This window comes from Hemitrygon akajei, chromosome 8 (genome assembly GCF_048418815.1).
Source record: "Hemitrygon akajei chromosome 8, sHemAka1.3, whole genome shotgun sequence".
In the NCBI taxonomy this organism is placed as follows: Eukaryota; Metazoa; Chordata; class Chondrichthyes; order Myliobatiformes; family Dasyatidae; genus Hemitrygon; species Hemitrygon akajei.
In genome coordinates, this window is record NC_133131.1 from 84615628 (window position 1) to 84903985 (window position 288358).

General features: G+C 40.3%; 1 protein-coding gene and 1 pseudogene across 1 annotated transcript; one reads left to right on the top strand and one right to left on the bottom strand.

Annotated features, from left to right (window-relative positions):
• The first annotated feature begins 8526 nt into the window (after positions 1 to 8526).
• Positions 8527 to 10328, top strand: LOC140732530 (general transcription factor II-I repeat domain-containing protein 2-like; annotated as a pseudogene).
• Positions 10329 to 15791: 5463 nt separating this feature from the next.
• On the bottom strand, positions 15792 to 209387 carry LOC140732025 (aryl hydrocarbon receptor-like). The gene is made up of 11 exons (XM_073054112.1): positions 208728 to 209387; positions 192362 to 192549; positions 113063 to 113154; positions 68993 to 69082; positions 62336 to 62459; positions 49581 to 49711; positions 45470 to 45672; positions 39726 to 39835; positions 33957 to 34098; positions 28986 to 30792; positions 15792 to 20279 (listed from the first exon to the last, which is right to left on the bottom strand). Exons 1-11 carry the CDS (start codon positions 208781 to 208783, stop codon positions 20127 to 20129), a joined length of 3096 nt encoding a protein of 1031 aa, XP_072910213.1. The 5' UTR covers positions 208784 to 209387; the 3' UTR covers positions 15792 to 20126.
• Positions 209388 to 288358: the final 78971 nt, after the last annotated feature.

Sequence of the window (288358 nt, forward strand, 5' to 3'; positions counted from 1 at the left end):
ACAGATTCACCACTTTCTTGACAAAAAAAAAATCCTCCTCATCTCCAATCCAAATGGAGGTCCCTCTATTCTGAGCCTGTATTCTCTGGTCTTAGACCCTCCTCCCATAGAAAACATCATCTTCATATCCACTCTACTGAGGCCTTTCAACATTCAATAGGTTTCAATGATTTCCCGACCCCCTATTCTTCTGAATTCCAGTGAGTACAGGCCCAGAGCCATCAAACGCTCCTCATTTGACAAGCCATTTAAAACTGGAATCATTTTCATGATACTCCATTGAACTCTCTGCAGTTTCAGCAGGTAAGGCCCTAAACTTCTCACAGTACTCCAAATGAGGCCTCACCAGAGCTTTATAAGGCCTTAACATTACATCCTTGCTTTTATCTAAGAAAGGATGTGCTGCCATTGGAGAGGGCCCAGAGGAGATTCATCAGAATGAGCCTGGGAGTGAAAGGGTTAAAACATCAGGCTGGTTCTAGATCTGTATTTGTAGAGTTTAGAAGAATGAGAGGGGATCTCGTTCAAAACTGATGAATATTGAAAGGCCTAGATAGAGTGGACATAGCGGGAATGTTTCCTACATTAGGGGAGTTAGGACCAGAATGCACAGCCTCAGAATAGAAGCATGTCCCTTTAGAACAGAGCTGAGGGAAAATTTATTTAACCAGAAGGTGATGAATCTGTAGAATTTACAGCCACAGTCAGCTGTGGAGGCCTAGTCATTGGGTCTATTTAAAACAGAGGTTATTAGATTTTTAATTAGTAGGGGCGTCAATGGTTAGGGGTAGGAGAATGGGGTTGAGAGGGATAATGAATCAGCCTCGATTGAGTGGCAGAGTAGACTTGATGGGTTGAATGGCCTAATTCTGCTCATGACCATGTTTTATGGTCTAAAACTGCAATCACCCACCCCCACCACCTTGTCTTTTTTCAAATAATCTTGAGGGCATTATCTTTTTTAAATAAATCTGTGTGATCCTAATGTGGTCTATAGAGTCATTAAAGCAACCTTTCTTTTAAGTGTATTAATAAATGTTACTTTGTTTCACTCACTGATTACAATGCAGGAGGCAATACAGCCGATTAGGTTCAACAGTACACACTCATTCTCCACTTATTTCCCTGTAGCACTTTCGCCACCCACTTAATTTATTCTTAATCATTTTGCCACTTAATTATACTAAGGAGTGATTTACAATGGCCAGCTGAGCTAACAGCCTATTTGTGTATCTGTGGTAGGAAACTGTGGCACTTGATTCAAACCAGAGAGAGTGTGCAGACTGCACAATAGATAGCACCCAAGGTGAGTATTGAATTCAGATTCCTGGAGCTATGAGGTGGCACTGGGAGCTGCTGCACCACTATGGCTGGTCTATTGCAGGTATGTTCTTCACTAGCAATGTTGGAAAAATTATTGCCCTTTGGGCTTATGGAAGCTTATCATTTTCTTAGCTTTTATCTTTACTTGTTTTACTGGTAGATGTATCCCAATGGTTGAGTTAAAGGTGAAGGATTATCAATGATTATAGAACAATGGAACAATGGTTTGAATATTTGGCTGAGTGGTGTCATTTCAACAACCTCTCACTCAGTGTCAGTAAGACCAAGGAACTGAGTGTAGACTTCAGGAGAGGAATCCACAGGTCCATGAGCCAGTGCTCATCAGAAGTGAAGTGGATTAGCAACTTTCAATTCCTAGGAGTTAATATTTCTGGGATCTGTCCTGGATCCAGCACATACTGTAAGTGCAATTGCAAAGAATGCACAGCAGTGCCTCTACTTCCTGGGAGTCTGTGGAGATTCGGCACAACATCTAAAACATTGACAGACTTCTATAGATGTGTAGTGGAGAGTGTATTGACAGGCTGCATCATGGCCTGGTATGGAGACATCAATGGCTTTGAATGGAAAATCCTACAAAGTGTAATGCATTTGGCCCAGTACATCACAGGTAAAGCTCTCCCAAACATAGGATACATTTAGATGAAACACTGTCATAGGAAAGCAGCATCTATCATTGGAGATCCCCACCACCCAGGCCACTTGCTTTTCTCGCTGCTGCCATCAGGTAGAAGGTACAGGGGCCTCAGGACTTGCACCACCAGGTTTGGGGACAGTTACTACCACACAACCATCAGGCTCCTGAACAAAAGTGGGTAACTACACTCACTTCCCATCCGTTGAGTTGTTCCTACAGCCAATGATCTCATTTTAAGGGCTATTTATCTTGTTACTTCATGTTCTCATCATTGATTGCTATTTATTTATATTTGTATTTGCATAGCTTGTTGTCTTCTGCTCACTGGTTGAACTTCCATTGATCCTGTTATAGTTGCTATTCTATAGATTTGCTGAGTATGCCCACAGGAAAATGAATCTCAGGGTTGTATGTGGTGACATATATGTACGTTGATAATAAAATTTGCTTTGAACTTTGAAAGTACATGGTTTACTGCAGGTGGGCAGGGTAGTGAAGAAGGCTTTTGTCAGTCAGGGCACTGAGTATAGTAGATAGAATGTTACACTGGAGTTGTACAAGATCTTGGTGAGGCTTCATTTGGAATACTGTATTCAGTTTAGCTTACCCTGCCATTAACATGCCATTAAGCTGAAGGAATGCAGAGGAAATGTATGAGCATGTTGCCAGTACTGGATAGACTGAGATTATGGAGAGATAGGTATTTTTCACCCAAAAAATGATTCAAATAGAGAATAAACTAAAAAAGGAAGTGGTTGAGTAGGTGTGTTAACAACATTTAAAACACACTTGGACAGGTAAGGTTTAGAGGGATTTGGGCTAAATGTGGCTTAGATGGCAATCTTTGTCAGCATGGACCAATTGGATAGAAGGGCCTGTTTCCATGGAATATGACTGTAATGTCCCTCAGAAAGATAATCTGAATGGATTATTGCCATTTAAAATAAGAAAAAAGCTACGGATGCTGAAAATCAGGATGATTGCTGTTTCTTTTAACAATTTTCTGGAACCTAACAGTTTATTGTTATTACTTAGCAGGGAATTCTTCAGAAGTCTAGAAGCCATCACAGGGAGTAGTTGAAGAGAGTAGTATAGATTCATTTAAGGGAATAAGGGATAGAGGTTATGCTGGCATATTTACCCGAGGAAGACAGGAGCCACAAGAGTTGGAGTACTGAATGGAATAAATGGCTCATTTCTGTACAGATATTCTATGTGAACTAAAATCATAAAAATCAGCCAAGGCTGAAGAGAAAGGAAGCTTAAGGTTCTGTGCACCACTGTTCCCTTGGACACGTTGGATTGCGTAGAGGGAGACCGATTTCAGAAAAAGCAAGCAGAAGCAGTTCAGGCAGTCCACACTCCACAGCTCCCTTGGAAACATTAAATTACACATAATTAGGCACTTGGAAAGGGCCAACAAGCAGGTCGAAGTTCAAAGTATGAATACTATACACAATCTTGAGATTCCTCAGCCACAAAACAAAGAAACCCAGTAGAACTCATTTTTTTAAAAAAAGGCAGTCCAATCCACAGAAAAAAATCAAATTATGCGAACAATAAAGGTAAGCAAATAACTTTCAGAACTGAAGTTCACTAAAGTGAGTCCACAGCCACAAAGCCGATTCAGGAGCCCATTTGTTGCAGGCCACAGCCTCAATTCAGCACAGAGATGAGTAAACCTTGCACAGCAACAAAGGGCCCATCCTTCCTGCTCCTCTGGCCCCAACAATCTCACTTTAAATTGGGCCTGCCGCTTAAATCGGGCAAATCAGGTGTGCTACCTTGCTCTCCCTCCCAGTCCTTGCTACCTTCATATGCTCTCACCCCACTGCCTCAATTTAACCTGTACCAGACCTTTCCAATATGGCTGGTCACTTGTATCTGCCAAACAATGGGCTGTCCCTCCCTCTCGGGCCTGGGTCCCCCTGCCCCTGCCTCAACTCTGCTCCACCTTGGTTCCCTGCTTTGAATTGCCTCCACGTCTGCTCCAACATTGGCCAAACAATGGTTCATACCACACTCTCAGGCCTGGGTATCACCATCTCAGCTCGGCCCACACCTGCCATGCTGTAACCATCCTGCACCTTCAAGTCTTTAGTTCATACTGCAAAAATGGCAGGTTGTACAGATTGTTCAATAGCTCAGCTCCGAAAGTGAAGTTATTGTAGTGATCATTTCTGGAAAAAAGTGTGGGAGTTAATAAAGAAGCTATTAGTTTTGTTTGCTACCAGCAAGTCATCACTGGGCTTCACCAGTGCCACCTCAAACCAGAAACAAGTTAGGTTGAAGCAGAGCAGCCATTGAGTGAGTGGGCCAGTGTTAGGGTGGTAAGTTCAGACTTTGGATCAGAGACATTGTCAAGGAGAGGCAGAGGCTGAACCTGGATTTTTTTTGTTTAGTTCTCTTTCTGTTTTAATGTGCGGATAGAGCAGCGGAGGTGTAAGGCAGAATAGTGGAATGTGGGGAGGCAGTGAGACCTCCAGTGTCCCTGGTGACTATACCTGCAAGAAGTGCATCCAGCTACAGCTTCTTTCAGACCGTGCTAAGGAATGGGAGCTGGAGCTAGATGAACTCCAGATTATTCAGGAGACTGACGGATTGATCAACAGGATATATAGGACACAGGAAACGGGTAACCGGGTGGCTGTCAGGAGGGGGTAAGGGGCTAGGCCGCCAGTGCATAGTACTCCTGTGGCTGTTCCACTCAAAGACAGGTATATTGCTTTGGATACTGATGGGGAGATGACATAGGAGAGGAAAGCTACAGTTGTCAGGTCTCTTATCATTGAGTCTGACTCTGTAGCTCACAAGGCAAGGGGGAAAAGAAGCGAGCTATGGTGATAGGGGATACACTGGTTGGGGAATGGATAGGAGGTTTTGTCGACAAGAACAAGATTCCCAAATGGTTTGTAGCCTCACAGGTGCCAAGGTCAGGGACATCTTAGATCACATCCACAGCTTTCTTAAGTGGGAGGGTGAGGTTGTGGACAACGTCGGTATCAATGACATAGGCAGGAAGGGTGATGAGGTCCCACATCGTGAATTCAGGGAGTTAGGTGCTGTTAAGGAACAGGACCTTCAGGGTTGTGAACTCAGGTGTGCTACTCGTGCCAGGTGCTAGTGAGGGCAGAAATGGGAAGATCATACAATTTAACGCATGGCTAAGGAGGGTTTCATAATTTTGGATCATTGGGCTCTCTACCAAGAAAGGTGGGACCTTTACAGACCTGAACTGGAAGGGGACTAATGTCCTTGCAGGTAGTGCTACCCAAAGGCTTTTAAACTAGAATTGCAGTGGGACCGGAAGCGGAGCACCAGAGCAGGTAGAGGAGTGGTTGTGGGGAAATGTATCGTAAGTCTACATACAAAGTCAGGAGTCGGAAGATTGAGCATGTTGAGACTACTGTGCTGAGTTGTGTAAATTTCAAAGCAAGGAATATCATAGGAAAGGTGGATAAGCTCAGGGCATGGATCAACATGTGGAATTACAACACTGAAGCCTTTAGTTAGACTTGGTTGCAGGAGGGGCAGGACTGGTGATTCAATGCTCCAGAATTCCGTTGCTTTAGATGTGATAAATGGGAAAGATTAAAAGAGAAGGGGTGGTGTTACCAGTTAGGGAAAATGTTACAGTAGGACAGACAGAGAGCATGTATACTGAGGCTATATGAGTGCACTGCTGAATAAGACAGGGATGACACATTAATGGGATTAGGCGAGCAAATTTATAGAGATCGCAGGCTTATGCGAGGAAACATAAGGTTGTGATAGTAGATGATTTTAACTTTCCACACATTGACTGGAACTCACATTCTGTAAGAAGGCTGGATAGGATCGAGTTTGTCAAATGTGTTTAGGCATCAGTACGTAGATGTCCAAACTGGAGAAAGTGTGATACTAGATCTCTTATTAAGGAATGAGACAGGGGAGGTATCAGAGGTTTGTGCAGGGGAACAATTTGCATCTAGTGATCATAATGCCATTAGTTTCAAAATAATTATGGAGAAGGTTGAGATTCTAAATTGGAGAAAGGCCAATTTTGATGATATCAGAAAGGATCTGGCAAGTGTGGATTGGGACAGGTGTTTTCCTGCCTAAGGTGTACTTGGTAAGCAGGAGTCCTTCAAAATTGAAATTTTGAAAGCACAGCGTTTGTATATTTATGTCAGAATAAAAGGTAAAGATAACAGGTTTAGGAAACTTTGGTTTTCAAGGGGTATTGAGGCCCTGGCTAAGAAAAAGGAGGAGGCATACAGCAGGTATAGGCAAGAAAGAGTAAATGAGGCACTTAAGGAGTACAAGAAATGCAAGTGAACACTTAAAAGAAGTCAGGAAGGAAAAAGGAAGGCAAGAGATTGCTCAGCAGACGATGTAAAGGAGAACCTTAAGGGCTTCTGCAGATATTTACACAATGAATGGTAGGGCACTGAGGAATGTGATAGAACAAAGAGTTCTGGGAATACAGGTCCATAATTCATTGGAAGTGGTGGCACAGGAAAATAGGGTTGTAAAGAAAACTTTTGGCACATTGGTCTTCATAAATCAAAGATTTGAGTGCAGGAAATGGGATGTGATGTTGAAGTTGTGTAAGATGTTGTTGAGGCCTTATTGTGTGTAATTTTGGTCACCTCACAGGAAGGATGTCAATAAGATTGAAAGAATACAGAAAAAAATTTACAAGGATGTTGCTACAACTGGAGGATATAGGGAATATATATATATATATATTAAATTTTTAAGGGGTATATGAGGGGGAACTTCATCATTCACAAGGTGGTGAGAGTGTGGAACAAGCTGCCAGTGGAAGAGGTAGATGAGTCCAATTTCAAAACTGAAGAATAATTTGGATAAGTACTTGGATGGGAGGTATATGCAGGGCTATTTTCCAGTTGTGGGTGAATGGGACTAGGCAGTATAATAGTTCAGCATATTCTAGATGGCCTGACAGGCCTGTTTCTGTGCTGTAGTGTTCTATTACTCTATGTGGCAGGCAAAAAGGAATGGAAATAGAAACCAAGGTGTGGGCATAAATCTACAGAGATGTAATACCTCAGTACTTCAACCCTTAGTGGAGTGGTTTCTAAAGTGGAAGTGGTTCTGCAGAACTTGCTTGGTTAATATTCTAAGAAATTCCTCTTTAACCTTGACACATTGCTTGAAATATTTATGTATAGGTGTCATTAATCATCTTTTTCTTGGTAAACCTCAAAACTGATCCTAGCCTGCCTGAGTTAACTGTGATGTCTTGTAACTCCAGAAACCAATCGATCAAAAAAACACGGGAGCCCAGAAGATAACTGGTCTACTTTGTTTTACTTTTCTTTAATGAAGTGCTCAGATGACGTGGTGGCATAATGACGTATGTCATTCATGTAATTCTTACATACAGTATATCTGGGATTGAACTATGTAAACAAAGAAAGAATGCTCAAACAAATTTACAATGCAACACACACAAAATGCTGGAGGAACTCAGTAGGTCAGGCATCAGACTGAATAGGCAGTCAACGTTTCAGACCGAGACCCTTCTTCAGGACTGGAAGGAAGGCAGAAGACACCAGAATAAAACAAAACATGAGAAGATGGGGAAGGAGGTTCACTGTAGGGTGATAGGTGAAGCCATGAGGGTAGGAGAGGTCAAGGGCTGGAGAAGAAGGAATCTGATAGGAGAGTGAACCATAGGGAAAAGGGAAGGAGAAGGGGACCTAGGTGGAAGCAATAGGCAAGTGAGAAGAGGTAAAGTTCAGGGTGGGGAATAGAAGAATGGGGGGAATTTGTTTACCAGAAGGAGAAATTTATATTCGTTACATCAGGTTGAAGACTTCACAGATCATGTTGTTCTTCCATCCTGAGAGTAGCCTCGTGGTACAAGAGGAGAGTGTGGACCAGCATATGGAAATGGGAATCGGAATTGAAATGTTTGGCCACAGGGTAGTCCCACTCATGGCTGATGGAGCAGAGATGTTCAACGAAGTACTTGCCCAATTTATGATGAGTCTCGCCAATGTAGAGGAGGCTGCATCAAGAGCACAGGACACAATAGACAACCCCAGGAGATGTGCAGATGAAGTGTTGCTTCACCTGGAAGAACTGCCTAGGGCACTGAATGGAGTGAGGGAGGAAGTGTATGGGCAGGTGTAGCACTTAGACCATATATGTCAAACTCAAGGCCCGCGGGCCAAATCCGGCCCGCGGTGGAATTATCTTTGGCCCGCGAGATAATATCTAATTACTATTAAAGCTGGCCCCAGTAATCGAAGCGCCTATGGCATATGATATGGCTAATGCTGAGTTTATTCAGGTACCAGGTTTTCAGGGTTTTTAGTGTTTATTCGGTTTCCCTGGTTTATTTCCTGAATATCATTAATGAATAATTTTTTTTTCTATTAGAGCTGGCCCGCCGGTATATTGCATGCACCACTAATACTACAAATCCCACAATGCACTACCAGTGCATTGCTCACACTTGCCTTACTCTCTCATCAGCATCCTTATGGCGCTAGTCACGTGTCGTCAACTTTCAGCTATCCCTCACCCCAGAAATGGCTGAACGAAAGGTGGACTTTGAAAACAGGGGTTTTCAAGGCCGGTGGGAGGCAGAGTATATGTTCGCAGATATAAAGGGCAAACCTGTTTGTCTTATGTGCGGAGACAGTGTGGCTGTAATTAAAGAATATAACGTAAGACGACACTATGAAACGAAACACCACGACAAATACAAGCATCTGGACAAGAAACAGAAGCTCCAGAAGGGAGAAGAGTTGGAAAGAAGTCTGGCGTCACAGCAGGCTATGTTCACAAAAGCCAAAACACAAAGTGAGGCTGCTGTAAAGGCTAGTTTTATTGTGGCAGCAGAGATCGCTAAATCAGCCCGGCCCTTTACCGAGGGAGAATTTGTTAAAAACTGCATGATGAAAGTTTGCGACGTCGTGTGCCCAGATAAAAGGCAAGCATTTTCAAATGTGAGCCTGAGCAGAAACACCGTTGCTGACCGTGTACGTGAGCTTGCCACCAATCTACAACAACAGCTGGTGGGGAAGGGAAGAGATTTCATCGCATATTCCCTTGCTGTGGATGAGAGCAGGGACACTTTTGATACTGCCCAATTGTCAATTTTCATTCGTGGAGTGGACTCAAGTCTGTGTGTAACAGAGGAACTTTTGGGATTAAGATCAATGCATGGCACAACTACTGGAAAAGATCTCTTTGAAGAGGTATCCAGATGTGTAAATATAATGAGGCTGCCTTGGGATAAACTTGTGGGACTGACGACAGATGGAGCGCCCGCAATGTGCGGTCAAAAGAGTGGATTGGTGGGCAGGATCCGGGAGAAGATGCGGGAGGAAAACGGCGCAGGTGAGCTGACAGCTTATCACTGCATCATACACCAGGAATCGTTGTGTGGCAAAGCCTTGAAAATGGAACATATAATGAGCACCATAACACGAGCAGTTAACTTCATAAGAGCCAAAGGTTTGAATCACCGCGAGTTCAAGTCATTTCTGGAGGAGTTGGGTTCAGAATATAATGATTTGCCCTATCACACAGAGGTGCGATGGTTAAGCCAAGGAAAAGTGCTGAAAAGATGTTTCGAGTTGCGTGAGGAGATCTGTCAGTTCATGGAAAGCAAAGGGAAAGACACAACAGAGCTCCGGGATAAAAAGTTGCTTTGTGAAATGGCGTTTCTGTGTGACATCACGAGCCATCTCAATGCGCTCAACCTGCAGCTTCAGGGGTGGGGTCGTGTGATCACAGACATGTACGCTGCAGTGAGGGCTTTTAAAACCAAGCTGCGCCTGTCGGAGACGCAGATGCAGCAAGAAAACTTGAGCCATTTTCCATGTTGCCAAACTATGAAAGAGCAAGTTTCTACCGCAGTGCAAAGTTTGCTGAAAAACTTAGCATACTTGGTGCCGACTTCACACGGCGATTTGCCGACTTTGAAGCCCAAAAAAGCAGGTTTGAACTGCTCAGTAATCCATTTGCAGCTGACGTGGAAAGCGCACCAACCAACATACAAATGGAACTGATTGAACTCCAATGTTGTAGTGACACACTCAAGGCAAAGTATGACTCGGTGGGCGCTGCACAGGTTCTACGTTTCATTCCCGACACAATGCCCCAGCTGCGTACCCAAGCTGCTCAAATGCTCTCTATGTTTGGCAGCACATATCTGTGCGAACAACTGTTCTCTTTGATGAAGATAAACAAAACATCACACAGGAGTCGTCTTTCTGATGAACACCTTCACTCAATTCTGAGGATTTCCTCAGCTCAGAGCCTGACTCCAAACATTGATGAACTTGCATCCAAGATGAGATGCCAAGTATCTGGCTTAGACTAGTGTGAATCACAGAGAGTTGGCCTGTGGAAAAATGTTTTCATTAGAAATTACTCCGGAAAAGCTGCAGATAAAGCCATAAGAAATAAATGCAACTGATTTTTTATTTATTTAATGTTCAATGTTGTTTTTGTAGGCAATAACCTAAGCTTTGTTAGTTCCAGGTTAATATGTGTAATAAATTCATTTCAATAAGTTTTGCAATAAACGCTGAATCAGTCCGGCCCTCGACTTGTACCGATTTTTTAATTTTGGCCCACTGTGTATTTGAGTTTGACACCCCTGACTTAGACCATTTGCAGGATTGTGCTGGGAGGGAGATTAGTGGTAATGTATGAATAGACCAGGGAATCACAGTGAGCAAACCCTGTGGAAAACAAAGATGGGGGGGGAGGGGGAAGTAAAGTTTAGTGGTAGGATCCCTTTGGAGATGGTGAAATTTGCTGAGGATAATGTGTTGAATGCAGGGGCTGATGTGGTGGTAGATAAGGACAAGACTAACTCTATCATTGTTAAGGTGGCGGGAAAATGGGGTGTGAGGACGTTTGGGAAATGGAGAAGTGGGTGAGGGCAGCATCAATAGTGGAGGGAGAGAAACCCCATTCTTTGAGGACAGAAGACATCACAGATGTCCTGGAATGGAAAGCTGTGTCCTGGGAACAGATGAGGTGCTGGCAAAAAAACTGAGAAAAGGAATAGCATTTTTATAGGAGGCAGGGTGGGAAGAGGTATAGTCAAGATAACTGTGGGAATCCGGAGGCTTATAAAAGATGTTGGCTGACAGTTTTTTTTTCTCCCTTTTTTTTAGGGATATAGATGGGAAGGGACTTGACCAAGGGAAATAGATTGGAATTGAGATATGAGGATACAAATTCGGTGGGGCAGGGGCATGCAGAGCCAATCGGCCTACCTGGACAGTCCAGTTTGCGGATCTTGGGTAGGAGGAAGAAACAAGAAGCAATCAGTGTGGGGTAAAGGAACTGAGTTTGGTGGCAGTGGATGGGAGATCCCCCAGAGTGGATGTGTTCACTGATGATGTCTGAGATAGTTATTTGGTGGTCTGGATTGGGGTCCTCTTCACAGAATAGATATGAGGAAGAGTTTGAGTTGTTGCCTGGCTTCAGCAAGGTAAAGGTCAGTGTGCTATATTTCAGAAATATTAAACACACTACACTCTTCCCTGCCTAGCTGTTAACTTCAACCCAGTATAGAATGCATCCCCACTATATAGACAGTATACTATGTAATACAACTACTATATAGACATCCACAGCATAGTAAATTTTAACTTGTCCCATTCAGGCCTAAAGAATTAATTACTGTGGAGGATTTCTTTCTCTTGTGGGATTAACAATTTTCCTGACCTGGGGGGAGGGGTAGGGAGGTCACTCTGCTTAGCAGGTGAGACTTGTGGGTGTGAAACAATCTCAGGTTCTGGGGCCTCCTCTGTGGTGGTTGTAGGAGTCAAATCTGGGACTGCAGGAAGTGGTTCTGACAGCTCTGGGCACCTTTCTTCTGGCCAATTTGTTGCTGCATCCACTTCTACCAAGAAATGTGTGCCCATGAATGGTCCGGCACAATCCACATGAATCCTCTTCCAGGACATTCCTGGCCATTCCCATGGATAGAGAGGAGCTGCTCTGGGCATCTTCTGGTCATTTTGGCATCCTGCAGAGTGCATACCAATCTGCTGAACTTTCCCAGGACACCAGACAAAGCTTTGAGCCAACAAGCCTAGCCAACCGGCATGGACTGTAGCTCCTTCAACACTTTTGCTTTCAGCTTGGATGCTACAACAACTCCCAATCCCCGCATAAAGCAAGTCCCATCAAGGGCAAGTTCATCTCAGTGCTAATATTTGCATTAGGGAGAGTGTCAAGAGAAGTGTCCTCTCTCATAAATTTTTCAGGTATTTCCTTTTCCAAGAGTAAATGGGACAATACATCAGCTTTTCCATAATTAGTTGTCCTTTTAAGTTTGATTTCGTAATCGTGTCCTTGAAGAAACAGAGCCCATCTCTGCTGTTAGTGAAACACCCTTCGGTGGATTGAAAATAGACATCAGTGGTTGATTATCAATACTGAGGATAAACTCTCACCCAGCGAGGTACAGGTTGAAGCATTTTACACCCCAAAACAGACTCAATCTCTCTCTGAATACGTACACAATGCTGGAAGAACTCAGCACGTCAGGCAGCATCCGTGAGAAAAGAGTAGCCAAAGTTTCGTGCTGAGACCCTTCATCAGGAATGGGGGGGGGGGGGGAAGAGAGGGCCGAAGCTCAGTAATAGACATGGGGAGGGGGAAGGACCTAGAGGCACCAGGTGGAAAACCAATCAGAGGAAAGATAAAGGGGGGAGGGGGAGGGAATAAGCATGAAAGAACTGTAGAGATAAAGCAGCAGAAAGTTGAAAGGGGACAGAGGCAGAGAGGGATCTGGGATAGGGGAAGGGGGAGGGGGAGGGAATTACCGGAAATTGGAGAATTCAATGTTCATACCACCAGGCTGGAGGCTACCCAGACGGTAGATGAGGTGTTCCTCCTCCAACCTGAGTTTGGCCTCATCATGGCAGTAGAGGCCATGTATGGACATATCTAGATGGGAATGAGAGGCAGAGTTGAAATGGGTGGCAACCGGGATGTAGAGGAGGCCGCACCGGGAGCACGGGATGCAATAGACGACTCCAGCAGACTCGCAGGTGAAGTGTTGCCTCACCTGGAAGGACTCTGGGGCCCAGAATGGTGGTAAGGGGGAAGGTGTGGGGACAGGTGTAGCATTTGCGCTTGCAGGGATAAGTGCCAGGTGAGAGTTCTGTGTGGAGGGACGTGTGGACCAGGTAGTCATGGAGGGAATGATCCTTGCGAAAAGCTGAGAGGGGTAGGGAGGGAAAGATGTGCTTAGTGGTGGGGTCCTGTTGAAGGTGGCAGAAGTTGCGGAGGATAAATGCTGGATCCGGAGGCTGGTGGGGTGGTAGGTGAGGACAAGGGGAACCCTGTCCCTGCTGTGGTGACGGGAGGATGGGTTAAGGGCTGAAGTGCGGGAAGTGGAGGAGATGCCGGTGAGGGCATCTTTGATGATGCCAGAAGGGAAACCACGATCCTGAAAGAAAGAGGACATTTGAGAAGTCCTGGAACGGAAAGCCTCACCCTGGGAGCAGATGCGGTGGAGATGGAGGAACTGGGAATAGGGAATGGCATTTTTGCATTGGGCAGGGTGGGAAGAGGTATAGTCAAGTGGGAGTCAGTGGGTTTGTAGAAGATGTCAGTGGATAGTCTGTCTCCAGAGAAGGGGAGAGAAGTGTTCGAGATGGACCAAGTGAATTTAAGGGCTGGGGGAAAGTTAGAGGCAAAGCTTCATTGGGCAGGGTGGGAAGAGGTATAATCTCTCTCTGTCAATCTCTGTGCTATCTTTCTATGCATTGGTAAGGGAATGTGATGCATTCACTTCCATTACTCATAACATGTGACATGACTGCACCTGCACTATACCATTGGGCAAGCTTCACTGGAAGATTTAGATCATAATATGTATATAGTGTCCGACCATTTCCTTTACCTCTGGCAAAGCCACCTTGTTCATTGCCATTTCTCCCTGATCTCTAGCAAAAAAAATTCAAGGCGTGGACCATAGTAGCCAGGTTTGGCAGCAGCCTGTTAGAGAAATTGAAAAGGACCACAACTATGACTCATCCTTTGGCCTCGGGACGGCCACCACTATTTGAATTTTCTCAGCACACTTGTGTAAACTTGTGTGTCAATGGTGTGACCACAGTAAGTAATGCTTAGTTTAAAGAATTCACACTCATTGTGTGATGCTGAGCCTATAATCTTTTTAACACTGTCTTGAGCTTTGGAGATGTGCATTGCCATCCTCAGCAGCAACAATGATGTCATCCAGGAAAAACTGGGTGCCTGGGCAGCCTTGCAACACCTGGTCCATCGTTTTCTGCCAGAGTGCAGGTGCAGATGCTATTCCAAAAATAAGCCTATTATAAGGATAAATCTTATTGTAAGTAATGGAACGCTTCCATCTCCATCTGTAGGTAGGCCTTTGCTAAGTCCACTTTGCTTAATTGTTTCCCTCCAGAAAGATTTGCAAAGATATCCTCTATTCTGGGTAGAAGTTATAGATCTAATTTCAGTATTAAGTTAATGGTGACCTTAATCACCACAGATCCTGACAGATCCATTCTTCTTGGGTACTGAGACCACTGGCATTACCCATGGGCTCCACTCAACCATGGAAAGAGTTCCTTCAGCCTCCATATGATCTGGCTCTCTGGCTACTTTACCACGAGTGCTATAAGGAACTGGTGAGATCACTTGGCATGGACAGGGGAGACTGCTCTTTCTAATCTTTGGTGAGATCACTCTGCTACAGAGAGGGAGAATGTTGCCCAGGTTTTCCGTTTTGTATGTTGACCTTTTCAGTCTTATGGTTTTTGTATTCTGTTTACTGTCCAATCTTTCTCGTATTTTTTGTGGGGGGTAGGAGGATTTGGAGGCTGATGATCATGCTGCCTTTTTTTCTTGCTTGGTTTCATGGCTATCTGGAGAAGAGTTGTATACTTCGATAATAAATGAATCTTTGAAATTTTATAATTCATTTCGGTCGGTTTGGTTGAAGCAGTTGACCTTCTAAGCAAATTGTATGCTTTTCCAATTATTGCACTCAATAACACTGGCACTCGTTTTTCATTGGCTACATCATTTGCTTTAAAATACTGCTCAATTCATTCAATATACATCAGCCACTTATCTGTTGAGCATCAAATGAATTTTATCTTAATGTATCCAGCCATTTCTGCTTTATTTATATTATTATCAACAGGTATTAATAGTTTATGAACCCATAAATTTTGTCAGTTCTCTGCCATCTTTTTTTAAAAAAAACAGGAACGTCTCTATGTAGGTAGGCATCCTGGAGTTATTTTAAAACTTGCTCATTGGCACAGTTATATTTTGTAACTACAGAAACTAATCAAAAGAAAAACACGGGAACACGGGGATCACTGGTCTAGTTCATTTTACTTTCTTTAGTGAGTTGCTCACATATGACGTGGTAGCGTAATGACGTGTGCCATTCACGTACTTCTTACATATAACCCGTAATGAATTATGTAAACAAATACTTAATCAAACAATATATTTACAATATTATCCAAATATTACTGAAATATTAAATATACTACATTAACCTAGAGCTTTCTTCGCACATTCTTCCAGAAGAGCATTCCATGGTTCAGATGAACCTTAAGCTATCAGTTGCTTGTCTTTTTAGATATCAGTGCAAAGGCTATTCAACCATGCATTTCTTCAAAATATTAAATCTTTTAATTTCCATTTTCTTTAAAAAAAATACTCTATTTTCAGTTTTTTTCAACATTCCAGGCCTGATTAACATTTATACCTTAAATTTCTCCTTTGTCTTTCTTTACTCATTTGATTAAAACGAGAGTCAACCAAGTTCACATTCGGTGAAATTTTATTACAATACTGAAGTTTCATGAACTTCAGTGAAGACCATATTTTAAGAGAAACATGTACAGTTTGTGTGGACATGGCAATCTGTGACGGAAAATGTATAAGAAACATGTACAGTAATACTGTTTAAACACCATTTTAACATAAAAGGATAGACAGAATCCAAACTACTTCCAAAATTAAGCTGCTAGTGCAGTCATCATAGTCTTGCATACACCATTTTATTATATACTAAGGCTCAGCTGCTATTGAATTGTACTGTATAGGACAAAACACTAATAAGCAGCTGTGTATGTAGTACAACAAATAAAAATGCTTGTTAGACAGTACACAAGTCATACTGGATATTTGGCACTTAATATGGGATGGTGGTTTGTATTTGGTTTAAAAGACTATAATATGATACAGCTGCATTTCACAAACAGTAAAATAATGATGCTGTCCCTTTAATCCCTTAATACAGTGTTTGTAGACTCAGCTACTATTCATCATGTTCACAAACATCCTAATTTTTTTCAGGATTTGCAATGAATTAATCCTGCACTTCATTTCAAAAAAGAAAGCATTTGATGCTTCTGGCTGCTATTTTTCAGATTAAGAAAGGTGCTTAAATTTAATTCTCTCCAATAAAGGCTCTGACTAATGGTTGTTAGTGTTGATGGAAATGTTGTTCCCTTTATACATAGTTAGGCTAATCTGGTAATAGACATTGCAGATGATGCAGAAAATAGTTGTTTTATCTTCTGACCTACAAGAATCAACTGGACCACTCTTTGTGAAGATAACAGTTTGAGGATTCCAAATTTCCATCATCTGCAAATATTTAGTTTTGACCTTAATCGCCTATCACACAGCAGTGGCAGTTATAAGTATATGAACACGGCTATCAAACATGCCAAATGCAATTGAATATGAGGAGGTAATTGTAGGGATGGATTTAACTGGAATTAAGGCACTAAGAAGGCTACTGGATCTTATACCACTTAACATAATTCTGAAGGAAGGAAGAAACAATATGGGAATCACACGCTTCAGATTCATGTTAGAGGACTGAAAAGTGGTAGAGGCTGTGGTAGTTGTAATACCTAAAGAAAGCAAGTGAACTTATAAGTTAAACATTTGCAAAGGATCAAATTACATTACTAAAGTTAAAAATTACGACCATATGAAGAGTTTGACAGCATACTTTTCGGAAACAGATTATGCTGCATTAACATGATGAAGGGAGGGTTTAAATTGAGACATTGGCTAAGGATGATAGAAAGTAGATTTGACATATTTCTGGAAACCAAGCTAGGTAATGTCCTGGGCAATAAATTTTGTCAATAACCATTTTTAAACAGAATTTTAACAGACAATTAACATAATTGACATGGAGCTTGCCATTGCAGATTTGTGAGTGGAGGATTGTCTTTGCTAAAACTAAATATGTGGAGTCGGGTCACCTACATAATCTGTAGGTTTTTGAGTTAGCACTGTTGCTGCTTATCACCTGTAACAAGTTCTAGATGGCACAGTACTGTATACAAATATGCAGAGGTGTTGAGAATTGATATTTAATCATAACTAAATAATCTGAATTATGGCAGATACCCTTCATTGTGATAAGCCAGCATTATTGGTTTAGGTTTGGAAATTAATGGAATGTTTATACTACATGGGCACCTAATATGGTTTCACACAAAAGGAGAGGCCTAAGGCAGACACAAGAGATTCTGCAGATGCTGGAAATCTTGAGCAACACACACAAAATGCTGGAGGAGCTCAATAAGTCAGTCAGCATCTATGGTGGGGAATAAACGGGCAATGCTTTGGCCTGGGACCATTCATCAGGACCGAGTTCCTCCAGCATTTTGTGTCTGGAGCTGATAAATTATTAAGGTTTTTTAAGTCCTAGTCTCAGTCCTGATGAAGGGCCTTGGCCCAAAACGTCAACTGTTAACTCTTTTCCACAGATGCTGCCTGGCTTGCTGAGTTCCTCCAGCATTTTGTGTGTGTTGCTATGTTTCAGAAGTGCAGTGGTATAGTTAAACATATTTCATTACTGGGGATAAATAATACAACTCTAGCAAACATATTAAGTATTCATAGTATCATGACCTTCTGAAACAGATTCCAAAGCATATGTGTATGTAACCAGTGTAATCCTTAAGGGAGGTGAAAGTTGTATTTGAATGAGTTTCTATTTCAGAGCATTTCTTTTTCCGAATTGTGTTCCATGGAAGTGTTAGTTGTGCTTGATGGATTATAAATACTTCTAGACTGTAGGTATACACATGTTGTGTCCCCTGTTAAGTAACAGGCAAACTAAGTTCATGTGGTATCTCTTTAAACAGTGAGAGTTGAAATGGGGGGCATATTTTAAAAAAACAGCACCATTAACTTTGCATATTACTGTCTTTTGGTTTTTGCATTTGCAACTAGCAGAATTTAAAAATGTAATAAATGCTTCTTAATAAAATTATCTTCACCAGGACAATTTTGTTCAGAAAATGTTACATAATGCACACAGTAAATTTAAATGTAAAAAAAATTAGTAATTATCAAAAGAGATACATTTACATTGCTATTTTAGGTCTATAAAATCTGTCCAATAAAGTAATTGCATTTGAAAATTATATTTTTGATAAACTGTACATTATAGCTTCTAATAACTAAAGCAAAAATTGTACTGTAGTTCTTTGTAATTTCTCACTGAACCAATAAGAGCCTTTACTTTAAATGTTTTATTCTCCTAAAAGAGTGCAATATACAAAGGGTAGTTAGTAATAACTAAAGCTTGGTACTCATGGAAGAACATACTAGCTCTCTCATTTAAGTACAAATCATAATGGGGAATCCCACGTAATAATCCTCAATACTGTCTTGCTACACGTGGCATGCACGCCATGTGTGCCAGAGCTAACTACATGTCAAAACCTGCAAAACTACCTGATTATAAACCAGATAGCTGCATAATTGTTTTCTTTAAATTAAATAAACATGACTATTTCATGGTTCCTGGGATCAGGCATAGACTTACCAGTAACTGATAAAAGACCTCACTGTGTAATAATTCCTGGAAGGTGATTTGTTATTTGATATTTTTTCACAAGATAATTTGTGGAAATATTGGTCATTGTTATGACATGTGCGTAATAGGAAAAATATCGATACTATTATTGGTATTTTTTTTAGTGCCTCTTACATAAATGGGAGTGGGAGAAAATGCTTCCATAGCTATTCTGTGTTCAGTGATAATCCCAAATATTAAATATTTGTTGAGACTTTGAACAATTTATCCTAACTCAACCATTTTTGTGGAATGGAAATAACTTAGTTCCAAATAAAATATGCAATTAACACAAATTGTATGCAAGTTTTTCAAAAGGTTATAAAGTGATTTAAAAACTCTTCAGATATTATTTTGAATTAACCTAATTGTTGATCTGAGTCTTCCTATCAACTATTCCAGTGCTTACTATTCTGAATTCTACTTATGCAGTATCTGCAGGGTACCTTTTCGTCACCAACATTTACAGCTGTTTTATTAGTTTTAAGAAAAGTTACTCCAGGATTCTTCAACCTTCTGTTATAACATGTTAGTTGGTGGCTCACAAGTTTTGAAAAAGTCATAAATGGTGTCAGATGTTAGGAGTCATTGGGATGCGAACTTCTATAACACCATCACCACGTATGGGAATTACCACATTTAGGATTGTATCAACTAAAGACAAAGAGAAGCAAACGTCTTTTATATTTACTGCCAACTGCCCTACATAAGTTTAAAAAAAAATACCTTAATTTCATTTCCATGCAGCAGACTGTCCTTGTGTTGCTACTTTTTTTTTAAAGAAGTGCTATAATGTGTATAGTCGTGAGCAGGCAGGTGAAAAGGGAAAATGACTGTCATAATCTTATCTTACATGCACAGTCCTGGAAAGAGCAAATCCATTTGGCAAAAGTGCATTTGGCAAATTCATACACAACCTTTTTACTTTTAGCATACTGGAATAACCAGCTACTACAGTTGTAAAAGTAGGTTATTTTAAAATTATACCACATCTCCAAGTCCAACCATTTCAATAGAGCTCATTCAATGTGAAAGAACTTTTGTCACTTTCAATATGAATTTTGGAGCAAAAGTACATGCAGGAACCAAACTGGAAATCCAGCTTGAAAAGGTCATCATAGTACTTGAAGACTAGAGAGCCCATAATAAGATCCAGTACAGTTTCTTGCTCATTCACATTCTACATACAAATGTCGGTTCCTTCAGCAAGCAACACAAAAAATACTGCCGCACTTGTTGTCACTGGACAGAAATTTCCATGGTTGCCTATATAATGTCACTTGATGGTTGATTTGAGTAAGATCCAGGATCTCTCAGATGATTATGTGGAGCCTGGAGATATGTGTCTGCGTAATTTCTGTTACCAAATATACTTGGATAAACTTCATTCCTGTTTCCATCATTGCATCCTGTTTGGATCTGTTGAGGAAAAGAAAAACATGTTTTAGCATTTTACTTGTATAAAAGGACCTATTGTCAACACGCAATGATACTTACTGGCTCATGGTGAACTAGCCTAAATTTTACAGTGCAAGTCAAACTGTACAGAATTCAGACACAGGCTGTTCCTTTCAAAGTTCAAAGTAAATTTATTACCAAAGTACATAGGTGGCATGCAAAGGTTTGGGCACCCTTGGTCAAAATTTCTGTTACTGTGAATAGTTAAGTGAGTAGAAGATGAACTGATCTCCAAAAGTCATAAAGTTAAAGATGAAACATTCTTTTCAACATTTTAAGCAAGATTAGTGTATTATTTTTGTTTTCTACAATTTTAGAATGGGGGGAAAAAAGGAAAGGAGCACCATGCAAACGTTTGGGCACCCCAAGAGATTTTAGCTCTCAGATAACTTTTACCAAGGTCTCAGATCTTAATCAGCTTGTTAGGGCTATGGCTTGTTCAGTCATCGTTAGGAAAGGCCAGGTGATGCAAATTTCAAAGCTTTATAAATATCCTGACTCCTCAAACCTTGTCCCAACAACCAGCAGCCATAGGCTCCCCTAAGCAGCTGCCTAGCACTCTGAAAATTTAAAATAAATGATGCCCACAAAGCAGGAGAAGGCTATAAGAAGATAGCAAAGTGTTTTCAGGTAGCCGTTTCCTCAGTTCGTAATGTAATTAAGAAATGGCAGTTAACAGGAACAGTGGAGGTCAAGTTGAAGAAAACTTTCCGAGAGAACTGCTCTTAGGATTGCTAGAAAGGCAAATCAAAACCTCTGACTGCAAAAGACCTTCAGGAAGATGTAGCCGATGCTAGAGTGGTGGTAACACCTGCACAAATATGACCTTCATGGTAGAGTCATCAGAAGAAAACCTTTCTTGCATCATCACCACAAAATTCAGCATCAGAAGTTTGCAAAGGAACATCTAAACAAGCCTGTTGCATTTTGGAAACAAGTCCTGTGGACTGATGAAGTTAAAATAGAACTTTTTGGCCGCAATGAGCAAAGGTATGTTTGGAGAAAAAAGGATGCAGAATTTCATGAAAAGAACACCTCTCCAACTGTTACGCACGGGGATGGATTGATCATGCTTTGGGCTTGTGTTGCAGCCAGTGGCACGGGAACATTTCACTGGTAGAGGGAAGACTGAATTCAATTAAATACCAGCAAATTCTGGAAGCAAACATCACACCATCTGTTTTAAAAAAAAAAGCTGAAGATGAAAAGAGGATAACTTCTACAACAGGATAATGATCCCTAAACACACCTCAAAATCCACAATGGACCACCTCAAGAGGCACAAGCTGAAGGTTTTGCCATGGCCCTCACAGTCCCCTGAACTAAACATAATCAAAAATCTGTGGATAGACCTCAAATGAGCAGTGCATGCAAGATGGCCCAAGAATCTCACAGAACTAGAAGCCTTTTGCAAGGAAGAATGGGTGACAATTCTTGTTTAGGGAATTTAAAGACTCTTAGCTGGCTACAGAAAGTCTTTACAAGCTGTGATAATTGCCAAAGGGGGTGTTACTAAGTACTGACCATGCAGGGTGCCCAAACTTTTGCTTTGGGCCCATTTCCCTTATTGTTATTTTGAACCTGTAAAAGATGGAAATAAAGTAATCTTGCTTAAAATATTAAAGAAATGTGTTATCTTTATCTTAATGCTTTTTGGAAATCGGGTCATCTTTTACTCGCTTAGCTATTCACAGTAACAGAAATTTTGACTGGGGTGCCCAAACTTTTGCATGCCACTGTATATGTCACCATATTCTATCTTGAACTTCATTTGCTTGCAGGCATTTGCAGAAAAAAAAAATACAATAGAATTTAGTACCATTTTTTTTCAATAACAAATACTTATAAACATCCAATGTGCAAGAGAGGTCAAATCAAGCAAATAATAAATAAAAAGTGTAAATAAATAATACTGAATGGTAGAGTCCATGAAAGTAAGTCCATAGGTTGTGGAATCAGTTCAGTGGTGAGGTGAGTGAAGCTTTCCAGTGGTTCCGGGGCCTGATGGTTGTATAACTGTTCCTATACCCAATGGTGTGGGATTCAAGGCTCCTGTACATTCTACCCAATGGTAGTATTGAGAAGAGAACATGGCCTGGATAATGAGTCCTTGATTATGAATGCTGCTTTCTTGTGGCGCCACTTCTTGTAAATCTACTCAATGATGGGGAGGCCTTTGCCTGTGATGGACATGGCTATATTCACCACTTTTACTAGACTTTTCTGTTCCTAGGCAATGTCCCTCCTATATGCCAATTCGTCACTATCTTTGATTTGGCCAACAGCAGTAAACTTAAATACGGCATTGGAGTTGTACTTAGCCACACAATCATAGGTGTAGAGCATGGGGATAAGCACATAGCCTTGTGATGAACCTGTACTGACTGGGGTCTGTAAGTGAGGAAGTTGAGAACCCAGTTACACAGGCAGGTATCAAAGCTTGGGTCTTGGAGCTTTCTGACTAGCTTTGATCGGATGACTGTTGAATACTGAGCTGTATACAAAGAAGAGCCAATTAAATGGAATCTGTTGTTGACCTGTTGTGATGATAAGCAAATGGGAGCAGATCCAAGTTATTCCTTAGGCAGGAGTTGATGTGCTTCCTGAACAATCTCTCAAACCACTTCATCACCATGGTTTTCAGAAGGCAAGGAGCTGCAGGTGAAGTTGCCAAATAAGAGTCCATGGTGTAATTAGAGGAAAGATACTTTTATGGATAGAAGATTGGTTGACTGGCAGGAGGCAGAGAGAGAGTAAAAGGGGCCTTTTCTGTTTGGATGCTAGTGACTGGTGGTGTTCTCTAGGGTTCGGTGTTGGGACCACTTCTTTTCATGTTATACATCAATGATCTGAGAGATGGAATTGATGGCTTTGTGGTAAGTGTGCGGATGATACAAAGTTAAGTGGAAGGGCAGGCAGTGTTGAGGAATCAGGGAGCTTACAAAAGGATGTGGATGCATTAAGAAAATAGAAAAAGTGGCAGATGGAGTACAATGTAGGGAAGCATATGGTCATGGACTTTGGTAGAAGAAATAGACTATTCTAAATGGGGAATACATTCAGAAATCAGAGGTGCAAAGGGACTTGGAAGTCCTTCTGCAGGTCACCTTGCAGGTTGAGATGGTAGTAAGGAAGACAAATATAATGTTAACACTTACTGTGAGAGGGATAGAATATAAAAGCTAGGATGTAATGCTGATACTTTATAAAGCATTAGTCAAACAGCACTTGAAATATGGTGAGCAGTTTTGGGTTCCTTATCTACAAAAGGAGGTGCTGGCATAAGAGAGGGTCCAAAGGAGGTTTATGAGAATCCCAGGATTGAAAGCATCTACGTATGAGGAACATTTGAGCTGGAGTTTACAAAAACAGTGTGGGAGCAGCTCATTGTAAGGGTGTCAAAGGCTATGGGGAGAAGGCAGGAGAATGGGATTGAGAGGGATAATAAATCAGCCATGGTGTTGATTATCCAAATAGCCTATTCTGCTCCTATCACTTATGGTCATTTGATCACAGAGGACATAGGTGCTACTGAACAATAGACACTGAGACAAGTTATCACATTCTTCTTGGCCACCAGTATGATTGTAGCCTGCTTGAACTTCAAGCCATGACTCTGAATGGGATTCACATCTGAAGCAAGGGGTAATGGACCTGCCTGGGACACAGAGCCAGAGCACTGGTTGAGGACCTTGATGGTTGTGACTCTGTGGTTGCAGAGCCTAACTGATGTGAGATTTTTCTTATCCAGAAGCTACTTGCTCTCTAACATGATGAACAAAAATAACAGGTACAGTGAGTAGAATGAATCACGCAATCTTGCTTATGGCATTGGCTATGTTCAATATGCAAATTAAAGGGGAAGATTTTTTTTGTCTTCTGTCAAACAAATATGTTCCTTGTCATGCTCCTAAACCATGACTGCAGGCTATAACTTCCTCTCCTTCCAGGTGAGGCGACACTTCACCTGTGAGTTGGCTGGTGTGGTATACTGTGTCCGGTGCTCCCGGTGTGGCCTTTTATATACTGGTGAGACCCGACGCAGACTGGGAGACCATTTCACTGAAGACCTACGCTCGGTCCACCAGAGAAAGCAGGATCTCCCAGTGGCCACACATTTTAATTCCATGTCCCATTCCCATTCTGATATGTCTATCCATGGCCTCCTCTACTGTGAGGATGAATCCACACTCGGGTTGGAGGAACAACACCTTATATACCGGCTGGGTAGCCTCCAACCTGATGGCATGAACATTGATTTCTCTAACTTCTGTTAATGCCCCTCCTCCCCTTCTTGCCCCATCCCTGACATATTTTGTCGTTTGTTTCTTTTCTCTCTCTCTGTCCATCACCCTGCCTGTTCTCCATCTCCTCTGGTGCTCCCTCTTCCCCCTTTCTTTCTCCCGAGGCCTCCCGTCCCATGATCCTTTCCCTTCTTCAGCTCTGTATCACTTTCGCCAATCACCTTTCCAGCTCTTGGCTTCATCCCACCCCCTCAGGTCTTCTCCTATCATTTCGCATTCCCCCCCCCCCCCCCACTACTTTCAAATCTCTTAGTATCTCTCCTTTCAGTTAGTCCTGACGAAGGGTCTCGGCCCGAAACGTCGACAGCGCTTCTCCCTATAGATGCTGCCTGGCCTGCTGTGTTCCACCAGCATTTTGTGTATGTTGTTTGAATTTCCAGCATCTGCAGATTATCTCATGTTTGCTCTTTAAAATCAGTAATCAAATGGCCAACCAGACTAATCCCTTCTGCCTACACTATGTTCATATTATTCCCACATTCACGTGCCTATCTGAATGTTCCTTAAGGTCCCTAATGTCTGTGCCACTGGCGTCACTCCAGGCACCCACCACTCTGTAAATAAAAACTTGCCTCTCACATCTCCTTTGAACCTACCACCTTAAGTGCATGTCATCCAGTATTAGAGATTTCAACCCTAAGAATAAGGTTATGATTGTTTACTCTATCTACGTCTCCACATTCTTATAAACCTTTATCAGATCTCCCCTCAACCTCCAGTGCTCCAGAGAAAACAACCCAAGTTTGTCCAATCTCATGTTATAACACATACTCTTTAATCCAAGCAGCATTTGACATACTAAATTGCAACACTTCACATTTGTCCGGATTAAACTCCATCTACCATTTCTCCACCCCTATCTCCAACTGATCTGCATTCCACTGTATTCTTTGTCAATCGTCTATGCTATTCACAACACAACCAATCTTCATGTCATCTGCAAACTTACTAGCCCAGTCATCTACATTTTCATTCAAGTCATTTACAAATAGAGCACATTTAATCACACCCCTCCAGCTAGAATACACCCCTTCAGCCACTGCCCTCTGCTTTCTATGGGCATGCCAGTTCTCAATTAAATCTCTTCTCTACTGATTTCTAACACTCCAGTACAATTTCTCCTATCTCAATCTGTAAGGAATCCAGAACACTTCCTGCTATCTTTTCCTTTCACATACAGTATCTATCAATTATCTTACAATTAACATCTATTATTTCTACCTAGTTGCCTTTCATATTCTACTTCCCACTTCCCAATGAACATTTTGGATGATCTTATCTGATATCTGAAATGTTCCCAAAGCTTACTGCTTTTCTTACAATTTTATAAGTGCTCTTCTTTGATCTAATGTGACCTTTCGATCACTAAGTGTCTTGGGCAGTTTACACATTGCTTTGGGTGGCAGCTTGATAGGTCAAACAAACATCAAGAAGTGCAGAGTGAGAGTGGTATCATCATATATGCACATATAACAAATTAGGCACAGAACACTTAGTAAATTTTGTTAAACAGTACAAGATTGCAATTTCTATTTCAAATTCCTTCCAAATTAAGATAACAAAAAAAGAAACAAAAACAATGATACATGATGCTGTTTGACGGTAAGACCATAATAGGTATGTATTACAATACACAACACAATAAACCAATCAGAACGAGTCCAGTTTGACATTTGATCATGATTGACTTATTTCTTCTTTCAGCCCCATTCACTTGCCATCTCCCTACAACCTCTGACACCCTTACTAATCAAGAACCTAATAACCGCTACTTTAAACATACCCAAAGGATCGGACACCACAGCTCTCCATTGCACTGAATTCCAAAATCACGCCACCCCAGCTTAAAGAAATCCCTCCTCATCTCTGTCCTAAAGGGTTCTGAGGTTGTGCCCTTTGTCCTAGATTCTCTAACCATTGTAAACATTCTATGTTCACTCTACCTAGGCCTTTCAATAGTAGGTAGGTTTCAATGAGATTCTCCCTCATTCTTCTAAACTCCAACAAATACAGGCCCAGAGCTATTAAATGTTCCTTGTATAATAATTCCGAAGAATGTTAATTCCCAGGATTATTCTCAAGTCCCTCTCTAATATCAGTGCTCCCTTCCTTAGATATAAGCCCCAAAACTGCTCACAATATTTGAAATACTTAAAAAAGCCTTAGTATTACATCCTTGCTTATACTCTAGTCTTCTCAAAATGAATGGTAGCATTGCATTTGCCTTCCATACTATCAACTAAAATCGTAAATTAGCCTTCGGGGAATCCTGCACTAGGTCTGTGAAGTCCCTTTGCAGCTCTGACTCTTAATTCATTGCCCATTTAGAAAATAACCTATGCTTTTCTTCTTTCTACCATGCACTTCCCTCCTCTATATTCTAATCTACAACTTCTTTGTCCATGTTCCTAATCTGCTCAAATCCATCTGCAGACTCCCTGCTTCCTCAACACTACCTGTCCTCAACCTATCTTTGTATCATCTGCAAATCTGGTACAAAGCCACTTGATTCCATCATCTAGATTATTAACAGATAATGTGAAAAGTAGCAAAGCTAAGACTGGCTACTGCGGAACTCTACTAGTCAATGGCAGCCAAACAGAAAAGGCCCCCTTTATTCCATTCTTTGCCTTCTACCAGTCAGCTAATCGTCTATGCATGCTAGTATTTTTTCTTTTAACACCATGGTCTCCTATCTTGTTTACCAGCCTCTTGTGTAGCACCTTGTCAAAGGTCTTCTGAAAATCCAAGTAAACAATATCAACTGACTCTCCCTTATCTATCCTGCTTGATACTTCTCACAGAATTCAAAAAGATTCATCAGATAAAACTTCCACTTAAGTAAACTATGTTGACTTCTGCTTATTTTATCATTTGCCTCAAGTACCCTGAAACTGCATTCTTAACAACTGACCCCTCCAACTTCCTAAACATTGAGGTCAGGCTAACATGCCTATAATCTTCTGTCTTTTGCCTCCTCCTCCAGAACCATTCTAAAATCTAGTGATTCTTCAAAGATCATGACTAATGTTTCCACAATTGCTTTCGCTACCTCTCAGAACCTAAAGCAACACGCACAAATGTTGGAAGGACTCAGTAGGTCAGGCAGCATCTACAGAAATGAATGAACAGTCAACGTTTTGGGACGAGACCCTTCTTCAAGACTGAAAAGGAAGGTGAAGATGCTAAAATAAAGAGATAGGAGGGGAAGGAGAATAGTTAGGTTTCAGTATCCGGCCCTGGTGACTCATCTACATTCAGACATTTCAGCTTTGGTTCTTTTTATCTAGTTTTAGGACACGTGAAGATCTGATCACACTTTGTCATATTCATGCAAAAATAGAGAAAATTCTACAGGGTTCACAAACTTCCTAGCACCACTGAACATTGGACCTTTGAATTTATTGATATTAAGTGATTTGTCATACATACTTCAAGCACTTATAACCAAGGAATAGCCTGGATAGAATTAAATGGCTATATTCAAAGAGGTTAGTTGGCCGGTAGCATAGTGGCATCCGCACTAGACTCATAGGCGAGTGGTCCCGGGTTTGAATCCGGCCAACTCCTTACACGCTTTGCATCCATGCTGGATTGAGCACCGAGCTAGAAATTTGGCCTCGTAAGAAACATCAAAAATGCTAAAGAAACAGCAAGCTTGTCACCTGATGCACCACAAGGTGTGGAAAGGAGCAACAATAACAACATTCAAAGAGGGTCTTGGAAACTCTACGGAAATTTAAAATACAAGTTCTTTTCCATTTATCATTTTACTTGAGAGCAGAAAAGTTTCCAATAATTTCTTGGGTTTTAACACCAATTGCACCTTGAACTTTTGAGATGCTGATTAACAAATATTTTCAAACAAAGTATTTGAGAAAATCTCAAAAATATAATATGTATTGATGTCATATTTACATTAAGTTAAATAGAGACTTGTAACTTAAAAGATTTAATATGAAAGTGTAGTGGTGCTGTTAACTGACAAACAGTCCAGACTCCTCATCGACATTCATATGAATACATGGTCAAATCGCTCATTGGTAATCCCAAAAGTTGAACTTACTTGAAAAATGTAAAAAAAAGTATAACGGCAGCTGCTAATGAAATTAAGTATTTACAATCACACAAGTGTGTTCCCATGAAATCCTAATGGTTCACTGATATATTTCATAGAAGTAAATGCAGTCTTGCGATGACAGCATCTCCAGACCCATGACAACATGACCCTCTACAAAGTAGCCTTGCAAACCATCCAGTTCCACCAATACTTTCCACAGCTCTATTCGGGATAGGCAAGAAGTTTTAGCCTTGTTAGCTAACCCCACATTCTAAGAATAAAGTATAAGAAAATAGTGTTTACCTTGGGTAAAAATTCCTGTTGGCCTGAATCCGTTTGATTGAATTGCATTGTATCTATACAGGACAAACCACTTTCCGTTAGACACGGAATCACTGACATGGCACCTGTGTAACATGCCTGTGACGTAATTAAATCCATTGAAGGGTTTACAGCATCACAGTCTCGTTTCCTTGATTGCTGCTGTATGCAATCCAGGTAGTCCTCCAGGCCATTAACCGCATTACTGTTCTGTATATGAAACCCATCAACTGGCACATCTATCTGGCTGAAGTCAGAATGTTGGTTTAACTCAGCAGCTCTCTGATGGTACGCAGTGGCTTGTGGACATGCTGAGGTGGTAACGTTAAGCTCAGATTTATACTGGAACCCTGATGAAGCACTGTCTGAACCAGACAACCCAAACTGCTTTCCCTGATCATTCACAAGACTTTCACTGCCAGAGTTCCAGTTTGAGAGAAGGCCATTGACTTTCATGAGCTTCATCTTCTGGCACAGCTGCTGCTGATGCTGATAATGCTGCATTTGAGCTTGTTTTCGCTCTTGTTGGTAACGTTGTGATGGAAGTGGCTGCTGCAACACGTGTTGTGTCGCTTGTTGTGGCTGCTTCTGTTGCAAGTGCTGAAATGAAGGTTGCTGGGGACGTTGCAAGCTTTGCCATGGAAGTGGCTGCTGCAGATGTTGCACTGATGGTGGCTGCTGTTGGTGCTGCACTGGAAGTGGCTGTTGCAGATGTTGCACTGGTAACGGCTGCTGTTGCTGCTTCACTGGAAGTGGCTGTTGCAGATGTTGCACTGGAAACGGCTGCTGTTGCTGCTTCACTGGAAGTGGCTGTTGCAGATGTTGCACTGGAAACGGCTGCTGTTGCTGCTTCACTGGAAGTGGCTGTTGCAGATGTTGCACTGGAAACGGCTGCTGTTGCTGCTTCACTGGAAGTGGCTGTTGCAGATGTTGCACTGGTAACGGCTGCTGCACTGGAAGTGGCTGTTGCAGGTGTTCCACTGGCACTGGCAGCTGTTGCTGCACTGGAAGTGTCCACTGCAGGTGTTGCACTGGTAGTGGCTGCTGTTGCTGCATATGTGTTGGAAATTGGGGTTGCTGCTGCTGTTGCAAGAGTTGTGACTGAGTTTGTTGCTGCATCTTGCAATCTAAATTTGAATTAAATGGTTTCTCTGATATACAGCTTGAAAACATGCAGTCTGACCTCCTCTTCAGTGATTCCTGAACATAACTTAGAATTTCATCATTCAGTGTAATGTTATTAATGTCTCCAGCCTCATCCCAATGAACCCTCAGGAATGTCTCATCCTGGCATATGAGATCAAAGTCTTCTAATTTTATATCAAGGTCTTTCATAGTGTTATAAAGTTCACTGCTAATGTTATTTGCCAAAATATCAACATTATTTTCAGGAGCAGGGAATGTCTTTTGCTGCTGCATGCAATTGATGTTCCAAATACTGTTATCTTCATTGAACAAAAGTTCTTCCCAACCACTTAGATGGACATCACTTAATTCTGTATCTTTACTCTCATTAAAAAAGGTCTTCTCAAGATCACATTTTTGATGTTGTGAAGGATCAGACACATACAGTGATCTATCTTGGCTTAACATGACACCAAGAAGGGAGCTTGGATCTATTGATTCCTGCTTTCTTAATGTTTCTGTTGTTTGAGTGATCTGACTATTTGTAGGATCTGTTAATCCAAGTATTGTACAGTTTCCTTCATATAGTAATGCTTCTCCAGTTGCAAAATTAAAAGGCAACTGCAGAGTTCGTTTTTGCAAATTCTCTTCCCCTTCCTCATCACTGAAAAAGCAGAAAAAAGTCTATAGTTATTACAAAGAATTACAATACATCCAAGAACTCTAGTCCACACTTTACTAATATAACAGTGCTCTAAAAGAGCATTGAATTAATTTCCAATGAATAAATTATTCTAGCCTTTGCAGGAAATGGGGGCTAGATGGAAATTTGAGGGCTCCATCACCCTCACCTAGCCTGTTGACAAATCTCACTGCCTGTGTTACCTTCCTGTCCTTACTAATGCATTGCAGATACGGAGGCCAGCTGAGCTGATCTTCCAAACCTGAGAATTATCTTTCGAAGCAACAAGACATCTGGTTTTGAGATCCACCTCCTGCAGATAGCTGGTTATCAGAACGATTTGGAACTAATTTAAAATGTATCTGAATGTTTACAAGATGTGTTTGAAACCTGTTCAAGTAAAAACAATGGTATTCTCACACAGCTATTTGATAAAACATACAAACCTATTGTATTATGGAATTCTTGAAGGCTGGGAAAAATGAAATTAAGGTATATTCTATACACCCAGTGACAGTAAGGAAGGGCAAAGATGTCAAGGAGCCAGTGCAGAGCACCCCTGTGATCATCCCACTCAACAACAGGTATATTTCTTTGGATACTATGGGGGGGCGGGTGCTGACCCATCAGAGGAAAGACACAATGTGGTTGGTCACTGGCACTGAATCTGCCTCTGTGTAGAGGAACATTTTGTATCTAGTGATCATAACGCCATTAGTTTCAAGATAATAATGGAGAAGGATAGGTCTGGTCCTTGGGTTAAGATTCCAAATTGAAAAAAGGTCAATTCTGATGGTATCAGAATGAATCTGGCAAATGTGGATCGAGACAGGCTGCTTTCTGGCAAATGAGTACCTGGTAAGTGGGAGGCTTTCAAAAGTGATAATATTAGAGTACAAAGTGTCAGGGAAAAAAGGCAAGAATAACAAGTTTAAAGAACCTTGGTGTTCAAGAGAGATTGAGGCACTGGTTAAGTAAAAGAGAGGTGCATAGCAGTTATAGGCTGGAAGGAGCGAATGAAGTAATTGAGGAGTATTAAGAAATGCAGAACACTTGAGGAGGAAATCAGGAAGGCTAAAAGAATGCATGAGCTTGCTCGAGTAGACAAGGAGTATTCCAAGGTAAATCTAGAAATATATTAAGTGGAAAGGATAGCAAGGGACATTTTCTTTCTTGAATATCACAGTGGTCACCTAAGCACAAACCCAAAAGAAATGGGTGAGATCTTAAATGGAGTTTTTGCATCTGTATTTACTCGGGGCAAACTCTACAGAAGTGAGGCAAAACAGCAGTGAGGTCATAGACCATCTATCAGTTACAGAGGAGGATGGGTTTGCTGTTTGAGGAAGATTAGGGTGAACAAATCCCTAGGTCTGGACAAGGTGTTCCCTCAGACTCTGTGGGGGGTGAGTGCAGAAATTGCAGGGGCCCTAGCAGAGATATTTAAAACATTCTTAGCCATGGGTGAGGTGATGGAAGATTGTATAGCTAACATTTTGTTATCTCAAGTAAGTCTCCAAGTATAAGTCAGGAAATCAGAGGCCAGTGAGCTGGCACTAGTACTGAGCAAGTTATTAGAAGGTATTCTTAGGAAACAAGTATTTGGATAGACAGGGATTGATTAGGATAGACAACATGAATTTGTACATGGTAGGTCATGCCTAACCAACCCAAACTTATAGAATTTTTTGTTAACTTGAAAGTTGATGAAGGCAAGGTATCTATTAAAGTTGTCTGTATGGAGTTTAGCAAGGCCTTTGACAAGGTCCCACATGGGAGGTTGGTCAAGAAATTTCAGTCACACAGCATTCAAAATGAAATAATAAATTGGATTAGACTATGGCTTCTCAGTGGAATTCACAATGGTTGTAGATGGTTACCCCTCTGACTGGAAGCCTGTGACTAGCGGGATGCCGCAGGGATTGATGCTGGTTCCATTGTTGTTCTCATCTATATCAACAATCTAGAAAATAATATGGTAAAATGTGTTGATGATACCAAGAATGAAGGTGTAGTGGACAGCGCGGAAGACTACCAAAGCTCACAACGGGATCTAGACCAGCTGGAAAGATGGCTGAAAAGTGGCAGATGGAATTTAATGCAGAGAAGTGTGAGGTGTGCACTTTGGGAGGATAGGACCCTCATGGAGAGCGGTAGAGAAGGGGTGTGGGAATACAGATTCATAATTCCTTGAAAGTGGCGTCACAGGTTGATAGGGTCATAAAGAAAGCTTTTGGCACATTGGCCTTCATAAATCAGAGTTTTGAGTACAGGAGTTGTGACTTAATGTTGAAGTTGGTATAAGACGTTGGTGATGCCTAATTTGGAGTACTGTGTGCCGCTTTGGTTACCTACCTAAAGGAAAAATGTAAATAACATTGAAAGAGTGCAGAGAAAATTTACAAGGATATTGCTAGGACTTCAGGATCTGAGTTATAGGGAAAGGTTGAATAGGTTAGGACTTTATTCACTAGAGCATACAAGAATGAAGGGGGACTTCATAGAAGTATTAAAAATTGAGGACTAGAGATAGAGTAAACACAAGCAGGCTTTTTCCACTGAAGTTGAGTGAGACAAGAACTAGAGGTTATAAGTTAAGAGTGAAAGGCGAAATGCTTAAGGTGAACATGAGGGGGGAGACCCAGCTGCATGCTTCCATATTTCTTTGAGTCACATGAAGAGGGTATTTTGAGCCTTTGAGATGACATCATCTCTCAGAACAATCACATTTACTCGTTAATTTTCATCATATTCTCATCTATATTTCTAGGTTCTACCACGCATCTCCACATTAGGGACATCTTACAGTGGCTAATTAAGCTACCAATTAGCTTAGGACATGTGAGGAAACCGTGTAATTACAGATGGAATGGATAAACTGTCCACTAACAGCACTGGAAGGCAATACTAAACTGGACCACTGAACCTATAAGGAAGCAGCTTTGCATGCTGTGCTGATTTGACACCCCAAAATGTAACGGGTAGGTGATTATTTAACAATGAACATTAATTTAAGCCAAAATTAATCTAGATACATTTTCTCTTTCCCTGAGAATTTTATTTCTGAAGGTTTAGTTGGTGTCTTCTCGCACTATAAAAGCTTAATATACAAGAGGAGTTAAATGTGAATCTCTTTTAGTACTTACGTGAGAGGTCTTTGTGTGGCTATAATATAATCTGGCTTTCCATTTTTGTATCCCAGTCGTGCATTTGCTTGCACCCAAGTCCACCTATTCTCTTTGGTCAAAAGCCTGAAGACAGTCATTCCACTTTCCCCTTTCTTCATCACTGAAATACAGAAACCAGGAAGGAGGAAGTGTTACTGAAGGACAAGATTCTCAAATATATTTGAGACACTGTAAGTATTGTCCAGCGAAGGGGCACAGTGAAGTGATGATGGTACCAAACAGCGACTCCTTTGCTTGCATCTTCGAAAACAGCTCTATTTCTACCTTTGATACCTTTTTTTTTCCTTTTTGAAGTTCTTTTGAAGACCCTGACGTGGAGTTACACTCTGTCTTTGGTTCTTTGCGAGAATGGGACCTGCTCTCAGAGCCTTATGACCGGCTGCTTTTTGAGATCCCAAGGGCATGGTCTGGAAGACTAGCACACCTTCAGGGTGCTGGATTTTCATAGTTCAGGAAGTGGGCTGATTCAAACCCAGGCGCCCCTGACTGAGGCATTGCAGTTGAACACGGAACATCAGGAGCAGCAGGTTAGCTGCCATGGGCTGAGTGTCTTGAGACCTAAGCTTTTCTGGGGCCGACTCTCCGGGCGCAAAGCTTGGAAAGAGCGACACAACAGACTTTTAACATCATAAATCAGCGAGTTGTTTGTTATGTCTCCATACTTGCTGTGAAACGGGGATACCTCTTTTTCCCCTATCAGGGAGAGAGAGAGAACCTGTGGTATGTCGAATTACTGGGTGAACGAGTAGTCTTTGGGGTACTGCAAGTCTGTGTTTTTATTGATGCTTTGCTGCATGCTTGAGTGCTCCGTGGAGGGTGCCGATGGTGGGGGAAGGGGGCCTTTGCTGCTCCTTGTGCGTAGGAGGGGGGAGCTGGTGGGGGGCTTTGGCGTTCTAACGTTTAACTCATTCATTCATTGAGGCATTCCTCTGTTTTCGTGGATGTTTGCGAAGAAAAAGAATTTCAGGATGTATATTGTATACATTTCTCTGATATTAAATGTACCTATTGAAACCTACTAAAGTCAATTTACAAATATAATTCAGACATCTAACTTACAATCCAGTTCTGTCACCCCCCCCACCCCCCACTGCACCGAAGTTGCAAAAAGTTTCAGATAATAAACCAAGTGCGTGCATTCCTATTGCAAGTGAATACTGACTGTATTGATCAGTGTTTATCCACATCATATAAATTTAAAACCTCCTCACACATTTCTGAGAGCAAAGCCTCTCCAAGATTTAGGTATATTTACCCATATAACATTTCAGTGAATTGAAACTTGTAAATTAAATAATTTATTTGTAGAAATTACTTGTAGTTAATTCACATTTGGTTATAACGATGATGGTTATGTTTGCTTAAAAATGAGTATTTATTTACATTAAACTGTTGCTAGCCTTTGAAAACTCCAGTTTAAATGGTAGCTAACTAAATTATACACCATGAGGTCTCAGGCATTTAATGTTCATCTCTGAATTTCTGGAACTTCATGGTTTTCAAGGCCATTTCAAAGGCCAGTAAGATGTGAGTCACACTACCTGAGGTCTCTCCAGCACAGTTCCTCCCATGAAAGGCAATAGCGAAGCACTGGAATTCTCTTATTGAAATGGATTGATAATGCATATAAGGAATTAGAAAGATCAGAGGGGCAGAATGTGAGTACGGAGTGAGATATCACATGTAAAAGCGAATCCAAATGTTGTTTACAGGAACAACTAAACTGTAGGAAACAAATAAACAGACAACAAAGTGGGGTTGGGCTATGGGGACCAAAAAGAAGACCTATATAAGGAAGGAAATAGCACAAGATTACAACTAATCCGATCAAGGCCTTGATCCTCATCAAATTTACTGGGGAAAAAACCCACTGAAGGCTTTCAAAAAGGAATTATATAGTCACCTGAGAAACAATCTGCAGGGCAATGGGGTAAAAGCAGGATAACAGACAGTATTGATTTACAAATGACTCTGTTTGGGGTGATGATTATATGAAAGCATCATGTTCATGTCTGTGCTGACCATTCCAATCCAAGCTAATCCCATATGCTTGCACATGCTTTACTATCTGCCTCCATTCCCTGCCTAGTCATGTGCTTGTTTCAGTACTTCCTTCAATATTGCTACTATGTCTGCTTCCACAACCGATCCTGGTGGCATATCTCTTCACCAAGCACTCTACGTAAGCAAAACTTTGCCTTGTAAATCTACCTTAAACATTTCCTCTCTCACTTTAAAGATGTGCCCTCTGTTATTCAACATATTCATGCTGCAGGAAAAAAACTATCTGTCATAAATCTCTAATCTTTCATCAGTTCTCCTCTCAGTCTCCCATACTCCAGAGCAAACAACCCAAGAGTGTCCAACGTTTCCTTATAGCTAAAGTCCTGGCTGAACACATCTTAGTTTAGAGAAGGGTAGAAAAACCGAAATTGCGGAAATATTAACCACAAGTTTAAAACTTTCCTGGATATGCCTAGAGGTCTTCTGTTGGTGAGGCAGTGGGATGTTTAAAAAGAGCTTGGGAGCTTTCAGCTTCTTTTAAGTGCGGCAAACAGCGTGGGGCCGATAAAAAGAAAGGAGCTGTAGGTGGAGCGGCCCATGTTGGAGTGGTCAGGCTTTGCTTTGATGGGCATAGATGAGAACAGGCTTAGGCAAGCTCAGGCAGAGGTTCTAAGTAAGGAAGTTTCTAGAATTTTTTTTTTATTAGTACATAGCTAGTGTGGTGAAAATGGGTCTGCACGTATTGTTATGTTCCTTGGGTGAGATGTGGGAAATTTAGGAGACATCCAGTCTCCCTGATAACTACATCTGCACCAGACGCACAGAGCTGCAGTTCCTTGGAGAGCATGTTGAGGAATTGGAGGGGCAGCTGGATGACCAGCTAGTAGGAAAAATGAGTAAACACAAAGTACACTGCAGATGCTGTGGTCAAATCAACACGTACAAACAAGCTGGATGAACTCAGCAGGTCGGGCAGCATCCGTTGAAATGAGCAGTCAGCGTTTTGGGCTGAGACCCTTCGTCAGGACTGAAGAAGGAGGGGGCAGGGGCCCTATAAAGAAGGTGGGGGGAGGGTGAAAAGCCAATCAGAGGAAAGATCAAGGGGTGGGGGAGGGGAAGCAGGGAGGGGATAGGCCAAAGAGGTGAAGAAGGAATGTAAGGGGAAAGCACTATGGGTAGTAGAAGAAGGCAGAATCATGAAAGAGGTGATAGGCAGCTGGAGGAGGAGGCAGAGGGAAACTGGGATGGGGAGAGGGAAGGGGAGTAAAATAAGCCAAAGACTCCATGATAAATCTGTAGAAATTTGCTGGAATCTTTGGTACCAAATGTCTTCAAACTCCTCATGAAGTATCAAGATGTACAAAAAAGCTGGATGAACTCAGCAGGTCGGGCAGCATCCGTTGAAATGAGCAGTCAACATTTTGGGTCGAGACCCTTCATTAGGACTAAAGAAGGAGGGGGCAAGGGGCCCTATAAAGAAGGTGGGGAGGGTGGAAAACCAATCAGAGGAAAGATCAAGCAGTGGGGGAGGGGAAGCAGGGAGGGGAGAGGCGAAGAAGGAATCTAAGGGGAAAGCACTATGGGTAGTAGGAGAAGGCAAAGTCATGAGAGGTGATAGGCAGCTAGAAGAGGAGACAGAGTGAAGGTGTGATGGGGGAAAGGAGAGGGAGGGAATTACCATAAGTTGGAGAATTCGATCTTCATACCAAAGAGCTGGAGACTACCCAGACGGTATATGAGGTGTTGTTCCTCCAACCGAAGTTTGGCCTCATCATGGCAGTAGAGGAGACCATGTATGAACATATCCAAATGGGAATGTGAAGCAGAGTTGAAGTGGGTGGCAACCGGGAGATCCTGTCTATTGTGGCGGATGGAGTGAAGGTGCTCGACGAAGCGGTAGCCCAGTCTGCGTCGGGTCTCGCTGATGTAGAGGAGGCCGCACCGGGAGGACCGGATGCAATAGATTACCCCAACAGACTCACAAGTGAAGTGTTGCCTCACCTGGAAGGACTGTTTGAAGCCCTGAATGGTGGTAAGAGAGGAGGTGTAGGGACAGGTGTAGCACTTACGCTTGCAGGGATAAGTGCCAGGTGAGTGATCTGTTGGGAGGGACGTGTGGACCAGGCAGTTGCGGAGGGAAAAGCAGAGAGGGGTAGAGAGAGAAAGATGTCCTTAGTGGTGGGGTCCTGTTGAAGGTGACGGAAGTTGCGGAGGATAATATGCTGGATCCGGAGGCTGGTGGGGTGATAGGTGAGGACAAGGGGACACGGTCCCTGTTTTGTGGTGACGGGAGGATGGGGTGAGGGCTGAAGTGCGGGAAATGGAGGAGACGCGGGTGAGGGCATCATTGATGACGGCAGAAGGGAAACCACGATTCTTAAAGAAAGAGGACATTTGGGATGTCCTGGAACGGAAAGCCTCATCCTTGGAGCAGATGCGGCGGAGACGGAGGAACTGGAAATAGGGAATAGCATTTTTACATTTGGCAGGGTGTGAAGAGGTATAGTCAAGATAGTTATGGGAGTCAGTGGGTTTATAGAAGATGTCAGTGGACAGTCTATCTCCAGAGATGGAGACCGAGAGATCGAGAAAGGGGAGAAAAGTGTCCGAGATGGACCAAGTGAATTTGAGGGCTGGGTGAAAGTTAGAGGCAAAATCAATGAAATTGACGAGCTCAGCATGGGTGCGAGAAGCAGCACCAATGTAGTTGTCAATGTATTGAAGGAAAAGTTGGGGAGCAGTACCAGTATAGATTTGAAGCATAGACTGTTCCATATAACCCACAAAGAGGCAGGCATAGCTAGGGTCCATGCAAGTGCCCATAGCTACACCCTTGGTCTGGAGAAAGTGGGAAGAGCCGAAAGAGAAGTTATTAACTGTGAGTACCAGTTCCGCCAACCTGAGGAGTGTGGTGGTGTTGGGGAACTGGTGATGTCTATTGTCCAGAAAGTAGTGGAGGGCCTTGAGGCCTTCTGGATGGGGAATTGAAGTGTAAAGGGATTGGACATCCTCATGAAGTATAGCTGCTGACATGCCTTCTTTGTGATTGCGTCAATATGTTAGGATCAATCCTCTGAGATGTCAATGCCCAGGAACTTAAACTGCTGCTCCTCTCCACTGCTGATCCCTCAGTAAGGACTGATGTGTTCTCCTGACTTCCCCTTCCTGCAGCCCACAATCAACTACTTGGTCTAACTGTCTGAGATGAAAACATACTGCAGCACCACTATACCAGTCGATCTATCTCACTCCTGCATTTTTATCCCCATCGTTCTAGTTTATTACAACAGTTAACTTCACCTCTAGTTAACATCTCCACTAGGGTGATTGTGATTGCTGGTATAAGCCATCCCTCTTCTAAAACCTTCTCCAAAACCAATTCTAGTCCCAGGAACCCAAATCCTTCCTTTCTACACTACACCATCTCTTCAGCCATGCTTTCATATAGTTCATCTCCCATTAACAGACTTACTGGCACTTGGCATTGCAAGTAACCTTGAGATCATGACATCTAATGCATCACTTCACTCCTTAAAATCAACTCGTACTACCATATCCCCTGTTGGATCTACACAGTGGTACAATATGCACCACAGCCACTGGTTGCTTATCCTCACCCTTTCCATTGTTTTTGACATCCTTCAATTGACCCTGTGTGACTGGACAAATTGGTGTCTTTTTTTTTAAAGTAAGTGCACTGGGAAAAACCAGAAGACTACTTACTTCGGATGTGGTTTTCTGCGCAGTACATCATGTCAGCTACATGAATAAACTGATAGCCAGTTCCCCGCATGCATAATTCAGCATCTGTGTAACCCAGGACTATCTTCCCTCTGCAAACAAAACAGAACAGCATTTTTCTTTGTGCGTACCTGCCACATTAGAATGCATAAATGCTATTAATTTTCCAAAATGAAATTATGTCAGTCAGTGAAACTTTCTCACTCACATTCATTGAGATAAATTTATTACCATTTCTAATGGTCACACATTAACCAAATATTGCTTATGAGATCAGAAATCCCATACTATAAATTGTAATTTTGCAGCATATAAAACCAATGCATGTAAAAAAAAACAACCCAAATGGAATACAAACCTCCTAAATTAAAATTAAACAATTGTAGACTCAGGGTGCTAGCTGCCAACACAGCAACTTGTACCTAATAGTTACACTAGTCCACAGATGATGTAAGAACACAAACCTAAACTAAACAGGAAATGTATAAGAGGTTGAAAAATCTGAATATTTGCATAGATCCAGTCACAGTGTGTTCCCCTGCTGAAGGAAACTTAAGTGCCTTTACAGAATAAAAAGCAAAAAAACTTCACTTCACTTACTAGAAATCAGAAACATATAAAAAGATGGTGATACTCAGGAGGTCAGGCACCATTCGTGGAAAGAGAAACAGAGTGAACTGAGATTTCATTCATATCAATGATAACCCTGTTTCTCTCTCTACAGATACTGTCTGATATCAAGAATATTTCCATCATTTAGTACTTTTAGTTCATAGTCTTACATATCATATACAGCAAAATATGGTTCCTTTATTCAGGAAATACAAAGGTAAGTTAGCCCAATTTCTAGTATTTCGTTGAATTTTAACAAAATTCAAACAGTCCCAGAAACTGGCCAAGTTCTGCCATAGCAGGTTTGACCTGAAATAGCATTCATGTGCCTTTGCACTTGAATGAAGATTTCATCGTCATGCAAAGAAAAGTAAAAATCAGGCTACACTATTTTTTTTAAAAAATAGGCTGTACCAATGTCCAAAATTATTTAAAACTCAAGTATGATGTTTTCTATATTTAACAATTTAATTTCAATTTAATTTCATTTTCAGAATATTCTAAAAGTTTATGAATATTAGGGTTATACAAACAGACTGAAAATCATGAGAGATGACAAAGTTACTGAGTTTGGCCTTGCATTAATCAACTTTTTTTTTTAATAAAGATGAGTTTATCCTGCCCTGCACTCATATCTCAGTCAGCCCAAGAGAAGCTCTGCTGCTTTGCTCTGATAGTCTCACCCTGCAAGATCGCCTCAACAAGTGCAGACCAATTAAGTGCCTGACGATGATGAAGTTCAGTAGCGAGTGCTAGCAGTGAGTCACATTCAGCAAAATATGGGTCAGCGATGAAGAAAAATAACCTGAGTCACAACTGAGGTATCAGACGACTAGAGGATAAGTGATATTGAACCTTTACTTGAGATAGGCGAGCTTAGATAAGCCAGGGAACTACAAGCCAGTGAGCTTACATTCGTGGTAGGGAAGTTACTTGAAGGGATTCTGAGGGACATGTTTTATGTGCATTTGGAAAGGACTGATCAGAGATAGCATGAATTTTTGATGAGGTGACCAAGAGGGGGACAGGGCAGTAGATGTCACCTACGTGGACTTCAGCAAAGTTTTTGATAAAGTCCAGCATCGTAGGTTAATGTGGAAGATTAGAATACTTGGGATCCAGGGTGAGCTAGCCTGAAAGTAGTAACACAAGCTGAGAATGTGCCGAGGAGGGCTTATTGTATGCTGGCCTTCACAGGCTGAAGCGTTAAATATAAGAATTGGATGGTCTGTTACAATTGCACAAAATGTTGGTTAGGCTGCAGCTGGGACTTTGTAGTCATGGTTATTACGCCACAGGATAGATGTTTTTTATGGCAAAGAGGGAACAGAAAAGATTAACAAGGATATTGCCTGTTTTGGAGTGTTAAGAGATACAAGAAAATATTGATTCATAGGGTGATGCGCTATCAAAAACTCTAGGAGACTGGAAGTAGAGTACAAAAATGATAGGCTTTTATTAACAGCGAAAACGGGCACGACCATGGTGAAGACTATGGGAGGAGCAGTGCCCCAATCACCTTTATATAGGGGTCTGTGGGAGGAGCCACAGGAGCAGTCAGCAGAGGGGTGTGTCCAGACAGGTATACATGGTTTACCACACAGGGTATGTCTTCTTCCCCTCTGCCATCAGATTTCTGAATGGTTCATGAACACTACCTCATTTTTTTTGCACTATTTATTTATTTTGTAATTCATAGTAATTTTACATCTGTGCACTATTTATGCAAAACAACAGAATTTCATGTCATATAAAACAGTGACAAAAAAAAACATACGTTTATTTCCCTGGGAGAAAAGGAAGCTGTAAAATAACATAATAGAGTCAAATTAAATTACGAGAGGTGTAGACAGGATAGATAGTCAGCATGTGTTTCCTATGTTAGGCATATCTTAAAGTAGAGCTCAAAAAGCTTAAAGTGAGAGAGAGAGTAAAGGGATCTGAAGGGTAAGCTTTTCACACAAAGTGTGGTTGTATTTAGAAATGAACTTCCTGAGCGGGTGGTGAAGGCGGGAACAGTAGCAACATTTAAGAGGCATTGAGACAGGTATCAGACTGAGCAAGGCAAGAAGAATTAGTATAAGTAGATGGTCAGCATAGACATCGTGAGAGAAGGGGGCTGTTTCTATGTGTACAACTCCATTAGTCTAAATAGAATTTACATTGCTACAGTAGTTCTGGTAGGGAAATACTAACTTTTTTTTCCTATTCAGTATAATTCCCAAAATGCAATAAAATGAAAGACCAGTTAAATTTGTTTTTGGTGACCTTGGTTGCACCCCAAGAACCTAGCTTCTATTAGCAGTCAAATTCTGATACATCTCAATATCCATTTACATCAGCAGTCTATCACATCATTTCATGGATTGATGCAAGTTAGCTGCCCATCCCAAAGATATGCTAAGAAATCATATTGTTATTTAACTTATTATATTGTCTGACATGTTTCCTCTGTCACTGTAATTATTTCGAATAACTCTTTTAAATCTGTACCATTCATTCCTATAATCACTGAAAATGTCATTCCTATACTCAAAACCATGCTATTCTGAATTATTCTCTCTAAGCCTTTCTTAACAAGCTGATTAAGTATCATATGTCATTCTTGTTTCTTCTTGCAACCTTTCCAGATGCATAAATATCCTTCCTTTAGTCTAAGACCAGAATTGGATACAGAAATTTTGTGTTTTGATGCTTTTAATATCTTTTAAAAGGACATGTACTCAGAAATTCAGGGCAGAAGTCATAGTACTCCTCCAAGAGGACCATAACTTTGTTGTGGTTTGGAGGCTTATGTGCCTCAATAACCTGGAGAACTAAACTGGCTAGAGTCTGAGCTTTGTGCTTTGGCTCTTGGTAGGGCTGTCCATCCCAAACAGGTCAAAGGATAGAGGATAGACTAAGAGTGGTCCATCAGTCCTCCAAGTTCATAGAAACATAGAAAATAGGTGCAGGAGTAGGCCATTTGGCCCTTCGAGCCTGCACCGCCATTCAGTATGATCATGGCTGATCATCCAACTCAGAACCCTGAACCTGCTTTCTCTCCATACCCCCTGATCCCTTTAGCCACAAGGGCTATATCTGACTTCCTCTTAAATATGGCCAATGAACTGGCCTCAACTGTTTCCTGTGGCAGACAATTCCACAGATTCACCACTCTCTGTGTGAAGAAGTTTTTCCTCATCTCGGTCCTAAAAGGCTTCCCCTTTATCCTTAAACTGTGACCCCTCGTTCTGGACTTCCCCAACATCGGAAACAATCTTCCTGCATCTAGCCTGTCCAATCCCTTTAGAATTTTATACGTTTCAATAAGATCCCCCCTCAATCTTCTAAATTCCAGTGAGTATAAGCCTAGTCGATCCAGTCTTTCTTCATATGAAAGTCCTACCATCCCAGGAATCAATCTGGTGAACCTTCTCTGTACTCCCTCTATGGCAAGAATGTCTTTCCTCAGATTAGGGAACAAAACTGCACACAATATTCTAGGTGCGGTCTCACCAAGGCCTTGTACAACTGCAGTAAAACCTCCCTGCTCCTGTACTTAAATCCTTTTGCTATGAATGCCAACATACCATTTGCCTTTTTCATCGCCTGCTGTACCTGCATGCCCACCTTCAATGACTGGTGTACAATGACACCCAGGTCTCGTTGCACCTCCTTTTCCTAATCGGCCACCGTTCAGATAATAATCTGTTTTTCTGTTCTTGCAACCAACGTGGATAACCTCACATTTATCCACATTAAATTGCATCTGCCATTAATTTGCCCACTCACCTAACCTATCCAAGTCACGCTGCATCCTCTTAGCATTCTCCTCACAGCTAACACCGCCGCCCAGCTTCATGTCATCCGCAAACTTGGAGATGCTGCATTTAATTCCCTCTTCTAAATCATTAATATATATTGTAAACAACTGGGGTCCCAGCACTGAGCCTTGCGGTACCCCACTAGTCACTGCCTGCCATTCTGAAAAGGTCCCGTTTACTCCCACTCTTTGCTTCCTGTCTGCCAACCAATTCTCTATCCACATCAATACCATACCCCCAATACCGTGTGCTTTAAGTTTGCACACTAATCTCCTGTGTGGGACCTTGTCAAAAGCCTTTTGAAAATCTAAATATACCACATCCACTGGCTCTCCCCTATCCACTCTACTAGTTACACCTTCAAAAAATTCTATAAGATTCGTCAGACATGATTTTCCTTTCACAAATCCATGCTGACTTTGTCCGATGATTTCACCTCTTTCCAAATGTGCTGTTATCACATCTTTGATAACCGACTCTAGCATTTTCCCCACCACCGAGGGTTCAATTCAAAGCTGACTGGTAAAACAAATTGTTACGGAAACAGCAATGAAAGATCCTTCTAGATCTGTGTGCAGTGGTATTCCTGAGTCTCCACATGGAAGTTGCATGACTAAAAGTACTGAAAACTGAACCACTGTACACTGAAGGAAGGCGAACACCGCCAAAGATGGAGGACCTTCATTGCTGCCCAAATCGTCAGAGGCATAACAGGCAGTAGAGAGTTGAATATTCCATGATTTTACACCTGGCATCTCCAGGCTAAATGATTAGGATTCATTTCTCCTTTCTGTGGCTCATACAACTGAGAATTATTAGACTGTGGATTATACAATACTAAGAAAATAATACTAAATTTGCATAACTTGGATGTTCTCCAAACTGCGCAAGCAGAGTTCTTAATGTATAGTTATGAACTTACTCACCATTTGACATCCTGACAGGGATGTTGCATTACTTAATATTTGAATGGAGTGACGAAGGCATGTAACATTTTTATTGCCACATAAACTCATCTCATCAAAATTTCCAATTTGTACCTCCACTGTGACTTAGCAAAATGCTACCTCACCTCTAATTTGTTTTCAAAATTTAGTTGCTGCTTATTATCACCCAAGTCCTTTTCTATGTTTAATTACATGAGAAGTTACTTGGTCTTCTAAGGACCTGACATATTGAATAATTTCTGCCATTCAAAAAATATTGAGAAGTTAAAGCAAACAACACAAGTGTGTAAGGTTTTAATAATTATAAAGATAATGTTTAAGAAAATTGAACTTTATTTTATAGCAAATATTTTCTACTTACTTAGCATCACAGCCCATTGGTGTGAAGTCTAATTTGTGTTTGGTTCTGAAAATTAAATTTTTGGTTCGGATCTCCAAAATGGATGGAGGCTGCAGAGGGGTTGCTACTGCAAACAAGGCCAACTGTGGGGGGATAATTGAGCCATCTTTTCCCTTCATATTCTGTTCATAAAGAAACTTGAGTCTACCTTGAAAATTCATAGCCTGGAAGGAAAGAGTTAGAAATTAGTTGGTGCAACACTTCTAATCCAGGTTATAACAGTTAAAAGCAAATTACCGGTAGTTTAAAAAAAAGGACAAGGGCTTTGCCATAATTGAAGAATTTGGTAAAATTGCTTTGCAAGAAAAATAAAATTGGATTTCTTCACATGATGGCATGAATTATAGTAAAGGGATCTGGAAATCCTCAATAATTGCCCATATTGCTCATACCAACACAGATTTTTAATCCATAGTGAAGGCATTTATAGATTTAAAAGCATTCCTAATTTTCAATTTTACAATAGCTCAATACTGTGCATCAGAAAGCAGAGCTACACAAGTATAAATATACAAACACAATGCTCCAATAAGTGCAGTTCTGGTTATCAATTTGTATTCTTCTTTGGTTAGATGTGAAGTTTAATAAAGGGGAAAAGATATCAATGTACAGTATTAAACCACTGACAAGTCTAATTGACATTGATGATGAGAGCATGTTGTCTATCAGCATCAATTAGTTTTTAGGGAGGTACATGTTAATCACAGAAGTCAGAACTGACTTGGGAGAATGTGCAACCAACTTCATTAGTATTTCATGTAAAATAGTGTGCTGATGAGTGTAATACAAAAGCAAATTCTGCATATGTTTGAAATCTGAAGTAAAAGCAGAAAATATTGGAACTACTCAGCTAGTCAGGCCACAAGTTTAATATAGTCTGCATATATTCTAGTTAACATTGTCAAGGATCTCCAGGACAGACTGGTTGTAGAAGCCACATCTATAAGCAAATGGGATTGAAACTGGATTAAAATTGTTTAACTGGGAAATAGCAAAGGACAAAAGTCAAAAGAAGATATTCAGATAGGTACAAAAAGAGCAAACGGAATTCAATCTGCGTAAACAAATAAGGCAAATTAATATATGGTAGGGGATACTAACAAGTGGGGTGGAGCTTTGTAGTGCAAGCCTAGATTCCCTAGGGTAGTGGGACAGGTATATAAAGGGTGGATACCCATACATACAGGATACTTGTCTTTGACTCCCAAGCCATTGCTTTGAACTGTGTACATTAATTAAGCTCTTTGCAACAGTATGTCGTACAATTCTGGCCTGCATATTACAGAAAAGCTGCAACTACACAGGGAAGGATGCAGGGGACTTACAAAAATATTACAACAGAATTGGAGGAATAAAGTTGTGAGTGGAAGCCATTTTTATTTGGGTTGTTTTCTTTGGAACAAAGGAGACTAGGGAGGTATTTAACTGAGATGCTTAAAATTACTTGAGGCTGACATAGAGGGAACAGGATGGATACAATCATTCATCGAGGAGGGTGGGTTTGTTGGTTTGGCAGCCCCGCCACAGACCATATAAGCCTCTACCACTACTCTGGTAGTGCATTACAGACATTTACCACTCTCTGTGTAAAAATAACTACCCCTGATATCTCCCCTATATATGCCTCCACTCACCTTAAAAGTATGTTCTCTGGTGCTCGCCATTGCCACCCTGGGGGAGAAAATTACTGGCTGTCCACTTCATCTATGCCTCTTATAATCTTATATACCTCTGTCAAGTCACCTCTCATCCTCCTTCACTCCAAAGAGGAAAGCTTTAGCTAATTCAATTAGGTTCTCTAAAGATACATTCTGTAATCTAGGCAGCATCCTGGTAAATCTCCTCTCTAATGCTCTAGCATCAAAGGGAAATAAACAAAGGCATAAATTTAGGGTTCAATCACAAATAAGCTTTAGAAAAAATCTACACATTACTCTTGCTAATCAACTTTCTTAAAATACATTTCTTCAAAGTTCTCAATGAGAAAAGGCATGGGTGTAAGGCTACGTCCACACTATGCCGGGTAAATCCGTAACCGAAGCTTTCTCTCTTCGTCTTTACCCTCCGTCCACACTAAAACGGCGTTTTCGTCCCCTGAAACTGGAGCTTTTCAGAAACGCTTTCCAGGGTGGGTAATTTTGAAAACGCTGCTCGGGCAGATCAGTGTGGACGGGGTAACCAGAGACTTCTGAAAATGCTGTCAGACGCCAGGGCGCTATTTCATTGTTTTCTTGAACACAACCTAACAATTTCAGAACAAATGGCAACGAAACTGACGCCAGAAGAGTTAGAAATGTACTCACCAAATACTTTGGTCCATAACTTACTGAATAAATAAGTATACTGTACTCACTTTGCTGTTTTCTGTCCTTGCTCGTATGAAGGTGGTTTACCTATTTATGCAAGTATTTCTCTGACAATAGATGTGTAACAGCCTAATGTAACTTTGTATGGAAATACAAGATAACACTGATGCAGACATGTCTTATACATTTAACAAGGTGCTTTATTAATGCAACAGAGTTAGTCAGTTTTTCAATGTTTGTCATCAGCCGGTTCATACTGCCGGTGATCCGGGTTGGTTGCCTCCATACACTCCAGTATTTGTTTTCTTTTTACTTTTAAGTTCTGCTGCATGAGAGCCAACAGCTGAACGTTGTTTTAAGTTTTTCTAGTCTGTAACTGAACAAACGCGCACTTTCACACCGAGATTCACCACCAAACATGTCGCTTGTTTTCGGTAGATGTGTCCTGTGCATGCGCAGTAGGACGAGATTCGCCGAAATCTCCATTTCAATGTAGACAGAGACCTTTAAAAACGCATAGTGTGGACGCTTATCGTTTTTACACGAAACCGGTGTTTTCAAAATTATCTGGTCTAGTGTGGATGTAGCCTTAGGCTAGAGGATCCTCTAACTCTCAGGTTAGAGGATCAACACCTCGTATTCCATTCAACCTGACGGCATGAACATCAATTTCTCTTACTTCCATTCCCCACTCTGGCTCACCTCTTACCTCTTCTGTTCTCCTCACCTGCCTATCACCTCCCCATGGGGCCCTCCTCCTTCTCTTTCTCCCATAGCCCACTCTCCTATCAGATTCCTTCTTCTTCAGCCTTTTATCTTTTCCATCTATCACCTTGTTTATACTGGCTTCCTCTCCCTCTCCCTTCCTTTCCAGTCCTGATGAAGGGTCTCATCCCAAGATGTTGATTGCTTATTCCTCTATACAGATGCTGCCCGGTGGACACAGTTCCTCCAGCATTTTGTATGTGTTCTGCCTTTCCAGCATCTGCAAAATCTCATGTTTAACATCAACTATACACTCCACCTGGTCTTGAACCTTTCGGACAAGCATACATCAGGGCAGTGAAGGAAAAAAAGGGTTCATGTATAGGATCTCCTCAGTCAACAGGACCAAAAAATATTGAAGTTAACTGCACAACTATTGAGTAAGAACTGTGAATAGAGTTACAGAGTTCTGGCGCAGGCATACAAATGAAGAGAGGGAAAGAATTACTGACTTAATGGACAGTGAGTTGGGTGAGGAGAATGAGAGTGGGGAAGGGGTGAAGAGAAACGAGACAAGAAAAATAACACAAAGGTTTCAATTTTAAATATTGTTAATAATCTCCAACAGCAGCTGAAAATCAGAGGGAATGTTCATTTTAATGATTAGTAATAATTAATATAATACATGGAATCAAGGATCACAAATCAACCTTTTGGAGCGAATTTTGTCCGTCTCTACAGAGCAGTCTCACTGCACTTGGAGTGTTTAAAGATCAAGTCAAATAACCAGAAACTGCTTTTACACCTATTTTTTTTTACGTGTTGCCCAACTTCTCCCTGCTCAAGACGCTTTAACATTTGAGAAAAGATCATTTATTTTTATTGAATAATTTGTATTTTATGAGAAAATCCCTTAGGACTTTATAATTATAACCAATACAGTTCACGAGATGATAGCATTGGTAAAACAATGTTACTTAGTAAATAGTTATTGTTAAATAACTTCACATGAAAACTGCAAGATAAAAAAGAAAATGCACAATGTCAAAAGATAACTTTACCAGAAATCCAGATGAATTATCCAGGAGACATCTTAACCTGCATACAAAGTTTCTTTCCAAAAAAGGTGACTTTTCTGGGGGAAGCTGCTCGGGACTATAATGATTCATGGGCATTGGAAGTCCATTTTCACCTGAATAAAAGATAATTTCATGAGACATACACCAAGAATGTATAGAAATATAAAAGTATGGCTTCTTTCCTAGGACTTTCTATTTTTACACTTTGTCCAAATTAAGTAATATCAAAAAAAGCTATGAGCATCCGTGCTAGAAATCAGATTGGATATAAAATTGCAATCTGGCCTGAGCTTGACCTGAGAGAACATTTATAATCCTCACATTCATCTCTCTCTCCCTCTTTTGCACATATGCAGCCCACACTTCTCTCGGTTAACCTCCATCTACAAGTCACAGCCAGATATACTGATTATGAAGCACAAATATTTAAGATAATCCAAAACTAACACATGTATTCTTATCATTCTAGGGCAAGGTATATGGGATCAAATCAAAGCAACATTTTTTCATGAATTAAATGCTACATTGTCATTTTGAATCTTAAGCAATTTAAAGGCAGGAATATCATTATTGACTGACAGTATCAACAGCAAATTACCATTAATGATTCCCACATTCTCACAATACATATACTATCTGTCGCCCCCTGGCACACCTTAGCCTCGCTCAGCTTGCTTCCGTCTAGGGGGAGCAGGCTTCGGCCCCGCCAATCTGAATAATCAGCTTGTGTGGATGCTGTGTGATGTCCCCGCCACCCCCCCCCCCCCCAAATAACACACAGTACACCTTATACGATAACAAAGAACGCAGTTACAAAGAAAAAGAAGAAACCCCCTTACACCAATAAGAAACCCCTTTACATATAAAAAGAGGATATTTGGAATGGGTGGGAGAACAGAATTTCCTTTAAGGTGAAAGAAAATACTGTATATTACAAACAAATATGCATTGATAACCATAATTCAAATAATTTAGTTACCTCCTTCAGAGAGTACAACAAATCATTTGATTGCCCCAAGAGAAAGAACAGTGCTTTTAAGAAAGAAAGGAGTAAAAGAATTTCTTCGCAAATGGGCCAATGAGCAGAAGTACATTCAGTGGCCACTTTATTAGGTACTCCTGTATGCCTGCTCACGTGGCAGCAATTCAATGCGTAACAGCATGTAGACTTGGTCAAGCAGTTCAGTTGTTGTTCAGGCCAAGCTTCCGAACGGAGATGCAATGTGACTATTGAGTAATTGTTGGTGCCAAATGGGGTAGTTTGATTATCTCAGAAACTGCTAAACTCCTGGGATTTTCATGCACAACAGGCTCTAGACTTCACAGAGAATAGTGCGAAAAACAAAAACACTCAGTGAGCGGCATTTCTGTGGACAGAAATTACTTGTTAATGAAGGAGGTCTGACTGTGGTGAAACTGGCTCAAGCTGATGAGAAAGGGACAGTAACTAAAATAGCCACGCATTATGACAGTGATGTACAGCAGAACATCTCCGAATGCGCAACACGTTGAATCTCGGAGTGGATGGGCTACAACAGCAAAAGTATACATGAGGTTCCACTCCTGTACCTAATAAAATGGCCACTAACTGTAATGCTCAACACTAAATGACAATACAGACGAAACACTTTGGCAAAACTCAGATTATTGCATTGAAAGGATTTTGCAAACAGATAATTAAAATTCCAACTTGGCTCTTTTTGAAGAGAAGCATCCCATTTAAAGTTCTGTAAACTGTGTCACATTAAAAAAGTATTTTATGGGCATTTGCACTCATCTAAGCAGGTGAATAGAGATGCTGCTCAATATTTTATTGATAGATAGACCATCGCTGGAAAATGCAGCTCTTGCTTAGTAGTGAATTGACCTAGGTTATTTGCTCAACACCTGAGTATAACCAACAAAGTCAAGTTAATATTCGGAAAACCCAAGAGTAAAAAGAGTTAAATAAGATGAAAAACGAGAATAAGTCCATTATTAATAGTACTTGTATCTTTTCCCAATTATTGATCAGTCATATTACATGCTTCTGGAATTTTTGTATATTTTATTAACTAAAATTGCCTTACTTAGAAAAAAAAATAAATATTGGACCTCAAGAGTTTAAAATACATCACTTCTACACCTGCATGAAAATGTGCATCCTAAATAGAAATAGCTACTAAATATTTACATAAATAAGACCCATAAGACATAGGAGCAGAATTAGGCCATTCAGCCCATCGAGTCTGCTCCGCCATTCCATCCTGGCTGATCCTGGATCCCACTCAACCCCATACACCTGCCTTCTCACCATATCCTTTGATGCAATGACCAACCCAGAAACGATCAACTTCTGCCTTAAACATACACACGGACTTGGCCTCCACTGCAGTCTGTGGCAGAGCATTCCACAGATTTACTACTCTCTGGCTAAAAAAGAATCCTCCCTACCACTGTTCTAAAGAGTCATCCTTCAATTTTGAGGCTGTGCTTCCTAGTTCTGGATACCCCCACCATTGGAAATATTCTCACTACATTCACCCTATCTAGTCCTTTCAACATTTGGTAGGTTTTAATGAGATCACAACACATTCTTCTAAATTCCAGTGATTACAGGCCCAAATTTGCCAAATTCTCCTCATATGTTAATCCTTTTATTCCTGGAATCATGCTCGTGAACCTCCTCCGGACTCTCTCCAATTACAACATGCCCTTTCTGAGATATAGGGCCGAAAACTGTTGACAACTCTCTAAGTGTGGCCTGACTAGTGTCTTATAAAGGCTCAGCATTATCTCCTTGCTTTTACATTTTATTCCCCTTGAAGTAAATGTTAACATTGCATTTGCCTTCTTTACCATAGACTCAACCTGTAAATTAACCTTCTGGGAGTCTTGCACAATGACTCCCAAGTCTTTCTGTACCTCTGATGTTTGAACCTTCTCCCCATTTAGATAATAGTGTGCACTATTGTTTCTTTTACTAAAATGCATTATCACACATTTCCCAACACTGTATTCCATCTGACATTTTCTACCCATTCTTCCACTTTGTCGAAGTCTTGCTGCAATCACATTACTTCCTCAGCACTACCTACTCCTCCACCTATCTTTGTGTCATCTGCAAACTTTGCCACAAAGCCAACAATTCCATTATCTAAATCACTGACAAGCAATGTGAAAAGCAGTGATCCCTATACTGACCCCTGAGGAACACCAGTAGTCACCGGCAGCCCACCAGAAAAGGCCCTTTTATTCCCACTCGCTGCCTCCTGCCTGTCAGCCATTCCACTATCTTCCCTGTGACACCACAGGATTTTATCTTGTTAAGCAGCCTCATATGTGGTACCTTATTAAATATCCAAGTAAGGGATCTGAAAATCCAAGTAAGGGACACCCACTGCCTCTCCTTTGTCCATTATGCCTGTTACTTTCTTGAAGAACTCTTAACAAGTTTGCCAGGCATGATTTCCCTTTACAGAAACCATGCTGACTTTGACTTATTCTATCATTAGTCTCCGAGTTCCTCGAAACCTCATCTTTAATAATAGACTCCAACACTTTCCCAGCCACTGAGGTTAGGCTAACTGGGCTCCAATTTCCTTTCATTTGCCTTCCTCCCTTCTTAAAGAGTGGAGTGATGTTTGAAATCTTCCAGTCCTCTGGGACCATGCCAGAACCAGGTGATTCTTGAAAGATCATCTTCAGCAACCTCTCTCAGGACTTATCCACTTTAAGAGCATTGAGGTTGCCTGCCAACTTTTCCTTTGTAATCGCAATGGCACTCACTCCTGTTCCCAGGCTCTCAAGGACCTCTGGTGTCTTCCACAGTAAAGATAGATACAAAGTACCCATTAATGTTCATAAATCCTGCCTCTCAGGATATTTTCCATCAACTTACCAACCACTGAAGTAAGGCTCACTGGTGTATAATTTCCTGGGCTACCTCTATTCCCTTTCTTGAATAAAGGAACAACACCTGCAACCCTCCAATCCTCCAGAACCTCTCCCATCCCCATTGATGATGCAAAGACCATTGCCAGAGGCTCAGCAATCTCCCTTGCTTCCCACAGTAGCCTGGGGTATATCTCGTCTGGTCCCAGTGACATATCCAAATTGATGCTTTCCAAAAGGTCCAGCACATCATCTTTTTTTTAAATGTCTATATACTCAAGCTTTTCAGTCCACTGTAAGTCATCCCTACAATCACTAAATTCCTCTTCCATTGTTAATACTGAAGCAAATAATTCATTAAGTACCTCCACTATCTCTTTTAGTTTCACACATACTTTTCCACTGTTACACTTGATTGGTCCTATTCTCTCACATCTTATCCTCTTGCTCTTCACACACTTGTAGAATGCCTTGGGATTTTGCTTTCCATAATCCTGCTCACCAAGGCCTTCTCATGGCCCCTTTGGGCTCTCCTAATTTCATTTTTAAGCTCCTTCCTGCTAGCCTTATAATCTTCTAGATCTCTATCATAACCTAGTTTTTTGACCCTTCCATAAGCTTTTCTTTTCTTCTTGACTAGATTTTCAACTGCCTTTGTACAGCATGGTTCCTGTACCCTACCATCCTTTCTGTCTCACTGGAACGTACCTATGCAGAATGCCACGCAAATATCCCCTGAACATTTGCTACATTTCTGCCAAACAGTTCCATGAGAACATCTTTTCTCCATTTATGCTTCAATTTCCTGCCTGATAACTTCATATTTCCCCTTGCTCCAGTTAAAGGCTTTCCTAACTTGTCTGTTCCTATTCCTCTCCAATGCTATGGTAAAGGAGATAGAATTGTGATCACTATCTCCAAAATGCTCTCCCACTGAGAGAACTGACACTTGACCAGGTTCATTTCCCAATACCAGATCAAGTACAGCCTCTCGTCTTGTAGGCGTATCTACATATTGTATCAGGAAACTTTCCTGAACACACCTAACAAACTCCACCCCATCTAAACCCCTTGATCTACGGAGATGCCAATCAATATTGGGGAAATTAAAATCTCCCATCACGACAACCCAGTTATTATTGCACCGCTCCAGAATCTCTCCTTATCTGCTCCTCAATGTCTCTGTTACTATTAAGTGGTCCATAAAAAACACCCAGTAGAGTTATTGACCCATTCTTTTTTCTAACTTTCACCCACAGAGTAGACAATCCCTCTATGTCTTCCTCTTTTTCTGCATCTGTGACACTATCTCTGATCAACAGTGCCACGCCCCTACCTCTGTTGCCTCCCTCCCTGTCCTTTCTGAAACATCTAAAGCCTGCCACTCTAAGTCGCCATTCTTGCCCCTAAGCCATCCAAGTCTCTATAATGGCCACAACATCATAGCTCCAAGTACAAGTTTAACCCCGTCATCCCTGTCATCTCGTAAACCTCTTCTGGACACTCTCCAACACCAGCATATCCTTTTTTACATATGGGCCCCAAATTCCTCATGATATCCAAATGTCCTCTAACCAATGACATAAACCCTCAGCATTACATCCTTGCTTTTATGTTTGTCTTCCCAAAATAAATCCTAACATTGCATCTGTCATCCTTACTATTGACTCAACCAGCAAATTAATCTTTTGGGCATCTTGCATGCGGATTTCAATGCCTTTTTGCACCTCAGATTTCTGAATTCTCTCCCCATTTAGAAAACAGGTGCATGACCACACACTCCCCTAAACTATATTACATCTGCCAATTTGAATGGGCAAAATTCCATAAAACAACTGGTTGTAATGCATAGGTCATCTGTACAGCTTTGTTTAAGATATCCAGAGACGAGGGAAAGATTAATGTTTGCATAATAGATGATTAGAATAAAATCAGAAAGTAAATATTTAATATGCTGATATGAAGAGAAAATGAAGAGTATTTGAATGAAGTGAAGTCTGTTAAGATAATGTAAGATTAGTGCTGAACGGCCAGAAGTAATTATTCTTTCCATTTCAGTTCTCATGTGGCTTTATCAAAGATGTAAATAAAACGTGGAGAGCATCATTTAGAAGATATTGGTAATAAAATCAAAAATTGTAAAAACAGCAAATGAATCAGGGAGAGCAGGTATAATTACTTTACAATGATTTCTTTGAGCTATAAATGTGTTGATAAAGCTTGAAAATGAGAGAGCAGAACAAAATATATTGTATAAACATAAATGTGTCATGTGTATAATGATGCACTAAGCTTTTCTACTTTTCTAATTGCATATTGTGCACACAGACAAAAGACATCAGATACTATATACTTCCACATATTTAATAACTAATAATTATACCATCTACCTTTGAAAGCAAGAAACAAAACATAACCTGCTAAATATTTCCAAGCATTTTTAAAAAAAAATTCTAATCACAGACTGTCACACTGACATTGTATATCTGGTTAAGAGTGGTATTTCTACTCCTTAAGACTTCTATAGCTATGCTGATCTATCTTTAGTGACTAAAGGGTACCATTTCCAGGGTGCGTTTATGATTATGGTTAAAATAAAGAGTCCAGCAGGTGAGCAAATTCGCAGATTTTTTAGAAACTGCACAACTCTCAAACTATGGTCATTATGACAACACTAGAACCCAGATCTATTTGAGGCTGTGCATCATTATTGAATTTAGTATAAGTTAGCTCTGCTCAAATGATTTACTTGCCTAAACCATTGGATCAGCTTACAGTTTCTAAAGTGGTAATGCATGATTTGAAGCTTACTGTCTGTGCTCAGTTTAGCCAGCAGCTGTTGTGAAAATGCACATTTATGAACAAACTTACTCCAAAGTTGTGGTAATATTTAAATGCAATTCAAAATTATCAAGTCTACAAATACGCGAGTCCTAAAATAATATTTCTGTAACTCTTGTAAATGGAACTATTATTGATATATCATGTTTAGTAATATACTACATTTTTAAATCCATGGTCATGGATATAATTTATTTAGTGTACTTTAAAAACTCTTCATGCAAATTACTTGTGCACACTTTTTGCAGAAGAGTTTTAGACAATCTTGACTTACTTCCACTCCAGCTTTCTGGGGCTGAGGTATTTGATGAAATCAGTGTGGGAATCACAAATTGTTCTATGGATGAGGTGGAGGCTGACAAGTGGTTAATTTGTGATGTAGCGGCATATTTGTTGTTCCGGCTGTAGACAGTCCACAACTTAAGATCACATTGGAGGGCAGGGATCACTGTTGTCTGTTAAACTGTGTGCCAAGTCAAAGGTCTTGATTTTCCGTTACCCTTTTTTCTCTTAACAGATGGAAGGTTGTGCTGGTACATTTAAAGTGAAGGTGAATTTCATCATTGGTCTGCCTTTGACGAGAGATGGCTTTTGACATTTGGGAAGTAGTCTAAGTTTTCCAGTATCTAGTTCTGAACTATATAGATGCAGTACAGAGTGAGGTAGCAGAAGCAAGTTTGTGCAGGACAAACATGCAGATATTAAATGCAAAGCATCAATCTTGTATGCTTCAATGAATGAATCAACAATTGCTTGAAGCTCAGCGTTCAAGCTTGTATAAACAAGTTTATGTGTCCATCTCTCTTTTAAATTAAAATACTACAGACTGACTTTTCTTTAACTTTCTGATAACCCTCTCATCCTAGTAATTAACTCATAAACCTCTTCTGCACCTCTCTGAAAGTGTATGATAAGATCCTGAACACATGGATTTGAGGTTAATTTACTGGCATTGACAGGGAATTAGTTATCAGACTAAAAACAAATAGTGAGAATGAAGAGATAACTATCAGAATGGCAAGCTGTAAATTGTGGCGCACCATAAAAATTGGTTCATATTTTACATTAATGATTTGGTGGGCATTGTAAATGAGGCATGACTGTGAATACAGAGAGGGTTTAAAGAAGACACGCAGGACTAGTTAAGGGACAGATCACTATATTCGGAATATCCAGCTCCTGTTCTATGTGTTTGTAGCCTTGACACTTAGTTAACTGGTCCAGTTACATTTTTGGTGAACAGTCACCCCTTGGATTTTTGGAGGTGACAAATTCAGCAACAGTAACGTTGTTAAATGTCATGATCTTTGCTTGTTAGAGATATTTGTTGCCTATCAGTGGAATCATGCAAATACATAGGTGATTTATTATCTGATTTTTGCCAAGAACAATTGTAATAATGGATAGACCATGATCACTAATATAATGACGGTGATGATGATTAGCTGATTATTTACTAGTAGAACAAAACCTTGCATAATCAGCAATAACCTGGTGATTGTGTTCCAGCTGTAACTTATCTCCCCTTGTGCCTGATGACTCTAACCAGTGAACACTTTTCCAACCAATTCCCATTGACTGCATTTGTGGTCCAAGCCTAAAATGTTTTTTTTGTAGTTACGCAAAAGTAGAAATACCAGCAGAACAAAATAAAATCATCTTGAAATTCACTTGCTCCAAGGAAGGTGTTTTAATGGAACAATATCTGAGGTATTTTTGAGGCGCAAAATGCTGCTACAAAGTCCAATTTAAAATGGTGGGCAGAACTGCAGACCTTGCACATTAAATTTGCTGAAACGCCCATCTTCAAAATGTCCTGGCATTGCAGACCAAGAAGAGTAAATCAGTTTACAGTTATGAGAAATATTGGAGAGGGATCGAATGAAGGCAGAAGTGTAATCAAAGATAAGAAGGTGGAGATATGGGGATCTTAAGGACACTGTTGCAAGGTGGAACATGGGCACGGAGGCTGAGGAGGGAGACGCTGCCGTCGTAGCGAGCGTGGGAAGGGTTCCAAGGGGGGTTTTACCTGGAGTCTTGGTCTTGGTAGATAATTCAGGAACAAGGCCAGACTTAGGCTATATTCACACTACGCCAGATAAATCCGTAACCGAAGCTTTTTCTCTTCGTTTTTACGCTCCGTCCACACTAAAATGGTGTTTTCATCCCCCGAAACTGGAGCTTTTCAGGAACGCTTTCCAGGCTGGATATTTTTTTTTCGGGCAGATCAGTGTGGATGGGGTAACCGGAGACTTTTGAAAATGCTATCAGATGGCAGCGCGCTATTTTCATTGTTTTCTTGAACGCAACCTAACAATTTCAGAACAGACGGCAAAGAGACTGAAGCCAGAAGAGTTAGAAACGTACTCACCAAATACTTTGACCCATAACTTACTGAATAAATAAGTATACTGTACTCACTTTGCCCTGTTTTCTGTCCTTGCTCGTATGAAGGTGGTTTACCTATTTATGCAAGTACTTCTCTGACAATAGATGTGTAACAGCCTAATGTAACATTGTATGGAAATACAAGATAACACTGATGCAGACATGTCTTATACATTTAACAAGGTTCTTTATTAATGCAACAGAGTCAGTCAGTTTTTCAATGTTTGTCATCAGCTGGGTCAATCTGTCCGTGAACTCCCTGTCGGTTGCTGCCGTATGCTCCAGTATGTTTTTTTTTAGTTTTAAGTTCTCCTGTGCAAAAGCCAACAGCTGTCTGTTGTTTTAAGTTTTTCTAGTCTGTAACTACACAAATGCGCGCTTTTATGGCGAGATTCAACATCAAACATGTAACTTGTTTTCGGTAGATGTGTCCTGCGCATGTGCCGGAGGAGGAGATTTGCCGAAATTTCTGTTTCAGTGTGGATAGAGATATTTTTCAAAAACGTATAATGTGGACGCCTATCGTTTTTACGTGAAACCGGTGTTTTCAAAATTATCCGGTCTAATGTGGATGCAGCCTTAGAACTGATAGTCCTAAACACCATGGAGTGAGATTACTTGTACACAAGTCAACCAACCAACTGGCACCTTCTAGTAGTGGTCACAGGATTCTTATACTACTGTTTGATGGAATGCAGGTGTTCGTAATTATTGGAACCTGGGAATAGCTTGGGAACTAAACGAGGTGTTAAAGCCCCAATTCCTGAGTAAGACAGCCGGGTGCCAGAAGGGACCATGACACACTGGTGTGCCACTGGCTGTTAGGCAGCGAGTTATGCAGTTGAGCTGGGGAGTTGAACTTAAAGGAGAGCAAGTTCAAGGTCATAAGAGGGAACACTGCTAACAGAAAGTTTTTAAAACTGGAAGGGCATCTATTTGTAACTGATTTCAAGCACCAGTATTTACCAACTGTTACTTTTTAAGTTAATTTTCATATAATGGACCTCGTTTGTTGTCAAAGCCTGCTTTTGCAAAGTTGCTTACATTTCTAAGTAGACATCTTACATGTAAGTGAGTACTGCTGGCATAAGAATGATATGTGCATTGTACTGTACATCATTGCACATACATGGATGTCCCCTGCTTTAGTACGCCATACACAAATCAACATGTTGGGATGTATGTAATAAACAGGATTAAATCCTGTTCTGCAGCTCATTTAAATATTGCCCGATGCACTAAAATACCTAAGCCAATTATGCAACTGAAAAACAAGGCAACAACTACCACCCAGTCGTTCTGATATCCACCATCATGAAGTACTTTGAGAGGCTGGGCATGGCACACAGTAACTCCAGCCTCCCAAACAATTTCAACCCACTGCAATTCACCGCTGTAACAGGTACTCATCTCCTGAGCATCTGGACAGTAAATATATCTACATTAGATTACTGTTAATTAATTACAGCTCCATCTTCAGTACTATAATTCCCAGCAAATTCATCACCTAACTCTGAGACCTGAGAGTCAACGCTTCTCTCTTCAACTGGACCTATGACTTAACAACCAACAGACTGAAATCTGTAAGGACAGGCACAACACCCCCACCATGAGAGTTCAGAACATTGGTGCTCCACAAGGTTGTGTCATCAGACCCCTATTCTTCTCCCTGTGCACTCACGACTGCATGGCTAGATTCTGATCTAACTCCATTTACTTGTTTGCAGGTGATACCACTGTGATGGGTTGTACCTCAAATAATGAGTCTGTGTACAGGAAGGAACTAGAGATCAGTAACATAGAGTCATGACAACAAACTTACTCAGTGTTAGCAAAAGAGCTGGTCGCTTACTTTAGGAAGGGAGTAGAGCACATACTCCTGTCTTCATCAACACTACTAAAGTTGAGAAGGTTGAGAGCTTTAAGTTCCTTGGAGTGAACATCCCAATAGCGTATCCTGGTCCAACCAAATTGACACTATAGCCAAGAAAGCTCACCAACAGCTCTACTTCCTCAAGAGTCTCAAGAAATCTGGTATGTCCCTATTGACCCTTGTAAAAAGGCCAAACTTGCATTTGCTTCTTTAATTACTTGTTGTATGTGGTGCTTATTTGCATGGGGTTGCTGGCTAGATTTCTTAATAAAAGGAAATCTGATTTCACTTTTTGAAATATTTCACTTATATTAATTACTGTTTTAATCATAATTTTTAAATCAGTTTTTAAAATTTGTTAAAAAACTAAACTATTTAGACAACTCACCCAAAATGCTGGAGGAACTCAGACCTGATGGAGGTTCTCGGCCCAAAACATTGAGTTTATTCACTTCTATAGATGCTGTCTGGCCTGCTGAGTTCCTCCAGCATTTTGTGTGTGTTGCTTGGATTTCCAGCATCTGCAGGTTCTCTCTTGTTTGTGATTAATCTATTTAAAAACTTTCTTGGGTGTATAGGATCAGCTAATTAGCCCTCTATATCCAGAAAAGGGGAGCAAGTACCGGCAGTAGGGTTATATTCTGGGCAGTAGGCTAGATTTATCAAAGTCCAGACCTCTAAGCCAATAACTACACCATTTATATCTTGTTCAATTGAATGCTGATACAAAAACAGAAAAATTAAAGAAAAAGCAAACAGCTAAAATACCATATAACCATATAACATATAACAATCACAGCATGGAAACAGGCCATCTCGGCCCTCCTAGTCCGTGCTGAACTCTTAATCTCACCTAGTCCCACCTACCCGCACTCAGCCCATAACCCTCCACTCCTTTCCTGTCCATATACCTATCCAATTTTACCTTAAATGACACAACTGAACTGGCCTCTACTACTTCTACAGGAAGCTCATTCCACACAACTATCACTCTCTGAGTAAAGAAATACCCCCTTGTGTTTCCCTTAAACTTTTGCCCCCTAACTCTCAAATCATGCCCTCTCATTTGAATCTCCCCTACTCTCAATGGAAACAGCCTATTCACGTCAACTCTATCTATCCCTCTCAAAATTTTAAATACCTCGATCAAATCCCCCCTCAACCTTCTACGCTCCAATGAATAGAGACCTAACTTGTTCAACCTTTCTCTGTAACTTAAGTGCTGAAACCCAGGTAACATCCTAGTAAATCGTCTCTGCACTCTCTCTAATTTATTGATATCTTTCCTATAATTCGGTGACCAGAACTGTACACAATATTCCAAATTTGGCCTTACCAATGCCTTGTACAATTTTAACATTACATCCCAACTTCTGTACTCAATGCTCTGATTTATAAAGGCCAGCGTTCCAAAAGCCTTCTTCACCACCCTATCTACATGAGACTCCACGTTCAGGGAACTATGCACTGTTATTCCTAGATCTCTCTGTTCCACTGCATTCCTCAATGCCCTACCATTTACCCTGTATGTTCTATTTGGATTATTCCTGCCAAAATGTAGAACCTCACACTTCTCAGCATTAAGTTAAATACCTATAACAATTGTCTAATTCTATTGTCTATGTATTATTGATATAAGTTACAATATGCTTTTCAAGGCGTGGATTTGTAGAGATGCAAGTAAATTGAATGAACTCTTCCTTCTGCTCAGGATGGGGGTTTTACTCATTATTTGAGATTTTAAGTGCAACAGCAGAATTACCTGGATGCTCTTTGCCCAATTCAACATTTGGTTCTGGGTTCAGAGCCCAATGGAGTTGTCGTCGAAATTCAGCTCTATCTTCAGTATGGATCAACTCAAATACACTCTGATGGATGATATCAGACTGAGGACAGAAAACAAACACATTTCAATTCAACTTTATGACTCCTGTTCAACACTTTTCTGTCCTAACCAAATAATTCTAATGGAGTTAACTCAAGTATTTAAGGTGAGCATGATAAAAGTTAGTAGAACAATTCATTACGTAAAAACCGGCACAAACATAATGCTTACAGATAACAAAATAAATATATAATGCCTGCTTAGCCTTTAAAAGGAATTAAAACTGAAAATATTTTTAATTGACAGACCTCACAAGATTTCACTTCTATTCCCTTTGCAAGCCAGTCAATTTAAATCAATACTACCCATGGATGAAATATCAATTTTACACAAGGTGAATAATTTCAGAAAACTAAAACTCATATGCTAGATTCCAACATTACTGGAACATATTTCACACACAATCAAGTCAGAAGCATTTTAAAAGTCATTACCATTTACCGTCAATTGCAGTTATATAGGGATTAAACAATCATTTATCATTCAGGAAAAAAAGTTTTAACTGTACTTCTCTTCATAAAATACAATCATCAAGTTGATTCTACTTTGATTACAACTCATAACTAGAAATTCTGAGAAAAATAAACAGTTATGTGGCTGTGTTCAGTGGTTTACTTTTGGTAAACCACTGACTCTCTTGAGCATCCGGATACTAATCTATTCAATGAAAGCTGGTTATAAGCTATAAGCCATTGAACAATTTTAACATACTGTAGGTCAATGGTGCTCATCACTTCCTGTCAATGACCTTATGTACAGACACTGTTGTGCCTAGCATCACCTTATGAATATACAAACAATTTATGTACATATAAGCTATCTTGTGTATTTATATTTCTTACGTTGTTTTATATTATTATCGTGAATTATCTTATTGTTCTTTTTTGTGCCTTGTCAAATCCAGAGAAACAACTATTTCATTCTCCTTTACACTTGTATACTGGAATTGACATTAGAAGTTTCGATTGCTTTAGGAGTTTAGGAAGATCTGGTATGTCACCAAAGACACTTGCAAATTTCTACAGATGTACCATGGAGAGTGTTCTAACTGGCTGCATCACCATCTGGTATGGGAGGGTGGGACTATTGCACAGGATCAAAATAAGCAGCAGAAACTTTTAAAATTAGTCAGTTCCATCACGGGCACTAGCCTCCACTGTATCCAGGACAGCTTCAAGGAGTGATGCCTCAGAAAGGCAGCATCCATCATTAAGGATCCCCATCACCCAGGACATGCCTTGTTCTCATTATTACCACCAGGAAAGAGGACAGAAACCTGAAGGCACCAATTCAAAGATTCAGGAACCGCTTCTTCCACTCTGCCATTCGATTTCGGAATGGACCTTGAACCCATGAACTCTACCACAGTTCTTTTTTATTTCTATTTTTGCACTACTCATTTAAGCTGACTACTTAATATAAATACTTATCGTAATTCACATTTTTTTCCATTACTATGTATGGCACACTACTGCTGCTGCAACGACAACACACTTCACAACGTGCCGGTGATATTAAACCTAATTCTGATTGTGACAATCTTGAACCCTCATGCATGTTAGCACCATGCAAACATAGACACCATACCTGGAAGTAGGTACAGAGGAGATGTCAGGGGTAAGTTGTTCTTTTTATGCAGAGAGTGGTGAGTGCGTGGAATGGGCTGCCAGCGACAGTGCTGGAGGTAGATACAATAGGGTCTTTTAAGAGACTCCTGGATAGGTACATGGAGCTTAGAAAAATAGAGGGCTATGGGTAACCCTAGGTAATTCCTCAGGTAAGGACATGTTCAGCACAGCTTTGTGGGCGAAGGGGCTGCATTGTGCTGTAGGTTTTCTATGTTTCTATAAACGGTATTTAAATTACAGTGAAAGCTTGATTACACTTAATGTTATTAGTTCAAAGAAAATGTAACAGACAGCTCACTTAAGTTAATGATAGATGGCATTAATGAAGTGGTGTCTGGATTAGACTACTCATATGCCTGGAATTTAGAATTTACCCACATCTAGTGTGCTAAATAGAAGCTGTATGTGGTACTAAATCAGATCTGAAATATCCAAAAAAGTGCAAAATTAGAATATTATTGCACAGAGACAGTGTTATTATTTTTCAGGGCATTAAAATTGACCTAAGGGATTCAGCAGGGAATTACAGCGGAAAGTAGTAGGTAGGAAGGAGTAAAAAAAGAGGGAGGTTGGAGACAGATAAAAGCATGTCAACAGGTAAAGAATCGCAATGCCGACCTAGACCAAAGGCCAATGATATTCTTTCATCACAGGTACCATCTGGCGCCAATGATTGGTGAGCAGCTATCAGAGCTACCGCAGGGCATCAAGAAAGTTGATTAACACAGAGAACTGGAGTCCAAGTCCACGGTTACTAGAAAGTGATGAAAAAGCCAAAATTGCATGTTTACCTTCATAGATAAAGGCATGGAAGACTAGAATTAAGACTTTAGGTGGGAACTTTGAAGAACATTGGTTATGCCACACTTGGAATACTGTACACAGTTCTCATCAGCACCCTTGGAATTGTGTAACTATACTGGAGAGACTGCAGAGAAGATTCACCTTTAGTTTTGGGGAGAGGCTGAATTGGTTATCCTTAATTTCCCTGGAGTAAAAAAAAACTGAGGGATGACCCTGACTGAAGCATACGAAATTATGAGAGAGTAGATAGACAAGATCTTACTTCCCCCAAGGCAGCAGCGCTAATAAAAAAAGAACATAGATTTGAGATCAGAAGGAGCTTTTAAAGGGATCTAAGTGTTTGATATCTGAAGTGCACTGCCCGATCAAATGTAATTACGATGTTTAAGATGCATTTACACTACATTTAAGTAGGCAAGGCATAGGAAGATATGGACCTAGTGTGGGCAAGAAGATCAACATATATATGGTTGGGCTGAAGGACCCATTTTTGTGCTTTACAATTCTATGCCTCTGAGTAAGAAACTGTGAATATAATTACAAGTGATTACATCAAAGTAATAATATTCCTGAGGCGCTCTTTGACACACGCTTGGTGCACTTATTCTATTGCCAGTTAATTGAAGGTCTAATTTCTATTGTTAAATAATTAAACCAGCTATATACACCAATAACATCAGCACACGCATGAAGCACAACTGGTGAATTATTCAACATCATAGTATAAATCAGGGCAGGAAGTGGCAAGTCCAATTTCCTGATGGTAGGACTTCTGCCGGAAGTGATCATAAAGAGTTCAAAACAATAAGCTTTGCCTTTTAGGCACGACTTGTACAGAAGACAGAATAACTGGATTCAATTTCACGAGCAGCACACACAAAATGCTGGAGGAACTCCGCAGGCCAGGCAACATCTATGGAAAAGAGTTAACAGTCGACATTTTGGTCCAAAACATCGACTGTTTACTCCTTTCCATGGATGCTGCCTGGCCTGCTGAGTTCCGCCAGCATTTTGTTTGCGTTACTTTGGATTTCCAGCATCTGCAGATTTTCTTGTTTTGTGGTTCAGTTTCTAGACACCAATTCCTTAGGGTGACGTCCATTTGATTGTGATTTACATTACTCAACACAACATATACTTAAAACAAATGACTACTGAAAACTCCAAGAACTGCTGCTAAAAGGGCTGAAAAATATTCACACACTGCAGTTCTGCTTCAGTAACATTCTTCGTCTTCACAATGTTAATAAAGGGAACAAGTTGTATTTATTTGATGACAGAATAAAGATAAAGGGAAAAACAGTAAGAAGCAAGACTAAAATGACTAATGACCATTCATCAATCTCTCTGATGAAGGATCATCAAACTACAACAGTAATTACTTTTTCATCCATAGTTGATACCTGAGCTGCTGAATAACCATCAGCCATCAGGCTCTTGAACCAAAGGAATAACTTCATTCAAATTCATCACTGAAATGTTCCCACAACCTGTGGGCTCACTTTCAAGGATTCTTAGTCTCATGCTGTCAATATTTATTATTATTATTATTATATCTTTCTTTTATTGTCAATTTGTCATCCTTTGCACACTGGTTGGACACCCAAATTGATGCAGTCTCTCATTGATTCTGTTATAGTTATTATTCTATGGATTTACTGAGTATGCCCAAAATTATGTTGTATATGGTGACGTATATGTACTTTGATAATAAACTTACTTCGAACTTTGAGTATTGCCACCATTCACTTTGGCTTAAAATTTTGATAAAGGAGAGGGTTCAAAGAGAGAAGCGGGGAAAGAATGCTCATTAATGCCTCCAAAGTGATGGCATCAACATTCATTTCTTCAACTTCCAGTAATTTCTCTCTATTTCCCTAGCTCAGACAATGACATATTCAATGAGATGCCACTGGGAGACTGGTTCACAGGCAGACTGGTGTCAGGAGTCCAGTGGCATGGAGTGCACGGCATCTCGGGATCCTTCACTGCAGCAGCCTTCCTCCACCTTCACTGCCATCATCTTCTGCACTTCCACCGCTGACATCCTGGTTGGATTGTACTTTGTCTGTAATCTCCCTCTTGACCTTACTACCATGGATGAACTTACCTCAATGAGAACTCTACAGGAAGCTAAACTCCAGCCGGATTGCTTTTGGGATCTCGGAAACTCACAGACCTCACACTCTGTGATGTGAATATCACAAGGGTCATGATTGGCACAGATGACTGCTGGTCAGGTCATTACCTGTTTGCTCTACCTTGTCCAACAGACTCATGAAAAAGAGCAGGGTTCCTAAGAAGACTAGGCCAAGAATAAAACATGCGAGCCTGCTTGGCACTGCCACCCAATAGCACCTTCAGGCATTGTTTGGGGTAAAACCCCCAAAACGAATATACACCACCATTCTGTCATATATTCCTGAGGAGACTGAGCTCCTTTAACATCTGCCGGACGATGCTGAGGATGTTCTACGAGTCTGTGGTGGCCAGTGCTATCATGTTTGCTGTTGTGTGCAGGGGCAGCAGGCTGAGGGTAGCAGACACCAACAGAATCAACAAACTCATTCGTAAGGCCAGTGACATTGTGGGGGTGGAACTGGACTCTCTGACGGTGGTGTCTGAAAAGAGGATGCAGTCCAAGTTGCATGCCATCTTGGACAATGTCTCCCATCCACTCCATAATATACTGGTTAGGCACAGAAGTACATTAAGTCTGAGACTCATTCCACCGAGGTGCAACACTGAGCGTCATAGGAAGTCATTCCTGCCTGTGGCCATCAAACTTTACAACTCCTCCCTTGGAGTGTCAGACACCCTGAAGCAATAGGCTGGTCCTGAACTTATTTCCACTTGGCATGATTTACCTATTATTATTTAATTATTTATGGTTTTATATTGCTATATTTCTACACTATTCTTGGTTGGTGCGACTGTAACGAAACCCAATTTCCCGCGGGATCAATAAAGTATGTCTGTCTGTCTGTATCAAGCTAGGCATTGTTGATGACTAGTGTTTTGAAAGATACCTGTAAAGTGCTATTTAAGGTAACTAAATTATAGGAAATGAGATGAGGCAGAAAGAGTCAAAGGTAATTTAAATTTTAAAACATTTGTTTTTTTGTAACGGGCATCTTCAGGAAAGAAAGAAATATCAAGAGATTCCAAAATACATTTACATTGTGAATTAATAAAATATCAGAAACCGTGATCAAAATTACTGAGATTACAGATATTTAAACATTTCTACTACCTGGCAACTTTTACAAAAAAAAGCATTTAAGGCTGTTTTTGGAAAATCTGGGGGTAAATAGAATCATTGTTGATGCATCATCTAATTTATGAGCTCCATCATTGGCACTGCTATTGTAAGCAGGCTGACTGGCAAATTTAAGTGATGAGCAAGCAGATAGTCATCAATGGACATTATTGGGGATGATTGTTGTCCCACATTACTTGACACACAACTGTCCGTCCTCTGCCTTACTGACACACACCAATCTCGTTTAATTTATAATAATACAAAAAAGGGTTAAGCACATAGCTGAAAAATTGGGACTGAATGACATCCACTGCTTCCCCTGCTCCAAATGCTCCCCACATCTATTCATTTATTAACTATACTTTGTACTGAACAGTGGGAGATTCGCAACTGTAACTAAGAACAAATCAAGAAAATAATAAAACTAAAACACAAAGAAAACTTCTAGTCCTGTAACTCTGAATACATTGTAAAGTGAGCCAGTTTACACTGGTTCACCAGACAACTGCAATAACATTTAACTTAGTAACAATAGAGCCTACCATGTATGGTCTTTCATTGATTTTGAGTGAAATAATAAATAAATAGTAATTTTGAAACTTTGCCGAGCATAAATGCTGAAAAATAAACAATTACGTTGACTGGCAACAAATTATATCTCAGCTACAGTTAATAGTAAAGGAAATACCAAAGCAATTACATTCCTGGAATCCAATTTGAATTTTACACGCAAAGGGTAACATGCAAACTTTGAACATTAACACAGAAACCAAAAACTCTGATAACAGAACTGCTTAATTTTGAGATCCTTACACATTTTAGAAAAAAAGGAAAACATACCTGGTGAAATCCTAGATAGTCCTGAATGGTAGAAGACGTGTAAAAAATTAAGCCTTCAGCTGTTACTACCAGCACAAATCCACTGAGAGCCTGCAAAGTTAACGAATAAAGCATTGTTGAGTAAGGCCAATTATGTGAACAAACATTTTCTACAATAAGGTAAATAGTACCTTATATGATGGCTGTACTACTTTCAAACTGGAGGCAGCTCACAGACTCAAAGGAGTCTACATACAGAAACAGTCCCTATAGCCTCACCTCTTGTCCCCTCAAGAGCTTTCCACTATTTGCAAGGCACAAGTGATGGAATATATTCCATTTGTCTGGCTGAGTGTGGTTGCAAGCAGCCCTTCCATTCTAAACATAATACAATTATTTCAAAAAAAGAAATAAAATTCATTGTGGACTTCAGGAAGTGAAGGTCAAGAGAACACACAGCAGAACTTATCAAAAAGTCAGCAGTGGAAAGGATGAGCAGCTTCAACATCTCAGAGAATACATCCTGGATCCAACACATTGATGCCGTCACAAAGGGACAGCGATGGCTATACTTCATTAGGGGTTTCAGGATATTTGGTATGGTCACCACTCTCACAAATTTCTACTGATGCGCTGAAGAGCATTATGACTGGCTGCATCATTGCCTGGAATAGCAGCTCCAATACAGAAGATCGCAAGGGTCCAAGGATCCACAGAGGGTCGTAGATTCAGCCAGCTCCATCACAGGCACAGCCCTCGAGACCATCAAGGACACTTTGAAAAGGCTCAAGAAGGTAGTATCCATGGCATCCATCATTAAAGGCTCTCACCATCTGGGATATGCCCTTTGCTAATTACTACCATCAGGGAGGAGATACAGGAGCCTAAAGACCTACACACAATGTTTAAGAAAAGCTTTTTCCCTCCTGCCATCAGATTTCCGAATGATCTAAGAACCAATGAATACTACCTTTTTGTTCTTCTTTCACACCAGTTATTGTGGTTATTAGTAATTTTTATGTCTTATACTATATTGCTTCCACAAATTTCAGGACATAGCTGTAATAATAAACTTTATTCTGACTCTCTCTACCATAATCTACAAAATGTATGCCAATTGCCTGTCCAGTCTACTCCAAAAACACTTTCCAAATTCATAATCTCTACCACCAATAAGTAGGGTAAAATAAAGGGGAACACCACACTTTCTGACTCTCTCCCCATTTCTCCCTCCCAACTCTAATCTCTGATTTGGAGACAGACCCAATCACAATGAAGGAATGAGAAGAGAGCACTGTTAGATTAGCTTCACCAGAATAACTGCAGTGGTTCAAGAAGGTGACCCATTGCCTTCTCAAAGGTAATAAATGGTAGATTTGTAAGCAGAGTCTAGATCCCTGAGCAAAAATAATAAAAAAGATTAGAAAATTTTAGTCTGATTCTTTTATACCATATTAGTGGATTACAGTGAGGCAACAGCTGCCTGCAGTGATTAAAGGCAAGGAAATCACCTACGACAAATGTTTTTTATCCAATCCAGACATTTCTTTGGAAAGTGAAAATCATTTTGGGTCTAGCTACAGTCTAGCCAGATCAAAGTATCAGTTGAGACCATGGTCTAACAGCAACATAAAAAAGTCATTTAAAATATCCAAGTTGTTCTCAGCCATACTAAGCTTTCAGCATTCCACAAACTATAGCAAGGAAATCGGGAGGGGGGTGGGGAGAGAAAATCGAGAACAGTAAGTAGGAAGTCTCTATGTCTCAATGTAATAAAACGATCTACAATTACACTTAATCAAAAAAGCTGAAAATACCTAATGCAATTAAAAAAAAAAACTCTGGATGAAGGAAACCACTGAAGTAACAAAAATAACATGAAATCTATTTTTGATAAAGATTATCTTTATTTGGCTCACGTACATCAAAACATACAATGAAATGCTTTAACCTTGGACTAATTTTACAAAACAATTTTAAATCAGAGTTCTAAGAAGGAAATCTAATTCTTAGATAATTAACAAAACACTGATTAGACTGTCTTTAAATTAACATCACCACCTATAGTTTTCCCTCCGAGTCGCACACATGACCTGACTTGGAAATACAGTGTGGTTCCTATGTTGTCATTTAGTCCGGATCCTGCGTCGTGCAACATCCTACCTATCACCAAGAGGACTATGCCAACACCCTCTGAACAATAACTGGGATTTCACATTGAAGTTTGTAAATAAATGCAACAATGCTATTTAAATATCAAAAGATGAATACAGTAAATAAAATTTAAATTATTGCTTAGCTGATCAGGAATATTCAGAGATTTTTGTATTGTAATCCCAAGGCTGAGCAATAAAGTACAGCCACATATTACAATTACAGACTTCAATGAAATAATTTTAAACTAATAATTTTAATAATTTTAGTTTTGTGCTAGACTGTAAAATAATATGCAAAATGTCAAACAATGTAGGCTAGACACATTGCTTGTAAACTACGTAATTTAGACTTGTATCTTAACTGACGATAACCAAGTTAACTGATGAGAGTGGAAAGGACAAAGCAATTTTACAATAGAAAGCTATCGAAAAATAATTAAGAAAAGAAAGTCTCAAAGGAAGGTGACACTGAGTGCTGAAAAATACATAGCTAGCAAAAACCAAACTGGCTGGAAACACTTACAAGAAGAGTGCAGTCTCTAAAGAGAGTTAATATCTCAGGTCATCTGAAAGCTTTTTTGATCCAAAATAGTAACTCCCTTTCCTCAGTGAAGTGTTTCTAGCATTTTCTATATTTATTTAAAATTTCCAGGATCAGTTAATTATTTTTAGATGTTGAATATATTAAAAATATAATGAACACAATCCATTCCAGTTTTGAAATATCTGGCTGACAGAAATATTTTCAAAATCTTTTGACAGTAGAAAGCTTATTGACAAGCATGGTGAGAAAGCAGAGCTAATGAAGGTAGTAATAGAGATAGTGTATAAATGTTATTGTAACAGTTACAAAAGAGTATAACAAATTGGGCTGGAGTAGGTGTAAACAGAAGATGATGAAATGTATCTGAAGTTAGCAGAACAAAGTCAAACATCTGTTATGAGGGCTGAATCATTGATAATTACATCAGATTTTTTGTATTAAACCATGGACATCCTACAGTTGCAAGACTTTTCATGCTCCAGCATGATAAATGCTACCCCATCATTACAAGTGCAAAATCTGGACTGAAATTTGTACAAAGTAGTAGTCATCGAATAGAATCGGCTTCTTTACAGATGACAGAAACATCCAAGAAGCAAGAAATTAAATAATTTTACCTCAGAAAATAATGGCCTAGATTTTAGGAGAAAAATTTTCTAGATCTCTAAGTAAAAATACCACACAGTATTTAAGATTGCTGACAACACAGCTGCCATTGTCCAAATCAAAGGTGATGACAAATCAGCACGGAGGAGGGAGACTGAAAATCTGCTTGAGTGACACCATAACAACAATCTCTTACTCAATGTCACCAAAACCAAAGTGCTGATTATTGGCAGCACTAGCAGGCATGAAATTCGGATCGCTGCCCCGGCTGTCGATCTCGGCAGCCCCAGCAACCCAGGGCATATTCAAAACCTGGACTCCAGCACTATCAATGTGGGTTCCAACGACCATGGACACCTTCAAAGCGATTGCGCAGCCTCCAACTGCAACTCCAGCCTTGAACTCCAGGCCGGGTCTTCACGTGTTACAATTGTGACTCCTGTCTCCCCTTCCCCCACCACCACTCTCGCTCAGATCCCATCGTCAGCTCCTGGGCCCTTCCAGGCTCCATCTTCCTCTCACTCCAACCCTCCCCTCTCGACCGACACCACCAGCTTCCCTCCCCTCCCCCCTTTGATCCCATCTCTCATCTGTGCCGGGTCTTTCCCATCCCCACCAACATTCAACTCTCTGAGGCAGAGTGCTCTGTCCTCAGTAAGGGCCTCACCTTTGTCCCCCTTCACCCACACCTCAGTGAGTTCCACGTAAGCCACGACGCTGAACTCTTCTTCCGCCGGCTCTGTCTTCGAGCCTACTTCTTCGGCAAGGACTCCCCCACTCCCACCAATGACCCCTTCTCCCGTCTTCAACCCTCCTCCTCTTCATGGACACCCTGCTTTGGTCTTCTGTTTGCTCTGGATCTCTTTATTGCTAATTGCCGACGGGACATCAACCGTCTCAACTTCACCACACCATGTTCCAATTCTAACCTAATTCCTTCCGAACGCTCTCCTCTCCACTCCCTCTGCACCAATCCCAACCTTACTACAAAACTCACTGATAAAGGGGGGCGTTGTTGTAGTCTGGTGGACTGACCTCTACAGGGACAACTCGCTGATAACTCCTCTTATTTACCCCTCAATCATGACCCCACTAAGGAGCACCAGGCCACTGTCTCCCACACCATCACCAATCTTATCCGCTCTGGGGATCTCCCATCCACTGCCACCAACCTCATAGTTCCCAAAGCCACACTTTCCATTTCTACTTCCTACCCAAGGTCCACAAACCTGCCTGTCCAGTTAGACCCATTGTCTCAGCTTGCTCCTGCCCCACCAAACTCATTTCTGCATACCTTGACACTGTTTTATCACCCCTTGTTCAATCTCTTCCTACCTATGTTTGTGACACTTCCCACGCTTTGAATTTTTTCAATGATTTTAAGTTCCCTGGCCCCCACCGCCTATTTTCATCATGGACATCCAGTCTCTATATACCTCCATCCCCCACCAGGAAGGTCTCAAAGCTCTCCGCTTCTTTTTGGATTCCAGACCTAACCAATTCCCTTCTACCACCACTCTCCTCCGTCGAGCGGAATTAGTCCTTACATTCAATAATTTCCCCTTTGGCTTTTCCCACTTCCTCCAAAGGTGTAGCCATGGGCACCTGCATGGGTCCCAGCTATGCCTGCCTTTTTGTTGGCTTTGTGGAACAGTCCATGTTCCAAGTCTATACAGGTATCTGTCCCCCTCTTTTCCTTCGCTACATCGACACCTGCATTGGCGCTGCCTCCTGCACGCATGCTGAGCTCGTTGACTTCATTAACTTTGCCTCCAACTTTCAACCTGCCCTCAAATTTACCTGGTCCATTTCCGATACCTCCCTCACTTTTCTTGATCTTTCTGTCTCCATCTCTGGAGACAGCTTATCTACTGATATCTACTATAAGCCTACTAACTCTCACAGCTACCTGGACTATTCCTTTTCCCACCCTGTCTCTTGCAAAATGCCATCCCCTTCTTGCAATTCCTCCGTCTCCACCGCATCTGCTCTCAGGATGAGGCTTTTCATTCCAGGACGAAGGAGATGTCTTCCTTTTTTAAACAAAGGGGCTTCCCTTCCTCCACCATCAACTCTGCTCTCAAAAGCATCTCTCCCATTTCCCGCACATCTGTCCTCACTGCATCCACCCGCTGACTCGGGATAGGGTTCCCCTTGTCCTTACCTACCAGCCCACCAGCCTCCGGGTCCAACATAAAATTCCCCGTAACTTCCACCACCTCCAACGGGATCCCGCTACCAAGCGCATCTTTCCCTCCCCCAATCTTTCTGCTTTCTGCAGGATTCGCTCCCTACGCGACTCCCTTGGCCACTCATTCCCCCCATCCCTTCCCACCGATCTCCCTCCTGACACTTATCCTTGTAAGCGGAACAAGTGCTACACCTGCCCTTACACTTCCTCCCTCAACACCATTCAGGGCCCCAGACAGTCCTTCCAGGTGAGGTGTCACTTGACCTGTGAGTCGGCTGGTGTGGTATACTGCGTCCGGTGCTCCCGGTGCGGCCTTTTTGGTGAGACCCAATGCGGACTGGGAGACCGTTTCACTGAACACCTACGCTCGGTCCGCCAGAGAAAGCAGGATTTCCCAGTGGCCACACATTTTAATTCCACGTTCCATTCCCATTCTGATATGTCTATCCATGGCCTCCTCTACAGTCAAGACGGAGCCACACCCAGGTTGGAGGAACAACACCTTATATTCTGTCTGGATAGCCTCCAAACTGATGGCATGAACATTGACTTCTCCAACATCCGTTAATGCCCCTCTTCTCCTTTTTACCCCATACCTGATTAATTTATTTTCCCCCTTCCCTTACTTTTTCTCTCTGCCCATCACTCTTTGCCTGTTCTCCATCTCCCTCTGGTGCTCCCCTCCTCCTTTCTTTCACCCTAGGCTTCCCGTCCCATGATCCTTTCCCTTCTCCAGCTCTGTATCACTTTTGCCAATCACCTTTCCAGCTCTTAGCTTCACCCCACCCCCTCCGGTCTTCTCCTATCATTTTGGTTTTCCCCCTCCCCTCCTACTTTCAAATCTCTTACTATCTTTTCTTTCAGTTAGTCCTGATGAAGGGTTTCGGCCCGAAACGTTGACAGTGCTTCTTCCTATAGATGCTGCTTGGCCTGCTGTGATCCACCAGCACTTTGTGTGTGTTGCTTGAATTTCCAACATCTACATATTTCCTCATGTTTGCTGATTATTGACTTCAGGAGGATAAAAGAAGAGGTCCGTGAGCCAGTCCTCATCAGGTGACCAGAGGGTTAACAACTTTAAATTGCTCGGTGTTATCATTTCAGTGGATCAGTCCTGGGCCCAGCACGTAAATGCCATTACCAAGAAGGCATGGCAGCTGCTCCACTTTCTTAGAAGATTGTGAAGATTTGGCATGTCACCTAAAATGCTGACAATCATCTATAGATGCACGGTGGAGAATACATTGAATGGTTGTATAACAGGCCGGTAACAGAAACATCAATGTCCTTGAATTGAAGAGCCTACAAAATGTAGTGGACACAGCTCAGTCCATCATGGATAAAGCCATTCCCACTACTGAGCAATTACTACAGACTGAGTGCCCAGCAATTGAATAATTGAGTTATCGTGCAGCTACCAGGATGTAAAAGGCAATTAAATTATCTACAAACATTAATGTTGCATTTAATTTCATTACAGGAAACCAAATAAATTCACAGCAGAGTTATGGCACATAGTATTAAAGACATATTTTTAACAGGTGACTTATTATATTGGAATATGGCTAATTTATTCAGGATAGTAAAGGGCTATATGTTAAGATATTTATTTTATGAATTGCTTAAGCCCGATATAAACATACTTAAAGGAAGTAAAAAAAACTATAACTGTAAAAGGGGATATAATTAGGATGTTGTTTGCTGAGTGATAATTGTCAATCAGTAAAATGATGAAGATTATTTATAATGAGTTGCAATTTATGCCCGTCAATTTGACGCCACTCTAAAACATATATTCAAAGGTTGAAATTGCTTATCAATATTAACAATGGGAGATTCTGAAATTGTGACATGCATTTAATTACAGCAATCTGGCAAAGCTAGATATTTCAATTGGGTAACTAATTGGATCAACACTGAGCATATGTGTCAAAAGGCAATATTGCAGATAAATGATACAGGAAGGAGATACAGAAACCTGAAGGCACACACTCAGTGATTCAGGAACAACTTCTTCCCCTCTGCTGTCCGATCCATAAATGGACATTGAACCCATGAACACTTCCCCACTATTATGTCATTCGTCTTTTTCTGCACTACTTAAACTTGACTACCGTAGATTCCGTACTACTGAGCGCACCTGATTAAAAGCCGCAGGCTCTAATTTTAGAAAGAAAATCAATTTTGTACTTGTACAAGCCGCACCAGATTTTAAGCCGCAGGTGTCCCACGTTGTAATATGAGATATTTACACAGAAAGATATTACACGTGAGGATTTTTTAACTTTTAATTAAATCCGTATGGTAACATAAACAAATACATATTGCAAATGCTTTTTTTCAAACCGTGCCTGTAACACGGCTACTTTTAAATATACATACGTATCGGTAACACACAAATTACGTTGCGTATACTTTTTTTACTGAACAGTGCACGAACAACATTCCAATATCTCCTAACGACTGGTAAAAAAATATATACTGCAGCCTACCAGGAAAAGTTATTGATCGCCTTTAACTTAAAAGCAGCGTTCTCGCGCGGGTCTAATGCGCTCGCCCCCACCTTTCCGTTTATCGCAAACCTGTATTTTCCCACAAGACGCGGCGAAACCGGATGTGACGTCATAGCATCCCGGGATGTAGTACAGAAAATAAATATACTTAAAACACTACTAACTTTAACTAGAAAATACTAACAAATGAATTACTAAGCGAAAATATTATAAACTAAATAACTGCCATAAAGGCAGCACAATGCTTCGAGTGTTTTCCATGTTGATGAGGGTGAGTACAAATGACTGATTTACAATAATTTAATTGTGAAAGTGCGCTTGATTTATCGTACAATTTCATTGGACCTCTGTGAACTACTCATCAATTTTATTGGTCTACTGTTACGAGGCAAAATGTTTTTGGTGGCATGAAAAAAAACCATGCATTAGCCGCACCGTAGTAAAGGCCGCAGTGTTCAAAGCGTGGGAAAAAAGTAGCGGCTTATAATCCGGCATCTACGGTACTTAATACACATATATAGTTACTGCAATTCTGTTTTTTATCTCTATATTTACCAAATATTTTATTGTACTGCTGCCGTTAAGTTAACAAATTTCACAACATTCTGTATGCCAGTGATATGAAAGCTGATTCTGAAGTGATTACATTATTTAGGACATTCAATCAGATTATCATTGCATAACATAAAACCATTAGGCATTGTTCAGTGAGCGCATCCGCAGCTAATAACGCTTTTAATAGACCTTTTATTAAAAATGAGAAGAAAGTTTACTAGAAGGGAAGAAGACAGAGCAAAAGAAAGAATTTGAATTGGTTTGCTGTTGTCAAGTATACCAAGGTACAGTGAAAAACTTACTGTTCATATAGCAAACACGAGGAAATCTGCAGATGCTGGAAATTCAAACAACACACACAAAATGCTGGTGGAACACAGCAGGCCAGGCAGCATCTATAGGGAGAAGCGCTGTCGACATTTCAGGCCGAGACCCTTCGTCAGGACTAATTGAAAGGAAAGATACTAAGAGAGTTGAAAGTAGGAGGGGGAGGGGGAAATGCGAAATTATAGGAGAAGACCGGAGGGCTGGGATGAAGCTAAGAGCTGGAAAGGTAATTGGCAAAAGGGATACAGAGCTGGAGAAGGGAAAGGATCATGGGACGGGAGGCCTAGGGAGAAAGAAAGGGGGAGGGAAGCACCAGAGGTATATGGAGAACAGGCAGAGTGATGGGCAGAGAGAGGAAAAAACAAACAACGGATGACCCCTTCCCCCGTCTTCAACCCTCCTCCTCTTTATGGACACCCTGCTCTGGATCTCTTTATTGCTAATTGCCGACGGGACATCAACCGTCTCGACGTCACCACACCCTGTTCCAATTCCAACCTCACTCCTTCTGAACACTCTGCTCTCCACTTCCTCCGCACCAATCCCAACCTCACTATAAAACTTGCTAATAAGGGGGGAGCTGTTGTTGTCTGGCGTACTGACCTCTACCTGGCCGAGGCACAGCCACAACTCTCTGATACCTCCTCTTATTTACCCCTTAATCATGACCCCACTAAGGAACACCAGGCCATTGTCTCCTATACCATCACTAACCTTATCAGCTCTGGGGATCTCCCATCCACTGCCACCAACCTCATAGTTCCCACACCCCGCACTTCCCGTTTCTACCTCCTACCCAAGATCCACAAACCTGCCTGTCCAGGTAGGCCCATTGTCTCAGCTTGCTCCTGCCCCACTGAACTCATTTCTGCATACCTTGACACTGTTTTATCCTCCCTTGTTCAATCTTTTCCCACCTATGTTCGTGACACTTCTCATGCTTTGAAATTTTTCAGTAATTTTAAGTTCCCTGGCCCCACCGCCTTATTTTCACCATGGACGTCCAGTCCCTATATACCTCCATCCCCCACCAGGATGGTCTCAAAGCTCTTTGCTTCTTTTTGGATTCCAGACCTAATCAATTCCCCTCTACCACCACTCTCCTCCGTCTAGAGGAATTAGTTCTTACTCTCAATAATTTCTCCTTTGGCTCCTCCCACTTCCTCCAAACCAAAGGTGTAGCCATGGGCACCTGTATGGGTCCCAGTTATGCCTGCCTTTTTGTTGGCTTTGTGGAACAGTCCATGTTTCAAGTCTATACGGGTATCGGTGCCCCTTTTCCTTCGCTACATCAACACCTGCATTGGCGCTGCCTCCTGCACGCATGCTGAGCTCATTGACTTCATTAACTTTGCCTCCAACTTTCACCCTGTCCTCAAATTTACCTGGTCCATTTCCGACACCTCCCTCCCCTTTCTTGATCTTTCTGTCTCCATCTCTGGAGACAGCTTATCTACTGATATCTAGTATAAGCCTACTAACTCTCACAGCTACCTGGACTATTCTTCCCACCCTGTCTCTTGCAAAAATGTTATCCCCTTCTCATAATTCCTCCGTCTCCACCGTATCTGCTCTCAGGATAAGGCTTTTCATTCCAGGACGAAGGAGACGACTTCCTTTTTTAAACAAAGGGGCTTCTCTTCTTCCACCATCAACTCTGCTCTCAAACGCATCTCTCCCATTTCCCGCACATCTGCCCTCAACACCATCCGCCCGCCACCCCACTCGGGATAGGGTTCCCCTTGTCCTCACCTACCACCCCACCAGCCTCCAGGTTCAATGTATAATTCTCCGTAACCTCTGCCACCTCCAACAGGATCCCACTACCAAGCACATCTTTCCCTCCCCCCCCTTCTGCTTTCCGCAGGGATCGCTCCCTACGCGACTCCCTTGTCCACTCGTCCCCCCCATCCCTTCCCACCGATCTCCCTCCTGGCATTTATCCTTGTAAATGGAACAAGTGCTACACCTGCCCTTACACTTCCTCCCTCACCACCATTCAGGGCCCCAGACAGTCCTTCCAGCTGAGGTGACACTTCACCTGTGAGTCCACTGGTGTGGTATACTGCGTCCGGTGCTCCCGGTGTGGCCTTTTACATATTGGTGAGACCTGACAGACTGGGAGACCATTTCGCTGAACGCCTATGCTCTCTCTGCCAGAGAAAGCAGGATCTCCCAGTGGCCACACATTTTAATTCCACGTCCTATTCCCATTCTGATATGTCTATCCATGGCCTCCTCTACTCTCAAGATGAAGCCACACTCAGGTTGGAGGAACAACACCTTATATACCAGCTGGGTAGCCTCCAACCTGATGGCATGAACATTGACTTCTCTAACTTCCGTTAATGCCCCTCCTCCCCTTCCTACCCCATCCCTGACATACTTAGTTGTTTGTTTTTCTCTCTCCCATCACTCTGCCTGTTCTCCATCTTCTTCTGGTGCTCCCCTCCCTCTTTCTTTCTCCCAAGGCCTCCCGTCCCATGATTCTTTCCCTTCTCCAGCTCTGTATCACTTTTGCCAATCACCTTTCCAGCTCTTAGCTTCACTCCACCCCCTCCGGTCTTCTCCTATCATTTCGCATTTTCCCTTCGCCTTCCTACTTTCAAATCTCTTAGTATCTTTCCTTTCAGTTAGTCCTGACGAAGGGTCTCGGCCCGAAATGTCGACAGTGCTTCTCCCTATAGATGCTGCTTGGCCTGCTGTGTTCCACCAGCATTTTGTGTGTGTTGTTTTTACAGTTCATATAGATTCTTTCAATACACAGTGCATTGAGGCAGCACGATGTAAAACAATAACAGAATACGGAATAAAGTGTAACAGCTACAGAGAAACTGCAATGCAGTCACACAGTAAAGGTAAGAACACAACGAGATAGATTATGAATCAAGAGTCCATCTTATTGTCTAAGGAACCATTCAATAGTATTGAAATAGTGAGGTAGTAATTGTGCCTGATGTTACATGCTTTCAGGTTTTTGTATCTTTCGCCCAGTGTGAGAGGACAGAAGAGAGAATGTCTGGGGTGAGTGGTGTCTTTGATTATACTGGCTGCTTTACTGAGGCAGCAAGAAGTATAGATGAAGTCCATTAAGGGGAGGCTGGTTTTCATGATGTGCTGAGCTGTGTCCAAAACTCTGCAGTTTCTTGGCATCTATGTGGTTGGACCAGCACAGGTTATTGGTGATATTTACTCCTCAGCTCCTGGTAACGGATCCTGCAAATAAGGATCGAGGACAAACTGCCCTGAAACATGCCCAAGAGCTCTGCCTGAAGCTATAATAGCATTAAGTACAGTGAGGGACTTTTAGTCATTTTTAATATCTCCGACTTTCAAAGACAGTCAAAAAGAGAAAAAAAAGTGAATTAATACACAATTTATTTCAAGTGAAAGTGCTTAAATGTACATAAATCACACGCACGAGTATTATAATAATAATAACAATAACAACAACAACAAGCAAAAGGTCGAGAACTGGCTGGAAAGCGATGGTGGGGTCCAGAGTGTATTGATGCAGTGGGGCCTGGGTCTTAGAGTGAGGAACAACCTAATATTTGGACAATTTAACACCAGGTCAGATGGATTGAAAAGGCAAGGCGTCAGGACCAGAGGCAGTCATTAGGCAAGTTCTGCTTGCTGCTCCATGACATCTGTTCTGCTCCTTGCCTCTAATAAGCCTGAAGCTGTGGGCCTGCTCCAGGCTTCGTGTCTGTGACCTATGTGACATTCCGCTCTGCTGCGTGATGAACTGAGGGTGTGGGCCTGGTTCAGCTGCTCCGGGCTTCGTGTCTGCAAGTTCCGCGACATCTAGCTCCATTGCGTGACAAACTGAGGCTGAGGGCTACCCTGGCTGCTCCTGGCTTCGTGTCCATGGACTCACTTTCATTCTGAATCCTGTTGCTGCTGTTTGTTTTTATCGTTGGCATGATTTGCATTTTTTTCTCTCTCTGTGCACTAGGGGCCTGTTGGTCCTTTTTTTAATGTGTTCTTTTGGGTTTCTTGTTTTTGTGGCTGCCTGCAAGGAGACGAATCTCAAGGTTGTATAATGTATACATACTTTGATAATGAATGTACTTTGAACTTTGATCAATAAAGGGACTTACTTTCTCCTTGTTTGATATTTACTGCCCAAAAATTCCTGCAAAGAGATCTTGACTCTTGTCACAAGTCTGACAGAAAATTACCCTGAGTAACTGGTTGAAATCCTAGCAATGTGGAGCTATCCTGTCAATTCAATAATGGTGCATTTTAGCAGATGCAGAACCACCTGTTCTTCAATAAACTCGGTGCTTCTGGACTTGACAACATGTGTAAAAAATATGCTTTACTGATCCCGAAGGAAATTACAGTGTCACAGTAGCATTACAAGTGCACAGATTTACACATATTTAAAGAGAAGTAAGAAAGAAAAAAAATTAAGTTGCTTAAACAGTCTAACAGGAGGGGGTCATCAATTCCCCTGCTATAATTTGACTCATTATAGAGCCTAATGGCTAAGGGTAAGAATGACCCCATATAGCGCTCTTTGGAGCAGTGCAGTTGCCTTAGCTAGTTGGTGGTGGTTGCATTTGGAACTAATAACATAAGTATAGAAAGCAGAAAACACTGTTATGGCACACAGAGTTGCTGTCAGTCATATAACACCAACTAATGTGCTGTTGAAACAGAAAGCATTTTAATTCATAAATAGTATTCATGGCACAAATAGCAAACAGGCAGTAAACCTTAGATGTCTGAATGCTCCTGAGTGCTACGTGTTTTTTTAATTCTTCCACCTGAGATGATTCTAAATGGAGTTAATTATCAATTGGGAAAAGGTTTCAGAGCTCAGTTTTCATCAGTCACACAGCACAGAAACAGTCCTTTCATCTTAATTAGACCACGCTAGCTAAATGCCCGTGCAAACTCGGCCTATTTGTCCATATTTGTCCACTATCCTTTCAATCCTTAAGTCTGCCCAAGATATCTACTATGACACTTCATCATTACAAGAGCTTAATAAAGAACAAATCCACTTAATGCAACATGTTGCTACTGCCCATGTTCTATGCCTTTACAACCAAAGGGCCAACTTATAATGGTCTTTTCAATAATTTTAATGAATTAGCTCTGAAAATTATTCTTAATATCAATTAAGGACAAAATTTGATTTTAAATCAAAAGCAGTTATTTTAATTTCTTACAAGGATATTTACATTAACTACTTTCCCACAGTACTTATAGTTTATTTCAGAGATAATGCTCAAAACTCAAAATTCTTCCTCAGTTATTCCATAAAGTCATAGGAAAGTATAGCAAAGCCCTTTGGCCCATCTAGTCTGTACTGAACCATTTAAGCTGCCTAGTTCCTTTGACTAGCACTGGGACCATAGCCCTCCAGACCCCTACCATCCATGTACCTATCCAAACTTCTTTTAAGTGTTGAAATCAAGTTCACATGTGCCACTTGTGCTGGCAGCTTGTTCCACACTCTCATAACTTCCTGTGTGAAGAAGTTTCCTCTCATGTTGCCCTTAAATTTTTCAACTTTCACTCTTAACCCATGACCTCAAGCTGAAGTCCCACCCAACCTCAGATAAAATACAATGCAGAATAAGATAGAGTCAAATATAACAGGGTACATTTTGTCCATCCTCTAGTTAGCAAGCAAACTCAACAAAATCATTAGTTTCACCACAGTTTATCCTACCAATGCCCTTTAAGTAAAAGGATATTGCATGAACACAGAGGTAGCATCGCAGATTAGCAATAGCTGGAAAATGTTTGCAGCTATCGTCTATTGAAGTAAACAATATTACATGAAGAGTTTATCAGTACTTGGTTATTGTTTAAGTTGGATTTATAATTATGAAATCAAATTAGTACATAACCACATGATGAGCAAAATAATTTGGTTGAAATGCAAATATACAACCTCACTACTTTGAGAAAATTAAGTAACTAGTTTAGAAGCAAAGAAAAAATGACAAATTTGTTCTGTGCTGTCATACAGCTTAAATTTCTACAGCAACATTTTGCTTCAGAAACTGTTCTATATATATATATAACATGTACATTAAATTCAGTTCTCCTAAAATTCATGTAAGTCAGTTTTCATGGCATTAATGTTTCAAACAATGACACAATTGAATAACAATTAGTAGCCTGTTTGAAAGACTAGAAAATGTTTTGCCTTTCAAAACAATTGTTGAATGGTAGACTACTTTTTAAGGAAAGACTTCAAGAGGTCTAAACAGACCATTCTGAAAATACTGCACTGGATAAAAAACAATATTCCATATTGCAAATGACTATATTAGCATAATGTTTTTTAAATGTGGTTTCTTTCATTTTAATTGCTTTTATATATTCTTTTTCAGATTTATTATACCTTATGTCATAAATTTTTTGTTCTGTGACAGCAGCGCAGTGTAATACATTAAAAAATTACAAGTTACAATAAAAAGTCAAATAAATACATAGTACAAAGGAAGCACTGTTCATGAGTTCATTCAGAAATCTGATGAAGAGGGGAAGAAGCTGTTACTAAAACATCTTCAGACTGTTGTACCTCCTCCCTGATGGTAGCAAAGGAACAGGGTACTGTCTTGGGTAGTGAGGGTCCTTAATGATGGATGCTGCCTTCTGAAGATATCTTCAATGGTGGGGAGGATTGTACCCATGATGGAGCTGGCTCTTAAGATTCTGTGCATTGGAGCCTCTACATATACCAGGTAGTGATGCAGTCAGTCAGAATGTTCTCCATGGTATATTTGTAGAAAGTTGCAAGAGTCTTTGGTGATGTACCAAGTCTCCCTAAATTCCTAATGAAGCATAGCCACTGGCACACTTTCTTTGTGACTGCATCAATACAATGGGTCCAGAAAAGACCCTCTCAGATGCTGACACCCAGGAACTTGAAGCTGTTCACCCTTTCCACTGCTGACCCCTTTACGAGGATTGGAGTAACACACACAAAATGTTGGAGGAAGTCAACAGGTCATGCAGCATCTATGGAGAGGATTAACCAGTCAACATTTCATCAGGATTGTTGAGTGGGCCCTAATGTTTACTCCTATCTATAAATGCTGCCTAACCTACTAAGTTCTCCCAACATTTTTTGTGTGGTACTCTGGATTCCCAGCATCTGCAAAATCTCCTGTGTTTATGAAGACTGGTGTGTGTTCTCCCAACCTCCCCTTTCTGAAGTCCACAATCAATTTCATGGTTTGGCTGATGCTGAGTGCAAGGCCGTTGTATCAACACCACTCCACCAATTGCTCTGTCTCATTCCTGTATGCCTCCTCATCACCATCTGATATCCCACCAACAAAAGTGATGTAACTACCAAACTTACAGATGATGGTTGAGCTGTGGCTAGCCACACAGATGCAGCCACTGAACTAATATCCAGCTAATGTACACAAGAATTCCTAGATGGAATATTGTTAGTTTTCAACAAATTAAAATATTTACAAAAGGGCTACTTTATAATCAGATTTGTTTTGACTTCCTTCATGATGTACAATAACAGAAGTTAAACCTGCCCACATTAGTTGGCATCAAATATCCTTACAGAGATATAGCACAAGCTACCCTTGGGTAAAAAGCTCTGTATGATGTTACATTACTTCTCAGAAAGAACTGTCTGCTATCCACTTTAAATCTTCATCGTGGCAAGAGTCAGTGTGATTTATTCTCATACATTTTTGATTTGTCAGGGCATTAACCTTTGTACCCAATTGTGGGTGGTATTAACTGGAAAAATAAACAGCTTTAAAAAAATGTTCTCTGGAACTTTTCTAGAATTACTTTAAGATCTTTTTAGCTGGATAGTATAGATGACAAAGAATAGAACAGCTCAGTTCACAAATCAAAGCAGTTGAGAAGTATAATAAAGTTTACATAATTAAAAAGTAATAGCTGTAACAATACTTATGGATTTGAAATTGAAGTATAAAATGCTGAAAGCACTTGGCAGGTCAAGCAGCACCTGTGTAAAGAATTAAGGTGTTTCTAAGTCTGACAACCTTCATCAGCTAATCAGATTTTCAGACTTTAAATATTAACAAAGTTCTTCTTTCACAGATACTGCCTGACGTGCTGAATGCTTAACCATTTTCTGTTTTCATTTCACATTTCCAGCACGGGCAGTTTTTATTTTCTTGACGACGTCAATCCTACACAGTTGAAGCATTATCCCCCTTCCTTGGTGATATATATTGACCCCTTTTATTGCCAACCTTGCCTTCTAAACACAGCCTTATTGTAAAGGGAAGTCAGTCTTCTATTCTTAAAACATATATAGAAAGTAGTAATCAGCTTTAAGTTAAAATACAGCTTTGCAAATAAGCTCTGTATATTGCTTATCAAGATGGAGTATAAGAAAAATGGGTTGTTTAATTCGGGTTGCTTCAAACAGACAAGCAGACTCTGAAGTTGCTCAGTGCAAAGAAGCTTGCAAAACAGATGGATAATATCATTTAGCACATAAATAACTGATGTGTTTCTAGTATGTAGGGTTCACGTACTCAAGGAAGTTAGCTTTATAGTATTCTTTGTGAATTGCAAACATTAAACTAAGATCGATGTCTCCCAAAACTGTTTTTAGTCCGTTTGGGTTAAAAGGATATCTATGGATCCTTTTGGGAGAAAAAGGGTATAAATGTAGAGAGCAGTTCAGGCTTATTAGGAATGGGGTAAGGAGCATCAAGACGAAGCCATGAAAGAAACAGAGGGTGAAGAAGAATTCATTCTTCTAGCTTCAGTTTCTGAAACAGACAATTTGTTTGTCTGCAACTTATTCACATGTATTTTAGTTTATAAGAATTGCACTTCTGTTTTTGAAACCCTTTATCATTTCAGCTAAAGAAATCATTTGTGCTTTAGAAATGATTTGTGTTTTAGAGATCTGTGAATTTGGAAATGTTTAGGATAGAAATCCTCTGAGCTTTAAATGTGTTTTAAGAATGTTGTGTGGATTTAAATTCTAACATTGAAAATAAATTAACTGTGTTTTAAACTACTTTGTTAGTTGGAAGAATCTTCTCCTTAGTAGAGACAGGGGACCAACCTCTCAAATAGTGAGTATTGGCAGCTACACCTGTCATGGGAAATAAACAGGCAATTAAAGTACTCTTTGAAGACTGGGTAGTTATAGTGTAATCTTCCTTTAGTGACAGTATCCATGACTATTTATATTCAATTGGTTTAAAACTTTGTGGTCAGCAACCCAATACCATTACACTTTTAACTTTGTTGTATATAAATATGATGAATCCCAAACAGGGAGTGGAATTAAATAGGAAATTAGGGATATATGCATTAAGGGTAGAACTCTGATAATTACCGTAGATGCCGGATTATAAGCCGCTACTTTTTTCCCACGCTTTGAACAGCTTTGAACACTGCGGCCTTTACTACGGTGCGGCTAATGCATGTTTTTTTTTCGTGCCGCCAAAAACATTTTGCCTCGTAACAGTAGACCAATAAAATTGATGAGTAGTTCACAGAGGTCCAATGAAATTGTATGATAAATCAAGCGCACTTTCACAATTAAATTATTGTAAATCAGTCATTTGTACTCACCCTCATCAACATGGAAAACACTCGAAGAAAAGCATTGTGCTGCCTTTATGGCAGTTATTTAGTTTATAATATTTTCGCTTAGTAATTCATTTGTTAGTATTTTCCAGTTAAAGTTAGAAGTGTTTTAAGTATATTTGTTTTCTGTACTACATCCCGGGATGCTATGACGTCACATCTGGTTTCGCCGTGTCTTGTGGGAAAATACCGGTTTGCGATAAACGGAAAGGTGGGGGCGAGCGCATTAGACCCGCGCGAGAACGCTGCTTTTAAGTTAAAGGCGATCAATAACTTTTCCTGGTAGGCTGCAGTATATATTTTTTTACCAGTCGTTAGGAGATATTGGAATGTTGTTCGTGCACTGTTCAGTAAAAAAGTATACGCAACGTAATTTGTGTGTTACCGATACGTATGTATATTTAAAAGTAGCCGTGTTACAGGCACGGTTCGAAAAAAAGCATTTGCAATATGTATTTATTTATGTTACCATACGGATTTAATTAAAAGTTAAAAAATCCTCACATGTAATATCTCATATTACAACGTGGGACACCTGCGGCTTAAAATCCGGTGCGGCTTGTACAAGTACAAAATTGATTTTCTTTCTAAAATTAGAGCCTGCGGCTTTTAATCAGGTGCGCTCTGTAGTACGGAATCTACGGTAATTGTTTTCCTCTACATATAAATTAGATGAACCAAATTATAGTGCAGGAATTTATGCAAAGCATGTGATAATTCACTGAGAAACCACCTCGAGGAAAAGCTGTTCTAGACCTGGTATTGTGCAAAGAGAAAGTAGTGTGGAATTTTGTGGGGAAATAATGAGAATAAAATGATAAATTTCTTTATTAAGATGGAGAGCATAAGGCTGATTCTGAGAGTGAGGTCCTGAATCAAGTAAAGAAAGCTCTAAAGGTATGAGGTTTGTGTTGACTGTGCTAAAATGGGGAACATTACTTAAAGGGTTGATTGTTGATAGGTATTGGATAATATCCAAAGAATGGACAGTATATGTAGATTTCAACACTTCCATGCAGTGGGCCAGAGGATTAGGAACAATTTTGAGTTCAGCACAGGAAGAAAAAAGGTTAAGAGAAGGAAGATAGTGCACAAAAACAAACTTGCAGAAAACCAGCAGAACAATTGAAAAGGTGGTGACAAATCAGCATATAGCTCGGAGACTGAAATTCTGGTTGAGTTGTGCCACCACTACAACCACTAACTCAATGTCAGCAAGACCAAGGAGCTGATTACTGACTTCAGGAGGATGAACCAGAGGTCCATGAGCCAGTTCTCATCGAAGGATCAGAAATGGACAGAGTCAGCACTCTGTGTTATCATTTTGGAGGAACTGTCATGGACCCAGCATGCAAGTGCAACTTTGAAGAAAGCTTGGCAGTGCCTAAACTTCCTTAGGATTTTGCACAGATTCAGTGTTTTTGGCAGATTTATTGCTTATTTATTTAATATTAATATTACTTCTTTTTCTATTTCCACAGTTCATCATCTTTTGTGCACTGGTTGAATGCCCAAGTTGGTGTAATCTTTCATCAATTCTATTATGGTTATTATTCTATTATGGATTTGTTGAGTATAGCTGCAAGAAAATGGATCTCAGGGTTGTATATGGTGACATATATGTACTTTGATAATAAATTTACTTTGAACTTTTAAACACATACAGTGGTTTCTAGTTAATTGGGACACATTGGATGAGTACATTTTGGCCCAATTATGTGGCTTCCCCAATTAGCCAAAGTTTCATGGAAATAGTTAAAAAGTTATAAAAAGACAAACTATCATTTAACCGAGAAACAAATTTTGTATTTAAATCAACCACAGAATAAATTAGAACACTATCACTACTACTACTGTACTATAAACTTCTATATTAATTCCTAATAGTTATCGACAGAGGACTTAATCCTGTGTATGCTGCTGTGTTCTTTTAATTGACTATAAATGAACAAAATCAGTGCAGGGACCTCCTGTAGATAATGATCTGCCTTCATACAATGCTTTTGAAGATTGCATCCTCCAAATCTTCATTTTAATTGTAACATTCAAGATAACTGTTGAAAGTCTTGCAAATTCATCATTTCACTTTCACTCCCAGTTGTTTCTGGCCTCTCCAAGGCTGAATACTTGAAACTGCAGTGAACAAAACAGTTCTAAGTTGTCTTACTGCTTACTTCTCATCAGTTACAAAAATCACTGTGTTTTGAACACAAACACTCATATCTGCTGCTACTTAAAAACTGTTTGCTCTAAGCATGGTGTAGAATCTAATGGCCACACAATTGCATGCATTTGACCTTAGAAACTGTTCAGCAAGAGTCTCCCGCCCCAACTAAGTGGCATAGTATCCCAAATAAACAAAGGGAATTTTGACTATTTTCTTGATAAGTTTTGTTCTTTAGGAGCTGCCCTATATAAGTGGCTGCAACAATTAACTGATGGATCAATTAACTGGAATCCACTGTATTTTGGTTCTGTCTTCACTAATAAGAAAACAAATGACTTTGTCAGATATGCTGGGGGACCTAGATTCCAGCAAGAGGGAGAAGCTGACGGAAATCAGTATTAATAAAGAAATGGAGTGGGGAACTTATTGGGACCAAAGGCTTACAGATCCTTCACGTCAGAAAATCTACTTGCCAAAGTGCTAAAGAGAAGTGGTGCTTGAAAATGAATTCATGGCCGGTCAACTTCCAAAATTCTTTTACCATTGGAGCAATTACTACAGATTGGAAGATGGCAAATAGTACCCCACTAATTAAAAAAGAACGGAGAGAGTAAGACTAGTAAACCTAATGTATAGGGTAAAGAAACTGCTAGAATCCATTATAAAAAATGTAACAACAGAACAATTGGAAACCAGAACAAAACTGCACAAGTCAGTATAGGCTCATCAAAGGGAAATTATGCCTAACAAGTATTTTGAAGTTTTCTTTCAGGATGCAAACAATAGAGTGGATAGGGTAGGACCAGAGGATGTGATGCCTACGGGCTTTCAGAAACGTTTGACAAAATCCTTCATAAAGGTTGGTGTGCAAAATTGAAACACATGGGATTGCAGCAAATAGTGGCAGAGACAGAGGAACTGACAGACAAAAAAAAGTAAGAATAATTCTTTTTTCTGGGTAGCAGCAAGCACCTACGGGATTTTTGTAGGGATCATGGATCCCATGTTTTCACAATATATACCAACAATTTTGATGAAATCGCTAAACGTAACATCTCCAAGTTTTCAGATGGCACATGGCTACAGAGCAAATGCAAGTTCTTTAAAATATTAACTAAAACTCTTGTCTTTTTCATATTTCTAATTAACTTTATCTCAATACATCCTTGTGCAGTTGAATCCTCTAATTCCTCACTTGCAGCCTCCAGTCAGTTTGGACTGGCAACATCTCCTCCACGACCTCCATATGCACAGATGCACCACAAGGCTCTACTCGCTTCTATTGGAGAATAAAGTTGCAATGTTTGCTGTGTGGCCAGAACTATGTGGCCTGCCTTGTGTTTGCTATTTGCTATGTATTCAATTTATTGGCCAGAATGTAATCTCTGTATTGCCTCTGTACTATTGAACGCATCAGTGCCTTAAGAATGCAGCTAACAGTGAAAACCCAGCCTTATATTTACTATGTGCCCAATTTATTAGCCAGAATGTAATCTCTGTATTGTCTCTGTACTATTGAACGCATCAGTGCCTTAAGAATGCAGCTAACAGTGAAAGTAAGCATGTAGAGATAACGGTGGTAGACAGGGTCGTGGAATGGTGTGATGGTATGAAAACCAGTCAAAGCCGGGAAGGGGGACACGTGTTCCAAGGGGTAGACTAGACAGGATCGTGCGATGGTGCGATGGTATGAAAACCAGTCAAGGCACTAGAACAAGTATACACTAATGTAACTGAGATAAGAAAGTACTATAAAGAATACTGTGTACTAGGCTCGGCAGGCAATTAGTGACACACTCATTGATTGTCTCAGCTTTTGTTTGCAAATAAAGGCTTAAATTTCTCGAAGAATCTTCTGTGTCTCCTGGTTATTTCAAGAAACCACGACAAAACTTCACACTCATGACTGTGTGGCTAAGCACAGCTCCAATGCCATATTCAAGTTTGCTGATGACACCACTGTCATGGACTGAACCAAAGGTGGTGATGAGTCAGCATACAAGAGGTAGATGGCAAATCTGGCTGAGTGATGCCACAACAACCTCTCTCTCCCTCAATGTCAGCAACACCAAGGAGCTGGTTATTGACTACAGGAGGGTGAAACCAGAGGTCCATGAGCCAATCCTCATCAGAGGATCAGAGATGGAGAGGGTCAGCGACTTTAAATTCTTCAGTGTTTTCATTTTGGAGGACCTATCCTGGGCCCAGCCAATGTGCACAATTACAAAGAAAACATGGCAGTGCCTCTATTTCCTTAAGAGTTTGTGAAGATTCAGCATGATATCTAAAACTTTTGACAACATTTTATAGATCTGTGTTGGAGAGTATATGGACTGGCTGCATCACAGCCTGCTATGGAAACACCAACGCCCTTGAACAGAAAATGCTAGAAAAAGTAGCTGGTATGGCCCATTTCATCACTGAGCAAATCTACATGAAGCGCTGTCATAGGAAAGCAGCATCCATCATCAGGGACCCCGTTAATCCATGTCATGATCTCCTCTCACTGCTGGCATTAGGAAGAAGGTACGGAAGCCTCAGGACTCACAGCACCAGGTTCAGGAACAGTTATTACCCCTGAACCATCAGGCTTTTGAACCAGAGGTGATAACTTCACTTTCACCATCATTAAAAAATTCCTACAACCTATGGACTTACTTTCAAGGACTCTTCATCTGATGTTCTCAATATTTTTTGCATATTTATTTATTATTATTATTTCTTCCTTTTGTATTTGCAGATTGTTGTCTTTTGCACACTGGCTGAACACCCAAGTCAGTCTGATCTTTCATTGATTCTATAATGATTATTATTTTGTTATGGATTTATTGAGTATGCCCATGAGAAAATGAATCTCAGGGCTTTTTACGGTGACAGGTAAGTACTTTGATCTTTGATATGCTGATTTTACCTTATTAACCTTTAAATTATTCATTGTCATTTTAACATTTCCGTACAATTTTCTCACCTGCCACCCACCTTGGTGCTTCACATTTTCTTCTTTATTTGATAACACTTTGAACTTCTTTAAATAACCACTGATGATGAGTTTCCCTTTAGAATTTGTCTTCCTTCTTAGAATATATGTATTTTGTGCTTTCAGAAAGATCCTCTTAATTGTCTGCAGTGCATTTTGGCAGATTAATTCATTAACCTAATTTGCCTGTTTGTTTGAGCTGGTTGTGCATTCAGGCCCTCATGTTTCCCCCTATTTAAATTCAAACTATTAGCCTTGGACACACTCCTTCTCAAACGGAATGTAAAATTCAATTACACGAGTGCTGCTATCATGCTGTGGTCATTAATTAAACCTAACAGTGCACAATACACACATCTAGTTTGGCTTCACTATTCATTTAGTTATGCAAAGATAGCTAGGAGTTCAGAAGATTCAATAGAATTAGTTATTTCACTTTTAAATAAAGAATTAAGTGTAATAGACTTTGAAAGTTGACTATTCAATTGTTGTTCATTACACAGAGTACATTGATATAAATATTAAATCACAAGACAAACAATATCATATTACTGTGGTCAATACCACATGCACTTTTAAAATGCTCTTTACTGGTAGGCTTATAATCACATTAAATCAGCTGCAATTTTGGATATATCCCACATTCCATTTAACTGGGATCAAGAAGTAAATGTCATGTTCCAGAACCTGCATGAATGATCCACATCTAATCACAATCAGGTTTATTATCACTAACGTTATGTTGTGAAATTTGTTGTTCTGCAGCCACAGTACAGTGCAATGTACAAAAAATAACAAGTTACAGTAAGAACTTTGTACTTATTAATTAAATAGTGCAAAAAAAACAGAAATAGTGAGGTAACGGTCATTATTTCATGGACCATTTGGATGGTAAAGGATAATCTTAAATCAATTCTTTACAACTTGTAATAAAATCCTTTAACTCAAAAGTTGCTTTCAGTAACTAAATCACATTATTATTGTTGGATACCTAATAACTTGTCTAACTTTTGAGATCTTGCAACAATATTTTCTGATCTTTAAATATTAATATAATTTTCTGCTCAACTGCTCATTAACATTAAGAACTGCATTTATCAATTCCATGTCAGTAAGCAATTTGGTAACTGCTACTGGTACACTGAGAAGATAATTATTCTGACGGGAAGGGGAGTTGGAAGAGATTGAGCAGAAAGAAGCATGAATACTTAGTAAGGTCAATGGCTGCAATTTCCTGTCACAAAAAAAAAACTGCATGGAAATCAACATTGCTAAGAAGATGGATAAAGAAAATATATATTCAGGCTGTTATGAAAGGGCAACTATAATATTGCCATGTGTATAAATGCAGTAACTGAGAGAACTCTCGAAGTAAATGTTGTAACCTGTGCCTATAAATTCTAGTGCAGCTCAGAGAATGATCTGCTCTTTCCATCAGTGAAATTGGTAGGGATCATCAGAAGGGATCTGATGGGGGAATGTGGGGTAGAATTAAAATAGCAAGTCCAGTCTAACTAACAGAGGAGTGGTCTTAGGACTGGGTTCAACAGAGATCACAGGGAAAATTGGGGAAATGCAACTTTTAATAACCACAAGGTTGAAGTTGGCCAATGTCTCTAACAAAGTCCACCTCCTCCGCCCTCACCATTCCACAACCCCTCTCCACCCTTCCCAAGGTGTTCTCCTAAGCTTTCCCCTCACTGATCCCTCACTACACCTCACCTTGCACCTGGTTGTCTCTGTTTCCTCCTTCTCCCTCCCCTCCTATTTCCCCTCCACAATCTTGCTCCATTATTTCCACTGCACAACACCACAGGAGATAACCAGGAAAGGCTTATGTGCGTGTCTGTGTATTTCACAGCTAAGGACCAGCAGAATCTAACGTGTTGTCTCAAAATGTCACGAGTCTCTCACGGAGCACTGCTTTAACATACATTTACAGTAATTTTCTATTCCAAAATGCCCCCATAGTTCAGATGACACTAAGTTTCTGTTCTCAAGATGAAAATTCAGCAGCTTGCACGCAGTTAGGAAACAATCTTGAAGATAGCAATTGGGAAAGAGGATGATTGTTTCAATATTAATCAGAAGAGCCATAACCTTACATTAACCTTTTGAGTTCACTCAACATTCAAGTTTCCTGAGGAACATCAACAAATCAGGAGCAGGTCTGATATACGGTTAGAGGGCAGAAACCAAGCATGGGTTGAATTATGAAAGAAATATGATCTAAACTTGAAATACATTTTCCTCTACACACATACAAAAACCCCAGAAAACTGCACTGGGGATTCAGTAAAATGGATTTGCAGTTTACAAGTGATCACATGGATTTAAGAAATAGGCTATTTGCCCATTGTGCTTAATCTGCCATCCAATAAGACATTAAGTGATCTTTTACATCAGTGTTACTATACTGCGCTAATCCCACATCCCTAATATCCAGAAATCTATTTATCTGCCTCAAATATACCTATCCATTAAACTGCACAAGAACAGAATTTCTTGTGGAGAATGCAATTTCTTTTCACCGCTGTCCTAAATAGCCAACCCTTTAAACCGATCGTGTGATTTCTAATTCTAAGCAATCCAGCCAGGAGAAACATCCATTCTGACAAGTCTCTAACAACATGGTACCTTTTCATGAGATCACTGTAGGACAGTACAGGCTCAGCCTAATTAATCTGTCCTCATCACTCACCCGAGAAGCCAACAACCCACTGCACCCTTGCCTTACTCTCTCTCTCACACACAAATAAATTATTTCTTAGGGAGATCAGATTTGCAAAAAGTATTTCTGAAACTGTCTCAACAGGCCCCATATAACTGAAGTAAGACAACTCTATGCATACGCAAATCACAAAGAGAAGAACATACCATTTATAGTAACACGCATAAAAAGGCTGGAGGAACTCAGAAGGTCGGGTAGCATCTACAGAATTGAATTAACATTTGGCATTGTGGGCCGAGGCCCTTCATCAGGACTGGAAAAAAAGGGGTAATATACCATATTAAGGCTGGGGGGAGGAGGAGGACAAGCTATAAGTTGATGTGAAGCCAGGTGTGTGAGGGAGGAGGGATGAAGTTGATAATTGGAAAAGGCAAAAGGCTGAGGAAGAAGAAATCTAACAAGAATGAAGAGCGGACGATGGGACAAAGTTGCACCAGGGGAGGGTGATAGGCAGGTGAGGAGAAGAGTTAAGAGGCCAGAGTAGGAATAGAAGAAGGAGGAAGGAGGGGGAGGAGATATAACCAGAAGGAGAAATCGATAGTTCATACCGTCAGGTTCTAGGCTACCTAGATGGAATAGGAGGTGTTCCTCCTCCAACCCGAGAGGACCTCATCGTGGCAGAAGAGGAGGCCATGGACCACATGTCCAAACGAAAAAGGAGATAGGAATTTAAATGACTGGCCACTGGGAAATTCTGCTTTTAGCAGATGGAGCAGAGGTCCTCAAAGAAACAGTCCCCCGATTTACGTCGGGTCTCACCAAAGTAGAAGAGGCTGCATCAGGAGCACCATACACAACAGACGACCCAAATGGACTCACAGGTGAAGTGTTGCCTCAGCTGGAAGGGTGCTTGGGGCCCTGAATGAAGATGGGGGTGGTGGTGTACGGACAGATGTAGCACTGAGGCTGCTTGCAGGGATAAGTGCCAGGAGGGAGATTATTGGGGAGGGACGAATGGATAAGGGGATAGATGCCAGGAGGGAGATTTATAGTGCTGTGATAAACTTAATGCTCTGGCTTGTAAATTCCAAGGAATATTTACATTAAAAACATGCCAAACAATCAGTTTTTCTAACAAGAAAGTGTCTAACCACCTACCCCGACAGTCAATAGCATTTCCACCATCAAATTCCCTCATCCAAGAAGTAGTTTTCTATTAACTTGAAACTCAACTGGACCAACAACACAAGACATTTATGGGTGTAAGGCTGTGTATCCTTCCGCAAGGCAGGATTGTGGCAAATACTCTCCACTTGTCTGCATGAGTTCAATCCAACAAAGCTGAAGCAGCTCATCAGCATGTAGGACAGAGAACAGACTTGATTTTCCTCCCATCAATCAACCTAACAATTCATTGCCTACTGCCTGTGCAATACGCCTACAGTAATATACCAAACAGACACCGATATTGCCCTCCCACCTGCAGTCTCTACCACCAAGATGTCCTGCATGTATCTCCAAATGAAATTTGTTTTTTTCAAAAATAAAAAAAATGTGATGACTAAAAGATTTGTGGTGCCTTTCCCAGAAGAGCACTGTGAGAACTGAAATTGCGCTCATAATGTTCTTACAATGATTGAGGAAGAGATTCTGAAACAAATGGATAAAGTGCTTAAGAAAATTATACAAATTGAAATACTGTAACAGGGCAACAAAAAATCAATTTAATAACAGCTAAAGATACAGGTAAATCCCAAATAATTGCATTATAATTAATCATGGAGGTGAAAACATGCAATGGAAACAACTTGGTACACGAATCCTTCCATGTACATGTGTCTACTGCATATTTAGTTGTAAACCAATTTGCCTGCCTTCCCATCTGTTACAGAGCAGGATGTAGGGGTAAATTAAAAGGAATGTTTCCATAATAACATTTCTTCATACAGGATGTTAAACAGGATCGCTCTACAATGATCTTTTCTGCAGATTTAAAACTTGTGACATGGTAGGTTATCGAAGTATTAACTTCTATGAATTGACAAGTAATGTGAGGCAGTATTTGGTGCATATGCAATGTGGTTTAACATTTATACTTAAGATTCCATTAACGCCCAATCTGTCTCAAGGATTGAGTAAATAAAGCCAGAAATCTTAAATGTTTTTTGAAGTCTCACGCACTTTATATGTAAAATGCTATTTAGTGTATTGTGGATTGAAAACACAAAACAAAAACAGCAGTAGTAATAGAGCTTCAAAGCCTCAACACTTATAAATAAGTCACAATCAAATAATGTTTGGACAAGATTTCCCCTGTACAGCAACTCTTACTTGATAAGTCACGCAAGGGCTATTTATCTGCACTCACAATCAATAGAGTTCATGGTGATTGCTGTGATAGCAAACAGAACATTAAAAACTTGGCAGACAGGCAGATAGGTTTGGATTAAACTCTACAGTCCCAGACTGAGAGATTTTGCCTATGGTTGATTCATAAAAAGCAATAAAAGAAGGCTGTTAACTGCTTTTGCTAATAAAATTTTATTTGATAGAAGCAATCAACATTAATTACCTTAACTCATTGTCCACCAGCAAGGCAAAGCATTAACCATTGTCCTGGAAATTCATCCATGATCAACAGTATTAAATTTGCCATGTAGAAACAACCATGAGACTACACCACTTCTGTACTTCGTAGTACAAAATCTGACTGTAGTAATTTTTCCTTTTAGAGCCATCATCAGTTAGTGATTTTCTAGGCAATGCTTTTCAGCACAAATTCTAATCTTGCCTTTCACTGATTCAGACTTTTGCCCTCTGGTTAATGATTTATTATAAATAATTACTTTTTTCTATGGTGCTTAGCTTCTTGTCAGTCAGTTTGCAGTTATACATCACCTTTAAGGTGAATATCTTAAGCTGTCTTGCAGAGGCGTATGGGCACCAGGCAGAAGTAAAAAGGATATTGAGGGAATGGTGGCATACTTTGTTGAAAAGGAGAACTTCAAGCGGGGTCTTCATGGGAAAGAGGATCATGAGAATAGCATAAGAAGGGAGTTCCAGAGAACAGGTTCTAACCATTTTTTTATGTCTTCAGCTTCACAATTTGGACATTGACAGGAAGTTCAGTAATGATTGCCCTTCCTTATTTTTTCCTTGAGAAGGTGATGGTAAGTGCCTTCTTGAATAAGTTCAATCCTACTGCTGAAAGTATTCCCCACAGTCCTATTAGGCAGGCAGTTCCGGAATCTAGACCTAATGGCATTGCACTCCTAGTACTATGGTTCAGAATAAAGATGCTGCATGACTTGGGGTGCAAAATGCCATTTGGCCTTCTATTCCATGATTATACAGGTTGCAGATACTCCTACACATCTCCTCCACAATCTCCATCAACACAGGTACACCACAAGACTGTGTGCTTAATAACCCCTGTGCTTCATTCACTGTACACTTACGATTGTGTGTCTAAGCGCAGCTGCAATGCCATATTTATGTTTGCTGATGACATTGTCCTAGACTGAATCAAACATGGCAATGAATCAGCATATAGGACAGAATTTGAAAATCTGGCTGAGTGGTGCCACAACAACCTCTCACTCAATATCAGCAAGACTAAAGAGATATGATTGACTTGAGGAGGAGGAAACAGAGATGCACGAGCCCTCATTGGGGCTCATTGCCCCTGAGTGAAGTATCGAAGGAGGAGAGGGTCAGCAACTTTAAATACCTCAGTGTTAACATTTCTAGAAATCTGTCCTGGGCCCAGCACATAAGTGCAATTATGAAGAAAGCTTGGCAGTGCCTCTACTTCCTTAACAACTTACAAAGTTTCAACATGACATCTAAAATTCTGACAAACTTCTACAGACTTGTTGTGGAGAGTATATTGACTGGCTGCAACACAGCCTGCTATGGAAACACCAAAGCCCTTGAATGGAAAATCTTACAAGACGTAGTGGATATGGCCTAGTCCATCATGAATAAAGCCCTCCCCACCACTGAACACATTTACATGGAGAACTGTCATAGGAAAGCAGCATCCATCATCATCAAGGAATTTTACCACCCAGGTCATGTTCTCTTCTTACTGCTGCCATCAGGAAGATGCTAGAGCCTCAGGACTCACATCACCAGGTTCTAGAATAGTTATTACTCCTCAACAATCAGGCTCCTGAACCACTGGGGATAACTTCATTTAACATCACTTGCCCCATCAGTGAACTGTTTTCACAACCTATGGACTCACTTTCAAGGACTCGTCCTCTCCTGTTCTCGATATTTATTGTGTTTACTTATTATTATCTTTTTTTTGTATTTGCACAGTTTGTTTTCTTTTACACACTGGCTGTCAGCCCCACTGGTGCGGTCTTTCCTCAATTCTATTACGGTTATTGCATTTATTGAGTAGGCCCACAAGAAAATATATCTCAGGGTTGTATACAGTGATATATAGGTACTTGGATAATAAAATTACTTTGAACTTTGAGATTTGTGAGATGCTACTGCTGTATCATAGATGAGTTTCTGCAGTGAATTTTATAGATCACATTTGCTGCAATCACTGTGCACCAGGTGTGGAAGGAATGAATGTTTAGGTTGGTTGAAGGAGTGCCAATCAAGTGGGCTGTTTTGTCCTGAATGGCACAGAGCTTCTCCATCGTATTCTTTATCTGGTGGGAAGACTCTGAGTATCAGAGGGAGAGTTATTCAACACAAGATGCCAATCCTCTGACCTGCTCTTGAATCTACAGAACTAATGTTGAATTTGTCATCCAACATATTGACAGTAATCCACTGAATGTAAAGAGTACCTGGTTAGCTTTACTCATATGGGAGATAGCACTGCACGACACTTATGCAGAAGCATTAATGTTACCTGCCACTTATTGGTCTTTGTCACAATATCTATGTCTTGCAGAGTGCATACATGGACTACTTCATCTGCTGAAGAATTGAAAATGGAATTGAAAATTGTCCACTCATCAGTAAATATAATTTTTAACCTTATGATGGAAAGAAAATCGTTGACAAAGCAGCTGAAGATGGTTGGGCCAAGAACAGCACTCAAAGGAACTCCTGTAATGATGTCTGGCGCTGGAATGATTGACCTCTGATGACCACAGCCAACTTTCTTTGTGTAACGTATGACAAGGGCAAGTGGTGTGTTCTCCCTTTGACACCATAGATTTTAATTTTACCATGACACTTGGATGCCTTATCTGGACAAATGTTTCCTTGATATCAGAAGGAAGTCTCTCTTACATCACTTCTGGAACTGAGCATTTCTGGCAAAAGCCAATCTGGACAGTGGCGTGTCATTTTTAGTGAATAAATGAGCCTTGATAGAATTGCTGATAGCTTCTATCATTTTGCTAATGATTAAAAATAGACTGATTGAGTGGTAATTATGTGGATGGGATTTGTGCTAATTTTTATGAATGGGACATACTGTACCTGGACAATTTCTATATTGTAGGGTAGATACTAATGTTATAAGTGCACTGCCAGCTCTACAGCACAGGTCTTTGATATTACAGCTGGAAAAATACCCAATTCCATACATTCTGTTGCTTTCAGCAATCTTCAAGTGTTTCCTTATTTCAATGGGTAAATTAAATAAACTGGTGACTGGCTTCTGTGATCAAGGGGATTGCAGGAGGAAGCAGCAATGAATTATCTATCACTGATGAACAAGAGGGATATGACCATGAAATGGCTACTTATTGCGGTACTCTTCATTTCTACTGCACAGGACTGTAGGTGGCAAACAAATTTCCTTGTTTCCATTGACCTGATCCTATGCGACTTCCTGGAACTCAGAGATGATGTTCAAGATTCCAAGTGCTACTCCTTCCATCCTGTATACTACAGCCAATCATACCTGGTTGGTCTGTTGTGTAATGGAGGAATATGGCACATTCTTTGGAGGACTCCATACTATGAGTATGACAATATACAGCTGTTGGAACCTTAGGACTCAAACCACCAGGTTCAGGAACAGTTATTACCAGTCAACCATCAAGCTCTTGTACCAGAGGAGATAACTTCACTCAAATATATTTGCCCCATCATGAACTGTTCCCACAACCTACAGACTCACTTTCAAGGATTCTTGATCTCATGTTCTTGATCTTTATTGATAACTTATTTATTATTTTGGGTGGCAGGATGGAGGTGCGCATCTACCAAATAAGGTACAAGGCATTCCTTCCCTCCACTAGCCTACAGGTCACCCCTGGACAAGGTGTGGCACCTGCTTAGCCCCCTGATCAGGATCACATGAAGCCATGTGAACAGGTGGTGGATGGTTGTACGAGCAGATGGTGCACATCACAAGTCCTGGTTATGCAAGTACTGATGTCAGGCAGACAATCTTTGAAGAGTATTGATAATGACTGAGGTCACCTGTCTTGTGAAGACATTGCCCAGATGAAGGCAAGGGCAAACCACTTCTGTAGAAAAATTTGCCAACAACATTCATGGTTATGGAAAGACCATGGGCGTCCACATCATACAACATGACATATAATGTATGGGTGACTTATTATTGTTATTATTTCTTTTTGTGTTTGTACAGTTTGTTCTCTTTTACACAATAGTTGTCTGCCCTTTTGGTGTGGTTTTTAATTGATTTCATTATGGTTAATCGACATATTGAGTATGGCCACAAGAAAATGAATCTGAAGGATATCTGTACTTTGATAGTAAATTGACTTTGAACTTTCAACCACAATCAAGCACTTACCTAATAATTACATTGAGGAGTCTACCCATCAAGTGTTATAACATTGAGAACAGGCACAAGTTGTACAGCACCACCCATTGCAATGTAAATATATGGTTATAAGGATCAAAATTAAGTTTCTGGTGTTTCACAATTCTTCTGAATCATTTGATTTAAATGTATTTAATTGTTTTTAACTGTTTTAAATGAAAGTGAGAGACTTTCATGTGTATTCAAATTGTTACTCAAGTTTAAAAGCTGGATCACCAGCTGACCTGACTTTCAATATTTAAGTGTACACAATACCATTTTGCCTTCTGTGCTTTCATTTACTTACAGAAAAAAAGCATTTCCTCAGCGAACAGTCAGGATGAGATGGCGGTTGGTTTTGTTTAAATGAAGGAAGCTGGCATAAATACCAAACTCTGCAATACAGGACACCACCGGGGTTGAAAAACCCCACACTCAAGTTAAGGAGTCATAATGAAGTGATGACAAGTGATTTTCTTAAAAGGTCTGCAGCTGGTGAAAGGAAGTAAAGACTAACAGGAACTAAGGAGTCAGAGACAAAACATGAATGTTTCATTTTTACTCCGGGATATTGTGAAGGAAGAACATATTTTAATCTGTAACTGATGCTAAAGAGACAAAGAAAAAAATATTACAGAGGAGCAAACATTTTTATGTTTTCTTTTAAATTTACATCCACATATTAAGGTTAAATAAACATTTGCAAATAGCACATTAGAAAGCTGCATGGTCAAATCAGATACCTTAGACAAATCATTCTCAAGTTTCATAGAGTGCAATATTGCTGAAAAATATCAAAAAATGGAAGTAGTAATAGGGTTTTCAATATATCAACCGTAGTTTAGTGGCTGAACTCTTTTTAGAAGAAACTACAATTAAGTTTCCATGAAATTATACAAACTTGGCTATTAAATCTTACAGCTGAGACAACAGCAAAAAAAAAATAACAAACATAACATTATCTGTAGGTTATTCTGTTGGATGTATACCACTGCTATGGTCCTGCAAATACCTAACATATTGTGGACTAACAGGAGTCACCGGGCAGCTTACCAAAAACTTCCATTAACAAGTGTGCTTTTTGGGCTTCATCTCACTGGGACATTAAAATTTTACTTTAACCTTTTAACCTCATTGCTTATTTGTTGAATCTGAATAATATTGTTGTTGAAGTCTTTTAAATGCATCATTTTAAATTCTGGACTAAGTCTAGCTCTCTGAACTTGAGCATTGCTGGATACAGAAACATAGTACAAAACAACTGAAAACCATTATACCCTAGTCATTCACGCCCCAAATCATCTGACATTGTGAAAGCATTTCTCTTAATAGTGTCAATATCACTTGAAATGCATACTCAAATTCTTCAAGTACTTGTGGCTACCTAATACATTGTTCATTTCTTTACTGCTATACTACACCCATGCTGTAATGCTACAAGTGAACAACAATGATGTAATTAAGATATTGTGCTCACTGCTACTAACGCTAACCAGAATACAGTAGGTATTGATTTTACATTCTTTACAAATTCAAACTTTTGTCTTGGCAGTAAATGCGCACACAGATATTAGTTTAAGTTTTGTCATTTGTAGGCCTTCAGAGCAGGTTTAACAAGTTTAATAGAAACATTTATTCCATTATTTATTCTTCATTCTCACTTCCCCTGCTACCATTGAGTATAATTTCACTGTCTATTAATTTGAATGTATAAATTTAATGGGACAGATCAGCCATGATCTTATTGGATGACATATCAGGCTTGACAGGCCAAGTGTTTCTATTTATTGTTTTTATAAGTTCTTAAGAAACCTATCTTGTTCAATCAGATATGTGTTGCACGACATTCACATTTCCCAGTCTTTGATTATCTTCACCATTCCTTTAGCAGAAATGAATGAAATCATCCAGTTACTGTACATCAAATTAAAACTGAATTACTCACTTTGAAAGTACAGATTGAGAACAGAATTACTACTTTAATTCTCTGCTAGGCCACAATGATTAAAAATATTAACATTATTATTTTATTAATTGAAAATGCTACTGTTGTGTATTTAATATTTCAATCATATTTGAGTAATCTTGTGAATTCACAAGTTTATAAAGAGTGAGTACTGGGTGACAATAATAATAAAAAGCAGAAATGGCTGGCTAGATCAGAAAGTTTGATGCATTTGACTACACCACATGTAATTGGCTCATGTATGCTGAGCTATGGGAACAGTATTTTGAAGCAAATGAAGTAGCAGATGAGAAGCAAGTACCGATTTTATTGGGTTTATTGGGTTTAAAGGCATACAGTTTGCTTCGAAGTTCAACTTCTCCAACCAAATAATCAGAAATCAGCTTTGCTGATATTGTAAAAGTAATGCAGGAACACTTTGAAACAAAGCCATTGTTGAAAGTAGAACACTTTAGGTCTCATAAACAGAATCAAAAACAAAGGGAGTCCATTTCAGGTTACATGTCTGAATTGAAGAGATTGTCTGACCATTGCCAGTTCAGTAATGGGCTTAATGATGCACTGAGAGATCATTTCTTAAAAATCTTAAAAGAAAGCATTCAAAAATGGTTCCTAACTGTATTATGCCCGTGGCCCCCTCCTTTTTGAGAATGGCAGGATCGCTATTGATTTGAGTCAGGAGACCCAGGAAATGAGAGAAAGACATGCAGAATCCACAAAGAGTTTGGAATGTGTCCTGGCCTCCGAAAGGCGAAACCATTGATAACGGCTATTTTCTCTTGGAGTCGGACTTGTGTATTGAATCCTGTACGATGCATCGAAGCCCCCAGGCAATGAACCGAGGGGGGGGAGGGGTTGGTGGAGGGATTGCATCATCCCACCCTGATTGACATCTGAGACCCTGTGAGTCAGGATAAAAGAGGGTCTGAGGAACAGCCCCTTCAGACGCACCAGAAGAAATGCTAGAACTCCTGTAACAGCGAAAGCCAGTGGAACCAGCCCACGTGCGTCCTTTTCCATTTACTTCGGAATTGGTGGGTCTTGCCACGGAAGCACGGCTTTAGCTAACCTCGAAGGGGAAATCAGTTCCCCAACGACTCTCGAAGGATTGACATCATAAAGGGAATGGGCAAGTTAAACCTCTGTCTTTCTCTCCAACCAAAAGCTGCAGCCTACAGCTTGACTGAACTAAAGTGACTTTTATATTTCCATCGGACAATACATTATCCCCTAGACAACGATAGAGCTATTTCTTATTGATTATTATTATACCCGTGCTTTTAGATTTAGTATTGACAACATATATTATCTGTGTGTTTGCATTGATATTATTTTTGTGTATTTTTATCAATAAATACTGTTAAAAATAGTACCATCAGACTTCAATGGACCTCTCTATCTTTGCTGGTAAGTGACCCAGTTACGGGGTACGTAACAACTGAAGCACAGCTTACATTCAAAAGATCAGTTGAAATTGCTGTTTCAATGGAAACCACAGACAGAGATGCAATTGAGTTGCAGACAGGAATGAAAGTGAGCTTGAGAAAAGTTGCAGTGTCTAAACAGTGTCTGACCTAACAAATTGCATTACCATTGTGGCAGGGGCTTACATACACCAGACAGTTGCAGGTTAAAAGGTGAAACTTGCAGATAATGCAACAAAGTAGGACACATATAAAGAGCATGTTGGACAGACATAAATAAATGGGACTGAACAGGGAAGAGAAAGAGCTAAAAGGTCAAGTTACAGTTTCAAAAAGAGCACTAATCTGCATACTGTTAATGATAAATCTGATAATAATGAAAGCGATGCAGGTCTGGGTACCCTTGAGACTTGCCGTGTGTAAACTAACAATAGGCAAGAAATATAGCTTACACCAGAAGTGAATGACAAATTAATTAAAATGGAATTATATACTAGCTCAGCTGTTTCAGTGATTTCACAAAATGACTTTGAATGGAATTTCAAAGATAGCAAACTGAAGCCGACAGTTATTCAACTGTATAACTCCTGTGGGAATGACGTTTATAACAGTGAAATATAACAAACAATAAGCCACATTGAGCTTGTATGTGGTAAACACAGAAGGAATCATAATTGGCTGAGACAACTACAACTGTTTGGAGACTAATCTACAATTTGCAAGCCTCATCTTCTGCAATGAAGTCATATGAAAGCAAATTAACAAAGGTACTGGATGATGCTACAACTGTCACCACGTCAAACACCATGAACCACAGCCTGACAGAGGACAAACAAGTGCTGGTACCAAACTCCATACCTCTGGTTGGAGAGCATATTGGACCAGGAAAGGACCATGCTGCTCAGAGACGAAAGCAGTGGTCCAAACACAACTGTTTTGCAGGCAACATATCTGAGAAAGCTTCTGATATCTGTTCTTCAAGGTTATTGCATGAACTTGAAGCAGGAGACAAAAAAGCTGCTTGTAAAATTAGATGCAAAACCAAAAAGCCCAGTTGGATGAATGGAAGGCCAAAAAGAAAGGAGATACAAAAACAGAGGAACCGTCAGATGATGTTGAGAATGTGGAAAACAAGAGGAGAGATTAGCTGTAAAGGGAGCAATAGAAGGATTAATAAGAGAATATGCCAGTGAACTAAATGCATCTTCCCAAGATCGATATGTACAAACTAGAAGTAGAAAAAGAAAGGGGTCCAGAGCTGTCAGAGCCAATTCCTGCAGTCTCAGAATCAACTCCTAGAATCACCATGGAGGAAGCCCCAGAACCTGAGATTGCTTTCACAGCCACAAGTTTCACCTGCCAAGTAGAGAGACCTCCCCCCCCCCCCCCCACCCACGGTCAGGTGATATGTTATCCCACGAGAGGAAGGAATCCTCCACAGTGATTAAATCTTTAAGCCTGAATGGGACAATTTAGATTTTACTATGCTGTGGATATCTGTATGTAGTAGTTATATTACATAATTATACTGTGTACATCACTGGGATGCATTATCTACTGAGTGGCTATGCAAGGAGGAGTGTGCGTATTTAATACTTCAATGATATTTGAACAGTCTTGTATATATTGCTTGATTAAGCGCTCTTATTTCTTTAAATACTTACAGGCTATATGCAAAATATGTGAATCACAAATGTCATCACACTACCACGTGATATATGCACGCCTCGCTTAAAGTAAACTCAAAGTTACACCCATATTTCAGACTCCTATGTATTCCTTTGAAATAGTTAAATGTTTTGAAGCTGCAAAATATAACAAATACTACGTGCAAAATTTTCAAGAGAATGGGAAAGTAATAAATTTTCTGGCTTTCTTTCATTGGCAATTGGAATCAGTTCAACCTGCCTCTGAAGCAGACACCCTATTCATTTGAGAAGTGTGGGGCAATAGCTTTTAAAGGAGAAAATGCATGTATTAGGGTGGTAACATAAATAATTTAGATAACCACTTTAAAATTATTGGTTTTAAATGTTTATTTTTCTTCTAATATTAAGACATTTTAAATTTTTTTGTTGTCTGATTTTTCAGAAATAGTTTTGGAATGATCATGAATTGAAGTTTAATAAGTCAGCTTGGCCAGATTGTGTGGGTTAACAGGCCCTCCTAGTTTTTTCATGGTTGAGACTAGATCGGATATCCATTTTAATGGCACTTAGATGACTAACACCCTGCTGTCAAGAAAGTTAGGCCAGCATTTAGTGGGAAGATAAATGCTGGAGAATCCACAAAAGACAAGCTTGGAATTTTTCCCACAGAGGGCTTGTCACTGACAGGAAATTCTGCCCAATGTTATCCTCACATTGCACTGTGTAAATTGGCCAAGATTATATCAGGCACAAATTCATCAAACAATTGTTAGCAGTAATCCTTTAAACATACCAATTCTGCAAACATCACAACTGATAAATGTTAAAGAACGTGGCATTTAAGTTATGATGCAATTAAAAGAAGAAAATCTTGCATGATATTAAAAGTACTTTACAACCAATCCAGTAAACTCTGCAGCCAAACTGTTTGTAGACAGCACCTCTAAATTACAAATTGATAATAATCTGATAATCTACTTAATTTATGTTGGTGCAAGACAAGCATTTAATATGACGTCAACAACTCCTCTGCTTTCTTTTTTCAGACTGGTGTCATAATTTGCTAGAGTCTAAGTTTATATACAATAGAAACGAGTCTTCAGTCACTATGTCTGCTATTAAACAACTATCAAAACTAAAGCTTGATACCACTGTCCACGCAAAATAATGGAGGAACTCAGCAGGTGAGATAGCATCTATGGAGGGAAATAAACAGTCAACATTTCAAGGTGAGACTTTTCACCTGGACTGGAAAGGAAGGGGACAGAAGCCAGAAGGAAAAGGTATAGGGAGGAGTACCATCAGCTTGGCAGGTCAAAGGTGAAATCAGGTGAGGGGGAAGATGGGTTGGTGTGAAAAATTGGTAGGTGATAGATAAAGAACTGAAAGAGATGGAAGCTTATAGGAGAGGACAATGGAAAAGGAAAGGAAGAGAAGGGAAAGAGGTGGATAACCAAAAAGAGGTGAGGGCAGGTCAATATGGCGGGCTTGAGATACGCAACATTTGCAGCATCTCCTGTGTGGTCTGTTTCTAACATCCACTGAAAATGTGAAAGGGCCTCTTTTTAATCTGAAAGATGAAACTGGAAAGAGTGCATCATTCCCCACGTATTCCCCAGAGAATCCACTGAGAACTGTGCATACAAATATTTGGATTAAGAGTTTGCATCTGGAGTCTTCTGCCTCCGGTGTATGAGCGCTATAACTGAGCCACAGCAGACAATTAGAAATGAAATTAATTTATCACATGCATACATATATAGCTTAAGCTATGTGTTTGTATATAAAACTCTAACATCCTGGCCACATACTAGAATTTACAGCCTTGAGCTACAGTTTATTATTAAACAAGATCTCAGTGTAAATAGTGCCATTGTAGGAAGGTGCTGATCAGGGAAACAAGAGTCAGCACTTGCTTGTGCATGTTTGATAACTGCACAGCAGCATTAACAGACTACCGTATAAGTAATGCAACAGGCTGCGTAATGACTTTAGAACTGGAGTACATCCTTCTGCTATTCAAGAAGCAATTTGATTTTGTTTCAGAAGCTGTGTTTGGAGCATAGCTTGCTATGTACCAAAATGCATCACCTGTTGTGTCAGTATACGCTTCTGAAGCATGGGAACAGCTTTTAATGTAATCAGAATGAAATCCGATGGATTCCACGCTACTGAGTGAAAACATGCTTGACAATGTAAAAAAGGTGCATGCACATTTCAGTGCTTAATTTAACAGAAAATGCACTGAATAATTAATGCCCACTGTCACTCCCACTGAGAACCAAGAAACAACACACACAAAATGCTGGTGGAACACAGCAGGCCAGGCAGCATCTATAAGGAGAAGCACTGTTGACGTTTCCGGCCGAGACCCTTCGTCAGGACGTCATTTCATTGTTCTTAGCTTTGCAGCATGTGTCATTACTTTTGTATTTAGATAATGAAAGCACATTCTGTATACGTTAATGACAATTTCCCCTTATTCCCCATGGCAAATATTCTGTAATGTCACATCTCTCAATGTTGCCATGGCACTCAAATATTACAAAATAAAACAAAATGTGCCAAAAATGCTACTTGCAAACATTCTGCCGAATTTGAGTAAAGCTACGCCCAAAAAATATCACAATTCCAAAATGATACTGAGGGCAAAATATCTCACAGCTAAGAGTAGCTGCTAGTGTTCAGTTGGTGTGGCCAACCAACAGATGACCAGAGAAATTAATTTCATCTTGCAAGCCAGAAAGGAGATTTCATGATTCCTGCTAGGTACCCATTTTTACCTGAATTTCTATTATATCATTAAAATGAAGCAAAGTACAATATTTTGAAAGTGAAAGAAAAGAACTTACATCTCTTAATTACACGAAAAATTGTTTTAAGCACTCAACAAACATCCATTGAAACTTTTCACACCAAGGAACGCATCTCCTGCCACAAATTTCAATTAGTTCAGGTGGCATTTGAAGCGGTTCATTTGCTTTGAGAATCACTATTAAAAAGTGAGTTTTATTTTAAAAATCACAGTAGTAACAATTCAAATGTTGATGACGCTTGAGCCAAGTTAAATTCCTGAGAAAAAGTGAAGCTAGCTCTTCATGATAACAGCCAACTGATAGAGAAGAAATAATACATTGGCATGTACATTCATCACACACATCCTTCACGGAAAAGCCCTTAGGCACTCTAAGGCAACCAGCTGTAACTGCTCTGGTTTAAAGACAAATTCGTGCAAATACCTACAATCATATTGAAGATGCAAACTTTACAGCAAAAAGACAGCATTATTTGATGGAAAATCATTGAAACAAACCAAATTTAAGCTCGAGTCTCTGTATCCAAAACATCATTCTCCATAACTTCCAAATCTCCAAGGGAATTCTACCACTGAGCACATCATCCCATTTCACAGGGACCCTCTCTCTGTGACTCCTTTGTCCACCCGTCCCTCCCCACTGATCTCCCTCCTGGCACTTACCCCTGCAAACAGCACAAGTACTGCAGCTGCCCGTTCATTTCTCGTCATCATTCAGGGCCTCCAAACAGTCCTTCCATGTGAGTCAACACTTCACCTGTCAGTCCTTCAGGGTTATCTATTGTATCCTATGTTCCCAGTGCGGCCACTTCAACATCAATGAGCCCAACACAGACTGGGGGACCAATTCACTGAATACCTTTGGTAAGTCAGTTGCAAAAAACAGGATATCTAAGTGGACACCCATTTCATTTCCGCCTCCTATTCCCAAACTGACCACTGTCACGATAAGGCCAAACTCAGGATGGTGGAACAACACCTCATATCCCTTCTGGATAGCCTCTAACCAGATTGCATGGGCATTCATTTCTCTAACGTCTAATTTCTTACCCCTCTGTCCTTCTCCCTTTTTCCATTCCCCATTCTGGCTACCCTTGCACCCATTCTCTTCACCTGCCCATCACCTCCCTCTACCTCCCTTTTCTTCTCTGGTCTATTGTCCTCTCCTACTGGACTGCTTCATCTTCAGCCCTTTACCTCTTCCACCTATCACCTCCCAGCTTGTTACTTCACACCCACACCCTACCTATCCACTTCCGCCTTCACCTGGTTTTCCCTATCACATGCCAGTTTATACTCCTTCCCCTCGCCCCCACCACCTTATTCTGGCTTCTGTTCCCTTCTTTTCAATCCAGATTAACAGTCTCAGCCTAAAATATCAATTGTTCATTCCCCTGGAGTCCCTCCAGCATTTTATGCGTTTTGTTCATGATTTCCAGTATCTGCAGCATCTTCAATTTAAAAAATTTAAACCTCTATTGTTTACCAGATGTCATCAGTTAACTCTCAAATAATGCTTTGACAATGTAAGTTAACATTTTTCTCCCCAGATGTTACCTGACTTTCTGAAGTGTTTATACTATTTTGAATTCTTACTTCAGATTTTCAGGACCCTCAAAATTTTCCATCTATCTGGTGACCTCAGACAACTGCAAGTTACTTGGCCTACCAGGTCCTGTGTCACTACATCATTAAAAAATTTAAGTACATTTTTTAAAAAATATAGCAACAACTATAATCCACTCTTTATTATGCAAATAAGCATAAAAAATTTCAGATTACTGTGCAACTCCTGACAAATCTACCAGCAGCAAGATAGTGTACAAATACCTCAAAGTTTAAGAAAAGATAGATAGATAGATAGATAGATACTTTATTCATCCCCATGGGGAAATTCAACTTTTTTTCCAATGTCCCATACACTTGTTGTAGCAAAACTAATTACATACAATACTTAACTCAGTAAAAAATATGATATGCATCTAAATCACTATCTCAAAAAGCATTAATAATAGCTTTTAAAAAGTTCTTAAGTCCTGGCGGTTGAATTGTAAAGCCTAATGGCATTGGGGAGTATTGACCTCTTCATCCTGTCTGAGGAGCATTGCATCGATAGTAACCTGTCGCTGAAACTGTTTCTCTGTCTCTGGATGGTGCTATGTAGAGGATGTTCAGAGTTTTCCATAATTGACCATAGCCTACTCAGCGCCCTTCGCTCAGCTACCGATGTTAAACTCTCCAGTACTTTGCCCACGACAGAGCCCGCCTTCCTTACCAGCTTATTAAGACATGAGGCGTCCCTCTTCTTAATGCTTCCTCCCCAACATGCCACCACAAAGAAGAGGGCGCTCTCCACAACTGACCTATAGAACATCTTCAGCATCTCACTACAGACATTGAATGACGCCAACCTTCTAAGGAAGTACAGTCGACTCTGTGCCTTCCTGCACAAGGCATCTGTGTTGGCAGTCCAGTCTAGCTTCTCATCTAACTGTACTCCCAGATACTTGTAGGTCTTTACCTGCTCCACACATTCTCCATTAATGACCACTGGCTCCATATGAGGCCTAGATCTCCTAAAGTCCACCACCGTCTCCTTGGTCTTGGTGATATTGAGACGCAGGTAGTTTGAGTTGCACCATATCACAAAGTCCTGTATCAGTTTCCTATACTCCTCCTCCTGTCCATTCCTGACACACCCCACTAGTCCTGTATCAGTTTCCTATACTCCTCCTCCTGTCCATTCCTGACACACCCCACTATGGCCGTGTCATCAGCGAACTTCTGCACATGGCTGGACTCCGAGTTATATTGGAAGTCTGATGTGTACAGGGTGAACAGGACCGGAGAGAGTACGGTTCCCTGCGGCGCTCCTGTGCTGCTGACCACCGTGTCAGACCTACAGTCTCCCAACCACACATACTGAGGTCTATCTGTCAAGTAGTCCACTATCCAATCCACCATGTGAGAGTCTACTCCCATCTCCGTTAGTTTGTGCCTTAAGATCTTGGGCTGGATGGTGTTAAAGGCACTAGAGAAGTCAAGGAATGTAATCCTCACAGCACAACTGACCCCATCTAGGTCATAATTCATAGTTGTTATAATTCAGATAACCATAGCAACTTACAGATTGGTAACTTCATATTATGGCTGCTGCTCTTATACTTAAAAAAAATCATTATTTATCTTACTTGCAACAGAAGTTCTCCTTCTTGAAGATGCTCTCTTGGTTGAGGTGGTACGCAATTTTCATGGATACCATTCCCATTAGATTTCAATGTAACTGGAGAAACAAAAGTGAAAGTAATTATTGTTACTTTACAACATAAGCAATGTAGGTACTATCACTCTTAAGATAAGCTTACAAAAGTACTTAACTTTATTATACCCCAAAAGGATTGGCATATGGTATAATTGATTAAAAATACTAAATAAGTTAGACTCTTCCACATTCAAAACCACCACAGAAATCAAAAGTACACACAATACCATAGAAAATAAAAAGTGGTGAAGTAACACACACAAAATTCACATTGAGTATAGGAGATAGGATGTAATGTTAAAATTGTACAAGGCATTGGTGAGGCCAAATTTGGAGTATTGTGTACAGTTCTGGTCACCAAATTATAGGAAAAATGTCAGCAAAATAGAGAGAGTACAGAGAAGATTTACTAGAATGTTACCTGAGTTTCAGCAACTAAGTTACAAGGAAAGGTTGAACAAGTTAGGTCTTTATTCTTTGGAGTGTAGAAGGTTGAGGGGGGACCTGATAGAGGTATTTAAAATTATGAGGGGGATAGATAGAGTTGACGTGGATAGGCTTTTTCCATTGAGAGTAGGGGAGATTCAAACAAGAGGACATGAGTTGAGAGTTAAGGGGGAAAAGTTTAGGGGTAACATGAGGGGGAATTTCTTTACTCAGAGAGTGGTAGCTGTGTGGAACGAGCTTCCAGTAGAAGTGATAGAGGCAGGTTCGATTTTGTCATTTACAAAAGAAAATTGGATAGGTATATGGACAGGAAAGGAATGGAGAGTGAGTGCAGGTCTTTGGGACTAGGTGAGAGTGAGCGTTCAGCATGGACTAGAAGGGCCGAGATGGCCTGTTTCCGTGTTATAATTGTTATATGGTTATATGCTGCAGGAACTCTGTAGGTCAGGCAGCAGTCTGGTCAGTCAGTCCTGAAGAAGGGTCTAAGCCTGAAACGTCGACTGTTTATTCGTTTCCATGGATGTTTCCTGACCCACTGAGTTCCTCAGCAGCTTGTGTGTGTTGCTTTAGATTTCCAGCGTCTACAGACTTTCTCGTGTCAGTGATGAAATAATTTGCTAAGGGTAATCAAACACTTTAAACATGAGCCTTTAGAGCAAATACTGCTCTAACACCTGCATGACTTCATGGAGAAATTCTTAAAGCATCACGGAAGGATCAGCACAGAAATGGGTCCTTATGTCTTATTTCATCCATGCTGACCATGACACCCATCTCTGCATTTGCCTACATTAGATCCATATCTCTGTATGTCTGTTCCACGCAAATTTAAAGACTGTAATTGGATCTGCCTCCACTACCTCGTCTGACAGCTTGTCTCAGATATTCACTGTGTGGAAATATGTACCCTTCAGATTTTCTTTAAACTTCTGCCCTTCATCTTAAACCTGTACCCTCTATACTCCTCTGCCAGAGGAAAAAAATTCTATCTGTTCTATTTATGTCCTTTGTAATTATATAAACCTTTATAAGGTCATCCCTCAGCCTCCTGCATTGCAGTGAGAAAATAACCCAGCCATTTCAAGCCCTCTTGATAATTACAGCCCTCTATTCCAGACACATCTTGGTGATTCTGTTCTATACACTGTCTATTGCTAGCACACCATTCCTGGAATTTTACTTAAATCACTTATTTGTTAATCCTTATTTCACTTATGGAATTGAAAATGTAGACAGGTGTTCTTTGTGGATAAATGACAGCTTCAAGAGCAGCTGATTTAGTTTAGTAGAATGATATATTTAAATATTCTATCTATGATAGAAGTTTAGTGGCTGTGGAGTGAGATACAATCTCTCCCCCCCCCACCCCCCCACTGAAAGAGGTTCAATAAACTCATGAAACTGGCTAAGCAACCAGTTAAAGCTATTTAGCCAGTCAGTGGCGCAGTGGCATTAGCAATGGACTTCAAGGCAAATGCTTTGGGTTCAAGTCCAGCTGCCACCTCGCACACTTTCCATCTGTGCTGGGTAGAGCATCAAACTAGCAACTCAAAAAACAGACGGATGCTAAGGAAACAGCAAAAAAAAATGCTGCCCGATGCAGCACAAGGCATGAAAAGGAGCAACAAATGTACAAACAGCTCAAGCTATAAACTGTCAAGGACAAAATTATGTGGAACTCAAATTACAAATTAACTGTCAAAAGGAGAGAAATTACAAAGATCAACTTGAGTAAAGACAGAAGATAGACTTTAATTAATAATTAACACTGAACAGTTCCCACAACCTTTGCACTAATTTTAGCTCGTATTCTCGATATTTATTGCTTATTTATTATTATTATTTATTATTTCTTCTTTTGTGTTTGCAGAGTTGATTGTCTTTTGTACATTGGCTGCTTGTCCACCCTGTTGGGTACATTCTTTCACTGATTCTATTATGATTCTTGGATTTACAGAGTATGCCCACAAGAAAACAAATCTCTGAGTTGTACATGGTGACATTGATGTACTTTGATAATAAATTTATTTTGAACTTTAAAATAGTAAAAATGAAGACATCAAAAATAATTCCTGCAGAGCTTTCATGTCCTTCGAAATAAAGTTTAGCAATACCACTACACTTAGACATGTACAGTATCCCAATTCATTATTAATATAGTAGTCCATCTAAAGAAAATGCGTCCACACTTGTCAAAACAATATTTTTATTAAGTCAGTTAAGCATATCAAGTGAAAATTTCTGTATACAACACTGAACGTGCTTCAATGCAAATTAATACTCTTTTAAACCATGCATCTGTTGGCAAACAAAAAGAATAAGGGAACTGATATTATTTTCTGGCATCAAAGCTCAAAAGTAAACAAATAATGAAATTATTTGCAAATCATTGTTATTTTCAGAACTAATTGTAAACTCATTCAACCTCAGTCAGGAAATACAGTGGAATCTACATTAAGTCAAAAAAGCCAAATTTAAAATAACTATTATTGCTTCAGATCTACAAAGACATGGAGGAAGAAATCATTATCGTATTGAAAATAAATTCATGGTCCCATGTATGAACAAGCTTTCATGAGTGTTGATGAACAATTGAAGCCATATATTTATTGCATGCGCCAATGACAGATAGGAAATGGATTCTGAAATGACAAAATGTCACAGGGTACAGTTGTTAAAAAGTGACACTACAGCAGCAGGTCATCTTAGAGATCCATTTAGTTGCATGAAAGGAAAGGATATTCCCATTTTAGAATGGAACACTTGTGCATTTGAACAAAATAAAAGGGCTGCTCCTTCAGGGCAGAACAGGTAACTCTGGCCCTATCACGAAAGCCTTAATATGTTCCAAAGAGTCCCAAAAGGTTGGCCGAGCAGCCATGGTAAGCAGAGTCAGGGCAGCATTTGCTTAGACTAAAACACACCAAACGCTCAGTCACATCCATCTATTTCCTCAGAGCACGAATTAATCACTTGGTATTTCACATAGAGGAACAAGTGTTGGGACTGATTAAACCAAGCCTTATGGAATCTATTACTGGGAAATATAAAACTCTTTATCGACTCCACAGGCCTTCAGGACAGAGTGTTTAAGGCTACATCCACACTAGACCGCATAATTTTGAAAACACCGGTTTCATGTAAAATCGATAAGCGTCCACACTATGCTTTTTTAAAAGTATCTCTGTCTACATTGAAACGGAGATGTTGGCGAATCTCCTTCTACTGCACATGCGCAGGACACATCTACCGAAAACAAGCGACACGTTTGGTGGTGAATCTCACCATAAAAGTGCGCGTTTCTGTAGTTACAGACTAGAAAAACTTAAAACGATGGACAGCTGTTGGCTGTCGCGCAGGAGAACTTAAAAGTTAAAAAAAAATACTGGAGCATACGAAGGTAACCGACAGGAAGTTCATGGACTGATTGATCCGGCTGATGACGAACATTGAAAAACTGACTAACTCTGTTGCATTAATAAAGCACCTTGTTAAATGTATAAGACATATCTGCATAAGTGTTATCTTGTATTTCCATACAATGTTATACTAGGCTGTTACACATCCATTGTCAGAGAAGTACTTGCATAAATAGGTAAACCACCTTCATTCGAGCAAGGACAGAAAACGGCAAAGTGAGTATACTTATTTATTCAGTAAGCTATGGGTCAAAGTATTTGGTGAGTACATTTCTAACTCTTCTAGCGTCAGTCTCGTTGCCGTCTGTTCTGAAATTGTTAGGTTGCGTTCAAGAAATCAACGAAATAGCGCGCTGCCGTCTGACAGTGTTTTCTGAAGTCTCCGGTTACCCCGTCCACACTGATCTGCCTGAGCAGCGTTTTCAAAAATATCCAGCCTGGAAAGCGTTTCTGAAAAGCTCCGGTTTCGGGGGTCGAAAACGCCGTTTTAGTGTGGACGGAAAGTAAAAACGAAGAGAAAAAGCTTTGGTTACGGATTTATCCGGCATAGTATGGATGTAGCCTAAGAGAATCTCACTCTCTTAACAGAATGTGTTATACATTTTAAACACAAAATGTTTAAGTGGTAAGATATGCCTTTAACAATGTGTTAATCTAGGAAATGTCCACTGGACTATTAAAACAAAACCTTTATGTCAATTTAAAAGTTTCATCTACCAGGCAATTAATCTGATTAACGATTCTTGTTAGCCACCCCCTCCCCCTCTATTACTGCAATCACTACACTGTTCTGAAAACACCTTAAACCACTTTTTATAATGTTGTTTACATTGTAAATACATGCTGGTATTTATGCATTTACGCACATTTTATTCCATATCTGTACTTTAACCTCTAACATTATTTTATATGATTTTTTATAATTGTTGAAGGTTGCTGTTTTTGTTGTATGTCACAATAAAATACCACAGTAAATTCCTAATACACGTAAATATATACGGCAAATAAAGTTGATCCTTGATCCTTAATACCTTCCTTGATCTCATTCTTGAGTTTTGAATGATTATTGTCTTCTCCTGTGTAGTTCCAGTGGGACAGAATCGAAATATCCCACACCTAATGATTGGTTTCACTATTTATAGAGCACCATTGTAAAGTAAATTTATACTGCAAAACACACATCATAAATGCAAACAAGTATGCTTCCTTAAATCGAACCAACTGGAAACAACAAAATTAAGTTTTTAAAGTAATTTACAGCCATGCACACAAACTCTGCAACTGCAAACTTGATAACTCTTACAGATTCAGAAGAGTAAATACAGGTGGCCCCCGTTTTTCGAACGTTCGCTTTACGACAGCTCGCTGTTACGAAAGACCTACATTAGTACCTGTTTTCGCTAACAGAAGAAGATTTTCTCTTTTACGAAAAAGACGCCTTTCGGGTCTCGGCCCAAAACGTCGACATCGCTTTTCCCTAGCCTGCTGTGTTCTATCAGCATTTTGTGTGTGCTGTTGCCCGCTTTATATGTGTGTTTACCCCGAGAATGACTACAATGACCATGAAGCATTGTGCGGGCAGTTGTTTGTGCATGCGTGTATGTGCCGATTTTTTTTCTCCAAATCGATTTTGGCTCGCTGTCTTCCCGAGTTTGATAAGTGAAACTTACAATATTTTTACTTTATATAGAGTGCATATTTATCATATCATTCCTGCTTTTACTATATATTCAAGTTATTTTAGGTTTTATGTGTTATTTGGTTTGATTTGGTAGGTTATTGTTTGGATCTTGGAACGCTCACAAATTTTCCCATATAAATTAATGGTAACTGCTTCTTTGCTTTATGACATTTCGGCTTATAAACGGTTTCATAGAAACGCTCTACTTCGGATAGCAGGGGAAAACCTGTAACTAAAAACCAAAGCAGCAGTTGAGTTCCAAATGCTTCTTCATCAAGAAATGTAAGTATAATCATTTGCATTGGGCTGAAATAAATTATGCTGCACATTTAATAATATGAAAATTCCAGGACTGGTATTTAGTTCTGATCAGCACGTGAACTGAACCAGAGTGTACATGCTGTGAGAGCACATTCATTTTGATAGCGTTCTGAAGAAACCCAAGTGTAATTACTCCGTGTCATTTAACAGTTCTTTACGGTTATAATTCTGCCCATTGTTCCTTTGCAGCAACTTGGCAGGAAATAAGAAACCCATTAGTTCCCCTCTATCTGCACATTAATATAACATTCTACAAAAGTGAAAACAGATACGTCACATTTATCACAAAAATACATCATCATTGTTGGAGAAAAAACCTCTGTTGAAATTTTTGCTATCATTTGGACTCATTAGATAACTCTGCATCTTTGTTTCTGTCTTGGACAGAGGAGGGACGTGTTGAGAAGAAACTCAAACCACTTAACTTCTCACTGCTTTCTGATGTCAGAAGTTCCATAAATGAAAAAAAAATGTTATGAGAAAACAGTAAAATTAGAATGAGTCACAAAAATGACATTGCTTCTAATTGCATAGTTCAGGACATTTTAAAATGTAATATAAAGGAAAGACTAACTGTTTTTGTATTGACGCACTGTGGGTTTAATTGGTTCCCGCAAATTCAAAAAAAGAATTTCTCAAGTGACTTCAGAGAATGGACATTCCAACAATATGCCCAAAAGGAACATACTGTAGACAACGGTAATCTAAAATAAAGTTTTTAAGTTCTGAAATAAAAAAGCTGAAAAAAAATCAAAATACAATAGATTGCAGTGCTGTAAATTTGGAGCAACACAGTAAACAGCTGGAGGAACTCAAGGTCAGGCAGCATCTATGGAGGGAAAAGGACAGTAAATATTTTGGGTTGAGATCCTATATTTGATTTAGAAGAAGGATCCTAACCTGAAATGCAAACTCATCACTTCCTCCATGAATATCAGAAATATCCAGTTCTGATAAAAGATCATCAACCTAAAACACTAAATCTGGTTCCCTCTCTGTAACAGTTGACTGATCTATTGAACACTTCCAGCATTCATCGCTTTTACAAACGTACCTCCAATGCTATATTAATTATTAATTCACACTTAATATTTAATGCATCACATGGTGCCAAATGAGAAGAGGTTAATCATAGAATTTTACTTATGCACAAAGATTAAATGTTTCCATGTAAGATTATACACCAGACACAAAATCTGGGATGACACTCACTTCAGATGCAACTTGACATAATGATTTCCAGCATTTTCTGATTTTATTCCCAATCCCAAGCCTACACATAAATTTAATTTGTCTAATTTACTCAGTTCTTTTGCATGTTCTATTCCTTTTACAGAACACTTCTGCAAATTAATTTTTTTCCACAAATTAAGAAAATATAACACATGGTGTTATAATATTCACTGCATTAATTTGGACACTTACAAAACTAGGTGGGATTTTAATTAGGTTGGCAAGAAGGTTTACTACTTTAGGAAGAACAGGACAAGAGCATGATGGCCAAAACACTGCATGGTTCGATATTGTCATTTAAAGTAAAATTGTATAGGTATATGGACAGGAAAGGAATGGAGGATTATGGGCTGAGTGCGGGTCAGTGGGACTAGGTGAGAGTAAGCGTTTGGTATGGACTAGAAGGGCTGAGATGGTCTGTTTCCGTGCTGTAATTGTTATATGGTTATATGGGTAATTACATGCACAAGAAAGCAAATTACTAGAAATGGTCAGAATCCTATGTATGTGTGGAAGGTGCAGGTAGAACATACAACAGAAAAAAAAACAAGATTTCATGTTTAGTATTCAATACAATTCAAGTTTAATTGTCTTTCAACCACACAGACATGAACACTCAAGAATACAGCCAAACGAGACAGTGCTCCTACAGAGTCAAGGTGCTAAAACACATCACCAACAGTCACACACAAGAACACATTCACAGAATAAAAGAGTCTCTTTCTCCCCCCCTCCCCCCCATGATTCGATGCCCAGTCAACACATACAAGTCAACAAACTCATAGAGCATATTAGTAAATTCAATGATGCAGAATATACATGCATATAGCCCTGACCCCTCAGCTCACCAAGTACATCTGACAACCAGCCCCGACATCCACTAGGAAACACTGTGGCTTTAAAGCCCATTCCTCGCCTGTACAAATACATTAGAATATTACTAAAAGTACAACAATGCAAAATATACAAGTGTATAGCCCACACCTCCCAACCCACCGAGGTAATCTCCGACAACCAACACCTGCTCGGCAACACGGCGGCTTACAGGCCCAGTCCTCACATATACAGGCATATATAGATATTAGCAAAAACTCGAGACAAATATACATTGTGAGTATGTTGGCATTTAATCAGACCTGGAAATGAAAGTCAAGAGATGTGATAGTTTTAAACTCCAGTCAAGATGGTGCCAAGCTGTGGTCTCTATTGAGATTGTGGCTCATACTTTTAAGTTCATAGTGATCGTTTTGGGAACAGAGAGGGGAGTTGGAAGGTCAGGTTAGGGTTTAGGGACAGTGATGCGGGGAAGGTAGAAGTCAGGCCAGAGTCTAGGCATCCATTCCATGTTCGTAGCATATGATGCAGATGAGTGATGAAGGACATCTATAGACTAGGCCTTCACTCCACGCTCGAAGGTAGATAGAAATGTCAACATGGGACTGAAGGACATCAGTGGATGTTCAGCTGTCCCAGGATGGTGGGTCCCAGAAGGCATGAGGGTTAGTGTGCTTGGTGATTTTGTTTATTTTTCCCATTATTCTTCTTTTCTTAACATTATCATAGTCTTTCCTCGTGTTTTTTGAGCCTGGAGTTCAAGGTCCCATCATGGTCTAGTCCAGGGGTTGATATCAAAGATGGTCAATTAAAGTGCAGAAGTGGAAGGCCAATGGCTGAAGCCTGGATACTGGAGAACTTCCCTGGACTGCGTGTTTGTACTGGTGGGTGGGAGGGAAAGAAGTGGTGTGTTTCACTGTTGTTGTTTTGTCACTTGTTGTATTATTCTGCTGATAATTGTGAGAATGCAATGTTGGCACCAGAATTTGTGGCAACATTTGTGGGCTGTGCCCAGCACATCCTTAGGGGTGCTGGTTGTCTACACAAATGATGCATTTCACAGTCCACTTAGTGGCCACGTTATTAGATACCTCTTGTACCAAATATGTTCATGGTCTTCTGCTGCTGGAGCCCATCCACTTCGAGGTTCGATGTGTTGTGTGTTGAGAGATACTCTTCCGCCCACCACTGTTGTAATGTGTGGTTATCTGAGTTGTTTCAGCTTGAATCGCCTGGCCATTCTCTTCCGACCTCTCTCATTAACAAGACATTTTTGCCCACAGAGCTGCCGCTGACTGGATGTTTTTTATTGCACCATCCTCTGTAAACTCAAGACTGTTGTGTGTGAAATTCCCATGAGATCAGCAGTTTTTTAGATATTCAACCCACCATGTCTGGCACCAACAATCATTACATGGTCTAAATCACTTAGATCACATTTCTTCACCATTCTGATTGGCACAATAACTGAACCTCTGGACCACGTCTGCATGCTTTTGAGCACTGAGCTGCTGCCATATGATTGACCAATTAGCTAACAAAGTGTAACAGGTGTAACTTATTATGTTAATATATCTGTAACCCTTAATTCTTTATGAATTTGTGACTTTTGTAAAAGGAAATGAAACAAACTGGAACTTATAAAATCCAAAGATACTTTGCCAGTTTGGATGGGAGGCTTACAAATCTGTATGCAATTTATGATAGGAAGCTGTGGGATTTGTTTATGACAGGAGATACGTTTTATGGCGGGGGATGGATGCTTTGAAAACAGTGGGAAACAAGACTCAGCTTCTAAAGAACAAATGTCAGAACAAGATAACCATAAGACGATAAGATATAGGAGCAAAATCAGGCCATTTGGCCCATTGAGTCTGCTCTGCTATTTCAACATGGCTGATCCAATTTTCCTCTCAGCCTCAATCTCCTGCCTTCTCCCTATATCCCGCCGTGCCCTGACCAATCAAGAATCTATCAACTTCTGCCCTAAATATACATAAAGACTTGGCCTCCACAGAATTCCTACAGATTCATCACTGAGATTCACATAATGGAGGAACTATGGAATCTTGCAAAGTAATGACTGTTCTCTGTAAAAAGTATAAAAGTGCTTCATTTGAGACACAAGATCAAAGGTATTTTCCAGACGCTCGCCTGCAGACAGAACTTCCCTTGCAAGTACAACAATAAATGAGCTATAATGTAATCCACTCTGAATTTGTTGTTGGTGGTTTCTGTATAAGACCTAGCAGAATGTACACGGCACTAATAAAGTAGCCACTGAGTGTGTGTTTTACTGAGCATGCAATAAATAAATCTAAACTTGAATTACCAAGAAAGGGAAAGAGGAGGAAAGAACATGAGAAAAGTAAAATAAACAAATTCTGGGTCTCAAGATACATTATGGTAATAATTCTGTCATAATGATGCATTATGGCAGAATTATTACCAACAGCTGCTAAACTTATTTGAGGTCCATTGAAACAAAGAAAAAAATCCTTATAAGTTATGCAGCAAATGTGAAATGAGAAACAGTATACAATCAATGAAAAGTTTAAATTTAACATTACACACGTTATACTCTTTATAAAATACTAAAATTTAAATATTAAAATATAAAAATGCTTTATTTTTAATTAGAAAAAATATTATGAAAACTCTATGATTCCTCTACTTAGTCCTATCTTCCTTTCTTATAACAATATCATTAAAAAATGAATATAGGGTTTCAGCAGCAAGATGCAAGCAACTTGTGGAGAGTTTTATTTTTTCCAAATATTCTGACTGAACTGATGACATAACTTTGGCAAAGGGTCTAACTTAAAATCCAAGTAACCAACTGATGAGAAAATTACACTATGACTGTTTGTATCCATCAACGTTCAGACAAAATCGAGCAATGACTTGGAGCTCCAAGTGGTACTGATGATCAACTCTTCCCATGAGAATATGTTCTGGACATACATGGACCTCTTATCCAGGCACAAATGAGCAATAGATGCTGCCACATCTGTTCCTCTGCTCAGTCACTGATGTCACCGAAGAGTCCAAACATGGAACTGCCTTGTTAGGATCCCCCCGACCCGATTCTGGGATCAGTCTTTCTGAGTTTGTACCGATCACATGTGGTGGAACATCGGAGATTAAACTTAAGATTCTCAGCCAGTAAAAATGTGGAATGTATATTTTACTTCAGAAATAAGTTACTGTGGTTCAGTTTTCTTATGGCTTTGTAGATGTTTTAACATTTTTCTTATTAATAGTTTTACTATTTTTAAATGTCGCTGGATGTCCGAGATTATTAAATACAGAAAAATAAAAGAATACATCACTGGCTTTGACAGGAGGGTAAAGCCCCACCTCTGCTAATGTCTTCTATTAAAGGCACTGAAGGCAGAGCCACCCAATTCCTGGATATCACAAAAGTGCTACTTCACCTTGCTGGATTGCCTTCAAAGTGCAGGAAGTCAGCTTCCTTAGTCTTTTGCATACAGCCCAGGTAAGAATTAGTCAGTGGGTGTGCTGACAATGAGCCTATTCCAGCACAATCCAGACCATTAATATTATGAACTTACCAAATACATTCAACATTCCAAAACAGTTCACAAAGGTACACAGATACACACACCATTACATAGTTTTGGAAAATAATAGAAATGAACAAAATCTTGGTCAGAGGTTAAATAAACCATTCAATTATTTGACTTCCAAGTGGTACAGTCTAACATCCAACTAAGATTAGCAAAACATGCCTTTCCCAATTATAATGTATACCTCCTGTTTGCACTGCTGATTAAGAAATGCTGATTAAGAAATGTTTCAGTGAGAACAAATATCACACTAACCACTTTCTGCATTGTTTGCATGGATAAATTTTGAACCAAATCAAACAGAAAACACAATAACTGCTCCAGCAAGTTTTTGCAGTAGAATACTATCCCTGTAACACTGATATCCATTGTTCCCACATCTGGTTGTCTAGCAACTGTAGTCATATTCAAAATAAACATCATTAAAAGTAAACAAAGCTTAAGAATTAGTTAATCCTACATGCAAAGATACCATGCTTACCATCAAAGTATGACAACAAAACATTTGAATTATTCCATTTGCTCATGATTAATTACCTCAAAGAAGCAGATGTAGGTCTCTAGTAGAAATATGTACCTATACCCATTTTTATGGCAGGGCAGGAAGAAGAAACAGAGTTAGCGATTGGAGGGATGACGCAGAGGTAAGAGGCTGATTGACATTTAAGAACATTCACAGGGCAGTCTAGTATAATAATGTTGGTAACAAGTACATAGATTGAGGACAATAGATTCTATAGCATTTAGGCAATCAATGTCTAACTCACACCACAAGCTTTGCACCACATGGTAGGCTTATTCAGAAAGTCAGAAAGCATGGAATCCAGGGAAGTTTGGCCAGGTGGATTCAGAATTGGCTTGCCTGCAGAAAGCAGAGGGTCGTGGTGGAGGGAGTACATTCAGATTGGAGGGTTGTGACTAGTGGTGTCTCACAAGGATCGGTTCTGAGACCTCTACTTTTTGTGATTTTTATTAACAACCTGGATGTGGGGGTAGAAGGGTGGGTTGGCGGAGTATTGGATAGTGTAGAGGATTGTCGAAGATTGCAGAGAGACATTGATAGGATGTAGAAGTGGCATATGGAGATCAACCTGGAGAAGTGTGAGGTGGTACATTTTGGAAGGACAAACTCCAAGGCAGAGTACAAAGTAAATGGCAGGATACTTGGTAGTGTGGAGGAGCAGAGGGATCTGGGGGTACATGTCCACAGATCCCTGGAAGTTGCCTCACAGGTAGATAGGGTAGTTAAGAAAGCTTACGGAGTAAACACGAAGAAATCTGCAGATGCTGGAAATTTAAACAACACACACAAGCTCCAGCAGGTCAGGTAGCATCTATAAGGAGAAGCACTGGCGACGTTTCGGGCCGAGACCCTTCGTCAGGACTAACACTTATGGAGTTAGCTTTCATAAGTCGAGGGATAGAGTTTAAGAGTCGCAAGGTAATGATGCAGCTCTATAAAACTCTGGTTAGGCCACACTTGGAGTACTGTGTCCAGCTCTGGTCACCTCACCATATGAAGGATGTGGAAGCATTGGAAAGGGTACAGAGGAGATTTACCAGGATGCTGACTGGTTTACAGAGTATGCATTATGATCAGAGATTAAGGGAACTAGGGGTTTACTCTTTGGAGAGGAGGATGAGAGGAGACATGAGAGGTGTACAAGATATTAAGAGGAATAGACAGAGTGGACAGCCAGCACCTCTTCCCCAAGGCACCACTGCTCAGTACAAGAGGACATGGCTTTAAGGTAAGGGTGGAAAGTTCAAGGGGGATATTAGAGGAAGGTTTTTTACTCAGAGAGTGGTTGGTGTGTGGAATGCATTGCTTGAGTCAGTGGTGGAGGCAGATACACTAGTGAAATTTAAGAGACTACTAGACAGGTATATGGAGGAATTTAAGGTGGGGGGTTATATGGGAGGCAGGGATTAAGGGTCAGCACAACATCGTGGGCTGAAGGGCCTGTAATGTGCCGTACTATTCTATGTTCTATGTTCTATTTACATCCAATTTTCTGAAGGAGTAAGGATCCATATCTTTACAGGTCAATTTTCAGTACACATCATATAATAAACATTTCTGAAATAGGAGTCAGGAGATGAGGCAGTCTGTTCTATTTTTGGACATCTTATTCCAGATGTTTTCATTTAATTACCCATCTGAGTACAATAACGTTTAGCTTGCTACCTTTTATTCTACAGTAAATTTTGGGACATTATGTTCATTGAGAGATAAGCATCAATTCTTTTGCTAGTCTATCAGACTAATAAGCTGTACATTCCACACAGCCATGATGTATTGCTCAAATTCTACCCACATCGTGTTATTGATATTCCAGAAAATGCCACAGAATCGTTGAGAACATCAGCTGATGCTTCTCACAAAAAGGCAGGAAGTACATCCTTTATTCAATCTTATAGTCAATCAATAACTTCTGTAATATAGTATCTTTGATTATTTATTCCAGCATCTTAGGAATACAAGTTGTTTTTGTAAAGTCTTCTCTTTATTAATGTGTATATGTAGTTAGCTTCCATCTTATCTTTTTTGAGGAATCCATAAAGCGATGATGAAGTCAGAGAATCTGTTTTAAAGGACATAACTAACCTGTGGAAATGTCTCTGGGTTGAGTGAAAGGAAGGCGGTGGAACTCAACACATTTGTGGCAAAGATCCAGCAAGTTAAAAATAGAGACAGAAAGCTAGGTGTTATTATGGATTATGACACTGAATGACTTAGGACCAAGATGCTGGAGAAAGGAAAGCTCCAAAAAAAAACAAAGAGCAATGGTTTGACAGGAATACTGGATTAGACAAAATTATGGATGATTACTACTCGACTGGCTCAAAAAACGTCATTCCAAGATGAAAAACTAGAATCCTTTTACTTTCCATGTCTAGTCTACTTGCAACCCTTGACTCATACCAATCTAACTCTTAAGCTCTGAAGTAGACCAGAAAAATACTTAGCTGAATCAACCTGTTAGAAGGGGTGTAAAAATGGACAAATTGCTTGCTGTGTTTATCTAATCACTTTATAACACTTTCTCATGTGTAGAATTGCTCGCTGTGATATGACAAAGGACACCATGGTGGCGTAGCAGTTTGGGTGATGCTGCAATGGCTTGACGCAGGTCAATTCCAGCGCTGTCTGCAAGGAGTCCTCCCAGTGGGATGTATGGGTTTTCCCTGTGTGCCCCGGGTTCCTCCTGCTCTCCAAAGATGTACCTGGTACACCTGGGTGGAGCTTAGGAGGACTGATGGTGCCTAACAGTGACTCCTTTGCTTGCATCTTAGGAAACGGCCCTATTTCTACCTTTAATAACTTTGTTTTTCCCTTTCAGGGTTCTTTGGAAGACCCTGGCCTGAAGTTACACGCAGGCTTCGGTTCTTTGCGGGAATGGGACCCGTTCTCGGGGTTCCACGACTGGCCACTATTCAACATGCCAAGGGTTTGGGCTGAGAATCTCGATCGTGTTTGGAAGCCTAAGATGTCGGGGCTCTGGAGGCGGGCGGATCGAGGGTCAGTGTCATGGCCAGAGACTCGTGTGTCGTCGGGGAGGCCGGAAAATCTTTCGCTGTAGGCCCAAAGAAGCGAGGTCTTTGCGATCTTTGGACACTGGGAAAAAGTGACGAAACAGACTCTTAAGTTCGTAAACCAGCAGGTTGTTATTATAATACATACAAACAAGCTGGATGAACTCAGCAGGTCGGGCAGCATCCATTGTTATTACGTCTTCCACCCACTGTGAAAATGGGAGACACCTTGCTCTCCCTTGCCAGGAAAAGAGTGAACCTGTGGGTCGTCATATTCAGATGAAATGCGAAGCTTATGGGGTAACTGCAAGGTCTGTGTCTTTGCTATTGCTTAGCACACGCATGGACTTGGTGATGGTACCAATGCTTGCTTTTTTTTTGCTGGTGGGGGGGAGGGAGAACCGTTGCTTGCTGCCGCTTACACGTGGGAGGGGAGACTTCGGGGTTCTCAAGTTTAACTGTTATTCATTCTTTGGGGCACTTCTCTGTTTTTGTGGCTGTTTTGTGAAGAAAAAGCATTTCAGGAGGTATATTGTATCCATTTCTCTGACATTAAACTTGACCTTTAAACCTTGAATCTTTGGTAGGTTAATTGGTCACTGTAAATTGTACCATGATTAGGCTAGGGCTAATCAGGGTTGTCACGGATTGCTGGGGCAGCATGGCTCAAAGGGCCAGAATGGCCTACTCTATATTGTATCTCTAAATAAAACAAACATGCAGTTCAGCTGAAGCTGAAAACTCCCACCCCACCACCCCTAGTGGCATTTGGTCTCGTGCTAATGCTGATACTGATATATTTCCTGAGATTTTTGCTATAAAAATATTATTTTATTAATTGAGTCAGGTCAAATGTTCAATGTTCAAAGATATTAGGAAGGACATGTCAGACAACTGCAGGTAAGTTAGTGTAGCTTCAATTCTGTGAAACAATCATGGAAAACATCAACAGTCACTTAGAGAAGTTTGAGTCAAACTCAAAGGAGAGCTCGAATACATTTGTTAAAGGCTAACTTGATAGATTCTATAATGGAAAAGGTTAATGTCAAGAAACAGTAAAATGTTGTCCAAGTAGAATTTTAGATGACATTTGATAAAGACCTACACAAAAGGATGATTAACAAAATTTGTGCCAATCAGTAGCAGCATATCTGGATGATTCACTTAAACGTATAAAGTAGATACTCGTGGTAAATAGCTATTTTTCAGACTGCAAGAATGGTAGACAGTCTTTATCCTTCAGGAATTAGAATTGGACCCTTTTTGTTATATACAAATAACCTGGATATAGATGTGAAGGTAAAATTTCCAAATTCACAGGTATAGTCAGATTTGTGAGGCAATTAATTTCAGCAATTTTCCAAGATCCAACTTGAATATACCGTAGATTCCGGACTACAGAGCGCACCTGATTATTAGCCGCAGGCTCTAATTTTAGAAATAAAATCAATTTTTTAATTGTAAAGGCCGCACCGGATTTTAGGCCGCACCGCTACTTTTAAATATACATACGTATCGGTAACACAAATTACGTTGCATATACTTTTTTACTGAACAGCACGAACAACATTCCAATATCTCCTAGCGACTGGTAAAAATATATATATTGCAGCCTACCAGGAAAAGTTATTGATCGACTTTAACTTAAAAGCAGCGTTTTCGATCGGGTCTAATCGGGTCTGACGCTTGCGCAATGCGATCGGGTCTAATCGGGTCTGACGCTTGCGCATTGCGATCGGGTCTAATCGGGTCTGACACGCTTGCGCAATGCGATCGGGTCTAATCGGGTCTGACGCTTGCGCAATGCGATCGGGTCTAATCGGGTCTGACGCTTGCGCATTGCGATCGGGTCTAATCGGGTCTGACGCTTGCGCATTGCGATCGGGTCTAATCGGGTCTGACACGCTTGCGCAATGCGATCGGGTCTAATCGGGTCTGACGCTTGCGCATTGCGATCGGGTCTAATCGGATCTGACGCTTGCGCAATGCGATCGGGTCTAATCGGGTCTGACGCGCTTGCGCAATGCGCTCGGGTCTAATCGGGTCTGACGCTTGCGCATTGCGATCGGGTCTAATCGGGTCTGACGCTTGCGCAATGCGCTCGGGTCTAATCGGGTCTGACGCTTGCGCATTGCGATCGGGTCTAATCGGGTCTGACGCGCTCGGGTCTTGCTTCGAGTATTTTCCATGTTGATGAGGGTGAGTACAAATGACTGATTTACAATAATTTAATTGTGAAAGTGCGCTTGATTTATCGTACAATTTCATTGGACCTCTGTGAACTACTCATCAATTTTATTGGTCTACTGTTACGAGGCAAAATGTTTACGAGGCGGCATGAAAAAAAAAACATGTATTAGCCGCTCTGGATTATAGGCCGCAGAGTTCAAAGCTGTTCAAAATGTGGGGAAAAAGTAGCGGCTTATAATCCGGAATCTACGGTAATTACTTTTTTCTCCCTGCTTTCATAAACAAGATAGAATATTGCACACATTTTACAGTACATTTTTCCTTTGCGTTGACTTTCACACAAGCATGTGAAGGGTTACCTCATTCAGGACATAATGTAAAAACAACATGTCCTTTAGATTTTTATAAATGCATATGAAGTGACTGACTTCCATCAGCACAATCCTCTATGCTAGATTTGACTCTGTGAAATAGTTACTTTCTCCCATCACTTCAAATTCCCTGCCCACAAAATCCCCAATTGTGACTGACCACTTTTGCTTGTGTAGAAATGCTGAAAGCTTTGACAGGAGTTTAAAAAGAAACATTAAGATAAAGAGAAACAACAGAATCAAAAGAAAGATTTTAAAAAGTTGCACGTTTTGGAAAATTAAATTCAGAAAAGACACAAAATGATGACTGCGATAGTTACAACCAATGACAAAAGCTGGTGGAAATTTTGCATAACTGCTTCCTCTAAGTTAAATCTAGAAGCTAACACAATTGACACAGGGGGTGGGAGAAAAATCGAGAACATTTTAAATTGTGTATTTAATGTTTCAGTCCTCATGAAGGGTCTTGGCTCAAAATGTCAACTCTTCACTCTTTTCCATAGATGATGTCTGGCCTGCTGTGTCCTTCGAGCATTTTGTGTGTCTTGCTAATATTTCAGTAATATGTAGGTAATATTGTAAATATATGTTTGATTAAGCATTCTTTGTTGTTTAAATAATGCACTGAGGGCTATATGTAAAAATATGTAAATAGCATACATCATCAAGCCACCATGTCATATGTACGTGCCTTGCCTAAAGTAAAAACAAAGTTAGACTCACTTTCTGGACTCTCCACATTTTTCTTTTAAATTAGTTTTATATTTTGGAGTAACATAATGGTGGTGACGAGGATGTTTTAAACAAACTCGAGACAACTCTCTACCCGTTCCAGTTTTAAAAAGTGCAGCACATGCTTCTTTTGAAGGAATAGATACAGTACAGTTTTAAAAAAAGGCAGAAAACAGACAAATTCATGGGGCCATAAACAGTGAAGTACAAGATGATAATTATCATAAATTTTTAAAAAAGAGCAGAAATAGCTGGCTGCCTCGGAAAGATTGACATGCTCGATTGCACAAGAGATAGCTAGATTTTGAATGGATTGAGGAGTATATTAAAGCAAATGAAATAGCCAATGAGAAACAAGTACAAATTTTGCTGAGTGCATTAGATTTAAAAGTATATAGTTTGTTTAGAAGTTTGACTGCTCCAACCTAACCAGCCAAAATGAGCTTTGCTGATTTTGTGGAAGTTATGGTGCAGGAACATTTAGAACCAAAACTATTGCTGCTTGCAGAACACTTTAGGTTTCATAAGCAGAATCTAAAGGAAGGGACACACACAAAATGCTGGTGGAACACAGCAGGTCAGGCAGCATCTATAGGAAGAAGTACAGTCAGGACTGATGAAGAGTCTCGGCCCGAAATGTCGACTGTACTTCTTCCTATAGATCCTGATTGGCCTGCTGCGTTCCACCAGCATTTTGTGTGTGTTGCTTGAATTTCCAGCATCTGCAGATTTCCTCGTGTTTGCAAAAGGAAGGGAAGTTCATTTCAGCATACATGGCTGAATTGCAGAAGATGTCTGAGCATTGTCAGTTCAGTAATCGGTTTAATGATGCACTGAAACATTGGTCAGTTTCACAAACTAAACAATGAATCTAAAAACAGCCCTTAACTGAAACACAAGCATTTAAAACCGACATTCATAACAGTGAAATACAACAACCAATAAGCCACATTGGGCTTGCACGCGGTAAAAATAGGAGGGCCAGCATTGTGGGGACTTGAGTGGTTGAGACAACTACAACTTGACTGGAGATCAATTTGCAGACCACATCCCCTGTAAGAGTCAACTGAAAGGCACCGGATGCTGCCACAACCATCTCTATGCAGTACATCAGGAACTGTTGTCCCACATAGGGCAAACAGGTGTTGGTGCCAACTTCTGTGCCTCTGATTGGAAAGCATATTGGACCACTGAAGGAACATGCTGCTCAGAGGAATCCTGCAAGTGATGAATGCAGTAGTCCGATTACAACAATTTTTAGTGCACAGCATATCTAAGTTTCTGATACATTAATCAGGCAGTTATTTGTGAACTGTGACTTTGCTTTAAGCTGGAAGAGAGTGCAAGCACCTTCAGGACAGTTGCAAACATCCAGCATTTGTGAGCATAAGGAACCAATATTTATTCTGCGTGCATTAAAGTTATTGCATGAACTTTAAGTGAGAGAGAAAAAGCTACTTGTAAAAGTAGATGCAAAGATCAAAGCCCAGCTGGATGAATGGAAGGCCAAAGAGGAAGGAGTCAATGGAGATATGAAAACAGAGGATTCATCAGATGTTGCGAATGACGAAACCAAGGGAACAGATCAGATCATAAAGGGAGCAACAGAAGGACTATTAAAAGAATAATCCAGTGAACTAAATGCAGCTTCTTAGGACCAAGATACACACCTGAGAGAGAAGAAAAAAGAATGCAAGAAAAAGAAAGACAGGAATTTGAAAAAGAGAGAAGAGATCGAGAGAATGATCATGAGTGAAAAAGAGAAAGGCACAAAAGAGACAAGGAACATGAGAAAGAAAATTTGCAGAATGAGAAGATGAGTGGGATCAGGACCACAACTAATATCTTGAGAAGGGAAGGAAGGATAAGGAAAGGGAGCACAACTGAGAAAGAGATCGAGAACGGGATAAAGAGAGAGGAAGAAAGCAGGACTGGGAGAGAGGCAAGGATCAAAGTCGATCCAGAGAGAACAGCTGAGAAAAGGTCAAGAAAGGGGTTCAGAGCAGTCAGAACTCCTACAACCATCACGGAGGTGGTACCAGAACCTGAGATTGTTTCACAGCCAAAATCTTACCTACAAAGCAAAGTGATTACCCCTGTCAGGAAAGACATTATCTCACAAGAGTAAGGAGTGTGAGTATGAGTGTGTGTACACACTCACACACACAAACATATTTAAAATATGTATATATATATATATATCTATATATCTATATATATATATATATATATACACATACACACATATATACACATGTACGTTACATTTGTACACACACACACACACACATCTCATTGGGGTACCAGGGTGTGGTCACAGTCGCGTTCAGACTGTTACTTGGAGCCACAGGTGAGAGCAGAGTGGCAGGTAGGGACCAAAGGTGGATGATCTGCACTCTGGGTGAGCACAACAAGCCGACCATCAGAGGTGCTACCCCACCTTAGAGTACACCCCAACCCCAATGAGATAGGGATACACCTACCCCAGCAAGCAAAACCAGCTCCGGCAGACTGGGTGGATGAATCAACTCCAAGGTCCAATAGCCAAAAAGGCGGTGTTGAAACACTTCATGGAGAATGAACAGCATGTCAAGGCACAGAAGGTGTCATGGCTATCCACTGCAGCCAAGGAAGTCTCCAGTCAGGATGATTTTTCATACCATTGGACCCAGATTTTTGAGGCCAAGAGAGTGGAACTGTCCCAATGCAATGGCTTTTTCACTATAAAACTCCTCCCGCACAGGTTTACGTTATCGTCGGAAAAGGCGGACAACTAGTTTATGTATATACAAGCTGAGATGCATTCTATATTGAGTTAAAGTTTATAACTAAGCAAGTAGGAATGTTTGTATTTAATATTTCAGTAGTATTTGAGCAATACTGTGTGTGTGTGTGTGTGTGTGTGTGTGTGTGTATACACATAGCTTAATTAAGCATTCTTTGTTGTTTACATAATGCATTGCGGGTTACATGTATAAAGTACATACAGTAAATGGCATTAAGTCATTAAGTCACCACGTCATATGAAGCGCCTCACTTAAAAGTGAACATATACAAGTTATCTCCCAGCTCCCTTGTTTTCCTTCCAATTAGCTTTTATGTTTTGGAGTAACAAAGCATAGAAGTAAATATGAATGTAATTGCCAAGTTAGCAAAAATACAAGTGGCATTGAAAGGGACCAAAGGATTGGTGCATGGTGTTGAGCACATACAAAGCCACAGATATGGAAGTCCATCTTGGTGGTTTAACATTAGTAGTGAGAAAAATAATGGAAGCCACACCGAAGGTGTACCAGGAGCACATGAACATACAAAAAAAACATCAGCATAGATTCCAAAACTAATTATAAGAAATAGAAGCAGAATACTTTTTGGACCCTTGTGTATGCTCCTTCATTCAGTAAAGTCCTGTCTGATCTTTTACATCTTTTCTGCATTAATCTCACATTCCTTGATATCTAAAATCTGTTTATTTGTCTTGAGTATACTTAGTGACAGAGCTTCTACAGCACCCGTGGATACTGAATACCAAAGCTTTACTTCAACATAGTGAAGAAATTTATTCTCATCTTGAATGGCCAACCCTTTAACTTTAGAGTGCAACTCTCATTCTACAAAACTCAGCCGTCATCCCTACATGTACCCTGTTAATCCCTGAGAGGATATTGTAGGTTTTAAGTAGATCACACAGCTAAGTTATGCAGAACTATTGACTACATTCTTTAAAAAAGCTAATGCAACAAAATTTAGATTGAAATTCAGTTATTCCAGTTGAAAGAAATTATAAGTTCCATCATTAAAACCACATTGTCCCCAAAATCCCATTATTCAACTTTAGACAAGTTAATAAAGTCGGTCTTATCCATTGTTATAACTAGAATTATTTTATTATTTCAATGACAAATTACTTGGTTCAGTTTAAATCAGTAAAACTATTCTGGAGAAAAAAATAAAACCCGAGCATAATGCAGCACATGCCAAAATTATGTTACCTAAAAAGATTCAACTCTTAGAAAGATCATGCTTAAATAACTTAAGAGTCACGTTACTAGAATCATTTTAGAACATGAAGGTCAAGTCAGTCTGAGAAATTATGTTTACAATCTTAGAAACTAGATATCTAGACCCAAGGTTAATATATGGTTTATGCTCCACATCAGCATTCTATCTATTTTTATGTATCCATATGATGTCCAGTTGGCACAATATTAGATGAGGGTCAACCACTGGATTAACTGCATACAAATTATTAACTTTCTTTGCAAATCAACAAAAATCCATGCCTACCTTTTTATGTGACATATGGAATAGTTTTAGAGTCACAGTTGTACAACAGTAACATTTCCTTCAGCCCATCTCATTTATGCTGACTTTTTTGTCCACCTGCATTAGGTCATTATCCTCCTTATCCTTGCATATTCAAGCATTCATCTAAATGCTTCTTAAATGTAGCAATTGTATCTGATTCCACCAGCTCCAGTGGGCAGCACATTCGACATTAAACCCATCACAGCTTGTTTTTGACACCTTCACCAATGAAAAAAATACTTCAAACTATCTATCCCATCTATGGCTCTCGGGTCAATATACCTATCAAGTCACCCCTCAGCCTTCCTCATTCCAGGGAAAATAAACTCTGCTTATTCAGTCGCTCCTTATAATTAAAGCGCTTCAATTCAGGCAATGCCCTAGAGAATCTCCATTGCATCCCTCTGCTCCTCTCCACCTTCTGCATTTCGGTTCAACTCCCTTAATTATTTTATTATATCAACAAGTACAGTACCTTTGCTTTCTGCGTTCTTACAAAACTCAAATTTAATTACCTTTTCTGTCAATTTCTACTCTGATTTTAAAGTCACATGGCGCATCTCCAATGGATCTTTTCATGTAATCTTTATCTCTCTGTCTCTGATAAAGCCTAACCACAAGCCTCTATTACAGACCTATAAACTTCCATAGCTATATTGACAATACTTTATCTTATTCTGCATCTTAAGGAGTCCATTGCTTTGACTTCCATTCTATTATAGTGGACAAGCCCTAGATTGCAGATCATCTATTTTCTGCAGCTCTGCTCTCACACCATCACCTCCTGGACAGGCCAAAAACAGATTTCTCCTCAACCTCATCTTTGGCATTCAATAGATCATCTTTCCCAATTTCTGCCAGCTACAAAAATATACTGCTACCAGTTACTTCTTTCCTTGCTCAAGATGGATCCTGATTTAGATGATACTTAAAAAGTTGCAAACAAAAATAAATCAATTCAGAGCAGATACAGCGGGGAGCAGAAAAACAAATTTAATTAAATTTAAAAGTAAGCCTGTAGGTATGATGGAAGTCAGGGTACTGGCTTTATTTAAGGAATTCAAAAGTATTTGGAGTTTACCTGACTTCTCCCACCAAAGACACAAATTGCCTTCAGAGCATAAGACCACAAAACACAGCAGCAGAATTTGGCCATTCAGCCCATTAAGTCTGCTCTACCATTCAATAGTACCGGATTTATTTTTCCCTCTCAACCCCATTCTCCTGCCTTCTCCCATTATCTCTGGTTCTCAAGTTCCATTGCACTTCCGATTTCTGAGTCCTCTCCCCATTTAGCAAGTAGTCTATGCCTTTGCACTGTATTCCATCTGCCAATTCTTTGCCCATTCTGCTAATCTGTCCAAGTCCTCTGCTATCTCAACACTGCCAACCCCTCCACCTATCTTTATATCATCCACAAACATGACCACAAAACAATCACTTCTGTCTTCCAGATCGACATACTTTTGTGCAAAATAGCGGATGCAACACTGACCCTTGTTATGAGTTACAAAACATAGCAGCCCCAATTTGACTTCTCCAGTCTACCTGCATACTGAAGTCCCCCATGACCAGCACAACATGGTCTATTCCATGTCATTTTTTTAAAATCCCTGTTGCAGTTTGTACCCCACATCCTGGCAACAATTTGACTGTATACAACTTCCATCAGGGTCCGCTTACCTTTGCAGTTTCTTAACTCTACCCACAAAGATTCTACACCTTCTGATCCTATGTCACTTTTTTCTAAGGATTTAACATTTTTTTAAAAACCAACAAAGCCACCCACACCCTCTGCTCAACAGCCTGTCTTCTCAAAAGGATGAACTTTCTTGGATGTTAAGGTCCAGCTGTAATCATCTTTCAGCCACAACTCCATAATGCCCACAATGTCCTACCAGCCAATTTCTAACTGCGCTGCAAGATCACACTGTATACCTCATTGCATATACAATGTACATTCAAATAGAACAGCTTCAGCTTCTATTCCCCAACTTTTCTCCATGTTGACTGAAGTAAAATTCTTATCCATTTCCAAGCAATGCTTTAATTTTTTTATTCTGGGGTCTTCAGTAATCTTTCTTGTACTCCCCTTCCCTTTTACTTTTCCAGTCTGTTGGACCCATGTCTCAATATTCAGTTTAAAACCCTAGTTATAGATTTGCCTGTTCGCAGCGTGGTTCAGGTGGAGCCCGCTCCACAGGAACAGTTCCCTCTTCTCTCAGTACTGCTGCTGATGGTCCACAAGTTCAAACCCACTTCCTGCCACCAACTTTTGAGCCATAGAATTAACCCTAACCTTATTGACTTTGTGCCAAGTTGCACGTGGCTCAGGTAGCAAACCCAATTATTACCTTTTCAGTTCTGCTTTTTAATTAGTTCCTAGCCGTTCAGATTTCCTCAGCAGGATCTCTTCCCTTGTTCTACCTATGCTGTGGTACCCACATGGAACACAACAACTGGATCTTTCCTGTCCCATTGCTAATTATACATCAGATGAGATGTTCTGACCCAGACAATACAGCCTGTTAGACACTTGATCCTAGCAACGGACAGTTGCCTATTTTACTAAGCCAATTACAACTACATTTCTGTTCTTACTTCCCCTCCTTCAATGGCTTCCTGAACCACACTGCCAGTTAGGATTCTCATCCTTCTTACAGTCCCCCATTAATCCTCACAGGGAGCAACTATCTGATCTGTTGGACAAACTCAAGGGCCAAGGCTCTTCAATCATTACCTCCCCCTCCCCCCCACCACCTGTTTCACTTGCAGTCACACTTGTATGTCCCTGGCCACAGACCAAATTTGAAGTAGTTAATCTAATGGGTGTGACTAACTTCTGAAACACAAGTGTCCCCCTCTCTGATGCATCACCACGTTTGAAGTTCAAATTCCGAATCATCAGCTTTAAGCCAGAGTTCACCAAGCAACCAACACTTGCTAAAGATGTGATCACTAGAAATGAAAATAGGGTCAAACAGCTTCTACATCATGCAGTTAAAAAAATCACCTCATCCTACAACCCTACTTTATTCAATTAATTGTAATTTATTTTAAATTACTGTTGTCAGTAACCTCATTTACACTGGTGTACAAGGCATTCCATGTTGCTTAAAGAGGAAAGTTTAAGGATCTTACCTGATCCTCTCCAAAGCATTCTCCCCCTCTCTCTGAAGTGAAAGCCTGAAGTCCCACACTTACACTGGACCACTACGATAATGGCTGCTCCACTTGAGCTTATTTTCCATTTGCTGGTAACTGCTACGCAATAAGCCAATAAGCCAATCAATTGAGACTTGTTTTAAACCTTTCCTGCTTTCAATCCCGTAAAACAAAACTCACCAGCAAAGCAACTTACTCTCACTCTTGTGAAGTGAAACTCACCAGCTCTCACTCCTTGGTCACCACTAGTCAGAAGCATCTTGACATTCAACAAGAGAGGTGTGGAAAGTTCTCAGTAGAGCCATTATTATGGGAAGGAGAGGCCATGTGCCAATGTAAAGGCTGGTAGCTTTGCTCCCAAGAATGTGGTGTTGGTTGTACATTGTCCAAGAGTAAAAATTTGCAAAGTTAGAAGTCTAGCAATCACTGAAAGTTTCCTCTGATCTCCAACTTTCTAACCCAAACAGTTCTAGCTACTGTTAACTACAGCAGTAATGGATCAGGTGGGTATAATAAAATAAAATGTTACATCCACACTGCAAAATTTAAACTTACTTTTCTTCATATAGTGTGTGCCTTTCATGTGAACTGAACAAAATCCTTGCCTGTTCAATTGCCTAGGTCAGGATTTCATGGGCTGTTAAAGCTATACATTAAAAAAAAACAATTTGCAAATCCATGTCTGCCCTCATTTCCTGTGTAAGAACTCCATTCTATTTGCTATTGCTATTTTCCATGTCAATGTTTGCAATAGGTCTTCAGCTTATCAGTCAAGCATTCCACTCTCCCTATCAAATCAGCTGTCAATCAACACTTCAGCTCTCACTTTCCCTTCCACTCCCAGAATTCTAAGTGTTTCTTTGTCCTCATTACTGCATCCACCAGCCTGCACATAACGCAATTCAGCCTCTGGTACATTTCACATTTCCAACATGACCATCTTCCCTTGCTTCAGCTTTCAGAACTCCAAAGGAACTATTGCCCAGCCATGTCACGCCCTTCTTTCCCACTGTTAGAATATGGTCACTGTTAGATATGTGGGTTATGATCAAAGAAAAATTGGTTGGAGTCACTTAGCACTTTAGTGTAAGGTTATTTACTACAAGTGTCAAAAATCAAAACTTGCAAAAAAAAATTAAAAGAAAAATGCCAATATTTTCAAAATGATAACTACAAGAAAACATATCAATAGCTTTGTACTTATCCTTGCCCAGTGTGAATTCCTGTCAGACCCTCTTTCTCAAACTGAGGGCAATGAGCTCCTTTTATTAGGACATAGCATCTTTAATTACCAAAGTTAAATTAAGACTACACATGAATTAGAGTATGATGCACCCCACAATGTAGTTACAATCATATTACAAAATAAACATACGTATCTACATTAAATACAGTATACCAACATGTACATACTTAAACATCCCCATTACTAAATAAATGGAATACTCTGCTGTGTATGACAAGAAAGGCAGCATAAAGCCAGCCTGAGTGCATCAGTTCTGTTTAGAATTGTACTAGACTTTGGTGTCTGACTTTGAATCTACGCAGCAATGCAGAGGGTAAGCAGTGGGTTAATTATAATATACTGGAGAAGACAATCACCACAACAGCAGAAGAATGACAAGGCAATGACATTGGTCGAGTAGAATGCTGCAAGACTAATTCACTAACAAACGGCGGGGGGCAGATGTGGCGGGCTGTGTGGCCTCAGCCATAGCAAGGAGTAGGCCTCAAACTGCAGTGTCACTTCTTCGCGGCCGTCCAGGAGAGAGGCAGAGCCGGTGAACTCTACAAGAGTGCTGGGGGCATGTGGTGCTGCTTCCAGTATTTGTTCGGCAGAAGACAAGATATATTGTGTTCAACTGCAGTCTGCTTCAACGTTCATGGACTCAGGGGTTTGGACTATATGTTTTTGTGTGACTGTATTTTACTGCGGTCTTGTATGTGCTCTGTGTGCCTTGCGCAGTTGGTACTGTGTTTTGCACCTTGGCTCCAAAGTAACACTGTTTGGCTTGGCTGTATTCATGGGTATTCATTTATGGTTGAATGACAATTAAACGTGAACTGGATTTACTCTGCTTGTCTCAGCATAGTTGTTGCCTAGCATGCTGTGTTGCAGTCATCCCTTATTCGTTGTATTTTTGCTTCAGCAGTTCTTTTTCTAAATTCCTTTCCCTTAGTTCTCACAATTGTCCTTCACTTCTGACGTTGCCTTGTAGTACACAAACCAATACTTTCAATGGCTCACCTGTTGCAGTTTTAGTTCACATACTAATTCCCAATTTGAGGCTTAAGTTATTTTTGATTATTCCTCTTCCATCTGTAAACCTAACCTGGGCTGAACCTGCATGATGTCACACTGATTAACAACTATCACTTTCTCACTCACTATCTTAATTCCAGCTTTGTTGTCAGATAGAAAATCAGTATTTTTTAAAAAAACTCCATCTTTCTGCCAGCTATCTTCACCAAGCTCCATTTTCCAAAAGGCTGCAGAACAGAAGTAGAATTAGGCAATATGGACAATCATGTCTCATCCACCATTCCATCATGGCTGATTCATGATCCTTCTCAACCCCACTCTCCTGCCTTTTTCCCCTAATTTTAAATGGCCTGACTAATCAAGAACTTATCAACTTTATTTTAAATATACCCAATGACTTGGCCTCCACGGTCGTCTGTGGCCATGAATTCCACAGATTCACTATCCTCTGGCTAAAGAAATTCCTTCTCATCTCTGTTCTACATGAATATCCCTCTATTTTGAGGTTGTGCCCACTGGTCCTAGGCTCCCCACTATTGGGAAATATCCACTCCACACCCACTGTCTTAGTCATTCAATATTCGGTAGATTTCAATAAGATACCAGCCCCCCCACCATTCTTCTAAACTCTAGCGACTGCAGGCCCGGAGCCATCAAAAGTTCCACATATATTAACCCTTTCATTCCTGGAATCATTCTCATAAACCTTATCTGGACCCTAACTAATGCTAGCACATCATTTCTTAAAGGGCCCAAAACTGTTCACAATACTCCAAGTGCAGTCTGACCAATGCCTTATAAATCCTCAGCATTACATTCTTCCTTTTATGTTCTAGTCCTCTCAAAGTAAACACTAGCATTGCATTTGCCTCCCTTACCACCAACTCAACTTGCATGTTAACTTTTAGGGAATTCTGCACAAGGAATCTAAAGTCCCTTTGCTTCTCGGATTTATGAATTTTCTTCCCATTTAAAAAATAGCCTGATCCTTTATTCCTGCTACCAAATGCATGACCATACAATTACCTACACTATATTCCATCTGCCACTTCTTTCCCCATTCCCCTAATCTGTCCAAGTCATTCTACTTACACAATAGTACCTACCCCTCCAACTATCTTTGTTTTGTCCACAAACTTGGTCACAAAACCATCAATTCTGTTATGCAAATCACTGCCATATAAACAGGAAAAGAAAGTAGTCCCAACAACAACCGCTGCAAACACCACAAGTCACAGGCAACCAACCAGTAAAGGCTCCCTTTATTCGCACTCTTTGCGTCCTGCCAGTCAGCCAATCTTCTTTCCTGTAATACCATGGGCTCTTATCATATTAAACAGCCTCATGTGCGACACTACTCTCACTTCTCAATGCTTCCCTCCTTTGTTTGTGGGCAAAATCGCTGACCTTCTTATACCTGTTTCTTTGTTGTTACCCCTTGGATAATGATTTCTTTTGGCTACCACTTCTCTCTCAATTTTGTCCAAAACATTCCCCCTCTTCACCCCCGTTCTCTCATATTGATCATTCCATAAAAGAGCAAAAGGGGTAAGCATGCACAGCAGCAATTTAATATTCTTCATGACACTGATTGGTTTTGAAAAGCACGCGCTTCAGCGAGACTTTGTCCTGCAGTTGATCAAACATTAAAATCCTGGCAAACGAGAGAGGTGGAAAATATATGGAGGTACAGCCAGGAAAAGGCCGTTATTGGTTGACTGCCACGTCAGATAAAGCTTGACCTTCCTTAGGAAGGAACACCATAATTTTCCCTCAGTCAACGAGGCAGACTAGACAAAGCAGACAGAAATTTGTAAAATTATGGAAGGAATGGAAAGATTGGAAAGCCAGGATCTGTTTCCCAGGGTCAAATGTTTAATATGAGAAGGTATGATTGAGGTGAGAGGGGTAAGTTTAAAGGAGATGAGTGGGACCAGCTTTCTGAAAGCAGAGGATGGTGGTGGGTTCCTGGAATGAATTGCCAGGCTGGTGGTGGAGGCGGAGGCAGATACAATAGAAGTTTTTAAAGGGGATCTTAGATATATGAATATGCAGAGGATGGGAGCTGGGGATCTTGATCATAAAGGGATAAGGTTCTATTAGCTTGATTAGTCCGGCACTTGGGCCTAAGTGTTACTGTACTCTATACTCACTTGACTACACAGCCAGAACCTCATCTGTGAGAGCCAAAAGGGAACTTTACAAAAAAAAATGCTTATAACCATATTTGAGTTATAGTTATAACATGGGTAATATTTGTCTGGCATTAGCAGAACAGTTAATTACATCATATCTCAAGAGGTAAATGCTTTCTCCACTGCCAGCTGAAACTGAAAGTTTCAGTCTTAACTCACAGGGAAAAAGATTAAGAGCCTACCACACAAAATTTGGGAGTAAAATGGCGATTACAAGGTCTACATTGTCACATCAATATCCTGCACGCATCTGTCTCAAAGACTTATATTTATATCATTGATTACCCCAGAGGTCACTTTACTGATCACAGCCATTTTTAAGTGAAAAGCCACATTCTACAATCACTGAATCAACCCCTGCACCACACACCCCGCCCCCCACCAGTAAGCTTGATGTGACGTGGAGCCACTCAAGTTGCAGGCATCCAGTTAAACTCTTCATGGTGTTGATTGGGCTCCAGACCTATGGTAGAATGGCATGTCCCTTCTCCCTATATTTTCCATGATAGCCTTGTCTGCTGCTCTATTACGGCTTCCATAGGGAGAGCTCTTTTAAATGTGGTTTTGTTTCTCTGTCACCAGTATGGCAATAATGTGGCAGCTAGAAACAGCACACATACAAAAGCAGGTAGTTCTCATTTTAGCCCAGGAACCTCTGCAAAATGTCACAGCATGATGTTAACATATTCTTAACTAATGTTTCTTCTAGGGATCTGAGTGGGAGTAGGTGCCAAATGCATCACATTTACCAACCAACATAAGTTGATTGCCAATTACTAAACATATTTTTTGATAAGAGGAGTAAACGCAAGCCCAGGTCTTGTTAAAGCTGTGTACTTCTGCACAACATCCAATCTGTTAAACTGTTGAGCACAAAGTACATAGTAAATTTATTATCAAAGTACATATATGTCACCATATACAACCCTGAGATTCATTTTCTTGTGGGCATTCTCAATAAATCTATAGATTAATAGCCATAACAGAATCAGTGAAAGACTGCCTAACTTGGGTGTTCAATCAGAATACATTAGACAACAAACAGTACCAATACAAAAAGAAAGAAATAATAATAATAATAAATAAATAAGGAATAAATATTGAGAGCATGAGATGAAGAGTCCTTGAAAGTGGATATATATTGGTTGTGGCAACATTTCAATGATGGGACAAGTAAAGCTGAGTGAAGTTATTGCCTTTGGTTCAGGAGCCTGATGGTTGAGGGCTAATAACTGTTCCTGAACCTGGTGGCGCGAGTCCTGAGGCATGCATACTTTCTTCTTGATGGCAGCAGTGAGTAGAAAACATGGACTGGGTAGTGGGGGTCCCTGATGATGGATGCTGCTTTCCTGTAACAGCACTTCATGTAGATGTGGTCAATGGTGGGGAGAGTGTTGACCATGACGAACTGGGCTATATTGACTACTTTTTATAGGATCTTCTGTTCAAGGCCATTGATGTTTCCATACCAGGTTGTGATGCAGCCTGTCAGTATACTTACTCTTCACCATACATCTATAGAAGTTTGTTGAAGTTTTAGAAGTCATACCGAATCTCTGCAAACTCCTAAGGAAGTAAAGGTACTGCCGTGCTTTCTTCATAATTGCAAATATGTGCTGGGCTCAGGAGAGGTCTTCCGACATAATAACACATGTCAGCAATAATAATTCTCATCGACAAACAATTAATATCTGAGTATGCAAGATGCTGACAATGCAACCTGAAAACAACAGGAAATAGGACACCCAGGAATAAGCCAGAGATTTGGCTGTTGGAAGCTAATTTGGGCAAATACCTTTACCAAAATCCAGGATGGGGAATGGAAATAGAGTGTTAAAGAGACAAAAATATATCTTGGACAAAGGAACAGACTTTCTTCAATCCTCCCTTGATACCTTACTTATAAATGATTATAAAAGTGCAATCCTAAAGCACAATGGAGAGCTTAGCTAAGTGGGGAATTAAAGAAATTCTTTGGTTAATATATAAACCACATATGTGCTGGTGTGTCTGATAAGTACAAATCAGAATCTTCAGTTCTGTAATTACCCATGGAGACATCACAGAACTGAGACAGTTTGAAAATAATTAATTTGTTAATGTGAGCTATTTCTGTCATATATTTTTAATGCAATCAGTCCTCTATTAATCATTGAGAAAGAATAAAGGAAAGCAACAAGAGAAAATCTGCAGATGCTGGAGATCCGAGCAGCACGCACAAAATGCTGGAGGAACTCAGCAGGCCAGGCAGCATCTATGGAAAAGAATACAGTCAGCGTTTTGGGCCGAAACCAATTAGGTTGGTGGAGACAAGGGGCAAGAGCAATCCTTCACGAGATCGGAGGTCTATAGAGAAGAAAGCGCTGGGAAGAGGGTATGAATATAACATCAAGAAAGCAGAAACTATTGGACAGAAACCGTACAACTGAATTTTTGTGAGTTGTCACAATATTCCTCACAAGGATAGCAGATTGGTGAGAAAAAGCAAGCTGCTGAAGAAACCCACCAAGTCAGTTAGCATCGGTGGAGGCAAAGGGATGGCTGACATTTTATGGTGAGATCCTGTGTCAAGACTGCTACATGGTAACTGGAAGGATTTAAACCAAGTGAAATCAGGACGTCCTACACGTCTTAAAAAACACACTACTGCAAAGATAACACAGCAAAAATGGACCGAAACAGAGAGTCCCAGAGTCCCATTTTATGTGCAAAGTGGCAATTCCAGACAACTGTGGCAGGGCTTGAAATCTGCAGAAAGCATCTGGCCCAGACAGCATACCTGTCTGAGTACTGAAGATCTATGCTAATCAACTGGCTGGATTATTTACAGACATTTCCAATCTTCTACTTCGACAGTCTGAGGTACCCACCTGCATCAATCATACCGGTGCCAAAGAACATGGTAACCTGCCTCGGTGACTGTCATACTACAGCACTTAAATCCCCCATGATGAAGTGCTTCAAAAAGATTGGTCATAAAACTGTCTGAGGAGTGGCCTGGATTCACTCCAATTTGCCTACCATCACAAGAGATCAACAGCAATTGCCATTTCATTGGCTCTTCACTTAGATCTGGAACAGTTAGACAAAGAAGGTGCACTTCATTGGCTACAGCTCATCATTCAACACTATCATCCCACTGAAAATCATCAGTCACTAAAGCTCTAAGACCTGGGCCTTGGTAACTCCTTGATTCCTCATTGACAGACCACAGTTAATGTGGATTGGCAGCACCATCTCCTCCACATTCACCATCAACACAGGTGCACCACATATCTGTATGCAGAACCCCTTGCTATACTCATATTATCCTCATATGAATGTGTGGCTAAGTACAGTTCTAATGCTGTATTTAAATTTGCTAATAACACCACTGTTATTGGCCGAATCAAAGGTGGTGATAAATCAGCTGATAGAGGAGGGAGACTGAAAATCTGGTTGAATGGCGCCACAAGAACAACCTCTCATTCAACATCAGCAAAAACAAAGAGTGATTATCAACTATAGGAGGAAGCAGCTAGAGGTCCATGAGTCAGTCCTTATTCTGGTAATGGAGGTGGAGACTGTCAGTAACTTTAAATTCCTTGGCAGGCATTATCCTATTACAGAATCAGTTCTGGGATCAGCACATAAATGTCAACACAATGAAGGCTTGGCAGAACCTCTACTTCTTTAGAAGTTTGCGTGAATTTGCCTTGTCACCAAAACCTTTATCCAACTTCTATAGACACACAGTGGAGAGTATCCTAAATGGTTGCATCATAGTATGGTACAGAAACATCAATGCCCAGGACCAGAAAAGGATACAGAAAATGGTGAATACACACCAGTCCATCAAAAGTAAAGCCCTTTCCACCAATGAATACACTTAAATGGAGCACTGCTCCATAGAAGTATCCACCATCAAAGAGTACCATCATTCAAGCCATGCATGCCCTCTTCTCACTACTACGATCAGGCAGGAGGTACAGAACATTTAAGACCCACACCACCAGGCTCCTGAACTGGAGTGGATAACTTAGTCCACCACAACTCTGAAATGATTCTATGATTTCCACCCCGGACCACCTGGCAATACCTATGCCAAGCTGCTATTTGTTGATAACAGTTCAGTGTTCAACACCATCATACTCTCAGTACTAATCAACAAGCTTTAAAACCTGGCTCGGTACCTACCACTGCAATTGGATCCTTGGCTTGCTCATTGGGAGACTACGGACGGTTCGGATCAAAAATAATACTGTATCTGCTCCTCGCTGACAATCAATACAGGTGCACCTCAAAGATACATGCTTAGCCCACTGCTCTACTCTCTCTAATCCCATGACGGTATGGCACAGCTTAAACACCATCAATGAATTCATCAATAACACAACTGTTGTGGCAGAATCTCAGATGGTGATGAGGATACAAACAGAAGTGAGATACTGTGGATTGTCGGATTGAGTGGTGTCACAGGAACAACCTTGCGCTCAATGTCAGTAAGACCAAAGAAGTGATTGTAGACTTCAGGAAGCGGAAGCTGGGACATCACACACCAGTTCTCATCAAGAGGTCAGCAGTTTAAAGGGTGAGCAGTTTCAAGCTCCTGGGTGTCTGAAGATCTATCCTGTGCCAACATATTGATGCAGTTACAAAGAAGGCAGGAGACTTGGTATGTTACCAAAGACTCTTGCAAATTTCTTCAGATGTACTGTGGAGAGCATTCTGGCTGGTATAGAGGCACCAATGCACAGGATCAGAAAACAACTGCAGAGATTTGTAAACTTAGCCAGCTCCATCATGGCACGAGCATCCCTACATCGAGGGTATGTTCAATAGGTGATGCCTCCAGAAGATGGCATCCATTATTACATGGCATCTTATTACTACAGTCAAGGAAGAGGGTCAGGAGCTGGAAGATGCACATTTAACGGTTTAGGAACCGTTTCTTCCCCTCTGCCACCAGATTTTTGAATGGACTTTGAACCCAAGAATACTACCACACTCTCTGCATTACTTATTTATTTTTCTTATTGCAATTTTATAGTAATATTTTATTGTACTGCTGCCACAAAGTAACGTCAGTTGTAATAAACTTGATTCTGATTCAAATTCTCAAACTAATTTCTATGTGCCTCCAAAGCTTTGCCTTACCCTAAAGCTATCCTTCAAGTCTACAAGCTACTAATTAATTCACATTCCTCCTTTCAATCACCTCTGAATTTAAATATTCCACCATTTGTAACCATCTCTTAGCTTGTGAAGAGCCTCAGCTTTGGAATTTCCATTACCTCACAAGTCCCTCCCACCCCATCTTTAAGATGGTGCATAACCAAATTTTAACCAAATTTTTGACCATCATCCATAATATTCACCTTGGTCAGTGTCTAGTTGACTTTGCTCTTGTAAAATATTATGTTGTTTTGTTTCTTTTATTATAAAAAGTTACTCTCTGGTAAACTTAATGGATAATTAATTTGCAAGTACAGCAACATTGTGCAAAGTACAATGATAAAGGCAAGCTCAGTTTTCCACATAGTAATGACAATTTACGAGGTTCCCAAAAATGTTGGCCATTTGAGTCTTAACAATTACACTATTCCTTTTAATGAAATATAGACCAATGGTTAAAACTTGACATTAGAATACTATTCAAATTAAATATAACTACTCATCAGGGACCAGTAAATATCCTGTCAACAGATGTTGCCAAAAATCTATAATAAATGAAACAACTCAAAGAAAATAACAAACTATCTTCAATATTATATACAAATAGGAACTTTGATAAACAAAGGGAGACTAAATCAGAACAAGAAGCATGGGAAGCACTGCTGGACTTGATTTTAGAAAATAAGACAGGTACATCTGGGAAACAGGTGATCATAATACCTGTTCAAAATAAATAGAAGGTTGCGAGCCACAGCACGATAAAAATTGTCAACTGGACAAGAATGATTTCAATAGGAGGAGAGCATAATTGGAATAAAAAGTGAAATTGAGCAGTGGGAGGCCTTTAAAGTTGTGCTTCAGTTTCTGTACATTCCACCATAAGGGAGAATGCCAGGGAATTTCAAGTTACAGCTCCTTGAGCAAGTAAAACAATATGCAGAGAAAAACAGGAGCAGGAATTTAAAAAAATAACATATGGCGGACACCAGGTTGATTACTGAAAGTTTAAAAGGGAAGTTAAAAAGGAAATAAGAAATGATAGAGAATACAAAAGACTGGCAACAAACATAAAGATGAACTACAAATATTCTCCAGGCAAATGCACTGGAAAAGGATTGTAAGAGCAGAGATAGGGTCAATCGGAGACCAAAAAGAACATTTTGTCATGCAGAGGGCGTACCTGGAGTATTAAATGAATAGTAATGAAAACGTTGCTGTTGGTGTTCCAAAGGAAAATGCATTTGAAATTCTGGATGTTCTAACAGGTGAGAAAGACAGGATATTAAAAAGTCCTAACAAGTCATCTGCTTCCGATGGATGCAAGATGAAGTAGTGAAGTTCCAGCCACAGATCCACGAGCAATCCCTGTGAACTGGAGAACAGTAAATGGTGCACCTTTGTACAGGAAAGGAAGCAGGAATAAACTGAGTAAGCACAAACTTGTCAGCTTACCTCAATGGCAGGGGACATTCTGGAAACAATAATCAGGGACGGAATGCTGGAAGCTGAAGCCATTGTGCAGACAGTGGGGTTGGTGTGTGGCTCGAACGTCAGTAAGAAACACCACGGTGAGGTAGGTTCTCAGCCAGAACCTGATGTACAGTAGGTGACAGCAGTGCAAGCTCTGTGTATGGATGCCACCAGCCAGCCTTTTAGGAATGTGTATAAGCTTAATGGCCAGACGGCAAGTATGGAATGCATATTCATTTCAGCTTGTTTTGACAATTACCCTCCTCAGGTGAAAGCATAAATGTATTAGTAGTTAAAGACACACCACTTTAATTTGATTTAGACTCTGTGTGATAAACACATCCATGATTGTTTGTTGGAAGCTGGCTGCCAAACATCATGATAACTTCGTTAAAACATATGTACATTGAAATGTACCTGGAAAACAACTGCTGAGGGGAGTGCTTGAGACAGCACCAAAGAAAAATGAATAAGGAAACAGATATTTGGCAGCACAAGAACAAAAGAGGGGAAAGACATTATATAGATAGAAAGTGGTCTACAAATATATATATATATATATATATATATATATATAAATAAACAAACAGTATGCCAATACTAAAGACAAACCAAAGGTCATACATACACACCGAGTGACAGTGTGGTTAACGTGAAAGTGAGCAAGAGCTCAAGAAAAAGCAGTTACGATAAATGAAAATTCTGAAGAAAACCATGAAAAGGATCATACAGAAGCTTGGCTACAATATGGAGGTGCACAAGAAAGGGAGAGCACAGAGTGAGAGAGACATTTTTGATGATGGATCGAACATATGAGAAATCCGTTCATCATCATTAATGCCTTTGAATTCTCTTGAAAACAGCATCAAAAAATTGCATAGTATATTGTTCCATCTGAGATAAATTAAGGCTGAATTTACAAACTGACAGGGATAGAAATAACTCAAAAGCAAATGAATCTTTTATTACGGAAACTTTCAGGGTAAAATGCCAACTTGATTGGCACAGGTATCAGAGACCAAACGCTCAGTTCCTGTTATACCCTTCCATGTTTTATATAAGTGCATTCATTTGGGTGGTGGGGCAGAGATAAGGCCTCTGCCAGAAGTGTAAGGAGTTCCTTCCTTCTGCTAGGCTGCAGGTCACCCTTGGGCAAGGTTGGCCCCCTGATCAGAGTCATGTGAAGTCATGGATGGGAGCAGGTGCTAAATGGCTGCATGAGCAGCTGGTGCTCATCTCAAGTCCTGGTTATATGACCGCTGATGCCAGGCAGACAATCTCCGAAGAGTATTGTTGATGGCTGGGGTCACCCATCTTGTAAAGGCACTGACCATAAGGCAGCAATGGGAAACCTCTTCTGTAGAAAAAATTTGCCAAGAACAACCATGGTCAAGAGCACGATCGCCCACACCATAAGACATGGAACAGAATGGATGAATAAATGAACCTCAGTCATATTTATGTACAAGGTATGATCTCTTTTCAAACCAGTCGCTGGATTCCAGATTGAGAGTTCCGACCTTTTGACTCTGGAAATTTCATTAGTACACCAGGATTCACATGCAGCTAAATTTGTTTTAGGCTACTGAAAGGGGAAGTGGTCCAATTCTATGCCAAAATCAGTGCAATCAACAATGTAAGCCCTCTTTTGGGTTAATATCCTGTCTAGTTGTTTGCAAAACTGAAAGCAAGAAAAATTACAAAAATCTGTTTTGCCATGTAAATGTTTCTCTCTTGGCCTTATACAACCTTAAGATTGTGTTCTAGTAGAGCATTAAGATGCCATCTCTGCTATGCTGAACCACAGCCTGCATGCAAACCCAAAATGTGACTCTAGTGCTGGCCTACATCACCTTTTGGAACTAGTATCCAAAGTTTAGCCGAACAGGTCAAAGTTTGCAGTTTAAGCCACTACTATCAAATTTTTTCATAGCCCTTTTGTACAGTTAAGAGTTCATATGTCCGAGATTACTCACACAACAAAGCTTCCCCTTCTTCCTGGAACTTTCATAATTAATGCTAACCTCTATAACAAATTAATATTTGTAACCACTTGATAGATTTAAATCTCTAGAAGAATTTTACAGTCTAGTATTAGAAAATAATGGGAAATAGCATGCAGATTAATTTTTCTGTCATCATTCACAACTGTAGCTACTGTTAAAGAAACTGTTTAAGATATAAAAATCAATTTGGTTTTAGTATTGAGTCTTAATCTCCCAAATAAACCAAGGGTTCCCATACTTAAAACTTCAATTGGCTTTGTCAGTCCAAATCAAAATATAAAGAAATCACAATCCAAATGCTTCCTAGATCTATGGTAAAACAGACAATTATCTTTCTGTTCCTTTTATGGTACTGTACTTCCATAGCTTTCAAAGACGCAACATCTTGACAATGACAAAGGTCACAGACATTCATTAAGCTAACCTGATTTATATATTATCTATTGCTATAAACTATCAAATATTTTCTGTGCTTACAGGACTCATTTTCTTTCCCCCCCCCCCCCAGAGATATTTCTTCAGGAGTATTTTTTTTATTAATAAAAAGGTAAGGAAGTGGAGTCATGGTCTAGAGGCATTGGCAGCAATACTTCAAACATCAGTTTAAAATTGCTTTGAAGACAAGATCTATTTTTCTAAATGCAGAGCTGCTAGACCTTATGTTGATTATTTTTAGTAACTGATACACATCAATCAGACTCTATTCACGATAACCTTTATTTATGTAAAAGAATTAAAAAGTGCGTCATTTGCAATAAATTTTACAGAGCAGAAATGAGGAATTTACAGGCAACTGTAATTTTCACTTTTGTTTTGGTACTGCTTCAAATGAAGTAGATTAGCATTAGCCTTATAAATGCAAAGCCAGGTAGCAGATTTGTGTTTGGACTCCAGTCTACCTGAAAGCAACAGTAGAAGTATTAGTCGAAAAAGTGCACAGCAGTGTTCTATCTGTAGAGACTAAAGAAGAAAAGCATAACAACAACAAAAAATCAGCTAAGGATTCCCCCAAACCATTTGCAAGGTCATCACAGAGTTACAAGTTTCTTAAAATGCAAAAAGGCTACCAACTCAGAATGTCATGTCTTTAAAATCGTATCAACATCCTTTCTGGTTGGCTGCCAGTGACTAGTGGTGTTCTGCAGGGGTTGGTTTTGTGGCCACATCTTGTCACATTATATGTCAATGATTTGGATGAAGGAATTGATGGTTTTGTGGCCAAGTTTGCAGATGATACAAAGATAGATGGAGACACAGGTAGTGCTGAAGAAGCAGAGAGTCTGCAGAAGAACTTAAGACAGAGGAGGAGAATGGACAAATAACTAGCTGATGGAATACAGAGCAGGGAAGTAAATCATCATGCACTTTGGTAGAAAGAATAAAGGCATAGATTATTTTCTCAATGGGGAGAAAACTAATTTAGTTAACCTGCAAGTTGAGTCAGTGGTAAGGAAGACAAATGCAATGTTAGTATTCATTTTGAGAGGATTAGAAAATAAAAGCAAGGACGTCATGCTGAGGCTTTAAAAGGCATTGGCCAGACCGCACTTGGAGCACTATGAGCAGTTTTGGGCTGCTTATCTAAGAAAGGATTTGCTGGCTTTGGAGAGGGTCCAAAAGAGGCGCACAAGAATAATCCCAAGAAAGAGAAGATTAACTTATGAGGAGCATTTAATGGGATAGCAGATCAAAATGGAATTTGTTGTACAGTACATGCTCAAAACTACATCATGCGACACAAAAAATATTTACAGATAGATCCTAATGAAACAAACACTCCTATGAACTGCCAGACAGTAAACCCTCATCATAGATTTATTTTAAATCAGATTATTTCTTCCAGCAATCCCTACGGAAGAACAAATACTTGTGATTGAACCCCAACTCAAGACTTTGTACCTCTGGCGACATTGTAACAGTTCGGCAAATCTCATGCCACAGTGTTTCTCATGAGTAATGTAGATAAAGGAAGGGAAAATACTGGTTGATACACTGCAACGATGTACAAATAGGCTCTTAGGTCATGCACTGAAGAAAATTCTGGTTGCAATTACTGGCGACCAAAAATTAAGTGAACTATTTTTGTCAGAGCGAAATCTACAATGTGCCCTTCCAAATCAATATCCACAGGGACAAAAGCAAATGAATACTGGCCTCCAAGTCCTCTGCTGAGGGAAGCATCAGAAGTGCATCGATATTAATCACAGGGTAGAGAAAGGAAATTGGCAATGGAGGCATGTTTGCAGACTCCACTTAAATTGCACCCTGCTGCTCTCGGAGACAGTGCAGTATTTATCAGCATTTTATGGTTGTGCGCAAAGCACACAGCTGTACCAAACTTGGAAGTATTAAGCATTCACTCTTCCCTCATGAACTCTAAATAAGCAAATTAGTAAATAACACTGAAAAGACAATAGAAGAAAATTACATATCATAAACTTTAGGAAATAAATAATCATTAGAAAAAGTCGTAATTCCTGTACAAGCCTTTGCCGAACAACATCCATACTACCAAAACACTATTAAACTTGTTAGCTTTCCAATGGGTCAACATTCTACAGCATAAAATGTTTTAATCTACGAGTCAAGTTGATCATAGCAATGACTGAAAATAGCCTCAGCATCCATGAGTGTGGAGTAAATCACAAAGACTGAGAAATATTGCAGCTACATTTTTTTCAGCAAATTTTATTCCCTTGAATAAATATTGGGAATAGACCTAGCTATACAGGCACTTTGTTTTCCAGCAATGTTCGGGCCTGCTACAATCTATATATAAGGAAAACATACTTGTCCAAGACCAGGAACAATGGTCAACTAAAATAAATGAACAAAAAGGACAGGCAAAGTGGTATGAAAGGAAAGGTAGAATGAATCACTAGATGATCATTCTACACAGTGTTACTACAACATTAAAATGACAGTATACAACATACGCCAGTATAATTATAACTGTCAAATTAAATACGCATTACGAACAATGTACTTGAGAAACAAGATCAAGTATTTATAAAAAAATCTTTCTTCTGCACATTTATAGAACAAAAAGAAAAAACAGACAAGGCTAACAATATTTTAAGCGATAAATTTAAATACTTATGACAATATAATATGTCCCTGTAATATGTCTGACATTGTAAGTAGTAGGAATATTTCTTTAACCAGCAATTCATTTTAAAATATGTTTGTATATTTTCTGTATATCTTTTCAGATATATGCCTCTAATCTTTCCCACTATCAAAAAGTTATCCAGTTACTAAGTATAACAATATAATTTTTTAAAGTTTAAAAAATGCACAGCTTGAACTGAAAATAAGATAATTTAAAGTTGTAATCACACAGCTTGCTAATCACTTAAAAAGGTCTCCCTATGGGTTGAGGTCAAATAAAAAATATGATAAAACTGCTAGTATTGACAACCTTCCCAATTAATCATTATTGGTTTTAGTCTTCTTTCTCCTGTGAGAATTTTATTCTATACAACCCTGGTAAAATAAATCAATAGAAAAGCAGAACTATTAGGGAAACTAATAACACATGGTAACTGTTTGCTCACCACCAAGCTGCGAGTGGTGATAGGTATGCTGACACTTTGGAGTTATTTTTGTTTCACTCTCCCTCCCTCTATTCCCATCCCCCACCACCTACAGATCCAAACTCATAGAGAAAAGTGCATACATAAGCGTACACCTCACCCTTGATAGACCTTTTTTGATATAGTGCTGGTTAGGTAAACTATTTTGAAATAGTTTATTTTTATGGGAAAATGCACAGCTCTGCAATTGTGCTTAGTAGCATCTTGTTAAAAGGAGAAAAATGTAACTATATAAAAAGTTCCCTTTGTCCAATATAAAACTAAATGATGAAATACTTGCCCCATTTGATCTTTTCTCTTCTCCCCAAAGAAAATTATTTTGAAATAGCAGAATAGCTCAGATTTGCTACAATGTTCCTACAGTTCAGGTGAAAAACACCAAAAATACTCTAAACTTGGAGAAATGAATCAAACTTATAACCTTTTTGGGCCCTTATCTGCCAGTTCCAAAATGGCTAGCAGCAAATCATCCATGAAAGCTGAGTATATACTGAAAGATATTTCTCCCCTACATTTTAAAAAGAACAACCCATTGACTCTCTATACTGTCTGCTACTTTAAAAACAAATCACAGTACATCCTCTTCGCACAAAATTCTGCAACAAATCATCTGAAGTAACGCATTTAGAAAAGTAACATGACTACTTGATAAACAACTAATTTTACGGCTAAAATCAGAAATCTTAATTTTTAATTCTGTTCATCTTACCCTTTTTTCAGAAGGTGCTGTGTTAACAGCATGTTCTCTACTCTAAATGATTAAAAAAATAGAAAGCCTTAGCAGTAGAATAAATTTCAAATGAAAGCTCATCAACAAGGCCCAATTCAAGCCTAAAGAACAGCACGAGCATGTATCAGTCTTCCAGAATCAATAGCGAATATTACAAATTTGATAACTAGTTCTTACTATCTGTATTCCAACTGGCCATTTATGTCAATTGCCCATCTGTGATTTTTGCTCAGTTTTTCTCCCTGCATTAGCACAGCCTGGGTTCAATACCCCTTTGTGTAATTGGATCCTGGATTTCTTCACTTGTAGACCCCAGTCAGTTCAGATCGGCAAAAACATCTCCTCCACAATCTCCATCAGCACAGGAGCACCAGGGGGATGTGTACTTTGCCCCCTGCTCCACTCGCTTTACACCTATGACTGTGCAGCTAAGTACAGCTCCAACACCATATACAAGTTTGGTGATGACATCACTGATGTGGGCTGTATCAAAGGGGGTGATGAATCAACAATCTCTCGCTCAATGTCAATAAGACCAAGGAACTGATTGTAGGCTTCAGAAGAAAACCAGAGGTCCATGAGCCAGTAATCATCAGAGGATCAGAGGTGGAGGGGGGCAGCAACCTTAAATTATCAGTATCACCATCTCAAAAGGACCTGTCCTGGACCCATCATATAAATATTAATGCAAAGACTAATATTTTCCTCAGGAATCCATGGATATTTGGCATGTCAGCTAAAACCTTGGCAAACTTCTATAGGTGTGCGGTGGATATTGTGCTGACTGGCTGCATTACGGCCTGGTATAGGAACACCGATGCCTTTGAGCATAAAATTCTACAAAAGCTAGTGGATTCAGCCCAGTATATCACAGATAAAACCCTCCCAACCACTGAGCACATCTACATAAAACGTTGCCGTAGAAAAGCAGCATCCATCAAAGATCTTCAGCACCCAGGCCATGTTCTTTTCTCGCTGCTGCCATCAGATAATCTAAAAGGTACAAAAGACTCAGGACTTGCACCACCAGATTGAAGAATAGTTACTACCCCTCAACCATCAGGCTCTTGAACTGAAGAGGATAGCTACATTCATTTAAGGACTCTGTTATATTGTTATTTCATGCTTATTATTTATTGCTATTTATTTATATCTGAACTTGCACAGTTTGTTTACAGTTAACAGTTCCTGAGGTTAATGGTTTACAGCTACTGTTCTATACATTTCTAAGTATGCCACAGGAAAAAGAATCTCAGGGTTGTATGTGGTGATATGTATGTGCTCTGATAATAAATTTTACTTTGAACTTTCAATGCCTGACCTGCAGCCATTATTATCAGCAACACAAACACAGACAAATATGCATAAGCCATCTGCAACTAAGATAAAGTGCTTTGAAAGGTTGGTCATGAAGCATATCAACTCCTGTCTTGGAGCCACTTCAATTTGCCTACCATCACAATAGGTCAACAGCAGATGCTATTTCATTGGTTCTCAACTCAGCTATGGGACATCTGGACAGTGAAGATGCATACATCAAGATGTTCTTCATTGACCACAGCTCAGCATTCAACACTAACATTCCCTTGAAACTAATCAATAAGCTTCAAGACCTAGGCCTTGAAACCTCCTTATGCAACTGGATCCTCAAATTCCTCCCTTGCAGACCCCAGTCAGTATAGATTGGCAACAAGATATTCTCCACAATCACCATCAGCACAAGGCTGTGTGCTTAACTCCTTCCTCTACTCGCTTTATACTTATGACTGTGAGGCAAAGTACAGCTCCAAAGCCATATTTAAATTGCTGTTTTTGGTCAAATAAAAGATGAATCAGAATATAGGAGGGAGATTGAAAATCTGGTTGAGTGGCACCACAACAACCTCTCTCTCAATGTCAGTAAAACCAAAGAGCTTATTAGTGACTACAAGGGGGGAAATCAGGGGTCCATGAGCTGGTCTTCATTGGGGGATTGGAGGTTGAGAGGTTAAATTGCTTGGCGTTATTGTACAAAAGGATCTGTCCAGGGACCAGCACGCAGGTGCCATTACAAAGAAGGCACGGCAGCACTTCGAATTTCTTAGAAGTTTGCGTAGGTTAGGCATGTCATCTAAAACGTTGGCAAATTTCTACAGATGGAGAGTGGACGGTGTCCTAACTGGCTGCATCACAGCATTGTATGGAAGCACCAATGCCAAGAACAGAAAAGCCTGCAAAAATTGGTAGATGCAGTACAGTCCATCAGAGGAAAAGTCCTCCCCACCATTAAGGAGATTAACAAGGAGAACTGCCACAAGAAAGCAGCATCCATCATCAAGAACCCCCACCACCCAGGCTCACTTGTCCCTGCTACGTTTAGGAAGGACATACAGGAGATCTAAGTCTACCAGTTTCAGGTCTCCTAAACCAGCGTGGATAACCTTACTCACCTTAATACTGAACAGATCACTAAACACAAGCTGGGACTCACTTTCAAGAACTCTGTATCTCATGTTCTCTCTCTCTCTCTCTCTCTTTCTTTCTGTTTTTTTAATATATTTGCAGTTTTGCCCTCTGTTACACGTCATTTGTCAGCCTTTGTGTGTAGTTTTCATTAACTCTATTGTTTTTCTTTGTTCTACTATGGATGCCTGCAAGAAAATGAATCCCAGGTGACATATAATGAATTTATTTTGAACTTGAACATTATCTCATTTAATCGCACACTACCAAAGGTATTCCCTTTGTCCTGTCCATTTCTCAACCACTTCTCTGTAACTTAAAGCCAACTTGTTTTCGCTCTTTCCCCAAATAACTGAAGAAATGGCTTGGTCTAAGGTGTTAATTCAGTTTCCCCTTTTACAAATGCACACATGTTGGGTATTTCTAACTTACTCAATTTTAATTAATTGCCCCCAAAAAATTGTAAACTTCAGTGGAAGGGAGGCATCAAGGACCAAAACTGCAATATACAGTAATAGAGCAGAAATAGCGCATAAAATGAAAAAGAAACAAGTATTCAGTAGGTCAGCCAGCAACCATACAGTGAAAGGAAGGGAAACTCGATGCCATCACTAGGCACAGTCCCTCCTTCTGACTTGCATCAGATCCCCATTCAACTACATACACCAGAGAAACCCATCCTTTTTAGCCCCCTCCATTATCCAGGAACCTAACACGACATCCGGTCAAAACAATGATTTGTTTTGAAGAGATTACATTCACTTTTCATGCTGTGAACTCCACGACATTGGGGAATAAGACAAAAATAGGATGGTCATTTTGCAGATATTGATTAGCTTTGTCACACGTACATTGAAACATTCAGTGACACTCGTTGAGCATCAAATCAAATCAGCGAGGATTGTGTTGGACAGCCCATTAGTGTCACCATGCCAACATAGCATGCCCACACACAGCTCACTAACCCCTATGGTCATTGGGAGAACATACTGCACAAATTCCTTACAGACGGGCAGGAATCAAACCTTGTGAGTGCTGGTCTGTAACAGCGTTACACAGCACATGGGGTTAGAGAGAACGTACTGCACAAATTCCTTACAGACAGGGGCAGGAATCAAACCTTGTGAGTGCTGGTCTGTAACAGCGTTACACAGCACATGGGGTTAGAGAGAACGTACTGCACAAATTCCTTACAGACAGGGGCAGGAATCAAACCTTGTGAGTGCTGGTCTGTAACAGCGTTACACAGCACAATGCCTTTACTCCACCCTCAGCAGATTCATTCAGATTTGTTATAGGTCAGAGCCTTGAGTTGCATGTCATTTTAATTCTTCATCTGATTCCCACCCTTGACATCTGTCTTTAACATATCACGCCATTACAATGAAGCCCAACGTAGACTGGAGGAAAAGAATCTAAACTTCGACCTTTGCACATCACAATCTTCAGGACTTGATATTCACTCAGCAATTTCAGATAATCAGCCAATTCAGTCTGGTGTACCCAGACCTTTCAAGACTGTTGACTTGCTACTGCTGCACCTGCAGAATTCAAATATTGCAAATTAACCAGCAACAATTTCTCAATTCCTAACTCGGTACTGTGGCACTGCTGAACTCAAAACTATAAAGTATAACCCTACAAGCACAACTTCAAAGGGTAATCTTAAACCATTCAACTTGTTCTTTTCATTGAACAGACTTCTAGGCGCTAAAACTCTATCCGGGTCCAGAATCAAAAAAGTACAATCTAGAGAATTTATGATAGGCATGCCTCCAATAAATTGACACAAGAAACAAATCTACAGCATTGTTATTCTACTGCAAAACACCAGCACCCCCATTTCATTAAGGAAATAGTTCACTCCTGTGCATTAATATTTTAAAAAATTATGTCAAAATGATATTTCAAAAGTGTCTCAGTGAATATCCTGAAAATGCAGCAGTAACGCACAGATTAAAATTCTTTATTCTACCTTTGGCTCTTTTTCCCCACTTTATAGAAGGTACATTTGAACTTTTGGACAAAATGTAAGGCATCCACCTTTTTAAAATAATTCATGTAAGAGCTACACAGTTAAAAAAAAAATTGATCAACTGGCGTCTTGAATAGGTTCACCAAACAACTGAAATGAATGTTTTTGAAAATTTCTGCTAAACATTTTGAAATAGCTGTTTTAGTATCTGGCACTGCTTACTGACATCACCTCTGTTAGTAGATGTTATTACATGGAATTTGCAACAAAAAAAACACACCCTGATGGGACAGTTTGAGTCATAAGGGCAGGCTGGATTGGCTCAGATTTTTTCCCTTAGGAGGCTAAGAAGTGATTTCACAGAGACTTTTTGATCATGAGGGACATTGATAAGGTAAATAGCCAAAATAATTTCCCCATGGTAGAAAAGTCCAAGCTAGGGAGCATACATTTAAGGTAGAAAAGAGTTACAAGTGATGCAAGGGACACATTTCTCCACACAGAAGGTGGAGCATACATGGACCAAGTTACCAGAGAGAGTGATAGAAGTGAATAAAATTACATCATTTAAAGTTTATTTGAACAGCTGCATGGATAGGAAACGTTTAGAGGAATATGGGCCAAACAAAGGCAAACAGAAGCAGCTCAGACAACTTTGTTAGCATGATGCGTTGATTTGTTTCCAGGCTCAGTCCACTCTAGACAACCCTTCCCTCATATCTCTGTATTGTGTTTAATATGTGTTACCTAAGTTTTAGATCCAAGGTGTTCACCTTCAAACTATATCTGGATTTCTAATATGGTATGATCAATACTCCCTAGGAAATTTGTAAATACAGGATCTTATACTAATCCTATTGAAGTCAATTCAGTTGAGTCAAGGAGCATACAATAATGATCTGAGTTGGATATACTTCTCCTCTGCCCCCTCAGCTCTTCATCAACCACGGCTGTTGCATCTAAAGCAACAGTCCTCATTCAAACTGCTGGCAAACAGTTTGTTTTCAATAACTTTAGTTAAGGTAATAGGAGATCAATGGTGCTGGAGAATGGTGACTCATTCTATTATGATTGATCTTCTCCTTAAAATATAAATTCTATGACTCTAAGAAGGCCTTGCACCTTATTGTCTACCGTAGTGGTCGCCAACCCGTCGATCGTGATCAACCGGCCGATCTTTGAGACTTTCCCAGTAGATCCCGAAAAAAAAAGAAAAAGAAATACACAAATACTGTTGAGAGATTGTTTCCAGGTTGCAGGGTTTTTGTTCCGTTCTTTCTGCCCAGTGCGCATGCGTGTAGCTCCCCCACCACGCACTACACGGTGTACTTCAGTGGTCCCCAACCACCAGGCCACGAGGAAACGATATGAGTCAGCTGCACCTTTCCTCGTTCCCTGTCACGCCCACTGTTGAACTTGAACCCACGCGAGGTCATTACCCAAGTGCGTCAGCAGTCACTGGTTGGCCTCAGGTAACCGGCCGCTTCGTGCAGCCGGTAAGAAGTGTCGATGCTACTGGCCTGGAGCGCGGACAGATGGGCGCCGCCTCTAAACCTGTTTAGCACACCGAATGATCGTGGGGAACCCAGTGCTAAAATACTCGCAGACGATCTAATTCAGGCTCAAGGTTTCATAAGTAGCAGAGCAGCTACCTCACTGCGATTTACTAAAAGTCATCCCTCGAGCCAAACTTTTGTCGGCCGATAGATCCTACCTACCTACAGGGGGGGGCGAGCGCGCCCTGTCGCACTCCTCGCTCGGTCGGTCACTCTCTCCAGACTGTGACCGCCACGGCCCCAGTACGGGGGCCTCCATCCCCTACCTTGTCCTCTCACCCTACCCACAACCGGCTGCACCTGGCCAAGGCATCTGGTGGCGGACGGGCGGGAGGCTGGAGTTTGGACCCAGAGGCTGTCTAATTAGGCAATGAAACCCTCAAAACAGCTTCGGTACCCCGAGCTCAAGCTCCCCGCACTTAAAAGACAAACCCGTTGAGTTTTTTTCCCAGTGGAAAAAACGGGAGCAAGCAGGACAGCAGCTAAGTGCTGAGAACCACGTAAGCTAAATAGCGGAATAGACTGGACATAAGGAACCTGCTTTGAGTATCGCTGTATTCCGGTCGTGCTTAACACCACCACCCCCCCTCATCTGCCGGTCTGCAAGAATATTGTCAATATTAAACTGGTCCGTGGTGCAAAAAAGGTTGGTGACCCCTGGTGTTCATACATTATTTCTACTTCCGAGTTGCAGGGTTTTACTTCCGGTCTTTCTGCCCTGGTGTGCTTGCGTGTGACTAATCGATTTGGAGTCGATCTTGCCTTTCACTAAGGCCGAGGTAAGGTTGGTGATCACTAGTCTACCGGTACTTCACTTTGTCTGTAATACCTTTACTCTGAAATCTGTTATTGCTTTCCCTCGTACAAACTCAATACACTGCTGCAATGAAATAATCTGAATGGATGTCATACATACCTTGGTACACGTGGCAATAATAAACCAATTTCTGCTCTACGCTTTCTGTCCCTTCCTGTCATGCTTCGATTTACATTCAGCACCTGTGCTACTGCTCTTGCTTCATTTTGATTTGTGAAACTTCCTGACACTTGAGCTCCTGACCATTTATTTCAAGTCCCATCTTTAATCACGGGTATGCGATTTGACCAGCCTGAAAAAGTGGCTCTCTCTTCACCCAGTATAGTTGCTGATGTCCCATAAAACTATTTCTTCCACACTGTTCTCTGAGTGATGCTTAAACTTCTCCAAAAACTTTTACTCTGCTAATTTGCACATGGCTCATTTTCATTTACAAACATACTCTGATATCTTGCTACTTTAGAATTCTTATACAAGTGCAAATTGTTGTCCAATAATAGCCTAATAGTTGCTTTAGGTCTAACGCCTTCTGCAAACAAGAAGCTTTTTTCTCCCCCCAAATCAAATCTACAATGGGAGTTGTGGTTAATACTAGCAATTCTAAATATGGAGCCAGAACAATTTCAATTCTATTTGCCAGTTCCCATATTAGAAAATTAAAAGCTGCATTCCCCCACCGCAACAAAAGAAAATAAGAAAATATAAAATGCATCAACAGAATTTGTCTCGCAGTCAGTCATCATGTAACACAATGTTTTTTTAAATATAGAACATTAGAGTTACATGAGCAAGACTGTACATCAATTTCCTCTCTGTAATGGGTAGTTATAGAAAAGCACAGTATAGAAACAGGCCTTTCGGTCCATCTGGTCCATGCTGAGCCATTTAAACTGCCTACTTCCATCACCCCTGCCCCGGATCCATAGCCCACCATATCCCTATCATCTATGTACCTATCTAAACTTCTCCTAAATGTCAAAGTCGAGCTCCCATGCACCACTTGTGTTGGAAGCATGTTCTACACTCTACTGACTGTCTGAGTGATGTTTCCCTTCATGTTCCCCTTAAACTTCTCACCCTTAACCCATGACCGTTGGCTGTAGTTCTACCCAACCTCAGTGGGAAAAAAGTCTGCTTGCATTTACCCTATCTATACCCTTCAATTTTGTATAACTCTATCAACTCTCTTCTCATTCTTCTACATTCCGAGGAATAAAGTCCTAACCTATTCAATCTTTCCATATAACTCAGGACTTCCAGAATCAGCAACATCCTTGTAAATTTTCTCTGTACTCTTTCAACCTTATTTACAGCTTTCCTGCAAAGTTACTTGGGAAAGACTGGTAGCTGGTTACTGACATAAGGCAGGGGTATCGCACATGTTCATATTTACATCAATGGTCCTGAGGTTAAGGGGGCTGAGAGTTTAAAATTCCTAGGGGTGAACATTACCAATAACCTCTTCTGGTCCAACCACTTTGATGCCATGACCAGGAAAGTATACCAGTGCCTCCACTTCTTCATTTCGCATATCCCCTTTGCCTTTCACCAAATTTTAAACTGAGGAACCACAGTAAGAATCCTTTCTGGAAGCACCATGGCTTGGTATGGCAATTGCTGTATCACAACCATAAGAAGCTGCAGAGTGCTACGAACACAGCTCAGCACATCACTGAATCTATCCTCCCCTCCGCACTTGTCCTTTCTCCACACGGCCTCTGTAAAGCAGCCAACATAATTAGAAGCACCACCTACCCCGGATGTTCTCCCTTCTCATCCCTCCAAATGCGCAAAGATACAAAAGCCTGAAAGCACAAGGACAGCTTCTACGCTGCTGTTATAAAACTATTGAATGGTTCTCTAGTATTATAAAATGTCCTCTTGACCTCAAAATCTACCTTGTTATAACCTTGCACGTTACTGTCTACCTGCACTGCACTTTCGGTCTACTGTAACCCTTTATTCTGCACTTGGTTATTACTCTTACCCTCCTACTGCCTCAATGCACTGTTGTAATAAATTGATCTGATGGACGGTATGCAAAGCAAGTCTTTCACTGTACATGTGACAAGAATAAACTATTTTACCATCTTTCCTGTCAAACATGAACCCTTGTCACAACTTCATTTCAGCAACCTGCAAGATGACTAATTTAATATAAATATGTAAATTAGAGCAGTCAATTAATCAAACACTCAATTTAACATGATCACTAATCAACGTGCCCAAATTTAAAGTATTTCTAATGTGGGGAAAAGGAATCGATTGAGATTTTGAGATAAAAAAGTCTGAAGCTACCATCTGAAAGTCCGTATGGGCCATGGCACATTGCTCCAACTACCACAACCAAGACTGTTGCTAGGGAATGTAACTACCACCCATCCTCACTCGCCCCAACCAACATCAGGCGCTCATCCCCACCACTGGGCTCCACCCTGCCAATCCCTATCAAAAGGGTCTTTAACTTGACTGTCTCTGCTCTAGTTCTCCATGATTTGTCACTGCTCAACATCCAATTCCACTCCAAATGGAGTAAACCCACACCTCATCTCCCACCAATGGACCCCACGGTCTGACCCTGCCTTTTGATTCCTTATTGTGAATTACAGCACACCCCTACCCCCAACACCCACTGCCAGACACGCCCAACTGGTTTAGAGGGCTAATGCTGCAGACACGACTTAAAATCAGTGTACTTTTAAGATGATCAACCAGTAAAATCAAATGTCAATACTACATTAGCACCAATGCAAGGATTAATAACATTTCCACATCAACCAGCTATACAGGACCCTGGTCAGACCCCACTTGGAGTACTGTGCTCAATTCGGGTTGTCTCACTACAGGAAGGACATGGAAGGGTGCAGAAGAGATTTACAAGGGCGTTGCCTGGAACATCCCTTATGAGAATAGGTTGAGTGAACTCGGCCTTTTTTTCTTGGAGCGACAGAGGATGAGAGGTGATCTGATAGAGGTGTACAAGATAGTGAGAAGCATTCACCGTGTGGATAGTCACAGGCTATTCCCTAGGGCCGAAATGGCTAGCATGAGAGGGCATAGTTTTAAGGTTCTTGGAAGTATGTACAGAGGAAATGTCAGGGGTAATTAGTTGTGTTTTTTTTTAAAACGCAGAGAGTGGTGAGTGCGTGGAATGGGCTGCCGGCGGCGGTGGTGGAGATGGAAATGATAGGGTCTTTTAAGAGACTCCTGGCTGGCTAAATGGAGCTGAGAAAAATAGAGGGCTATGGATAAAGCCTAGGTAGTTCTAAAGTAGGGACATGTTCGGCACTGCTTTGTGGGCTGAAGGGCTTGATTTGTGCTGTAGGTTTTCTATGTTTCTGTGTTTCTAACCAATAACTGTATAGCTGTATGGCTAACCTTGCTCATTGCTCTTGGTGATTTTAACAGGGCAAACCTTGGCCACGAATTGCCAAAATTTAGACAACATATTACCGGGTAAGTGTCCCACCAGAGACACTAACATACTGAACCATTGCTACATGACAATAAAAGATGCATATCGCTCTGTTACACAGGCAGCCTTGGGTCTCTCCGACCACTGCCTGGTTCACCTTCTCCCAACATACAGGCAGAAACTAAGATTGGTCAAACCTGTTGTCAGAACAGTCAGGAGATGGACCAATGAGTCAAAGCTGGAACTTCAGGTCTGTTTTGACTGCACGGATTGGAGTGTCTTTGAGGCTGCAGCTACAGATCTTCATGATCTGTCTGACACCGTGACCTCATTCATCAGTTTTTGTGAAGACGTGTGCATTCCAACAAAAACCTTCTGTACATTCAATAACAGCAAGCCCTGGTTCACATCACAACTCAGGCAGCTTCGTCGGGAGAAGGAGGCGGCGTACAGAAGAGGGGACAGGATTCTGTACAAACGAGCCAGGAACACACTGACAAGGGAGATTAAGGCAGCGAAGAAGCACTACATTGGAAAACTGCAAAACAGGTTTTCAGACAACAACCCAGTGTCAGTGTGGAAGGGGCTCCAAGAGATTACCAACTACAAGAAACCATTCCCTCAGGCTGTGAAGAACCATCAACTGGCTGACAATCTGAACAAGTTTTCTTGTAGATTCAATACCTTCATTCCCCCCAGCCAAAACACAGACCTACCTGCAAACCCCATCATCCATCACCCTGACATCTTAGTATCCGCTTTCTCACCCTACATTACAAAAACTGCTCCCTCCTTCCCCACTTCACTTCAACTCCCTTGTACCCGCACTTAGGATCTGTGAGAGGGAGGTGAGTCAGCTGTTCCGGAGGCGGAAGACCAGGAAAGCACCAGGCCCAGACAGTGTGTCGCCCTCCTGCCTGAAGACCTGCGCTGATCAGCTGGCCCCCATCTACACATGGATCTTCAATAGATCACTGGAGCTGTGTGAAGTCCCTCATTGCTTCAAGCGCTCTATTATCATTCCAGTCCCTAAGAAACCCACTATCAAGGGACTAAATGACTACAGGCCAGTTGCTTTGACATCTGTGGTCATGAAATCCTTTGAGAGACTAGTGTTGGCTCACCTGAAGGACATCATAGGCACCCTGCTGGACCCCCTGCAGTTTGCTTATCGGGTAAATAGGTCAGTGGATGATGCAGTCAGCATGGGACTGCATTACATTCTACAACACCTCGACAACCCAGGAACTTCTGTGAGGGTCCTGTTTGTTGACTTCAGCTCGGCGTTTAACACCATCATCCCAGAAATCCTCCACTCCAAACTCACCCAGCTTACTGTCTCCCCCGCCATCTGTCGGTGGATCACAAGCTTCCTGACTGACAGGGTGCAGCAAGTGAGGCTGGGGAGCATCATCTCTAGCGCCCGGACAATCAGTACCGGTGCCCCCCAGGGATGTGTGCTCTCCCCACTGCTCTTCTCCCTTTACACTAATGACTGCACCTCACTGGATCCATCTGTTAAACTCCTGAAGTTTGCAGACGACACAACTGTCATTGGCCTTATCCGAGACGGTGATGAGTCTGCATACAGATGGGAGGTGGAACGGCTGGCCCTCTGGTGTGATCAGAACAATCTGAGCTAAATACGCTCAAGACTGTGGAGATGACAGTGGACTTCAGGAGGAGCCCTCCAATACTCCCCCCACTCACTATACTCAATAGTATTGTGTCTGCTGTGGAGACCTTCAGATTTCTGGGTGTCACAATCTCCCAGGACCTGAAGTGGACACCCAATGCGGACACTCTTATCAAAAAGGCTCAGCAGAGGTTGTATTTCCTACGTCAACTCAGGAAGTACAACCTGCCTCAGGAGCTGCTGGTTCAATTCTATTCTGGAATAATCCAGTCTGTTCTTTGTTCGTCCATCACTGTCTGGTTTGGATCAACTACCAAACAAGACAAGAATAGAATCCAAAGAACCGTCAGGGCTGCGGAAAGGATTATTGGTGTGAAGCTGCCCTCGATCCAGGACTTATATGCACCTAGAGTCAGAAAGCGAGCAAGCAGCATTATTGTAGACCCATCACACCCTGGACATCACCTGTTCCAACTCCTTCCTTCTGGTAGGCGCTTTAGATCACTGTATGCCAGGACAAATAGGTACAAGAACAGTTTCGTTCCGTATGCCATCAGTCTTATGAACACTTGAATTTTAGTCTATTATAAATCAAGTCCACTTGTACATTCAATGAGGTGGACCTCATTGTATATAGTTTATGATTATTTGCACTATTGTTTTTGTTTGCTTTTAATTCTGTACAGAGAGCGCTCAGAGAAACCGGCATCAAATTCCCTGTGTGTGTCCTCATACTTGGCGATAATAAAGGATTCTGATTCTGAAATGAAAAAAGCATACCATTAAAAGCAAACTATATAAAAATGGAAATGTTGTCCGATTGTAATAAATTACTTATTGTGGTTCAAATCTACTTCAATTAGAAGTTGTTTTAATATCACTTGAATCGAATCATTTACTTTTTTCCAAAATGCTATCTATAATAACGAGTAGAGATAATTGTGTAATACTGGCAGTTATGCCAGATTGCCTTGCTGCACATTAACAACAGCAAAAGGCACTATTGTTAACATGCAACAAGATAATCAAAGTCAAAATTTATTACCAAAATACATATATGTTAGCATATACTACCTTAAGATTCATTTGTCTTGCAGGCACTTACATGAAAATGAGTACAGCAATATATCCTCCAGTGCCTGAATTTCTACTCTGCCTAGAATGAGAAGTTGCTGCAATATTTTAATTAAGTTTTGTTTTCTGTTCTCCTTAATCAAACAGATTTCACAATATATTTACATTATTAGCTGTGCATACATACAATTTACTTCATTACATCAAATTCACTAGCTAGAGTTCTCAGTAGCGTTTGTCTAAATTCTAAAATAGTCTTCCCTCGCTTTTCATTAAAATTTGCCTGTAATTCCACAAAGCTTCCACTTCATTTCTTCATCAGGCAAGTTCCTGATCTCCTCGGAAACATACCAACTGGCAAAACTGTTAAACTGACAAGCAATAAAAAAGGAGCAAAGAATAGCATTCAGCTTTCCTTTTACAGACCTCTACCAAGAAACTCCAAAGAAGAACATGTGTTGGGGCAACATTGATGTTTCATGCCACTCTAGCCAGTGAATACTGTCTGTAAGTTATTACTACTTAGGCAATTCCAAAAACTGAATGACAGACATGGAACCATGCGCAAAGTTTACAAGAAAAAGTACAAGAAACATTCAAACAATAAATGCTCCATGACTACGCACAGACTATGCCAAATATAATGTAGCATTCAACAGATGTCATGTTTTAAAATGACATGAGCAAATTTAATCCTTTTCTACCAACTGGGTATATTAAGCCATTATCCAGCAGATTTCACGAGATGATATTTTGTACAATTTACTGGCATGTTTTAGCTCATTCAGATTGTTAAGTGAAAGAAATCCTCAATTCTAATAAAGAACAGTGGAAAATTAAAGCCAGGCCAGTTCTTTTAAAATGAAAATAAGTGCTTATGACTGCTTTGCCACCACAGTTGCAATCTGCTAATTAAATTTGCTGTCGATACTACATTGATTGGCCTTATCTCAAATAATAACGAGGCAGCCTACAGAGAAGAAGTCATCACCCTGACATGGTGAGGGAGAAGCTGTTTTCTTTACACCAAAGTTGCAAAACCAAAGGAGCTGGTTGTGGACTACAGAAGGAATGGAGACAGTCTTACCCCAATTGACATCAATAGATCTGGGGTTGAGAGGGTGAACAGCTTGAAGTTTCTCAGCATAAGCATCATTGAGGATCTCACGTGGTCTGTACATACCGGCTGTGTGGTGAAAAAGGCACAACAGTGCCTCTTTCACCTCAGACGGTTGAAGAAGTTTGGCATGAGTCCCCAAATCCTAGGACTTTCTACAGGGACAAAATTGAGAGTGTCCTCACTGTCTGCATCACTGCCTGGTATGGGAACTGTACTTTCCTCAATCGCAAGACTCTGCAGAGTGATGCGGACAGCCCAGCGCATCTGTAGTTGTGAACTTCCCATTATTCTGGACATTTACAGCAACAGGTGGGTAAACAGAACCCCGAGGATCATTGGGGACCAGAGTCATCCCAACCACAGACTGCTCTGGCTGCTACTATCCCAGAAATGGTACCGCAGCATAAAAGCTAGGACCAATAGGGTCTGGGACAATTTCTTTCAACAGGCTATCAGACTGATTAATTCATGCTGATACAACAGTATTTCTATGCTATATTGACCGTCCTGTTACACATACTATTTATTACAAATTATAAATCGCACATTTAGATGGAGACACGCTGTAAAGATTTTTACTCCTCATGTATGTGAAGGATGTAAGAAATAAAAGTCAATTCAATTCAAATCAAAGAAAAGAAGCTAGAAACATAAAAGTTTTTGGAACGAAGATAGAAGATAGATTAGAAGAATGGGCAAAGAAGTGGTAGACTGAATACAGTGTTAGGAAATTGATGGTCATGCACTTTGGTAGAAGGAACAGAAGCTTAGAATATTTTCTAAATAGGGAGTAAATTCAAAAACCTGAGGTGCAAAGGGACTTGGGAGCTTTCGTGCAGGATTCCTACAGGTTAACTTGCACGTCGAGTCAGTGGTGAGGAAAGCAAGTGCAATGTTAGCATTCATTTCAACAGGGCTGAAGTATAATAACAAGCATATAATGTTGAAGGTTTATAAGGCAATGGGGAGGCCTCACTTAAGAATAATGTAAGCAGCTTTGGACCCCTTACCTATGGAAGGGAGTGCTGACATTGGAAAGGGTTCAAAGGAGGTTCACAAAAATGATTCCGGGAATGAAAGGTTTTTCATATCAGGAGTGTTTGATGGTTCCAAGCATGTACTCATCAGAATCTAGAAGAATGAGGGAGGATCTCAATGAAATCTATAGAAATCAGGATAATAGAGCAGAGGATAAGCCAGCCGGTTTGCAAGTAGATGATGGTTGAAACATGAATGAAAGGAAGGACAAGCCAATGATTGGGTACAAATGCAGACAGAGAAAAGTGTTAAATTGTAATACAGAGGCAAAATTGAAAAGGGCAAAAAATGCAGGACAGAAGGTGCAGTATTTAAATGCGCATCATGTTCAGAATAAGGTGGACCAACTCATGGCGCAATTAGATTGGTCGGTATGACATTGTGGGCATCACTGAGTCGTGGCTGGAAGGCGGCCAGTGTTGGGAGCTAAACATCAAAGTATCTACTTGCATTGAAAGGACATGCAGGAAGCCATAGGCGGTGGTGTGGCTCTGTTGGTAAGGGACGGAATTATATCTTTAGAAAGAGGTGACAGAGAGTCAGATAATGTTGAATCTTTGTAGGTGGAGTTACGAAATTGCAAGGATTAAAAAAAACATTATGGAAATTATATATAAGCCTCCAAATAGTAGCCTAGATGTGGTGTTGAGATTGCAAAGGGAGCTGGAAAAGAAATGCAATAAGGGTAATTACACAATTGCAATGGGGAACTTCAATATGCAAGGGGACTGGGAAAATCAGGTTGGTGTTAGATTTCAAGAGAAGGAATTTGTTGAAGGCATATGAAATGGCTTTTTAGAGCAGCCTGTGCTCGAGCCCAAATGGGGAAAGAACATCTTAGATTGGGTGTTGTGTAATAACTCAGATCTTATTAGGGAGCTTAATGTAAAGGAACCCTGAGGAGGCAGTGATCATAATATGAGTGATTTCATATTGCAGTTTGAGAGCGAGAAGCATAACTCACATGTATCTGTATCACAGTAGAATAAAGGGAATTACAGAGACATGAGAGAGGAGCTTGCCCAGGTGGACTGGAGGAAGATACTGGTGGGAATGACGGCAGAGCAGAGATGGCTGTAGTTTCTAGGAAAAGTTCACAAGGTGCAGGGTAGATAGGTCCCACAGAGGAAGAAGTTCTCAAATGGCAGGAGGAGGTAACCATGGCTAGCAAAGTAAGTTAAGGACTGCAGAGAAGCCAAGGAAAGGGCATACAAGTTTGCAAAAGTGAGTGGGAAGTTGGGTGATTGGGAAGCTTTTAAAATTCAACAAAAGGCAATGAAAAAAGATATAAGGAAAAGATTTAATAAGAGGGCAGACTAGCCAATAATATAAAGCAAGATACCAAAAGTTATTTTTTACGGTTCCATAAAGAGTAAAAGGGAGGTGAGAGCTGATACTGGACCACTGGAAAATGATGCTGGTGAGGTAGTAATGGGAGACAAAGAAACGGCAGATGAACTTAATGGGTATTTGGCATCTATCTTCACTGTGGAAGACATTAGTAATGTGCCAGAGGTCAATGAGTGCCAGGGAGCAGAAGTAAGTGCCATTGCTATTACAAAGGAAAAAAATGCCAGGCAAACTCAGAGGTCTTAAGGTGGATAAATCACCTGGACCAGATGGACTACATCCCAGAGTCCTGAGAGAGGTTGCTGAAGAGATAACAAATGCATCAGTCATAACCTTTCAAGAATCACTTGATTCTGGCATAGTCCGGCAGAACTGGAAGATTGGAAGTATCACTCCACTGTTTAAGAAGGGAAGAAGGGAAAAGAAAGGAAATTATAGGCCAGTTAGCCTCACATCAGTGGGTGGGGAAGTGTTGGAGTCTATTATTAAGGATGAGGTTTTGAGGTACTTGGAGACTAATGATAAAATAAGTCAAAGTCAGCACAGTTTCTGTAAAGGGAAATCTTGCTTGACCATCTGTTAGAATTCTACGAGGAAGTAGCAAGCAGGGTGGACAAAAAAGAGTAAGTGGATGTCATTTACTGGGATTTTCAGAAGGTGTTTGATAAGGTGCCACACATGAAGCTGCTTACAAGATAAAATCCTATGGCATTACAGGAAAGATATTGGCATGGATAGTGGAATGGCTGACAGGCAGAAGGCAGCGAGTGGGATAAAAGAGGCCTTTTCCGGTTGGCTACCAGTGACTAGTTGTGTTCTTCAGGGGTCAGTCCTGGGACTGTTGCTTTTCACACTGTTTGACGATTTAGATAATTGAACTGATGGCTTTGTTCAAAGTTTGTCGATGATATGAAGCTAGGTGGAGGGGTAGGTAGTGCTGAGGAAGCAATACGATTGCAGCAGGACTTAAACAAGTTGGAAGAACGGGCAAAAAAGTGGCAGATGAAATACAGTTGGGAAATTTATGATGATGCATTTTGGTCAGGGTATCCAAAACTAGAGGACACAGCCTAAAAATTGAGGGGTGACCCTTTAGAACAGAGGTAAGGAGGAATTTTTTTAGCCAGAGAGTAGTAAATCTGTGGAATGCTCTGCAATAGACTGCGGTGGAGGCCAAGTCCGTGCACATGTTTAAGGTAGAAGTTGATTATTTCCTGATCAGCCAGGGCATTAAAGGATATGGCGAGAGGGTATGTATGTGGGGTTGAGTGAGATTCAGGATCAGCTATGATGGAGTGGCGGAACAGACTCTATGGGCTGAATAGCCTAATTCTGCTCCTATGTCTTATGGAATATTGAAAGGCCGATAAAATGGTTGAAGTAGAGAAGACGTTTCCTATAATGGGCAACTCTAGGACCGGAGGGCACAACCTCAGAATAGAGGGGCGTCCTTTTAGAACGGAGATGAGGGGAATTTCTTTAGCCAGGGACTGGTGAATCTGTGCATTGGTGGCTGTGGAAGCCAGATCAATAGGTGTATTTAAGGAGGATGTTGATAGATTCTTGATAAGTTAGTGTATGAAAGATTATAGGGAGAAGGCAGGAGAATGGGGTTGAAAGGGAAATAGAACAGCCATGATCAAATAGTGGAGCAAATACGAAGGGCCGAATGGCCCATTTCTCCTCCCATGTCTTAAGGTCTTATGTTACCTGCTGATATCACAAAGATCATTTGTCACTATTGTTACACTTTACGTCATCAGTTGATGGAATTTCAATTACAATTAGTTAAAAATTCAGTAATTACCAAAGATAAATAATAATAGTAATAAATACTTTATTGATCATGAGCAGGAATTTCATTACAGTAGCAACATCTACAAACTTACTTAGCAATAATAATAAAGTACAGAATAATATACACAATAATTTACAAATATGCAATATTTCTGTGCAGTGTATGAAATAATAAAACAGAGACTATTGTACTATGATATGTGTTCTCCTGTTGCACAGAGATGAACTGTTGTGTACAGTATGCTTACTGCATTTGGTAGGAAAGGTTTTCTGTAACAATCCTTGAGACAGCAGAGCTGAATGAGCCTGTTCCAAAGGGTGCTCTATTGCTTATTCGGTAGCTCATGGAGAGGATGAATCTGATTGTTATACTGTTATCCATTATGGACAGTTTGTTTAGTTACCTCCTCTCTACCACAGAAATATATATGTATATATACATACACACACATACATATACACATACATACATAAACACATACATGTATTACAATGCCTTCAGCCATCTAATAGAAGCAACAATTAAGAGATTGAGAAAAGGGTTAGAATGTGGAAGAAGATTGCTAGCAGAGAAAAATGCATTTTAAACTTTGTTAAAGCAAAACTTGGGCTTCTAACAACATTTCATAAGCATGACTGATAACAGCAATACATTTTGCAAGCTGTAATCATAGAAAGATAAATCAAGATATAAATTGCCCAAGGTGTATGTGACTGATATTTGGGTGCCAACGTGGATGGCTTTGTCAGTTGGCATGGCAGTATCTAGCATTTTGAGGGAATCCTATAAACAGATTTTGGCACCCAAAGCTTTTCTTTCCAATTTAAATAGGCATCTTATGCAACAAGCCTTCTACAAGAACACATACAAAAAAAACAAAGCCATGTGCAGGATTGCAATAGAAGTAAAATATCTACTGCATTTCCTTCACCTTTGTACTTCTATAATAAAACAACTTAGGCAACATTGGTACCATTGAGTCAAGTTCAGAAGTAGCTTCAGCTCAAGTCACACAGAAGTGTTACAATAGTCAGAGATACTGTAGAAACTTTTTGGAAGAGATGTTAAAAATAAATTCACAATTCCTCTACGGATTAGCATAAAAGACCACGCGGCATCATTTTTAAGATGATTAATGTGTTTTCCCAAGTGTTTTAATCATCTATCTCTCAACAAACATCACCAAAATAAATAATCATTCATTTTTCACCAAGTTGTACTGTGGAATTTTTCTTGCATGAGAAGACTTAAGCCAGCAAATAGTCTGGAATGACAATACATCCAGTGTTCCAACAAATTTCATAAGATTCAAAAATCCTCAAGATTTAGAAATATCTGGCAAGTTTGACCACATTAAATCACTGTCACTTTTTCCATTTCATGCAAACTGTTGCTAAATGGTTCAAAGCACAGTTAAAATAAAATTTGGAGCTTGTTTTTGGATGCACATACATATGGGCAGTCAGAGTGCTGCTTGCATTTTTCCAACCAATATCATTCCAGTTTAAATGTAGCCGTTTTAAAGACATTGACCCTGAAGTTTACTGCTCACCAGCAATAGTGAAAACAGAAATTGGACAAAATATACATTATATTAAATATGTGACATAGTGGTTTTGGAAAATTATATTCTTCATTACACAAACCTAAAGGAAGATGGTATTAACAGACCCAAAAGCAAAAGTGCTTTTAACTAACATTAACATAGGCATTCATAACTTACTGTATCCACTTTGGGAATTTATTTCCTGGTTACTTCAGTACTCTTACACCTTTTAAATTTCCACTTACATTCAATTTTGGGCAAACTAAACCAAAGCAACTTCAAGCATCATTCTAAACTGCAAGACTGAGGTTTATCAGAGCAGTCACATCTCTGTATTATTATGCTTTGTCTTCGCAGCAATATTTCCATTCGATGGATTGGGATGAGCAATTTAAAAACTGTTAAATGCAAGTCCATTTTGCCGGCTTTCCCAGGCAAGTCCAAAACAACTACCTAGTTTGCTCAGTTTAATATGGCAAAAAAAGCTATGGTAATCTGTTTCACTAAGAATCCTTTACTGTTGAAAGTTACAAGCTGCAAGTTTGTTTTGCTTTGCCTCCTCCATTGACACCTTTCTTTGTTCCAATGCCATCTCTTGTCCACAAGTCTCTGCTTGATGAAAACCACAAAGTTCCACAATCTCAACTACCCCTGGTTTAAGATTACCTAAACCAGGACAACATTACTTTTGTAATAATTGCTCCAGGAAAGCATTATGAAATACAAAAGTAGAATTTTCATTACCATATTATTTCATGCAACATTGAAGATATGTGAACTAAATTCAAATTTTATATATGTTTAGAGCTTTTGAAGGAGTTTAAAATAATGTTTTGCTAAATTGTGTCTTAACTGAAAGTGTGATAATATAGTGGTGTACTTCTGAGTGTCTGTAGAAAATGTTGCTGTAAACGCAAATGAAAACTGCACCACCTCACACTACAATTTGGATTATGCCTCATTAGAATAGCAATAATAGTTTCTGAATTCATGAAACACAGGATTCCTACCACATTCTTTTATATTCTCCTTCCTACATTAACCCACCCTCCATCAAACAAGAGTAAACTCACTCCAGCACACAGTTGTACTCAGCTCAAGAAACAGGAAAATAATAAAAATTTTAAAAAAACAATCACCCATTGCCGTTTGCTTTTTGGAAAAGTACAAAGGAACAGATCTTTACTGTGTATTTTGACTTCCATCTGGGATGAAACTAGCACAGAAGATCTAGGAGGCTCTAAAAGGAATATAGCTGGATTACAAGGGTGGGCATTGATACATGCAATGTAATTCAAAAAAAGTGTACATATTTTTTAAATAATTATTTGTCCAAAGGCAGAAAACTCCAGAAAACAAAAAAAAACAGAACTTTAGGATGTCTTGCATTTAACTACCATTTTGCCATAGCTGAAATATAGTTCTCAGATTAGGTGACAAAAGCATTAGGATTGACTCAAAGTTTTTTTAGATTGATTGCTGCTATACAGTCACTCAGATATGAGATTAAGATGCAAGAGTTGGAAAGTTTAGGAAAGCATGGTGACTTTTAAAATAATGAAGATATTAAACCTAATTTACATGAACGAGCTACTTGAGCTACATCAATTAGGAAGGAGTAATATGTTACACATGGACAGCATTAACTTATACATTCAGTGACCACATTTTAGGTACACCTGCTCATTAATGCAAATACCTAATCAGCCAATCATGTGGCAGCACTCATCGCATAAAAGCATGCTGACATGGTCTAAAGTTTGATCTGTTGTTCAGACCAAACTTGAGAATGGGGAACTAATGTGATCCAAGTAATTTTGACTATGGAATGATTGTTGGTGCCAGATGGAGTGGTTTGAGTATCTTAGAAACTGCTGATCTCCTGGGATTTTCATGCAGAGTCTCTAGAGTTTACAGAGAATGGTGCAAAAAACAAAAAATATATAAAGAGTCAGCTCTGTGGGCAAAAATACCTTGTTAATGATAGAGATCAGAGGAGAATGTCCGGACTGGTTCAAGCTAACAGGAAGATGACAGTAACTCAAATAACCACGCATTACAACAGTGGTGTCTAGAAGAGCATCTCTGAACACACAACAGGAGATACCTAATAAAGTGGTCACTGAGTATATGTTAGAAAGCATTGCTTTTTGCAAAGGGCTACTGACCTTACTGAAATATAATCATTATGTTACTAGACAAGCAGAAATTTCTGATGCATCGATCCTGACACACAAGTTTGAATCCCATCACGAGAATTTTTTTTAAATCAAGTAATGAAATTAATCTGGATGTTCTGTATCACCAAAAATAATCGTTAAAACAATGGGATTTCTGAGAAATTGATCTGACATACTAAATTTCTTTAGATTATGTCAAAGAGGTAGATTTTAATGGGTGCCATAATAAGGAGTTAAAAGCAACAGAAGTGCAGAGTTTAGAAAGGGAATGTTAGAGCATAGTGATTTAGCAGCCAGTCATAAAAGGCAGTGGTTACAACAATATATAAAAGAAAACTAGTCATTTAACTCATGAGGGACATCACCAAGACTTTTTAAACTGGAGGTGATTTCAAAAACACCTACGCTTGGGAGGGACCAAGGAGAGAGGCAAATCCTTACCTAATCTGGCTTTTGTATTAGCGATGGGCTGTGAATGCCAGTAATCTGTGTATGCAGTGAACAATACTGGAAAATAATTGCAAATTTGCTACAAGCATTAAGAAGCCGGGCAGGGACACCGAAGCTGAAATTCCAAGAGAACTACTCCTAAATTGGACTGCTTTTTTCCCTGATTTTATGTCATCTTTCTCAGGAGACTGCACGGATGATACTTAACTGGGAGGCAGCTGGGAGTCAGAGAGTGTGTTAACTGTATCATTACAGTATAACACTCAAGAAGCCAAGCTGGTGAAGTTCAAGTCTTTAAAGTACAAAACAATGTCTTCTCAGCTACATGAAAATGGAAAAAAGGGAAAAAAAACACTCCAAGCCAGAAAAAAGGGCGTGGGAATGACAGCCATCACTCAAAACAGCCACAGATATCCATTTGTTTTCCATTTTATTAAATTCCTCCTTGGACAATTACGAAAAATATTATGTGTCTGGCCAAAGTAAATCTCATTCCTTTATTTTAGATTATACCAGTCAGGTCTTGGTAATACATGTGGGAAATGGAAGACCTGAATCGCCCCAAGTGCTGGATTGAAATCTTTTTTTGTGGGAAGAGTGCAAAGCATTGCCAGCACATGTTAGAGAGATGAGATGAGAGCCAAACAACCAACATGTTTCTTTCTGAAAGAGAACAGCAGCAAATACGAAACAATTATTACATGGAACTCCATGTCGCAAAGGATAAGACAATGACAGAGCATCTCTAGAGGCCTAAGATCATGCTCATTTAACTAAGGGTGGAAGATGAGTGTTATTGCAAAATATTGAGGGAGTAGAGTAGGATAGTTACCAATGGATTATTTGAAATTACAACCCTCTAACATTAATCCTAAAGCCCAGCTCAATTATTCAGTGGGTTGAATTGTGATCTTCCATGCCTACACTAAAGACTTTGAGAAACATTAACCAAAGTGATTGCTCTTTTTATGATGAGTGCTTTAATAATACATTTATGAATGGATTTTTAAAGTACAAATAGTTTTTCTCTGAATCAAACTTTTACATGTTTTAGGCTGTTGCTACTGCTCAAATAAAAATTGGATACCCAAAGCAACACAATGACTGAGTTCCAGCTTCCAGTGCTGTCCATGATGAGTTTGCAGGATCCCTCTTGATTCATGTAGACTTCCTTAGGTGATCTGATTTCCATCAACATCAAAAGGAGATGTGGACTGATAAGTTTACTGCCCACTGTAAATTATCCTTAGAAGTGTTGGCTGGTGGAATTAATGTGGATAGAATGTATTACAGGGAAACTTAGTGGGGATAAAGGGTTTGCTTTATGAGCGCACACACATTTGATGGGCTGAGTGGTTTCTTTCTACATTGTAATAAGGAAGAATATTCAGCTTTTACTTTCCTTACAACAATAAGATTTGAGTTCAGTGCCCTTTCCCAAAAATTGTATGAGATAAAAAGCAACACAAGAATCACAGGTCAATTGCTCACTAGCTCCTGTCACATTAAAGCAGTTTCCTGTCTCATGTTACAACATACAACTCGGCTGATGATAAAACTCCCTACTTCCGGAAACAACCACCCTGTGAGATGCTACAAGTTGCCTTAGCTCACAAACAAAAGTTTGCAAGTTAATTGGACACAAATTTTAAGTATTTCCTCAGATCAATTGTACTATTCCAGAATTCAAGGAGGAAGCATTTTCGTATTAAAGTTGTTCAAATACTGCACTTCTTCTTTAAAGATTTTTTTAAAACATAAAGTCAGTTAATCTGCCTCACTTCCACACAGATTTTTTTTCAAAACCTCAAGCTATGCAATGGTTTTAATTGACCTGGTAAAATCCCAATTAAAAATGTAACATGGTCATATTTTTTGTAGAAACAAGAAAAGTTGAGAAGGCATTAAAGGCTCAAGACCGTAATTTTTAAGGCTTTTTTTAAAAAGGGTTGGCAGCTTAATGAAGTCAAAGATGGTGAGTACTAATGGGCTTATTTTCTCAAAAAATAAAGATCCTTCTTTGAAAACCTCGAGGCATTTCCTCCATTTAAATATCAGTACTATTTTTAGTAATCTACATACAAAAGGTATTCACTGAGCCAGATGCACCAATACATTTTATACAGCTTTCAATTTAATCAACTGTTATCCTTTGATTCAAAACCCTCTCCCATTACTCCTACCATAAGCCCAACCAAACTATCTTTGAACCTTTCCAAAAACAGCCAAATTATTTATGACCCCCACAAGTACTGACATATATCTTACTTGTTTAGCCATGGGTAAGAAAGAACCTAACCCAACAGTAGGTGGACATTAATCATGGCCACAAAGAACAAAAGGCTTTGGCTGGAGTTTCTTCATGACATTTCTCTGCAGCAGATTGAGCAGCTTGCAATTCAGATTTGTTTTCTGCTTCAAGTTAAGCTAGCTTTGATTTGAGGGTGAAGTATGTGAAAGAAAGACTGCAGTATGTAGATTAGGCACACTGAATATGACAGCTGGAAGACAAGGACAGGGAAAGCCAACATGTCCCATAGAAAGATTTTCCGTGTGTTTTCAATTATGTCCCACAATCCTAAAATTTCAAAATCACATATTGTCAGCAAACATAAATAGAAAGAGTATAGGGAAGAGGTGGAAGGGTAATTGTTTTAGATTTGGATTTGTCTGGTCTCACTGGCACTAACTATAGTCTTCTCTTTTTAATAGCAGAAAATCACAACCCATAACTAGCTCCTCTGCAAGAACAATCTAACATTCATACTGTTTGAAGTGATACAATTTATCTTATAAAGTAACTGACTTTCACACAAAGCATACAATCAAGTCGTGAAGGACACCAGTAGAAAAAAAAGCTTTCAGGAAGTAGTGTCTGAGAAGGAAAGACATCTAGTCTGGCACTCTGCCTCGTAATCAGACAATTAGCCACAACATTACTAGTAGATTAATATCTCAATCTCACTTTTGAAACCACAGTATAAAGATCGAATTGAAGGCAATTTATACACCATAGCTCAGGCCTGCTGTTGTCAGAGGGTGACCAAGATTAGTTTTCCTGTATGCTCTACCCAAAAAAAAAACAGCTCTTTTAACAAGTTTGCCTCCCATTTCAGGAAGCCTCGTTGGTAGGCCAGGAAGTTTTCAGCAGGATGTCAGAAGGTTGAATGTTACAAGAGAAGGTAAGGGACGTGAAGGAGGGGGGGGTAGGAGAGGGACTAGAAGTCAAGGCAGAGTTAAGACAGAGGAAGATGGGAATGGAGGTTGGGGAAAGGAGGTATTGAGTCAGAAGCCAGGGCAAGACAGAAACAGGAATCAGGATAAAGAGTGGGTTGGGAGATACATTGTGACCCAAAATTTCCCCATAATCTTCTACTGATTACTTTAAATTTTTACTCTGGGCTTTTAACCCCTCGGCTATCACATTCCACGTAACCCCTGTGTAATCTTATTTAATTTATAATCTTATAAAATGATTCTCCTCAGTTCTGTTCCAAAGAAAACAACACTAGCTAATTCAATCATTTCTCACAGCTTTAAATTTCCAGTCCCAGCTATACCCTAGCAAGAACTACAGGTATATGCAATACTTAAGCAATTGCCTAGCCAGTGTCAGATGCAGTCCCAGCATAACTTCACTGCTCTTGCATTGTGTCTTGCTGTTCTAAGTTCAGATTTCATCGACCCCCTTTTACTACTTCCTCAAAAAATTCTATCAAGTTGGGGTGGCACAGCTAGTTAAGCTTCTGCATCATAGCTCCAGCGGCCCAGATTCAATGCTGATCTTCAGTGCTCTGTGTGAAGTTTGCACCATCTCACAAGGAGTTAATGGGTTTTCCTCAAGTGTTCTAGTTTCTAGTGACATCCCAAAGCATGCTGGTTTGCAGGCTTAATTCCTAGAATTATGTGATGCAAGTATGGGAAGAAATAGCTATAGGGAAAACTAGTTGGGAATGGAATTGCTTTAGGAATTGCCATAGACTCAAAAAGCTCAATAACCTTGTTCTTACCTTAAGAAAATATGAAAATAACTTAGTTACACATGACCTTCCATTAACAAATCTAACATGCCTGGCACAGATGAAATTGAGCCTTTGTAAGTGAAAGTACCGTACATACTATCCTGTACAATAGTTTATATATTTTGCCCACTTCAAAATTAAACTAAATGGCCTATGGTTACCTATATTATCTCTTAATTTCTATTTAAACAATGAATGATGGCATAGCATTAATAATTCTTTGACACACTCCTGTTGTCAGAGCTTCTGCAATTTCCTCCCCTGCTTCTTTTAACAGCCTGGGATGTACTTAAATCTGGCTTAATAATTTATCTAAAGCTGATAAACTCCTAATCCTTCCTCTTTTACACTGCTTATCTCATTCATGATTTAACATAGAAAGAAAATGAAGAAATAGGTATAGAACTAGGCCTCTCAACTCCTCAAGGAAGGGCTGCCATTCAATATGATCATGGCTAATATTGCCAGGCCTCAGATCTTCTCCTGCGCCACTCTCCGACAGTCCTCAATTTTAAGATCTTTTAAAACTTATCTACTTCCATTCCTCATTCCATGGCTGATTCAATCATCTACCCTTCACAACCTTCCAGGGTTCAAAATTACAGACATTTCACTGATAGTTCCTTGACTGGTTGATTAGTTGGAAGTGTATCCTTGGCCATGGGTAACAAGGTATCCAGACAATCCCTAGTTTCTGTTCAACACCATTATTCCTAAACCCTTTTCAATCCCCAAGTTTGCACACTGTTTATTCTTACCAAACTAATACTAGATATAGAATGTTCAATGACATTTTGAAACCTCTGATTCCTGTTAAAGTGCTATTTCCCAGAAAAGTCTTTCATACACCGGAACAGGCAGATCTTGTTGTCGTATGTAACATCAAGTTGGGCATTTGTTCACATATCTACACCATCAATCTCTGTAAGATTTCAATACTCCTGCAATGGCTTACTCAAGACCTGTTGAAACTATCAAGTTCTTATTAACTCTAGATGACTCTTCCTGTGAACTCCTTTCACACCCATCAAGAGACCATAAGACATAGAAGCAGAATTAGGCTATTTGGCCCATCGAGTCTGCTCCGCCATTCAATCATGGCTGATCCTTTTTTACCCCCTCCTCAGCCCGACACCCAGCCTTCTCCCCATAACCTTGAAACCTGTGTCCAATCAAGAACCTATCAAGCTCTGCCTTAAATTTACCCAATGGCCTGGCCTCCACAGCTGCCTGTAGTAATAAATTCCACAAATTCCCCACCCTCTGGCTAAAGAAATTTCTCTGCATCTGTATTAAATGTATGCCCCTCCATCCTGAGGCTGAGCCCTCTTGTTGTAGACTCCCCCATCATGGGAAACATCCTTTCTACATCAACTCTGTCTATGCCTTTCAACATTCAAAAGGTTTCAATGAGATCCCCCGCCAATCCTTCTAAATTCCAGTGAGTACAGACCCAGAGCAATCAAACGTTCCTCATATGATAACCCTTTCATTCCCAGAAACATCCTTTTTAACCTCCTTTGAACCCTCTCCAAAGAGATTATACGTAAAGTGGTTGCCCACTTCCTAACTCCAAGTCTTGCTCATTCATACATGTTGCCCTAAAACAGCTCCTAGCAGCATCTCAACATCAACTTCTTCCCACCTGTTTTTAAATCCATTCTCAGCATTGTTTCTCTCTGCCTTTGCAACATATCAGGGGGCTATTTCAATCGTATTGCAATCGTCGTAACAGGACATCTGAAGATCTTCACAATTTCCTATCAAACACCACATTTCACCACGTTTTTCAATGTTTTGATGGACTTGTGACAAATAAAGCAATTACTAATATTTGCATTAGTTACTATTTACTAAGGTGCCCACACAGAAGTCTGGCGAGCACAAATTGATTATCACAAACGTCTCTCAGGCACAACCTCCTCCTCATGAAGCTCCAGTATGGGACAGGAGGCAAAGCCTATTTTTGTACAAGACAACAAATCCATTTTATTTTCTTAAGTAGAAAGGGAACAGCTGAACTTGATCACAAATTTTAATATCAAAGTATGCTCTCTGACTGGGTGAGGCCTCTCCTTACCAAAGAATTGCAAACAAGCCTTGCAATTACTCAAGTGCATTTACTTTATTCTATACATCAGTAGCAATTCAGTAAGCAAACAGAATCCCCACATACTGTGATATGGTCTCGATTATCTACAAGCAAAGCTGACATCATAATAAATGCACAGTACTAAAACAGTAATGAATCATTTTCTGTAATTAGGAAACACCACAATGAACTTCATTTCTGAGAAATCGTCTCATGTATATCCTTTTGAGAAAGCAAGAAGAAATCATTTATAAAAATTCATTATATTTATTGATGTGAAAGAGATTTTAGCTGAAGCTAAACCAATTAACTGTCAATTCATTTTGAATACACAAATACAAATTGTCTGGACCCAAAATGCTTGATATGTACCTACAAACCAGCTACACAGACACACACATTACTCAAATATTACATAACTATTAAATACCCAGCTTTCATCACTGCTTAGCTATAAACTTCAACTCAATAGAGAATGCATTTCAACTATATACACACTGTACTAGATAATACAACTACTATATACAGACATCCACAGCAGAGTAAATTTTAAATTGTCCCATTCAGGCCTAGAGATTTAATCGCAGTGCAGACAATCCTACCCTTGTGGGATAACGTCCTTCCTGACTAGGGAGGTCACTCCACTAAAAGGTGAGACACATGCCTGTGGAAACAATCTGACTCTGGGGCCTCTTCTGTGGTACTGGCATGAGTTGACTCTGAGATTGTAAAATAGTGGTCACCAACCTTCTTAAGCCCAAGATCCCCTACCTCGGCCTTAGTAAAAAGCAAGATCGACCCCAGTTCAATTAGTTACACACATGCGCACCGGGGCAGAAAATACCGGAAGTAAAACCCCGCAACCTGGAAGTAGAAATAATGTATAAACACCAGGGGTGCCCACTTTTTTTGCACCACGGATGGGTTTAATATTGACAATATTCTTGCGGACCGGCTGACGGGGGGGGGGGGGGGGGGGTGTTAAACACGACGGGAATACAGCGATACTCGAAGCAGGTTCCATATGTCCAGTCTATTCTGCAATTTAGTTTTCGCGGCTCTCGGCACTTAGCTTCTGCCCCGCGCTGCTCTCAGTTTTTCAGCTGAAAAAACTCAACGGGTTTGTCTTTAAGTGCAGGGTGCTTGGACTCAAGGTACCGAAGCAGCTTTGAGGGCTTCATTGCCTCATTGGACTGCCTCCAGGCCAGAACTCCAGCCTCCCGCCCGCCGCCAGACGCCTTGCCCAGGTGCGGCTGGTCGTGGGTGGGGTGAGAGGACAAGTTCAAGGCCAGAGGTCCCCATGCCGGGGCCGCGGCGGTCACAGTCCGGAGAGAGCGACCGACCGAGCGCCGGCCCACTCCCCCCCCCCCACCCCCCCCCCCGCCCACCGGTAGGATCTATTGGCTGACAAAAGTTTCTTTTAGTAGATCGCAGCGAGGTAGCTGCTCTGATACTTGTGAAACCCTGAGCCCGAATTAAGTTGTCTGCAAATATTTTAGCACCGGGTTCCTCACGAACATTCAGTGTGGTAAACAGGTTTAGAGGCAGCGCTCCAGGCCAGTAGCGACGGCACTTCCCGCCGGCCGCTCGAGAGCAACTGGCGATCCCCGGCGCGAGGGTATCACAGCATTTCAGCAACTGATGACCTCGCGTGGGTTCAAGTTCAACAGTGGGCATGACAGGGAATGAGGAAAGGTGCAGCTGACTCATATCGTTTCCTCACGGCCCAGTGGTTGGGGACCACTGAAGTACACTGTGTAGTGCGTGGCGGGGGAGCTACACGCATGCGCACTGGGCAGAAAGAACGGAACTAAAACCCCGCAACCCAGAAACAATCTCTCAACAGTATTTGTGTATTTATTTTTCTTTTTATTCCCAGGATCTACTGGGAAAGTCTCAAAGATCGACGAGTTGGCAACCACTACAGTAGGAATTGGCTCTGACAGCTCTGGACACCCTTCTTCTTCTAGTCTGTACAGCTTGATCTTGGGAGTGTACAATAATTCACTGGCGTATTCTCTTATTAATCCTTGTATTGCTCCCTTTACAACTGATCTCTTCTATTGGTTTCCTCATCCACAACATCATCTGATGAATCCTCTGTTTTCATATCTCCACTGACTCCTTTCTTTTTGGCCTTCCATTCATCCAGCAGGGCTTTGGTCTTTGCATCTACTATTACAAGTAGCTGTTTGTCTCCCACTTGGAGGTTATGCAACAACCTTAATGCACGCAGAGTAGATTCGGGTTCTTTATATTCACAAACCTTAATGTTTGCAACTTTCCTGAAACTCCTTGAACTCTCTTTCATCTTAAAACCAAGCTTCACTTTGCAAATAACTGCCTGATTAACATATCAGAAGCTTTCTCAGATACATCGCCTACAAAAACGGTTGTAGTCGGACCACTACTCCTGTCACTTTCATGATTCCTCCAAGCAGTATGGTCCTTCCTTGGTCCCATATGCTTTCCAACCAGAGGCATAGAGGTTGGTATCAACACCTGTTTGCTCTTGCTGAGGAAAAGCTCATGGTGTACAAGATAAAGACAGTTGTGACATCATCCAGTACCTTTCTTAATTTGCTTTCAGATGGCTTTATTGCAGGAGATATGGCTTGCAAATTGTGGTTAGATCTTCAAGCAAGTTGTAGCTCTCAGCTAATGACATCCCCACAACGTTGGTCCTCCTGTTTCTACCATATACAAGCTTAATGCAGCTTGTTGGTTGTAGTATTTCACTATTACTAATGTCATTCCTACAGGAGTTCTCTTTTCTCCCATACAAGCTCTTAGTTGGATATCTGCAGGATTTAGTAAACTAAATTTGAAATGTCATCCAAACTCATTTTGTGGAATGACTGAAACAGCCGAACCAGAGTCTAATTCCACTTTAATTAATCTGCCGTTCACTTTTGGTGTAAGCCACATTGCTTGCCCGTTGTTAGCTTTCAAATTGTAAATTGCAAGTCTAGCCAGTCCCACGTCATTCTCAGCATTATCAGATTTTCCATCAACATCATTAGACTGGTGTTCCTTTTGAAACTGTAACTGGATATTTTAGCTTTTTCTCTTCCTTGAGCAGTCCATTTATTTTTGTCTGCCAACATGGTTTTTGTACGTGACCTACTTTATTGCATTTTCTGCAAGTTTTGCCTTTAAATGTACATTTGTTTGATGTATGTCAGCCCCTGTCACAATAGCACAATTTGTTCAAGTTGGCTGGTTTCTGTTTAGACATTGTAATTTTGTTCACGCTCATTTTCATTTCTGACTGCAGCTCAATTGTATCCATGCCTGTGGTTTCCATTAAAACAACTATTCCAACTGCTCTTTTGAATGCAAGTTGTGCTTCAGTTAGGAGCCATTTTGAATGCTTTCCTATAAGTTTTCACAAACTAAACAAACTCTTAGTGTATCATTAAGCCCATTACTGAACTCACAATGCTCAATCTCTTCAATTCGGCCAAGTATGCTGAAATGGACTCTCCTTTTTGATTTCGCTTATGAAACCTATAATGTTCTGCCATCAATAATGGTTTCAGTTGTACGTGCTCCTGCATCACTTTTGCAATATCAACAAAGCTGCTATCTACTCATTTGGTTGGATCAGACAACCCTTGAAGCAAACTGTATGCCTTTAAACACAAAGCATTTAGCAAAATTGGTACTTATTTCTCGATTATTTCATTTGCTTCAAAATACTGTTGAATTTGCTCAGAAGTATGTAAAATCCAGTTACATGTTGTGTAAACAAACATGTCAATCTTTCCAATACAGCCAACAATTTCTACTTTTTTAAAAAATGACTGTTATCACCCAGTACTCATTCTTTATGAACCCATGAACTCTTCTGTTTTCTGACATTTTTTAAAAATCGATCGTGCATTCCCTTCAAAACAACATGCGCTGCGCTGCTTTTTGTTTAAAATTCAACCATTCTTGACTGGGTTTTTTTGTACTACAGATGTCTCACTGCACTTTAACATGTCCACAGCTATCTCAGGTTCATTTTTTAAAAAAACATTGTTGACAATGTTACGTTTTGTATCTTCAAAGTAAGACACAGGAGTCCAAAATACAAGTCTAACATCATGTTTACCTTATACGAGTCGTGCATGTATCACATGGTAGTGTGAAGACATTGACAATTTATGTAATTATACATAGAACCTAAAATGAATTATTTAAACAAACAAGAATGCTTAATCAAGCAATACATATCTACACACAAAATTACTCAAATATTACTTAAATACAAAACAGCATAAAAAAACAGGTTGATAACAGCATCAAGATCTAAAAAAGGCCAACCTCTGATTTAAGACACCAGCCTTCCAAAAAGGGAAATACCACAATTTTAAAAATAATCATGAATACAGCTGTTTAGATCCCACTTGGGCACGTGTACCACATCTGCCAGTACTGCTCAATACTGTTTATTTTAAACACAGTCACGCAATTTCACCATGAATTTAGAAACCAATACAATCCATAGGTAAAAGAAAATATACTGAAAATCAAAGATATAATTGGAGGAGAAAACAAACTTGTGTCCAGAAGTAATGGTAAGCAGATTGTTCACAGTTCCTTCCATTACACTTCCATCTGAAATTCCAAATCAGCTACTACATTTACTGATGATACCAATCCATAAAAGCAGCATTTAAAGCAAACATCTTTGCCAAATTGGTAATTATACAATAAAGGGTTCTGTTTCTATTAAAGACAATCAGAATTCCAATAGGATAAATATAAAGAGCATTCACTGAACTGTTTTCAAAGCAGAAACAGTAGGATGGAAAAGGAACTGGCCAGCCCTCAATAGTTTCAGTTACTTCAGAAGCCAACGTTATGCATACTGATGTAATGGATTTATTGTTTATACTATAATGCATCTTTCAGTCAAGTCTGCTGGTGTGGATAGTTAACTCAGATTTGCAAGTATATGCACAGAAATTCCAGTCATCCAAACTTATCATCTAAAATTTTGTCTTCAGTGTTGACAAAAGGCAGATATGGATTACAACACACACATTAAAAAAAAATCAGATTCAAAGAATACACATGGAATTTAACTACACAATTGAAAAATCAAGATTATTTTGGCATTAGATACAATATTAAAATTTCACCAATCTCAAGGCTGATAAAACCTCAAAAATTGAACATTTCAAGTTCAAATGAAAATAAATATAACTGCAGATGCTGTAAATCTAAAATGAATAATTCTAAATCCTGGAAGCATTTCAGATCCTTCAGCCTGTAAATCAGTAATAAAATCAGAATTTCATAGTAATTCTAATATCTCTGTATTTTATTTCAACCTTAATGTGAAATAATAATGTTAGAAATACTTTAATTATTAATACAAAGCTGATATTTTCAAGGAAAACAATTTATACAAAATGAAAATATATGATATTTTTTAAAAATAATAATCCAACACACTGTATTTAAAACACAAGAGATTCTGCAGCTGTTGGAAATCCAGAGTGAAAATGCTGGAAAGGCAGCATCTATGGAAATGAATAAACAGTCACCATTTTGGGCTGAGACCTTCATCAGGACTGGATAGAAAGGGGAAACCAGCCAATTACCTTTTATACCCATCACCTCCCAGTTTCTTACTTTACCCCCCTCCCCACCCACCTGGCTTCACCTATCACCTTCTAGTTTGTACTCTTGCTGTTAGGCTTTGTAACTCCAGAAACTAATTGAAAGGAAAACACAGGAGGTGGGATATTTGTATACTTAGTTTTTCTTTTAGTGAGGCGCTCACATACGACACGGTGGATTAGTGACATATGCCGTTCACGAACTGTACTTCTTACATATAATCCATAGTGAATTACATAAACAAAGGATGCTTAATCAAACATTTTTACATTATTCAAATATTTCTGAAATATTAAATGCAATACAGTTTCCTCTCCCCCCGCCATCTTATTCCGGCTTCTTCCCTTTCCTTTCCAATCCTGATGAAGGGTCTCGGCCCCAAATGACAACTACTAATTCATTTCAAAAAATGCTGCCTGACCTGCTGAGTTCCTCCAGCATTTTCTGGGTGTTGCACTGTATTTAAAGTTGCTTCATTAAATATCCATTGATTTGGTGTTTTCTCAGTTAATACATCTTCCTAAAGGCAAACTACGGCATAAAAAGACATCCCCGAGATCTGTAGAGATGCAACCAATCATTTTTTATATAATATATAAATAAATAAAAGGTTCAAACTGTAAAATGCATCCAAATTTGTTAAAAACCAAACCATCTCTAACCCACAGAATCTATGCCCCATATTGAAACTGTATGTTTTATCATGCAGAGCAATTCTAATGAAACATTAGTAACTACATATGGAAAAAACACATGATCTTAATTAAAATATCTACTTTTGCAAATAAATAGTTCTCCATTTTAAACATTTTTTGCATTCCACACACCAAACTTCCTTCGCTCAAACATTCTCCACCCCTAAGTGCACTGACGCATAGCTCCAGCAGTCAGAAGTCTCTTGCCTTCTCCTCTCGGGTTTCTCCTTTTACCCATCTACCCCAGTAGATATAATAATCATATTAATATTAAGTACTTTATTGATCCCCGGTGAATTGATAATACTGTACTTTTTAACAATTTCCCATGAGTCAGAAAACTTGGTCACCGGATTACGAAAAATAGGCCCTCACTGGAGGTTGTGATTTAAAAGGTAAGTAACAGTCCTATGCCTAGTTTCTGGTGTTCCCCATCCTCTACCATCCTCGCACCTCACTACCATACAATAAAAACAGGCACTCCAGTTCAGAGAAAAATCAAGAATATGAAATTAAGATTCAGAAATCCATAGATTTAACTCGCTGTTTTGAAATTATAATTGTTGCTTCCTGCCATGTAGTTGCTAACTTCATGCTGTTACATTTCAGGAATACAACAGACTGCAATCTAATAATAGTAGTTCTGAAGTTCTTCAGTGACAAATTTAAGTTGGCTGCTTTTAATTGAGCCACATGAAATTTTATCCTCTGCAATCCACTGGCTCTGTAATAATGTGTAATAATATTGTATTTACACTGGAAAAATTGAGCTTGAAAGAGCATTCATCATTTGTTACACAAGAAAACCAGTAAGGACGTTCAGAGTTCTCAATGTAGTATTTTACATAACATCAGGAACTAAAACAGCCTAGAAAAGCAATTATACTCATATACTGTTCGCACTGTAAAACATTCTCCAAAATCTTGCTAGCTTTGTTGAAGAAAGCATGGATTTAACCATCTGTATTCATAAAAGGAAATCTATTTTCACAGCAAAAGAAAGCTTCCCTTTCAGTATACCAGAGTTCAAGATCATGTGATAACATTTAAATTTTGCTTTCCGCAGGAATTCCACACCCCCTTTTTGTATCCTGTTATTCACAAGAGTATTTTCCTTTTGGTTAACAGCAAGAATATGAAATGTACGTCACCAGGTGGTCTTACCATTAAAGAAACTTTTAGCTCGGAGATAACTGACACTGAGCCGGAGAACAGAGAGCTTGTCCAATTTCGATACAACATCCTGTGGGAAAGGCAAGAGGTTGGCTAGACGTTCTAGCTCTGCATTCAGTCGATCCCGATGCCTTTTGGATGGATTTGACTTTGCTCCATCAGGTGCCGTGGATTTTACGCTTAAAGTTAAAAAAAAAACTGTTGTATTACTATGAATTTTTGCTCTCCATTCATGAATTTCAAAGCATCACAATGTTATTTCCAACTGTGTCAAATTTGAAACTTAATAGTATATTAAGTACCCCCATGGGCAAAGTGGACCCAATCACAATTAACTCATGAGAATACAGTTAAAAATAACCATACATAGACTTTACTCCTTAACATGCAGTAAATGCTTCAAATGAAGTGTGATATTTTACAATAGTTCAAGTGTGCAAGACAAACTTTCATCAATTTAGGAATCCAATTCTTTTTCCCTCACCAATTGTAATATATTGAATACTGGTGATTTAAAAAGTCTATACATGGAATTTGAAGAGGAGGAATATGGGTGAAGCTTTTCAAAATTACATTGTGGTTGTTTACAGTTAATGTCCCCACCACTCTCACCCCATTAAGGGAGCAAAGTGTAATTTTTAAGGAACCAAAAGTGATTTAGTTCAATCTAAATCAAGGCCTTGAATCCAACAAAGCAAACTACACAAGTGTGACACTTAGAACCAATGTGCACGGGCACATTGAACATAGATTTATGACAGAGGTCAGATTTGCAAACCTGTTACAAAACGGCAAACAGTACGTGACATATTTAACCTTTCCGAAAACTTATAAGATACCACACAAAAGATTATTAAACAAAATTAGGGTGCACCAAAGTGGAAGCAGTATACCAAAATTGAACAATGGTTAACAGAGAGACAACAGGCAAAGAATAAACAGATCATTTTCAAGTTGGAAAGCTGTGATTTGTCAGTTGTTAGAGACTGGTCCTGAATCTTCTGTCAGAACTACATCAATGAATATATAATGATATCATATATTTTATAAAATATTAATATATAATAAACTCTATCTATGAATAAGAGGGCCAAATTATAGTTTCCTGAAGATACAAAGCTGAATGGTCATGTGGATATGAGAATGAAATAGAGGGATATGTGGACGGGTTCAGCAAGCATGTAATGCAAAGTAATGAAGGAAAAATAGGAAGTTGTTCACTTTGGTAAAATAAAACAAGAAAACATAACTTTTTTAAAAAATGGTCAGAGACTGAAAAGTATCATTATTCAGAAAGAGCAGGTGCTCCTCTTATATAAACCATTAAAAATCGTTATTCAGGTTAGGAACGCAAATAGTACTTTAGCCTTCAATTAAAATAGAGTGAAAATATCCAACTGAAAACATATGGGGCTCTGGTGAGATACTAACTGGAATATAGTGTGCAGATCGGGACTACCCTCTAAGGAATAACATACAGTGACCGGAACAAAGGCTCACCAGAATTGCAGGGGAGGAGGAGTGGGGGAGTTTCCTACCAGGAGAGATTAAGCATTATGAAACTAGGTTCTCTAGAGCTTCAAAACAGAGAGAAAAAAGAATTAATGTCAGTAATATATGCATTTTTAAATAAGGCTTTAACAGGGTAGACGCAGGGATGATGCTTCCCTTGGGTGTGTCCAGAACCAAGACTCAAGTAATATTTTGACCACTTAGAACTGAGACGAAAAGAATTCTGGTGCCTAGACAGTAGTGAATCTTTATAAGTCCACACACAAGAGGGCTGTGGAGGCTGTCACTTAGTATATTCAAGTCAGAGATCAACAGAATTTTGGATGTTAAAGGAACAGGGGGATGCAGGGTTTTGCAGCAAAGTGGTACTGATGTAAAAGACAGCCATAATCGCAATGAATGATAGAGCAGCCCTGAAGAGTCAAATGTCCAAACCCAGAAGAAAATTTTGAAATATGTACACTTCCCTGATATGTCAACACACTTGCATCTTGGCTAGTAAGTAATGTAATTACTGTCTAATATTGCAAAATATAATTGTGGCATGGAACATAAACAAATACAATTAAAGTTATATGCACGTAATTTAATTATCCACAGCAATCTTCACCCAAGAAATGAGCTTGCCTCTTCAATCGCAAAATGCTTAAGATGAGGAGCCAATGCAGTTTATCATGACCATGCTAGCTCCCTACCAGAGTAACTCATTAGTTCCACCCCAGGACACCTTTTGGGGCCTTGCAAAAACTTTCCTCATCACAAATTCATTCAAATGTCTTAAAGGCCATAGCAGAACCTGCTTCCAGTGAATTCTGGATTCCAAACATATGATGTGTAAACAATTTTATTTTTCTTATTTATATACGTCATCCATTCCTTGACTCCTCACCTTTAGAAACTACCTACTATCCACTCTATCCTAACCCCTTATCATAATTCAATTAGATCTCCCCTCTGCATTCTCTAGAAAAACTTGCCCAGATTCTCTTTTCTAACTGCAGATTCTCATCCTAGGAACCATTCTCATAATTTTTTCTGTACCTTTTCTAAAATCTTAATATTCTTCCTACAATGGATGAGATCAGAATTAAATATGTCAAAGTAAATTTATTATGAAAGTATGTATATGACAATATATATTACCTTGAAATTTATTTGCTTGCAGACATTTACCAGAAAATAAAGAAATACAATAGCATTAATAAATAAAGACTGTCAAAGTCCAACAACTAACGTGCAAAAGAAGATAAAGTGTGCAAATAAAAATAATAAGAACATAGAGTTGCAGAATCCTTGAAAGTGAGTCTGCAGGTAGTGGAATCAGTTCAGAGTTGAGGGGAGTGAAGTTATCCATACCAATTCAGGAGCCTGATGGCTGTTCCTCAATCTGGTCATGTGGGACCCAAGGTTCCTGTATCTCCTACCCAATGACAGAGAAAGCAGATTGGTGGGGGCTCCTGATGATGGATGCTACTTGCTTGCGGCAGCACTCCTTGTAAATACACTCAGTGGTGGGGAGGGCTTCACCAGTGATGGATTCAGGTGTATCCACCACTTTCTGACTGAGACATATCCACCCCTCTCAGTAGACATATTTCATAAAAGCTACTGAAACGTGTCACTTTGACCTCAAATGCAGTAATCTCTGGAGTAGTCCCAGTGCCACGTGCGAGTCAAGGCTGGGATAGAACAAGTGAATGTGTGGCTGAGGAGCTAGTGCAGCCGGCTGGCTTTCAGGCTGCTGGATCGTTAGTACCTCTTCTGGGCCAAGAGAGATGGGTTACACCTTAAATAGAGAGAACTAGAAGGTTTGCTAGTTCTGCTTTGTGGGGTGGGGGGGGGGGGGTTCAAACTAGTTTGGCAGAGGAATGGGAACACAGCACAGGTCAGAAGATGAAGAGATAGAGAAGAGGGTAGATGCCATCACCAGCAAGTCTATAGTGAAGGGCAGGCAGAAGCGAGGTAGTAGACACAATGTGCTAGATGTGTAACAGTGTGTTTATTTGTATGCCCAGAGTACTCAGTAGGACAAAGGTGAAAATTTTGAGCATGGATCAGTATATAGCACTACTAGATGATGTTGAAGACATTATGGATACTTGGTCGAGGAAGAGGCAGGACTGGATGCTTAATATTTTGGGGTTTCAATGTTTTAGAAAAGACTGAAATGGAAGCCAGCAAGGAGGGTGAAGGGAAACTGCACTATTAATCAGAGAAAATATCAGATCTGTATTCAAAAATAAGAAAAGTGCAATCACTCTGAACAGATGTGCAGACAGATAAAGGGAAAGGTGTAAAAACTTAAGTTTTAAAATTACTAAAAATTAGAATAAGTCGAGACCTTGTAGGAGATTATTAAATTGGAGCAGAGCAAATTATAAGGGTATTAGGCAGGAACTAGATTTGGGATTAGCTCTTTATGGACAAGTGGGATAAAGCTTCTGTCATCCTAATCATAATGCCATATCATAGACAATTACCATGTCAGCATGAGTTTTGCTGGTAAATGCTAAAGAGCTTCTGAAATTTACCTCCTTTACTGCCAGTAAGAATTGGGTAGAAGACTTTAACTTACCCTGTAGTGGTGGGTGGCATATCAGTAAATACACCCTACTGCTGGATTCTCTGTGATATCCAATGGCAAATCTGACCCTTGCTAAGCTTCCTCAGTATTTACTTCAGGGAAATTTGGCTCCTGAACCCTAGCAGACCTGGTCAGAATTCTCTCCAACAGTGGAGATTCCATGGCTACAGAAAGGAAAACACATGGCACAATGCATTTTCTTCAAAAAAAAATTAAACAATTCCAAAATAATTACTTGTGTAAGCTTCAAGAGATCTTCGTCAACTGTACCTTTTTTAATTAAAAAGATATTTTAAATAGCATCAAAATGTTTCTGTATGTTGGGGGGATTGAAACATTTAAGAGCTTTTCCAGTTTTGACAGCTAACAAAACTGGGCTGGCTTTCATAGTTTCATAGCAAGGATTCTTCAGCAAGACAGCCATGCTACCATTCAGGCCAACAAGCGAGCTCTCGGTACTCAGACCAGGTCAAGTTTAGGAATGAAAGGAACGGGGGCAATGGACGGCAACGAGTGGCATAGCCCTGTGTCATTAAGAACTGGCCTTGATATTGCTGAAATTGCTTGATTTACGTTTTCTAGCTGAAATGTTTCTAGTAAATCTCTTTCTTTTGGCTAGTCTGTCTTTCCAAATTTCAGTTTGCCATTCTGCAGACGTCCTTTTTTTTTAAAAGAAATAACTGCTAATCCAGTCATATTTTAATGCTAACCTGCTTTAAGGCTCTTGGTCTTGGCAGCCTATAATTAATGCCCATCCACTATGTTTGAATAATTCCTATCCACCTATATCCTGGTTCAATTTCAAAATCTGCTACTCATTTCTTTGCCAGTACCAGAAGTTTAGCTGGAAATGTGTCTTCTTGCACTTTCTAAACAGATTACAAGGGTAAATAAAAATACTTCCTGTGTCCTGGGAACCCATGCTTATATGATAGGCACCAGAGGGACTAGTATGACAGAAAGAAGTAGAAAGAAAGCAGAGGATAGGAACTGTAAGTTCTAGTTGGAACAGGAGAGCAGATGTTGCAGAGCAAGGACGAGACACAAAAAGAAGGGAGAAATGGAAGTGAAGGGACAGCAAAGAGGGGTAAACAAACAATGTTGAAAAGACTATAGAAGAGAGATTATTCACAATGTCAATACTGCATCACACCAACTAGTGGAAAGTGCAATCTGAATGCTCACTATTACTCCATCTTCCAACGCCCACCAGGAAATAATAGAAACAGGGGGCAAGGCAGTGAAGCAATGCATATATTAGAGGGGCAAACAGAGGAACAAGATGCACATACAAATAAAAACACAGAATAGGTAATAATTACAAATGTATACAATTGAAGTAGGTGGACATTTAATGTATTTAAATAAACTACCTCATTACATAGATTTAAAAAATTATCAGAAAACATTTATAAGAAAGAAATTATTTGTGAAGTACAGCTATGACATGTTTTAAATGGAACCAAAATTCAGTGTTTAATGGTTTGTCAAAGCACACGCATTTCTAACCACAACTAACCAAAATGGTATTTGCAGTTTGAATGTGGGAAGAGCTTTCCGAGCACAACTTTACAGCAAAGACAACATCACTGTTTGAACAGTTCCCCTTCACTTCACCATTGGCATGAAGAAGTGCAGGAAGGCAAAGGAGTCCAAACCAAAATTGGACCACCTCCCTAGATCTCCCATAGCTTTTTGCCTGAAAGGTTGCATGATACACAGCATATTGCTTTGCAAGGAATCATTACAACCTGTAATGAGCCATGTAACATCCTATTGTCAAGATGCCAATATGGTGCATTTTCTTATAAAAAGCTCGGGTAAGAGCTCATTATTTAGCAAAGGGCTGCTTTCAAATCCAGACCTCCAACAGTGAGTGGCCATTTTTATCCTGGCATTTCTTAATACATTTGATAGTGATATCTGGAACGTGACACAACTGTGCAAATTTTTTAGAAAATACACAGTTTAATAAATAGCGTCACAGAATTATTGTGACACTATTTAGGTGGGTAAAGCAGGAAGGCCCTGAAAGTTAGGAATAACTGTTCTGTACATCTCAACTGTGGCCAAAGTTTCAGGATTAATCACACTTAAATATTTGCCACATACACATTTGGCACATACATTTGCCACTTAAAAATTAAGCATTAACAACCTGGCCATATCACTTGTTAACATCTATGGCCCATGAACACATTCCCCTGATCTGACCTGGGAAGACTGCAAGTGTCTGGACGGAATGCAACATGTTAACAAACAAACTGGAGTCGTTTCAAAGGTAATTTATGGAAGTACAGATCTACAGCAGTCTCTTTCAAATCTGCCAAAAATAAAGCTGGCTAACAAAATGACTTCATATTGAATGATTTACTATTTAAGACCATCTTAAAACATAAATCTGAGGCAATGCAAGGGCAATTTTAATCTCTGCCCAGTCCATGCTAAATAAAGTTTACCATATAGTATATCAGTGCAAAGAATCTCAGTAATAATGGCTGGGAATCTTTCTCTATGATGAGGGCATAAACTGAAAGCAGAATTGTCCCATAAAGTTTTCCAGGATGGAATTGCTCAGATAAGAATTCAGACACAAACACATGATTATTGTTTAAGTCCACTGAGGTTTCAAAACTACCGGTATTAACTTTCCTAAGGTTCCTTATAGGTTATTCCAGTGGGTAATTAGCAGATATGAAAACCTCTGCAACAAATGACTTTGTAATAGTAGTGGAAATTGGAAAATGGTCATCTGATCAACTTAAAGATGCTGAATTTTAAAGTTGTGCTTTAAGTCACCAATTACAAAAAAACATCAATAAGATCCATCACCAAGGAAACACACAGTACAGCAAAAGACTAGGCAACTATCCTTTCTGCTTCTGCCAGTTTTCCTCAGTCTGAGCTGATCTATACCTCCACTCTTATTTACTAATTTTAGTCAGAATCCTGAGGTTCTTACCAAACAAAAATCATTCAGTCTCGGCTAAACTCTGACTTTGTGCCTTATTTTGTATTCCCTCAATAAAAAAAGGTGACAACATATCTGAAGCTAGAAACAAATTTCAATAACTTTAGATGCCTTGTTGAGATTATCCTTCAATTTGCCAAAGCACAAAAATATACCCAACTTATCTTTGAATGACCCATTTAAGCAATGGTATCATTTTGGTGGAATTGGTAACCCATCTCCAAAGCCAACATACCGAAAATTCAATTGAGCACTCAAGTTAAGAATGATTAGTCATCTATATAGTTAAAAATAAAATTTTTATTCAAACCCCTTACAACACTTTCCATGAATCTCACTTTAAAAATAACAAAACATTCTATTGCAAAGTCAAAAAACTCATATCTGTCTCTTGTGGTATGGCTAGGTTAAATGTTAATAACCCATCTTCTAACAGGCTGGAAAATTATCTTTTGTGACCAAGTGAATAATTATGAACTGAATGAAAGCTTGCTGCAGAACAGATAAGAATGTGTTCGTGGTATAGTCACAATTTATCAAATAGGGTGATATGATAAAACAGATGTAAAACACAAAGTAAAAATGAATAAACATGATTAAGCAGCTCTTTATCCAAATATTATTACAATATTATCTAAATAAGACCATAAGGTGTACTAAATATCATGGAGTCTTCAGTGTTTCAACAAGGGCAATCACTTAATAAAGATTAATGGGACTTAACTCTGGAAGTAGCTGAAGTGATTGAAAACAATCTTCATAATTACACAAGTAGAGATTGTTTATTTATTTATTGAGATACAGTGCAGAATAGGCCCTCTGGCTATTGAGCTGCTCCTCCCAGCAACCCCTCGATTTAACCTTAACCTAATCAGGACAATTATAAGTTCGTCTTTGCATTCTCACAATCCATAATTAGCAAAAGAGCAAAATACTGTTTAGGAATGTCTGTTTGGTTATATAGCAGTTCCACTGAGGAAAGGACGATTAAGATAATCACAGTCTTAATCTTTCTTGTCATATTCATCCATTTGCAATTGATTCCTGCAGTATCAACTCTTTTTCCCCTTTCTCCATTAAGCAATATTCTTACCCTTCCACGCCACCTTCCTCTGCAGCCAAGATGAGCAAGTCTCTTCAAACAAACTGAAAACTCTAGCAAGAACCTCACTTTGTTTCTTACTACACTCCAATCCACTATTACCTCTCACTCTCGGTTAACCTTTCCATTCTCTATCCCACGCCACCCACTGCCAGCAAGTAAATCACTGGTCTTCTTCACATTCCACAATTCATAAGATCAGTGTCTGAATTTACATCCTTGCCCATATCCTACTTCAGATCAAGGCCTTTCACTCACCTACACTGACATAAATTTGATCGTCTAACAATCTTAAAATATTCCATTTTCCCACCTTTGGCTTAGCCAGCACCTCCAGCCTAATAACGCTCTGGGATTGCTGAATCATTATTTTTAGCTTTTATATCCTACACTCCAAAATAACCCCCCCCCCCCCTCCCCCCGGTCTTCTCCATTGTGTCTATCATTTGTTAACCCTTTAAGATTCTATATTCATAGACTGACTAGCACAGAATGCACTCGTTAGCCCAAAACATTCATTGGGAAGCTACAGCCTACTCCAATCAAGCTTCTTCATCAATATTTATCATGTAAATTTCTAATCCCTTTTCATTCAGATCTTGTCCATCATCCTCTTAAAAGGCATCTACACTCTTTCTCCAAGTCCACCTCCTCACCAATATCAGGCAAAGGAATTTCCCTCCATTTCCTATCAGATTTATTGATTTCTGTTTTATGCTGACAACCACTAATTATGCTCTTTTTTTTGTTTACAAGTTGAAGTTTTCTGATTGTATCTGTTCAATGGAAACCTCTCATAATCTGAAGATCTTTAATAGGTCACTCCTCTATTTTCTTTTCTCAAAGTGAAATGCCAGTCTGATCATCCTTTCCTGATGTCACATTTCCAACATCATCCCTTCACCTGTTTCAGCATCCTCTCCAGTATTTCCATATTCAAGAAATCTTTATAATATTAAAATATCCTTATATTAATATTATAATATTAAGATAACCTTATAATATTAATAGGGGAATTGAATACAGGACTAAATTTATCTCACCACAATTACGCATGGACTTGGGAAACTACACCTAAAGTTTTTTCAATGGTTTTGATCCTCTTGCCTAAAGGAGGATGTATTTGTCATAGAAGTACACCAAAAAATTACTAGCCTGGTTCTAGCAATGGCAGATTTGCCATACGAGGTGAGAATGAATAGATTAGACTCAAATTCTCTGCTGTTCAGCGGACTGAACAGTTGCTTTAATGGCCTTTTTTAGTTTCTTCTCATCATTATTTTTGAAACATAGTCACTTCAATGAAACTGAGACACCAACATTTGTTCAAAACAAAAAATGTGATGACAAATCAACAATTTTTCTTGGTTACTGATTGAAGTAAAAGTACTGATAAAGACAACATATATCTGCCTGAGAGAAAATACGTTATAATATTTTGTTTTAATTCTGCTCTAAAACTTGGCTAACTGCATCAACTGTAACTACCGTATTAACATTTTGTTCTCTTCAGCCTTACAATGTGTTTGACCAATGTGTTTTACTTCTCAATTCTCTGAGCTGCAGGATTTCAACTGATAGTTCCAACATCACCCGTGACAAGAAACCAGGGCACTTTCCACTCATTTTCATTTCCTCCCTCCAGCCAATCACACCACTTCAGAACCACAAGAATAGGCAGTGGTTCATTTTTAGTCTTATCTACAGATCACTGTTGTGGCATAACACCAAAATCCACCTGTCCATCACTACCCTCACCCACAACCATGAAAACTCAGATGCATTGCCTTTATTAAGAAAGTTGCAAATATCTTAACAAACATCAGAAAGATCAAAGCCAAGTCATCACGAGTGAATCTGCAGATGCTGGAAATAAATAAAAACACAAAATGCTGGCAGAACTCAGCAGGCCAGACAGCATCTATGGGAGGAGGTAGTGACGACGTTTCGGGCCGAAACCAAAGCTCCTGAAGAAGGGTTTCGGCCCGAAACGTCGTCACTACCTCCTCCCATAGATGCTGTCTGGCCTGCTGAGTTCTGCCAGCATTTTGTGTTTTTAAAGCCAAGTCATTATTTTTTAGGAATGCATTATTATTCCAAACCACAAACTCAGGCTACATAAGACAATTAAGAAAAATTAAGAGTGACTCAAACTACAGATGACTTTTGAATCCCATGTCTAAACCTTCAACTAAATCATTTATTGACCTTGCACTTGCTGAAAATCTATCCACACTTTTGTCACTTTAATTTTACCATTCTTCTCCCCAAATTCACCTCAATAGATTTTACTTCAGTGTAACAAATTGTGCAGAGTCCCAAATTCAACCATGACTCTTGCCCATATTGAACATGGATCTTCATGTTTCTCTTATATCTTTCTTTCACTTGCATCTCCCTTGCCCTTCCAAACCAATACAATCCATTTTTATCCAACATTTGTGTCACAGCCTTCAGCTGCTCCAGACCAATTTTCAGAAATCCTTTCTATTTCTTTCTTGCCAATTTTAAAACTTTTCCTACAAATACATTCTCTTGTCCAGCCTCTTGCACCACGAAGGGCATCAATTCTTTTTGTTTCCATCTTGTGGATGTTTACCCACATTTACAGGAACACAATAACAGATACCAAACATTTAACTGTGTGATCCCCTCCAAGCAGTTTTTGACCGCTCAGAAACAGGCTCTTCAACCCAGGGAGTGTGCTCCGACTGAGCACCCACCTTTCCACTCCAGCAATTCTCCCCACGTTTTCCGGAATTCTCCTCAACCTCTACCCTCACTGATATTTTAAGGCTAATTTACAGTGGCCTACCAACCTGCACACCTTTGGGTTAGAGAAGGAAACCAGAGTGCCCAGACTTCCAGTCTGTGTGCAAAGTGCATGTTCTCTCAGTGAGCACATGTGAAACCCATGTGGTCACAGACAGAACAGTTCCACACAGAGAGGTAAGGATTGAACCTACTGTCCCAATGCTTTTTACTCAACAGTTCATTCTTTTTACAACTACCTTCACCTGACCATCCCTAACCAAATTCAGATATATTCTAGTGCCAAGCAGAATTCATGGAATTCTCAAATTTCTCAGACAGCAACATCTACAAAATCTTAAAGCTCAAGATGAAAAGAGGCTCAATGTGGAAAACTGAAATGCAATCAGTATCATCATTACATCTGTACAATCTTCTTTTCTTGTGGACGACAAAACTACTCAGTAAGTCACATTCAAGTTCAAGTTAAAGTCCAAGTGTAATGCCATCTGATTGTACATATATACAATCAAACAAAACAACGTTCCTCTGGACCACAGTGCACACACAAAACATATATCACACGTAACACATGAAATAAAAGATTATCACAAATATGTTAATAAAATATAATTCAATGTGCATGTAGCATGCGGCACAGTAAACAGCTCACCATCCGAGTAATGAGACCTCGGTAATGGCAGGGTATTCATTAGTCTCACAGCCTGAGGGAAGAAGCTGTTACCCAGCCTGGCAGTCCTAGTCCCGATGTTCTGTACTTCCCCCCTGATGGTAGTGGGTCAAAGAGATTGTGGGATGGATGGTAGGAATCCTCTACAATGCTTTGGACATTTCATATCCAAAGCTCCCGGTATATGTCACAAACAGGGGTGAGGGAGACCCCAGTGATCCTCTCACTGCTTTTTTTATTATCCTCTGTAGGGTCTTGCATACCGATGCCTTGCAGCTTCCATACCACACAATGATGCAGCCAAGCAGGATACTCTCAGTGGTGCTCCTGTAGAAAGTTGTTAGAATGGTTAGAAAGGGGGTGGGGGGAGCAAGAAGCCTTGCACGCCTCATTCTCCTCAGAAAGTGCCCTCCTGACAAATGAGGTGGTGCTGGGGGTCCAGGTTAGATTGTTACACGTACCCCAAGAAACTTGGTGCTCTTCAATCTCTCCATGGCAGAGCCATTGATGTGCAATGGAGAGTGGTCGACCTGCGCCTTTCTCAAGTCCACAATCATCTCTTTTGTCATGTCCACATTGGTACATGGGCTGTTGTTCTAACACCATTAGACAAATCTCTCGACCTCCTGCCTGTATGCTGACTTATCATTGCTGCTGATGAGGCCAACCACTGTTATATCATCAGTGAACTTGAAGATGTGGTTTGAGCTGGATCTGGCAGCAGGGTTAACTCAGCAGCGTCAACAGCCGCTGACAGAGCACACAGCCCTGGGGGAGCACCAGTGCTCAGTGTGATGGAGCTTGGGATGTTGCTGTCAACTTGGATAACTTACCCAGAGAGGGGTATTGAGTCCCAATCGAGGATAGTATACCCACCAGCCTCTGAGGGATGATTGTGTTAAACATCAAGCTGAAGTTGACGAACAACAACCTGGCATTGTTTTCAAGGCGGGACAGGACCAGGTGGGGTGGGAAGAAGTTACAGAATCATCAGTGTACTGGTTTGAGCGGTAAGTGAACTGGAAAAAGCCCAATATAGCTGGAAGGTGGGATTTTATACGATCCATTACCAGTCACTCAAAGCACTTCATGATTGTCGAGGTCAGCGGTACTGGGCAGTAATTGTTTAGGCCAGTCACGGATTGCTCAAAACAATTCAATAACTTTGATAGAAAAAAACTGACAAAAATGATATCCACATTAACCTGCGTCTTATCTAACCACAGAGTAATTTCATTACAGCAGACTGCGCTCAGCTATGTTCATTTCTCTCCTTCACATTACACAAATATTTATCCCCTCCACTTCCGCCACAGAACAGTTATCCTCTTACAGACTACATTGAAATGTAAGCAAAAATAGTGCAACTGCTAACGACAAATGCATCATGTTCAGCTGCCAATCACAGGTAAGAAAAAAATAAAATGAGGCCCAGTGGATCCCTTCAGGTAAAACATCATATTCTTCAGCTAATAATCACAACATATTGCATCAAATGTAATCTTCTGCATTTTTGCAGAATTATATATGTGAAGGTCCCTAAAACTATATTTAAAGTTTTTCGATACTTATTAGAGTATATGCCAAGGAAAAAACTCCTAAATATCAGAAGGCATCCATTTCTCAAGTTACCTATACATTTTCTAAAGTTGTTACAAAACTAGATGCTACTCCATGCAACTGCGTGACATAAACAATTCTTTTTTGCAGGAGTCATTACAGTAGGATCCAAAATGTTTTGAATTTTGCAGAAATAGAAAAATGTTCAAGACTCTGAAAGAACTACGTAATAACATCCTCTATCTTCACCAGCCAGTCTAATGGAACACCACATGGACATCCACTTTGGTTGCAAGAACAGGAAAACAGATTATTATCTGAACTGTGGCCGATTAGGAAAAGGGGAGATGCAACGAGACCTGGGTGTCATTGTACACCAGTCATTGAAGGTGGGCATGCAGGTACAGCAGGCGGTGAAAAAGGCAAATGGTATGTTGGCATTCATAGCAAAAGGATTTGAGTACAGGAACAGGGAGGTTCTACTGCAGTTGTACAAGGCCTTGGTGAGACCGCACCTAGAATATTGTGTGCAGTTTTGGTCCCCTAATCTGAGGAAAGACATTCTTGCCATAGAGGGAGTACAGAGAAGGTTCACCAGATTGATTCCTGGGATGGCAGGACTTTCATATGAAGAAAGACTGGATCGACTAGGCTTATACTCACTGGAATTTAGAAGATTGAGGGGGGATCTTATTGAAACGTATAAAATTCTAAAGGGATTGGACAGGCTAGATGCAGGAAGATTGTTTCCGATGTTGGGGACGTCCAGAACGAGGGGTCACAGTTTAAGGATAAAGGGGAAGCCTTTTAGGACCGAGATGAGGAAAAACTTCTTCACACAGAGAGTGGTGAATCTGTGGAATTCTCTGCCACAGGAAACAGTTGAGGCCGGTTCATTGGCTATATTTAAGAGGAAGTTAGATATAGCCCTTGTGGCTAAAGGTATCAGGGGGTATGGAGAGAAAGCAGGTACAGGGTTCTGAGTTGGATGATCAGCCATGAAGGGCCGAATGGCCTACTCCTGCACTTATTTTCTATGTTTCTAAGATGCATCCATGGCTTGATTTTATGTAGGTTCATACCAAACAGATTAAAAATGCATGTATATGTGGTCAGTTTTTTAAAAATTACTTTTAAGAAAGAAATGTGTATTGTTGTACACTGGATTGCTTCCAACTGATTATTAGCAACAACAGTAGATTCATATGTTAAATTGGGTGCCTTATAATGGTTTCTCAGTGCAGCTGCCAATTTCTTCCCTTTACCATAGGTGGCATTATTCCAATAAATCAAACTGTACTGTCTTAGCAGATATAAAGCATATGGCTGTTTTCTCTGTACCCATAAAATTCTGATTGAGTGAACTGCACTGAACTACGTAAAATTTAAAAGTTGTATCTTGCATTTATGTAGTGTCTTTGACAGAGGAGTATGTAAATCAAATAGATGGCTTTTAAAACACCATGTCACTTCATATTTAACAAAAAAACAAACACACATGGAATCTTGTACAACCAATTACCATTGTACCTTTAATACCTGCATTTACGTCAGACTTTACAAATAAGGGCTTCCTTTATGTTTATCAGGAGGTACGGAGACATCAGAATAAATTTCCTTCCTTTCTCTTTCTGTTAAGTAGAACTTGGGAGCTGGGTTGCAAAATGGCAGTAACTTCAACAACAATACGTCGTGGGCCAAATTTAGATTTTAAGTTAAAGGCCCAAAAACTGACTAAATTATGTGACCGAGCAGTTTAACAATACATTCTTGCGAAATTAATTGATAATGGAAGTTCCAAAACTCTGCTGTCACAAAATAATTTGGGACGTTATTCTAGTTTAACCCCACACAAACAAATCTTTCACTTGTGGTCAGGTTTACCAACAGAGAGCCTTCAGAGTGACAAAAATAAACAGGTTTAATTTCCAGCCAAAATCACATAGTTGAGGAGGCATATTATGAAAATTGAGCAATTCCTATTTCACTGTTACTTAAGAAATTGTTCTGCTTACAAGCATAAAGGAAGTACGACTGACAAAAATACTTATAAAAACAAGTATGGCAGTAATTCACATACTTTGTGTACAAAAAGATGTGATAAAGGATATATGTCACATTAATCATTAAATAAATGTAATTTATTTAAGCACTTAAAGTGTCACAAATAACCAATCCTGTACCCACAAAACTTCCCCATCTCCACATAGAAGGGAGTCAAAGATATCACATGTAATATTTTCGAAGGGGGAATTGAATGATAATGATCACCTCACAAGTATTTACTTCTTCTTTACCATTATCTATCCTACTAAAAATAAGGTCAAAATCACTGATGGTTTTGTAGATGTTCATAGCAAGAAATCATCACGAGTTTATTCTAAGTTATAGAAGTTTACATGGGGAAAGCGAATACAAACGGCATCCCCCCGAGAAGCAGTATTGCATAAATCTGATATCTTACTAGCTTTGCTGAGTGTGTTACAAATTACTGAACGAACATACATTTCTTCACCACTAATGAATCCTATTGTCTAATATTAGTTTCTTCGAAATTTTAACAGCTGTAAAATTCATTATGTTAAGACAAACATGTTTCGTGTTGTTTTATTCACCAAAGCTAGACGCCAGTCTGTTAACTGTATCGCACACACTACCGTTTTTGTTTTTTTTGGGGGGGGGGGGGGTGCTGGTGTGGGTTTAGATTTAAAGAGTACAATGTTTACTTTCAGCTCCATACCTGTATTTCAATAAAACTCATGTCTGGAGATGCCCGTAGGTTTTGTTTATTGAACAGTTAATTTTTCAGCGGTGGGGTGGTTTCCTACAGATTTTACCTGAATGTTTTCAATAGTTTTGTCTACTGTAACACAATCAACAACGGCAAAAATCCCGAGACAACTCATTCGGTCTAAATGTAAAAAGTACAGAGCACAGAATCACCAATAACTATTTTTAAAAAATAACTGCCGAACAACAAATTAGAGGAAATTATGATCTGGCAAGAGATCAGGAGGTACTTTTGTAAACACTGAAGGAATAGATGGCAAAATAAGAAAACAAACAAGAATGTCAACAAGAATGAGACGCTTCAGAGACAGGAACAGTTGGCAGAAGCGGCGCTGTAACTTCGCCGGCGACTCTGGGGCACAATGTTTCCAGGAAGAGCGAAGTGACACTCCTTACCTCTTCTGAACTGGCTTTCGCCGTTTACGGCTGGCGTAAATACTGTTTGAGTTCATCAGGGAAAACAAGGGCGCAGGAACCTTCTCTCTCCCTCGATTGGGAATGTTTGCTTCTCTTGACCCCCCCTCCCAAGATCTTTGTCTTAAAAGTAATTCAGCGGGGCTCCGAGGAGCGTGGCAGTCAGTGGGCCAGAGCACAGGTTAATCGAAGAAAGACGACTGAAAAGCGCAATCTCCGCTTCTGCTTCTACTAACACACACACACACAAGCTTCTTCCTTATTAGACAGAGACGGGGGAGTGGGCGGGGTTGCAGAAGTAGCTGTGGCCGCTCGATGGAGCACCAGCGCCGGGGAAGGAGGCTGGGTTATGGGCGGCAGTGAGCACGAATCAGCTCCGCGAAGGACGGCTGGGCTGTACCGACCGCCTCCGCTGCTCTTTTCTTTAAGGTGATTGAGGGAAAAAGGGGGGGAGGCTGGCCTGCCGTCACATCGCCTCCGCGCACCCTGCCTTCCACCAGCACAGGGCCCCCTGCTTTTCACTGCGTCGGCGAGCTGGGGGTGCAGCCCAGCCGGCGGCGATTCGTCCCCTCGTCCCTGTCCGATCTCCGGACACGGTCTGGGAGCGGACTGACTCACACTATCAGCACGGACATTCTTCGCTCACAGTATTGTATACGCCACTGGGGGGGGGGGGGGAACCGTCCTCTCAAGGCGGAGCACTCGGTTAACGTGCCCTTTGCTCCTCAGAGCCCGCCCAGGAGCCCTTGACAAGGTCAGGTTTGTTTGTGAGCCATCGTTGAAATCTGATTGCGAAACAAACAGCAGCAAAATTGTGGTGCTTTCAGGAGCTGAAGAAAGAATGTAACAGTGTTACAGGGATAAAACCATGTAAAAGTAGCTCAGATAAATTGATAGAGCCTCTTCTCCCTCTCCAGCCTCCCAATTTTCCCCTCTCTAATCTCCCAATTTTCCCAAATCCCTGAAATGCACTTTTGACTCCCAAATCAGCTTACGTATTTCTAAGAATGGTTTGCTTGAATTTCTGGGATCCGGTACCAATCAGTCTCTTATCAAAAGCACAAATAACTTCCCGGGTGTTTGCAACATTAGAAACAGTAATGGGAATAGGCCGGTTAGTCCCCTAAACCTTATTTGTAAAATTGTTTCTAATCCTGGCCTCCACCACGATCAATGACGCCACCTTCACAGTTTCACAGTTCTGGGAGGTAGAACATTACTGAGAATCATCAGCCTTTGAGAGGAGAAATCCCCCTCATCCTAATTCTGAAACTATGCCCTTTGGTCTCAATAGCAACACTCAATTAAATATCCTTTCATTGTCCAGTCTGCCAATACATATACCATTAAGAACATCTCATTCTTGTAAGCACCGAGTACAGTCCCAAATAGCCTGACATAGATTAACTTCTTCCTCTGAGGAATTACAATCGGTGATGTAACTGCATCTAAGTTTGTGTCATAAAAGTATCTTATGCTAAATGTCAATCTTCTAAATAAAATACATTTTTAAAATTTGTGGTAATATTACTTTGTGTGTGAGTTAAGTGTACTGTGTTGTGCACCTTGGTCCAGAGGAATGTTTTGTTTGGCAGTATACATGAATACAGTGGAATGACAATAAACAAACTAATTAATCTGCTCTACACAGTCACCAATGCAAGTATATAATTTTTTAAGTATATAGACCAACATTGTACTCAGTACTCCAGATGAAGCTTCACTATGCCTTGTGAAGTTGCATCAAAACTTACCCATTTTTATAGTCCATATATCTTGCTATGAATGTGAAGCTGCTTGCATACCAATTTTTTGTACTTCATATAATCCATTTGTATCTTAGCATTTTGTAGTCTCATTCTATTAAATAATAACAATGGTATACCAACCTTGCCGTGCTTTTGAACTTGTCTTATGTCTGAGTTCTTTGTCATAGTTGACCACTCAATCCTACTCATTCTCAATTCTGCCATTACACAACTGGGAATAACAACTACACTTGCTTAGTTTCATTCTTAACTATCCAGTTGTGCAAGGAAATTACCCTAAATGGCGTCTTAAACCCAGACAATTATGTTTGGTATCACTAAAAGTATTTCCTTGGCCCTTGTTTCTCACTTACATGCTTCCCCCCGATATCAGCATGTTAAAAAGTTTCCACATAAGTGTGAGAAATACCCATATTATCATCACTAGCATATGTCTCAACTCATATCTGCATTTCTAAATTGTCATACAGATTGATTAATATTGAATAACAGACAACTGGAAATTTCTTACAACTAAATTTCTTGCAGACAACACAAAGCTTGGTGGTGTTGTGGATAGTGTAGAGGATTGTCGAAGATTGCAGAGAGACATTGATAGGATGTAGAAGTGGCATATGGAGTTCAACCCAGAGAAGTGTGAGATGGTACACTTTGGAAGGACAAACTCCAAGGCAGAGTACAAAGTAAATGGCAGGATACTTGGTAGTGTGGAGGAGCAGAGGGATCTGGGGGTACATATCCACAGATCCCTGAAAGTTGCCTCATGGGTAGATAGGGTAGTTAAGAAAGCTTATGGGGTGTTAGCTTTCATAAGTCAAGGGATAGAGTTTAAGAGTCACGAGGTAATGATGCAGCTCTATAAAACTCTGGTTAGGCCGCACTTGGAGTACTGTGTCCAGTTCTGGTCACCTCACCATATGAAGGATGTGGAAGCATTGGAAAGGGTACAGAGGAGATTTACCAGGATGCTGCCTGGTTTAGAGAGTATGCATTATGATCAGAGCTTAAGGGAGCTGGGGCTTTACTCTTTGGAGAGGAGGATGAGAGGAGACATGATAGAGGTATACAAGATATTAAGAGGAATAGACAGAGTGGACAGCCAGCATCTCTTCCCCAAGGCACCACTGCTCAGTACAAGAGGACATGGCTTTAATGTAAGGGGTGGGAAGTTCAAGGGGGATATTAGAGGAAGGTTTTTTACTCAGAGAGTGGCTGGTGCTTGGAATGCACTGCCTGAATCTGTGGTGGAGGCAGATACACTAGTGAAATTTAAGAGACTGCTAGACAGATATATTGAGGAATTTAAGGTGGGGGGATATAAGGGAGGCAGGGTTTAAGGGTCGGCACAACATTGTGGACCACAGGGCCTGTACTGTGCTGTACTATTATATGTTCTATAAACTTTGGAAAGACTTTTGCCATTGCAGTGTGAGGCTGAAATGATGAAATTATTAGTCACTTAGCTGTTAAATGGAAAAACATTAGCCTACATGTCGACTTCAGGAAATCAAGAAAGTTTGAACAAGCTCCACTACTTATAAACAGTAAAGCAGTGGAAAAGGTCTCCAGCTATAAGTTCTTGGGTTTAAACATCACTGAGGAGCTCTCTTGGACCACCAATACCTCCTTGATAGCAGGGAGGGCTCAGCACCACCTATACTATCTTAGGAGTTTAAAGAGAGCAAACCTGCCCAAAAGCCACTGGTAAACATTTACTGATGTGTAATCGAGAGCATACTGAAGGTAGGAGCCATTTATCTCTTCAGTCAGTCTGCATTGTAGTTTGCATTGTGTTTATTTATTATGGGTTACGGTAAATTGTCATGTGTGTTGGGGTAATGTAGAAGCAAATGAGTACAGTCACATATTCACAGTTCATCCTCATTAGTTTAGTTGGGTGGTGGTGAGCCAGGGATGAATATTTTTTGTTGACTGTTAATTGCTCCCATTTCAGTTATTTCAGTTATTTTGCTAATTCTATGAACTTGTTTACGCTAGCTTCACTTATTTCGGTTATTTCACTATCACATTAGTTTCTTCATTGCTATGTAAGATTGTTCTTTGCCAGTTTCCTAATAAAGGATCAAATGTATTTCTTTATACTTGGAACTCAGTTATTTGGAAGAGCATCATACAGTGTCAAGTCCCTTACTCAGTCTCTCAGAAATTTTGGTTTGTTTTCCAAGTAACTGCTACACTGACCTGTTGCATGGCGGTATGGTATACTAGCTGCAATGAGATTGAACAGAAGGCACTTCAACAAGTGATCTGGATTGCAGAGAACACCACTAGGATACAAATATCATCTACTGTCTATGGAAACCATCAACAACTCGTGCAGTCTACAGCGGGCTTGCAACATTGGGATGGACTCATTCTGCCCCCATTCAACCTTATACTATCCAGCAGGCGATACAAAAGCATTTCTGCATAGACGTTCAGACTGACAACGTTTTTCTCCCCAGGGCTGCCATGCAATTAAACAATTAACCTACTCCCCCACCCCCAGACTTACCCATACTCCATAGGCACCATGGATAATCTCTAAGTGTAGTACGTGGGTTTAAATTTAGCAGCTACACCTTCCTTTGATTTCAGAGCTCTTAGTTGTTTTAAATTTCAATTTTAATTCTTGATCTTATTGTATTATAACATAGGCATGTGCAATACTTGAAAGGGCAGTAATTGCTTATAATTTTAGAGTTGTTTGTGTTTGATTCCATTTTAAGTTAGATGTCATTCTAAATAACTTAGCCGTTATTCTAAATTCAGTCATTGTGTTTTTAGTAATTGAATTGCCAATACGCTGTTTTGCACTGAATGGAGTAGCACTGCAATCTCGTCCTCAGCAATGACAATAAAGCTCTAATAATAAACGCTGAAGCAAATAGGACAGCTTGGTAGCATAGCGCTAAGCACATAGCTTTACCTCGCCAATGATTACTGAGCGGGGTTCAGCTCAGGTGGCTTTCTGAAGGAGTTTGTATGTTCTAATGACTCTGTAGGTTTCCTCCAGGTGCTCAGGTTTCCTCCCACCTTCCAAAGACATACTGTACAGTCAGGGTTAGTGAATTGTGGGCATGCTATGTGGCCATAATTGCAGGCTGCTCAGTAAAATCCTCAGCGATTTGATGGGGCATGAAGGATGCATTTCACTGAATGTTTTGACGTTTCAATGTACCTCTGACAAATAAAGCTCTTCTGATTCCATGGCCAGCTGAGTTTTGCTGGCCTTGTTGCTGCTTCTCTGAGCCAATACTCGAATGGACTGTCGTTGTTTTGTCATCTCGTATCCAGCTCAGTAGGCAGGCTGTTTGCTGCTACTTGAATGGACTGGTTGTTTGTCGTTCCGCGTCCAAGTCCAGTCCAAGTCTCAGACTCCGAGTAAAGTCCCCTCCGGGTCAAAATCTCTGAGGAGGTTCCCAGTCTGTGTCCAAGGCTCCGAGGAGGTTCCCAGTCTGTGTCCAAGGATCCGAGGAGGTTCCCAGTCCATGTCCAAGTCTAAGTCCAAGTTGTAGCTCAGGCCCTGAGTCCTGGTCTCGTCCAGGGCCAGTGTCCATGTCCAGCTACGCCTCTCCCCGCTTCTGCTTTGCTCTCCCTCAACCAAGACCTAGTCTGAGATTATTGTCCTCGTCCAGTCCTGGAGTCCCGTGTCCTGCCCCCACATCCAGTCCAGTCCAGACCTTGCCACGTCCAGTTCTCACCTGGATCCGGAGTCTAAGCCCGAGTCAAGACCCAGGTTCCGGGTCCTTGTCCAGTCTCTGGCTCGGAGTTCTTTTCCATGTTCCAAATTCCTTGTTCAGGTCCCGCTTTCCCAATTCCCTTGCTTTCTGACACTTCAGGTGCCACTTTCCCCAGTATTTCAGTGTCTGTGTCTTGCATTTGGGTCCATTCCCAATGCCCACCTTATGACATATACTGTACATCTACATTTACAACTATACTTTATCTCTCTTTGAAGGCATTAGGATCTCCCTCTGATTACAAACCCAAGTATGCTTTAAGTTACTTGTGAACTCTGTCCATGTGCAAGCCTAATCTCTCCTTTAGGTATTAATTTGCAAGAAAAAGCTTTGAATAAAGATAATCAATGGATTAAGCTCAGCCATCACACTTACTGTCACTTGCTGTCTCCCAATCAAACACCAGGCAAGGATAATAGGGGAGTGAGCTTGGTTTTATTTATCTCAGCTTCAGAATATTGCAAAGGAGTTTGCAGCCAATTTAGTCTTTATGGTTATGTCAGGAAACACAGCAACTGATTTGCACATGTAATCTCCACAATGAAATTACCAGAAAATTTCTTCAATTACATCAGTTAATTAAATACATGTTGGGCATTTATCTATTATATTTCCCTTGTGTTTATTCAATAGTGCCATAGAATCCTTTTACAATTGCCTGAATTGGGCCATAACTCCAAGTTCTTTTATTGTCATGGGCATACATATACAGGTTATAAATGCCTTTGTGCAGCAGCTTAGCACAATACATTAAAAGGCATGGATGAATATGTTAACATGAATTTAAATTAACATAAATTATACGTAACTTATATGTAGACAAAATAAGTAACAAAAATAAACATAACCACACTAGTACAGGATTGAGCAAATAAAATGTGTAGTCTGAAGTAGGGTTAAGGTTTGGCAGATTGGTTAAAGATCACGTTTGCAGTCAGGAAGAAGCTGTGCTGAACCTTGAGCAGTGGATTCTCAGGCTCTTGATCTGTTACCTGATAGCAGCAAGGAGTAGAAGGTGTGGCCTGAATCGCAGGGGTCTTAGAGAATGGTTGATGTTGTCCTGAGACATTGTCTCTTATAGATGTCCTTAATGGTGGGGAGAGATGTACCCATGATAGAACTGGCTGGGTCCACTATTTTCCGTAGCCTTTTGTGTTCCTGAGCTTTAGCCCATGATGCATTCCAATGTACATCTGTAGAAGTTTGTCAGTCTTCAGTGATATGCCAGATCTGCTTAAACATAGAAACATAGAAAACCTACCACACAAGTCGGGCCCTTCGGCCCACAAAGCTGTACCAAACATGTCACTACCTTAGATCTGCCTGGGCTTACCCATAGCCCTCTATTTTCCTAAGTTCCATGTAGCCATCCAGGCGTCTCTTAAAAGACCCGATCATTTCCACCTCCATTGCTGCAACCAGCAGCCCATTCCACACACTCACCACTCTCTGCGTAAAAAACTTACCCCTGACATCTCCTCTGTACCTACTTCCAAGCACCTTAAAACTATGCCCTCTCGTGCTAGCCATTTCAGCCCTGGGAAAAAGCCTCTGACTATCCACACAATCAATGCCTCTCATTATCTTATACACCTCTGTCAGGTCTCCTCTCATCCTCCATCGCTCCGCAGATAAAAGGCTGAGTTCACTCAAACTATTCTCATAAGGCATGCTCCCCAATCCAGGCAACATCCTTGTAAATCTCTGCACCCTTTCTATGGTTTCCACATCCTTCCTGTAGTGAGCTGACCAGAATTGGGCACAATACTCCAAGTGGGGTCTGACCAGGGTCCTATATAGCTGTAACATTACCTCTCAGCTCTTAAACTCAATCCCACGACTGATGAAGGCCAATGCTCCATATGCCTTCTTATCCACAGAGTCAACCTGTGTAGCAACTTTGAGTGTCCTATGGACTTGGACCCCAAGATCCCTCTGATCCTCCACACTGCCAAGAGTCTTACCATTAATGCTATATTCTGCCATCATATTTGACCTACCAAAATGAACCACCTCAAACTTATCTGGGTTGAACTCCATTTGCCACTTCTCGGCATAGTTTTGCATCCTATCAATGTCCCGCTGTAACCTCTGGCAGCCCTCCACACTATCCACAACACCTCCAACCTATGTGATATGAGCAAATTTACTAACCCAGCCCTCCACTTCCTCATCCAGATCATTTATAAAAATCACAAAGAGTAGGGGTCCCAGAACAGATCCCTGAGGCACACCACTGGTCACTGGCATCCATGCAGAATATAACCCGTCTACAACCACTCTTTGTCTTCTGTGGGCAAGCCAGTTCTAGACCCAAAGCAGTGTCCCCTTGGATCCCATGCTTCCTTACTTTCTCAATAAGCTTTGCATGCGGTACCTTATCAAATGCCTTGCTAAAATCCATATACATTACATCTACGGCTCTACCTTCATCGATGTGTTTAGTCACAGCATCAAAAAATTCAATCAGGCTTGTAAAGTATGCCTTTGACAAAGCCATGCTGACTATTCTTAATCATATTATGCCTCACCAAATGTTCATAAATCCTGCCTCTCAGGATCTTCTCCATCAACTTACCAACCACTGAGGTAAGACTCAATGGTCTATAATTTCCTGAGCTATTCCTACTCCTTTTCTTGAATAAGGGAACAACATCCGCAGCCCTCCAGTCCCCCGGAACCTCTCCCATCCTCAATGGTGATGCAAAGATCATCACCAGAAGCTCAGCAATCTCCTCCCTTACTTCCCACAGTAGCCTGGGGTTCATCCCTTCCAGTCCCAGTGACTTATCCAACTTGATGCTTTCCAAAAGCTCCAGCACATCCTCTTCCTTAATATCTACATGCTCAAGCTTTTTGTCCACTGCAAGTCATCCCTACAATCGCCAAGATCCTTTTCTGTAGTGAATACTGAAGCAAAGTATTCATTAAGTATTTCTGCCATCTCCTCTGGTTCCATACACACTTTTCCGTTGTTGCACTTGTTTGGTCCTATTCTTTCACATCTTATCCTCTTGCTCTTCACATACTTGTAGAATGCCCTGGGGTTTTCCTTAATCCTGTTCACCAAGGCCTTCTCATGGCCCTTACTGGCTCTCCTAATTTTATTCTTAAGCTCATTCCTGCTAGCCTTATAATCTAAATCTCTATCATTACTTAACAAAGTGGAGACACTGGCATGCCTTCTTTGTGCTTGCATCAATGTGTTGGAGCCAGGATAGGTCCTCCAAGATGTTGACACCCAGCTGCTCACCCATAGATCTTTCATCAATTTTAAGGGCACCAAGCACTTCTATCATCAATTGTGACAAACTGAAATGGGCCCTTTGTGAAAAAAATACATTATTGATTTGCAGACATTTTTGTGTGCATATCTGATTAAGAATAAATTATAATTTTAAAACTTGGGCAACATTGCTAACATGACAGAAAAAGACAGGTTTAACTATAGAGTGTAATTACTGAATTGTTTTGTTATAATGGATAATTTCAATATTTTTCTATTGGGTGCTAATGTATTTTAAGGGAATTTTATTAAAGGTGGAACAGAAGATTATCTTAAAATAGATGGAAATGTAATTTGACCAGTTGATCCAGTTGCACATAAAGAACCTCCAAAACGTATAAAAGAGAAGCAAGTAAGGGCCGATTAACCCCTTGGGATACTTCACCATTCTTCAAGTTCATGATTCATCTTTTACCTCCATACAATTTTACAACAACAAACCAATTTTCCTTAAATCCTTTATTATTAAACCCTCTATCAATCTTAGTCTTGAATATACTCCATAACTAAGCCTGCACATCCTTATTGAAAACAGGTTTCCAAATATTCACTATACCCTGGTGAGGAAGTTTCATAAGTGACAGACTGAGAACTGAGAACACTGGCTTCAGACTTCGCAGACGTGGGGAATATTTACTTTGTATCTACCATGTCAAACCCAGAAGGACTTTTTATCTTCCAAAGAGATCAGTGAGACTTCTAGCTCATACAGAATATATGCTCATTCTTCTAAACTTGCCTTCAAATGATCAACCTAAGAATCAACCCGATGAACTTCACTGCTCTTTATCTATTGCAAGTTTTTCTTTCCTTAGATTGGGAGATTAGATCTGTACAAAATATTTCGGATGCACTCTCACCAAAGCCCTATATATCTGAAGTAAGATGGCTCTACTCTAGTATTCAAGTCTTATTATAGCATATTGTTTGTTTAATTAATTACCTACTATACCCATATTATCTTTAAGTGATTCACATGCTAGATCATCCACATTCCTCTGAAAGCCAACACCATTCACTGCCATCATTTAAAACGATCATGTTTGCTTTATTTATCCATCAAAATGGATTATGTCATCTTTTTTCAACATTACATAACTTCTGTCTTGCCCTTTATCTATTTCCTTCTGATGCCTTTCTTTATCTTCATCATTGTCCATACTGCCACCTAGCCATGTATCATAAATACATAAAAAATGAGCTAAAATTGCCCCTCTTATTTAAATCATGGATATAAATTGTGAGCAGCTGGAGCCCCAACAATAATCCCTGTAATATCAGAGCCTTCCAACCCAATAATGACATCAATGCATGTACATCTCTGACCCAAATTCCATGCACTCTTCTTTAATAGTTGCAATTTATCAACGGCATTCAGAAAGTCCAACTACAACACTACAATTGGTTTGACATTATCTACTTTGTAAGTTACAATTTCACAAATATCTAACTGAAACCTGTAAGGATCATCTCCTCGTTGGCAGCATCCGTATGTTTGGAGAGGTGATGGCGTACACTTTTTCTGATTGTTCTTGGGGTTGTAGACTTGAAGCACTTTTCACTTTTTAGAGTGGCTGTACAGCCCCACTCTAGAGTGACCGTCCCTTTCGCAGTGGCTGCAGGTGAAGGAGAAACGTGCTCTGGGTGATGCAGCTCTGGCTTTTCTTCTGGTTCTCTTGTTGATGAGCATGTTAGTCATTGCTATCTCAGCACGTTGTACACCACTTTTGACTGAGGCCCTCCATAACGTCCGGTCTTCAACTGTTTCCTCCCATGTGTTGAGGTTGATGCCTGCCAGCTTGCAGTGGAGACATGAACTTCCTCGTGGGGGGTAACCCTCACTCAGCTCGCCCTGCAGCAGGTCCATGGGAATGTGTCCCTGGTCCATCCGTTTGACATGGCCCAACCATCTGAGGTGTGTGTGGCTGAGCAGTGCATGGATTTTGGAGGTGTCAGCCCGCTGCAGAACCTCTGTGTTGGTGATTCTGTCCTGCCAGCAGATGTGCAAGACGTGCCCAAGGCAGCGTAGATGGAACGAGTTTAGCCTCTTCTCTTGGCTGATGTATGGCGTCCAAGGCTCGCTGGCGTAGAGGAGTGTGCTGAGCACACACGCCTTGTACACACGCATCTTGATCTTCTTTCTCCACTGTCTGTTCTTCCACACTCTCTTGTTCACTCTGGCTATGACAGCTGCAGTTTTGGCAATCCTGCTGTTCGCCCCTGCTTCAATGGACAGGGAGCTGGTGATGGTTGAACGAAGACAGGTGAAGCAGTCGACTACATCAAGAGAGCAACCATCAATGGTGATGTTTGGGGGAGATTCAGCACCCTGGGCCATGACGTTTGTCTTCTTCAGACTGATGGTTAACCCAGACTCCTTGCAGCCATGGGCAAAGCAGTTAATCAGTTATTGGAGTCCACCTTCCGTGTGTGACATCAACGCTGCATCATCTGCAAACAGCATCTCCAGGGCTGTCCTAACTTTGGTCTTGGAGCGCAAGCAAGCGATGTTAAACAACTGGCCATCGGCTCTTGTGCGAAGGTAGATGCCTTCAGTGCAGTCTGAGAAAGCACAGTGAGGAGCGTGGAGAAAATTCCAAAGAGGGTCAGTGCCAGGACACAACCTTGTTTCACTCTGCTGCTCACTGGGAAGGCATCAGAAGTTGTTCCACTGAAGCTGTCAGTGTCATGCATGTCCCTGTGGAAGGAGGATATGATGCTGCACACTCTTGGGGGGCAGCTGATCTTTAGCAGGAGTTTGAAGAGTCCGTTTAAGCTCATGAGGTCGAATGTCTTGGTCAGATCAGTGAAGGCTGTTTACAGTGGCTTCTGCTGCTCTGAACACTTATCCTGCAGCTGGTGCAGTGAGATCATGTCCACTGTAGACCTGCCTGCTCTGAACCCACACAGGGACTCTGGATGCAAAGCTTTGAAGTCATGCCAAGACAACACGGGTGAACACTTTCCACACAATACTAAGGAGAGAGATGCCACAGTAGTTGTCATCAATAACTATGGTCGCCCGATGGTTCTTGTACAGTGTGACAGTATTGGCATCTCGCATATCTTGGGGGACATGGCATTTTTCCCAGCAAAGGCACAGAAGCTTGTGTAGATGATGCAGCAAGACAGGCTTCCCACTCTTCAAAACTTCAGGGGGAATTCCATCTTTAACTGGGACTTGCCCACTGGCGGGACAGTCGATGGCCTTGCTGAGCTTTTCTGTAGAAGTAGAGAAAAAAGCATTGGCTTTATATTCTGAGGCAATAAGTATAAGAGTTGCAAAATCGTATTGCAGTTGTAAAATATACTTGTTAGTACTCACTTAGAGTACTTTGTAGACAGCTGGTTGCCACACTACAGGAAAAACACAGTGGCAAAAGAGAGAGTAGAGAAGGGATTCATCAAGACATACATGACAACCAGAAACCAGAAGATGATTAAAGTGATTAGGGATAAAAGAGGAAACATATGCCTGGAGTCAGAAGACGTAGGGGAGGTTCTTAATGAAGACTTTGCTTTAGTATTCACCTTTGGAAATAGCTCATAACACAGGAACAAAGATCCCAATAAATGGCTAGTGAGCATACATGCACAAAACAAACTCAGCACTGCCCACACTGTTTGGATACCTTTGAAGTAAACTCCAATGGTATGTTCAAGTTTGAAACCATCTGCATTACACTATAAAATTTTATCGTACTGCAGGACTATTAACACAGGGACTGATGGAGTTACTGCAGAGATATAAATAAAGAATAATAAGCTTCAACTTGCAAACATTTTTAATATTTTCCACTCCTGTTATTTGTTCTATACTCCACAAGTTACATGACCATGCCTTGATAAAGAATTAAACATCACACCTTTCCCTCCCTCACCACCCTGCCTCCAATCCAATCACTAATCTCCACCTTCAAGCCTGCAATCACCTCCTCTGTTTCGGCACCTGAGAATGTTATTGACTAGAAAAAAGCAGAAGTTCAGAAGATGAAGATTACAAGTTCAAGTGAACGGGAAATTAGTTACTTCCAGGTGGAAATTCCATTCTTTTAGTTTTCTTCCCTTTTCTGTTCTCCGGTGACTTGTACGTTCAGAAACAGGAATAATTATCACCTTATGTGCAAGATTTGAGTGCACCAAGCAGCAGCTACTTCAGTGTGTACAAACACACAACACTTGGATTTCTGACTCTGCCTGCCAAACTTAATGCTTCCCAGGATTAACATGTTGTAAATGCCTTGAATTAACTTGAGTATAACTGCGTATTTGGAAACTTAATTGGTAGGAAAAGAGCAAATAGAAAAGTACAGGGTATGCTTTTTCTCTGATAATACTTCAGAGAGAGGACAGGTTCACTGAAATGGAACATAAAGTAAAGTAAAATGTTATCATATTTATCTTGGTAATTTAGTGTAGCTAAAGTTTTTTTTCTCTTCGAGCTTCAGATTACTGCTTCACTGTATATGATCTTCAACCTTTATTACCTTATGACTCTTTCCCCCTTCCAGTCAAGATGGTGCCTGCGTACAACAGTTGACATATTTTGGATAAACTACGAAACCTTTTATTTTCAGTCTTTTATGTCTTTTTATGTTTTATGTCTTGAATGCGATTCTGCAGCTGTTGGAACCTGTGATTTGCAGTTTGGAGATCGTTTGAGTGTTGCAGCACCCAGCAGTCTCTGAGAGGACTCCGGTAGGAAGAAGCAGCGAGCGAGTCTGCAGTAAGGAGGGGCAAGCCCATGTTCAACTCCATTTCGCTGATTAAAGCTCCCACTGTTTGCCGATTAAAGCGATGAGGGAGATTGAAACCTGAGAAACATGAGGCGGATACGGAGGGATCACTCTGCTGCCAGAGAGGGGAGAGGCTACCTCTGTGCCCAAAGAATGTTACCCAGGTTTTCAACATTCTGGATACAGATATGGATATGGACTTGAACTATGGACAATGGACTTTTTTTCAGTCTTATAGTTTTCTTTATATTTTGTGATTTTCGCTGATCTTTCTTGTTTTTTTATGTGTGGGGGAGGATGGATTGTGCGCTTGTTTTTTTTTGCAGGGGAGAAAGGACTTGGGGTTGATATCGTTTTGCCATTCTGTTCTTCCTTGGTTTCATGGCTATCTGGAGAAGAAGAATTTCAGAGTTGTGTACTTTGTAATAAATGAACCTTTGACCTTTGATGATGATTGTCTCTTAGTGTTGGTTCTCTGAAGCAGTACCACAGAATGGACCAATGGCTGAAAATCTTACACCTACAGTTGCAAGCAAGACAGCAACATCCCTTTAAGAGCTGTTGGGACACCCAGTTGACTATACATGATGCATCAAAGTTCACCGATTAAAATGTTATTTTACATACTTGCATTATCTAGAAAGCTCAACTATTATATTTGTAATACTGTTTCAGATGAAAGAAATCATTGGTCCATTTATCTCTGGACTGATTAAGAAAAATATTGTATCAAACTCCCTGTTTAATATTTATTGCAAAATACTGTAACGTAGACCATTGTTACATTTATTAAAAGGAAATGGATGTTATGCAGCATATTAAATTCATGATTTTATATTATAATCTATGATGCATGACCTGTGATCATCTAATTCTCATAGTTGTGAAATTAAAGGAAAACAGTTGTATTTGGAGTAAATATTTGAGGATCAGACTCTGTACGTATTGCAGTGTAAAGTAGGTTGCGCAAGTGATTTACATAACTTGGGTTGAGAGGGAAATTTTGGAGGTAAGTTAACATTGCAGAACAGCAGTTTGCTAATCTTGCAAGCAGAAAATGCTGACATTGCTTTGCAGGGCAGACAGCAACTGTGGACTGAGAGTTATTGTTTTAGGTTGACTAACAAACCCTATTGATCAGCAGCCAAACTTTGCAAATGTTACTTAAGCAGCGTTTTAGAGCTTTCAAGTGAGTGTTGAGAACAAGACACTGTGAACAAATCATCTTGAGTCTCAGAATGCCAAAAATGGGCTCCTCAAAGACCTGCAGTGAGACAAAGTGGAGAAACAGAGTAGAACATTGCACCAGGCACCACCCAGCACATGAAATGTGTAGAAGACTGAGCAGAAACATCTCCAAAGATATGACATCTCGTGTTAAGTTGTGACAGATATTTGTAGCCCATTGGAGTCATACCTGTTACTGCTAGCTGTACACTGCTAGTGACAATAACATTTGGTATTACCCTTAACTTTGAGAATGCTCATAATTCACTGTATTTTCATTAGGTCTGAATGAAAAGGTTGTTGGGATTGATTTCCCACAAGTGCAGGAAATCACTAACTATAGCCCTGTGGCAGTAAGGGCACCATCAAATCATCCAAGACAGTTAACGTCCAGCTGGTGTGCAAGAGCACGACACTCATGCTGTTCAGTGCAAGATTACCTGGCAGCTGCTGCAATGCTATTGTTCAGCAACAGTCTGCACTTTCTGAGCTACAACATAATTGCAGACTGGCCGTTAGCCAAGGGACTGTTCAACTGAAGATGTCAGACCTCCTTCTCTATCACTGAGTAGGTTATAGGACAACCATTCCTAGAAATGCTGTAATGTGTAGAAGAGGCAAAGTCTGACTGCTCAGATCTTGACTGTGATGCATTTGGTTAACTGGCTTTAAGTGAGAGGCATAGAGTTAAAAAGCTCCATCTGCACTTGAGGCACACACAGCCATCAGGTCATGAGGCTGTATATTTTGTAATGACAGAGTTGGGGATGGGGATTGAATTTGAAGTACTTTGATTAGAACCACAACTTTCTCTGTTATCACCATCATCTCTTTCCTAGACCTCCCTTGGAGTCATAGCGTTATACTGCATGGAAACTTTTGGCCTACTGACCATAGTGCCTATCTATACTAATTCCACTTCCCTCCATTAATTTCATATCCCTCTATATCTTGCTTATTCAAGTACCGCGAAGCTCTCTCTTAACTGTTGTTTCTGTTCCTGCCTTCACCACCTCCTTCAGCAGACCAAACCAGATACCAACTAATCTTTGTGTGAATATTTTACCCCTCAGACCCCTTTAAACTTCTACAGACTTCTTCCTCCTCACCTTAAACATATATCCTCTAGTCCTAGACACCCCCCGGCGTGGGAAACAGACTCTAGTGATCTATACTATCTATGCCTCTAACAATTTTATTTATTTATTTATTAGGGTACAGCACAGAGTCAACTGTTCTGTCCCTTTGAGTCATGCCTCCCAGCAATCCCCTGACAATTTACCATGACCAATTAACCTACAAGCTGGTATGTCTTTGGACTGTGGGAGAAAACCAGAACACCTCAGAATCAGTTTTATTATCACCAACACGTGACGTGAAATTTGTTAACTTAGCAGCAGCAGTTCAATGCAATACATTATAAAAAAGAAAAAAACGCAAAATAAAATAATAATAATAAACAAATAAATAAGTAAATCGATTAGAGTATACATATATTGAATAGATTAAAATTGTGCAAAAAATCAGGAATACTATATATTAAAAAAGTGAGGTAGTGTCCAAGGGTTCAATGTCCATTTAGGAATCGGATGGCACAGGGGAAGAAGCTGTTCCTGAATCACTGAGTGTGTGCCTTTAGGCTTCTGTACCTCCTACCTGATGGTAACAGTGAGAAAAGGGCATGCCCTGGGTGCTGGAGGTCCTTACTAATGGACTCTGCCTTTCTGAGACACCACTCTTTGAAGATGTCCTGGATACTTTGTAGGCTAATACCCAAGATGGAGCCGACTAGATTTACAACCTTCTGCAGCTTCTTTCAGTCCTGTGCAGAAGAACCCTCAAACCAGACAGTGATGCAGCCTGTCAGAATGCTCTCCATGGTGCCACTATAGAAGTTTTTGAGTGTATTTGTTAACATATTAAATCTCTTCAAACTCCTAATGAAGTATAGCCACTGTCTTGCCTTATTTATAACTGCCTCGATATGTTGCAACCAGGTTGGATCTTCAGAGATCTTGACACCTAGGAACTTGAAACTGCTCACTCTCTCCACTTCTGATCCCTCTATGAGGATTGGTATGTGTTCCTTTGACTTACCCTTCCTGAAGTCCACAATCAACTCTTTCGTCTTACTGACGTTGAGTGCCAGGTTGATGCTGCGGCACCATTCCACTAGTTGGCATATCTCACTCCTGTACGCCCTCCCGTCACCACCTGAGGTTCTACCAACAATGGTTGTATCGTCAGAAAATTTATAGATGGCATTTGAGCTATGCCTAACCACACAGTCATGGGTATATAGAGAGTAGATCAGTGGGCTAAGCACACATCACTGGAGGAAACCCGTGCGGGCATGGGGGAAGAACGTACAAGCTCCTTACAGGCAGATGCTGGAATTGAACTTGGGTCACCTCTACTGACAAGCATTGTGCTAACTACTACACTACCGTGCTGCCCTGTCACATCACCTCTCAGCCTTGTTTGCTTTAGAGAAAGAAAATTTATCCTATTCAGTCTCTCCTTATAACTCAAAACCTCCAATCCAGGGAACATCCTTGTGAAACCGTTCTACATTCTCTCCAGTTTAGTCATATGCTTCCTATCATGCGATGACCAGAAATGCACACTACATATGCCAAGCACTACCTAACCAGTATTTTGCAGAGCTGTAACATGATGTCCAATCTCTTGTTATTAAAGTCTCAGCCTCTTGTTGACAATAAGCCACTGAGCATTTTCTGGCAATCTGTGGAGCTTGGATGTCCTGTGTCCCACTCAATGCACCATTCATACTGAGGGTAAATTCTTTATAGGTGGCCTTATTAATTCACATTGTTAATTATAATGGTTGGTATATCTGTACCTCTGTATTATGATGCTCCTCTACTACATTTCGGCTCTTATTTTCCAAATGAACTCTACAATTTGTTGTAATGTTCTACAAGTCTGTGGTGGCCAGTGCTATCATGTTTGCTGTTGTGTGCTGGGGCAGCAGGCTGAGGGTAGCAGACACCAACAGAATCAACAAACTCATTCGTAAGGCCACCGATGTTGTGGGGGTGGAACTGGACTCTCTGACGGTGGTGTCTGAAAAGAGGATGCTGTCCAAGTTGCATGCCATCTTGGACAATGTCTCCCATCCACTCCATAATGTACTGGTTAGGCACAGGAGTACATTTAGCCAGAGACTCATTCCACCGGGATGTAACACTGAGCATCATAGGAAGTCATTCCTGCCTGTGGCCATCAAACTTTACAACTCCTTCCTCGGAGTGTCAGACACCCTGAGCCAATAGGTTGGTCCTGGACTTTTTTTCCACTTGACATAATTAACTTATTAATATTTAATTATTTATGGTTTTATATTGCTATATTTGTACACTATTCTTGATTGGTGCGACTGTAATGAAACCCAATTTCCCTCGGGATCAATAAAGTATGTCTGTCTGTCTGTCTGTCAATTTTTCCACCAAAAGATATAACCTGACATCAACATTGAAATAATTATGCCAATGAGACACAGATCTTACACATTTATTAATGCATTCTAGTATTTCATGACAATTTACTCTTTTGTAAAGTGCACCCTCAAATTTCTGTTTGCAAATTTTGAAATGGTTATTTTAAAATTTACAGACAACAATTTGAGGATGCACTTTATACACTCCCAACTCATGATTTCAAGTCATAAGTTCTGAACTATAATTGTTTCAGCATTGATCATTTCTGAACTGTTACTGGTCTGGAGAGTTATTGTTAATGCTCAGTCTGATGTTATTACTCGTAAGATTTGCCTCCTAGCTCTATCACACTCTGATCTCTTATGCTATCAAAAGGCAAGTGGATTTTATCCATTGCATTACTCTGCAAACAATTCAAAATCACTGTTCAAGCATTCATACGTGTGCAGACTACTTACTTTTATATTTTGATTTCCGGTTACTGTAAGTGAATACCATCTTTGTATGTGTGAAGGTGTGTAAACTGAAATAAATAATCAAGTACCTTATGTATAGTCTTTAAACTATTTAATCAAATTTTCATAATGTTGACACATGTTATAACATTTTAGACATATAATCTGATATTGTTTATTTATTTAACATCCAAATATTGTAGAAATACAGAAGATCCCTTATTAGTCCAGAAAAAAAATTGTATTAGCAAAAGTTTCCATTCAGGTACTAGCACCATTATATTGCAGATATTATTGTGTACATACAGTCATTATTCACTTCTTAGCAAGAAGAAAATCATTTATGAGAATTGGCTTTTGATGACTAACACAGAGAAATATCTGATTACAGCCCAAAAAATAAACACTAGCCTTGTAGGGAAACACACTTAAGATACCCTGGGAATTTTCTATTACATACAGAAGAAAGTTCTTGCCAAGTTAGTGGTACAATAGTTCTTCCGAAAATAAAGCAGTAAAACAGATGCCTGCTAGATTCTCGGAAGGTACAATATTTAAGGTCAGTGAGAAATGATGCACTGAACATCTTGCTGAAATCTAATTACATAACGTTTTTGGTGTTATCAAACAGAAACACAGTCTGTTTAGAGGAATGTTTCCAATTAACTATCTTTCTAAAGTAATGTGAAAGGTTGTTGGTATAATGACTGAACAAGGTCTTGTTTTAAAGAGCTTTGCTGAATGGATTCCATGATGAGAATCAATGGCCAATGTGGACTTGCCAAGTTATAAATTTATGCAGTTCAAACGCAATAAAATGTATAATGAGTCATGACATTTAGAAAGGTAATTGGGCAAAATCAGAAAAATGCCTAAATATGGACATTTCAGCAGCATTGAGGCATCTTTGACAACCTTTGTATTTCATTACAGCTATCAGCATCTCACCTTTCATTAAAAGCAAATCAATACAACTTTCAATTCATATCATCCTTGTTCTTAATACATTACAATTGGAAATTAATTTCTAGGTTAGTTAATTGTCTGGCATGCTAATAGTCCTAATGAGTTTGAACTTCCGAATATCATCACACATATTGTTACATTTTTGAGATTTACACCATGTATTGTGTCTTCCTGAAATGTAACAATGGACATGGAATCATCAAATCATGCAATGATATACCATGGAGGTGGCTATTAAGGCTATCAGGTCTGTTTTTTTTTGATGCACATATTTAATTAATTCCATTCCCTCACCCACTGCCCACCCCACCATAATTGCCTTCAATTCCCTACTTACCCTTCAATAATGGTCCAATTCCCTTGCAATATTATAGGCGACCCCAGTGATAATAAGGCTTTGCTCCCAGATGAGCTCATTGGCTTTTATGCTCGTTTTGACCATCAAAACATGAAGGCACCTTCATGAACTCCCACAGGCCCCAATGACCCTGTGACTTCAGACTTTGAGCCGGCATGAGAGCATCCTTCATTCGGAAGATATCTTTAACCTCTCGGTTCTGCAAGCTCCGGTACCCACCTGCTTCAAGCAGGCTTCAATTATACTGGGGATTATTAACTTCAGGAGGAGGGAATGCGGGTCCGGAGAGTCAGCAACTTTAAATTCCTTGGTGTTATCATTTCAGTGGATCTATCCTGGGTCCAGCATGTAAGTACCACTATGAAGAAAGGCCTGTAGTGCCTCTACTTTCTTAGAAGTTTGCCGAGATGCAGCATGACATCTAAAACTTTGACAAGCCTCTGTAGATATGTGGTGGAGAGTATATTGATTGGTTGCATCATGGCCTGGTCTGGACACACCAATGCCCTTGAACAGAATGTCCTACAAAAAGTCATGGATATGGCCCAGTGTATCATGGGTAAATCCCTCCCCACCATTGAGCGCACCTACACGGAGTACTGTCACAGGAAATTAGCATCCATCATCAGGGAGCCCCACCACCCAGGCCATGCTTTCTTCTCACTACTGCCATCAGGAAGAAGGTACAGGCACCTCAGGACTCACTCTACCAGGTTCATGAACTGATATTACCCCTCAATCATCAGGCTCTTGAACCAAAGCAGATAACTTCACGCATCTTCATTTGTCCCATTACTGAAATGTTCCCACTGAACTGGCCTCTCTTTCAAGGCACCTTCATCTCATGTTCTCTGTATTTATTGCTATTTATTTATTATTTATTTTTTTCTGTCTTTTTGTATTTGCTGGTAGTTGCTGTCCACCCTGTTGTGGGTGGTCTTTCATCGATTCTATTGTGTTTCTTGTATTTACTATTATTGCTTGCAAGAAAATGAATTTCAGGATTGTCTATGGTGACATATATGCACTTTGATAATAAATTTACTTTGAACTTTGACAATTGAATCTGCCACCACAGATGATTTGGCAGCATATTCCAGGTCACAACAACCTATGGTAATTACCCTGCCATGATTGGGTCATTTAGCAATCATAGAGTCAAAGAGCACTATAGCATAGATACAGGCCCTTTGACCTATCTAGCCATAGCAAAGTATTAGTCTGCTTATTCCCATTGACCCTCCCCTAGACCTCAGTCCTCCATACCCATCCCATCCATTTACTCCTCCAAACTTCTCTTAAATATTCAAATCAAACCCAAATCTACCTCTTCTGTTGGCAGCAGACTCCACACTCTCACCACTCTCTGAGTGAAGGCCCCCCTCATGTTCCCGTTAAACATTTTACTTTTCACCCTTAACCTATGACCTCTAGTTCTAGTCTCACCCAACTTCAAAGGGAAAAAAAGCTTGTTTGCACTTACCTGATCTATACTACTCACATTTTTGTGTATTTCCATCAAATCAGCCCTCATTCTTCTGTACTCCAGGGAATAAAGTCCTAACCTATTCAAGTCCCAGCAACATCTTTGTAAATTTTCTCTATACTCTTTCAATCTTACTGATATCTTTCATGTAGATAGGAGACCAAAATGGCACACCATACTCAAAATTAGGCATCAGCAATGTCTCATACAACTTTGACATAATATCCCAAATCCTGTACTCAGTATGTTGCTTTATGAAGACCAAAGTGGCAAAAGCCCTCTTTACAACCCTGTTACCTACGACACCACTTTCAAGGATTATGGATCTGTGTTTCCAGATCCCTCTGTTCTATCGTACTACTCAATACCCGACTGTTCACTGTGTAAGTACTACTCAAGTTTGTCCTCCCAAAGTATAACACCTCACATGTCTCTGCATTAAATTCCATCTGCCATTTTTCAGCACGTTTTTCCAGCTGGTGCAGATCCTGCTGCAAGCTTTGATAGTCTTCCTCGCTGTCCACTGGTGTCATCCACAAATTTGCTGATTCAGTTTACCACATGATCACCCACATCATTGATAAAGATGACCCAGCACTGAAGCCTGTAATACACTACTAGTCACATGCCTCCAGTACGAAGGTAACCATCTACTACCATTCTCTAGCTTCTCCCACAAAGCCAAAGTCTAATCCAATTTACTATCTCATCTTAAATGCCAAGCAATTGAACCTTCTTGACCAGCCTCCCATGAGGGACCTTGTCAAAGGCCTTGCTAAAGTCCATGTAGACAATATCCACTGCTGTTCCCTCATCAACTTTTCTGAAAACCTCCTCAAAAAACTCTATAAGCTCAGTTAGACAAGACCTAGCACACACAAAGCTATGTTAACTATCGTTAATCAGTCCATGTTTATCCAAGTACTTATATATCTGATCCTTTAGAATAGCATCAAATAACTTAACCACTACTGACATCAGACTCACCGACCCATAATTTCCTGGTTTATTCTTAAAGCATTTCTTAAACAACAAAACAACATTAGCTATCCTCCAATTGTCCAGCAGCTCACCTGTGGCTAAGAATGTTTTAAATATCTCTGCTAGGCCACCGGCAATTTCTGCACTAGACTCCCACAGCATCTGAGAGAATACCTTGTCAGGCCCTTGTTTAGTCATCTGAATTTCCATCACGACAACAAGCACATTATGCTCTGTAATTAGTATATGATACATGACCTCTCTGCTGCCTAGCATCCATGTCTTCTATCACTGATCATGATTGTGGATGCTTCTATCAACACCTCCTGTCCCTCATTTTCTACAAGAAAAATGACCCCAAACACTGTATTGCATCCTGGGTAGTGTTCATCTCCTCTGAGGCCTCTCTAAAGGTGATTTCTGAATTGAACATTAACATCCAGTTTAGCATGACTTTAATTTTGCTTCACATTCCATTATTAATAAACCTTAAGATCACATATATTCTTTGATAGCCTTTCAAATCAAACTGCCACCTTCAATAATGTGTACATGTACCCTCCTGTTTAAAATTGCATCTTCTTGTTAATAATTGTTCTCTTCATTCTTCCCACAAAAATACATTCAGTGGCCACTTTATTAGTTACGGGGAAGGAACCTAGAGCGGTCTTCCGCTGCTGTAGACTATCCATTTCAAGGTTCAATGAGTTGTGCTTTCAGAGATGTGTTTTTGTTTTTCACACCATTCCCTGTAAACTCTAGATACTATTGTGCATGAAAATTCAAGGAGATCAGCAGTTTCTGAGATACTCAAACCACCCCATCTGGCACCAACAATCATTCCATGGTCAAAATTACTTAGATCACATTTCTTACCCATTCTGGTGTTTGATATGAACAACAACTGAACCACTTGATCATGCCTGCATGCTTTCATGTATTGAGTTGCTGCCACATGACTGGCTGATTAGATATTTTCATTAATGAGCAGGTGAACAGGTACACCTATTAATGTGGCCACTAAGTGTATCAGTTCACACTTCTGTGTTAAGTTTCATTTAAGCGGTTCAATAAGAATATTTAATGTCAGAGAAATGTATATAGTATATATCCTGAAATTCATTTTACTGTATATTTTCCCATTTTACCTGCCTCTTTACATCTTCCTGAGGATTGTTACTATTTTGTTCACTGTTGCAGATGTGTATTAACAGATGACTCCAAAATTATGTGCTGCACACCTACCAGATCATAAATATATATAAGACAAAAATCGATAGCCCTTGCGATGCACTCCAAGAGATAAAACCATATACTTATTTGAAGATCATAATGCAATAGTTCATTATCTTTACTTCTGCTGATAAATTTTCTTGCACTTCGTCAAACTCTTTATAAATTTACACTTGGTAGCCACTTGTTAATCATTAACTGCTCATCATTTGTTTGTAAGTACCTTGGCAGTATTCTCTTTACTGAAGTCATATATGAAGTATTTATTCAAACTTCAAGATTGTGTACCTTATCTGCTAATAGGAAAACACTAACAAAACTGAAGGAGGGACACAAAACAGTTTTTAACCTTTTCCTTCTGCTATAGTTATTTGACCCTCTATCCTTCGATAGAAAGAGTGAATATAAATTTTATCAGCGCAAGATCTAGGATTTGAACCATACGGATTTTCACAAAAAAAATGGGTGCATAAAGCATTTACAACTTAAAGCAGTAAATTCCTAATCACTTTGAAAGGTTAGAATGATGAATGAACCACTAATTCTGATTATGTACTGTCTAAAACAGAAGCCCACTACTGAGACTGTGAAGCTTGCTACATCTTGAAACCGGAATATTATCCTTCTGAGCCAGCACAACACTGAAATATCAACGTGCTGGTTGGAGAGCTGAAAGCTGTCAACAAGAGTTTTGAACTAAATACATGGAAACCAAGGTAATATTCTTGACCTAGGCTCTTGTCATTTACACAAGTTCTGTAACTTCATGGACCACTCACCCAAAGCTGATTATCAGTATAATTAGTCTAATAAAATTGCAATGATATATTAACTTCTGTAATGGACTATGAGTTTCTGCACAATAAAAGTGAGATTATTTATAGAATCACACATGATTAATGTAAGACAGGTAGTCTTCTCATGGAGAAAAACTGATCAGTACAAATTTGGGGAAGAAATTTATCAACAGGTTTAAGTATCTGTTGCAGTCCACCAAATACTCAAGCCCAGTATTTCTCTTACATTTATTTGAATATTCAAGGATAAAAAGGAACTGTAGGTTTGAATCTAATCATCTTTTTTTTAAAACTTTTTTTATTGTGTTTTCAAATAGTTACAGAATAAAAGTGTGTGAAAAAGAAAATATGTGTTACCCATCCCCCCTCCCCTTAACCTCTCCCCCCTAACATCCCTATTGAAAAAAAGAAGAAAGAAAGAAAGAAAGAAAGAAAGAAAGAAAGAAAGAAAGAAAGAAAGAAAGAAAGAAAGAAAGAAAGAAAGAAAAAGGAATGCCTGGATATTGGAAGATCCCCACATGCTCCATGGAGTTCGTAATAACTTTAGTATATATATTTATTTCTTTCCCCAAGTAACCAATTATTTCATCTTCGGAGCACCTATATATTTAATCCTATCTTTTGTAAATAAGGGCGCCAAATTTTCAAAAATGTTTCATATTTATCTCTTAAATTATAAGTAATTTTTTCAAGTGGAATACAGCCATAAATTTCTTTCTTCCAATGATCTATACTTAAATATGCATCCGATTTCCAAGTAACTGCAATAGCTTTTTTGGCTACTGCCAATGCAATTTTTATAAATTCTTTCTGATATTTATTCAATTTGGATATCAGTTTTATCCCTTCAATATCACCTAGTAAAAGTAATATTGGATTATGTGGAAGTTGTATTCCAATAATTTGTTCCAATAAAACTCTTAAATTTGTCCAAAAAGGTTGAATTTTAGAACAAGACCAAGTAGAATGTAAAAAAATACCAATTTCTTGGGAACATCGGAAACACTGATCAGATAAATTTGGGTTTAATTTATTTATTTTTTGTGGTGTAATATATAGTTGATGTAAAAAATTGTATTGCACTAATCTTAATCGGACGTTTATTGTATTTGTCATACTCTCAAGACATAGTCTTGACCAATTTTTTTTCTTCAATTTTAATATTCAAATCACTTTCCCATTTTTGTCTTGACTTATGGACTCCTTGTTTAATTGCCTGTTTTTGAATCAAATTATACATACAAGAGATAAATTTTTTAATCTTTCCTTTTTGAATTAAAGTTTCTATTTCATTGGATTTCGGTAATAACGTTGTTTGACCTAATGAATCTAATCATCTAATGGAAAATGAAAATGTTTCAACTTTGTGGTGATGAAACTGTATCCTACAATTTCCCAAAAGGGTTCCAAAAAAATGAAGGTCTTGTACTGGAAGTGATTGGCACACTCTGTTGATGTGAAAAGTCAATTTCCTTAGGAAGGGCAAAAAGTACTCACATTCAGGCTGAAGAACATATGAAGGCATTGCAGCAGGCAGTAAACCACTGTAGTAAATTGTGAATTTTGCTTGTGGTAATGTGATTATGAAGGCATATGAAATTATCTAGCATTGATTAAGTGTTTATTTGCATGTTGAGTTTCAAATGGTTTCTGCAGAAGACTTGGAAGTTCCTATGAAAACACATGTTCTTGTGGTTAATGCCCAGCAACACTTGCTCCAGCAGGAATCACATGAATCTCTGTGGTAATGTTAAAGCTCTGAACTCCTGTTTTAGGTATTTTCAACATTCCTGCTGACATCTTAAAAAAATATAAAAGGTTGAAATAAGTATTACTTGAGAGTTGCAAAGTTGAGGGCTTTTCATAGCAAATTACTGGTTCCCTATAGTGGTTAGATCTCAGATGAAGTCAAAGCATTCTTATTTTGGTATATCTTGTTTTGATTCAAAGCCAAGTAATACGACAAGGATTTTCAAAACCAGGAAATTACCGATTATCTGCATTATCTTATCAGCCCCATTTAAATGACCTAGCTTAGGTCATTTAATTAGTCATGAGGTATGAGAAACTTGGTTCTGTGGAGTTGGAATTGTCTAACCATATAGCAGCAGGTGGTTGTAGAAGGATCATATCGTGCATGTAGATCTGTGACTAGTGATGTTGCACAGGGATCTGTTCTGAGACTCTTGCACAAGTGATTTTTATAAATGACTTTGATGAAGAAGTGGAAAGATAAGTTTGCAGATAACACAAAATCATGGTAATGTTGTGTGGATAGTGTAGAAGATTTTGTAGGTTATAACAGAACATTGATAGGATGCAGAGTTAGACTGAGAAGCAGCAGATGGAGTTCAGTCTGGGAAAGTGTGAAGTGATACACTTTGGAAGGTTGAACCTGAAGGTGGAGTACAGGGTTCATGTTGGGATTCTTAGCAGTGTGGAGGAACAGAAGGAACTTGGTGGCCAAGTCCATGGATGCTTCTAATTTGCTATGCAAGTTGATAGGTTGGTTAAGAGAACATACGGTGGTTTGGTCTTCATTAGTCATCGGATTGAGTTCAAGAGCTGTGAGCAAATATTGTAGCTCAATAAAATTCTGGTTAGACCACAATTGCAATCTTGTGCTCAGTTCTTGGTCACCTCATCAAAGGAAGGAAGTAGAGTCTAAAAAGGATGCAGAGGGGATTTACCAGGATTCTGTCTAGATTAGAGAGTAGTTCTTATGTGAAAAGGTTGACAGTGGGAACTAGATTTTTTTTCTTGGAATGAAGGATGTTGAGAGGCAACTTGATAAAAGTGTATAAGATTATAAGAGCCATAGATCAAATGGACAAACAGCGTCTTTTTCCCAGGGCGGCAATGGCTAATAGCAGAGGACATCCTTTTAAAGTGAGGGATGGAAACATTAGGGGAGATGCCATATGCACATCAAGATTCTTTCTATAGCGAATACTGAAACAAAGTATTCATTAAGTACCTCTGCTATCTCCTCCAGTTCCATACACATTTTTCCACCGTCACACTTGATCAATCCTATTCTCTCATGCCTTATCCTCTTGTTCTTCACATACTTGTAGAATGCCTTGGGGTTTTCCTTATTCCTGCTCGCCAAGGCCTTTTCATGACCCCTTCAGGCTCTCCTAATTTCATTCTTAAGCTCCTTCCTGCTAGCCTTATAATTTTCCAAATCTCTATCATTACCTAGTTTTTTGAACCTTTTGTAAGCTTTTCTTTTCTTCTTGACTAGATTTTCAACAGACTTTGTTCACCACAGTTACTGTACCCTCCCACCCTTTCCTTCTCTCATTGGAACGTACCTATGCAGAACACCACGCAAATATCCCCTGAACATTTGCCGCATTTCTGCCATACATTTCCCTGAGAACATCTGTTCCCAATTTATGCTTCCAAGTTCCTGCCTGATAGCTTCATATTCCCCCTTACTCTAATTAACCACTTTCCAAACTTGTCTGTTCCTATCCCTCTTCAATGCAATGGTGTTGCAACAAATGAGACAAACCCAAGTGCAGGACACCGGCACGGAGATTTAGTTAGGATGCAGACGCAGGCGAGAGCGTTGAACGGCAAACAGGAGGGGGAGCAGGAAGGCAGGAGACAGGTAGAATTTATCTTGACACAGAGAGACTGGGTTTCACAGGTAAACCTCAGAGCTGGAGTAGAACTTAGAAAACAGATCTTGACCTGGTGAAAATAAGTTTCACAGATAAATCTTGGTACTGAAGCAAAACTTTGGACACACAATCCTAAGCGGCTAGGAAGCCTTAATTACCACACTGGCAAAACCAACTAACTGCCAACTACTGGGTGCGAAGTCGGGGATTTTATGCTGCAGGTCTTGATGAAAACCAGGAGTGCTATCGTCAAAGGGAATTAGGATAAAATGGCGAATTAAAGGTAGGGACTGTGAGAAATGGTAAAGAAGATAGAATTGTGATCACTATCTCCAAAATGCTCTCCCACTGAGAGAACTGACACCTGACCAGGTTCATTTCCCAATAGCAGATCAAGTACAGCCTCTCCTCTTGTAGGGTTATCTTCATATTGTGTCAGGAAACCTTCCTGAACATACCTAACAAATTCCACCCCATCTAAACTCCTCGCTCTAGGGAGATGCCAATCGATATTTGGGAAATTACAATCTCCCATCACGACAACTCTGTTATTATTACACCTTTCCAGGATCTGTTTCCCTATCTGCTTCTCAATATCCCTGTTACTATTAGGCGACCTATAAAAAACACCCAGTTAAGTTATTGACCCCTTCCTGTTCCTAACCTCCACCCACAGAGACTCCGTAGACAATCCCTCCATGGCGTCCACCTTTTCTGCAGCTGTGACACTGTCTCTGATCAAAAGTGCCACATCCCCACCACTTTTGCCTCCCTCCCTGTCCTTTGCGATACATTTAAAACCTGGCACTTGAAGTAACCAATCCTGTCCCTGAGCCATCCAAGTTTCTGTAATGGCCACCACATCAAATCCCCAAGTACTGATCCACACTCAAAGCTCATCCACTTTGTTCACAACACTCCTTGCATTAAAATAGACACATCTCAAGTCTTCGGTCTGAGCGCGTCCCTTCTCTATCACCTGCCTATCCTCCCTCTCGCTCTGTCTACAAGCTTTCTCTATTTGTGAGCTAACCTCCTCTTCTGTGGTCTCTTCAGTTTGGTTCCCACCCCTCAACAATTCTAGTTTAAACTCTCCACAATGGCCTTAGCATACCTCCCTGCCAGGATATTGGTCCCCCTCGGATTCAAGTGCAACCCATCCTTTTAGTACAGGTAACGCCTGCCCCAAAAGAGGTCTCAATGATCCAGAGATCTGATTCCCTGCCCCCTGTTCCAATCCCTAAGCCATGCATTTACCTCCACCTGATTCTATTCCTATCCTCACTGTTGCATGGCCCAGGCAGTAATCCAGAGATTACTACCTTTGAGGTCCTGCTTCTCAACTTCCCTCCTACCTCCCTGTAGTCTGTTTTCAGGACCTCCTCCCTTGTCCTATCTATGTCGCTGGTACCAATATGTACCACGACCTTTGGCTGTTCACCTTCCCACTTCAGGATATCGTGGGCGCGATCAGAAACATCCTAGACCTTGGCACCTGGGAGGCAAACTACCGTCCGTGTTTCTTTCCTGTGTCCACAGAATCACCTGTCTGACCCCCTAACTATAGAGTCCCTATTACTGCTGCCTTCTTTGTTTCCCTACCCTTCTGAGCCACAGGGCCAGACTCTGTGCCAGAGGCGCGGCCACTGGTGCTTCCACCAGGTAGGCTGTTCCCCCCCAACAGTACTCAAACAGGAGTACTTATTGTTAAAGGGACAGCCACAGAGGTACTCTCTTCTCTAATATCTGACTCTTGCCCTTCCCTCTCTTGACTGTTACCCACTTATCTGTCTCCCGAGGCCCTGGTGTGACTACTTGCCTATAGCTCCTCTCTATCACCTCCTCACTCTCCCTGACCAGACGATCATCAAATTGCATCTCCAGTTCCCTAACCCGGTCCCTAAGGAGCTGCAGCTCGATGCACCTGGCGCAGATGTGGCCGTCCGGGAGGCTGGAAGTCTGATGTTGCTATACTAACAATTACAAATGTTTTATATGTGGCTTATATTTGGTTGTTTTGAGAGTTTTATCAGTAAGTCTACTCCTATAATTAGATTTGACCAATTTCATCACATGAAAATGTCAGTGAAAATACTGTTAATATTGTCATTGCAAGATGTTTCAGACTATTAAAAGTTTCAAAAATAGAATTCCAGTATTTCAGAACTCTGGAATTCTGAAATGTTTGGATGTCTGGATGTTTATGTTTTGATCTACTCACTAAGCAATCTCCTTCAGTATTTTCTGGTTCAGTTCTTAAGTCAACAAAATGTTGCCTTTAATTTGAGTAGCTTCGTACATCATTTGCATTTGAAAATTAACCAAAACAATTTGTTGCAATATTTCCAAATTCAGTTTGTCTAATATTACCCTGTCTGCATACTTCATGAATTTTGTAGTTTCTTAAAATGATCTGAACTTAGCAAACCCTGTAGAAATGTTTTCGGTATTGAACCAATGCTGCTCAAAAATTACATTGGAAGGCTCTGAATATCTGTCTTTTCAAGTAAGTCTCGGCTTGGGAAATATTTAAAACTGCCATGTTCAGCATCATGTTTAAATACTTACAGTTTAATTTCAAAGGCTTTTACATTATCAAACATAATATCAGATGTTTTGCTAGATCATTGTAATTTGGTGGTCAACTCACTTAAATTTGAGGAGAAATCTGCAAAACAGATTAGTCTAAAATCCACATAATGTCATATAATTCATATCAAGAAAACTTTTCATACTTCAGATTTCATCCAAACACTCAAAAAATCATTCAAGGACAGACCCTCTAACATAAGTGGTCCAGTTTACACTGAATTCACCTCACTCAGTATGTTCTGAAATAGTCTTTTCTTCAAAGCACAATCTGAAATAAATTCAATTTTACTTCGGTTACAATTTTCATCCCTTCTTGAAGTTCCTTAAGGCCAGTTTTTGCACACAAAGCCTCCTTGTGCACTGTAAAATTAAAGCCTATTAGTAAATATCCAAAGTACTTTGCAAACAGATTGATAAATTCTGCCTTTTAACCAGTCATGCTGACTGCACCATCAGTTGTCACAGAAACTATTTTTGAAAGTCAACCTGTTGACCAGCCAATCCTTTCGCTACTGCCTTTACATATTTCATCCCCTGTGAGGTGTTCAGGTAACATTACCAAGTTAACTAGCTCTTCATTGCCAGTACCTGATGATGTAACATCAGTGCTCCCACCAAGACAAATGCAGTAATATCTTCTGTTAGTTGCTCTGCTCTGTTTGTTCCCATCATTAATATTCTATTCTTTACTGTGCTTCTGCTGACTGGCAAATCCTTAATGTCCTGGATAATTTTTTTACTTTTTCTAGTAACGCGGTCTAGCTATGATTCTTTAACATATTCTTAATCACTAAGCAGTTTTCCATGTAGAATAATAGTCTTTGAAACCTCAAAGCTAGCAGCAACTGAGTTGGAAATACCTGAAATAAATGTAATCTAAATATTTGACTGCATTTTTGCTATTGCAGATTTCTTGAGAAATGCGTTCTTTTCGTTCTTGTGCACATTCATTGCAAAACAATTTACAGCGGAGGACCAGCACACCACTATTTTGGAACAGAAGATGCATTATGCTTTATTATCCTTCTTTAATTATGCCAAATCTTTCACTCCACCACTCTTGAAAACCTCTGCTGCTTCTCCCATCAGTTGAATGTCTTTGTTTCATTGCTGGTGTTTCTGACATTCTGAACATGCTGAAAAGTGCAAGCACAATTTTGAAATTTGAAAAAAATGAAATTGTTGTCAATTTTGCGCAATATAAAATAAGCTCAGCAAGCTCTGTGGGCTGTTCAGGTGCAGTAATCCAACTGTATCCCATCTTTTTGAGGTCCAAGGTTAATCCCAATCTTGGTTGGTGCTTGTGTATATTTCCTCTGTTTTCCATGTGGTCATTAGGAGCTCCAATATCCCACTATATGCACAGACTGTACATACTGGTGGGTTAATTGGCATCTGTGAATTGTAAAGGAGGTGTAAGGCACTCCTTTCCTCCACTAGCCTGCAGGTCACCCTTGAGCAAGGTGTAGCATCTGCTTAGCTCCCCCCTCTCCGCCGGTCAGGGTCACATGAAGCCATGGTTGCAGGTGGTGGATGGTCATATGAGCAGCTGGTGCATATCACAAGTCTTGGTTATACGACATTTGACACCAGGCTGACAATCTCTGACAAGTCTTGATAATGGCTGTGGTCACCCTTCTTGCAAAGATACAGCCCAGAAGAAGGCAATGGCAAACCACTTCTGTAGAAACATTTGCCAATGAACAGTCATTTGAAAGGGCACATAACGAAAGAACAAAATTGCCCATAGGCAATGGGCAAAATAATGATAATGGGTGAATGAGCCCAGTTCCAAGTACTCCAGCAGTGGCAAACTAGGGCCCTTGCCGACGGGAGCTCCACTGTTGACTCCTCGTCGTGGACGATAACCAGAGGACAAGTTCACTGAGGTGCAAAGGAGGGAGCAGAAGGCTTACTAGTAGGGGGAGACAAATGGTAGGATACAGTCCTACATAATGTCCTAACAGAAACCATGGAGGCAAAATACATGTTGGAGAACCAGGTCCACTGTCTCAGCAGCTGAAGGAAGTTTGGGGAGGGCAATGAAGTGGCTGCCTTGGAGAACCAGTCTAGAACTGTCATGATCACTGTGGGCCCAGCTGGAAGGTGGCAAACCCATGATGAAATCCATGATGGGATAGGACCATGGGCATCGAAGGAGCAGGAGCCCAGAGAGCCGTTAGTTGGAGGAATTGGACTGGGCACATTGAGGGCCCAAAAAGTTCTGTAGCTATTTGAGGGAGTGTGGTCAAGTCAAGTCCAGATTGTCATTCATCCAAACACTTGTATGCCGTCAAACGAAACAATGGCCTTTCAGCTGTATACATGTGTACCGTCGAATGACAATAAACTAAATTTGACTTGACCTCACTCCCTCAAACGGAACACCATTCAATGATGGTGCAGATTTTTTTTTGGGTCCATTGTTATGCCTTGGAGGTGAAAGGACATAACCCAGGAAGGAAATGATTCGGGTGTGTCATTTTTTCTTACTTGCAATACAGTTGGTTTTCGAGGAGATGCTGAAGGAGTGAACAGACATGACAGATGTGGTCGTGCAGGTCCTTGGAGAAAATGAGGATGTCATTGAGGAAGACAAACACACACCTATGTGGTTGTCATTAATGAAGACTTGGAAAACAGCTGGCTTGTTGGAAAATTCAAAAGACGTTACCAAGTACTCGTGGTGACCAGTGGATGTTATGACCCCCATCTTCCACTTATCACATACTCATTTTACTGTCTCTTTTTACGGCACTTTTCTCCTTGTCTTCTGTTTTAAGTTATTAGCCTGTTTTTAATTAGTCATTATCCTGAAATTGATATTGCATCAACACTAATGTACACAAGTCGCATTTTCAAGAGTCTTGCTTTGTGATTGCAATCTCTGAATTAATGTTGAATATAAATTTTGGTGTTGATATTATCTATTTTTCTGCAGTTTTCTCATATCAACTCAGAATAAACCAATATTCTCACTACCATGGCAACATATTCAAACAAGCGATTATTTTTCTCCACTGATGCTATTATAAATCTGATAATTTATTACTTTGATGCTTCATGATCTTGCTGTATACAAGCTGATTATCACTTTAACTATGTTACAGTAACAAATTTATTGGCACTTTGTTGGGTGAGCAGTGCTTATAAGTTGTGTCCTTAAGTACCAAAATAAAATGCCTTATTTATTTTCCTTTTACACTTCATTGTAGTGAAAATAAAAAAAAATCATACCATGATGTCTACTGAGTAACTTTCTTCTGACTGCTCCGGTACACAAACAAGACCTGTTTTGTATATCTGACTTCAAAGAGCTAAGTCAACAATTACTTGAACACAGCTGTCATGATTACATCTGGCTACATAAATATCAGGTTCAAGCACAGAATCGATATGTAAATATTAGGAAACAATTTGTTAATAATCAGCATCTGCAAAAGTCACATACACATAAAACGCCTTCTTACTGGGTGTCTCTAGCATCACGGTGGGTTAACCCCTCACTAACAAGCCAGTTGACTCAGCGATGAGAAAACCACCTTTCTCGAACTCCGTAAGTCTAGGGTCGATATGAATTTGGTCCCACCAGACTGGGAGAGCCAGGATGTTTCAGCTACACCCACCCCAATCTGAGCAAGTACTGTATAAATGCTGCTCACTTGCAATTACCCATTGATAAGAAATTTCAGATTGTACATTGCATACAATTATAAGAAAGGGGTATTCGTATTTATGAATGTCGCTTAATCAAACAGTTATCAAAGAATACAAAAAATAGAAGGGCCCAATATAATAAAGATAGTCAAATGTTCACAAAGTTGGAGCTTAGATCATCTAAAAGCTGGAAGATCACAGTGCCAAATCCTTTTCACCGATCACCAATAGAGCTTTCCATTTTGGACTCCATCGAATCGCACACTGCAATTGGATCAAATCGTACTGCTGGTTCTCTCTTCATCTCCCTCCAAAAGAACCTTGACACCTTGAGTGTCCATCACAAAACCTCTGTGTCCAGTTTTCTCTAGAACCTTCTCCCAATTCCGCCATCCTAATTGACTGACTCGACATTCCTAAGCTGAACATCACGACCCTGATCTTTAACAGTAGCCCAAACAGTACCAAACAGAGCACACTGTTTCTACAGAAACTATTAAGTGAACTACTCTACGGCATTAGCAGTAAAAACTTAACCAGGATGGTACACTGTCACCCCACCAAAAATAGTCATGTCCTCATGACTTTGGAATTTACCTTCTGATCACTTTTCAAAGGAATTTAGCCATGTCAGGACCTCCAATCCATTTGTAAATGGTAGTGAAATATCTCACTAGGGTGATAAGTGCAACTCTGTTCCCCCGCTGCATCATAGACCAGCCTATCTGTGGATTTCCTGACTCACTGAGACTTCCTGATCCCATCCTCAGCATCTTCAGCCTTAAGTTCTCCTATGGATCTTTCCTGTCTGCTTGGGAATGCCTCCCTGTCAATTATTCAGGCCTTCCAGCAACTCAGATCCCTCTGTCACTTGACTGTGCTCAGCTGCATCCCCAATTACATCAAGTTTGCCTGTCCACTTCTAGTCCTCCCACCCCACTGCCACCACCCCCTCCCCCCGCTACCTCTGAGTCAGCATGGGGAAGTTCAAGAATTTCTTCATCAACTATTTGGGATTTTGCATAACATAATGTACACCACACCCCCGTTTCCTCACCCTCTGGGTCTATACTGCATTCAGCGGCTTGGGCCCTTCCAGATCTCTCCACAGATTGCCTCTCTGTTCTCTACTTCGGCAACGAATCCTCCTACCAGGTGTAGGGGCCATGTCAGGCTCTGGTTCAACTCATACCTGCTGCCCTAGAGGTAAAAGGTGATTCTGATGGAGAATTTTGGCAGGCCCATTCCCCGATTGTGGCTCCACCTGGAAAACTGCCACATTTGGCACCTGGCTCTCCACTACATAGGGCGTAGCCACCCAGCAGTCGGCAAACTTATGCTTCCCTGGTAACCCAAAATTCCTTATTAAAACTCTGGGCATCATTTGGAAGAACCTGATCTTTTGATCATATTTCTTCTTTTTTCCTTAATTATGTTTGTAGCAGAGACATCTATTAGTTCAGAAGCTTTTTGCAATCCCCCCTTCATGTCAGACACAGGTCTTCCATGGCAGGTCTTTCCCACCAGTCCCAAAACAGAGGTCTACAGGCAATCTCACCTCATGTCCGAACATCAAATAGTGTGATAAGTATCCAATAGCTTCATTCTGTGCAGCAGTGGACCAAAAAACTGACTCCATTTATTCTTCTTGCTGATATCCAGGGTTCTGAGCATGTCTTGCAATGTCTGGTTGAACTTCAATAACTCTACTGGGTACTTTTAAAAAAAAGCTGAGGAGTAAATTTAAAAGGTGGGGGAAGGGGAGAGAGAAACACAAGGTGATAGGTGAAACCCGAAGGGGGAGAGATGAAGTAAAAAACTTGGAAGTTGATAAATGAAAGAGACAGAAGGCTATGGAAGAAAGAAAAGGAGAGAGGAGCACCAGAGGGAGGTGACGGGTGTGCAAAAAGATAAGGGGAGAGAGGGAAAAGGGGATGGGAAATGGTGAAGGGGTGAGGGGGGTGCATTACCGGAAGCTCAAGAAATTGGTCCACCTAAGTGTGGCCTCATTGGTGGATGTAACAGAATGGGAACGGGAATGGGAAGTGGAACTGAAATGGGTGGCTGCTGAGTGCTCCCACTTTTTCTGGCAGATAGATCATAGGTGCTCGGTGAAGAGGTATAGTCTAGCTAGTTGTGAGAGTCCATGGTTTATAATAGACATCAGTGGATAAGTAGTCTCCAGAGATAGACAGTGAAATCGAGAAGGGAGGGGTGGTGTCAGAAATGGACCAGGTAAATTTGAGGGCAAGGTGGACGTTGGAGGAAAAGTGTAAGGAGGAAAAGAAGTATAACATAGCAAAGATGAGCGGGAAGCCAGCGGATTGGGAAATTTTTAAAGAGCAACAGAAGATAACTAAAAAGGCAATACGGGGAGAAAAGATGATGTGTGAAGGTAAACTAGCCAAGAATATAAAAGAGGATAGTAAAAGCTTTTTTAGGTATGTGAAGAGGAAAAATTTAGTTAAGACCAAAGTTGGGCCCTTGAAGACAGAAATGGGTGAATTTATTATGGGGAACAAGGAAATGGCAGACAAGTTGAACAGGTACTTTGGATCTGTCTAAACTAGGGAAGCACAGATAATCTCTCAGATGTAATAGTGACCAGAGGACCTAGGGTAATGGAGGAACTGAAGGAAATTCACATTAGGCAGAAAATGGTATTGGGTAGACTGATGGGACTGAAGGCTGATAAATCCCCAGGGTCTGACGGTCTGCATCTTAAGTCCCTTAAAGTACTTAAGGGAGTACCTTAAGTACTCCCAGGATACTTAAGGAGGTGGCTCTAGAAATCATGGACGCATTGGTAATCATTTTCCAATGTTCTATAGATTCAGGATCAGTTCCTGAGGATTGGAGGGTAGCTAATGTTATCCCACTTTTTAAGAAAGGAGGGAGAGAGAAGCAGGGAATTATAGACCAGGTAGTCTGACGTTAGTGGTGGGGAAGATGCTGGAGTCAATTATAAAAGATGACATAGCGGCACATTTGGATAGCAGTAACAGGATCGGTCTGAGTCAGTATGGATTTACGAAGGGGAAATCGTGCTTGACTAATCTTAACCATATAACAATTACAGCACGGAAGCAGGCCATCTTGGCCCTTCTAGTCTGTGCTGAACGCTTACTCTCACCTAGTCCCACTGACCTACACTCAGCCCATAACCCTCCATTCCTTTCCTGTCCATATACATATTCAATTTTACTTTAAATGACAATACCAAACCTGCCTCTACCACTTCTACTGGAAGCTTGTTCCACACAGCTACCACTCTCTGAGTAAAGAAATTCCCCCTCGTGTTACCCTTAAACTTTTGCCCCCTAACTCTCAACTCATGTCCTGTTGTTTGAATTTCCCCTACTCTCAATGGAAACAGCCTACACACGTCATCTCTATCTATCCCCCTCATAATTTTAAATACCTCAATCAAGTCCCCCCTCAACCTTCTATGCTCCAAAGAATAAAGACCTAACTTGTTCAATCTTTCCCTGTAACTTAGGTCCTGAAACCCAGGTAACATTCTAGTAAATCTTCTCTGTACTCTCTCTATTTTGTTGACATCTTTCCTATAATTTGGTGACCAAAATCTTCTGGAATTTTTTGAGGATGTAACTATGAAAATGGACAAGGGAGAGCCAGTGGATGTGGTGTATCTGGACTTTCAGAAAGCCTTTGATAAGGTCCCACATAGATTTGTGGCAAAATTAGAACACATGTTATTGGGGGTAGGGTACTGACATGGATAGAAAATTGGTTGGCAGACAGGAAACAAAGAGTAGGGATAAACAGGTCCTTTTCAGAATGGCAGGCAGTGACTAGTGGAGGCACAGTGCTGGGACCGCAGCTATTTACAATATACATTAATGATTTAGATGAAGGGATTAAAAGTAACTGTGGTGAACTAGATATACCTGTCTGACTGCTCCTGTGGCTCCTCCCAAGACCCTGCTGACTACCCCTGTGGCTCCTCCCACAGACCCCTGTATAAAGGCGACTGTGGCCTGCTGCTCTCCCTCATTTCCCCAGGATGTAGTGTGTTCTTCAGTCAATAAAAGCCGATATCTCACTTCCTAAGTCTCGGCGTGAGTTATTGATGGTGCATCAATTTTATTGACTGAAAGTTACAACATGGAAACCGCTTTACGCCCAGAACGCCTAGACTTGGACCCCCGAGACCCTGGAGCAGCTCTTGCCTTTGAACACTGGCTGGTGTGCTTCCAATCGTACTTAGAGGAGGTTCGTGCCACCGACTCGGCTGTTCGGCACAAACTTCTCTTCTCGAGGGTCGCCCCAAAAGTTTATTCGTTCATCAGGGACATATCCACCTACGAGGAGGCGCTTGCCGCCCTCCAAGGACAGTACCTGCGGCCAGTAAATCCAGTTTATGCACGGCACCGCTTGGCAACGCGAAAACAGCGGCCTACGGAGTCGACTGCTGAATTTTTCCGCGAGTTACTGACCCTAGCGCGGGACTGTGACTGCAAAGCGCTCACAGCGGAACAGCATAAGGAACTCTTGGTCCGAGACGCTTTTGTGACTGGGGTTCGGTCAGTGTGTATCCGCCAGCGGCTGCTGGAAAAAGCTGATCTTACCTTACGCTCCGCGATAGAGACGGCCGATTCGATAGAGGCTGCGCAACTGTACGCCGAAGAAGTCCAACCGAGCCATTCCCCGGTTCCGAGCGAATTCGCCAACGCCGCTGCCAGTCGCGGTATCTCAAACCCCACGAATTCGCCAGGTACGAAACTCTGTTACTTTTGTGGGCTTCGGAAACATGCCAGGGACAGCTGTCCGGCGCGCGAAGCGACTTGTTCCAGCTGTGGGAAGAAGGGCCATTTCGCCAAGGTCTGTAAATCTAAACCGCGCCCGGGGTCGAGCAGCGCCGCGTCTGAGACCTGGGGGCCGCCATTTTGCATGACCGGATGTGGACAACCATCTTTGCCGGCGTCACCAGGCCCCGCCCCTACCTACCCGTGTGCGACCTGGGAGCCGCCATCTTGCATGCCCGGATGTGAGCGGCCATCTTTGCCGGCGTCACCAGGCCCCGCCCCCGACACGCCCCGTTCAACGCTGGCTTCCGTGACCCTCGATCAAAGCGCCCCGCACCAGCTCGCAAGGTCGATGATGGACATCCTGGTGGAGGGGCACAGGACTAGCTGCCTGTTTGACACGGGCAGCACTGAGAGTTTTATTGACCCGGCCACAGTGAAACGCTGCGGACTCGTGACACGGCCGGTCCGTCAGAAGATCACCTTGGCTTCAGGGTCGCATTCCACAGACATCCGGGTGGGTTGTGTAGCGACATTGGTGGTGCAGGGCACAGAATATCGGAACTTTGCGTTCCTGGTCATGCCTCGACTGTGCGCACCTGTGCTATTGGGGCTGGACTTCCAGAGCCATCTCGAAAGTGTGACTATGGCATATGACGGGCCCCACCCACCACTCACTGTCAGGAATCCTCAGTTTGGTGGGACTTCGCCATATACTCCGTTACCACACGCACATACACCCCGAACCCCACATCCCGCCCAGCACCATGTCGATAGCTGTGCTGCTGACACTATTTGCAACCTCTCCACCCTCAAGATCCCTCCCCCATCGCTGTTCACCAACCTGACCCCCGACTGTAAACCTGTGGCAACTAAAAGTAGGAGGTACAGTGCGGGGGACAGGGCCTTTATTCATTCAGAGGTGCAGCGGCTGCTCAGGGAGGGGATCATTGAGCCAAGCACAAGCCCATGGCGGTCCCAGGTGGTCGTTGTTCGGACTGGGCAGAAAAATAGGATGGTTGTGGACTACAGCCAGACCATCAATAGATTCACGCAGCTTGACGCGTACCCCCTACCCCGCATCGCGGATATGGTCAACCAGATAGCTCAGTACAAGGTGTACTCGACAATTGATCTGAAATCCGCTTATCACCAGCTCCCCATCCGCCCAGAGGACCGCCCCTACACCGCCTTCGAGGCGGGTGGCAGGCTCTATCACTTTCTGCGCGTCCCGTTTGGTGTCACAAATGGGGTCTCGGTCTTCCAGAGGGAGATGGACCGGATGGTGGACCAGTACAAACTGACGGCCACATTTCCCTATCTAGATAACATCACCATCTGTGGTCACGACTGGTCGGACCATGACGCCAACCTCCAATGTTTTTTCCAGGTGGCCGATGCTTTGAACCTGACTTATAACAAGGACAAGTGTGTGTTCAGAACCACACGACTCGCTATCCTTGGGTATGTCGTGGAGAACGGGGTCATTGGCCCTGACCCCGACCGTTTGCGCCCCCTGTTAGAACTCCCTCTTCCCACTACTCTCAAGGCCCTCCGGCGGTGCCTGGTTTTTTTTTTCCTATTACGCCCAATGGGTTCCCCATTACGCAGACAAGGCCCGCCCCCTGGTCAAGTCTACCACCTTTCCCCTCTCTGCCGAGGCCCGCGCGGCCTTCAGCTGCATTAAAGGGGACATTGCCAAAGTAACGATGCATGCGGTAGACGAGACCATTCCCTTCCAAGTAGAGAGTGACGCCTCTGACGTCGTGCTGGCTGCTACCCTCAATCAGGCAGGCAGGCCAGTGGCGTTTTTTTCCCGTACCCTTCAAGGCTCTGAACTTCGGCACTCCACGGTGGAGAAAGAAGCCCAAGCCATAGTGGAAGCTATTCGGCACTGGAGGCACTATCTCGCCGGCAGAAGGTTCACCTTGCTGACCGACCAGCGCTCGGTTGCGTTCATGTTCAGCAGCCAACAGCGGGGCAAAATCAAAAATGATAAAATTTTGCGATGGAGAATAGAACTCTCCACCTATACTTACGATATCCTGTACCGGCCTGGCAGGCTCAATGAACCGTCTGATGCCCTATCCCGGGGACCGTGTGCTAGTGCCCAGCTCGACCAGCTGTATGCCCTTCATGCCCAACTTTGCCACCCGGGGGTCACCCGGTTTTATCACTTCATTAAAGCCCGGAACCTGCCGTACTCCCTGGAGGACATCAGGACGATGACCAGGGACTGCCAGATCTGCGCTGAGTGCAAACCGCACTTCTACCGTCCTGACACTGCGCAGCTTGTCAAGGCCACCCGCCCTTTTGAGCGACTGAGTATTGACTTTAAGGGCCCCCTTCCCTCCACCGACCGCAATGTCTACTTTCTCAGTATTATTGACGAGTACTCGCGATTCCCCTTTGCCGTTCCCTGCCCCGACACTACTACCACGTCGGTCATAAAGTCCTGCGCCAGCTCTTCACACTGTTCGGATATCCCTGCTATGTCCACAGTGATAGAGGGTCCTCCTTTATGAGTGATGAGTTGCGCCGGTTCCTGCTTGCTAGGGGCATAGCTACTAGTCGCACCACGAGTTATAATCCCCGGGGGAATGGCCAGGTGGAGAGGGAGAATGCCACGGTGTGGAAGGCCATACTTTTAGCCCTTAAGTCACAAGGGTTGCCGGTCTCCCGATGGCAGGAGGTCCTCCCTGAGGCACTCCACTCTATCCGCTCCCTGTTGTGTACGTCCACTAATGCCACCCCTCACGAACGCTTATTCTCTTTTCCCAGGAAGTCTGTCACTGGGACCACCCTGCCAGTTTGGCTGACGTCCCCGGGGCCAGTGCTGCTGCGTAAACATGCGAGGAGTAATAAGTACTCACCACTGGTCGAGAAGGTTCACCTCCTGCATGCTAATCCCCAGTATGCCTACGTGGTCTTGCCTGATGGGCGGGAGGACACGGTCTCTGTCCGCGACCTGGCGCCCGCCGGAGCAGCAGACCACTACCCCGAGCACTCCACGGTAACTTTGCACCCTGTACCCGAAGTGACTCCGCGCGCACCGTGCCCCACACAAACTCCGTATGCGTATGTTCCAGGGCCCTCGCTCACACGCGAGGGATCCCTGACACCTCCTTTTGGGACAGAATTAACCCACTCTCCGCCTTCGGAGCACACACCACCTCCGGCACCTGTGCCGTCATCACCTCCGGCTCCTGTGCAATTGCAGCCGGAGCTCCGTAGATCGCAGCGAACGATTCGACCACCTGATCGACTTAACCTGTAAATATACTTGGGAATTTTTTTTTTAAACAAAGGAGGGGTGAATGTGGTGAACTAGATATACCTGTCTGACTGCTCCTGTGGCTCCTCCCAAGACCCTGCTGACTACCCCTGTGGCTCCTCCCACAGACCCCTGTATAAAGGCGACTGTGGCCTGCTGCTCTCCCTCATTTCCCCAGGATGTAGTGTGTTCTTCAGTCAATAAAAGCCGATATCTCACTTCCTAAGTCTCGGCGTGAGTTATTGATGGTGCATCAGTAACATTAGCAAATTTGCAGATGACACAAAGCTGGGTGGCAATGTGAAATATGAGGAGGATGTTAGGAGAATGCAGGGTGACTTGGACAGGTTGGGTGAGTGGGCAGATGCATGGCAGATGCAGTTTAATGTGGATAAATGTGAGGTTATCCACTTTGGTGGTAAGAACAGGAAGGCAGATTACTATCTGAATGGTATCAAGTTAGGAAAAGGGGAAGTACAGCGAGATCTAGGTGTTCATCAGTCACTGGAAGTAAGCATGCAGGTACAGCAGGCAGTGAAGAAAGCTAATGGCATGTTGGCCTTCAAAACAAGGGGAGTTATTGTGTTCAATTTTGGTCTCCAAATTTGAGGAAGGACATTCTTGCTATTGAGGGAGTGCAGCGTAGATTCACAAAGTTAATATCTGGGATGGCGGGACTGTCATATGTTGAAAGATTGGAGTGACTGGGCTTGTATACACTGGAATTTAGAAGGATGAGAGGGGATATGATTGGAACATATAAGATTATTAAGGGATTGGACATGCTAGAGGCAGGAAACATGTTCCCAATGTTGGGGGAGTCCAGAACCAGCGGCCACAGTTTAAGAATAAGGGGTAGGCCATTTAGAACAGAGTTGAGGAAAAACTTTTTTACCCAGAGAGTTGTGGATCTGTGGAATGCTCTGCCTCAGAAGGCAGTGGAGGCCAATTCTCTGGATGCTTTCAAGAAAGAGTTAGATAGAGCTATTAAGGATAGCGGAGTCAAGGGATATGGGGAGATGGCAGGAACGGGGTACTGATTGTGGATGATCAGTCATGAACACATTGAATGGCGGTGCTGGCTCGAAGGGCCGAATGATCTACACCTGCACCTATTGTCTATTGTCTAAAAGTGGATGAATTTGATGATTTCAGTATGGGTGCAGGAAACAGCACCAAGTCAGTCATCAATGTAGCGTAGGAAAAGAGCGGGGTGGTTGCCAGTGTAGGCTTGGAACATAGACTGTTCCATATGGTCGACAAACTGGCAGGCATAGCTGGGACCTATGCAAGTGTCTGTGGCTACACCTTCTGTTTGAAGGAAGTGGGAGGAGCCAAAGGAGAAATTTAGAGTGAGGACAAGTTCTGCTAGGCAGAGGAGAGTGGTCATGGAGGGTAACTGGTTAGGTCAAGTGTCCAGAAAGAAATGGAGAGTTTTAAGGTTTTCCTGGTGGGGGATGGAGTTGTATAGCGACTGGATATCCATAGCAAAAATAAGATGATGGGGGCCAGGGAAAATAAAACCATTGAAAAGATCCAGAGCATGTGAAGTGTCATGGGTGTAGGTAGGAAGGGACTGAACCAGGGGGATAATACAGAGTCGAGGTATGCAGATATGGGTTTAGTTGGGCAAGAACAAGCTGAAACAATGTGTGGGGTGCGGGAAATATGAGGTTGGTGGTGGTGGATGAGAGATCCCCAGAGTCAGTAAGGTTGGTGATGGTGTTCCCATTCCTATGAAAGAATAAGCCTGTGGTTTTATAGGTTCAGGCAATGAAAATGTGTTTTTTTTTCTCAATGCAGGCCAGCACCACCTTAAGTTTTGACCCAGTATCCCATATTTTGAATGCATTTGTTTTAAAACCATATTATTTGTTAATGCATTTCAAATACAAACAAATCCAGTATTTTAGATGTCAATATAATAAAATCAACTCCATAAATTTTCAAAAGTGCTTTACTTTCATTGTTGAATGACGTAATTTGGATATTTCAATGCATAAACAGGCAGCAAATGTTATATACATTTTCCCATTCCTATGGAAGATTGCATTTGCTAGATAATGTTGCTGCTTTTCTGCACTTGTAAGAATAATTTTAATCTAAATACCCCAGTAGGATTGAGTAAAGCATGCTGACAGATCATCTGGCAATCCAGTTTGTTTCCATTCTCTCTCTTCACCCAAGGGAGAGGTATAGGCAAGTAACCGCACTGTATGTCAATAGTATCTGTCTTGAGCAGGGAAACAACTGTTGTGTCATCATCTTGCACCACAACACCTGACTTATTGCCTGACGAAAGTGAATCTTTTGTTGTCTTTAGTCTTAGTTGTGCCCATACTAAGAAAGTAAATGGGTCAGTAAAGATGCTGCAGTCCACTCTAGTTATCTATCCAAGCTCTTACCTCTCAATCACTGACTTTATTTTATATCTGCCCCCAACTCTCCCTATATCTTTCCAAGCTAGCTGTTTCCACGCTACCTCAGGCTAGGTTGTCCCACACAGATATGCTTGTCTCTTCATAAGGAATTTTGCACTTAACCAGCTAGAAATTGAACAAGTGTTAATGAATCTAATAAATATTAATATTCAGTGTGATAACTTAAGTATAAGTACACATTTATGCGTTTACTTCTGAAAGGATCATAGCAGCTATATTCGAAAAATGTTATGTTGTGTGGTTGGTGTAGTTAATCTTAAGTGTGCTTTTCTAGCTGATTTCTGTTTGCTCCACCATGGAATGGAAAACTCTGTGGGAATAAATAAATGATGCAACATCCCAATCATTAGAGAATTGGTAACATAGCAAGATCCTGGCATTTGCTGTGTGTTTACTCTTGGGGTATACTATATGGAAACAAGACAAATAAACACGAAAGGAATAGATTAAGTTGAATGATGGAGGTCTGAGCTGCTAAATAGTCTGTCGCCTTCCTCTCACTGAGACTGACTATGCTCATAGATGACACTATATGATGATGGTACAATTTTGTAACAGAAAACATAATGCAATGATGATATCAAACACAGAGAATTCCAGCACTTTACACGCAGGCAGAAACAGTAGTAACACCAACGAATAACACTACTTTCCAGTCTTTACATGAGTGTCTTTTAAAATTTCATGAAAAAAAGGTAAATTTTCAACATCTTCAATTTTTACAGTTGTTTTCTTACACTAAACTGCAAACATGGAAGATTTTATATACAAATCAGTGGCCAATTTATTAGGCACACTTGCCTGTTAATGCAAATATTTAATTAGCCAATCATGTGGCAACAACTCAATACATAAAAGCACGCAAGTATAGTCAAGATGTTCAGCTATTGTTCAGACCAGATGTGGAAGAAATGTGATCTAACTGACTTGGACCATGAATGATTTTTAGTGCCAGACGGGGTGGTATGAGTATCTCAGAAACTGTGAATTTCCTGGATTTTCTTGTAAAACAGTGTCCACAATGAATGGTGTATAAAAACAAAAAAAAATCTAGTGAGTGGCATTTCTGTGGGTGAAAACATCTTGCTAATGAAAGAGATCAGAGGAGAATAGCTAGACTGGATAATTTATTACTTTTTCCAACCCCATTCTTCTGTCTTCTTCCTGTAAAGTTTCACACCCAAACTAGTCAAGAAAATATCAACCTCCTTCTCAAGTACACCCAATGACCTGGTCTCCACAGCTACATGTGGCAACAAATTCCATGGATTCACCAACCTCCAGCTAAAGGAAATTCCTACTTGTGGTCATTTTTAAATGGACATCCCTCTGTTCTGAGGCTGTGCTCTCTGGTTATTGACTCCCTGACTATAGGAGACATCCTCTCTACATGACCTCAATTGAGGCCTTTAAATATTTGATAGGTTTCATGCCACGGGGGGACATTGGGAGTGGACCCAAATGCAAGACACAGACACTGAACTACCAGGAACAGGACTAAGCATGAGAAGGAAGCAAGGAAAGTTGGGAAGAAAGGGCGCTGGACATGACACAGGCCCTGGACGAGACAAAGATTCCGGGCCTGGGCTAGGACTTGACAAGGATAGCAGAATCAGGACATGGAACTGGGAACTAGGAGGCTGGGCTTGGACTCTGAGCCAGAGACTGGACAAGGACCCAGAACCTGGGTCTTGACTCAGGCTTGGCCTCCAGAACCAGGCAAGGACAAGACGTGACTACAGGACGAGGAGAGGCAACAGGACTGAACATGAGACTCATGGACAGGACAAGGGAACCCCAGCACAGGATGAAGGAACCCCAGCACCAGGTTGGGCAAGGTACTCCTGGGCTGGGTGAGGCACTCCTGGGCTGGGTGAGGCATATGACATGAAGCGAACACAAAGCCGTGGTTTGGACAGGACAAGGACCTTGGACATGACTAGGACTGGATGAGACTCTGAAGCCTTGACTTGGTCGAGGAAGAGACAGGAACACAGAGCCTTGATCGAGGAAGAACAGAAACGCAGAACACTGAGCCTGGGTCGAGGGAGGACAGGAGCCTGGAATACCGAGCCAGGACCCCTCTTTGGGTACAGGACATAGGGCCGGGACTCATTACACAGAACACAGAGCCGGGACCCCTCCTTGGGTACAGGATGTAGGACTGGGACACAGACAGACAATTCCAAACAGGGCGAGGCGAGGCTCCAGGGAGGGGAGGGGATACAGACAGAGGGCTTAGACAGGAACAATCCAGCAGCCAGAGGCTGAATCCTGAAGCTATTTATGAGGCCAGCCCAAACAAGAATCAGCTGCCTCAACAGAAACTGGGGAAACCCGGAAAACCTGGAATAAGGAGCATGGACTGGACCGTGAACCGGAATGCAGATTTCACTCACCGGGCCATGACATTTCAACCAGATTCCCCCCTCATTAACCATATAACAATTACAGCATGAAAACAGGCCATCTTGGCCCTTCTAGTCCGTGCTGAACTAGTCATTCTCCTGAACTTCAGCACGTACAGGCCCAGAGCCATCAAACACTCTTCATACAATTGCCATTCATTCCTTGAATCATTCTTGTAAAACTCCTCTGAACTCTCTCCAATGCCAGCACATCCTTTCTTAGATAGGGGGCCAAAAAACTGCTCACCATACTCCACGTGAAGCCTTACCAGTGCTTTATGAAGCCTCAGCATTACATCCTTGTTTTTATACTCTAGTCCTCTTGAAATGAATGCTAACATTGCATTTGTCTTCCTCACCACTGACTCAACCTGCAAGTTAATCTTTAGTGAATACTGCATGAAGACTCTCAGTTTATTGGCACCTCAGGTTTTTGAATTTTTTCCCCATTTAGAAAATAGTCTATGTTTTCTTTCCTTCTACCAAAGGAAGTCCATGGCCATTCATTTCCCAATACTGTATTTCATATGCCTCTTCTTTGCCCATTCTCCTAATCTGTCCATGACTTTCTGAAGCCGTTCTGCTTCCTCAACACTATCTGACCCTCCATCTATCATTGTATTGTCCGCAAACCTAGTCACAAAGCCATTAATTCCATCATCCAAATCATTCACATGAAACGTAAAAAGAAGCAATCTCAACACTGACCCTTGTGGAACACCACCAGTCACCAGCAGCCGAACAGGAAAGGATCCCTTTATCCTCCCCATTTGCCTCTTACCAATCAGCCAAGCTTTTAGCCATCCTTCTTATCCATCCTGTAAAACAACAAGCTCTAATCTTGTTAAGTAGCCTCATGTGCAGCATCTTGTCAAAGGCCTTCATAAAATCCAAATACACAACATCTAGTGAATCTCCTTGTCTATGCTCCTTGTTATTTCTTCAATGATTCCAACAGATTTGTCAGGCAAAATTTTCCATTATGGAAACCATGCTGACTTTGGCCAATTTTGTTATGTGCTCCAAGTACCCGAAAACCATATCCTTAACAATCACCTCCTACATCTTCCCAACCACTGAGGTCAGACTACTGGCCTGTAATTTCCTTCCTTCTGCTCCCCTCCTTTTTTGAAGAGTGGAGTGACATTTGCAATTTTCCAGTCCTCTGGAACCATGCCAGAATCTAATGGTTCTTGAGAGATCACTACTAATGCCTCCACAGTCTCTCCAGCTACTTCTTTCAGAACCCTGGGATGTAGGTGTTCAGGTCCAGGTGACTTTCAGCTTCTCAAGCACCTTCTCCCTGGTAGTAGCAACAGCACTCACTTCTGCCCCGACACTTCTGAACCTCTGGCATACTGGAAGTGCAATCCATGATGAAGACTGATTCAAAATACCTATTCAGTTTTTCCACAGTTTCCTTGTCCCCCGTTAGTACCTCTCCAGTCATTTTCCAGTGGTCCAATATCTACTCTTGCATCTTTTTACTCTCTGAAGACTTTTGGTATCCTTTTTAATATTATTGGCCAGCTAACCTTCATATTTCATCTTTTCTCTACCAAGGGCTTATTTAGTTGCCTCTGTTGATTTGTAAAAGCTTCCCAATCCTTTAACTTCCCACTAATTTTTGCTTTTTTTGTTGTCTTTGACTCCCCTTGTCAGCCACGGTTGCTTCATCCTGCATTTAGAATACCTTTTCTTCTTTGGGATGTAACTGTCCTGCATCTTCCGAATTGCTCTCAGAATCTCCTTCCATTACTGTTCTGCCACCATCCCCGCTAGTGTTTCCTTCCAAACAACTTTGGCCAGCTCCTCTCGCATGCCTCTGTAATTCCTTTTATTCTACTGTAATACTAATTTAAACAAGAGAAAATCTGCAGATGCTGGAAATCTGAGCACCACACACAAGATGCTGGAGGAACTCAGCAGGCCAGGGAGCATCAAGTATCTTCGGCTTTTTGAGCCAAAACCCTTTGGCAGGACTGTAATACTGATATATTTGATTTCAGCTTCTCCCTCTCAAATTGCAGGGTGATTTCTTTTGAACTTACAGTCCTTTAACATCTTGGGCTATTTTTACTGTGCCCATAGTCTGTTTTTTTTTATCAATTATGCTATTGTTTGCACTGTTGTAACTATATGTTGTAACTATGTGGTTTTGTGCAGTCTTGTAGCTATAGTTTTTGGTCTTGTTTTTGTCTGGTGGATTTGGAGCTCCTTTCTAGGGAACACACTAGATGGAAGCACGATATTAATACGCAGCAGCCTCTCCGGACTCTGGATTGGGGATTGCCAAACGTTACGAGGATTTTCTGGTGTAGTCTGTTTTGTCATATGGTTTTGTGATATCATTCTGGAGGAACAATGTCTCATTTTTTAACTGCATTGCATTTGTGGTTTCTCAATGACAATAAACTGAATCTGAATACTATAATTTTTTGTTCACTGCCTCCTAAGGGTTCCTTTACCTTACACCCCCTAATCAAATCCAGTTCATTACACAACACCATCGAGAATTGCCTTTCCACTAGTGGGCACAGCCACAACCTCCTCTAAAAAGCAACCTTGTAGGCATTCTACAAATTTTCTCTCTGGGATCCAGCACTAACCTAATTTTCCCAATCAACCTGCATATTGAAGTCCCCTATGACTATTGTAACATTCTCCTTTTAAAATGCCTTATCTATCTCCTGTCTTAATTTGTACAGACAGACAGGCATACTTTATTGATCCCAAGGGAAATTGGGTTTTGTTACAGTAGCACCAACCAAGAATAGTATAGAAATATAGCAATGTATTGTAGCCCACATCCTGGCTACTGTCAGAGACCTGTATATAACTTCCATCAGGGTCTTTTACTCTTGCAGTTTTTAACTTCTGCCTACATGGATGCAATATCTTCCGATCCTGTGTCATCTCTCTCTGAGGATTTGATTTCATTTTTTACCAACAGAGCCAAGCTGACCCTCTACCCACCTGCTATCCTTTCAATGCCATGTGTATCCTTGGACGTTATGCCCCCAACTATGATCTTCTTTCATCCATAACTCAGTGATGTCCACACTAGCATACCTGTAGGTCTCTAACCGCACTACAAGGTCATCTACCTTTTAATGTACATAGCGTGCATTCAAATATAACACCTTCTGTCCTGAATTCATCACCCTTCTTGAATTTTATCCCTATGTTGTATGGCAAAGTTATTTCTGATGGTAGGCCAAGAGGGCAGAATTTCGGGATTGAAGGACATCCATTTGGAACAGAGATGCGAAGAAATTGCTTTAGTCAGAGGGTGGTAAATTTGTGGAATTCGTTGCCACAAGTGGCTGTAGAGGCCAAGTCATCGTGTGTATTTAAGGTAGAGATAGATAGGTTCTTGATTAGCCAGGGCATCAAAGGGTATGGGGTGAAGGCAAGGGAGTGGGGATGACTGGAAGAATTGGATCAGCCCATGATTGAATGGTGGAGCAGACTCAGTGGGCCGAATGGGCTACTTCTGTTTCCATACCTTATGGTCTTATGTCAGACTGCAACACATCCCACTCACTGCAATTTTGTCCTATCAACTGCCTGTCATTCCTCACAGCCTCACAACACACTGCATCTGCTTGTGTATCAACTGCCCTCTCCTCGGCCCTATCACTCCAGTTCCCATCCCCCTGCCAAATTAGTTTAAACCCTCCTGTACAGCTCTAGCAAACCTGCCCACAAGGATATTGCCCCCCCCCCAGGTTCCGGTGTAACCTGTTCCATTTGTACTTGTCATAGCTTCCCCTGAAGAGATCACAATGACCCAGAAATCTGAAGCTCTGTCCCCTGCCACATGTTCATCCTCAGTCATGTTTCATTTGCCAAGTCATCGTTTTCTTGCCCTCAATGGAATGTGGCACAGACAACAATCCAGAGATTATTACCCTGGAGGTTCCGCTTTTCAGCTTTCTAGCTAACTTCCTAAATACTCTCTTCAGGACCTTCGCTCTTTTTCTTGTTACGTACCCATGGCACGTGACAGTGGTGTACTTGTCACGTGACAGGTGTTGAAGCTACACTGGACTTGAGGTAATGGTCTTGTGATGGTGGAGTGACGTCATTTTCCCGCCAGTAGAGGTCATGTGACAGTTTTTTTTTACAGGGTATAAAAGGAGGACCCCTCCCTGTGAGGAGGGGCAGTTCGTGGCTGGATTTGCCATGTTGACTTCATGCCACTGCGTGATTTAATGTTATGATGCAGTTTAGTTGAAAGATGGAGTTTTGTAAAGGAAAGGTCAGTGCCTTTAAGCCATTTCAATTTCCATCTTCGCAAATTCTTCGTGGGAAAAGTAGTTCGACTGGGAATCGCAACAACACGACGTGAAAGAGAATTTAAATCGTCTTAAAAAGTCTCTCCCTTAAATGGACTGTAAGCATTTTGAACTTTTGCAATACTACTTTGAAGAACTGTTTTTGCAACATCGCATTAAGAACTGTTTAAGCTTCATTGCTTTAAGAACTGTTTAAGCTTCATTGCTTTAAGAACTGTTTAAGCTGCCGCACAGCAGCTGATTTCAGGTTACGTTAGTGATTTGTTTACTTTTGGGGGTTTGTTGTTCAGTGTTTAATAAACGTTTTGTTTGTTATCAAAACCCTGCCTCACTCATATATTTATTGTTGCTGAATCCATAACATAAATATGGGGGCTGCGTCCGAGATGAATCATTTGAGTTTAACTGCTTGTTAAATTTTGAATCGGTGTTTTGGAAAAGGGGAATACTCGATTCTTATGTTTGATTGGCTTGTGAGTGGTTTTTGGCAACAATGAATATTGATGAGTTTCTGGCTTCGCCAGACGTGGAATTGTTAGCGAAGGGGAAAAAAACTGAGGTGTCTGAGATAGCTAGTAGATTGCAACTTAAAGGTATTTTGAAGACTACATCAAAGGCTCTAATACAGAGAAAAATCGCGACAACACTATGTAGATTCGGGTGATTTTGATGAATCGATTTTAGAGTCGTTTCCAATAAGTAATATAGAGATGCAGTTGCAAATTGAACAAATGAAGTTGGAACAAAGTAAAGCAGAATTGGAGCATTGTAGGTTAGAAGCTGATCAGAAAAAAAGGGAATTTGAATATGTGATGATGGAATTAAGGTCTGGGAATCAGTCTTCTGGTTCTAGAAAACCGTTTGTTGCTAGTCAAGAAATTAAATTGGTCCCTCCATTTAGTGAAACAGAAGTGGAAAGATATTTCCAACATTTTGAAACGATTGCTCAGATTTCAGAGTGGCCAAAAGATAAATGGTCAGTGTTGTTACAGAGTGTAATTAAAGTCAAAGCACAACAAGTTTATACAGCTTTAACTGCTGCGCAAACACTTGATTATGATATTGTGAAAAAGCATATTTTAAAAGCATACGAATTGGTCCCAGAAGCATATAAAGAAAGATTCAGAAGTTTGAAGAAGTCTGTGGAAAAAACTTATGTGGAATTTGCCTATGATAAAGCTGTGTGTTTTGAGAGATGGGTTTCTTCTAAAAATGTAAATGGGGACTATGATACATTGACAGAGCTGATTTTAATGGAGGAATTTAAAGAAGCATCCCTGTTGAAGTAAGGACCTACTTAAATGAGAGGGATACTGATACATTGCAGGACTCTGCTAGATTAGCTGATGAGTATGTTTTAATCCATAAGAATAAATTTCCTCAGGGTAGAATTTTTAAGAGGAAAAATGACATGGAGACTCAAGGTAAATCAGAAATTAAATCAGAAGTTAATGAGAAAGGTAAGGAGGAAGGAAAACCTGTGAAGGAAAGACAGTTTGATCTTATTTATAACTATTGTAAGAAACCTGGCCACGTAATAGCTAACTGTTTCAGATTGAGAAAGAAAGAGAAGGAAGCAGTTCCAGATGCTTGTGTGCAACATACTGAAGCACCTGTAAAATTACAGGGTTTGATAGACACAAATGAGGTTTTGTTAGAGTCTGACCAAGTTAAAAAGGGATATGATCATTTTATAACTGAAGGGTTTGTATCCTTGAAAGAAGGATCTACTCTGTTGCCAATAAAAATCCTTAGGGATACTGGAGCTTCTCAATCACTGATGTTAGACAGTGTATTGAAGTTTAATGAACAGTCTGATACTGGTGAGGTAATTTATATAAGAGGTGTTGGAAGTGATTTTATGCCTGTACATTTGCATAAAGTAAATTTAAAATCAGGGTTAGTTACAGGATTTGTTAAAGTAGGATTATAGCCTAGCTTACCTGTGAAGGATATTTCTTTATTGTTAGGTAATGACTTGGCAGGTGGACAAGTTTTTCCTGAAGTGCATTTGACAATGGAGTCAGAGGAACCAGAGATGAATTCTAACACAGATTCTTCCTGTGTTGTGACTAGAGCTATGGCTAAAAAGATTGATGCGCAGAATGAGGTTGTTTCTCATGATTGTTCAACTCAGGATTCGAGTTTTGAGGATGTGTCAGAGACTTTCTTACCTTCGTTGTTTGAACAAGATTCTTGGAGTAAGTCTGACTATGAAGATTTATCTCTGTCTCAGAAGGAGATGATAGCAGAGCAGAATAGAGACTCTGAGATTATAAAATTAAGAGATCAAGCTCTACTAGATAGTGAAATTGAGAAGGTGCCAGTAGGATATTACTTGGAAAAAGGAGTGTTGATGAGGAAGTGGAGATCACCTACAATTCCTGCAAGTGAGGAATGGAATATTGTTTACCAGGTAGTTGTCCCTAAAGCTCATCAAAATGAGATTTTGACTTTAACTCATAGTGTGCCTTTAGGTGGACATCAAGGGGTAAGGAAAACTGTGGACAAGATTTTAAAACATTTTTACTGGCCTGGTCTAAGAAAAGATGTGGCGATGTTTTGTAAAACGTGCCATACTTGTCAAATTGTGGGTAAACCAAATCAATTTACACCAGTGGCTCCATTACAACCTATTCCAGCATTTGGTGAACCGTTTTCTAACATTATTATAGATTGTGTTGGTCCATTACCAAAGACAAAAACTGGTTATCAGTACTTGTTGACTATCATGTGTACTTCGTTTAGGTTTCCAGAGGCAGTTCCACTTAGGAATATAACAGCTAAAACTGTGACAAAGGCCCTTATAAAATTCTTTACTTATTTTGGATTACCTAAGGAAATACAAACTGATCAAGGCAGTAATTTTATGTCTGGATTGTTTCAACAGATAGTTTATAAATTGGGTGCTATACAAATCACTTTGTCTGCATACCATCCAGAGTTGCAAGGTGCCTTGGAGAGGTTTCATTCTACCCTCAAGAATATGATTAGGACATATTGTGTGGAAAATGAAAGTGATTGGGATGAGGGTATAAACTTGCTTTTATTTGCAGTAAGAGAATCGGTACAAGAATCTCTAGGTTTCAGTCCATTTGAACTTGTATTTGGGCATAGAGTTAGAGGACCTTTAGCTTTATTAAAAGAACAGTGGATTAGTAAGGAAATACACACTAATTTGTTGGACTATGTTTTGAAATTTAAGGACAGGTTACATAAAGCTTGTAGCTTAGCCAAGGAAAATTTAAAATTGGCTTAGGAGAAAATGAAAATTTGGTATGATAAAGAAGCTAGGATGAGGACATTTAAACCTGGAGATAAGGTGTTGGTTCGTTTCCCAGTGCAAATGAATCCTTTACAAGCTAGATTTCATGGTCCTTATGAAATTGTGTCTAAAATCAATGATGTGGATTACGTGATAAAAACTCCAGATCGTAGAAGGCCAACACAACTTTGCCATATAAATATGATAAAACCATATTTTGAGAAACAATCTGATACTGTGACTGTTGTAGTTAGTGAGAATGAGTTTGATTTAACTAGGAACATGATAGATGATTCATCTGAATTTCATTCTAAATCCAACATTGTTTCTGTTAGGTTACCAAATTCAACCATTCTGGAAAATATTGATGAAGAACTAACACATTTACAGCTAGAGCAGAAACAACAGATGAAGGAATTAATTTTTAAATATAAGGATTTGTTTCCAGATGTTCCAAGAAGGACTACTATAGCTTCACATAATGTAGATGTTGGAGATGCCAAACCTATTAAACAACACCCATATAGGATGAACATAGGAAAATGTGAACTTGCTGAGAAAGAAATTAAATACATGTTAGAGAATAATATTATTAAACCTTCTAACTCAAATTGGAGTTCACCCTATGTAATGGTGCCAAAACCAGATGGTAGTATTAGGTTTTGTACGGACTATAGAAAGGTGAATGATGTAACGAAATCAGATGCATGTCCAATTCCTAGAGTAGATGATTGTGTAGATAAAGTTGGAAAAGCAAAGTTCCTTACAAAGATGGATTTATTGAAAGGGTATTGGTGTGTTCCATTAACGGTCAGAGGTAGAGAGATTTCTGCATTTGTAACTCCATCTGGGCTATATGAATATAATGTTCTTCCATTTGGGATGATGAATACCCCAGGTACTTTCCAGAGGATGATTGACTCTGTGATTCAGGGATTGAAAGATACTGATGCTTATATTGATGATTTAGTGACAGGAAATGATACTTGGGAAGCACACATTATTGCGGTGGAGAAATTGTTTGAAAGGCTTTCAAAAGCTAACTTAACTATTAATTTAGCTAAGAGTGAATTTGGACATGCCACTGTGACTTACCTTGGTTATGTTGTGGGTCAAGGTAAGGTAGCTCCTGTTCAGGCAAAAGTTCGGGCAATTTTAGAGATTCCCACTCCAACGGGGAAAAAAACTCTCAAAAAATTCTTGGGAATGGTAGGATATTATCGAAAATTTTGTAAGAATTTTGCTAATGTTGCCCTTCCATTAACTAACCTTTTGCAGAAGAATGTGAAGTTTGTGTGGACAGTGCCTTGTCAAGAAGCATTTGAAAAATTGAAAACTATGATATGTCAACAACCTGTGCTCAAGACACCTGACTTTTAAAAACCTTTTTCATTAGCTGTAGATGCTAGTGATGAGGCTGCGGGAGCAGTATTGATGCAAAGGAATGAGGGGGATGAGGTTGATCATCCAGTAGCTTACTTTTCTAAGAAATTTAATAAGCATCAAAGAAACTATTCAACAATAGAGAAGGAATTGTTATCTCTTGTTTTAGCTTTAGAATATTTTGAGGTATATGTTGGTACAACTCAGAAACCACTTATTGTTTACACTGATCATAATCCGTTAGTTTTTCTGAGTAAGATGAAAAACAAAAACAGAAGATTATCAAACTGGAGTTTGATGTTACAAGAGTACAATATTGTGATAACTCATATTAAAGGTAAAGATAATGTGGTTGCTGATTGTCTAGCTCGGTGTTGAATGTACAATGTAATTTTTTTATGGAGTGGTTTTTTTTACAATTGTAACACTCCTACTGTATTGTGAGTTGTAAGATGTTATATAATGATACTGTATTGTATATTGTGTATGTTATAAAATTTATACATTTGTTTTTCTTGTAAATAATTGTTAAAATTTTTGTTCTTGACAGACAAAATTTTTTTTTGGAGGGAGGTGTTACGTACCCATGGCACGTGACAGTGGTGTACTTGTCACGTGATTGGGGTTGAAGCTATACTGGACTTGAGGTAATGGTCTTGTGATGGTGGAGTGACGTCATTTTCCCGCCAGTAGAGGTCATGTGACAGTTTTTTTTTACAGGGTATAAAAGGAGGACCCCTCCCTGTGAGGAGGGGCAGTTCGTGGCTTGATTTGCCATGTTGACTTCATGCCACTGCGTGAATTAATGTTATGATGCAGTTTAGTTGAAAGATGGAGTTTTATCTAATGCCTAAAGTTTAAAAGGTCATTGCCAGCAGTTTCTTTATAATACTGCTAGTTGAGAATCAGTGGAGAGTGAAGATCGGAGTTCAGGAGTTAAAAGATTGAGGAAAGTTGATTTCGACGGTGAAACAGGTTTGACCTTGTTTGATCCTTATTCGGAAGGAATTCGTTGACCGTCCCCATGTTAATCCCTGTGAATAGCAGAAAGGATTGGGAACAGTTTTGTAAAGGAAAGGTCAGTGCCTTTAAGCCATTTCAATTTCCATCTTCGCAAATTCTTCGTGGGAAAAGTAGTTCGACTGGGAATCGCAACAACACGACGTGAAAGAGAATTTAAATCGTCTTAAAAAGTCTCTCCCTTAAATGGACTGTAAGCATTTTGAACTTTTGCAATACTACTTTGAAGAACTGTTTTTGCAACATTGCTTTAAGAACTGTTTAAGCTTCATTGCTTTAAGAACTGTTTAAGCTGCCGCACAGCAGCTGATTTCCGGTTACGTTAGTGATTTGTTTACTTTTGGGGGTTTGTTTTTCAGTGTTTAATAAACGTTTTGTTTGTTATCAAAACCCTGCCTCACTCATATATTTATTGTTGCTGAATCCGTAACATCCTACCTATGTAATTGATGCCAGTATATACCAAGACTTCTGGCTGCTCACCCTCCTTCTTGAGAATGCTATGGACCCGATCTCAGTTGTCCCCGACCCTGGCACCTGGGAGGCAACATACCTTTCTCATCCATAGAGACGTGTGTCTATTCCTCTAACTATGGAATTCTCTGTCATTACTTCAGTCCTCTTTTCCCCCCTTCCTTTCTGAGCCACAGCACCAGATTCAATGCCAGAGACCCAGTTCACCACAGATCCCACCTGGTAGTTCATCCCACTCAACGGTATCCAAATGCTATACTTATTATTGAGGCAAATGGCCACAGGGGTACTCTGCACTGGGTGCTCATTTCCTTTCCCTCTCCTGACGGTCACCTAGGTCATTGCATTAGGATTTTTATTAAATGGTGGGTTGCATTAGGAGTTCAGGAGGTGCAATGCCACTGAATAACATCACTGGTAGGACAACTTGCGAGGAAATGAACTGCTGGGATGACATTTTCTGATGGTTTTCCTGAAGAAACTAACATTTATTGTGCAGCTGAGAGAAGTGCATCAATTCTCCCACATAGAATGTGAAGAAACAGTGTAAAATTAGTCCTGGGTCCACTCTCTATTATTGTCAACTGGCAGTGCAAACTCTTAAAATAGCACTCAAACTCTGATCTGCATTTTAATGAAGCATGCTGCCTTTTCATGCTTTGTCGGGTAGGATAAAATATTCAAGGACACCATCTAAATAGATCTAACCCCCTCTACTTTAGATTAAAACCAGACATATTCTATTTGAGTATTTTATTGATAGCTTTAGCTTCCCAGCTGAAATTATTAATTCTAAGCAAGCTACTTAATTTTGAACTTTGTAGAGTTAGCAGTTTCTGAAGATGACAGATCAAAATAAATCATGGCTTTGCAAATCACAAGTCCAATTCTCATAGTTAAAAGGATTTAATTACCATATGCTCCTTTACCATGCCAGCACCGCAGTGCCATTCTCATCCTGTATATGTGTAATTTCAGTCATTGAAAATAAGGTATAATGCTACGTTTATTTTTCTGTCAGATTAAGAATTTATTTGAAAGGAAGTAAACATATCCTTCAGAGAGATGACCGATCAGATATGTTTAACTTCTGTCAAGCTATATTTAAGTCATTTGCTTTGTTCAATTTACTTTGAACTTTGAACTTAGTTAACTCTATTTACTCATTTCAATGCAGTTTTCTAAACTGATAACATTAATGAGAAAGTCATAGAAGTGACCTTTAAGTACAGTATTAACAAATGGTTAGGGAATTCTAAATTGCCTGGGAATTATACATTTAGAGATTTAAGGTTTTGGTAACAAGAGAATAGGCATTTTAATTTTTTAAGATGAATTAAGATGGTTGAACATAGGCATCATTTTTTCTGAGGTTAACCTTGAATTGAAGTGAAAGGATTGCCAGCAGGGTGTTGAAATTTGTCATGGATGAAAGTTTCAGCAGAAAGTGGACTAAGGAAGGGTTGAAAATGATATTTTAGAGGGAATACGTTCATTATGATTTACAAAAACACTTGCTCGATTTTAGAGTTGTAGTTGAAGAATACAGAAAGGCCATGAAGAATATTTGCAGTGCAAAGTAGTCTTCCTCATATTTTGCCACGTAACTCTTTAAAGTAGTAAAACTCACTAAAGCCAAGTTGCTATAATAATGATTTTTAAACGCTGAATATCAAATATATAATATAATATACAATATTTTTGGTTACTGCACAGGAAACAAGCGATTGCATTCCAAAAACTAGGTCATAAAATATCTTTCTTTCTTTCTATGCTTATGGCTAAGAGCTGAACTGAATATGAGGAAATATAATAGTGCTAATAATAACTAAATAATTTCAATGATTATTATAGCTCTATTGGCATATTGTGTGCACAAGTTTAAACATTCTAAATTGAGAAGTAAAATATTAAGATGAATTGAAATGCTGGATTGTGTTACATTTATATGTGGTTTTTATCATTACAATAGAAAGTATAACACTGAAACATTTCTAGCACAGTGAAATATTTCAATGTACTTTATATGAGTGCCAAAGAAGCACAGGTTAGGACAGGTGACAAGTTGCTTTGTCAGAGACATCTGTGATGTTCTTGAAGGAGGGGAGAGAGTCGGAGATCCGGGACAGTTTAGCACAGGAATCCCAAACTTGAATGTGAAAGGTATAACTGCAAATGATGCAACAATGTGAGTCAAGGTGTGAGTTTGTGGACTGTGCGTGGGTTGCAGGACAGTGATTAGAGAGATAGAGAGAGGGAGGAATGAAACTTTGAAGGAATTAAATCACAAATTCAAACTGAAGGCAATGCCAAGTAAGCCCAGTGAATGGGTAAATGGGGCTGGATGTAGACACAGATTGAGGCAAGAGTTTATGCACATTGAAAGACAAGGCTGCTGGCCAGTTAAATGGTCCACAGCTATGAGTAAGCATACTAGCAGTAGATGGATGAAGAGATAGAAGTTGGTATGCTAGACGCAAGATATGTTATGAGATTGGAAAGTCAGCTCAAGCGTTAAAACAGTCTAGCAAATCCTCAGATTGTGATAGTGTCAATATCCCAATCCAGAACATAAGAAATGGAAGCAAGAATAGTTTGTTTCCCCCACCTGCCATGCCCACTAGTACTTAATAAGATCATTGTTGATCTTTTGCAACAGTGTTACTTTCCTGCATAGAATCATAGAGTTATAAAACACTACAGGTCAGAACCAGGCCTTTTGACCCAGCTAATCTATGCTAAACCATTAATCTTGAACCACAGCCCTCTATACCCCTCTCATTCATGCACCTATCCAAGTTTCTCTTAAATGTTGAAATTGACCCTGCATCCACCACTTGCTCCACACTCTCACCACCCTCCGAGTGAAGAAGTTTCCCCTCATATTTCCTTTTAAACATTTACCTTTCATCCTTAATCCATGACCCCGTGACCTCTAGTTCTAGTCTCACAAAACCTGCATGCACTTATCCTATCTATACCACTCATAATTTTAAATCTCCCCTTGATCTTCTATGTTCTAGGGAATAAAGTCCTGACCTATTCAGCCTTTCCCTATAACTCAGGTCTTCAAGTCCCGCAATGTCCTTGTAATTTTTTTTCTCACTCGTTCAATGTTATTTACATCTTTCCTTTAGATTGGTGACCAAAATTGGACATAATACTCAAAATTAGGTCCTACCAATGCCTTATACAATTTCAACATAAATCCTACCCCTGTACTAAATAGCTTGATATGGTACATTAATGTGCCAAGAGCTTTCTTTACAGCCCTATCTAACTGTAACACCACTTTCAAGGAATTATGGATCTGCATTCCCAGATCCCTCTGTTCTACAGCATTCCTCAGTGCCCTGCTGCTCACAGTGTATGACCTACCCTGGTGGACCTCCCAAAGTGCAACATCTCACAATTGTCTGCATTAAGTTCCATCTGCCATTTTACAGTCAATTTCACCAGCTGGTCCATATCTCACTGCAAGCTTTGATAGTCTTCCTCACTGTCCACTACACCCCTAATCTTGATGTTATCTGCAAATTTGCTGATCCAGTTTACCACATTATCACCCAGATCATCGATATAGTTGACAAATAAGAATGGATGCAGCATTGATCGCTGTGACACTCCACTGGTCACAGAGCTTCAGTCAGAGAGGCAACTGTCTACTACCACTCTCTGCTTCTTTCATGAATTAATTTCTGATCCAACTTACTACCTCATCTTGAACACCAAGTGACTGAACCTTCTTACCTCCCATGCAGGGCCTTGCCAAAGTCCCCGCTAAAGACAACTTCCACTGCCTTGCTTTCATCAACATTCCTGGTAACTTCCTTGAAAAGCTCTATAAGTTTGGTTAGACACAACTTACCACCCACAAAGCCTAGTTGACTATCCTTAATCATTCCTTGTCTATCTAAATATTCATATATCCGGTCCCTTAGAATGCTTTCTAATAACTTCACGACTACTGATGTCAGACTCACTGACCAACAATTTCCTGCCTTATTCTTAGAGCCTTTCTTAAATAATGGAACAACTTTAACTGTCCTCCAATCATTCAACACCTCACCCATAGCTAAGCATATTTTAAATATTTCTGCTAAGGCCTCTGCAATTTCAGCATTAACTTCCCACAGGGTCTGAGGAATCTAGCCTAATCTGCCTCAAGATAGCAAGCACCTCCTCCTCTTGTTGCTGCATTGTCTCACATCCATGGACTCTGTGTCCATTTCATGAGTAAATACAAATGCAAAATATCATCTGAGACATCACCCCTCTCTTTCGACTCCATATACAGAGTACCACTGTGATCTTCCAGAAGACCAATTTTGTTCCTTGCTGTCCTTTTGCTTTTAATATATCTGTAGAAGCACTTAGGATTCTCCTTCACGTTGTCTACAAGAACAATCTCATATCCTGTTTTTCCTGATTAAGTGTTTTCTTGCATTTCTTATACCCCTAAAGTACCTCATATCTGTTGCTTCACCACACTATGCACCTCCTACTTCTTCTTAACCACGGCTTCGATATCTCTCAAAAACCAGGTTTCCCTGAATCTTTTATCCTTGTCTTTTCTTCTGACAGGAGCATGACAGAAAATCTGTACTGTCAAAATTTCACTTTTGGAGGCCTCCCGCTTACAAGCTACAATTTTGTCAGAAAACAACCTGTCCCAATCCACACTTACCAGATCCCTTTTGATAAAATCTGAATTGGCTTTTCTCCAGTTTAGAATCTCAACCCAAGGATCAGATCTATCCTTTTCCTTAATTACCTTGAAACTGATGGCATTAGGATCACTAGATATAAAGTGTACCCAGCTGTTTTGTATATGCTGTGGGTAGAGTAACAGCAGATGCTTCTGGCTCGTCTAGAGGTATGTTGACACACTCACGATCATGTCCTGACGCCAGGGTCTTGGTAGTGGATCCCACAAATTTTGGTATTTAAGACAGTTTACCAAAATATGTTCAGGGTTACCTCTCTTATCAATGATAAACATCTTTTCTCCCTGTTCCAAAACTCAGAACGGGTCACTGTAAGGGGACCTAAGGGGTGTTGGTGTGCATTATGGTGGATGAAAACAAATGAGGCGGAATGTAGGTCAACAGAAACCCAAGAGTGCTGTACGCCATGATGGGAGGTAGGAATAGGTGCAAAGGAATAGAATTTACTGAGGAGGGTGGAACGCTGTTGAGAGGCCGATAAGGCAGACATGGCATCAGAAATGAAATCACATGGCACTGTTAATGAGATCACATGGCGCATGTAACAGCTGCCATATACCAACTCAGCTGCAGATGACTGCAGGTCCTCTTGTGAGCCCCAGCAGGACCCACAGGAGATGATCGTGCCAACATTCATTGCTCGAGGAAGCCCTCAGAGCAGCCTTTAAGTGGCGGTGAAACCACTCATATAGGCTATTGGACTGCAGATTATATGCCGTGGTCTGATGTACCCTAATCTCAAGATTCTAGGCCATCACAGCCCAGAGATCTGATATGAATTGGGGATTGTAGTCAGAGGAAATATCAGATGGAGTGCCAATCTGAGCAACCCAGATGCTGATCAGTGCCCAAGCAATATCTGCGACTGTTGCCGATGTTAGTGAAATTGACCTCTGGACACCTGGTGGTACGGTCCACCACAGTAAGGAGGTGCAAAAAAACGCAGGGTAGGGAGAGGGGTAAAGGGGTAACAAGGTTGTTGCTGAGGGACTTCAAATGGTGCCTGGACATGATGGTTGACCTTTGCCCACAGGCACTCCCCTCTCCAATCGCGTACACACTTTCTAATGCCATGCTACACAAATTTTAATGCAACCATCTTCCGTGAGGCCACCTGGCCTAGATGTGAGAGGCCTTGTAGGGATCAAAGCAGTCCGCCTCCAGTTTGCGGGCACTGTGGGGTGAACGCGACTGGTTGAGACACAGGAGAGGAAACCTAACTTCACCAAACTTAATGCCAGCCAACCACAGGGCTGTGATTGCTGTTCAGTAAGCCTGGACCTCTGGGTCAGTAGCTTGGTCGACTGCCATGTTGGCATAGTCGACTCTTAGATGGCTGGCCATGAGAAGCAATTCGCCATGGCATTATTTTTCCCCATGATGTGTTGTATATCAGTTGTGAACTTGGATATGTGGGCCAGTTGGCATTGCTGCTGTGCAGACCAAGAAACTAATATTTTGGCCATCATGTGCATGAGGGATTTGTGGTCAATGAATGCTGTGAAATGGTGACTCTATAGAAGAAAACGAAAATGGTGAACAGCCAGATGGAGACCGAGAATCTCACGGTCAAACTTCCTTTCGGGGGGACGGAGCTGCCGAATGAAGAAGGCGGGAGGCCGCCACACACCTCCAGCCAACTGTTTGTGCACAGCAGCCACAACATCGTCCGAAGTGTCAGCAGTAACGGCTGAGCATGTGTTGGGGAGCAGGTGCTTCAGTAGGGTCACATTGGCATGAGCTAGTTTGGTTGCATCAAATGCCCTGAAGTCAAGCACTTGATTAGGGGTATTGCCTTTAAGTGCTCTATGCAGGGGGAACATAAGTTTGGCAGCAGAATGAAGTGGTGATGGAAACTCACCATGCCTAAAAACTCCTGTAGTTTTTTAGTAGTGCAGGGTGGTGGGTTATCTATAATTGCGACTACTTTTGATGGAAGGAGTTTCACACCTACTGTGGAGATGAGATGGCTGAGAAAGTCAATGGTTGACAACCCATACAGGCACTTAGCAGGATTAATAATCAAACCATGTCGGCTTATGCGCTGGAAAAATGTGCAGAGATGGAATATGTTTTCAGATTTGGATGCACTGGTGACAAGTATGTCATCCAGATAAACAAAAAGAAATTCTAAGTCTTTTAATACAGAATCCATCAGCCATCAGAAAGTTTGTACTCCATTTTTCAGCCAAGTGGCATGCACAGAAACTCAAAGAGGCTAAATGGGGTTATCACAGCTGTTTGGGAAATGTCCCCGAGCACACAGGTACCTGATGGTAGCCCCTAACAAGACAGACTTTGGGAAAAAGTTAACTTTCTGACTAAATGTGCTGAAAAGTCTTGGATGTTTGGGACAAGGTAGCGATCAGGGGTGGTGGCCTTGTTAAGGTGTTGGTAGTTGCCACATGGGCAGCAACCTCCATCAGACTAAGGGACCATATGGAGGGTGAAGCCCAGGGGCTATTTGACCGGTGTACTGTGCTGAGTCTTTCTATGTTGGCCAACTCAGCCTTTGCATTTGCCAGCTTTTCAGGGTCTAGTCTATGAGTTTGGGATGGATGGGTGGGCCAAGTATAGATTTGTGGGGCTCCACCCGATGTTTTGAGACTGTAATGGAGAATGTAGGCTTGATGAGGTTCAGGAATTCGCCCAACAGTCGAGTAAACTCGCATGCAGTGGAGTATGTGCTTGACAGAGTCGTTATGGGGAACGTACTGGGAGGCAGGGTAATGACCCAAAGTCCTTGACATCTGTAATGTATGGATCTATTTATGTTAGAGCATTGACCCCCCCCCCATTAGAACGATTTTTTGATCTGTTATCTGTGCATCTGCTGTTGTCTACACATGCACATTGTTCCCTCTCTCTCACTGCAATGTGAATACATCAGTTAAAGCCATCTCCTACACACAGGCTTTTATTTAATTGATAAGTAGTTGTGCAAAGACACAACAGATTGGCAACAAGCACGAGCCTAAATGTCAGAAAATACCACAAACTGCACCGAGGGTTACGGAATGAAATAGCGAGTGTTAAACAGTACGAGAAAGCTGAAGGATGCATGAGTGAAAGACTCACTGAATTTCAAGTGAAAATAAAGTGGCAAAGGCTTCATTTGGGAAAGTTGATGAATTTGATAGTGATAAAAGCTGCAAGTTATATAGTGAGAGTACTGAACTATATTGTAATGTGAACAACGTGGAGGAGCAAACGAAAGCCCTACACTTCTTAGCTTAATGGGTACAAGAATGTACAGTCTCCTAGACAACCTAGTAACACCTGTAAAGGCAGCAAGCAAGGCATCCAATGAAATTGTTACAATTTTACAAAATCACTTGAGCCCTAAGCTGCTGGTTATAACTGAGAGATTTAGATTTCACAAAAGGAACCAGTCAAAGGGTGAAAGCCTTTCTGAATCCATTGCAGAACTGAGCAAACTTCCTCGGAACTCTGACTTTAGAGATTTGCTAGTGACAGCTCACCAGCCCCTGATGTCCATTTTCAATCCCAGGAAGGGAATTTCAGTGATGACTGCTGCCCAGCTTCAATGCTGGGCACTATTCCTAGGAGCACACTCTTATGACATAGAGTTTAAGGGTATCAAACAACACAGCAATGCAGATAGCTTCTCACGCCTTCCAGTATTGGCAATGGAAGAAGAAAAGTCTTCATGCTATGACCCAGCAGAGGTGTTCTACACCACATTGGTGGAATAGTTGCCAGTAATAAATTCTGAAGGAATGATATGACATTATCAATTGTCTATGAAATCGCGATGCAAGTATGGCCAGCTCATGGTAACCCTATGTTTCCAGAGTTCTCATCGAGACGAGACCAACTGTTAGTATATCAAATAATACTGATGTGTGGATTTTGCAAATAAAAGCTGCAGTGGCATTTTATGTTTAAGAAAAAATGTAGCAACTCATTTATTGTACTCTAAACACTGAACACAAAGTACGATAATAACTTTTCGTAATCACATCATCACGTCAGACCTGCTTCTTGAAGTGAAACCTGAACTCCGGTTCAGTGGTTGTAAACTATGTACATTTCCAACAATTATGTTACTCTACACATGTATCCTTCCTTTGTTAGGGAATTCTGCCCAGTGCTAGACAGGATATGAGTTCATATGGAGTGTGTTTAGAGAAGTGAAATCAGAGGAGAAAAGTTTAACAGAAGATTGAAACATTGAAATTGGGGAATTCAATCAATGAGAAATTCTTAGTAAAAAATCTAGCATGCAATTGGTAGAAAAGAATGGCTTCAAGAAAAGGGGAAATATGAAAGTAGAATGAGATGAGATGCTCTAAGGGGGAAAAGACCCCAGAGGAGAAAAAAGGACAAGCAAAGGAATGGTTTGCTACAAAGTCTACACATCAAGTTGTTTGAGCAAAAGCTAAATTCAAGATCGTTGAGTGTCATTTCCAGTACACAACTGGAAAACAAGCAAAGCAATGCCAAGCAAGAAGGTTTCATCAATGTGAAAAATGTTATCATCCATTGCTACTTCATATAGCGTGGCTTGATTGATCTCAAAGGAAATGGAATGAGTAGAATCAAGGAAAGCTGTCATTTTATCTAAAAGGTCAAACCTTGGAAGGAAGCCTGCAAAAGGAGCAGTCTGCATTAGGTTGAAATTTTGAGAAGGCATTAAATGTTCTCAAGTAAGAGAAATGAAAGTTTGCATTATATGTTCCAAGAATGCAAAGAAACAGTGTGAAGAGTCCAACAGAATTACTTACATATGCATAATTAAGTAAGTATTTCCCACAGTAAAATATTGGATTGCATGCTATATTGTAATAACTTACTGGAAAAATAATTGTAAGTTTTCTTTTTCTCAGGTCATTAAAAGTTATGTTAATGAATGTGTAAATAGAGCAATCTGAGTGACCTCTACATTACTTGAAATACTACTCACGCAAGACAAGACTACAATGAGTTATTTCGTGCAAAATTATAGTAAAGGAAGTTGAAGAACAATTAAATGGGAGGGTACAACTAAAATCTTGGGAGAGTGTAAGTACTCTCAAAATAACTGCTGAAAGGTGGAGAATGATTACATTTTTCAAAGCTATTGCATTTCTTAAAGGTATTGTTGCAGGTTGGAGCCAAATAGTTCTCCAGAGAAAATTACAGAAATATATAACTGAAGGGAAGTAAGTTCCACGGGGGATAAATGTACCCTTTTCATATCTGGCTGCACATTTTTTCACACTAATGTTAAATTGTACAATATGTCCATGCATGAATGAAAAATAAAGCAAAGTCTTTATGTTTCATGTGCTGGTAAAATCTCTACCTCATTTCTCCTAGACTGTAAATTCTAACATTGTACTGAATTCTGGATTATAGCCAAATTCCTACCATGGACTGAAAGTTGCAGATCATATTTATTTGAATGGAAAATAAGTGTTTAAGTAGTATTGACATTATCCCTCTTTAGGTAATCATTGAATTGGATCTCTTCCTTATCTGGAGCCATTTTTTAAAACAATTTAAAACTCAATCTGAATTACCATGTACATACATTCTGGAGAACAATATATAGGGATTATGGCAAGAGTACATCTCTGAGACTCCATTTCTGAAATCTACCTTTGGAGTCATTGAGTCATACAAGTATAGAACACTACAACATAGAAACAGGCCCTTCAGCTAACTTAGTCTGTGCCAAACTGTTATTCTCTCTAGTCCAATCAACTTGCACCAGAAGCATTTCCTTCCATATCCCTCCCATTCATGTACCTATCCAAATTTTTCTTAAATATTGAAGTTGGACCTCCATCCACTGTCAGCTCTTTCCACACTCTGTCTACCTTCTATGTGAAAAGGTCCCTCTCAGGGTACCCTTAAATATCTCTCCTTTCACCCTTAACCCATGACCTTTAGTTCTAATGTCACCCAACCTCAATAGAAAAAGTTGCCTGGATTTACCCTAGTTCTACTCCTCTTAATTCTGTACACCTCTAACAAATCTTCCCTCATTATTCTATGTTCTAGGATATAAAGTCCCAACCTATTCAACCTTCCCCTATATCTCAGGTTCTCAAGTCTCAGCAACATCCTTGTAAACTTTCTCTGCACTCATTCAATCTTATTTCAATCTCTTTCAACCTTTATCCATACTGCCACTGCACACATGACAGTAAAAGTAATAGCCATCTTTAATATTTTGCCATGAACGTCATCTAATTTCTGAATGAAGATCATCCAGCTATCACTGAACAACACGTGCTTTTCTACTGACAAGGTGCATGAGACATGCATAATACTTTCTTTAGGAAAACAATTGTTAGCAGCAGATAGCTCCTCATAATCCAGTTTACATCAATACAGTTTGACAGATGCAGACTAATTAAAGTTTTCAGTATGCTTTATCTTGATATACATGGAATTGACGTGCTAATGTTTATGAGAATGCTGCTTGGATCAACTGTGTCCACTTAATCAAATACAAGTTGCATACAGAATACGTACTCCTTCATCGTCACGATGTCAGCTACCAGCCAGTGACAACTAGGTCTTGTGGCTTTAGTGCATCATTAGTTGATGCTAATTCATGAATAGTTCGTTACCGTTCAAGAAAACTAATTCTATTTCAGGCCAGCTTGCAACTTTTTAAAGCAGCAGGTCTTGAGGGGAGAACTTCTACTGAATTTCCACTGAGAATAAAAGGGAGCAGACCAATAACGAGGCAAGTGGTAATACTGTACAGACCACTCCAGTGCATGCATCCTGTCGTAACTGAGGACTGAAATCCTATAGGATGACTCAGGACTCATCCTTCTCACTTGTCTTTCAGACAAATGATGTTTTATTTTCTCTGCAATGTATGAGAGCAGTTTAAAATTTGCCCCTGTAAGAAAAACAACGGCAGTGCTTTATTTTATATAACTGAAGGGAAGTAAGTTCCACGGGGGTTCCAAGCTGCCCAAAAATTGTCTGCAAGGGATTTGAAAGTGGATACCTGATATTTTAATTGTGCCACTCATAGTGTTCTTGAGGAAAAGTTTATCTGCATATGTTTCGTTTATATTTTGGGACTTACTTACATGCAGTGTGAAATCATGCTTTGCTACTCAGCAGTCTGCAGCTATTCAATTACACTGGAGACGTTCTGCTTTTATTTAATCCACACAGCAGCTGCAAGTTCCCTATGAGAAACTCAGAAAGTGTAGAAGGAACGTCTTCTGCTCTACAATTTATTCAGTAGAAAGCCAACCTCTTGGCCACATAATAGTATGTTATAGTGTAACCTAGTATGTTATAGGCTCTCTACCTGGCCTATCTGTTCCCTTCTAACTCCAATCCCATATTGTCTACCTCACTTCTTAATTGTTAAATACTTCAGTGAGCTGAAGCAAAAGTTGATATCTCGAGAACGATCCCAGAAATGAAACAGTTATCACAGGAGCTGCAGTTGAAGTCTCAGGGCTAGCAGTCACTGGAACTTAGAAGAATGAGGGGGGAATCTCATTGAACCCTATCCAATGTTGAAAGACCTAGATAGAGTGGATGTGAGTAGGATGTCTCCTTTGGTGGAAGAGTCTAGGACTAGAGGTCATAGCCTCAAAGTAGAGGGGCATCCTTTTAGAACAAAGATGAGGAGGAATTTCTTTAGCCAGAGGGTGGTGAACCTGTGGAATTTATTGCCACAGGTGCTGTGGAGGCCAGCTCACTGGGTGCATTTAAGGTGGAGATTGTTGGGTTCTTGATTAGTCAGGACATGAAAAGTTATGAGGAGAAGTCAGGAGAATGTGGTTGAGAAGGAAATGATGAAATGACAGAGCAGACTCGATGGGCTGAATGGCCCAAATCTGCTCCTGTGTCTTATGGTCTAAATTGACAAGTTCCTCCAAAATTCACCTGCTCTATCATTAGCATCTCAAAATCAATATCTGTTTGACTTCTCTATTAAGTGTATTTACTAGCATATGGATATGATAGAAATTCATACAATTTTTAAGACTAATAATTTCAACTCTTAATTGTCCTTTAACAACATTTCTGCCATCAGCAAGTAACTAATGTTGAATCATATCCCTGTTGAGCTTAATTGTTGGTGACTTAAAATATTGTTTTTTTTTCAGTTCATTACTTTCCTCTATTAATTTTCTTTATGTTTCTTTACTTAGTTTTCTGAAATTGAATTTGCATCTTTTGCTTATACTCCTTATTTGAAGATCATACACGGAAGCACTAGAGACTGTAGGTACTTGAATCAGGAGTGAGAAACAAACTGCTGGAGGAACTCAATCGGTCAGGCAGCATCAGTAGAGGCAGAGCGATAGTAACATTTTGGGACAGGGTCTAAACCCAAAACTTTAACTATATTTCACCTCTACAGATGCTGTTTGACTCACTGTGTTCCGCCAGCTGTTAGTTTTTACCTATAATATTACCATTTTCATTTCATAAACATAATCTAATTAGTTAATGGAAAAACACTATTGCCTTCCTCCTAACTAAGTGGCTTCTAAAATGGGTGATCCCTAACTGGGGTCCATGGATCCTTTGGCTAACGGTAGGAGTCCATTGCATAAGAAATGTTGGGAACTCCTGCTCTAAAGGGAACTGTATCATAAACACCTAGGTATTTAAAAATGCCTTGGAAATTAAAGGGCAAGGGAAGTTTAACTGGTAGTCCTTTGATAATCTTTGTAGCATTGACTTTATAATGTCGGACTTTAGCTGCCATTGCATCTTCCTGGTCTAAGTATTTTTGCTTGGCATTTTTGCAATCCTAAGGTGGGGAGAATATATGGCTAAGATTGAGACAAGGACTTGGGCAGATCGGTCTCTTCGTGTTGCAACCATAATTTATTTGCAGTGTTCTCCAATAGTGCAGAAGAAAATATATTATAACAAGTTTTATTCATAGTTGTAAGGTTATGGAATTGCCACAATGTTAACAGAATAACACTTTAACACTTATCCTGAAAAAAATTGTTGTTGCATTCTTGTTACCAAAAGCCTCTCAACAAAATATTAACCATAAATATGAAACCTTCTTTCTATGCATTTTGAACAATTAATCCAAACGTGGTCACAGTCTACTATGGTCTGATATTCTCCTGCTTAAGGATAAATAACAAGTACAGAACTTGTTTAGGAAACAAATGTGCAAATTAGAACAAACCTATAATTATTGACTCATGCAGTGAAGTTGGTCACAATGGTTTATATGTTCTGTAAATCAAACTCCCTATTTTTGACATCCATATTCAAAATACCTTCCTAGTATGCTTCAGGTAAACAACACATCTGCTTCTATGGGAGAAAACAATAGTTCCGAACTATTCTAACAACTAAACTTGAAGCACTACTTTTGACAGTGCAACACATCCATTCAACTTGCACTTTGCCTAGGGTAATAATGGAAAGAGCTCTGTCATATCTATACATAAAATGAAAGGAATTGGTTTAGGTTATTAGCTTGTAAGAAGATGGTCAATGCTGCACTACATGCTGAAGAGCATACATAGATGCTACTATGTTTAAAAATTAAGGCATCATAAGATAGGCTTAACAATTCTTTCATAATATCTTTCTCTGTATTGATCAAATTTCATCCAAGAGCAAATAATGAAAAGTTTCTATTAATTTTAGTGATGAAGTGCTGCTGACTACTTACTAATACATTTTATGTAGCTACTATATTATTGGAATTTATTATCAATGACCTGAATATTTTCTGTCTACCTCTAAGTAAAGTGTAACGCCGTTTGCTTAATAGGTGAATGCTGTGCCGCTGCTCTAAATGCGTCCTGAATTATGATGAGTTATGCATGAAAGTCTCCTAATAAGTTTCAATTTCTCCTGAAGCAAAGTTGTTGTAGAGTATTTGGAATAGTATAACATAGTGGTTCAGATGAAAGGGGATCATTTTCCCCAGACCTTGCAAATTATTTAACAGTAAAGAGGGCCACTGATGCTTCAGTTAGCTATCAATGAATTCTCTTAGAAATAAGAAAACATGTCGAATCAATCATAATTTGATATCTTTCATAAAGGCTTAAAATAGCCTGTTATACATTGAAGGGATTTCATTGGTCTTGGGGAACACAAGAAGGATATTCTTTCTATGACATCTGGTAACCTTGAGGAATAAAAAAAAGAGATACAAAAAAGAAATTGTGATTTCTGTGAAACTGTGAAGCTCAGATTCCTCTTACAGGATGCTGTATAAAACTTTAATTGAGAATTTAACACTGTAGTTTGAAATAATATGTTCAGGAACAAACCTCCCAACGAATTCTTTGGGAGAAATGTGTCACTGGAGGTGCCTATCAAAACATCATTGCACCCCTCACACCAACATGGCAGAAAAAACTTTTTAAGCACTTCCTATCAATGGATTCAGTGCAAGACTTATTTCTTACAGTGACATCGCCAGGGAAAGAATGTAGCTACTATACTATCGTAATCTATTGATCAATACGTGAATATTTTCTGTTTACCTTGAAGTAAAATGTTGCTGTTTTGTAACGATTGAAGGAAATGGAAAACATTGCAGGTCGTTTGTGTAAAAGGTGAGTAACGTGCCACTGCTTTTAATGTGTCCTGAATGATGATACGCAATGCACCACCCCATCCCAAAATTTACATTTTTATACTTAACAGCTTAAGACTGAAGTCGGTCGTAATCTATTGAGGACCTGAATACCATCTAAATAATTGTAAAAGAGGAAGGCTACATCTGCAAAAGTAATAGTATTTATTCCATTGCATGTTGAATGTTTATTCTTCAAATGGATCTACCCAGTCAAAGAGTGAAGAGATCTGTCCCAGGAATTTACCCACTAGGAACGCAAACGCAATTTCAACGTTCACATCTCACCACTTCAAATTGAATGGAAAGGACTGAATGTTAAAATTGTTATATGCCGTTCTATCAGGTGAGCATTTGCAAACAGGAGCATAATTCACAAAGAAAATGAAAATCACAAAATCTGTAGAAGCCGGAAATCTGAAACAGAAAATCCAGGAAACATGCAGCAGGTCAGAATTCTCTGCTATTAATCTTTATGGAATCCTTAATCTTGCATTTTTGGGAACTTCTGTGCAACTAACCTTGATTATTTTTAATGTATTTTTTTCATTCTTCATTAATACATCAAATAATGAATTTAAGACGAATGTCTCTTAAAGTTCAAAAGATAAAATAATGTTGAGCGACATTTCTAGCAATGTACCAACATCGTAATGGTAAAACTAGAATCATGGAATTTAAAAATATTGCTATCTGTGATGAAAGCTGTTTTTCTTTCAAATAGTTTCATTTCCTTGCAGAATCAGAATCAGAATAAAATTTATTATCACTGGCATATATCTTGAAATTTGTTTTTTTCTGCAGCAGTACAGGTAACACATAAAATATACTATAAATTACGATTACACACATGTATTAATGATAAGTAGTGTAAAAAGATGCAAAAATAATAAGGAGGTGCTCATGGGTTTATTGTCCAGTCAGAAATCTAATGGCAGAGGGGAAGAAGCTGTTCCTAAAATATGAGTGTGTTCCTTCAGGTTCCTGTACCTCCCTCTGATGGTAGCAGTGAGTGGAAGAAATGACCTCAGTGGTGGAGGTCCTTAATGATGGATGCCACCCTTTGGATGCATCACAATTTAAAGATGTCCTTGGTGGTGGAGAGGCTAGTACCCATGCTAGAGCTGGCTGAGTTTACAATCTTCTGCTGCCTTTTCCAATCCCGTATAGTGGCCCCTTCATGCCAGATGGTGATGCAACCAGGTAGAATGCTCTCCATGGTACATCTGTAGATATTTGAGTGTCACACTGGACAACAAATTTTTTCAAAAGTGTTGCTTCCTCAGAATTTGCTTTGTTTATGATAGACTGCTTGAAGATGAACACAAATATAATTTAAGACTACTTGTATCATGTACAAATTTGGCAAAACAACAAATTAACTTTTATTGAATATAATATGTTTAATTGCATAATGGTGCTGATGCTTTGCAATAGTTCGACTAAGTTAAAAATATTTTGTCAATGATTTTCATTTGTGCTCAGTGTCCAAGGCTTCTCGCTTAAGTGTCCATCAATAATTTGCCAGCATTGATGGATTCCAGTTGCCCTGGTATCTTTTCTCCATGACCACAATGTCCTGGTGAAACCTTTCACCAACAGCACCAAGGTTTACAGGGAAGAAGTCTAAATGGGAATGCTGAAAATGAATCTTTAGTGACAGGTTGCATTTCATGGTTTTATAAGCTTGAAGCATACGTTCAACCAGCTGCATGTTGTTTGGTGCTCTGTAGATGCCGAGAAAAATTTCAACAACTTCCTTGAAAGCCTTCCATGTGATTTTCTCTGATCCCGCTAGAAATTCTTCAAATTGCCTGTCATTGATGGCCTGTTGGATTTGTGGACCAACAAAGATGCTTTCCTTAATCTTGGCATCAGTTATTCTGGGAAGCATCTGTCTCAAATATCAAAATCCTTCATAGAAATTTCTGTGCCTGGTGATAGCAAATTGCATCCCTACAGTCCTGAACCCAATAATTATTACTAAAACCTGTCCTGCCATGCAGCAGCCGCGTCACCTAAGTATGCCCAAGCACGCCTGGACAAGATAGGAAACTTTCCAGCCTACATTGCAGGCATCATTTTAATTGACCTGAATTATGAATTAAATAATAAACATAAGTGATTTCAAAAAATGGTGCATGATAGGGAAATTTCATGATAATTTTCATGATCAATAGCCCAAAATTCATAAGATACAGCTAGAGATATACAGAAAGCAAAACCTTTGTTGTCCAGTGTAATTGTTGGCATAACAAGCCTCCTCAAATTCCTAATGAAACATAGCCACTGTCATGCCTTCAATGTCATTGCATCAATATGTTGGGCCCAGGATAAATCTTCTGAGATGTTGACACGCAGGAACTTGAAACTGCACACGCTTTACACTCCTGACCCTTCGATAAGGACTGGTTATGTTCCCTCATCTTCTCTTTTACTGAAGTCTACGATCAATTCCTTGGTCTTACTGACACTGAGTGCAAGCTTCTTGTTGTGACACCACTCAAATGGCAGATCTCTGTCACTCTCAATCCTGTACGCCACCAAGTCACCATCTGAGATTCTGATGACAACAGTTGTGTCGTCATCGGTGAATTTATAGATGGCAGTTGAGCTGGGCCTAGCCCCATGGTCATGTGTGCAGACAGAGTAGAGCAGCAGGCTAAGCACACATCCTTGAGGTGTGTTGGTGTTGATTGTCAGCAAAGAGGAGATGTTATTTCACTTCAGCATGCCTCAGAAAATCCTGAAAGCTAGTTCTGTATGACCTACTCTTATTCACAAAGACAGGAATTACAATGTTCTAAGGTCCTGCTACCACTTGCAGAAATGCATTGATTGCCAGAAATGATTCAAAAAGTTAGCTATGGACCCAGAAAGGTATGTTACTCTGTTGTCCTGTTTCATAGAAATGCCAGTTATTAACAAATAAAAGGAGTTATGGGCAATGAGTTTATTCCATGTTTTGTAAACCAATCAATTGTAATCTAATGCTGCAAATTTTGTTACTAATTATTTCAAAGACAAACAAAGCAATAATAAGATTTTGATACACATAGTTCAGAGGAACAGAATTTGGATTCACACATTGGATATTCAAATGTGTGCTCTTGAAATTGGTCAGTTTTTAAAACATTATCATTTATTAAAAACTTTGAGTACTAGTGCCATTTATGAATGCACACTTTTTCATAGATTACATTCAAAATAAATGATCTACAGATGTTAGAAATGAGTGAATGACTGTATCTACAGATGTTAGAAATGACTGGTGGTTTTTGCTCATATTGCTAGTGTAGGAATGGGACAGCTATTGAGCATGCCTTGCAGGTCAAAATAAAAGATGAAAAAATATCTTAGCCAAAATCATGATGACAAGTAGAAATGACCAGTTACATAATGTCTCATAGGCCTGATTTTATTCTCACAAATCAATGAATCGGTTGTAAAAAAAAAGATCACTCCCTACTTGCACATAGTTCTTTTCTTTTGCTTGTTTTTTCTTTCCATTCTTTTCTATAAGTGTATACCTCAGATAAATACTTTGTGGAGATTTGTGATATTGTAGCGATGTGCTACACACAGCGCTGAAATAACGACACGCAGTCGGTAAGTCGTTTGGAGACTAGTTTATTCAAACTTCGCGGCGCTGGCATTTAATCCTTAGCGCCCGCCCTCTCCAGGCGGAAATGACATCAGAGGTGCATTACCAAAGTCTCCCCCCGCGCGCTGGCTATTTGTGAGCCGGTTCGCCTGCGCAGAAAGTGGGTCGCCACAATATATATTATTATATGATATATATGTACAATGTCTGAAATACATCTTATGGAAATGTTTGCTTGATGATGAACTTCAATAAAAAAATAAATTACAAAAAAAACAGAAAGAAAGAATGAGTTATACAAAGTTGGCAAATTCCTGCACATTACAACATACCCAGATGAAGCGTTGTTCGTTCAGCTTCCAGTAGCCCTTGTTGGACAGGACAAAGGGCAACAGATACCAAGGTCAGAGTGGAATGGAGAATTTAAGTACCTGGCCATCGGGATCTAAGATCACTTTGGCAAATAGAGCAATTACCTAATATGCATTGGTTAAAGGAAGACACATTGCGGACACTGAATGCAGTACACTAAATTTGGAACAAGTGCAAATGCATCACAGCTTCACCCAAAAAGATTGTTTGGGTCCCTGGATGTTGGGAAAACATTAAAGGGCAAGTGTTGCTCCTTTTGTAGTTGTATGGTGCAGTGCCATAAGACAGGGAGTGGTTGGCAAGGACAGTAGAGCAGACCAGGGAACTGCTGAAGAAATAATCCCATTGAAATGCTGAAAGGAGATTGGAGAGGAGTGAAATCTATGACTGATAGTGGAATCTCGACAAATAAGCTTAATTTGATTTTAATGGATCCTTAACTGCTATATTAAGTCATATGGTCTTACTCCGTCTAGGATGTCTTCCATCCATTCACCTCCTCCACCATCTCTGCCAATTCTCATGAAGGGTCCTGCAGCTGAAATATTAACTGTTTCTGCTTCCACAGATGCTACCTGACCTAATAAGTATTCCTGTTTAATGTCATATTCCAGCAACTGCAGTCTTTTTGATTTTTAACATGAAGGAAAGCTGGTCTTTTAAATTGGCACACAAATGGTGTTGACTAGGGTCAGCCAAATGAGATCATTCATAAACATTAAAAAATAGTGATGCAAGTTAATGATATACTAAAACTGTTGTTACTGATACAGCATACAAATGATGATAAAGATGAATAGCATAAGTATAACATCATTTCTAAACTAAATTGTGCTGTCCAGTATTTAATATTTCCTCCAGTGAAATTAACTAAGTTTATGAACAAAGCATCAATTTCAGTATTAGAAAACAGGAAAGAGTAGAACTGCCTCCTCAAAACTCGAGCAACCCAGTGTCAACCCTAAGCACCAGTGCTCTATGTATGGAGTTATTTGTATGTCCTCCTTGTGGGTTTCCTCCCAGATCCCAAAATATTCAGGTAGATTAGTTATAAGGCCACTATAAATTACACGGTGTGTGTAGGTGTGTGGTGGAATCTTAGGGGAGGAGAGATTGATAAGAACGTTGAAAGAATAAACTAGTTTAGGGTAAAAATAGTGTAAAAATGGATTCTTAATGATTGTCATGAATTCAGTGTACCAAAGGATCTTTCTCTATGTAGTGCCTCAACATGATCCCATGACAGGAGAAAACTGATACAATTGAATAGTGGTATTATCAGTGTGAATAACCACAAACTTTTGGAAACAAGAGAAAAAGTTGGATGAAGTTCAAATATGAAGGTGGCTGGAGGAGAGCATTTCGTGGTACTCACGTCAGATCCTCCAGCATCTCTCAGCCAGAACTACCACAGGGCCAAAAGTTTTCTGTAAGTGCAAACTGATAATGGCATGGAAGACGTGGAAGAGCTTTGAGGTCTTAGTGAATGGCAACAACAGCCTTTCTCCCCTATTAATGTAGAATAAGCAATAAACTGAATTAAAAGAGGAAAAAGGGACAGAAAGGTTACAAATGGTATTCATTGTAGTAACTCCAAAAAATTTACCCCATCCAAATTACAGTTTGAAGAGTTTAAGTTGCTTGCCTTTCTAGGCCCCATAAGTTTTAATTATTGTTTAGAAACCATTAAAGCAATTAACTGTCACTGTAATAGTCTGGGTTATTTTAATTGTTCAATTAATGCATTGATTCATTAACTTCTTAAAAGCAAAATGAATGAAATGTCAAGATGAATGAATAGGGGAATGATGTAAATTGATAAGCAAGTTCTGAAATTTTTAACTCTTAAAACTCTAGTTACTGATTGATTTGTACATTAATAATGGCATGCAATAATAACCCAACAGTTTTTCCCCTAAGACCTGGCCCATTAATTTGGCTACTCTCCTACCAAGCTACTGGTCAAATGGTATATTTTTTGGACTTGTTCTGGATCTCCAGAGTCTGTGTAGTTTTGATTATTATTTGGTTTTGCGTTCTTTTTGGCCACAGCTCACATATTCTAAAAAGTAATTAATTTTGTTGGTAATATCAATGATAACCTCCAGGAGTCTCAAGAAGAGTTATAGAGTCATAGAAAACTATGGCGCAGAAACATGACATTAAGCCCATCTAGCCCATATTGAACCATTTAAACTGCTTGCTTCCATCGACCTGCTCCTAGACCATAGTCCTCCATACCCCTCGTATCTATGTACCTACCCAAACTTCTCTTAAACATTTAATTCGAAATTACATCCACCATTTGTGCTGACAGCTCATTCCACACTCTCACCACTTTCTAAGTGAAGAAGCTTCTGCTCATGTTCCCCATAAACATTTCACCCTTAACCCATGATCTATAGTTGTAATCTCACTTAAACCTCAGTGGAAAAGGCCTACTTGCATTTACCCTGTTTATGCCCCTCATAATTTTGTACACATCTTTTCTTTCAGATGTCCTAGGCTGTACCAACATTTGAAAGATTCAGAAGTTCTTTCAGTGAAAGATATTCAGCATTGCCACATTATAAAATGTGAAAAATATGTTGAATATTTAAGTAAGAGTTCATGGAAGTGCTCACGCAGTTTTCTA

What these genes read in the sequence shown, in the direction of transcription:
- LOC140732025 (XM_073054112.1), bottom strand. Translation starts at nt 208,783, where the DNA reads ATGAACTCAAACAGTATTTACGCCAGCCGTAAACGGCGAAAGCCAGTT. An exon ending in AAGGAGAACTTCTGTTGCAA is followed by an intron (nt 69,083 to 113,062) that starts GTAAGATAAATA and finishes TTAACTTTGCAG; the next exon opens with GCTCTCAGTGGATTTGTGCT. An exon ending in CGCAGAAAACCACATCCGAA is followed by an intron (nt 34,099 to 39,725) that starts GTAAGTAGTCTT and finishes TCTGTATTTCAG; the next exon opens with TGATGAAGAAAGGGGAAAGT.